The sequence below is a fragment of the Hemicordylus capensis genome, chromosome 2, assembly GCF_027244095.1.
Source record: "Hemicordylus capensis ecotype Gifberg chromosome 2, rHemCap1.1.pri, whole genome shotgun sequence".
In the NCBI taxonomy this organism is placed as follows: domain Eukaryota; kingdom Metazoa; phylum Chordata; class Lepidosauria; order Squamata; family Cordylidae; genus Hemicordylus; species Hemicordylus capensis.
In genome coordinates, this window is record NC_069658.1 from 295745059 (window position 1) to 295991156 (window position 246098).

A 246098-nucleotide genomic window follows, 5' to 3' on the forward strand; every position below is an offset into this window, starting at 1 on the left:
CAAACTTAACCCATAATGCAATATTCACCCATAATGCAATATTCTCAACACTCTCAACACTCTCCCATAATGCAATGCTCTCAAAGCCTTCCTATAATGCACTTCCACACTACATAGAAGGTTTAGATTTTCTATACTCCACTCTATCAGCCTATAGTTGCATGAAGCAAGCAACAATTTTCCCCTTTCATGTTTCTAGGACTACTGCATCTACAGCTAGTCTTCCTTTGTGATCACAGACTCTGAGGCACTTCACACGAGCAGTGTGAAGCTCCATAAGGGGGTTTGTGGGGAGAGCGGGCTTGACCCGCTCTCCCTGCACACGAGCAGGCAGCTCGCCCGGATCAGCTGCCCATACGATTACTGGCTCTGTTACGGAGCCATTTGGGTCAGCAGGGATCGGGGGCCTCCTGGCCCCCAGAAGTACCAGAATGCCCCCCACAAGTGCTCTGGGGAGCCCCCCCGACACCCGGAGGCTTGTTGTAGCCTCCCCATCGGGGGTCTACTCAGGTCTACTCTGCACCATGGAGCCACGCTCCAGTGACACACGACCAGGAAAATTGGGTTCACAGTGTGCGTGCTCCGCTAACCTCGTTTAATGGGGGGGGCATTTAAGAGGGCTGGTTGCCGGGAGCTGTGTGGTTCCTTTTGCAGCACATGAGCAGCTGAAACTGGGCTGGGTTCCCTTCGCCCAGTTCTGGCTGGTCGTGAGAATATCCACTCTCTCAATCTCTCTCTCCCACGCTCTCTTAAACTCACTAGTGCAGGGTTTCTCAAACTTGGGACTACAGTTCCCATCAACCCAGCCCCATGGTCTGGTTGCGTAAGCACTAGTAAGCTGTACATCGGGTGCTGACCTGTGTTCATCATTTGACGGATGCTTTCCCCCTGCAGCAGAGTGCCCTCTGTGACATGCACAAAATTTCTGTCCATTGCCAGCCATCTAATTTTAGAAGTGAAAACTACATAAGAGCTTTGGTTCAAGCTGTTTACGAAAAATTGGTCAGAGTGGGAAGAAAACTAAGCATATTGTATTATTCATAAAACAAAAATTTAGAAGACATTTAAATTGAAAACTGCCGTGGAAGGCAATGAAATGAATGGCAGTTTTCAGAATGAACTAGAGCATTACAAGAGGCCACCCTCATTAGGCGTAAAGCTACAAAGAAGTTTTGCTAAAAAGCAGTAGTAATGTCGTTGCAAATTCAGAAGTGCAGGCACTCTGCATGACAGCCCCCATGGCCATGCCCAGCCCCAACAGCTAGAGTCTAGAAGCCGAGAAATACCAATGCTCCATCCCTGCACATCCCCCCCTCCACCACACCCCTGCTAAAAAGATAGATATTTTAAATTTATGAACAAAAGAGAACGTTTAGGGAAGGAAGGACAAGATTCCCTTTCAGAAGAATACTCTTATTTAAACACGGTCTGCAAAGATGAAGTAGGAGACACCCCCTTCCCTGAAACATCAGGGAGCTGGCGAGAGAGAAGGCTCAGACCGTAGTCGGGTTGTTGAGACAAAGAGCAACAGAGCATCAGTACAATAACTGGTGCAGGAGACTGAGCCATGAATCTGGAAGTGCCTGGTTCAAATAGTCTTTTCTCTGCCATGACTTCATTAGGTGGCCTTAGCAAGCCACTCAGTCTCAGCCCCCAACCTGCCATCTGGGGATAATAATTGAATCCTACCGTTGGAAAGGACCTTCAAATCTTCTAGTCCAATCCCCTGCTCAGTACAGGAAACTGCTGCAGCATCCCTGACAGATGTTGCCTCCATTTGAAAATCTGAAGGAGAACCAAGCACTGCACGGGGCAGACTGTTGAACAGTTCTTACAGTATCTTACACTTAGGACATGCCTCCGAATGTCTAGCTTAAATCTGCTTCCTTGAAATTTCAACCCATTGGTTCTAGTCCTGCAAAGAGAACACTCTTTCTTCTGGGTGACAACTCTCAGCATTGTTACAAGGACTACATGAGCCCAGCTAAGAACATAGGAAGCTGCCAAATACTGAATCAGTCCATAGATCCATCTAGCTCAGTATTGTCTACACAGACTGGCAGCGGCTTCTCCAAGGTGGCAGGAAGGAGTCTCTCCCAGCCCTATCTGAAGATGCCAGGGATGGAACTTGGAACCTTCTGCTCTTCCCAGAGTGGCAGCTCCATCCCCTGAGGGGAATATCTTACAGCGCTCACACATGTAGTCTCCCATTCATATGCAACCAGGGTAGACTCTGCTTAGCTAAGGGGATAATTATTTATTTATTTATTTATTTATTTATTTATTTATTTATTTATTTATTTATTTATGCATTTTTATACTGCCTTTCGTTAAAAGATAGCCACAAGGCGGTTTACAAAAGTTAAAAACATACAATAAAAACACAATAAAAACATCATGCTAAAAGTATAAAAACATATAAAAACAGGCATAAAACAATACAACAAATAAAAACACCCAGAAGCAGCAGTAAAAATGATTATGTAAAAGCCTGGGTTAAAAGCCAAGTCTTTACAAGCTTTCTAAAAGCCGTGATGGAGTCCGAGGAACGAATGGCCTCTGGGAGAGCATTCCAGAGTCTAGGAGCAGCAACAGAGAAGGCCCTGTCCCGAGTGTACGACAGCCGGGCCTCCCTCATTGTTGGCACCCGGAGCAGGGCCCCCTCAGATGTCCTCGTCAAGCGGGCAGCAACCCTTGGGAGCAGGCGGTCCCTCAAATACCCCGGGCCCAAACCGTTTAGGGCTTTAAAGGTCAAAACCAGCACCTTGAATTGGACCCGGAAACGAACCGGTAGCCAGTGCAGCTCTTTCAAAATGGGGGTGATATGTTCCCAACGGGCAGCTCCGGATAAAACCCTCGCTGCCGCGTTTTGCACTAGCTGCAGTTTCCGGATATTCTTCAAGGGCAGCCCCACATAGAGCGCGTTACAGTAATCCAGCCGCGACGTGACTAAGGCGTGGGTAACCGTGGCCAGATCTGACTTCTCGAGAAAGGGATGCAGCTGGCGCACCAGCCAAAGCCGTGCAAAGGCACCCCTGGCCACCGCCTCCACCTGAGCTTCCAAAAGCAGAGCCTTGTCCAGTAGTACCCCCAAGCTGCATACTTGCTCTTTCAAGGGGAGTGCAACCCCATCCAGAACCGGTAAAATCTCCTCATCCCGATTGGCTCTCCTACTGACCAACAGTACCTCCGTCTTATCCGGATTCAATTTCAGTTTGTTAGCCCACATCCAACCCATCACGGCCTCCAGCCCCCAGTTCAGGACATCCACCGCCTCCCTAGGATCAGATGACAAGGAGAGATAGAGCTGAATGTCATCCGCATATTGCTGACAACTCAGTCCAAATCTCCGGATGACCTCTCCCAGCGGCTTCATGTAGATGTTAAACAGCATGGGGGACAAGACCGAACCCTGCGGGACCGCACAGGCCAACGGCCACGGGGCCGAGCAGTATTCCCCCAGCACCACCTTCTGGACCCTCCCCTCAAGAAAGGACCGGAACCACTGCAATGCAGTGCCTCCAATTCCCATACTCGAGAGGCGGCCCAGAAGGATACCATGGTCGATGGTATCGAACGCCGCCGAGAGGTCCAGCAGAACCAACAGGGACGCACTCCCCCTGTCTAGTTCCCGGCGTAGGTCATCCACTAGAGCGACCAAGGCAGTCTCAGTCCCATACCCGGGGCGGAAGCCAGATTGAAAAGGGTCCAGATAATCCGTATCATCCAAGACCCTCTGCAGCTGGGACGCCACCACACGCTCTATCACCTTGCCCAAAAAGGGAAGGTTAGACACAGGTCTATAGTTGTCCAGGTTGGAGGGATCAAGGGAGGGCTTTTTTAATAGAGGTCTTACCACCGCCTCCTTAAGGCACGATGGCATCCTGCCCTCCCTTAATGAAACATTAACGATCACCTCCAACCATCTGCCCGTTCCCTCCCTGGCAGCTTTTATTAACCATGAAGGGCAAGGGTCAAGAGCGCACAAAGTCGCCCGCACATTGCCCAGGATCTTGTCCACATCCTCAGGCCGCACCAACCGAAAAGAATCCAACACAACAGGACCAGATGGTACCAGAGGCACGTCTGCCGGAACTGCCAAAACTCTGGAGTCCAGGTCAGCACGGATGCAAGCGACTTTATCTGCAAAGCGACAGGCAAACCGATCACTCCTCCCCCAATGTCTGGGGGGATGTGTGGAGCAAGGTTTTCACCACACAAAACAGCTCTGTTTGTCTGCACTGAGCAGACGCAATGGAGGCGAAGAAAAAGCATTTCTTCGCCACCCCCACTGCCACGGCATAGTCCCTAAAATGGGCTCTAGCCCGTGTTCGGTCGGATTCGTGACAACTCTTCCTCCAGTGTCGTTCCAGCCGTCGTCCGAGTTGCTTCATCGCCCTAAGCTCCGAGGAAAACCAAGGAGCAGAATGGGCTCCACCAAGCCGGAGAGGGCGCTTGGGGGCAACCGTGTCAACAGCCCGGGCCATCTCTCCATTCCAGAGATCAACCAAGGCCTCAACAGGGTCACCAGCTCTGGACACTGGAAACTCCCCGAGGGCCGTCTGAAATCCAAGCGGATCCATAAGCCTCCGGGGGCGGACCATCTTAATCGGCCCACCACCCCTGCAGAGGGCAGATGGAGCAGTCAAACTAAACCCCACCAGGTGATGATCTGTCCATGACAAGGGAGTGGTCTCAAATTTCCTCACCTCCAGATCATTTATTTCCCGGTCGGCAAAAACCAGATCTAGAGTGTGTCCCGCAACGTGGGTAGGGCCCGATACCAACTGAGACAGGCCCATGGTTGCCATGGAGGCCATGAAATCCTGAGCCGCACCCACTAGTGGGGCCTCAGCGTGGACATTGAAATCCCCCAAAACAATAAGCCTGGGGGAACCCAAGGCCACCTCCGAGACTACCCCCGCCAGCTCAGGTAGGGAGACTGAAGTGCAGCGGGGTGGTCGGTACACCAACAGAATCCCCAGCCTATCTCGGAGGCCCACCCTCAAGGACAAGCACTCGAAATTCTGAGATTGCCTGACCGGGCACCTGGAAATGGGGAGGGTCTCTCGAAAGATGACTGCAACACCTCCTCCCCAACCCTCGAGGCGGGGCTGCTGCATGATCTGGAAACCTGGAGGACAAAGCTGAGAGAGACCAACCCCGCCCAGCGCATCCAACCAGGTCTCCGTCACACATACCAGGTCAGCACGCTCATCCACAATCAGATCGTGGATGAGAGATGTTTTTGCGTTAACTGACCTGGCATTCAGCAGCAGCACCCTAATCCTCAAAGGAGTGTTCTCAGAGCTCCCTAGGGTCAGAGGCTTGGGAGAAGGGCCAGAAAAAGGAACAGGCCTCAATTGCCTGGACCGTTTTCCCCTGTAACGGCCTGCCCAACTCCCACCACCATACCTCCCTCTGCCCGCTACCTATGATATTGCCGCCCACTCCAGACCCACTTTTTTGCTCTCCCAGACACATGCTTGCTTCCCCAAGACCAGTTCTCCTCTCCAACAAGTCAATCAACAAGCAAGCCCCCTCCAGGACTTTGAAGGCCTCCACATGAGCACAGACGCAACCAAGTCCAGCTGACAGCAATAGTTTGTTTGGCAGCCATTTAGCTGTTACATCTGAGCCTTGCCAATATAAGGCTCTATCATATATTCTTAGGGAAGGAACATAGCTTGCTGACCTCAAGAGGCTATTACTGATGCATCAGGTTAGATCTCTTACTTAGATCTCTCAAAATTAGTTTTGAAATAAATAAAAGTCTGCTCCCAGAAGTTACGCAAGGAGATTATTAAAGACTTTTATTCCTGTAGTTTGAAATGTTTACTGCTGTGATGAAATAATTTTTCATAATTAAGCCAGTGTTTACTGGCTTGAGGATTTTTTGGTTCAGGATATGTTTGAAACTTGTTTAGAGATTGGAAAAATGTTTCTTCAAGAACTCCTTAGCTTTATAGCATGTCTTAGAAAAACTAAGACTCCAAAACTAAATAATGTAGGCACCCATAATCCCTTCGATTCCCCAATTTCTCCCATAAAGCAGACCTGATTATCTCACGGGGCGGGGGGGGGATAATTATGAAACTTCCATTAATTGGTTTGTTTGTATGTCTCATATTATAGAACCAGTATAAAACCCTTAGACATTTATGTGTGTATGCCTAATTTCCCATTCCTCTTTGCTCTCTGAAATTTTTAACAGTACAAAATGTGGGGTTACATATTATCACTCTTTCTTTTACAGTCCATTATTGATAATGATATCCAACTGTGCAGTGGAATATAAGTTGACAGAGACAGATCACATTCTTCTTCCAGATTATAGAATGCTTTTGTATAATCTGTAACACAAACTGATACATTCTGAGCTTTACTTTCTCTGACACCATCCCTATAGGTTGGGCCATTTTTTTGCACTTTTTTTATTTCTGCACTCTTCTTTTTTTTACAGAACACTAAATAAGAGTGTGTGTCAGGACGGGAGTCAGTGAATTGCTGTATTTCTTTAAAATGCCTTTCAGAGAATAAGATAGGCCTGGAACATTGTTAGAGATCTGATCATCTGACTGCCAGTTTTCAGCAAGGTAGGTTTATTTGGTAAGTTAGTGAAGTCAAGTGTGTCTTCCATATTTTAAAAAATGGAACCTAGGAAGCTGCCTTATACCAAATCAGACCATTGACCCATCTCACTGAGTACTGAGACGCAGGTTTGGGGCGGTATAGAAATATTTTAAATAAATAAATAAATATTGTCTACACCGACTGGCAGCAGCATCTCCAAGGTTTCAGGTAGGAGTATCTCTCAGCTCCATCTTAGAGATGGTGGGGATTGAACCTGGGACCTTCTGCATGCAACACAGATGCTCTACCAGTACCACTGAGCTATGGCCTCTTCCCCAAAAGTAGCGTACATGGGTTTCCCATCCAGGCATGATCACACCAAGAGCTTCAGCAAGGTAGCTGTTTTTGTATGCCCTTAGACCAGGGTTGGACAACTTTGGCCCTCTTGCAGATGATGGACTACAACTCCCATCATCCCTAACTACTGACCACTGTGTCTGGGGATTATGGGAGTTGTGTTCCCAAAACACCTGGAGGCCGAAAGTTGTGCAGCCCTGCCTTAGACCATGATCTGGGATCCAATGTGTGTTAATTTTTTTTAGTCATGTGTTTGAAAGCTGAGTAATTCTGAATGGATTCATAAATTCACCCTCTTCTAATGTTCCTTTTCATTTGTCACGAACATTTTAATCTCTATTTTTAAAAAAACCTTAAAATTTTTCCAAAAGTTATGATATCAAAGTAAGGGTTAGCCACTGAAATCTTTCCGTTGAAACTTTGCAAATAACTGTGCTCACTGGGGATCTTCAGCTGACAGAAAAAATATTCCTTTAAAGTCAGCAGAACTACCACAATCATCATATTGCTTGAAAGCCTTTCCTTCTAATATGCTTATTAAGGTGATGCTCAGCTCAGTAAAGCTGACTGGAGCATTTTAGAAATACATTGTTCAATCTAAGATCAGGCCTACTGATTCTTGTAAAATAAGAACTGCCCAGACTTTCAAAGATGAAGCCTTCGTAAGTTTTAACTGGATCAAGAAATGACCATCTGGAAGCAAGTACTGCAATCAGGAGTTAAGGAGAGAAGCCAAATGATCTAATGGACATGGGCAGGTATGGCATCTGGGGAGCCTACTAGTAGAGTGGAAATGCCTGAGACACATGAGTGAGAGACACAGGACTGGGAAGGAGGAATCATAGACAAAGGCGAGGAAGGGAGTCAAAGACTGCATTGGGGCATCTGGAATGACTCGCGCAGGGCTGGAGTCAGCATGAGGCATTCTTGGGTAACTGTAAGATACAAACTGCAGTTTCCTTTTTTGTCTGTACTAAGGGAACTGTGGGGCTTTTGAATTAACAGTTGTTTAGTGAGCCAGATATCCTTCATCAGCAGTTTCTTACAAAATTATGACATTATCTAGAGCTCTTTGCAAGCAGTAGAGTGGTTCACATTGAAAAGTGCTGGGCTTCTATTATCTCATGGAGTGTCCTTTATTACCAGCCACTTCCATTTGACTAACAACTCTCTTAAAATCCCTGATGTTTACAATACATTCTTAAAAGTACTGGACAGTTCCAGTCCCTGATTCTGAAGATCAGTTGAATTTATACAGCGTCAACACCTCTTTTGCTTCAGTGGTGTGCTCCTCTTCCTTATTATTGGACTGCCAGAGTAAACTAGCTTGCAGATGCCTGAATCTAATTTTCAAGCAACATGGACCCCGAGGATCTGGGGTCCTGATGTCTATTGTTGTAAACAATAGTGACAGAGACTTAGATTAAAGAAGACAGGATCCTTATAAAGTCATGAAGCCATTATGCTCCTATTTTCATCACCCTTCAAGTTTCCTTAGTTTAAAAAAAAGGAAGAGGAAACTTGGATCCCATTCAAAAGACCAAAATGTCTTTGTAAGACACCTTTAAAAGCACTTCATCTCTTCAGGTACAATTTCCACCGACCACGAATGCAAACTTGAAAAGGAAGCTGTTACTTTGAATCACTGGCTCACACACTAACATCTTGTGAGCTTTCCCTGCTACTCTGATGCCCTCCCAGGTATGTCCTTGTGGGCCTAACAGTACAGTTTTAGTGCATCTTATATATTTCTTTGAGGACAGTCAGCTGGTGAAAAGCCAAGGCTATAATTTCAAAGCTGTGTCCCTTCACCAATAAAACGCATTCCAAATAAATTATTTAACTAACAGTGGGAGCACCAGGGGGGAAATTGAGGGGGCATAAAAATGTAAAAAGCATTTGTGTGGGTTCGTTGTGAGCCACATATTAGATTTCTGAAACAGAAATGAGGGCCAGGTGGAGGCCAACTTCTTGTCTGGAGAGGCACTTGCCACCCCGTCTAGAGCTGCCCTTGTCAATTAATAACAGACATGTAATTCTGCTTATTTGGCAGTCATATACATACCTTTTAAAAAACCTTGATATCTGTACTTTGGAGATAGATATGGCATGGAAGCTGAGAGCTAATGTTAAACTTACTTCATCATTGATTGGCCTTTTCACCCGCCATTTGTATTTGTTTGACTATGTACAGATGGCTTGTTGAGTGTCTAGGCTGTTCTAGGCTTTACTCAAGGTGTCATATTTATTTGTATTATATTATTTTATGCTTATTAGACCAAAATAAATATTGACTGACTGCATTACAATCATGTGGAACACTGCTCAGGTGGACATCTTTTATCAGTCTGAGCAGTTTGTTCAACTACCAGAGTAGTTAATCTTGTTGAGACTATCTAGATTTGTAGGTCTCTATAGCCCTATTCAGACATCATTAAAGACATCGCACAAGCTGTGAGTGCTCCAGAAGTCCTGCCCCACTGTATCACTCACACCCCCATCTGCGACGTGCCAGTACTCAAGGCTGCTGATCACAGAAATGCCCACCATCGTGGTTATGACATTTGCCTCTTCAGTTGAACACTGCCCTAACTTCACAGTTGGGGCAGTGTTAATCTGAAGAGGGCATGGGTGGGGGAATATCTGAATGACACACTGGGGCGGGACTTCTGGAGCACTTTGGCATGGCTGAACTCGCATACAACCTTTTAACAATAACATCTGAATAGGGCTACTGATTGTCTATCAAAGTGCTGGCATGGTCTAAACTGAAAAACAATGACACTAGCTGCTGTCACCATCAACAAGCAGCAATACCGTACTTACCCAAATATATAAGATGGCCCTGAATTTGAGATGGGCCCGGGTAGGCCCATCTTAATATTTTTTTCTATTAAAAAATAGAGGTTAAGTACAGGTTATATCTGTCTTTACCTGAATGGAAGGGGACTCTGAATTTAAGACGATCCCATAATTTCTTACATCAAAGAACTTGGGGGAAAAACTAAAGGCTCTCTACACGAGCAGCATGGAGAGCCATGAGGGGGTTTGTGGGGAAAGTGGGCTTACCGCTCTCCCTACCCATGAGCAGTCAGCTTGCCCTGGGCAGTCAGATAGGCCACCCACACAATTACTGTCTCTGTCAGAGCTGGTTGGGGTGGTGGGGATTGGGGGCATCCCAACCCACTGAAGTCCCAGAATTTTGGGGACAACCCCCCCCCCCAATGCCAGGAGGAAATGATCAGAGGAAATGCAGGGCAGTTTCACACATGACATTTTTTTTACATAAAGCTAAGACATTTAAAAATGTGATTAAAATATCTACACTGCCTTGTGTTAAAGTGTACTAACTTTGTACCACTAGCTCTGTTTTGGAGCAAAGCTAGCAGTTTCTTTTAAGCTAAAAATGTCTATGGAGATGTTTGCAAGGCTGTCTCAAGTCCATAAGCATACAAAAATTGGGATTAAAATTAAAGAAATAAAGGTATTTTATTCATACCTTGAAGTAATTTCAAAGAAGCAATTATACCCCCGCCCAAACAAAAATAATGAGGAGGCAATAAAAGAAACCATGACTACATTTGCCCTGTGAGTACTTTGCCAAATGGCCTAATAATCTGTAAGAGGCCAGTCACAACAAAAGAAAAGGGTCCTTTTTGGAGTCTTTTTGGGGTCCAGAAGGAATCTTAAAGATGTTCTTTGTGCAGCTTTGCAGTTTTTCTTTGTATCTCTTCTTTGCACAGAGGTCACACATACCTTTTCCATGAATCAGTTTGAGTTTTGTTACAAATACCAAGGCCCACTTTTAGAATATGTGCAGCAATATTTTAAAAAGATCTCAGAGAATACGCAGAGTGCTTTTCCCGCATCTCTGAACCATAGCCAGCCCATATATTTCTGGGATTTCAGGGACAGACTTCTATATCAGGCAGGGGACAAGGTATTCAGGCAGAGCTCTTTCCCAACCATCTAACCGACAGGATGGAGAATCCTGAATAAACTGCATGTGGAGTACAGGCGGGCCCAATGCACACGGGGCAGGAGAGCACAGCAGGCAGGAGGCAGCAGGGACACAGCTGCAATTCACAGGCAGTCACACCTAGTGGGAGGGGCCACATTCCTGTTGAGCCTGTTTGCCTCAGTTTGAAGTCTACTCTCTATCAGAGCAGGTGGTCAGTGAGACAGGTAGAGCTGAGGGTTCTCAATGGATGAGAAGGTAAGGAATTGGGATAAATTTTGGGGCAAGCAAAGCCTGTTGGGATAAATTTTGGGATAAATTTTGGGGCAAGCAAAGTGGGATCCACTTGAACCAAGATGGAACCACACTGCTGGCGCTTAAAATCAAAAAGGTCACAGTGCAGCTTTTAAAATGACACCTGGGAGATAGTTGATAGGAGTTGGGCAGTATCCAGTTCAGGTTTGGCAAATGCCAGCCCTTAAGGAGCAAGGGTGTAAATGCTTTAGATAAATCAGAAGGGGACAGAGCTGAACCAGGTAAAGAGCAGACAGAACAATGTGCTAGCTGGTCAAAGAGATTAAATGGCCAAAAGAAAGATAGCACACACCAGATAAGAGAATCAGTGTATTGGTGCTTATATGACAGTGCCAAAAGCCTTCGAGTCAAGATGGCTGAGCTAGAGTGCTTGGTTGCTAATGAAAAACAGATATAGTGGGCATAACAGAAACATGGTGGAACAATGAGAACTAGTGGGACACTGTTATTCCTGGTTATAAATTCTATAGAAAGGACAGGGAGGGGTGAATTGGGGGTGGAGTAGCACTGTTCTGTTAAAGAAGGGATAGAATCTAAGAAGCTAGAAAACCTAGGAGGACCAGAGTCTTCCACAGAAACTCTGTGGGTGACAATACAAGGTCTGGAAGGGGTGTTACTAGGGATGTGCTATTGCCCTCCTAACCAAAACACTGACAGTGACTGGGAACTGGAGAAGGAAATCAGGTTAGCATCAAAGAGAGAGAGCGAGAGCTGTAATAATGGGTGACTTCAATTACCCACACACAGGCTGAGTAAATTCACATTCCAGTAATGAAAAAAAGAGGCCAAATGTCTAGATACGCTGAATGACTGTGCTCTAGAACTGTTGGTCATAGAACCAACCAGAGAAAAGGTGAACCTAGATTTTGTGGAACCTTTAGGAAACAGTAACTATAGAGTGATCAAATTCAGCATACATGCAGGGAGAGAGTCACCAAGGAAGTTTAACACAGACATTTTGAACTTCAGAAGAGGAAACCTCTCTAAAATGAGGAGTTTGGGGGAAAGAAAATTGAAAGGGGAAACTGGTTGAGTCACTTTGCTCCAGAATGCATGGAGTTTATTTAAAACCACAACAATAGAAGTCCAGTTAGAATGTATACCAAAAATGAGGAAAGCTACCAAGTCCAGGAGGATGCCAGCATAGCTAACAAGTAAAGTCAAGGAAGCTATAAAGGGGAAGAAGACTTCCTTCAGAAATTGGAAGGTCAGCCCAAAGGAAGAGAACTGAAAGGAACACAAACTCTGGCAGAATAAATGCAAGGAGACAATAAGGGAGGAAAAAAGGAGATTTTGAGGAACATTTAGCTAAAAGCATCAAGGGGAATAACAAAAACTACCTCAGAAGCAGGTAGGCTGTTGGATGGTTAGATAGGAACATAGGAAACTGCCATATACTGAGTCAGACCATTGGTCTATCTAGCTCAGTATTGTCTTCACAGACTGGCAGCAGCTTCTCCAAGGTTGCAGGCAGGAATCTCTCTCAGCCCTATCTTGGAGAAGCCAGGGAGGGAACTTGAAACCTTCTGCTCTTCCCAGAGCGGCTTCATCCCCTGAGGGGAATATCTTGCAGTGCTCACATATCAAGTCTCCCATTCATATGCAACCAGGGCAGACCCTGCTTAGCTATGGGGACAAAACATGCTTGCTACCACAAGACCAGCTCTCCTCTCCTCTACCTCTGATGAGGTAGTGAAAGGGATTATTATGGAGGATATGGAGATTGCCTCTGTCTTCACGGCAGAGGATGCTGAGCGTATATTTGTGCCTGAACTGAGCTTCTCAGAGTCAAAGGCTAAAGAACTGAGTCAGATAGAGGTAACAAGAGATGACATTCTAAACTGTCTGGAAAAATTAATTAATGAATTGCCAAGGCCAGATGCCATCCACCCGAGAGTCCTTAAAGGACTCAAAAGTGAGATTGCCGACCTCCTTGCAACAATATATAACTTGTCCCTACAATCAGGCTCTGTATTGGAGGACTGGAAAGTAGCCAATGTAACACTGATTTTCAAAAAGAGATCCAGTGGGTATCCAGGAAATTACAGGCCAGTTTAGCTTAACATGTTTTCCAGGCAAATTGATGGAAAGCATTCACAAGGATATAATTGTTAAGCATATAGAAGAACAGGCCCTGCTGAAGGAGAACCAGCATGGCTTCTGCAAAGGTAAATCTGGTCTCACTAACCTCCTGGAGTTATTTGAAACTGTCAACAGGTGTGTGGATAAAGGTGATCCAGTTGACATAGTATATTTGGACTTTCAAAAACCTTTCAACAGTTCCTCATCAAATACTTTTCAGAAAACTTAGCAGTAAAGGGATAATGGGACAGGTTCTTGTGTAGATTGGTAACTGGTTGAAGGACAAGAAAGAGGGTAGAAATAAATGGTCAGTTCTCTAAATGGGGGCAAGTAAGAAGTGGGGTCACCCAGGGATCGGTACTGGGACCAGTGCTCTTTAACTTGTTCATAAATGATTTAGAAGTTGGGGTAAGCAGCGAGGTGGCCAAATTTGCAGATGACACCAAACTATTTAGGGAAGTGAGATCCAAAAAAGATTGTGAGGAGCTGCAAAAGGGTCTCTCCAAACTGGGGGAGTGGGCAACAAGATGGCAAATATGGTTGAATGTTAACAAGTGTAAAGTTATGCATATTGGGGCAAAAAACCCCAACTTCACATAGGAGAGGGATTTGGGGGTAATGATAGACAGCTCATTGAAGATGTCAACTCAGTGTGCGGCAGCTGTGGAAAAGGCCAATTCCATACTTGGAATAATTAGGAAGGGGGCTGAAAATATAACTGCTAATATTTTAATGTCCTTTTACAAAACTATGGCACTGCCACATTTGAAATACTGTAGACAGTTCTGGTCACCATACCTCAGAAAGGACTTTATTGAACTGGAAACAGTGCAGAAAAGGGCAGCTAAGATGAGCACCTTCCTTACGAGGCAAGGCTACAACACCTGGGGCTTTTTAGTTTAGAAAAAAGACAACTGAGAGATGATAGAGGTCTATAAAATGGTGTGGAGAAAGTTGATAGAGATATTGCTTCCTTTCACATAACACTAAAACCAAGAGTCATTCCTCGAAACTGATTGCCAAGAAATTTAGGACCAAGAAAAGGAAGTACTTTTTTGCAGAACATATAATTAACCTATGAAATTCTCTGCCACGAGATGTAGTGACAGTCAACAGCCTGGGTGGCTTTAAGAAGGGTTTAGATAAATTCATGGAGGACAGGTCTATCAATGGCTACTAGTCTAAGGGCTATACTCCACCTCCAGCCTCAGAGGCAAGCTGTCTTTAAATACCAGTTGCAGGGGAGCAACAGCAAGAGAGAGGCCATGCCCTCAGCTTTTGCCTGTGGGCTTCCCAGAGACATCTGGTGAGCCACTGTGTGAAACAGGATGCTGGACTAGAGAGGACTTGGGCCTGATCCAGCAGGGCTGTTCCTATGTGCTTAAGAGACATTTGTCCCACCTTACTCAATAGTAACCACACCCATTGTTCCCTCTAACAGGGAAAGCCATTGCAGCTGGGGATCCTGCGAGTTGTAGTCAACCACATTTGGGAATCCCTGTTAGAGGGACCAGTGACCACACACCCCGATGTAGAGGCAATTTCTATTCCCTCCAGACCTGGCTGAAACCCCATCTCCCTGCACAAGCTGGTGTGGTGAATTGCTGCCCACTTCTCAGCATTCCCCATGCGCTGTGCAGCACAATGTACCCACCCCATACTCCTAATTTACCCCCATTCCCACAACATGCAAAGTGTGTAGCACACCAATCTTCCTCCATTCCCCTGCACTCAATTTCCCCTCATCCCTGATCTCTGTTTCCTTGGAATGGGGGCAGATGCTACAGCGATCACCATCAGGTTGTATAGGGGTGGGACAACCCAGTGAAGCACCAGACTGGCAATATAGCATAATACAGATGTAGAGTAGAGGCCTGATAAATGCACAGTAATGTTCAGTACATTCACATTTGAAGGAGGGGAAGGGTGAGATGGAGACTTTTGGCATGAAAACAGCAGGACACTCATTTATACATGTGCAATTGATATGCAGCTCTCTAGTGTTCTCTCTGTGTGTGTGTGCATTTTCACAATGAGACTCTACATCAGCAATCCACATGTGTATAGTAGGTGCAACATTTCATAAAATCTTAAACTTGGTATGGAGGGTGCACTGCATATCAGGGGGCTATAGAGGATTGCCTGGTCACTTGGGGGGAAATTTATTTGCCACAGATGTCCTGGAGAGTGCTTCGTTGCAAAGATGCAATTTTTTTAAAAAAAACAACCCATACAAATAGAATATCTTTAAATCTATACCACTTACATGCCTTCCTTCGCAACTCAAGAATGACCGGCTTGTGGCATTTTTCAGAACATTTGCTTAACACAAAGCTTGTAGCCCTTTTAGATAGTACATGAACCAAAACATTTCTTATTTTATGCTTTTTTAAAAATAAAGGAAGTAACAACCTCAAGCATCATGAGGTCAGCCAACAACTCTCAGAGCGTTAATATGCGCGGAAAATTCAGATCACTGACATCACTGAAGGAGAGGGGAGGCAACACATCACCAAATTACCTCATGGCTATTTGCATAATGGGACCAGAGGCAGCACTGTATAAGAAAGGAAGAACTAATCCACAAAAGAGGACTCGGCAGTAGTTCTATTGGATATCACAGAGTCTGCAGAGGAAGGGCAACTCTGAAGCTCAGACGTGTAGACAGCTGCAGAAACATAGTGAGCTGAAGCAACTCTTTGGAAACCTCAGCCAAGGAACAAAGCACCCAAACAGAAGGTAATTTCCATTTAGATTTCATTGCCAGGCTGGGTTAAAGTTTATCATTCTTATGAAGTCAATGACTGAGCAGCATTATAATCATTCTTATGTACATTCCGCTTTACAGAGAAACTCACAGATCTATATGCTTATACAGTATACAGCTGTTTTTCAGTTATGTTTAATGGTTATAAAATTATGCTCTTGTTTTAGAGGAAATGCCTGTTGTGAATTTGACTTTTTGCTTTGAAAAACTTTAAATCAGCATGTGTAAATTATTTTCTTAGAAAGACAGTCTGTTTTAAAGAAGAGGGGAACTTCAATCACAGCCAGCATAACATCTCAGAAATGAGCTGATAGAAGTTTGTGCCTTCAGATTACAATTGCTTTATGCCGGGTCAGAAAAAATATTGGCATAAATAATATTGAAACCATTATGTTTCTGTCCCCATAAAGCCTAACTCTTTGAAAGCCGGTCAAAATGTATTTTAAGTAATTGGCAAAAATATAAGAGACCAGCCTTTGACTAAAAGGTAAGGTTTTATGAAAAGTGTTAATAGCATTTCTTTCATTTTAAAATGTTTCAATATGATTTTGAGCAAGCTAGAAATTGTTCCATGAAAATGAAAGATTGATTGACTTTAATGAAAATGAGGCTGTGATGGTTCAAAATAGCCCTTTAAGAATGGGATATATGTTATGCAAGCCAAAATAAATTTATACAGATACTATTTTTGCCCACAATATGTGTAGCTTGAAGACAAACCTGACCTGGATTATATAGCGTTAGCTTTAAATCTTGGGCAACTAAAATGCTTCAAATCTCTCTCTCACACACACTCACACACACACACACACAGACACACACACCCCTCTCCCTCATTAAATGCGGGTTTTAAAGTGCCACCAGCACTTATTCTTGTCAAAGGCAAACATCAAAACTCATTTGAAGAGCTTCATGCAAACTGAGAGTACATCCAGAAAATTAAAAAGGACAAGTAATAATTTCTTCAGGCTACTTCAGCACAACAGGATAATGGCAGAAGGTTGCATTTAATTCCTGGACATACTATATTTCTCTGAATTATCAGGAATATTACATTTGTCTCCAGCTGTACTTCATTTGCTACCCCCACCCTTGTTGTACCTGCAGGACCTTCAGTCCCACCATGACCTCGGCTCAGCTTCTCCTGCTGCTCTTCTCCCTGGCTTTCACCAGTGTCTGTGTCAACTTGGGGCAGCCATTTCCAGAGGAAGGTGAGAATGAGGGAAAGAGTCACCTTGATGACATCTTCCAAAGGGCAGAAAATGTCATCTTGAGGTCTATTCTCAAGAAGTTAGAAGATGATGAAGATCCCAACAAAGGTAAATTTGACTCTAAGGTTTCTTTTGTATATTATGAAATGAAGTTCATTCCTCTGTTCAGTTATATATATAATTCAAAGCTGCTTTGGCCTTACTGACTGATGCTTGTGTTAAGATGTTTGCAAATTCCAAGCCCACACTGACTGATATAAAACTCCCAGACCATACCACAAAAGACAGAAACATATTCCCATAGTTTGGGAAACATACCAGTGGGGATTCGAACTAGCAACCTCTGGCTTGCTAGTCAAGTCATTTTCCCATTTAGGGACTATTAATTCAGTTATTCTTTCGAGCAAGTTTTCCATCCTTTTTCTCTGGGTTCCGCACCAGACTGGCCTTTCTGGAGGGGCCATTGTGTTCACTGCAACCTTCAGTATGTGCAAATCACAATCACTATGATATGGGCTGATTTAGGTTTCATAAATCTGTTCTAGCCCTATGATGATGATACTGGTCATCTGCTTCTGATTAAGACTATGTAAACAAGCTCTCAACTATTCAACAGCTCACATGACTAGTAGATTTTGTTGGTCTAAACTTAGTGTACCGTCTTTCATCTGTTGATCTCAAGATGGTTTCTAATCACAATAAAAACAGACAACATTAAAATCACATTGGAAAAAAAACAACACTCAGGAATCTAAAAATAGTATGGTAATGGAAGCTCAGACTTGTATCTGCATGCACAGCAGAAGGATCAGTGGCAAAAAGCTACAAGTTTAATTGCCTGGCTCTTGTTCATTGGAGCCAAAAGCTTAGTTGGATAATATAGATTTTAATAGCCTGTGAAAAGTTAACAGAGGCTTAGGTTATTGTAGGCAGATTTAATAAATTAATAATTGATTGATTGACTGATCGATCAGTCAATCAGTCTGGTGCATAACTCCGTGAAGACAATACTGAGCTAGATAGACCAATGGTCTGACTCATTATATGGCAGCTTCCTGTGTTCCCAAGAATAGCAGAAAGGAAGGATTGATTATCTGTAGCTCTGGGAAGTTTCTGGCCACAGCTTGGTCTCCAAGCTCACGTTTTTCAGCTTTCAGAAGACTCTACAAGAAGTAGGCAGTTCTGATTTCCAGTACAGTACAGGTTCTTTCTTCCAAATGTATGAGCAGATCACTGGAGAAGTGGTTTCTAGCAAAAACAATATGCTTGCAGTGAATGAAGCTGACAACATGAAACAGAGGCTGCAGCCCATCTGTGTGGGGTGTGTGTGTGTGTGTGTGTGTGTGTGTGTGTGTGTGTGTGTAAAAACAAGCTACAGGTGTGGCTCGTTCTCATCCCACCTTGGCTGCCTTGCCCTCCCTTACCTCACCCCACCACCATGTTCAGGGGCGTAACAAGGCTGGAGTGGGCCCAGAGACAAAATTTTAAAATGGGCCCCTCGCTGATACACTCACACACACAGTTCACATGTTGCTTGACTCTAGGGGGCCCCTCGAGGCGTGGGGGCCCCTAGGCAGCCGCCTCCCCTTGCCTAATAGTAGTTATGCCCCTGACCATGCTAACCCCTAGATGTGTGGGCTGGCCAATCACTGGATTGGGGGAAAATAAATTTCCACCCCCCACGCCACCCCACCCAGCCAGGCTGCCACTGCTTGGGGCACAATGTTACAGCTCTGTAATGCTGCACATCATGTGAGCCTGTTATTAACAGAGTATATTAATGTTGACACTTTTCTTGCACAGAGACAAGTGCTTTGCAGCTGGATTGGATTTCCAAAAGGCAGCATCCTGGGAAGAGATCCCTGTATGAGCTGGAAAAGAGGCAGCATCCTGGAAAAAGGGAATACATGAGTGAAGAATCCTATGGGGAAATTTTGAAGCGGCAGCATCCTGGAAAACGAGAGGAAGATGATGAACTGGCTGATGACCTGGAACTGCAGAAGAGGCAGCACCCAGGCAGAAGGTCCCTGTGGGATCAGTATCTTGACATCCCTAGCAACCGGTTGGCCTATCTGAGTGAATTGTCCAAAAGGCAACATCCTGGCAAGAGGTTTTTGGCATACAGCAAACAGCAGCACCCTGGAAAAAGAAGTTGGGATGATGAGCTAGATGGGGATGAGCAGGACTTGGAGAAGCGCCAGCATCCAGGCAAGAGGTACCTGGGTTCAGAGAGTCCAGACTACAGTGTCCCCTGTGACCCACAGGATTCCTTCAACTGCAGCAAAGGCAGCTTGCTGTTAGAGTTGCTGGATAATGTAAGCAAAGGCCGTGTGGAAGAGAAACGGCAGCATCCTGGGAGAAGGTCTTTGTGGGATGGTGAGGTGGAAGCAGAAGAATGAAAAGTGGGGGGGAGGGTCGTGTGTGTGTGTGTGTTTGTGTATGGTTTACATTTATCAGAATGGTCCTTCCAACAGTTCAGCATTTCACTCATACCCCTTTTGACTCTGCTTGCCGACGTACTGTGCAAACAATTCTTTGGCATATGTTCCTGGTGGTCCAGGTTTAACAACACATAGAAATGTGGATTTCATTTAAAGCACTGGGCTGAGTTGTCCCATTGAAAGGCAAGTAACCAGGCTTGTCCAGATGCTTAAAATGAAATGCATTAATCAAGGATAATTCTGCTGTTTCTTTTCTCTTCAAGAATACATTAGGTAGGACAAAGATGCAAATGAAATGAAAATATTTGATGACTGGTTTTGTGATACTGTGAGGCTAGTCAAGATGTGAATCTTGATGCTCACACCAGGCAGTCCAGCTCTAAAGAAGTTTGCTACTGGCATCTTCCATTCTAATTTCTGGGTATTCTCCCATTAAAGTAGGCAAATGTGATGCCAGAATGAGCTGCAGGTTTCTTGCTGAACTGGGGTCTACACCTTCAACCATGGGAGATGTGTAGCACTCCCAGCAAAGGTACCTTAGGCTACGCCCATGTGGCAGCTTTGTTTGGTGCTTGTACAAATTGGATGTGTGTGGACAAGGGCAGAAATGTATCTTTTGGGAAGGACTCAAAACAAGGCTCTTGCCATAGAGGCAGAACAGTTTATGCTGGGCCATCCACTATTGATCACAGTACCTGCATGGTGGATAGTGTGAAGGAAGGGACCAGCACATGATAAAGCCATATGGACAATTGGGACTGTAGAGGATGGATGTGAATTGAATGGCTGTCTCTTCTATCCCACAAGCCACTGTGCAGAAATGCCCTTTCAGACTCAAACCAATACACAGCTCCCTATCGATTCTGTTCTATTAGGCCTAAAGCAGAGCCAGCCTAGACGTTATGCTCACTGCAGAGATCAGCAGCTCCATTAAAAGTCTCAAAACCATATTGTTTAGTACGGCACTCCAAGCATTCACCAGTGGGAGCGAGGAAATTCATGGCCCCAACTCTCTTGTGAGGAGGGAAACTCATGATGTGATGGTCCCAACTCAGACAATGAGTGGTTTTGAATTTCTGAGGGGGCTAGATGTTCACCATAGTGATGCTGATCTCCATGGGAAGTGTAACATCTAGCCCAGCTTTCATACTAGATAGCAAACAACAGATCACACATTTTTAAATTAAAGTGAGCAGCAAGAGGATTGAATGGGGGGGGGACATAGGCCAATGGAATTAAAATGCATGGATTATTGTCCTCAGTTCAGCTTCTCACACTAGGGATGTGCACGAACCGGTCTGGAGGCCATTGTAGAGGCCGCCAAACTGGTTCGAACATGGCGCAGTTTGGGGGTTTGGCACCAGGGGGTGGTTCTTTAAGGGTGGGGGGTGCACTTACCCCTCCCGCTGCTTTCCCCCCACCGGCGCTCCTTTTTTAAAAGCAATTTGGGGGTCAGCAGTGTACCTCCCTGCCACCCCTGCCCCCATTTTCGACCAGAAGTGGCTGGAAGTACCGTGCGCACGTCACACGCATGCAAGTTGGGCAGGCGGGTGCATGTCGGGTGGGCGTGTGCGACATGCATGATGTGCACATGCCCACACGGTACTTCCGGCCACTTCTGGCCCAAAATGGGGGCGGGGCGGCAGGGAGGTACGCTGCTGCCCCCAAAACTGCTTTTAAAAAGGAGCACTGGTGGGGAGAAAGCGGCAGGAGGGGTAAGTGCACACACCCCACCCTTAAAGAACCACCCCCCCGGCACCAAACCATGGAGCGTTCCGTGCACACACCACTATCTCACACTTTGTGTGCTTCATGTACAAGCACAAAGTGAGATACTATTTAAAAACAGGTGCCTGGGCTCAAAGCATGATTCCTGGCAGCAAGGACCAGGCAGCAAGGACCAGGGCTGCCAATAGGATGTTCCGGGCCCAGTACACACTGTGTGGATTGGGCCTTCCACCTGCACGAGTTGCTGTGCCCACCCCTTGCTGGTGTGGTTTTCTGCCACCTTCCCAATTTCCCTCTCCCGGACCTGTTTTCCAAGCTGCAAAGGGTGCCAGTCAGGTATTCCTGCCTCCTCTAATCCAGATCATCACCCACCTGCTTGCCTGCAGATCCACCCTTAGAGAAGAGCAAATGGGGGCAATTGCCCATGCTTCAGGCACAGCTTTCTTAAAGCCTCTTGAAGAGAAAATAAAACTGTGTGTCCCTGGCCATTGCGTTGCATTGCCCGGCCTGCTCTGCTTGAGCATACCATGAGATCTGAAGGGGAAGAGGAGCTCAGCACTTTGTGGCTGAGCAGCTCCTTTCCCTCAAATTCCCATCCTGCACTTTTGTTCATTCAGTCATCAGGCCGTACACTTGCCACTTCAGACGCTCCGTTGTCCCATCAGCTTGCAGCAGTTCCTTCAGCTGAAAAAGCTAGGTGACTCAGTGCATGGCTCTCCAGGCAGTGTTTTACAGGCAAGCAGCAGCAGCACTGATGTTGCTAACACCGGCTTGCCTTTATCAGTGACCAAACAAAGGAACGATTAATAATTATATTCCTGTTTATAAATGATAGGCCATTATTCATGCCATCAGCACAAGGGAGGGGGCCTTTGGGGTAGGCAGGTTATATTGTCCAGTAGGTATGTTGTCCAGTGAAGGAAAGACAGGTAATTTTTTTTAAGCATAAGTGTGTGTGTGTGTGTGTGTGTGTGTGTGTGTGTGTGTGTGTTAATGTGGCCCTGCACACTCGCACTCTAATTTGCCCTGGGCCCCACAGCTTCCTAGGGCAAGCCCTGTCCTCCCTCCCTCCCTCCCTCACTCCCTTCCTTCCTGGAGGAGGCCTACCTTGCCTTTCCTTCTGTGGCAGCGGTAAGAACCCTTTTTGCCCTCTTCCTCTGCTTTAGCCTCCCAATTTTTGAAATGGAACAGAAGGAAGTGTATTGTGGATAGTAGAGTGCTGGCCTAGAGCATCTTCATGGAGATGCCTTAGGCCAACACGCTACTGGCATCAATGTACTTATGTGAAGTGATGGTGGCATCAACCCCTGCTGGTTCTGGGACCAATCAAGTTTAGCTGTACTCTCCTCTTGGTGGCTCTGGCAAAGACCATAGTGGTTCAATCACTATTGCTGCTGCTCGAACTATGGATGGTCAGAGAGAGGCAAGAGTCCATGCTCAGTTGTGATCTACATGCAGCCCACTGGTTTTTATTGGTTATGTTCATGACATGGACCCAAATGCATAGCAAAAACAAGCTGATTACACAAGTATGAGTAACACTAGTGCAGGAGACAATATGACTGATGCTGGTATTCTCTAGTCATTATAGGTATGTTATAATTAAGAACATTTATATAATGCTTTTCAACAAAAAAATAAATCTCAAAATGCCTTACACAGCAAAAGAAATAAAATAGTTCCATCAATATCCAGCTTGATTTCATGAAGCCAAATCTCCTATGCCAGAATTATTATTATTCGTAGTAGCAAAATGTAGGGCCTCTAACCATTCTCTACATGGCAATATTGCTTGGGAGCTGTCTTTATCATAGTGTAAACCACTGTCTTTTCTATGCTGGCCAAGGTGGATCAGGCTGCCATTTTGCTAATGAACATGATTAATGTGCATAGAGAAATGACATGCAGATTTGCTATTATCCTTTGCCCTAAAATTGACTCATGGTTGGGCAAGATTTTGTTTGGAAAATCTACAGCTCTGATGCTCTCTAAATTTCAATGAGCTGATTTGGAATCAATGCTTCACTTTTTTTCAAAATAATTATTAGTAATACTTTTAAATTGCAGCAAGCAGGCGTCTTTGTCTCATTATGTGAATTTTCATTTAAAATATGGAAACCTTGGGATATCATCCTAAAAGAAATGTCTTCAGTTTCTGTAGACTAAAGGTGTTTACTTGCCTCACACAAATCAATAAAATATCCATCATTAAGAGCGTCCTGAAGTCAGTTGTCCTTTTTAATTGTACAAAAGCAAATAAATGAAGTAATACATGACCAATGTCCTCCTGAATTTAAAAAGGAAAGATCCCAAAACTTTTCTAGTCAGAAAATCTTCTGTGTGATTATGTGACTCTTGTTTTTTTTTATAGTACTCTACCTTACTATTAGTTTGGAAGCCTGCTCTGTGGAGAAATAGCATTTGAGATTCTGGTTGTGTATGATAAAGAAAGAATGCAATATAAATAAACCAAAAGCATCCTCCTTAAATAGTTGCATAATGAACTTTGGGTATGGAGCCCAAACTTTGAAGGAGAAGGATGTGTACCTTAATGAAGATGGGGTGAGGGGGAGATAGGGGTGTGGGAAAATCGAAATGAGTTTGATTCGAACTGGCTCAGTTCAACTGGTTTGAGCTCTAAAAAGGTGGGCCAGTCCAAGTTTGAGCCAAAGCAGGCGTGGTTCAGATCAAACCAGTTCAGCCGGTTCTTTATGCTTGCAAAGGGGAATCTGGTCCACGCTGATGGGAGCACCGGTAGGGCCTAGGGGAGCCATTGCCACCCCGCTGCCACCACCACCAAGGACTCGTGTTGCCATGCTGCATAAAGTGAGCTCCCACACACACCCACTCTCCCCTTTCAACCCCATAGAGTCCCCCCACCTTTGCAAGCATAAAGAACTGGGGCAAACCTGTTTGACCCGGTTCTAGTGCAGAACCGAACTGCCGGCCAGTTCTAATGAACCAGATCATGGACTGGGCAGTTCAATTTGAGTTTGGTTTGAACTTGAATCCAACCACCTGGAGTGGTTCCGTGCACACCCCTAGGGTGAGATCCCCATCTTACCCAAATAAAAAAGAGCAAGCAGCGTGTTAAGAGGTTTATTGCATGCAAGGTGTAGCAGGTGTTTTGTTCCTTTTGCTTGTGTGCTGAAGAGGAAATTTTAGCATAGGCTGCTTTTCACATCTCTACAGCACGATGACATGACAAGTTAAACCAATCTCAGTTTATTCACCCTGATATAAGACAGAAAAGAGGGATAACCATTTTAAACTTAGTATTTAGAATATTAATATACTGCTTTTCAACCATAAAGTTCAAAAAGATTACATTCCAAAAGAAAAAAGAAAATGGTGATTTGGTGGTGAAGAAACAGTTTAATCTTCAAGGTCAAGTTTATCTGTGTGATATTTTTACATACCACAAGATAAACATCAGAGAAATACATATTACATATTTATCCCAGCCTTCCTTCAAGCAGCACAGGGTGACATATAGGTTTCTATCTTCCCATCTCATCCCTTCAGCACCCCTCCAAAGTAGGTTAGACTGATGGATAGCGATTGGTCCTAGGACACTGAGTGAGCTTCATGACTGAGTGGAGATGAATCTAGATCTTCCCACTCCTAGACTGATACCACCACACCACACAGTCTCTGAACTTATGGGTAATACAAAATTATATGCATGCAAGATGTTGCTGGTCAGATTAAAGGGTTTCGGAGGTGCTCTACTGAACTGCATTCTCTGAGTCTGTGCCACACTTTTCTGTGTTCCTCAAACACATGATCTCTTCCAAACATGTAGAGCTAAACAACCTCTCACACACCTGAATGCACCAGTGCACAAAAGAACGTGACCATTCTGATCGTCATTAGTTATGAAAGGCTACTTCCATGGCAGTCTACAGAGTCTGACTGCTAGTTTCCATTTATGTGTGGCAGAGAACTACTCTTGTTTTTTCAGCTATGGAGAGTTTTAGAGGGATTTGTCACTGGACTTTGAGCAAATCAGGCCCAGTTGACACATGCTGTGATTCAACATGCAGTATTAGACATGATACAGGTAAGATGCTCTCCAGAGTCTGGCCCATTCAAATTAATGGACTCCATGTGACCTGGATTATTTCCAGTCCACAATAGCATTGCTTTAGATCTGATCTGGAAACATTAAGTCAAATAAATTGGTATACTGATGATACACAAGCCCTGTGATGATACATAATATGCAAGCACAGTTGAACCACAACCTGTTCTATTAGCTCAAAGAGGTGGAGAGCAATATCCTCTACAATAGGAATGGCCCACTAGATTATGCTCTTCCAATGTTTCTGCTGTTTTACTCTACAGCTTGCTTAGCATCTTGTTTAATCCACTACCACTGCTATATGCGACAGTGCTCTTCAACTGGTAAGTCCCAATTTTCTTTTGGCAGAGCTGTTCCAAGTTCTGGCAAGAAAGGCAACATATGTTCTAATGGGGCGGTGGCAGCAGAAGATGGAGGGATCAGGTTGGGAGCGAAGGGCTCAATATTTTGAATATAAGCTATCCCTGTCATGCCCTGACGGCTTGAAGTCCTGCACCTCATTACCTCTGATGGCAGCTGCTAACACTGCAAGCAGAATCATGGGGACTTCTGAGGGGAAATGGCAGCTGCCAACAGAGTGAGAAATTTCTCAATATTTCTCAGCCTGTCCCTCAAAATTGGCCCCACACAAGCATTTCCTGATAATGTGTGAAGAAAATGGAAGGGACATTTCAGATCAGCTCTGGGTGAAACATATACTGGGCCACTGCACACTTGTGAATATCTCTAAATGTCCACGCTTCCTTTTCAAAGGACCAATACTTTAGAGAGGGAAGGCACTATGACACCCCTAGAACATAACTGCATACTAGGCATCTTGGATTAATAACTGTAATTATTTTTTTTGCATATGCCATTTATATAGATGGCACTTTACAAGTAATGGCAGTGGGGATCTGAGCCCCTGTTCCAATGAGCTTACAGTCTCAAACTGACCCAAAGGAGACCAAAGAGAAAGGGGATGGAAGTGGAAGCTAGGATAAAGTGGGAAAGAAAATGCCTAGTTAGTTATAGTATGGTGTGATTATTGTCTGGATAGCCACTCTTTACAAGAGGGAGCTTGGAGTAACCATCTTCCTGATATCAGTGGTAACTCTGGGTGATCTGAGTCCTGCCACATAGATCTTCCCAGAGATAGCTGGCATGATGACAGTTAAAATCCTAGACCACTAATAACCTGCAGGGACTAGTTTCCAAAAGCTGTATATATAATGGACAATTCTGTTGCTTTGTCATGTTCTGAGTTATTACACACAGAGCATGTTAAAACGATAGAAAATTGGAAACTGGTTTGAAGGAGGCAATACATCAGTGACACATTGTGACCTATCTTGGCTAAGCTGCAAGCCTTTGGGATGCTCAGGAAGCCTTGAAAAAGGCTAACACCTAAAGCAGGAATGGTCAGGCCATAGGAAGCAGGTAGCGAACATTAGATGGCAGGTTCCAAGTAAGACCATAGACCATTTCTGCAGGACCTTGGAAAGCTCCCAGGCAAGAGGCGCATTGCTTCAGCAATGATCAGATCTCAGCTGAGCTGCTCAATAATGAACCCTAATTAGGCAGTGGTCCTTTAGGCTGCTCTCTGCCTGTCACAGCTCTTTCTCATGCTTGAATTGCTCTTCTTGTTGGTGAAGCTCAGCTACACACTGTTGGAGTCGTGCCATCTGCAGTGGTGGATTAACGGAGAGGCAGAGTAGGCATTTGCCTACGGTGGCAAAATTTGAGGAGCAGCAAATTTTGCCCCTCCTCAAATGTTGCTGCTCTTTCTGTGGGCAGCGGCTGCTGCAGCAAGGGTGAAGTGGGCAAGGAGAAAGCCACCCCCTACTTTATTTTAAAAAACGCAAACCTTTTTTGTTTAAGGTAAAAGGCAAAAAATTTAATCCGCCCCTGGCCATCTGCAGGTGAAGAAGCCCTTCCTCTCGACAGCACTGTGCCTCCTGCTGATGAAGATGTTCCTCTTCCAGTTGTCATAGATGGAGCTGTACCTCTGATGAATCTCTCATTTGCCAGACTTGTATGTGTATCTCATGGTTTTCTTTCATACTGACATTGTTCCTCCAGCCCCTGGAGCTCCATCTCTTTCACCTTCAACTCATGTTCCTTTATCTGAAGATAGCCTAGTCTCATTTGCTCCTCACAATCATGGCTCTTTGAAGTCTGCCTGGCTGCTGCATTGAATTGGATGAGGAGAACTACTACTACTACTACTACTATTACTATATTTATATACCACTTGTCAACCAATGTTCTCAAAGCAGTTTACATAGAAAAATAAATAATACATCAAGAAGATGGTCCCCTGTCCCCAAAGGGCTCACAATCTAAAAAGAAACATAAAGCAGATACCAGCAACAGCCGCTGGAGGGATGCACAGCCGCTGGAGGGATGCTGCACTGGGGTTGGATATCACCAGTTGCTCTTCCCCTGCTAAATATAAAGAGAATCACCACTTTGAAAGATGCCTCTTTGCTTAGTTAGCAAGGGAGAACTCTCATCTCATCCGCAGTCTTTCCTTCCCAGGACAGTCCTTTGGTCTGGCATCTTTCTACCAAAGCTGTCTTATTCATGGACATGTACTCTGCCATGCCTCTGGGTTCTATTCCACTGACCAAACTTGGGAAAATATAAGTTGTTCTGATAAGGACTATCTAGCAATAGCAATAGCACTTACATTTATATACCGCTCTATAGCTGGAAGCTCTCTAAGCGGTTTACAATGATTTTTAGCATATTGCCCCCCAACATTCTGGGTACTCATTTTACCGACCTCGGAAGGATGGAAGGCTGAGTCAACCTTGAGCCCCTTGGTCAGGATCAAACTTGTAACCTTCTGGTTACAGGGCGGCAGTTTTACCACTGCACCACCAGGGGCTACCTACTTTCCTTCCACTATAATGTTAATTGATAATTACTATCCTCACAAGTTAACCCACTTCAGCCTTAAACATTCACATGTCCCTTTGTGTCACTTTCGCAAGAGCACCAGGCTATCAATTCTAATGCACACTCTGCTGTGACCGGAGGCCTGAAGTGGGCTGCAACCGCTGGCCTGAGCTGCTATTGGGGAGGCTGCTGGCGGGGGGGGGGGGGGATATAGGAGCTGCTGCTGTCCCTGCTGCCGTCCCTGCTGCCACCATCCCACCACCACCTGAAAAGTAAGTTCCCCTCTCGCCCTTTCCACTTGGGAATTCCCCTTTGCTTGTAAAGGGGAATCCTTAGTGGAGCTTCCTCCCTCAGCTCCCGGTTGCAGAACAGTGGGACTGCAGTGCAGCACAGGAGTTGTGCACAGAACCGATTCCAGTGGTTTGGTTCAAATTTGAGATGGATTCAAACTGGACTGCCAGTCCGTGAATAGTGATGTGCATGGACCGGTCCAGAGGCCATTCTACAGGCATCCGGACCGGTCCAAGCATCGGCGGTTCGAGGGAACTTGGGTAGGGGTTCCTCTAAGGGCAGAGGGAGGGTGTACTTACCCCTCCCACCACTTTCCCCCCTCTGGCATGCCTTTTTTCATTAGCAATTGTGGGGGCAGGATACCTCCCTGCCGCCCCTTCTCCCTCTCGGCTGCAAAAGGCTTCGGGAAGCCTTTTGTGCATGCGCACGTTGCGCGCACGCTTGTCACGTCTCTGTGACATGCACGCGTGTGTGGCCCCACACGTGCACGTCGCAGAGATGTGACACACGCGAGCGACGTGTGCACATGCAAAAGGCTTCCTGAAGCCTTTTGCAGCCAAGAGGGGGAAGGGGTGGCAGGGAGGTATCCTGCCACCCTAATTGCTAATAAAAAAGGCGTGCCGGAGGGGGGAAAGCGGCGGGAGGGGTAAGTACACCCTCCCCCCGCCCTTAAAGGAACCCCTGCCCCAGTGCTGGACCACAGCTCTGCGGTTCAGTGCACATCTCTATCCGTGAACTGGTTTGAGTCAGCTGCTTGAGAGACACTTTCAGGAGACCTTCAGCTTAATATCCCTGGAGATTTGACGGTAGAATTGGTCTAAACCAAACATTTCTAACACTTTCCCACTTGAATCAGCCTTGGCCCCTTGCACTCATTTGTTTAAATTATCCATCAACTTTCAGAAAAGAAACTAGGGAGTTTCTTCCCTCAGGCTGCCGGAACCTTCTGTCTCTGCCTGGAGACAACCAATCATAACATACAGTAACCAATCTATGTGTTAGACAACCAATCACAACACATACCTCCAAAACTCTGCAGCAGAAAACCTTTACCTCAGACTTGGCTGTTAGAGAAGCCAAGAGCTTCTTCCGAGTCTGCGGGGATTGCGGGCTTAGCACATTCTCCCTGCAGATGAGCAGCTGCCCTCACAGCCGCCCTCACAGCTGTCGGCTCCATCACGGAGCCGGTGGGGGCTGCAGGGGCTGGGGGCCGTGCAGCCCACAGATGTTTCCGGGTGCCCCGTGTGAGTGCACGGGACATCCTGGAGAGATCTCCAAGCCCAGGGGTCTACTTGTGTGTTGCCGCATGCCACGGCGATACACAAGCAAAATATTGAGGTTAATGGAGCACTCACTCCGTTAACCTCATTTAAGGGGAGGGGGAATTAGGTGGGCTAGCCACCTTGGAGCACTGGGCTCGCCTGCAAGCCTGGTGGTTCCCACAATCCCTGGAAAGTGGACTAAGCTCCCTTAGCCCGCTTTCCAGGGATCGTGGGAATAGCCTCAGAAATTACTACCTTTTAACCCCTGCAGAGCCTGGAGGGAAAGTTACAATGTGTTGTGATTGGTTGTCTCCAGTCAGAGACAGAAGATTCTGGTTGCTTGAGGGAAGAAACTCCCAGATTGGTTAATGTATCCCTTTGGAACAGGATAAAAGGGAGAGTTGAGCCACCGAGAGGAGGAGGGCTGTGGGAGCAATGTTCTGTGAGAGAGTGGGCTGCTGAGTGTTGTGTGAGCGGGAAGACTGGAACACCAGGAGTGTAGGGTTGAGCTGAAACTGCTAGGGAAGGTAGCAATGAGGGAGCTGGTCCTATTTGAACCTGCTAGGCCTTGAGAGAGAAGGCTAGCAAGCTTGTTTGTTTTGTATTTTGAACTCTGTACTTTTGCCAACTGAACTTAACATCATTTGTTCCTGTACTTTTTTTAAAAAAAATGTTTGCAACCTTTTATTCTAGTAAACCTGTTCTTGTTTTTATATTATCTTACTGGTGTCTCTGTCTGTTATTTTACTCCCACCTCACACCTACCTGCCCATTTTATTTACCACACTACTGCATTTTGATATTGTTTTTGAAAGACAGAGGGTTCAGTGACTGGGCATGGAACCAGTCACACTAGCTAAATATCTTATTTTGGTGGCAGCGGTTGGTTAGACTGAGGGCCAGCTATGGCCAAGCCCTCACAGCTACCTAGTGAATTCATGATAGAAGCAAGCATGGGTGTCAGGGGGTGGGGGAGAGGGGGAAGTCCCCCACTCCCACGATTGAGCCAGTTCCCACTGAATTCAATGGGACATACTCCCAGGGAAGAGGGTATTGGATTGCTGGCATCCCCCCTCCCTGCCCCTGGAAATAGTCCTGTGAGTACCCATGGAAGCAAGCTTTCAACCAAGCATTTCTTGATTCAAAGATCAGCCTCTTAGCCACTACAGTACACCAATTTAATTCAACTAAGACAAATTTTGTGGGGGCAGGGCAGGAGTGGCCAATCCAAACTTCCATGAAGTTTGTCTCCAGGTTTATGCCAACAAAGTTTCACTTTTTAGAAATACCAGCAAATGAAGCATAAAATAGTTAGATTCCTTCACAGTGACCTTTACACATTTCTCCAAACTGGATTTTTTGTTTCTCTCCACTTGGCTAAGTTGACAGGGACAAACTGTATAATTAGTCCTTCTTGTAATTCATGTTAAACTTCTCTCATCACTGAAATTGTGCCCCCCACACAACAAGATGCTGTTGGAAGTGCTCGTCCTCCATGTTAAATCATTATAATTAGTATGTGCTGCGTCTTCTTTTGGGATGCGCAGCACTGAGTAACCCTTTATTATTATTTTTAATGACTCATCATCTGAAGGAGTTTAGGATTTGTTGGTATTCCCACTAAAGTCTTTGTTACAGTCATGTGGTGCATTACCTTTAAATTTCTAACTACCCTTTAAAAGAAATAGTTTGAGGAGGCAGATTTTGCAGATCAGCCACAAACATTGGTGTGCTATATGGTGTGCTACATGGCTTAAGCACTTCTGCAGTTGCAATCGCCAGTGTGATGGAGATTCTACTGGCCTGGTGTTTGGAAAAATATTGGGGTTGGTGGGGTGGAAATCCCCAGTGACAGCTTCAGTAAGAACTGGCAACCATAAATAGCACTGAGTTTTGAAAAACCATCTCCTTCTTGCCAGCCAGCTGAAAAAACGTGCTTATTTTTCTGTTGCAGCCAGTATTCAAAGTGCCAGCTACAGTCTCTCACCAAAGCTGATGGGATGTGTCAGTAGCTGGTAGCCACCAGCCACCAAAAGCTGTCTATGGTCATTTTTATCAAAAATATGTACAGACTGCTTTTCAACAACAACAAAAATTCTCAATGAAGTTTACATAGTAAGAGATAAATACGGTTCCCTGTCTGAAATGGGCTCAATCTTAAAAAGAGAGAGAAAGAGAATGAGAGAGACCAGCAACAACAACGAGAGAGATGCAGTGTTGGAGGAACCACTAGATGTCAATACCCATTAAGGAAGTATGTCAGCTATTTTAACAGGTTTAGAAAAAATAATAACTATGCATTTCCTAAAAGACTGCTTACAATAATATTTTAGACATATCTTTGTATTTTGAGCCTCAGGATGCACACTACCATCACAGTGCTGTCTAAAGCTGTTAAGCTCTCATAATTTCAGGAGTTCCATGTTCAAGAAATCATTCAATATCAGGAGACTTCCTCAACAGTAGCAGTGTAGAATATCAAAAGACACAACACTCTAATCCAATGGCTCTGGTGTGCTCATGGAGTCCCAGGGTACACATAGAGCTCTGCATGTGCCCCATATTCTTCAGCACTGGAAACAGCAGCACATACGACGACAAAAGAAAATGACGAATATTTATATAATATTTTTCAACAAAAGTTCCCAAAGTGGTTTAGATATAAATAAATATAACTAACTAACTATGGCTCAATGCATAAATAAAATGGCCATTGTATATGTGCAATTGAGTTGTGTACATGGAACATTTCTGGACATATAGAAGAGAATGTGGTGGCCTCTGTTTGCACAGAACTCTGCATGCTCATTGGACACCCACAGAGTTGTAGACCTCCAACAAAATAATACCCAAAGTGCATTTTGAACTTGGAGGTTGGGGATTAAAGAACCATTTGGGAGTCCTATATGGGATGTTTCTCAAAAATATCCAGATACAAGTGTCACTCTGTTATGAGCACAGGTATCCAGCACAAAGTCATTCCCATCAGTGTGGTTGGTTTTTTGCCCTCTGTGTAGAAAAGTGAGACATAAGTCCAGCAGGGCTTATATTATCTGGCAGGGGGGTTGTTGTGGAAGGACTGGTAGATATTATAAATACTTCTCTGAGGGAGGGCAGAATGCCTTCCTGTCTTAAGGAGGTAATTATTAGACCAGCCTGCACAGAATCCTTCAGAGTTAAGTAGCCATAGGCCTGTCTCCAACCTTCCATGGCTGGGCAAGGTAATTGAGAGGGTGGTGGCCTCCCAGCTACAGGCAATCTTGGAGGAAACTGATTATCTAGACCCATTTCAAACTGGTTTGGGGGCGGGCTGTGGGATGGAGACTGCCTTGGTCAGCCTGATGGATGATTTCCAATGGGGAATAGACTGGGGAAATGTAACTCTGTTGGTCCTTTTGGATCTCTCGATGGCTTCTGATACTATTGACCGTAGTATCCTTCTGGACTGTCTGAAAGGGTTGTGAGTGGGAGGCACTGCTGTGTAATGGTTCCACTCCTACCTCTCGGGGAGATTCCAGATGGTGTCCTTTGGAGACTGTTGTTCTTCAAAATGTGAACTTTTATATGGCATCCTCCAGGGCGCCATACTGTCTCCAATGCTTTTCAATATCTACATGAAACCTCTGGGAGACATTATCAGGAGATTTTGTGCACAGTGTTATCAATATGCTGATGACACCCAAATCTATTTCTCCATGTCAACATCATCAGGAGAAGGCATAACCGCCCTAAATGCCTGGCTGCTGGCAGTGATAGGCTGGATGAGGGATAACAAAGTGAGACTGGATCCAAATAAGATGGAAGTACATATTGTGTGGGGTCAAAACTCAGGGGACAGTTTTGATCCGCTGGTTCTGGATGGTGTCAAGCTTCCCCAGGAGGAACAGGTACACAGTCTGGGAGTGCTTCTGGATCCAAACCATTCCCTGGTATCTCAGACTGAGGCAGTGGCCAGCGGTACTTTCTATCAGCTTCAGATGATACATCAGCTATGTCCATTTCTTGAGATAAGTGACCTCAGAAGAGTAGTACATATGCTGGTAAGCTCAAGGTTTGACTACTGCAATGCACTCTATGTTGGGCTGTCTTTGTACTTAGTCTGGAAACTGCAGTTGATACAGAATGTGGCAGCCAGGTTGGTCTCCAGGTCATCTCAAAGAGACCCTATTATTCCTATATTAAAAGAATTACACAAGCTACCAATAGGTTTCCAGGCAAAATTCAAGGTGCTGGTTATAACCTATAAAACTTTAAACAGCTTAGGCTCTGGATACTTAGGAGAACATCTTCTTCGCCATGAGCCCCACCACCAAGTTGCCACCAGCTTGTCTGATGGCTACACAGGGACAAGCCTTCTCTATCAGTGTTCCCTCTAACAGGGATTCCCAGATGTTGTTGACTACGACTCCCAGAATCCCCAGCTGCAATGGCTTTTGCCTGGGGATTATGGGAGTTGAAGTCAACAACATCTGGGAATCCCTATTAGAGGAAACATTGTTCTCTATTGCCGCCACGAGACTCTGGAATGTGCTCCCTATTGAAATAAGAGCCTCCCCATCTCTGAGAACTTTTAAAGTCTTTAAAGACATATTAGATAGATAGATAGATAGATAGATAGATAGATAGATAGATAGATAGATAGATAGATAGATAGATACTTTGTTTATGGCCAATGGCCAAAAAAACACAACAACACAACAATAAACATTATTCCAGCATTCAACATTAACTTAATCATTAACTTTAAGAATATAAGAACATAAGAACAGCCCTGCTGGATCAGGCCCAAAGCCCATCTAGTCCAGCATCCTGTTTCACACAGTGGCCCACCAGATGCTGTTGGAAGCCACAGACAGGAGTTGAGGGCGTGCCCTCTCTCCTGCCATTACTCCCCTGCAACTGGTACTCAGAGGCTGCCATTACTCCCCTGCAACTGGTACCCTTTGAGGCTGGAGGTGGCACAGAGCCCTCCGACTGGTAGCCATTGATAGACCTCTCCTCCATGAAGTTATCCAAACCCCTCTTAAAGCCATCCAGGTTGTTGGCTGTCACCACATCCTGTGGCAGAGAGTTCCACAAGTGGATCACTCGTTGTGTGAAAAAGTACTTCCGTTTGTTGGTCCTAGACCTCCTGGCAATCAATTTCATGGAGTGACCCCTGGTTCTAGTGTTGTGTGAGAGGGAAAGAATTTCTCTCTCTCCACTTTCTCCACACCATGCATGATTTTATAGACCTCTATCATGTCTCCACGCAGTCGTCTTTTTTCTAAACTAAAAAGCCCCAGGTGTTGTAGCCTTGCCTCATAAGAAAGGTGCTCTAGGCCCCTGATCATCTTGGTTGCCCTCTTCTGTACCTTCTCCAGTTCAACAATGTCCTTTTAAAGATGTGGTGACCAGAATTGTACGCAGTACTCCAAGTGTGGTCGCACCAAAGTTTTGTATAAGGGCATTATAATATTAGCCGTTTAATTTTCAATCCCCTTCCTAATGATCCCTAGCATGGAATTGGCCTTTTTCATAGCTGCTGCACATTGAGTCGACACTTTCAACGAGCTGTCCACCACGACCCCAAGATACCTCTCCTGGTCCGTCACCGACAGCTCGGATCCCATCAGCATATACTTGAAGTTGGGTTTTTTTGTCCCAATGTGCATCACTTTACACTTGCTAACATTGAACCACATTTGCCATTTTGTCGCCCACTCCCCCAGTTTGGAGAGATCCTTTTGGAGCTGCTCACAATCCGTTTGGGATTTCACTACCCGGAAGAGTTTGGTATCATCTGCAAATTTGGCCACATCGCTGCTTACCCCTGCTTCTAGATCATTGATGAATAAATTAAAAAGCACCGGTCCCAGTACAGATCCCTGGGCGACCCCACTTCTTACTTCACTCCATTGTGAAAACTCTCCAGTGTATACCTACCCTCTGTTTCCTCTTTCAACCAGTTAGCAATCCACACATGTATTTGTCCCCTTATCCCATGACTGCTAAGTTTCCTCAGGAGTCTTTGATGAGAAACTTTGTCAAAAGCTTTTTGGACGTCCAGGTATACTATGTCAACTGGATCACCTTGATCCACACACTCATTGACACTCTCAAAGAAGTCCAAAAGGTTGGTGAGGCAAGATTTACCTTTGCGGAAGCCATGCTGGCTCACTCCCAGCAGGGCCTTTTCTTCTAGGTGCTTTACAATTTTATCCTTGAAGATGCTTTCTATCAATTTGCCTGGAACGGAAGTTAGGCTAACTGGCCTGTAATTTCCCAGATCGCCCCTGGATCCCTTTTTGAAAATTGGTGTTACATTTGCTACTTTCCAGTCCTCTGGTACAGAGCCCGATTGCAGGGATAAGTTATATTTTTTAGCAAGGAGGTCAGCAATTTCACATTTGAGTTCTTTTAGGATTGTTGGATTGATGCCATCCAGCCCTGGCGATTTGTTAGTTGTCATTTTTCCCAGACAGTTTAGAACATCATCTCTTGTCACTTCTATCTGACTCAGTTCTTTAGCCCCCATCCCCGAAAAGCCTGGTTCAGGAACAGGTATATGCTCAGTATCCTCTGCCATGAAGACAGACACAAAGAACTCATTTAGCTTCTCTGCAACCTCCATATCCTCCTTAATAATCCCTTTCGCTCCCTCATTGTCTAATGGTCCAACCACCTCCCTGGCAGGTTTCCTGCTTCTGATGTATTGAAAGAAGGATTTGTTATTCCCCTTGATAGTTTTAACTAAATGTTCCTCAAACTCTCTTTTTGCCTCCCTTATTGTCACTTTGCATTTCTTTTGCCAGAGTTTGTGTTCCTTTCTGTTCTCTTCGTTTGGACAGGCCTTCCAATTTCAGAAGGAAGTCTTCTTCCCTTTTATGGCTTCCTTGATGGTACCTGTTAGCTATGCTGGCATCCTCCTGGACTTAGTGGTACCTAACTACGAATTCTAATTGTGATGTAACAAAATTTTGCTACAACATGAGAGATGTATAGTGCATTATCTTCAAGTAAAAATTTCACCAGCAGATCATCCAATTGATGCTGAAACCTAGAAAGAAGCAGCAGAATCGAATGACATCTAATATTACTGTAGAATCTACAGCGTAATAAAATGTGAACGATTGATTCAGGTTCGCCGGAACCACAAGGGCACAAGCGAGCCTCCAGGGGTAGGTGTTGAAATCTCCCCATTAATATAGCTGAAGGAAAGGCATTAAAGCGTGCTCTTGAAAAAGCCCAGCTGAACTTTCTGACAATTATGGCAGACAAATATGAAGCCAGCAGGAAACCCACCCTGGCCTTAAACTGACTGTAACATGCCGGCAGACAAGCCAATTCATTCTGAAGCTCCATGTCATTTAGACGTTGATGAACTAATTTTTTGGCATTCACTAGGTCAGTTTCTAATAAAAATTCAGGATCCAGGCCAATACGGGAAAGTTTATCTGTAATCGTTACCAGCCAAATAGGCCAAGTTAAAGACACATTTATTCACCCATGCTTTTAACTAGAATTGTGGTTTTAAATTGTTTTGTTTTGTTTTCTGTTTCAATTTGTTTTATGTTGCTATAAACTGCCCAGAGATGGATGTTTGGTGTGATAGATAGATAGATAGATAGATAGATAGATAGATAGATAGATAGATAGATAGGCTTTTTCAAGGAATCTTCCCTGCTCATCGGCTGTATACAACCTTTAAAAAAAAATACAATTTTAATTTTTGTTTGCACCATACTACATATACAAAAGATAAATAGACATTGGTTCTCAGACAAGGAGAAAGTGTGGGTAGCCTATAATTTCTCCTCTCTCCACATGCTTTCCAAACTGTGTGTGAGTTCATTTTTAAAGTTTCTTGCCTGCCTTTCACACAAGGTTTCAAGGTAGAAAGGATGTGCAAAATGTTTCGAGGTGGAAACATTTCGACTCAAAATGGGTTGTTTCAGGTATCTTGAACTCGAAATAAAACACCCTTTAAATAAAGGGCTTATTTCAAGCCCGGAACAAAACGACCCTTATTTGATTTGAGTTGTTTTGACATTTCAAGCACGATTTTGGAGGCCTATTTTCCTCTTGCTGCTTGATTTTCCGGCACTGGCTTCCGATTGGCTTGAGACCTCCTTGCTTCTTGGTTGGCTTGTTATCATGACAACATGTCAACAAATCAAATGTTGTAATGAGCAACTGTCCCTCCATTGGCTGGGGGGAGGGGGGAGCCCAAAAGGAAGGAGTTCCAAAACGTATTCAAAGGGACTGGGAGGCAGAGAGAGTCCTTACAGCATGCCTCTCTTTAAGAGGATGCATCAGGAGAGGAAGAAGGAAGGTTTTATTTTACTCAGCACTGAGTATAATATGCTGTGCTAATGCTGCTATAAATATTTGGTTTTGCTGGATCTTAGATTGACAACAGCAGAACTTGGGTGCCTGTCTGCCTTGAGGAGTTTTGTTTTATAGCTGCTTTCCTCATACACACAAGGAAATCTTAAGTGGATTTACCTACAGGTTAATTCAGCAATAACTCCATCTTCTCATTTTCCTCCCTCTTTCTTTTCCTTTCTTACTCCTCCCCCACACACTCTACAGGATCCTCCTTGGGACAAAAGTCCAAACTGCAAAAGATAACTGGATAGGATACAACAGGTTTGTTTGTGAGATAGTGTTGTGGTGAGAAATGGACAGTGCAAAATCTCTCTCTCTCTCTCCCTCTCCCTCTCTCTCATTCTTATTTGTTTGTTTGTTTGTTTGTTTGTGATTGCTGTGATGTGCACCGTTTCTGGCCTTGAGACTAATTTGTGCTTTACTCACTCCTCTGGTCTGCTCTGCAATCTGCAGAATGTGAACTTTTAAATGGTATCCCCCAGGGCTCCATACTATCTCCATTGCTTTTCAGTATCTACATGAAACCACTGGGAGAGATAATTAAAAATCAAGGTTGACCAATCTGCATCAAAATCAATATACAGCGTCCTGATAACCTGTCCTACATCTGTGCGACATTTCAGAACTCTAGGCCAAGCCATTCCAGAAGTATAAAAGGGCATTTCTTTTCCCTTAGGAAACCTCATGGGGACCTCTAGGGGATTGGGCACACGTACGTGGGCCCCAAAATCCATGCCTAATGGTGCCCCTGGACAGTTCTAATTCTGGCAGAACAATATTGATTCATCATGGGGTGGGTCAATTAGTTTTTACCCCAAAGCTAAAGACAGCTCTGTTTAGCTTTGGGGTGAAATTGTTCTATTGTCCAGTGTACCAAAGATACCATAGTCTAAATGGCATCATTGCAAGTAGAAGGCATCCCAGAAAGTATGAGAGAGTAGAATGGAGTTGCCTCCCCCACCCTCGTGACAATCTCTGATATATCAGAAATCACTGTTGCAGTTAATGGACAAATAATTTGAAAACCACTCGACAAGTTCTCATTCAGAGGGCCTATACATCATCATATCCTGTCATTCTGAAAGATGGGTCTGCAAACAAGACAGCTAAATCATAAGGAAGTCTTTCTTCGCCCCCTGAATGAGCAAATACTTTGACTAGGCATCAAAATATCTAATATGAACCAACACCTCTGGTATATGCAGGTTTTTATTTCAAAGGCATCGGATTACTAGACAGGTCTAGAGGAACATTCCTACTCTGTATGTAACACATTGGCCATACGATAAGATCCTGTGTGAGTTAGTATTTTGTCACTTGGAGAACCAAAGCAGGGAGAATAACTGAGATAATAATATGTGTACAATATAATTACTGGCTGACATCCTGATTAATGAAATACATGTGACTCTCCACGGCGTGTTTCTGAACTTACTAAGCACTTCTGGAGCATGGGGAGCGCTCCAGACTCTTAGCCTTCTTGTGCAATATCATGAGCACAGGATGACAGTTGTCCCAGGGATTCTCAACGTGTGGGTCCCCAGATGTAATTGGACTTCAACTCCCATAATTCCCAACCAAAGACCACTGGGGCTGGGGATTATGGGAGTTGAAGTCCAATAACATCTGGGGACTCACACGTTGAGAAACCCTGGTCCAGAGGGTACTTCTGCGTGCTAGGTGCTAGGTACACCCTACTTACATATGAATTTCATTAGTCAGGATGTCAGCCAGTGTGTTCATACTGAACAAATATTCCAGCAAATGTCATCATAAATTCACAGGTCTGAAACCAGCTTGTTTAGAGAGCTCTTGTATAGCCAAGGAAATTTTATTGAGTTCACTTAGAAACTTAGGATGGAGGTGAAGGCTCATCACAAAATCTTTTTTTTAAATTAAGTTGGCAACTCTCTGACTTGAAGATGAATTCTTGAAAATGTGAGCACAGCATTTGTGCTACAACTTCAAAAAATCAGAACATAAGCAAAAAGTCTCATAAACTGCAAAATAATGAGGGATTTATACTGGCACAGTAATGCCAGTATGATTAAGATGAGGAGTTGTTCCAACATTCTACCATTATAAGTCCTGAACATTCTATTGGCCATAAAATCAAAGCCATTTGTTCAAATCTGCCTAACCATTTGTAGAAATCAACTAGGTGACAAGTGACACCCCTAACCCTGCCCGCCCCCCCCATCTCAACCATATCTGTTAAAAAATGACTAAGACACAGCAGTTAAATGTCAGCTCTTGAAAAGTGGGGGTTTAAGTGATGGTTACATATTTTGCCACCAGATAATGTATCTTATAATTTTTTTAAATGCCCCTTTAAAGGTTTTTTTTTTTAAATTCAGGTATGTGTTGAAGCATAATCTTCCTCTTGAGTAGACCTAAACTTACTAGTAATCACATCCTTACTCACGAGAAGATCCTCAAACTTGTGAGTACAAAGTGCATCCTTGCTCGTGAGTAGCACTTTAACCTTACAAGTAAACCTCATCCTTACGTGTAAGGATGCTAGGTTTCCGAATTAACAGAGTGATTCCGGAGCATGAGCAGCGCTCAGAAATATTGGCCCTCTGAAACAACGGTGCATGTACAGAGGACTGGAGGAACTGTATGAGGAGTCTCGGCACATCCACGTAGAGTCTCCCCTAATGTGCTCACCTCGGTAGTCAGTATGCCAGCCCTTGTTTTCAATGCCCAACATTGTACATTAAATTTCACTTGCCATTTTTATGCCCATTCAAGACACTTCTGTTACTCTTTGTACTTGCTTTATATGTTTGATTTTGTGTCAATTTAAGTGTTGTGCATTTCCGAGCTACTCTGCCCAGGGAGGACTGCTGGTCTTGTGGTAGCAAGCATGACTTGTCCCCTTAGCTAAGCAGGGTCTGCACTGGTTACATATGAATAGGAGACTACATGTGTGAGCACTGCAAGATATTCCCCTCAGGGGATGAAGCTGCTCTGGGAAGAGCATCTAGGTTCCAAGTTCCCTCCCTGGCATCTCCAAGATAATGCTGAGAGAGATTCCTGCCTGCAAACCTGGAGAAGCCTCTGCCAGTCGTGTAGTCAATACTGAACTAGATGGACCAATGGTCTGACTCAGTATATGGCAACTTCCTATGTTCCTATGAAGCAAAAGCATTTACTTCAGATGTGCTAACTGCACCACCTAGTGGCATCCTCACACAACTTTTTCATAGATAGCTACTGCCTTGTATCAGCAGTTACCTTATAAATTTCAAAATGTACTCAAGATAAGTTGCTTTCACTCCAATCCACCCTTATTGATTCCAACAGAAAACCAGGAAATCTATGGAAAGTTCTGAAGTTTGCTTCAAAGTTCATGGTTTGTGCTGGACTGCAGTTTTTGACACTGAATGATCAGACATTTTTGCCTTTTAGTATTTCTCTCTTCTGCTTCCTGATTCAAGCCTTGCTTGTATATTAAATACTGACATTTGCATGTGGATTTAAACAAAAAGAATTGGGTCACAACCAGTTGTAATTCATATGTCAGGTAACACAGTTTCAGAAGAATGTATAAACATTCCCCCATTATGGCTGCAATCTGATGCACCCTTATTTGGGAGTAAGCCCTACTGTGGGACTTCTAAATAAACATGCATAGGATGTTGCTGTTGGGAAAGTCTGTATTCTGAAACCACTGCAGTGCAAAAATGAACATTCGGTTGAAACAGTGTGTGTTTAATAAAATCTGACTGAATTTGCATAGAACATCACTTTACTTATTCCATGACTCATAATGGAGATGAACGCTATGTGCTGGGTAAGATACATTTTAATAACAACACTATCCAACCCCCTTGAGAGAGTGACAATCAAGTATCTACTTCATCTGAATATTGAAATGACATCTACTAATGCACAATTCCCCTCACATAATTTTCTTTATGAGGTTAAATTCCCAGTGGTACAAACAGCTACACAAATTTATTAACACATTACATGGCTAATGTGGAATTAGTTCATGGTCTGAGGGTCGGTTCTTCAATCTTTCAATTCAAACCCTTGTCTGTGTCCCTTGGGCCACGTTTCTGTTCTTCATATTCTTCTTCTTCTTCTTCTTCTTCTTCTTCTTCTTCTTCTTCTTATTATTATTATTATTATTATTATTATTATTGCTACACAGTCAGACAGGTGTTATTGACTGGTTTGTTTTGTCCAGACATTGAGTCCTTCCCAAGGGCCTGGGATGGCTGAATTTTATTATCAATGTTGTTGCTGTTATTATAGATATCGTCGCAGAATATAGGCTGTTTCCAGTAAAGTTGCTTTTTGTAATTGGCTGATGGTGATTTCTGTGATGGTGATTTCTGTGTAATAATAATAATAATAATAATAATAATAATAATAATAATAATAATAATATCACACTAAGTTCTGCAGTACATATTTACTTATAAATACACGGTTTTTCCAGAGGCATTGTGGCTAATAGGGATGTGGACAAATTGATTTTTCCATTTTGATTTGTACCCAAATTGAAATACCCAATTTGTTTTGGGTCTGAATCTGACCACCCCCACCTAATCACCTCAGATTCGATCTGTACCCAGATTTTCCGAATATGACTTGATTCAGTTAAAAAGGGGGTCCTGGGGCAAAAAGAGTCAGGGTGGTGGTAGTGCCCAATGGGTGGAAGCTACCACTCAAATTTCAAAGAAATTGGGCAAAGGGGTGATTTTTAAAGAATTTTTGGAGTTTAAGTGTCTTTAAGATTTTTCCCATAGGGAATAATGGGGATTCTAGCAACCTTATAGCTCCATGTGGGGGGATACCGGGGTGGACCAGAGTGGGGTGTGGTGGGTGGTAGTGCCAAATGGGTGCAAGGAAGCTACCACCCATATTGCAAAGGAATTGGGCAAAGGGCTGATTTTTAAATAATTTTGAAGTTTACGCGTCTTTAAGCTTTTCCTCATAGGGAATAATGGGGATTTTAGAAGCCTTAGCTATAACTCCCTGAGGGGATGGCACCAGGGTGTCCCAGGGTGGGTTGTGGTGGGTGGTAGTTCCCAATGGGTGCAAGGAAGCTACCACTCAGATTTCAAAGAAATTGGGCAAAGGGCTGATTTTTAAAGAATTTTTGAAGTTGGCATGTCTTTGGGGCATATTTGGGGCAGAAAGGAGGTTTGGGGGGCAGAAGAGTGGGTCAGGCGGTAGTGCCCCAATGGGTGCCTGCTACCATACAGATTTCAAAGGAACTGGGCAAAGGGGTGATTTTTAAAGAATTTGTGAAGTTTGTGCATCTTTAAACTTTTCCCTCATAGGGAGTAATGGGGATTTCAGCAGCCCCATAACTCCACTTGGGAGGCACCGGGGTGGCCCAGAGCAAGTGGTGATGTAGTGCACATAGAGTGCCAACCACCCTCATACCCACCAGCCCATAGGGTACTGGGTTTTGTTATTTCTGAGGTGTTCTGAGTGTAGATTATCTGGTAGCAAATGAGAATGGATTCATTGTTTTTCATTGAAAACAAATCCACTTTCCCATTTTCCCACCCTTTCTTTGTAAGAAATAGAACAGACCCCCCTAAACCTTCCCACCCTCTTCCCCAAACCATGTGCATGGATGGTGCGGCCATCAGGCTGCGGCATAGACCCTTACATCTCTTCTAAATTCCCAGGTCCAGCCTGGCGTGCTGCTGTATGCAGATCTCCCAGTGCGGGGATTGGCAGAAGAGGGGATCCCCAGTTTCTAGCTGCCCCAGGATGGTGGTATTGCCCCTAGGGGTACGGCAGGGGTGCAAATCTCCACATGAGCATGCAGGCTGGCAGGTGGCAAGCTTTTGAAGCAGTTTGCCCGCAGTCGCCAAGATGTGGAAAGCTATCTCTGGGAAACCACTCCAGATGGCTGCCATCCACAAAGCCGTCTTGCTCTATTTAGCACCCCAATGGCCTGACACTCTTGTGAGAGGGCTGTCTGTGGGAGAAGGGGACACTTTGCCATCAGATAATTTTGATGATTGTGGTTGGCTGTTCTTTCTGCTTCCCTTGGATGGTACTTCTCATTAGTTGTGTGGGGGTGTCCCCATGGCCTGGCACTCTCTTGAGTCGGCATTTTCCACCCAGGGTTCAGATGGCAAAGCATTGCTCATCCAGCTGCCCAGTCTTGCTCATGAGTAAGCCAAAAGAGCACACACTTTTCCCTAAGGGGGAGATACTGGGGCCCCTCCCCCCAAATTTATGTTGAAGAGATAGAACGTGGCTACCCCAGAATCCCTGCCTGTGGCAGCCCCTTTAACCTGTACAGGAGCGTTCCCTGCAAATTTGTGCTTCCCACCCAAAGAGGGGATGACCTGTTCATGCTGGCTATACTTGCAATGAGGAGGCCCTTTGCCAGGGCATACCAGCTTGCGTGGACAGTAGGGACACAGGGGTCCCTACTACTTTAAACCCATTCAAATTTCCTGGGTCTGGTTTGGCCTGGTGCCGTATGCAAATCTCCCAGCACGGGGATTCCTGGGAGAGGACAGCCCCAGCTTCCAGCTGACCCGGGACACTGGGTTCGCTTTTGGCGCCTTGGTCAGGGGTGCACATCTCCCCATGGGCGTGCAGGATGGGGCATTGTGATGGCCCTGTAGCCTGGCAACTAGATCGATGTCAAGAGGGGCGGGGCTGGTTTTCCTGAGAGGCTGCCAGCAAGAAGTGCAAAAAGCGTGAAGCAGCTACATTCTCGGTGGGTCTGAACCGCTGCCTCTATGATTGCAGTTTGCGAATCACTGCGAAACTGTGGTTATAGCTGCATCAGAACTCAGACATAATGCCTTGGTGGCCAAACCTCAGGTCTCAGTGGTGAATCTTAGAGATACCCAAAAGTTCGAACTGGAGTTTGGTGAGGCAAACTGGAGGTCAATTTTCGGCCCGGAACCACAGTTTCATGTGTTCAGGCATAACAAAGTTACGATCCCCCCCATGTTTAACCACGGTTAGCCGTTATATCTGAATCTGGCCTTATCATCCAATGCAAAACAATTTCATTCTCGCTCCTGCTAGAATAAGTATTACTAAATCTTTGCGTAGGAGGTCTGAATCTTAGATGGTCAGAAACTGACAGTAGAGCCAATTGGGGAATCTGGAGTTTTTGTCTTGTAATGGCTGCCACTTCCTGAAAGACATCCTCCCAGTGTTTCGCTCCCGCTTGGTATTCCTGCCACATATGAATGCATTTATTGTATATCTTTATATGTAATTTTATTGTATTATGTTATACTAGTATTTTTAAGCCCGTTAAAATAACGGGCGCTAGTAGAGCTTTGGGGCCAGCCTCCTCCTCCTCCATACCTCCTCCGCCGTCTCCACCAGGACGGGCCCACCGCCTCCTCTGGCCCCACACTTGCCTCTCTTCCCCTCCCTCCCACCCCAATCTCTTGCCCTCCCTCCCCCTCCCACCCCTCTCTCTCACCCTCCCCTCACTCTCAGCCTCCTGCCCCAGTCCCTCCTGCCCTCCCCTGCCCCACTCCCACTTGCCCTCCCCCCTCCCCGCCCCACTCCCTCTTGCCCCTCCCCCTCCCTCCTGCCCTCCCCTGCCCCACTCCCACTTGCCCTCCCCCCTCCCCGCCCCACTCCCTCTTGCCCCTCCCCCTCCCTCTTGCCCTTCCCCCCTGCCCCACTCCCTCTTGTCCCTCCCCCTTCCCCCCTGCCCCACTCCCTCTTGCCCCTCCCCTCCCCCTCCCCCTCCCTCTTGCCCCTACCCCTGCCCCACTCCCTCTTGCTCTTTCCCCTCCCCCCTGCCCCACTCCCTCTTGCCCTCCCCCTGCCCCACTCCCTCTTGCCCTTTCCCCTCCCCCCTGCCCCACTCCCTCTTGCCCTTCCCCCTCCCCCTACATCTTTAAAAGTTGGCTGCTATCGGGGAAATGGAGGGCTTTAGGGCCCAGCGGATGCAGGCAGCTGAAGGCACTAAAAAGAATAGAGGAACTTGGCTGGGGCGGCCAGCGGCGCCTCTTGAGAGCCGCTGCAGCCTCCGCGGCTCCCTCTCCACTCGCTGCGCTTTTGCACCTGGGGAGGGTTGCCACCCTTGCAGGAGCCGCCGCTGCCATGCGGGAGACGCTGTTCAAGGACCACTTCTGGGTGAGGCTGCGGAATGGGTGTCAGTCCAGCGGACAGCCACCGCTACCCCCCATTCCCACCTTCTGCCCCGGTATCGGGGCCCACTGCGGGCTGCCCGCCCGCTGCCGGGCCAGCCCCGCAACCACCACCCGCCGCCCCGCCGCCGCCGCCATAGGCCCCAGTCGCTGCCACCATCGCCCCCCCCACCGCCCTGCCGCGGCAGGGCCGGTTCAGCCGCTGCCGCCTCTGCCCTCTCCGCAGCCCATCCGGTCCCGGCCCCAACATGGCGGCCTGGTGCCTGCGGCCGTTTCTCCCTTGGTCCGATCCGTCTGGTCCGGCTTCTTCTCGGCCCGCTGCTCTCCTGTGGCCTCAGCAGCCCAGCCGGGCCTGCCGCCGTCTCTGTTCCCTGCCCCAGTCTCCGGCCGGGCCGCCTCTGTCCCCCCGTGATTTCCCCTCCTGGCCCTGTCTCCTCCTCCCGGTCCCAACATGGCTGCCTGGTGCCTGCAGCCGTTTCTCCCTCGGCCGTTCTGGGCATGCGCTCCGCGCATGCCCAGAACAGGCGAGGGAGAAACGGCCGTAGACACCGAAGGACACAGGCGCACACCCAGGCACTTTATTATAGAGGATATACATATTATATATAGTATAACATATACAATAAATGAGATATCAGTTGAAGAATATGTGCTATTTTGCCAACATTTCCTAGTGTGTGTGTGTGTGTGTGTGTGACATATATACATATAGAGAGGAAAATCAAAGCCTGAGCTCTGCTGCCTTATTGGCCCAGGGACAGCTGAATTTTAAACTTAACTTACAACTGTCAGTTTTTAAGCATCCAGGTCCTAGAGTTAAGATGCTTTTTAATTTTCACTCATGCTCTAAAAACAATGGAAATGGCACGTTAAGGTGCCCATCTTCTGCACGATGGAAGTCAGTGTTCTTCATTGCCAGGCCCAGAAGCCAGCAGTGGTTCCCTGATTGGTGGTTTATTAGGGCTTGTGCAAAGTTTCAGCCAAAGTCAAATATTCCATACAGCCTTCTTGGCACCACATGGAAGTGAATGTTCCCACTGCACAGAGCTATACTTTGCCCAGTGCCATTGGGGCTCCTTTAAGAGAAATAGAGTCCTCTCAAGCCTCAGCACCATCTTGGAAGGTGCACAGAGAATGCAGGGAAGTGTAGTCAGCAGTGGACAATAATGCAAAAGACCTGGGGTGGGGAAACGAGCCGCAGGCGCTCTGCTTGCTGCTTCTGTTCCGCCCCACCCCAGCTACCCACCCCTTTCATCTCACCCCATGTCAAGTGTAGTGGGCTGATAATTCACCTGGCTGGGGACTGAACTTCCCAGATGAATTCTATCCTTAACTGGAAGAATGACCAGCCCACTCAACTTGACATGGAGTGAGATGAGAGAGGTAGCCGGGAGGGGACAGAGTGGGAGAATCAAGCACTGCACCTGCGGCTTGTTTTCCATCCCTCCAACTTGTCTGCACCAGCCACAACTGAGTGTAGTTCTTCCCAGCGCTTCCCCCATGCAACTGTACGGGAAGGTTATGGGAGGCATACTTCCTAGTACTCTGTGTATGCCTTCCAAGATGGTTTGGGGCTTGAGAGAGCTTTGTTTCTCTTAAACATTCCCCACAAGCACCAGAAGAGCACAGCACTGCACACAAGTAGGCACAGTGGGAAATGGCTCTTACATTGAAAGTTTTTTTGGCCTAAGTGGCCCCTGCTTGAAAAACAATGAAAATCACCAATATAAGCTGTAAAGACTGATTTTGTATCATGTCTTGTAGAGAGACTGCAGTGAATTTCTGCCTGAATCAGGGACATCTCCAGGAAGTGATTGGAGAAGCTGAAGTGGTGCAGAGGATAAAGAAGTGCCCCAGAGAAGGTAGGGAGTAGAAGGCAAGGCAGTCGTTAAATTAGCACACAGCTTTACAAGCACTGCAATAATTTAAAATAAACTAGCTGGGCTGGGTGCAGAGCATCTGCGCCTCTAGTTTGCTTCCGCCATCTCGCCCCTGCCGCTTATTTTTGGCTGGCCAGCCACCCTCCCACTGGCCGCCTCGGCCTGCCACCTCCTCCTGCCTGCCATCCAGCCAGGCACCAGCCGCCTTTTCTCGCCAGTCGGCCTTCCGATTCCTCTGGCCTGCCGTCACAGTTCCTCCCGGCAGCTGGCCGGCCCGCTGCCTCCTCCAACCCGCTGCTACACTTCCTGCTGGCAGCTGGACAGCCCGACACTTCCTCCGGCCTGCCGCCACACTTCCTCCCGGTGGCCAGCCCACTGGCCATCCGCCCAGCATTGCTGTTTCCTTCCCTGTCGCTCTCCGGGTAGCTGCTTGCGAACTCTCGCGAGAGCTGCCACACATGGGATTAGTGACTGGTATGTTTAGGAGAATTATATAGAGAGATAGAGAGATTATAACCCAGCTATGTGGAGAAGGCTCCAATGCCAAGCAGACTTCACTAGGTGTGCAATTCTAAGCTCACAAGTAGTAAGTTCCATTGCACTGAATAGGACTGACTTCTAAATAAACATGCTTAAAGTTCTCACTGTAAAGCTGCAGTTCTAGGTAAAAAGCAGCAGTCCTCTCAAATGCCCACCATTTGCTTTCTACTTGATTTCCAAAATTAGAGGAGTAGGTAGGTACTCAAAAAGGCACCCGGTGTGAACTGAAAACTTTGTCCCCTCATTTCAGATGTGCAAGATCTGGGTGTCATCATTACATTACCACAACTGCCCTCTGATGAGGCTTTAGTAGCCTATAGGGATGTGCACAAACCGGTTTGCAGGCCATGTTGGAGGCCTGCGAACCGGTTCGTTTGTCCGGAGGTCTGACGAACCGCCAGCGGGGGGGGGCGGGAAGGGGTTTGCTTTAAGGGCAGGGGGTTGTACTTACCCCTCCTGCCACTTCCCCCTTTTCCCTCCAGTTTTTGGCAAAATCTTCAGGGCGGCAGCATTCCTCTCTGCCACCCCTGCCCCCTTGTTGTTCTCCCAAACTGGAAGTATCATGGGCACATGTGCCCACCGCCGCTGTGTCATGCACGTCACTGTGATGTGCACGTCATGTACGTCACTGTGATGTGCGTGGTGCGTGCACGGGGCCGTGGTGGGCACATGCGCCTGTGTTATTTCCGGTTTTGGAGAACAACGAGGGGGCAGGGGCGGCAGGGAGGAATGCTGCCGCCCCAAAGATTTTGCCAAAAACTGGAGCGCCGGAGGGGGGAAAGCGGCGGGAGGCGTAAGTACAACCCCCCTGCCCTTAAAGCAACCCGCCCCCACCCAGCGCTGGACCGCGCCTCAGCGGTCCGTGCACACCGCTAGTAGTGATGAGATGGCAGAATGCTGAGGTGGTAGAATAGTCTGTACCATTTGGGGGATGGGGTTGTAGCTCATGCTTTGCATGCAGAAGGTTCCAGATTCAATCCCTGGCATCTCCTCCAGGTAGGACTGAGGAAGAACTGTCTGAAACAGTGAAGAGCTGCTGCCCGTCAGTGTAGACAATACTGACCTAGATAGATCAACAGCCTGACTAGGTAAAAGGTAACTTCATTTGAACTGTATGCAAGGGATTCTGCTTTTAAAAGGCCACTAGTAAAAACAAACACAAAACCCTTTGCAAGTAGAAATCTAGCACCGGTGAGAATAGGTACAACCTTTTGTTTGCTGTGCTGCAAGGAGTTTTTACCATAGGGGAACATTAAAAAATATTATCTTCCACCTGCATTCTGAAGCAGTGAAGTCCATGCCATCACCAAATTCTGCTACCCATACAGACCAGGCCACGGATTTCTTCCGATTCAGTGTATGAATCAGAAGAGGTGTAATAGAGGCCATTAGGCCACACCCAAAGAGCTGGCTGAAGCAGCCACAATATAGTGGGTAGGTTTCCTCCATTTTTAGGCAGGACTCCTCTGTACTGTGAACTTCAGGCCTGCTCAGTTTAGGCCCTCCAGCTGTTTTTGGACTGCAACTCCCATAATCCCCAGGCCAATAGCCAGGGATTATGGGAGTTTTAGGCCAACATCTGCAGGAAGGCCAAAGTTGAGCAGGCCTGCACCTGCTTGACAGGCAGACCTGACAAGTGCCATTTTCCTCTGAGTCATGAAACAGTAATGAGGAAAGCCTCAGCTCTTGAGTCTCTGCATTCTACACAGCTGTTGAGGAGAACAACAAAAGCCCTGCCAGGAAAAGGAGTGGCATCTCTAGGGAAGAATCAACTCTCTGCTCTAGCTCTGGATTTAAAAAGAGAGAGGAAAGAGGGGAGCAGTGCCAAGCGAGAGGCTGCTGCTTTGGGGAGTAGGATGGGCACCCACAATCCTCCTCACAGAAATCCAAGAAGCAGAAATCTGCAGATGATGCATCTCAGCAGCTAGCGCTGCCCTTTCCCAAGAAGTGCCTCCATGCTCCGAATAACAAAGCACAAACACCACCACCGTCCCGCCCACACACACAAACACTCAACCCCCCCCCCCCCGCACCGTGTATGCCACCCCAGAGACATCCTTTCACCAGACGCATGGAGGAAGAGATTCAACAAAGACCACCGCATTGGAGGAGACAAAGCCTCACGCGGAGGCGGCGGCCTCTAAGCCGGGGAAGGACTGCAGGCGCCGTGCCACTAGTGGTGTGCACGGACCGCTCAGGCGTGGTCTGATGCCGGGGGGGGGGCGTGTTGTGGGTTGTTTTAAGGGGGCAGAAGAAATGAATAACAAAATCTGGTAGAGCAATAAGCAGCAGGCACAAGCAAACCAATGAACATGGGAGAGATGTGGCTGGTTGAAATGAAGGGGGCCGGACAAAATAACAAGTATTCTGTGTGAGCCAGGTTATTAGTTAAATGGGGCAAGCTATCCTGATTGGCTCTGGCCTCTTCCCAATAGGGCTCCTTTTCTAGGGCATTTTCTACTAGGTGACGAGATCCAGAATTTGAATGTGAGACCCCCGTAAGCTAATCTGTGCTGGTCCACAGGGCTCCCGTGGCTCCATTTATAGCTACCTCAGTTCTTATATGTATATATGGCTAGTTCTGAAGGCGGGGAATTTACGATTATGATAGGAGAAACCTATCTGCCCCTGTGGCTGTATGATTAGAGAACTGTTCTGTGGAGTGGCAGATGTGGGTTTCACTCCCAAGAATTCCACCCTCATTTTGGTTGTCCGGGCTCCCAACTCCTCTTTTTAAAGATACTTAAAAATAAAAATAAATCTTGCCCTTCCTGTAAGATACACCGAGCAACAAACATGCTCTCCCCTTTTATCTTCACAACTCTGTGAAGTAGATTAGGCTGAGAGATGACCGACCTAAGGCCACCCAGTATGCTTTCTAGGTCTATCCAGTCAAAGTCCAAGGTTCTAGCCACTATATCATGCTGGCATCTGAAAGGCAAGTACTGGCTTAAAGTACTTTCCTTGAGGAGATTTGAACAACCATCTCTTTCCCCCCAAAATCAGTCCTCTTACTTGCTGAGCAAAGTTTCTATTAACGTGCAGTTGCTGCTTGTCCTAGGGTCTCACTTTCCCCTCGCTGTGAAAGAGTTCCTTCCTCTCATAGGGGCATTGTTTTCCCCATAGTACTTGAACTCTTCTCATGAGGATCCCTGTGGATTCTCAGTTATTTATGGAACTGGCTATGTGATATGCTAAGAAACATCTGCCTGTCCTCCCCTGTATGGTTGCCTGCCCAAGCAGTGGTTAGCATGCTGCATGTGTTTATGGTACCAAAGGGATTCGAGCTCCAGGGATCCCAGAAGCATTTGTTACTAGGCTTGTGCTGATTCCACCACAGTGGTTAACTCTGATAACGGTACTGTGCTGTGTTTGCATCTGTGGGTTTGTGTCTGATGTGCAGTAGATGTGGTGTGGTGTCATGGAGGCATTCTGTTCTCGCCACATGTGGACTGATTCTTTCCAGACATAGCTAATGAACAGACATCATTGCCAGCATGCCAGATTGTGATTGAAAAGTGTTGGTAGTTTTGCCATGCATGGAGGAGGATGGTGTATGTCGCGTTTGCTGAGTCCTCCGACTTTTAAATGTGTTGACAGTTTGCTGTCAACTTTGCTGGAGGGAGTGTACAGGAGCCCAACTACATTAACCAGTGTTAAGCCATTAGCACCTGCTGGTATCTGTGGGATGAAAGGATTGTTCTGTAAAGCCTGCCTTAAGTTACTGTACAGTGTATGTTGTTGGCCTAAATCCATTTATAAAAGCTAGCTAGACATATAAAATTTCTTATCTATTTTAATCAAACTGTTAATAGCGATTTCTCCGATATTTTTGAATTATTGGAGCATTACTAGAGTCTATAACCCTACATTCACTGGTGTGTTGCACTGGCTTCGTCTGAAGCAAGTAGTGCTACCAGGTAATGAGCTATCAGAAATGAATAAAAATAGTGCAATGGCAACCAACTTTCTCCTCTGTATAAGTAAATAATTACCGTATATGCTTTTTTATTCTGCCTAACAAAGAATTTTGTATAACCCCAAAACTTTCGACACAGACAGAAACTAGTTCAATGAGAGATATAATCTAATCATGTTGACAATATATAATAAACATATGGTACTGTGTTATCTTTTACATTGCAGGAGTCAGAGCAGTTCTGGCATATCTTACTTCTGAGTAGTCCTTTAACAACTACATTAACCAGTACATTATTTAGCACCTGCTGGCAACGGCATGCGCCAGCCGCCACTACAGCGCGCGCCGCACACGTCGCAGTGACGTGCATGACGGGCGGCGGCGGGCGCATGCGCCCGTGTTACTTCCGGTTTTGGATAACAAGGAGGGGGCAGGGCGGCGGTGAGGAACGCCGCCGCCCCGACGATTTTGCTAAATCTGCTGAAATGATGCAAAAACTGGAACGTCGGAGGGGGAAAAGCGGCGGGAGGGGTAAGTACAACCCCCCGCCCTCAAAGCAAGTCCCCTCTCCCGGCGTCGGACTGCGCCTCAGCGGTCTCCGCACACCACTATCTCCTTCCTGTTGCCTTCCTCTCCCCCGCCCCCATGGCCTTGTTTGCCTTGTGGAGTCAATGTCCTATTTGGAGTAGTTCAAAAGTCCTGATTGGAATTCTCTCCTAATCTCAGGAATCTGTGCCCAACCTTCCCTACTTATAGACATGGATTTCTTTTAACTTTTTTCCTTTTTTTTTTTTGGCAGCTTTCTCTGTCTGACGGAAGCAACATTCTTGCAACATGTGAGTGTTTTCCCTTCTTATTTCGGATTGATGGATTTAGAAGGTTTAGGCTTCTCCTGCAGGGTTTTATGGAGACCTTTGAGACCTGTAAAAGGAGTTATCTTGTCTACTGATTAATTGATTCAAGTTAATGCAAGGGGACATGATGAAGTGAAACAAATTCCATAGCAAATGCTTAGTCTGCTTGACCCCCTGTAGGAAAAAGGGTTAAAGGATTAGTAAAAGATCAATGAAAGTTATCGAATTAAATAGTTCATCCTGTTTAAAACTGCTCTCTGGATTTCTTTCAGGGCAATGTTTTGCACAATCTGCAAGAACAGAAACTGCTTCCTCATTATTAGACTAGTTGTTTAGTCATGTTGCTGAATGATATATCATTGTGCCACTGCTGCTGAGTCCTGGAGTGTATCAATCTCTTTGGAGTTCCTGGGCCATTATGGCAGCAAGCTACACACCACCTTTTGATGACCCTGGGGAGGTTAGAGAGGGCTTTCTGTGCCCTTTGTGTTTGAAGGACCTTCAGTCATTTTACCAGCTTCAGTCTCATTATGAAGAAGAACATTCAAGTGAAGACAAAGATGTTAAAGGACAACTCAGAAGTAAGATATGCCAGAACTGTTCTAACTCCTGCAATGTAAAAGATAACACAGTACCATATGTTTATTATATATTGTCAATATGATTAGATTATATCTCTCATTGAACTAGTTTCTGTCTGTGTCGAAAGTTTTGGGGTTATACAAAATTCTTTGTTAGGCAGAATAAAAAAGCATATACGGTAATTATTTACTTATACAGAGGAGAAAGTTGGTTGCCATTGCACTATTTTTTATTCATTTCTGATAGCTCATTACCTGGTGGCACTACTTTTCTTCAGACGAAGCCAGTGCAACACACCAGTGAATGTAGGTTTATAGACTCTAGTAATGCTCCAATAATCCAAAAATATTGGAGAAATCGCTATTAAGAGTTTGATTATTATTATTATTATTAATAATTCAGTTTCTATACCGCCCTTCCAAAAATGGCTCAGGGCGGTTTACAAAGAGAAATAAAGCAAATAAGATGGCTCCCTGTCCCCAAAGGGTTCACATTCTAAAAAGAAACATAGGACACACACCAGCAACAGTCACTGGAAGTACTGTGCTGGGGGTGGATAGGGCCAGTTACTCTCCCCCTGCTAAATAAAGAGAATCACCATAGTAAAAGGTGCCTCTTTGCCCAGTTAGCAGGGGCAAATAAAATAGATAAGAAATTTTATATGTCTAGCTAGCTTTTATAAATGGATTTAGGCCAACAACATACACTGTACAGTAACTTAAGGCAGGCTTTACAGAACAATCCTTTCATCCCACAGATACCAGCAGGTGCTAATGGCTTAACACTGGTTAATGTAGTTGGGCTCCTGTACACTCCCTCCAGCAAAGTTGACAGCAAACTGTCAACACATTTAAAAGTCGGAGGACTCAGCAAACGTGACATACACCATCCTCCTCCATGCATGGCAAAACTACCAACACTTTTCAATCACAATCTGGCATGCTGGCAATGATGTCTGTACATTAGCTATGTCTGGAAAGAATCAGTCCACGTATGGCGAGAACAGAATGCCTCCATGACAACACCACACCACATCTACTGCACATCAGACACAAACCCACAGATGCAAACACAGCACAGTACCGTTATCAGAGTTAACCACTGTGGTGGAATCAGCACAAGCCTAGTAACAAATGCTTCTGGGATCCCTGGAGCTCGAATCCCTTTGGTACCATAAACACATGCAGCATGCTAACCACTGCTTGGGCAGGCAACCATACAGGGGAGGACAGGCAGATGTTTCTTAGCATATCACATAGCCAGTTCCATAAATAACTGAGAATCCACAGGGATCCTCATGAGAAGAGTTCAAGTACTATGGGGAAAACAATGCCCCTATGAGAGGAAGGAACACTTTCACAGCGAGGGGAAAGTGAGACCCTAGGACAAGCAGCAACTGCACGTTAATAGAAACTTTGCTCAGCAAGTAAGAGGACTGATTTTGGGGGGAAAGAGATGGTTGTTCAAATCTCCTCAAGGAAAGTACTTTAAGCCAGTACTTGCCTTTCAGATGCTAGCATGATATAGTGGCTAGAACCTTGGACTTTGACTGGATAGACCTAGAAAGCATACTGGGTGGCCTTAGGTCGGTCATCTCTCAGCCTAATCTACTTCACGGAGTTGTGAAGATAAAAGGGGAGAGCATGTTTGTTGCTCGGTGTATCTTAGAGGAAGGGCAAGATTTATTTTTATTTTTAAGTATCTTTAAAAAGAGAGGAGTTGGGAGCCTGGACAACCAAAATGAGGGTGGAAGTCTTGGGAGTGAAACCCACATCTGCCACTCCACAGAACAGTTCTCTAATCGTACAGCCACAGGGGCAGATAGGTTTCTCCTATCATAATCATAATTTCCCCGCCTTCAGAACTAGCCATATATACATATAAGAACTGAGGTAGCTATAAATGGAGCCACGGGAGCCCTGTGGACCAGCACAGATTAGCTTACGGGGGTCTCACATTCAAATTCTGGATCTCGTCGCCTAGTAGAAAAAGCCCTAGAAAAGGAGCCCTATTGGGAAGAGGCCAGAGCCAATCAGGAGAGCTTGCCCCATTTAACTAATAACCTGGCTCACACAGACCTCAGAATACTTGTTATTTTGTCCGGCCCCCTTCATTTCAACCAGCCACATCTCTCCCATGTTCATCGGTTTGCTTGTGCCTGCTGCTTATTGCTCTACCAGATTTTGTTATTCATGTCTTCTGCCCCCCACTTTAGCGCATGCATTTCAACTTCAGTCTGCATTATATCTCCATTATTCCCTTTGATTTATAATTTAACAAGGGTACCAAATTTATAGCCCTATTCCATGTCAGTTCTTCTAAATTCTGCATGGAAAATACCCTTTATCTATCTTCTGCTCTCTATATATAAAAGGCTAAGGAGGTACGTGGCAAGCCCCGCGCATGCAATGCTCTAACAGTCTGAGGTAACAGAGCAGAAGCACTGTGATGATTGAGCAGTGGGAATTCCATATGCAGATAGGGAGGAGGAGCTTGTGGGAGGTGGGAATTCCATATGCGGATAGGGAGGAGGAGGAGCTTGTGAGAGCAGAAGCATTGTGATGATTGGGCAGTGGGGATTCCATATGCAGATAGGGAGGAGGAGCCTGTCATGGTTAAGGTCAGTTGGAATGCAACTTTTACTGTTTAGAAGATGTGCTTTATTGTAGAGGAGAGAATAATCTATATATAAAAGGAGCATGCCACTGTATGTATTAGATGAGGAAACAAGATCTGTTAACACGGAGTGGGGGGAGAGAGAGAGAAGGGAGGAGAAGGGAAGAAAGACAGAGGGGAAGAGTGAGTAGAGAAGAGAGAAAGAGAGCAAAAGAAGGGAGGGGAAGAGAGGAAGAAGGAAGGGCAAGAGATGGGCCTGGGCTTGTCCGCCAACTGAGGGGAATGAGTGGCCATGGCAGCGAGGGAGGGCCTGGTCAACTGTTGCTGCTGCTCCTGTGGGGAGGAGCAGGGCTCGTGTGAGGGTGGGGAATACTGTGGGGTTAGGGGGCTGTGGCTTGGCCACTCGGCGCCGGCAGTGCCACAGCTGCAACCAAGAAGGGTGAGGGCGATGGAGCAATTAGATGGAGGAGCGACTAAGAGGGTGAAGGGGATGGAAGCAACAGGATGGAGGAGGAGAAGCAGGAGCACTATTCAGGTGAGGATGGAGAGATCTCTGAGGTGAGGGGCTGTGGCGTGGGGGTGAGGGGAACAATCAAGTACTAGCATGCAGATGTTCTGCGTGGGTTAAACTAGTATTAAATATGAGAATAATATTCTTCCTGCACATCAGAAATGAATGACCTCACAAAATTCCTTGTTACTTAACAAAATATAGATAAACTAGCCGACTTGCACAGAGCATCTGTGCGCTCTTTGGGGCTGGCTGTTCCCCCTTCCCTCCAACCCAGTTCTCTCTTGCCTTCCCTCCCACCCAGTTCTCCCCCTCTCTCCTCCCTCTTGCCCTCCCCTCCCCGCCCTGCACTGATTATCTTGCCTCCGCTGCCACAGGCCAGGCTCTCCTTACCGGGTGGCGGGTGGCCGAAAAGGCCTCTGCTGCCGCTGTTCCTCCTCCCGGGCGGCAAACAGGGAAGTTCCGCCGCCCAGTTCCCTCCTGCCCCAGCCTCCCACAGGTGCCTTGGCTCCACGGGCGCCGCTGCCCCGCCACTGCTGCCTCGCCTCTGCAGCCAAGCCCGCAGGCCCGCTGCTGGGCCAAGTAGTGGCTCTGCAGCCCGCCGCTTGCCTCCCAGTGCCAGCCATTTCCAGCGGGCTGGCCCACTGCCACCGCCTTGCCTCCGCAGCCGGGGCTGAGTACTGGTTCTGTGGCCCGCTGCTTGCCTCCGCAGCCGCTGCTTGCCTCCCAGTGCCAGGCAGTCCCAGCAGGCTCACCCGCCGCCACCACTGGCCTGCGCCCCAGCCAATCAGCTGGGTTGCCAGGACGCACATTCCATGGCACACCCAGGAGAAATAAATATATAAGTGAGCTTTCACATAAGCTTTTGGGTCTGTGTAAAATGTACTTATTTAAGGAAGCCTTCATTATACTTTTGATTAATTGTGGTGATAAGGAAATCTTCCATCTCTGACAGAGGTTTTCCAAGCAGTGAAATAAACATGTGGCTAAAAATAAAAACATTGGAAACATGAGATTTGTTTGGGTAGTTCAGTTTCCTTTTTCTGTCATCTTATTGATTGTGGATCGAACATGGCTGAAGATAATTTAAATTCTGCTTTCTGGAAAGAAAAAAAGTTGAAAAGGAGGTATAATTATTTAGGAAGCTGGCGGTGGTGCTGAAAGTATACTCATCATGCGAGAGCTGCAATGTCAGTAATGCAGTGCTTCTTAGATTTTCTGTGATGTCCTGGGGGTAACTAGTTAACGAACACATGGAACAAAATGTAGTTGATAACTATTTAAGTCTGTTATAGGTTTGCTGATAGTAAATGATTTAATAAATCATATTGACTGCTATGCTATGCTTTGTAATATGCGTGGTTCAGAACCTTCCATGCCATTGTGGGATTCTAACAAACAAGCTCATGGTGCTATGCAAGAGGGCTCTTCTGGTATGACATGGCGTTATGCGATCACATATCACATGCTATTTGCATCATTCCCTATGCAAGGAGGAGGAGAGCTGGTCTTGTGGTAGCAAGCATGACTTGTCCCCTTAGCTAAGCAGGGTCTGCCCTGGTTGCATATGAATGGGAGACTTGATGTGTGAGCACTGCAAGATATCCCCCTCAGGGGATGGAGCCACTCTGGGAAGAGCAGAAGGTTTCAAGTTCCCTCCCTGGCTTCTCCAAGATAGGGCTGAGAGAGATCCCTGCCTGCAACCTTGGAGAAGCCGCTGCCAGTCTGTGAAGACAATACTGAGCTAGATAGACCAATGGTCTGACTCAATATATGGCAGCTTCCTATGTTCCTAAGTAGTGTGTAACCTGCAATCTTGCAAGGGTAAGTTGCGCCAGAAGAGCCCCAAGGGCTTGTGTGTTACAGCCCTGCAGACTGCAGGGTATGTCATCCTGCCTCTGTTTTACATTACAGTGTGGGGGCTGTTTGGCACATAACATTGTTAGCTGTGTGACCCTGCTTTCACAAGCCACACTGGTATCTCAAAAAATGCCACACACTGCAAGTTAATACATATTTCTTTCCCCAAAGACAGTCAAACAAATTAGTAATGAGCTCATTAATAGTTTAGACTATAAAAGTACTAAAGAAACATGTATTGGTGTTTATTATGGGGCACTTCTTTTGTTGTTTAAAATAGCAAGCACTCTGCAGTCAATTCACAATGAATTACAAAGGGAAAGTGGTTGTGCTGAAGTGTTAATTTCCTTCACTTGTTACAAGTTATTTCCCAGCTCTCTGAAGGCTGTTAAATGCGTCATTGTTCTACCTTTAAAGTACTCTCATCTTCTGCTTTGTCCAGTGTTCTTTTTTACAAATTGCTTCCCAAATTAAGACTCTGTCTCAGGGAACACAGTATTCCTGCGAGCGGCCAATAATTGGATTGATTGGCTAACTGGCACATTTGTATTCCTGCCAGGTTGAGCCAAGTAGGAGCATTTTTTCAAGCTTGTGTTTGTATGTGAAGCATTTACATAGTTCTTCTCCTGCAAAATCTGACTAATAATCACTACATTTTTAGAGTAGGTAGAAAGTAGCCCCAGTATTCTACACTTGCAGGAGGGAGGGAGGCAGAATGGGCATATATATTGCCCAGGTCAAATACCAGAGGAAAACACAGGAGAAGATGGACAACTTTTACAAGTATCTTTCAGTAATTGTTTGTGACTTATGCCCTGTTTGATCATTTTTCAGATCTAGTCCAAAAAGCAAAAAAAGCAAAAGATAAACTGTTGAAGCGAGAAGACGACCGAACTGAAGGGGGGCCTCAGGAGCGATACGAATCTTACAGCTATGGTGGAGTTGATCCATATATGTGGGAGCCTCAAGAATTAGGTAAATGATTGAGAATAATGATGTAATGAGAAGCCTTCATTGGGAAGTTTCCTGATCATCAAACGAATTTCTCCATGATGAAATAAAAGTAACATAAAAAATAGATCTGTTAAATAGAGATCCGTTAAATACTGTGGTCCTGATCCTGCATGAAGTTATGGACACAAGTTCTATTGGACTGAAGCTTGCCTAACTTTGTTCTTAAGTGAGTGTTTGTGCTAGATTGTGACCAGGGTTGATTTTGTAGTGTAAATGGAAATGTTTAACAGTACGTTATGTAATTAATTACATTTTTCTAATGCATCGTGTGGTTTTTAGATCTGTCCAGTGTGGCATACTCTGATAGCCCTTAAAAACATATGCATGAACCAATTACAAGGGGGCTGGATCAGGAACATGGGAAGCTGCCATATACTGAGTCAGGCCATTGGTCTATCTAGCTCAATATTGTCTTCACAGACTGGCAGCGGCTTCTCCAAGGTTGCAGGCAGGAATCTCTCTCAGCCCTATCTTGGGAGATGCCAGGGAGAGAACTTGGAACCTTCTGCTCTTCCCAGAGTGGCTCCATCCCCTGAGGGGAATATCTTGCAGTGCTCACACTTCTAGTCTTCCATTCATATGCAACCAGGGTGGACCTTACTTAGCTAAGGGGACAAGTCATGCTTGCTACCACAAGACCAGCTCTCCTCTCCTAAGCTGAACGTCAGCTAAGAGGTTCAACCATGTCCATATCATTTAAACCTATTTGTACTCCTGCCCACACTGTCCTCTGATGTGCCATTGCACCACAGCAGATTGGTGAAGCTTCTTGTCCAAAGTGGCACCTTCTGTGTGTGCAGTTGGGGCTTCTGATACCTGAGTTCCTTTCCTTTGGAAAAGAGCTGCCTACACTACCCAGTAAGCTGCTTATGAAGCTCAGGGCAACTTCATAACTAGTGTTGGATCAAATGCAAGGCACTAGTACCAGAGGAGAAAACTAAATGTATGCCCTTAAGAAGACTCGGTATTAGGGATGTGCACGAAGTGTTTCGTGCACATCCAGGGCAGTGGCAAGTGGGTACTTTAAACAGAGGGAGGCATGTCTTGCCTGCCCCTCCATTGCGCCGCTGCGCACACACCCCATCACCCCAGGATGGCACTGCCGGTTCTTAGAAGTGAATGGCGTCTCTGTGTGCAACACTGCTGAGTACTCAAGATGGTGTCTGAACACATGCAGATGCCATTTACGTGACGACGATGCCTACGGGACGCTGAGAACAGGGAACTTCCTGTTCCCAAACAGGAAGCCCCCTCATGGCATCACTTCTAAGAACGGACAGCAGGACTGTTTGTTATGGACAGCGTATTGCTGGGACATAGGAGGAGCGATGGAGGGGCAGGTAAGATCTGCATCCCTCAGTTTAAAGCAACAACCCCCCCCCGAAACATTTCGGCTGGGGGGACTCAAATTGTTTTGGTGCATCGAATTATTTATTTAATTATTTAACATATTTCTTTACCAAATTCTATTTCTATGCCGAAATGCTTCGTGCACATCCCTGCTCTATATCATGGCCATAATTTATAGGCAAAGTGTTGTGTTGCACTGTGGAAAGCTTGCTACTTCAGTCTGCTATGTATCTTTGTTATGCTATGTGAGGACTTGGCTGTAGCTGGCCCTCCGTCTAACCATCCTCTGCCACCAAAGTAAGCTAGTTTTAGCTAGTGTGACTGGTTCCACTCCCAGTCACTGAACCCTCTGTCTTTCAAAAACAATATCAAAACTCAGTAGTGTGGTAAATAAAATGGGCAGGTAGGTGGGACTAAAATAACAGACAGAGACACCAGTAAAATAGTGTAAAAACAAGAACTGGTTTACTATTATAAAAGGTTGCAAACATTCAAAAAACACAGGAACAAATGATATAAAGTTCAGTTGAAGAGTACAAAATTAAAATACAAATCAAAAAAGCTTGCTATCTTTCTCTCCCAAGGCCTAGCAGGTTACAGTAGAACCAGGTCTCTCACAGCTACCTTCCCTAGCAGTTTCAGCCTGACCCTAGCCTGCTGTTGTTCCAGCCTTCCAGCTCACACAACACTCAGAAGCACTCTCGCACACAGAACTCTTCCCCCACAGCCCTGCTTCACTTGGCTATTCATCCCTCCTTTTTATACAGTTCCAAAGGAATGCATTAACCAATCAGGGAGTTTTTCACTTCAGGCAGCTAGAACCTTCTGTCTCTGCCTGGAGACAACCAATCACAACACACTGTAACTTTCCCTCCAAAACTTTGCAGCAGACAACCTTAACCTCAGACTTGGCTGTAAGAGGTTGCTACCTTTTAACTGCTGTAGAGCCAGGAGGGGACACAGAACAAACCAGAAAACATAATGGGAAGGAGTGATTCCTTCACACGCTGATAGTCATTGTTTCTTTTTGCGTTGAGATGTCACACCATAATGTCAGGTTTCAGCCCGAGCAGTAAATGAGAGCTGCAGATTGTCAAGAACATATGGAACTGCCAGTTAATTGAGGTTGAGTGAGTTGTCTGATTGGTTGTTTCTTACCAGGTGCTGTGAGGAGTCATCTTTCTGACTTTAAGAAGCACAGAGCAGCCAGAATTGATCACTATGTAGTGGAAGTCAATAAATTAATAATCAGGTTAGAGAAGGTAAAGAGATTTCTCTTTCATTTTCCACCATCAGTGTTTGGGCATCCTTTTTGAATCGCTTGTATATGCTGCAGTCTTGCTTCTGCTGTGTACTACTACACTACACGCGTGGACAAATTTGTTGGTACCCTAACAGCTCATTGAAAGTGTTTTATGCCTCCTGAAAAGTGATTAAATGAAAAGCAATTGTCCCATGTATACCTGCATGCCTTTGATATGTCATAAAGTGGCCTAGACACATTTGTTGGTACCCCTAGAAAAGATAATAATTAGATTAAATTGAGTTTTAAAATTAGCTGTTTTCTTTAATTAGTATCACACATGTCTCCAATTGTGCAAGCAGTCATTCAGCCTATTTAAATGGAGCAAAGTAGTTACTCACACATCATGTGTCCCACAATGAACATGGACCAGAGAAAGCAAAGGAGAGAGTTGTCTGAGGAGATCAGAAAGAAAATTATAGACAAGCATGTTAAAGGCAAAGGCTATAAGACCATCTTCAAGCAGTTTGATGTTCCTGTGACAACAGTTGGAAATATTATTAAGAAGTTTAAGGTCCATGGGACTGTAGCCAACCTCTCTGCACGTGGCTGCAAGAATAAAATCGAACCCAGAATGGGCAGAAGGATAGTGAAAATGGTAGACAAAAAGCTAAGGACAACTTCCAAAGAGATACAAGCTGAACTCCAAGGTCAAGGTCCATCAGTGTCTGATCGCACCATCCATCGCTTTTTGAGTGACAGTGGGCTCAATGGAAGAAGACCCAGGAGGACTCCACTGTTGAGAGAAAAACATAAAAAAGCCAAACTGGAATTTGCTTAAATGCATATTGACAAGCCACGATGCTTCTTGGAAAATGTCTTTTGGACAGATGAGACAAAACTGGAGCTTTTGGGCAAGTCACATCAGCTCTATGTCCACAGATGAAAAATTGAAGCTTTCAAAGAAAAGAACACCATACATCCTGTGAAACATGGAGGAGGCTCAGTTATGTTTTGGGGCTGCTTTGCCCCGTCTGGCACGGGGTGCCTTGAGTCTGTGCAGGGAACAATGAAATCTCAAGACTATCAAGACATTCTGGAGTGAAACGTACTGCCCAGTGTCAGAAAGCTCTGTCGCAGGTCATGGATCCTGCAACAGGATAATGACCCCAAACATACAGCTAAAAACACCCAAGAAGAGCTAAGAATAATACATTGGACTATTCTGAAGTGGCCTTCTACGAGCCCTGATTTGAATCCTATCGAACATCTATGGAAAGAACTGAAACATGCAGTCTGGAGAAGGCACCCTTCAAACCTGACACAGCTGGAGCAGTTTGTTCAGGAAGAGTGGACCAAACTACCTGTTGACAGGTGCAGAAGTCTTATTGAGAGCTGCAGGAATCGCTTGTTTGCAGTGATTGCCGCTAAAGGTTGTGCAGCAAAATATTAGGTTCAGAGTCCCATCATTTTTGTCCATGCCATTTTCATTTGTGTTATTTGAAATATTCTATTGCATCAAAACTCTAAAGCAAAGTCTGATTTTTGTTCAGAATTCAGAATAAACAATGATGCATGCCAATTACTTTTGTCAGTTTCAAGTTATTTCAGAGACAATTGTGGGTTCTTCTTTTTTCACGGAGGGTTACCACTACCAACACATTTGTCCACGTGTGTATATGTTATATTACAATGTATTAGGGAATTGTCATCTTCCTTTTCTGTGTGGTACTAGATGTACATACCAGCTCTGTCTGGTGTTTTCTTTCTTAAGCTTCCCTGTACAGGAGGGGGGGGGGGAAGTTGAACCTCCCCAGCATTAATCTACGAAGAGAGGCGTCCTCTCTCATATCAAGCCAGAAATTGAAAAGCTAGGAGAAGGTGGGAGGGTATTCACGTCGGTCTGAGGGCCCCTGCTTAGTGAGAGCAGATCCCTACTGTATGTCAACACCATCTTGGAAGACTCTCAGGAAGGGTTAGCAGATGTAGACCTTTCCCAGCACTCCCCACATGCCTTCCAAGATGGTGCTGAAACACAGTATGACTCCATTCTCTTCTCTTTATGGAGCCCTTGGAACCAGTAGGGAGTTAGTTAGGGATCCAAGTCCTGCTTAGATGGAGGCTCACCTCTGCGTGGTACCTGAGGGGCTGGGCAAATTAGTCAGCTTTGGCTATTCGGAACCAAAAACTTGCACAGGCCTAGGAGCATAAAACCTATTGAGCACACAGCCTCCACTTCCTGCCCCAAATTGCTCATTCAGGAAACAAAGAGTGGTATCATAAAGGACTGTGTGCCTTCCCTAGCAACTATTTGCTTCTCTTTAAAGAATTGTAACCTTTTGACAACTGTGTTTTTTAAAATCCCTTTATCTGCATCTTAGTTTGGTTCAGATGAACACAGCCCAGCTTACGTGTTGAGGACTCACCCTCCAGTCACTAAAGGGCATCTTTTATAGTCTCCAGGGTTTTGTAGCTCATGTTGAAGGTTGATTTGGATGAACACCCCTTCCACATGATTAAAGGACATCCTGGCAGTGTGTTGGGGCATCCTTTAGAGATGTCAGGATGGACATGTTCTTACCCCATCCCCGCCCTCAACACGTGAGCTAGCAGATGCTCATCTGAACTGTCTCCTCACTGCTTTGCATAGTTTCCCCCAACTTAATAATACCACTGTCTTGGGGTTCTGTAAGATGAAGCTTTCTTTGGTGTTTGCTTCTTTTTTCTATTCTTTTTACTCTGACTATATTTTATTATGGATAATGTTATGGTGTCCATTGCTATGATCACAGTGATGTAAAATAGATGCTCTGGGAAAGTATCTGATTTTAAAATGATACCTAAACTACTCTAAAAGAAATAATGGAAAATCAGAGTGAACCTGCTTGTTTAAAAGATCTTTTAGTAGACCAGTATTTTGGGCTGTGGTCGCCAGGAGTCAACACTGATTTGCGGCACAATCTTTCCTTTCCTTTATTTTGGGGGATGCTGTGATAAACTGTTGATTGGCCCTAGCAGATATGACTTGGCCTAACTCTCATTATTCTCTTTTGTCAGCTTACATCCTTTGACAGAACTAATACTGATTCTGCAAAAATAAGAGGTAGGTGTACTCAAGCTTGTCCTTTGCTAATATTCCCTGCCATGGATTTCATTTGTGATATTTGATGCATTTTCTCATCCTGTTCCAGCAATAGAGAAATCTGTAGTGCCTTGGGTTAATGATCAGGACGTGCCATTTTGTCCGGATTGTGGTAACAAGTTCACCATTCGGAACAGACGTCACCATTGCCGCCTTTGTGGGTCTATCATGTGCAAGAAGTGCATGGAACTTGTCAGCCTTCCCTTTGCAAGTGAGTATAGTGGTCTGGTCATATAAATGGCTTGGGGCTGTTTCTCAGAAGTTGGTTAAACTCTGGTGTAATGGTTGAAGGAAAGCTGTGGTTGAAGGAACACCTCTACTTCAGTTTTTACCCTTGTAGCCAATTTAAAAATCCAGCATATTAACTCCCCCTTTCTTTCCCACCTTTTCAAATATCCAAGAGGCTCAGCCATTAAAAGGTACTACTAACTAGGGATGTACACAGAACAGGATTTGCATTCTGTGCCAAGCTTGGAACATATAGCAATACAGGAGAACCTCATTATTCACAGAACCACATCCACAGTTGACACCCTTTTTCAGTATCCACGGATACGAAGCGATTAAAACCCATGTATCCATGGTTCCTAGAGGTTTGGAAGTGACCTACCATTTTGTCTCTCAAAGCCCAGGAGGAGCCATTTTGTGGCTTTTTTTTTTTAAAACACCACACACTTCCCCCCCATGATTTTTCACGGTTGTGGGGGTCATTTTGCCCTTTGGAGGGCATACCTGGGCACATTGGGCACCTGCAGAGCATGCACAGTAAGTCCTCGGTGATTTGGGGATTTAGGGGCTATTTTGGCACTTTTAAATTCCCCCCTGGAACCTAACCCCCCTTTCCCCATAGCTCTAATGCCTCATTTCTTACAATTCTGTTCCTTGCGGCAATAGGCGAGTATGGAATTGGGAATGGAATGGAACCCCTGCGAGTAACGAAGATCTCCTGTACTGTAGTCAGTTAAATTTATAGAAATTGCACAGTGGCACTAAAGCTGAAAGATGAGATAGGATGGTCAGGGCCATCCTTAGGGCGGGGCGACTGGGGCAATTGCCCCAAGCCCCGCACTGGCACAGGCCCCACTCTGGGTACACTGCAGTGCAGCCTGCCCTCCTCTCTCCCCCAGTCCCAGCCACGTATCTTTCCCCGCAGCCCAGCCAGAGCCGATTTTTTTTGTGTAGCTTCAAAGGCTCTCAGGCAAACTGTTGGAGCTCCTTCTCTCCCCACCTCTCAGCTGTTCGGTGGGTGGGCGGGGCTTCCAGAGAGGCCTCCATGCAGCTCTCCCTGAAGCCTGAGCTCAGGAAAGAAGCAAGCAGGCAGGCAGGCAGGCAGAGAGTGTCCAGCACCAGAGCTTTTTGCAGACCCTCTGCCCAGCCCCGCCTTAGTAATGGAGGTATTATGTGATTTCCTTTTTGTGGTTATCTCCCCCCACCCTTGAATATTTAGGGATTGGCTTGCCATGGGGCTTTGGTATTGAGCAGAAATGTAGGGCAGGATGGGAGGAATATGTATATTTAAATTGAAGTGGATTGGACAAATTGTTCATTTTAATTTTTTTCCTTTAAAAACCCAATCCAAAAAGTCCCATGACTGGCTTGCTTCATGGCAGAAAATTACAAAAATGCCTGGAACTGAAGGCCCCCCTAAGACGATCATTCCACCCCCATAGGGAAGAATCTGCCCTTTGCCTTCATAAAAAACACTAAATCTCCCCCACTTTCTGCCCCAGCCTTTAGACCACCTGTCCTGAAATGACTTGGCATAGGGCTTTGGTATTGAGCAGAGATGTAGGGCAGGGTGAGAGGAACATGTATATTTAAATTGAAGTGGACTGGACAAATTGTTGGTTTAAAAAAAACAAACATCCAAAAAGTCCTATAAGTGGCTTGTTTCATGGTAGAAAATTACAAAAGCTTCTGGAACAAACAATATATAATTTGTTTATTTATGAATGCACTGTGCTCAAGTTGATTTGCAACCCAGAAGTTCTGAGAACTGTGAAGCATGTGTTGTTTTTTATTTCTTTAGAAATGCATTATATGTCCAAGCTGGTTGGACATGTCCAAAAACCTCATTCACACTATTTATACTGTATGTCATCAATCAGTATGGTTCTGTAATGATATGAAATGTTGAGGAGGCCCCGCACCCCCCTGGGATGGCCCTGAGGATGGTGGCTGGAAAATGACTGTACATGGGATAGATTCCCTGGGTCATACTCTTCTGCAAACCAAAGTCCTCTGATGGTTGCTGCCATTTCTTTCCCCACTCCTGTATATTACACAGCATAAGGCTTTGTCCAGGTGAAAAGGTAAAAGAACTGGTAGACTTGACCAAGCAATTCTGTCTCTGTTCTGATGGGTATTTCTCATCGTGTTGTTTTATCCAGTTTCCACTTGCCCTCTCAATAAGAAGTGCTGAAACTGAGGAGGAAGGCCTCGTGCCTTTTATTCTCAGGTAGCTTATACAGCCGTGGTAGTGAGAAGGAAAGGGGGGAGTAGGGAGAGATACAGGCTTCCCTGTTCTCAGATGAAATATGTGGAGAGTGGGAGGATATGTGCTGCTTTCCTATCACCTGATGCATAGCCCAGTGGCCAGCCTTTAACATGGAGAATACTGATATCTTAGTCCTAATATCTCAATCCTGTGACTTTGCTTCTGTTGAATATCAGATTATCCCAGAGGTGTTGCAAAGAAACACTTATTAAAAAGTTATACTGTATTTACATCCAACTCTGGTTGAGGGTTAAAAACCTGTTTTTATTCATTCCTATCCACCACTCTCTTTAATAGGCCTCTATGGTCTCCATTTTATGATGAACAACTGAAGATTTAGCAGAGCTGAATCATTAAATGTAGGTTCAAGAGCAATGCTTCTTCAGCCAGACCTGTTAGTGTGAATTGTTGGTGTATCCTTCCAGGCAAACTCACCACTGCCAGCAAGGAGGTCTTGGCCTCTCATACTAGTCCAAACTGCTCGCCCAACAGTGTCCATGGCTCTCGCCGTGGGAGCATCAGTAGTGTAAGCAGTGTGAGCTCTGTCCTCGATGAAAAAGATGATGATCGAATCCGCTGTTGTAGACACTGTAAAGATACTCTGCTCAAAAGAGAACAACAGATTGATGAGAGCGAGTACACACCAGACATCGTGAAACTATATGAGGTAAACTGACACTCGTTAACGGGGATTGGAAGTGATGTAGCACTTGCATTCTACCAGTAACGTATATCGTTCTTTATCATTAATTAATGTAATATTGTGCCAGGCACTCTTCACATTAAAAATAAAATCGTATCAATGGCTTATAGCCTACAAAGAAGACAAAGTATATGATATGGAAAGGTAAAGTTTAATATTTAATGGACTTCTTCAGTTAATCTCCTATAAGGGGAGCAGTGATATAGGAAGGTGCTGAAAGGCTTCATCTGCGTGGGAGAAGGCAATGGTAAACCCCTCCTGTATTCTACCAAGAAAAACCACATGGCTCTGTGGTTGCAGGGGTCGACACTGACTCAACTGCACAACCAACCAGCTTCAGTTAATACTCTTAAGTGGATTAGTACCAAAAATTTAGAATTGTAACTTTTCACTTGCTAGGTCCTGGATTCAACTAGTAGACGAAACATATTAGTGAATGAAAAAAGCATACCCATAAAATGGGTAAAAGCATTCAGTTTGCTTATAGCATCACAGCAAATACAAATTTTGCACCTCTCAGAAGTGAGACCAGTCATTGATGATTTCCTGACTAAGGAAGCGCCAGTGCAGTGAGAAGATCAGAACAGCACTTCCAGACTAATTACACCAGGGAAAGGGGCGACTTTTGACAAACTCCCCTTTCCCAGGAGGTTCTCTGTGCCACCCAAAAACATGTTATTGAAGTAACCACATTTTCTGGTGGTATAGAGGAGGTTGTCAAAAAATCACCCCTTCTCCAGTTCCCCAATGCAGTTAGTCTGGAAGCATTGTTTTGATCTTTTTGCTGCAATGGCGCTTCCTTAGGGTATCAGTCAGTGTTCGGTTGAATGATGAACTGACTCGAAGTTTTTGTGTTTTTAGTCTGGAATTAACTGGCTGAGGCCTTACTGCATTTGATTGGCCTTGGTCTTCTGGATGTAAACAGTAAATCTAGGAAGTATTACCAAATTTTAAATTATGCACACACAAGATAGGAAAATAAGAGCCGTACCAAGTAGTTAGTGTGTGTGTGTGTGTGTGTGTGTGTGTGTGTGTGTGTGTGTGTGTGTGTGTGTATTGCTGCTGCTGTAAAGTACTTTATTCTAATTTATTGATTTTGTTAATTAAACAAGAAACTTCGGCTTTGCATGGAAAAAATTGACCAGAAGGCCCCAGAATACATAAAGATGGCAGAATCATTAAAGTAAGCCTGTTCAGTTTTTAAATGAATATAACTTTAATACATAATGCACAGGGAGGGGGGGAGCAATAAGAGCTGTGATTTCTGTGTATATATTTATTGTGTATTAATACCGTATTTACCTGAATAGAAGACAACTCTGAACTTAAGACTATACCTTAGGTTAAATACATTATACTTATATTTACTCAGAAGAAAGAGGACTGTGAATTTAAGATGGGACCCCCCCCATATGTAACATGAAAGAACTGGGGTGTGTGTGTCTCATCTTCATTCAGATAAATATGGTGATTGGATGTTAAGCAAAATGAAAAAGGAAGGAGGAATGTTTGGTGGAACAGCTAAAATCAGCAGATTGCAACCACCACCATCTTTTCTGCCCTTTTTTGCTTAACATGTAGCCTAAAGAAGAGTTCCATGGAATCTGAAAGTTTGTGCAGTACTTTGATGTTTCTTTTGGTCCTAATAAAGATAGCTTCTGATTTCTGTCTAATGGGCCAACATGTCTGCCTGCAAATTTTGACTTTTTGATAACTAAAACCCTATTTATGCTTCTATGAATTCCTCCTGATGTTATGTTCCTATGCTAGTTTTGTGTGATTCATACATGAATATATTGTCTAAATATGTCCTTATTCCATGAGAGTTTGTATATCACTTTAGAATAATGTCAAAATTTGGTCTGGGATGGATAATACTGGTTCTTTCAATATGATTATTTGATAACACGCAAAATATTTACCACACAGTATTGATGTGGTAAAATTGCCTTATGAAACATGAAAAGTAATCTGAAGAATCCCTCAGGTAGTAAATGTCAGGGTTGATAAAAAATCAATTTTTTTAAAAAAATTAAAACATTGGATTTTAAAAATTTACATATGAAGAAACAATTCATAAAAAACTTTGTCAAAGATACTATCATTATATTAACCAATTATATTCTATGAACATGTTTACAGCAGAAAATGGGGATGAGAGATAACAGACCTGAGCAGTCCTGTTGTGCCGGTCATATACATGCAATGCACACAGACACACACACACACACACACACACACAGAGTCAAGATCTTGTTCCCCGCCACCCCAAGAAGTGCTAAGACAAAGAAATGTCAATCAGTGAATAGAGGATCTGGGGTGAATCTGAACGTGGAGTCTGGATAAAAATGCATGGGATGGGGAGGGGAGGGGAATAGAAAGTGAAACAGAACATATTCATGCAGTCCTGAGGAAACATTCCGAGCGTATCCTCCATTGTAGAAGGGAAACACGTATCATGGCAGCAGGCCGTAAGAGAGATCTGATTTGGGAATATTTTAATGAAATTCCTGTACCAAACTGCAACAATGAAATACAAGGCCTGGCTGCCCGAATGATACAGCATTATGAGAAGTGTGTACATGTTATAGTGCATGCTTGCCTTCTAAAAATGAAACCTATATCTATTTCTAAATATGTATTAAGGTTATATTAGACAAGAATGTACTTTTATAGAAAATGATGATTAAATAGAATCTTCCTGACTAGTAATTTAAATTGTGATTTAAATTACTAAAATTGAGTCCTTTGAAGCCATTTAAAGCATGATTTAAATCAAATCAACTCTGGTAAATTTAAATTATTCTTAGCTGTGTTTCCAGTGTTATAACTGAGCAAAGAGGCACCATTTAAAAGTGGCGACTCTCTTTAGCAGGGGGAGAGCAACTGGTCCTCTCCATCCCCAGCACAGCATCCCCCCAGGGGCTGTTGCTAGTGTCTATCTGATGTTTCTTTTTAGATTGTGAGCCTTTTGGAGACAGGGATCCATCTTATTTATTTATTATTTATTTATGTAAAATGCTTTGGGAACTTTTGTCAAAAAGTAGTATATAAATATTTGTAGTAGAAATCACTTTGGCTGTTTTGTGAAGAAACTAGTTCATTTGTCGTCGAGGAAAATTCTTCTGATTCAGAAAGAGTTGGGCCTTAATAAATTGTCTCAAGTGCACCTTTGAAGTTTAACTTCTCATCTGTGTTCTAAATTATGACCAACTATATTAGCTTAAGGAGCACAATCTAATAAGCTAATATGCCATGGTGTGCTTATTATCATCATCATAGGTTTGATGATGTAGCTGCCCAGAGACAATTTGTTATGGGGCAGCTAACAAAGTTGTTTATTATTATTTCTTGTTTACACAGACAGGTGTTATTGACTGGTTTGTTTTATCCAGACATCGAATCCTTCCCAAAGACCTGGGATGGCTGAATTTTATTGTCAGTTGTTATAGATATCATCGCAGAATATAGGCTGTTCCCAGTAAAGCTGCATTTTGTAATTGGCTGATGGTGATTGCTGTGGCCCCTATGGTGTTGAGGTGCTCTTCAAGGTCTTTTGGAACTGCACCCAGGGCACCAATTACCACTGGGATTATTTTGGTCTTTTTCTGCCACAGCTTTTCAATTTCAATTTGTAGATCTTTGTATTTGGTGATTTTTTCTGTTTCTTTTTCTTCTATTCTGCTATCCCCTGGTATTGCTATGTCGATTATTTTAACTTGTTTTTCTTTCTTCTCAACTACAGTTATATCTGGTGTATTGTGTGGCAGATGTTTGTCTGTTTGTAGTTGGAAGTCCCATAATATTTTTACATCTTCATTTTCTTCAACTTTTTCAATTTTATGGTCCCACCAATTTTTGGCTACAGGTAGCTTGTATTTTTTGCAGATGTTCCAGTGTATCATCCTACTACCTTGTCATGCCTTTTTTTGTAGTCAGTCTGTGCGATATTTTTACAACAGCTGATTAGGTGGTCCACTGTTTCATCTGCTTCTTTACAAAGGTGGCACTTGCTGTTTGTTGTTGACTTTTCTACTTTTGTTCTTATTGCATTTGTTCTTAGTGCCTGTTCTTGTGCAGCCAGTATTAAACCCTCTGTTTCTTTCTTCAAGTTGCCATTCTTAAGCCATTGCCAGGTCTTGGTGATGTCTGATTTTCCAGTTATATTGTGCAAATATTGACCATGCAGGGGCTTATTTTTCCATTTTTCTGCTCGGTTCTTGACTTGTTCTTCCTTGTAGGCCTGCTTTCTTTCATTGGTGTTGAATAGTTTTGCGTTATTGACCATTTGAAGTGCATCTTCTTCACTGTCCTTGAAATATTCTTCAAGGCCTCTTTTCTCCTCCTCTACTGTTTGATGGACTTGCAGCATTCCTCTTCCACCTGAGCTGCGAGGGAGGTATAGCCTATCGACATCACTGTGGGGGTGCAGAGCATGATTGATGGTCATGATTTTCCTGGTCTTACGATCCAGCGTCTCTGGCTCAGCCTGGGTCCAGTCTATTATTCCTGCAGTGTATCTGATAACAGGTATAGCCCAGGTGTTTATGGCTTGTATGGTGTTCCCGCCATTGAGTTTGGACTTGAGGATTTTTCTAACTCTCCTGATGTATTCACTTCCAATTTTTCTTGTAACTTCAGTGTGTGCAATGTTATCAGCCTGGAGAATGCCCAAGTATTTGTAATGTTCTTTCTCTTCCAGGTTCTTGATCTTGCTTCCATTGGGCAGCTCTATTCCTTCTGTTTTTCTTATTATCCCTCTGTTCATTATTAATGCAGCACACTTGTCTGGTCCAAACTCCATTGCTATATCGCTACTGAATATACAGACAGTGTTTAGCAGTGATTCGATTTCTGACTGGGACTTTCCATACAACTTCAGATCGTCCATGTACAGCAGATGGCTGATTTTACTTGATGTTTTAGATGTTTGGTATCCGAGGCCTGTTTTGTTTAGTATTTGTGAAAGTGGGGTCATGGTGATTACAAACCACAGAGGGGATAGTGAGTCCCCTTGGAAAATGCCTCTTCTAATGCTAACCTGTCCAAGTGTCTCGCCATTGATTGTTAACTGTGCTCATTGCACATGCTCATTGCTTTTTTGCTCATTGCTGTGCTCATTGCACATGCTCATTGCTTTTTCAATAAATATCTGAATGTTTTTGCTGACACCAGTTGTTTCTAAACATTTTAGTATCCATGTGTGAGGCAATGAATCAAAGGCTTTCTTGTAGTCAATCCATGCAACACTTAGATTGGTTTTTCTTCTCTTGCAGTTTTCTAAAATCATTTTGTCAATCAGCAGCTGGTCCTTTGTGCCTCTGGTGTTCGGGCAATTTCCTTTCTGTTCAACTGGAAGCTGTTTGTTAGTTAATAAGTGTTGCATCACTTCATCTGCTATTATTCCAGTTAATAATTTGAACATGGTTGGCAGGCAGGTTATCGGTCTATAATTACTTGGAACTGCACCTTTTGCTGGGTCTTTCATGATGAGATGAGTTTTCCCAGTTGTTAGCCATTGTTCAACATCACCGCCTTGCAAAATGTGATTGAACTGTTTTGATAGTTTTTTTTTTGAAGGCTTGTTAGGTGTTTAAGCCAAAAGCCATGCAGTTCATCGTTGCCTGGCGCAGTCCAATTTTTAATTTTCTTTGCTCTTTCACTTATTAATTCTGTTGTTATTATTAGATCTTGCATTTGTTGGTTACATTTATTGACCTCTTTCATCCAGCCTGCTTTTTTATTATAAATCTATTGGATTGTCCCATAATTTCCCCCAGAATTGCACTCTTTCTTCTTTATTTGGTGTTTCTACGTTTCTTGCAGTTTCTCCTTCTATGCTTTGGTAGAAACGTCTCTGATTCGACTGGAATTGGAGATTCTGCCTGTGTTGTGTAATTCTGGCTTCATATCTGCTAATCTTCTTTGACACTGCTGTTATTTACTGCTTTATTATTTCCAGGACTTCTCTAATTTTCCTTGAATCTAGGTGGTATTTTTGGATCAGATACTGTTTGGTGCTTTCATTCTTCAGCTTCTTGTCTTTCATATCTTTCAATTTATTAGCATCTGATCTAAGCCTGGAGATTTTATTTTCTAATCGAATCTTCCATTTAGGTGATGTACTGCTTTCTTTTTTTACAGGTCCACTGATCTTATATCCAAGCTCTTGTGTTGTTATTGTTGCTGCACTGTACATTAGTTGGTTTGTTTCTTGCAAATTATTGGTTGTTATTTCTGCAAGTGCAGCATTGACATCTTTTAATGCCTGAGCAAGTTGTTTTTTGGCAACTGTTTTTAGAGCTGGAAGTCGAACTCTGGTGGTTGTTTGGTTCATGTGCTCAGTTATTTTTTGCTTTAGTTCTTGTTGCTTTTCTGTTAAACGGCATTTGGGTTTTTGAGGTGAAGGCAAAGGGGAGGTTGCCTGGTTTTGATTTTGAAACAGTTCAGCAACGGTGGCATCCTCGATTTCCAACACCTCCTCCACCTGCGCCTGAGCAACTTCTTCAGTTGGTGGTAATTCTTCTTCCATATCTTGAGCCTGTGTTGCTCTTTGCAGTTCTTCCAGCTCAACTCCTGTGAATACTTTATTTCTTATTATGAATCTTCTCTGGTCTGCTAGCCTTTGTTCTGTTAGTTCTGTATCTGGATGCTTCTCTTTCCAAATTTGGTACATTCTTTTTAAATAACCTCTTCTAGTTGGACTAGACTTGTAATAGCAGATCATTGTTGGCCTTTTTTGTATACTTTTTCCGGTTAAGCGACGTTTTTTCCAGTAACCTTGCAGTCTCCAGCCCTGGTTGCTCAACTGAAGATCCTGAGTCCTGTAGCCCACTTGCCACCAGATGTCCAGGGACTATAGCACCTGGCGCGGTCCTTGTTGACCCGGGCGATGACCGATCTGGTATAGATTTATTAAAGTTACGTCTTACCATATTGTTGATGGGAGAGGCACTCTTTGTCTGGCTCCTCTGGTGAGACCTGTCCAGTATGGTTGGACCTCTGGCATAGCTCTCACCTTCCTCAGAGCACACAAGCCCCACAACCACGCCAAGGTAGTGCCTCACTGGCGGTTGTTGTTGTTGTTGTTGTTGTTGTTGTTGTTAATCTATATTTCTCCTAGGCTGTACCCATCGCTAATCCCATGCGTGGCAGTTCTCATGAGAGTTCGTGAGCAGCTGCCGGACTAGCGATGGGAACAGGGAGACAATGGCCACCAGGATGAGGAGGTGGTGGGCTGGCCCAGCCTGGCCACTGGGATGAGGAGGTGGCGGTGGGCTGGATTGAAAGCCGGCCAGAAACTTCAGCCAGGCAGTGGGGAGAAGTGGGCTGGCAGAGGCGCAGATACCCTGTGCCCGGTCCAGCTAGTTGTTGTTGTTAGTTCTGCAGGGTTTCTGAACACAATTGCTAAAATGTAGTGTTCTGTGTTTTTAATCACAGTCTAGGCACAGGGCTATCTCTATTCTTGCAGATCTTTATTGATCTCTATGATGCTAATCACAACCTGAAAAGAGTAGTTGTTTGTTTTATTGAACTATAGAAGTTCCAGACCAGATAATGAAGGTAATTTGAAGCTGCAAACAAATCTGTAGTAATCCATACTGCAGAGTTCCCACCACCCTGTCTGTAATTTTAACACGTGGGCTATACCAGAGAACTGAGCAGAAGACATTTGATAAGAAACACTGGATTCCCTTACTACAGTCTTAAGCACTCTGCAATTTTTTTTGCTGAAAAGTCTGTGTTAAAATGTTCTTTGTGGTATGTGTGTGTCTCAAGAAGTTAGGCTATTCTCTGTTAGTGGAGGAGGGCATCTTCAATGGGTTATCTCCACCCTTTCACTCTAGAGGGTAGGGACATTTAAATGAGGTGAACCTATAAGAGCCTTTTGAGAGAGATCCATCTCAGGTCTTTGTTCCTGCTGTTCTAGAACCAGTCACCTCCTCCAACCTAATTGTTGTTCAGGTTCCTTGGACTAATGAGCCAGCAAAATATAACTGAGATGAGATAATGGCTATAAAGCACTTTAGTCCAAAATAGCCCTCCTGTATTAGTGAGGATGATTGTATTGGTGAGGATGAGTATAAATATGCTTGTTTTTTCCAGTGCTGGGGAGACAACCTATAGCCTTGAAAATGCTAGTGGTCTCAGGATGGAAGTACAAAAGATGTATGAGTTAATAGATGCTTTAAGGTAAGTGACAAAACTTGGAGATGGGAATTCTGTAAATATACACTGCTGTAGAACAAAGTCCAAGAATGCCCACTGACTTTGATCAGTAATTGTTGGTTGTAGCCATGGTTGGGTCATGCTTAACTTTGTGTTGTGGCCTTAATTGGGAACTATATAGGTCAGACTGCATCAGTTCTAGGTGATTGGTACCCAACAATTCCAAATCAAATCAGCAACACTGATTTGATTATTGTGATTGTTGGAGAATATTGCTTGCTTGCTTGATTTTTTGAGGAATTTATATTTCGCCTTCCAAAGCACCCAAAGTAGCATGCAGTTATTTAAATACTAAAACAACAACAAAAAATATTTAAATAAATAAAGCAGATTTGCCTTGCCTTAGGCTCTTGGTGGTTATTTTAGGAGCCAGTGACAAGAACTCTCTGGCCTGGCCTTCTCCTTTTTTTTGTTTAAATAAGATAATGTAGTTACTTTCTTTTGAGTAATTAGCTTGCCTTCCTCCATGGCTTATTTCTAACTCTGCCCTCAGTTGCAAGAGGAGAGGAGGTTCAGTCAGCCTGAATCCGCCTTTCTCCCTAAGCTCCCACTTCTGTTCTCTCTTGGCTGCTGGAGAGCTTTGTAGCTGATCCACCTTGGCCGGTGCCTGGTTAGCTTATGAATTACAGCTACAGCATTGGCAGGAGCCTCTCCCCTGAACATACCACCTGAAGCATCTGGGCTTCTTGGCAAAAGAGGAAACATTTCCCCAACAGTGGAGCCATGCCTCTCGGTCCTCTTGCTCTTGTGTTCAGGTAGCTTCAGCTTTGGCTCTACCACTGAGGTGACCTGGACATTGTTGAACCATTTCCCCCGAGGGGGGGGGATAGCCTCCTGTGGTGTCTCAGCAGTTCTCCCCTGATTGGTGTGTATGGGCATCCTTGGGGTTCCCTAACAATGATACTGCTGAGAAAAATTAAGCAAAGCTAAATCATTAGGTGGCCCTGCTAATTGTTTGTGGCAATATAGTCCTATCATGGCAGAAAAGTGAGTTCATGAATACTGATGACAAAATACTGTCAAGTTCCTACTACAAGCCAGCTACATAAATTACACTGTTCCCTCTGCCTTTTTAAAATAATCACCAGCAGTCAGAATTATTTGTCGTTATGAATACCTCATGCATTTTAATTTTGACAGTCCATACAACATCCTTCGTGGGGGGGTGGGGTCGAGTCATAGCTGGCTGTAAGACAGAGGTACTGACTGTGGACTCGAGAGATGGTTTAGATCTGGATGGGGTTACACTCCCCCTGAAAGATCAGGTACGTAGCTTGGGAGTGCTCCTGGACCCAAAGGGCTCCCTGCTTTCTCAGGTTGAGGTGGTGACCAGGAATGCTTTTTATCAGCTTCGGCTGATACATCAGCTACGCCCATTTCTAGAGGCGAATAACCTTAAAACAGTGGTATGCATGCTGGTAACCTCCAGGCTTGACTACTGTAATGCACTCTATGTGGGGCTGCCTTTGTACGTAGTCTGGAAAACTACAATTGGTACAGAATGCGGCAGCCAGATTGGTCTCCAGGACAACACGAAGGGACCACATAACACCAGTTTTGGAAGAACTGCACTGGCTGCTGATACGTTTCTGGGTTAAATACAAAGTGCTAGTTCTTACCTATAAAGCCCTTCACTGCTTAGGTCCAGGATATTTAAGAGAGTGCCTCCTTTATCATAAATCCTGCCGCTTGTTATGATCCTCTGGAGAGGTCCGGTTATGGATGTCACTGGCTCGTTTGGTGATGACCCATGATTGGGCTTTCTTTGTGGCTGCCCCAGGGCTTTGGAATATGCTCCCTACTGAAATAAGAGCATCTTCTCTGTTTTCAGGAAGAACCTCAAGACTCTCCTGTTTTCGCAGGCTTTTAATTAGAATTAATTTTAATAATTTTAAAACTTGTTTTAATATCTATTTTATTCTTTTGTTTTTATTATGTATTTTAATTTTTAACTTTTAAATATTTTACATTTTGTACTCTGCTGAGTGATGTACATATCAGGTAGTATAGAAATATGATAAATAAATAATGCTGGTGTAACTGACACTTTTTTTTTGGTTCAGCAAGAAGATTCTGACTCTTGGTTTAAATGAAGAGCCACAACCTCATCCCAAAACACTACAACTTCAGAGAATGATCAGATATTCAGCCACACTTTTTGTGCAGGTAGGTTATCTGAGGTATGAGCTTCTCTGAGGCATATAGTACTGTACTTTTATTTGGAGGGAGCATATTGTAGTACTTCCAAGATCACTGAGGTGGCCATATTACTTTAGGGCAGGAGAACAGGAGAACCCCAAAATCTCAGCAGTTTGCTCTATTCATTTGATTTATTTGCTTTAGGAAATACCTTGTTAGCCCACACAAAAAAGAATGCTTGGCAGGTACTATCGTAGGCTGAGTTGATTTGATCTTGGATTAGTTCATTCAACCCTTTTGAGAATATGTTCCTGCCTACACGGAGACTTCTGAGATAAAGCCAAAGCCACAGAAAGCTTGAGTATCTTGGATATGGAAAATGGGTAGAAAATGTTTCCATTGCAAAAATTCCCATTGTTCAGTACAGAAAACAAATAGGAAAACAAGATTACAAGAAAACCAGGCCAATGCTAAAAGCAACAAGATGAAAAGCAGAAGCCAAGAAAACCGCACCAGGCATAAAGGAAGTCAGCCTTGCCCTTGCAGCTATATTGGTATTTCTGTTGGCTCGCAATGCTTTCTTTTATCTTAACCTATCCAAAGAAGTTGACCTTGATCTGGATTGAGATGAAAACTAGCAGATGTTTTCAAAGTTCTTTGAAGGAAAAGCATTCACTTGACCAATTCAATCCAAGATACCAGATCTACCTTTCATTGGTATAATGTTATTGCTTAAAATGATTTGTTTTAACTTTATTTCATAAGCTGACTTAGGTATATTTGGAAATATTAGGTATATGCCAATGAAAGGTACTAAACAAGATCAAGCACAACATAAAAAATACTGGCATTAAAACATTGCAGAAGATCAATGTATCATTCAGTTATAAGTGAATAGTGTTAAAACTGTAGGTGCCAGGCAGACCCTTCTGGATTGGGTGCTCCAATCAGCACCACTACAGAAAAAGGCTCTAACCCCATTTGCTACCTGCCTAACCTCTGAACAGAGGGACACCCCAGAGTTAACCTTCTTTTGTTGATCCAATAGGGAGTTCATATAGACAAATTCAGCCCTTTTGATACCCCAATACCAAACTATTTAGGGCTTTATAGGTCAAAACCAACCCCCTCTTCCTCTACTGCTTCTCAACAAAAGTTTCCAAAGCTTTTTGGATTAACTTTTTTTAAAAAATGAATGTATAACTGTAATCTCATAGATCAGATATGGGTGGACTTCAAGCTTCCAGGTTCTACTTGTTTTTTATTGGAATATCAAAGTGTATCAGCTGGAAACAGCTGCAAAACTGTAGATCAGAGAGGCAGACATGCACTTGAGATTTAAGAAACAAGGTGTCTCTGAGAACATGTGCAGATCATTGTGTGCTCAGTCCTCTTGCACACAAATATGTGCTTGGTTTCCCCCTTGGTTATCTTTCAGCAGTCTAACTGGGGCTGGGGGCTGGACAGTCTTTATTAGGGCTAGTGTTAAACAACTGAGAATCAGAATATTTTGCAAATCACCCAGAGATCTATCAGTTGTTCCATATCTTCCTTCTGCCCACTCCCAATATAAATTGCATACTCCCAATATAAATTGCATAAATCTTTGAGGTGATCCACGATGTTGGTTCTGCACGTGCACAGTAACCCTCCTGGAAGAATGCCAAACTCCATGAGGCGGTCTTTGACTCTGTCAAATAGTACACACGGCACGACCATTGTTTTTGGCAGGAGAGTGCTTTCCCCCTCTGTTCCTTCTTGGCTGCCATGCTGCTTGCATCTTGAAGGATTCGCTCTGTCTCATCCTAGTTCCCGTGATAGAAAAATCTTTCTTGATTTTTTTGGCTTTTACTATGGACAGTTTTACGGCTTAATTTCTGGATTTTGTTTCTACTTGGTTCTTCACTGTGACTTTCTGGAGGGCAGGATACCTCCTTGTCTTAAGGAGGCAATCATCAGACCTCTTCTAAAGAAGCCTGCAGTAGATCCCTCAGAGTTGAGCAATTATAGGCCTGTTTCCAACCTCCCATGGCTGGGCAAGGTAATTGAGAAGGTGGTGGCCTCTCAGCTCCAGTCAGTCTTGGAGGAAACTGATTATCTAGACCCATTTCAAACTGGTTTTTGGGCAGGCTGTGGGTTGGAGACTGCCCCATAAGATTTAAAGGACAGAGGAGTTCTGTGAGAAGTTCAAAACAGCACTCGCTAAATCTGCCAAGAGCACCCGGTAACATTTAAGCATGGCAAAGCACCTTGTAGAGATGGAGTCATGATCCATTGCAGGTGCTGTATCTCTCTGGAGACTGGCTGCACTCTATATCCCTTCAACATGACATGAAATATAAAAGTGAGAATCTGCCATTTGAAGGGGGTGGTCTTTTGAGTACACAAACAGACAAAACATTGAAGAAGATAAAGTCCCGTTATTCAGCAAGGACCTTCACTTCAAACCCACAACAACCAACCTATTCCCAAAAGTGTAGGTCCTTTGGCAGGCAGAAATACCAATTCAAGCAGTCAAAATGGAAAGATGATAAAAAGTATTTTAGATATACTCCTAATTGACAATACAACCCTAGACAAAGAGAACAATAAAGGACCAAGCCTCAAGACCAGTCTAAGCAGACTGCTTGATGTTTTGGACCAGGAAATATCTCAAACGCAACTCCCTTCTCCCATCTGACTCATCCCTTTTTCCCAAGCTTGGCATCCCATCACATCAGATGCCTGGGTGTTGTCCATAATGACAGGCTATGCCATCGAGTTTACAAGCTGCCCCTATTCACGGGGATAAAATACACCCATTCAACTCCTACCTTAGCAAAAGAAGTGCTGTCCTTACTAGAGAAGAAGGTGATAGAACCTGTTCCCTTGCAAGACCGGGAGAAGAGCTTTTATTTGATATTTCCAGGTTCCCAAACAGGATGGAGGCCTCCATCCCATTATGGACTTACGCAACCTAACAAAATACATAAAATCCAGGAACATTCAGAATGATCTCCTTACAAAGCACTCTTCATTTACTAACAAGGGGGAAATGGTTTGTGATGCTAGATCTGAAGGATGCCTATTTCCACGTGGGAATATGACCAGAACACAGGATGTACTTAAGATTAACACTAGGTCCAAGAATTTACCAGTATGTGGTCCTGCCGTTCAGACTCTCAACAGTATCCTGTGTCTTTACAAAGTGTGTCAGCGCTATCATAACACACCTGAGGACACGGGGGCATTTCAGTTTACCTTTGCCTGGACAACTGGTTGCTGACGTCCGAGTGCAAGGACACCCTAGTCTCTCAGGTCCAGTACACACTAGACCTTCTAGCAGAACTCGGGATCAGAGTCAATTTGAAAAAATTGATCCTAACACCGCAGAAATGAATTCCGTTCATTGGAGCAGTTCTGGACTCACAGATGAAGAGAGCATACCTTCCGGAAGATGGGAGACAGATAATCTGACAGATAATAATGATTGCCTCATTCTCCCTCAATCCAAAGCAAAGTTCTCAGACAATGCAAAGACCTGCATTAGGCCTTATGGCCTCATGCACAGCAACCGTCCCCCATGCAAGACTTTAAATGTACAGACTCCAAAATTAGTTTCTGTTGGCATTCAAACCGAATTGCGACAATTGGAACGTGTGGCTGACACTTGCATCACCTGTATTAAAATTCCTACAGTGGTGGACCAGGAAGGACTCCCTCTCAGTGGCCCTTCAAGCTTCCAACTGTGTCATTCACAGTGATGTCAGATGCATCCCTGAAAGGTTGGGAAGACCACTGCAGAGAGTTCCACGACCAAGGCAAATGGACACTACAAGTGTCCCTTCACATAAAATTCCTGGAATTACTAGCAGTATTCCATGCCCTAAAATCCTTCCTACCCCCTTTAAAAAACCAAGTAGTGCAGGTTCTGCTAGACAACATGACAGGTGGGACAGTCTCCTGGTCCCTCTGCAACCTAGTGCTGCAGCTGCCCTTACACATCAAGGGCACAGACAACACCCTAGCAGCTGCACTGAGCAGAGATATCAACCCCTCCCAGCAGCATGAGTGGGAGAAAAATCCAGAACTCCTTCCAAACATATTTCGGATATGGGGAACCCCATTGACACTGTACAACTAAAATGCAAACTATACTGCTCCAGGGCAGGCATAGGAAAGAATTCCATGGGAGACACCTTCCAGATGGCCTGGACAAAACTACCTCTTCCATTCCCTACTACCTCTTCCCTTCCTTTCCCCTGCTGTCCAAGATCATGAGCAGCATACTACAGGAAAGGACTCAGTGCATCCTACTCACTCAATGGTGGCCCCAACAACCATGGTTTCCCATCCTTGTGTATCTGTCTCAGGGACATCAACACTTTCCGCTCCGCCAGAATCTTCTTTCATAGGCTCTGTCTTCCATCCCAACTTCCAACTGCTGAACCTGACAACCTGGAAGCTCAATCCTTAGATGCTATCCCCCTGAATGAAAAAAAGGAGTCTACACAGAGGAATTACATGTGCAAATGGAAACGTTTTATGCTACATGCTGTGTACAAGGGCTTTGACCCTTTCAGTGCATCCGTCCATCAAATCTTTCTATACCTGACAAGTCTAAAACAATCCAGACTTTTAAGTCCTTCTCTCAGTGTTCACTTTGCAGCACTCTGTGCAAGACACTTGGACTAGGGCGGATACCATGTTCTCCCATCCGGACTTTGAGAGATTCCTCAAAGGAATAAATAACCTCTTCTTGCCATGCAGAGAGCCTATTGAACCATGGAGTCTCTCATCTTCACTTATTGAAGCATTATCTAGATGATGGTGGATGCTAGGATACATTTAGGGCAATTTCTTTAGCATTGCCTGACCATAGTTGGCCTCCACCGCTGAGTGGCTGTCCACAGCATAGTGTTTGACGAAGGGCAGGTTTATTGACTACATGGCTGCTTTACAGATGTCTCTCATGTTAATGCCTGATGTGGGATGCTGATGTGTCTAGTAGAATGTGCCTTGAGGGAGGCTTTACCCCTTGCTGGTTGTAGCACATAAAAATGAGTTCTACGAACCAGTGGGACAGTCTATGTCTTGAAAAAAGTTGCCTTTGTGTTCTCCTTTATAGGAGACACACAGTTTGTTGGTTCCATTTTGTCCTATCCATGTAGTATACCGGTAGGAGAGACCACCTGACATCTAATGAGTACATGGATTCCTCCAAAGAAGTAGAAGGGTTTAGGAAGAAGATGGGTAATATAATGTCCTGATTTGGGTGGAAGTCAAACTACTTTTGATCTGAAGGAAGGGTCTGTTCTCAGAATGACTTTGTCTGGATAGGTGTAAGGAGAGTTGGCTTGAAGCTTGCTGACTCTCCTTGCCGATGTTACGGCAACCGGGAAGGCAACTTTTAAGGCTAGAGATTAAAGGAATTGGAAATGAAAAGTTCCAATGAGTAAGCTTGCTAATCGCTGAAGTTGTGAGGGGACATGGATAATTTCAAAGATAAGCAGGTTGCTTGCCTGTAATAGGTTATCTTTCTGGTGATCTATGCCCACTCACAACACTCACCCAGCCTACCTCGCTGCTAGGATAATTCCACAGTATTAGTTACTTACCTGACTCTGTCAGTCCACATTCTTTGCTCATCTCAGCGATCAGGAACTGGGTAGAAAGGTGCTCTCCCACCGAAAATAATGGCCGCGCCATGCACACGATTCAGCAGAGCCAAAGAGAGCCTCATGGAACTTGAAATTTTTCTGTGGGAGTTACTGTGCAGGTGCAGAACCCAAGTTGTGAGTGAACATGGATCACCAGAAAGATTAAACAGATAAGCAGCCTGTTGTGTTGTTGTTGTTGTTGTTTAGTGCAATTCCTAGTTCTGAGTGCATTTTAAAGCTAAACAGCCCGTGCTTTGTAAACAATATTTAAAAATTTTTCTTCAGGAAAAACTGCTTGGTCTGATGTCCCTACCAACCAAAGACCAGTATGAAGAACTGAAAGAGAAAAAGAAACAAGAGTTGGATAGAAAACTACAGATGGAGAGACAAGTAATTATTTTAACTTGTTGCTTATCTATTGATTTAAGTCTACTGACTCTACTTTTAAATGCCAAATACATTGTTTGGTAGGAAGGAAGTGAAATTGGTGGGGCATACTTCCACATAATGCATTTAGGATACCATGATTACGATGTATTTCAGGTTGTCTTCTCATGTTTTCATAATCTCGGAACTCCTTCCTGCACCCCTCAGGTAGCATGACATACTGCAGCTATTCTCTGAGCCAGTGTTGCCCTGACCTAGGAATTGGAGGCAGCGTTAGCTAGTGCGGGGTGCTGCAGCATGGCTCCTCCTACCTGGCCCAGTGCTTATCACATTACTTGAGAAACAAGGAGAGGAGCTGTGTTGCAGTGGGTCCTGCACTACAAAGGAAGTGGAGGTGCGAGGAAGATCCTGTTTTTATTCGTTTTAAACTCTTAGAGAAATTTAAGAACACACCCTTCAAATAATACAAAAAAATAGCTGACTGTCACAATATTAAAAAGTAAATATTGTGATAGTCTCAAATAAAACTGACTGGATACAGAATATCATCAAGATCTTGGAATTCTTAATCGCCTTAGATATTGTGTAAGAATACTATTTATTACAGACCTATTCCATGAGTAAAAGAATTGTTTTCCCTGATAGGCAACACTTGAAGCACAGAGACGGCTGGAGGAGAAGCACATGGACTTTGTTTCCAGATCTGTGGCAGCATCCAATGGTGAGGTGTCCCCATTAAAAAGGGTTGCAGTAAAAAAAGCTGAAGGCTGGCTACCCACTGCCAGCACATCTCGTCGTCAAGAGCTTGCAGACCCACTTCTTCAGCAGATCGACAATATCACATCCTTTATTAAGCAAGCAAAGGAAGCAAATCGTTTAGATGAGGTCCGGATGTTGCAGGAGAACCTGCGACAACTTCAGGATGAATATGATCAACAACAAACTGAAAAAGCCATTGAGCTTTCTAAAAGGCAGGCTGAGATGGAGGAGATGCAGAGAGAACAATTGCAAATCCTTTGTGAAAAGGAATGGGAGAGGGAGCATAAAAAAAGAATGTCTCAGCATTCCCGGACACGTTCCCTAGATTTTAGAGATGTGAAGCACAACAAGGCAGAGACCGGGAAAGAGAGTCTAAACCAAATAGCACATGTTTTGGATTTAGATACCCCTCAGAGCAAGAATAACCCAGGCTCGAAAGCATCTTCCCCAAATGGGGGTGACCAGCTGTCAGCTAGTGAGAGCCCAGTCTTCCCTGGTCAGCCTTCAGGAGTCCAAGAACATGATAAAGTCATAACTAAGATTGTCCCCATAAACCCCTTTGAAGAGGAGGCAGTGACCAGCACTTTACAGCACAAACCGGATAACCCATTTGCAGAAGACTCTTCACCAGTGGCATCCTTGCCCACCAAAGCTTTGCACAGTGGTAAAAAAGAAAGCAACCCCTTTGAAGATGAGGAGGATCATCAGCAGGCAAATGGAGTAGCTGTCAGTGCTTCAAACCCCTTTGAAGATGCTATTGGAAATCCATTTTGTGCACCCATAGGTAATCCGTTTGAGGAGTCCTCTTCCTCAATGAATCCTTTTGAAGTGGATGATGATAATGAAGTGTCAGGAGAAGATGTAATAGAAGAGGAATTACTGCTCCAACAGATAGATAATATCAAAGCTTATATTTTTGATGCCAAACACAGTGGGCGAATGGATGAGGTAGAAGTGCTCACTGAGAATTTAAAAGAACTGAAACGCACATTAGCAAAGCAGAAGGAGAAATCCACTTTCTGAACAAATGACTATATCTAGGCACAAACAACTTTACAGTTTCCTGTTTGTCCCAGAGGTGGGGCAGTTGGAATTAAAATAAGCAGCACGTTGCAAGAGGGACTTCTGGGAGTTGGATCCAATCTTATGCACTTTGGTATAGGCATTTCCACTATTATTCAAACTTTGCAAATAATGTCCACACTATTTATAATGCTGTAATAACCTAAAGCTGTTTTACAGACATTTAAAAATATATTTTAAACTCCTCACAACTAGTTTTTGCCACAACCAAACTCTTCAAGAGCACGGTCATGCTCCTTAGTTCTGATGTATATTCCAGAGGACTAGTAGGGAAATTGATGCTTTAAAATGCAGGGGACTGTTTGCATTCTTTCCCTCTGTGTTTGGTTGCAGTATTAGAGACTAGCCTTTGGCTCTTTCACCAACAATGGACTCAGATTGTCCTATAATTCTTTGTCAAGCATGCCTCACAGAAATCAGATGGGGTCTTTTAGCAGATGCGCTTCACTGCCATACATGCTAAGAGCAAGTGTTAAAAAGCAGGTTACTGAGATGCAGTGACCTGTACAATATAAAGGCCAATGATCTGACTGTGCAATAAAAAATAGATATATAAAGGGATTTTAAAGTAGACTTGATAGCTGTGATGTTACAGAAGTAATGGCTGTTTTAGATAACGTATCAGCCCCTGAAGCCTGTCTTGAGATGATGAATGTCTTTACCTGCCATGACCTGTTTTTCGGGGCTCATCAGCCCAACACGCTGAAACAAATTTTACTTTAATGGCTTTCCTTAGGGAACTCTGGGAACAGTATCTTTGTGAGGCTGGTGAGTGTTCTCCTGAGCCCCTCACAGAATTGCAATTCCCAGGATTTCTAGGGTGGGAGATGATAGAATTGTCATGATGGCTAAACAGGTTTCTGTTTGCAGTGTAGGTGAGCCTCTGTATTTGGGGTTCCTCACTAGTTTCTGTAGCGGAAGTGTGCAGTGAGAAGGTCTACTAACAAGTGACAAAGTGGGGGTCAACCACAGTCTGCAATTGATCCAGTCATAAATGACAATAGAAAGTCCCATCCATCTCTTTTAACAGACAATTTGCTACCTCTGTCAAGATTTGACTCCTTAAAATATAAAAAAATACTAAAGAATAAACATGCCATGTTTCCAACTGCTTTGTTCCTTTAGAAGCCTGGAGTGGTTCAGGAAACTAGAAAGCTTAGGCGTATAATCCACCAAATGCTGTTGTTGTGCAACCTCCATTTAAAAAGGTGGAGAGTACCTATATTCTGATCTTCTTTTACACTTCAAATCTGAACTGGAACTTCTAGAACAAGTTTTTTCCAAAAAGGTTACTGAGGGACTATTGTACTCAGTTGTACTGAGTGAATTTCTGTTGTGGATGAAAAAATTTAAATGTCATATGGCAAAGGTAATACTTGAAGAGTATTGTGGACTTTTATAGGCTAAAATCTGCTTTGGGTTGGGGAAGAAGGCTCAACATCTGATAACTGAGATAAGGGGGGTTTTTTTGTTGCATTTATCACAAGAATTTTACTCACACTTGAAAATGTTGGTCTAAATACTAATGAAGAAACAAGGGACTAATCCAAGAGTAGTAGGACACTAATATTTTGTTAGTTAATTGTAAATGTGGTAATGCAAACTGTTGGGCTATGGGAATCCTTGAAACATGTTTACAGGTAAGTTTTGTTACTAATAGGGTGATTTATATGGTCAAGAACTAAGGCAGCACTTTACATATTAGGTTTTATGTACTACAAATTCATCTTTTTCTATTTCCACTGGGCTTTGGGTTATTTGGAGGGAAAACAAACATTCCTTCTCGTTTCTTCCTTCAGAAGGAAAAACCTGGCTTAACTGTAATTTGACATATCAGTCTTTCAGCTAAAGCTTCTAATTCTCAATCAGCCCTCAATTATGTTTGTCCATCCTGTGAAGACTAACTTGGTCATTACAACACTTAGAGTTATAGTACTAGGGACAAATGCTTAAGTTCAGTGTAGCTTTTCCCCCTAACTGGAAACAGCTGGGAGCAGTTTTCTGGTGCTCAGAACAGAACTGAGGCTGAACATCAGGTAACTGGAATATATGTCTGGTAAAGTACAACTTTTTTTAAAGTATGTGTATAACTAGTTTAGCTGATACCTATAGCTTTTAAGCAACTCCCAGTTTCAGAAAAAATAATCTAAATTATAGGCAGTGAGACACTAAACACAGCTGGTATCCTTTGTATAGCCCAGCCAAAATACGTTTAAGTGGCTTCATATAAGTATATTTTTACATTTTCCTTTGTTTCACACATTCTACCTTGTTTGTACTTCATAGCCCAGTTCAGTAAAGTATACTAATAGTATTGATGTACTTTTACTAGCAGCTATGTTGGTTTGTAGCTCTATGACTGCAAGTCAATGTGAAATGTCAGCTAGCCTTTTTTCATAGGATGGTGTAGACCCGCATTTTGACAGCTTTCCATTTGTACTACTGCATTGACACTCTAAAGAGAACAAAACTGTGCCATTGTGAAATTTAACATGACATGTTTATACATGTGCATGCACCATTCTAGTTTGCTTTCTGATGAAATAAAAAGTTTGTTTCTGTGCATATGGGTGCTTATTTGACTGAGAGATGGGAAAATCCAATGTCAGAGTCTCTCTAGAAAGCCCTTACAGAACTTTGCAGAATTATTGGCATCTTCTGAGTGGGAAGTGATAAGACAGCTTGTGATGATGATGCAGAATGCAATTATTAGAAAATAGAGAAATTTCCATACAGAAATTGTCTCCTACCTCTGGGTCAGGGGCCTTTAATTCTAAATAAAACTGCACAGCAGAGAAGCAGTACATAATGAATCATTGTCACTTACCTGAAAGGTCATTCTTCTCAGAAGTATGGGTTGTATCCACTGACTATTATGGGTTGCCTCGACTTCCTGCTCCTAGACAAGGCCAGTCATAGAGCTTTGCTTCACCAGAAGGAAGGGGCAATCACCTCAGGAGGTAGCCAGCTCTAGATCTCTCTGTGGTCCGAATAAAAAATAGGTAACAAACTGAAGAGCAGAGAACACAACATTCGTGAGGTTAAGGAAAATACCCCAAGGAATTTTTCCTAGTACTAGCACAACACCCTCCAGGGAGAACAGTCCACCCAGGAAAGGAAACTGCCTGTAAACCAAGGACAGAGAAGAAAACAGACCAGACATCCAAACACAGGTGGGGTGGATACAACCCATACTTCTGAGAAGAATGCCCTTTCAGGTAAGTGACAACGATTCATTCTCTCTCAGAAGAGGGTTGTATCCGCTGACTATTATGGGACCTAACATAGCCCCTACAAACAAACCCTTGGGTGGGAATCCAAAAGTCTGGTCCCTGAGTGGAAACCACCTGTTGCAAGACTCGCCTGCTAAAGGCAGCATCGGCCAAAGCCCAGTCATGAATCTTCTAATGTCTCACAAAGTTAAATAAAGTTATATGATAAAGGTAGATAAGGAGGCCCAAGTGGCAGTCCTGCAAATGTCCCTCAGGGGACCCAAGGTGGAGAAGGCAGCTGAGGTGGCAGCACTTCTAGTAGAATGGGCCGTGATGCCCAAAGGAGAATCCACACCGGCAGTGTACTAGGCCAAATGGATGCATTGACAAATCCACCTGGCTAGGGTGTAAGAAGAAACCCGCTTACTTAGAGAACAATTCCTAAAGGAAATAGAGACTCAGAGATCCTAAAAGACTTGGTCCGCCTCAAGTAGATCCTTTAGGCTCTACTTACGTCCAAGGCATGCCACTCCTTTTCCTTAGGGGAGGATGGATTAGGACGGCAGCATCAATTCCTGCATTCTGTGAAAACCAGAGTTCACCTTTGGAAGGTAAGTGGGATCAGTGTGAAGCAAGACATACTCCAGGAAAAACAAACACAACTCCTTCCACATGGACAGAGCTCACAGGTTGGAAACCCACCTGGTGGAAGTGATCGCAACCAAGAACAAAACCTTAAGGGACAGCAGCCTCAATGACACCAACCTCAAAGGCTCAAACAGTGCCTTGGTAAGGGCTCTAAGTACCAGGTTCAAATCCCAAGTGGGAAATCTATGTACTGTAGGTGGCTTTAGGAATAGCTTCACCCCTTGGATATGTGGGTGCACCGAGAGGGAAGATAAATCCTGCACTCCCAAGGCAGAGGCAGTAGCAAAGACCTGATGACGAAGGGTGTTTGGGTGGAGGCCCCTTTTGTAGGAATCCCAACACCTGGACTATGGACACTGATAGGGGCAGAACCCCTTGTGAGTTACACCACATGGAAAATGACTTCCAGGTTGACTGATACACCCTGATTGTCGAGAGGTGGTGTGAAGCCATAATAGTACCCTGGACCGAACTGGGGTATCCACAGGCCTCTAAAGAGTCCCGCTCAATCTCCAGGTGAAGAGATTGAGCCATTCTGCCTTGAGGTGGAACACCAGTCCCTGTCTGAGAAGGTGAGGGTGGCAACCCAGGGCCCTGGGGGATTTGTGTGACAGCTCGACCAGGTCAAAAACCCAAGGCTGGCATGGCCAATTTGGAGCCACCAGAATGACATTGACAATGACAATGAGTTAACAAAATGCAGAAACCGTCAGTCCTGAACATGAATGTGAACATGGAGGTAAGCCTCCTTGAGGTCTACAGATGTTAAGTAGTTCCCCTGCTGGATGGCCATTAGAATTGACTGGATGGTCTCCATCTGGAAGCCCCTCTTCCTCAGGAACTGATTCACAAATGTGAGTTCCAGAATGGTCCTCCATTCCCCATTCTTCTTTGGTACCAGAAATAAATTCCCCGCCCCCTCTCTTCCAGTGGTACCGGTTCGATTGCCTATATCCTAGACAGGTGTTGAATGGCCTTCAACACCAGGGCATGCTTGGATCCCTTGTGTGAATGGGGAGATGGCAGGAAATGGTACAGTGGCTGGGAGGAAAATTCCAGGCAGTAGCCCTGGGGCATGATCTGATGGATCCAGACGTCCGAACATGTCCCCAACCAAACCTCGGCAAGTGCCTGAAGCCAGCCCCCCAACTGGTGGGGGGAGACAGTGACCTCCACAGAGGGCAGTCATTGGGCGGGGTTGCGCTTGAAACTAGGTTTGTCCTGAAAGGATGAATGTGGTTTGGACCAGGTAAACCTGTTCTCTCTACTGAAATGTGGACAAAAACCTGGCTTAAAACCCCTAGAAGTGGATGGAAAAGGTTTGTGCTCTTGCCTTTGAGTGCTAGAGGGCATGGCCTTCTTTTTGTCCCTAGTCTCAATCAGTATGTGATCTAGTACCTCTCCAAACAATTTGCCCCCTTTAAAAGCCAAGTTGGTCAAGTTACTCCTAGATTTCTGATCCACCTTCCAATTTCTGAGCCCAAGCATTTGGTAGACCGTAACATCAGACGCCATAGTCCTGGCAGAAAACTGAAGTGCATCAAGGGAGGAGTCTACCATAAAGGCAGCAGCTTTACCCAGCTTATTGAGTCGCTGCCGCAGGGCAGATAGTTCCGGAGGGACAAGCGGAATCAATTCCCTAACCCACAGAATGGCTGCCCTCGTGCAAATGGAGTTGGACATAGAAGCGTGTAGAAAAAGAGTGGTAGACTCATGCGACCTACATAAAGCTGCGTCACATTTTTTGTCATCCAGGTTTAAAACATCATTGCCATCCTTGGGAAGTACCACACCTGTCACCAAGGCCGGCCACTTGAGCATCTGTGGGAGGTACCTTGAGTTTTTCCATAAGGGTTTTGCCAGAGCTATAACATCGCGTGACAGCAGGCAGAGACCCCTTACTCTCAGTAAGCCTACTCCATTCAGCCTGGATAAGGTCTAAGAACAACTTAGGGCAGGGGACGGACACCTCAGGCGGTCTGAGAGATGGAAGCACAGCAGGGTCCCCTTCAGAGAGCTCTGGGGCAGACTGAACCACCCCCTCCAACCTAAGACACTTAGGAGCCTTGTGCAGCAGTACAAGGAAATTGGACTGTGAGAACAGTCTATAGGGAGGGTGCTGCGAATTGCTGGGCTCCCCCTCATCCCCGGAAAGCTCCCTCTCCTTCTTGCCTGAGTCAGAAGTCTCTGAGGGTTCAATGAGGGGGCTGGACTGCAGGGTAGGTCCTGCAGGATACAGTGGAGCCAGAGAATCATAGGAGGGACAAACTGGGTGGCCCCTGCTCCAAACCAATGGGCTAGTAACCCCTATCAGGCTGAGTGGGGATCTCCCTGTTCACACCACTTTCGGTCCCCCAAATGGCAGCCGCCGCTCTCTGAATAGCAATAGCAATAGCAATAATGGGCTATGAAGGAAAATTGGCGGGAACGGGTGGCCACGGCCGCTTCCCAAACTCCTCCGCTAAAACCCGCCAGATCAGGGCTGCGAAGCTCGGGGGGGGGGAATCGTCCTCCCCACTCCCCACCACAGATGCCTACTGAGGGGCTGCAAGGGGACGTGATCGCTTAGTGAATGGGAAGCAGGGAGGCTCTGTTAAAGCCTGCACTCCCCTGACCTTGAACCCCTCCTCCTCCTCAGTGGCCGGGCCTGGCAGAGTGTTCTCGGCTGGAGCCGAAGTGCTAGGAACCCCCTCGGACAGCAACCCCTTCCGATGCAGAACCTTAGATACCCCCGGGGTTCCGTCCGCCTTCCTCTTAGCTGCCACCTTCTTGGTGGTCCTGGGGGATCAAGCCTTGGGTGCGGGATGAGCTGCCGCCACCCACTCGGTCCAGCACGCAGAGTGCGCTACGGAGTTATCCGAAAGAGGGAGAGCCCTCTCTCTCGCGCTGCGAGAGGTGTCGGCAGCCACGGCAAGGCTGGAACGCTGAAATCTGCAGCAGAGGCCACGGGCGGCACAAACTTCGTGGAACTGTCTCCCTGAATTCCCCCTGACTAGCACTGAGGCATGCAGGAAAGGTGAGGGGTGGGAGATAAAGGTCCAAATCAAAAGGACAAATGACTTAACTCTCTCCTCAAAGAAACAAGCAACTTTCTTTCAGCACCTGCTGGAAAAAAAACTGAGGGCAAAAAACTGAGGCTGAGAGGATTTCCCCTTCCTCCTTGTGGATTGCCCTGTCTACGAGCAGGAGGTTGAGGTATCCCATAATAGGCAGCAGATACAATCCTCTTCTGAGGGAGAATCCTAATTCCTCCTATTTATGGAAAAGTATGTAGGCCAGCCAAACTGCAAAAGCACCAGAACTCTCTTCAGCCACTTTATTTCTATAGACTTAAGGGCTAATAATTTGTTGCTTTTGAAACTTAAAAGCAGAAATCCTTGGCAAGCTGAATTCCACATACAGTATATTTTTTCTGGGTTCTTAACAGACATACTACACATCCCTGACATAATCCAGATACATGTTAAAACCACTGTGACACCAGTGCTCACAAGGCTTGCTCAACTGAGTGGAGAACCTGTCCCGAGAAGCACATGCCCACATCGTGTAAACAGGATTTTGTATTGAGGCAGTTGTGTGTTAGGCAAGAAGGAACATAATTCACTAAAGCAATGGAGCGAGAGAGATTTGTTATTTATTTATATATCACCAGTTTTGAAATCCAAGTATTTACATTACAATCCCAAGGAGTCCATCAGAAGAGCAAGTCCCTGAATTAGTTTTTTAAAGAGACATTCGTCATTATTCACTGTATTAAGTAAGTCCAGTTATGTGGCTGCCACTGAAACTATCTGTTGAAGAACTTGCTGTTTTCATCCAGGTTAATGTGGCCAGTTTCTTTGAATCTTTTAATTCCTGCTGCAGGAAAGCTTCATACAGAACTTGACTTAGGAAGTAGCGCTGTCTTTCATAGCACGTTTATACTTGCCAGTCATCTCTTTTGGTAATGGCACTTTACCAGGGCAAGGAATTTGACCTTCAATTTCGCACATGCATTCCCGCAAATGATATTTTCTGGGACCAAAAGTTGCAGGATGTTGGAGCTTCATTTTTTCCTGTGCTTCTGCCTGGAGTGTTTCCCTACCAAAGAAAAAGAGTTCACTTGCAAGTCAAACCATTACTATTAGTCCATATGACTAGTCAGCATATATGCTGACTAGCAGTAACTCTCCAGGGTTTCAGATAGGGCTCTTTCCCAGCCCTTCCTGGAGATGGAGAGCCAGGGTAGTATAGTGGTTAGAGTGTTAGACTAGGACCGGGAAGACCTGGGTTCGAATCCCCATTCTAGAACCTTCTGCATGCAAAGCAGGTGCTCTACTACTGAGCTACAGCCCCACTTCACAAGAGCTAGACAATGGTCGAGGTGACATCCTAACCAAGCCGCCTGCTTTACGTGCTCGTCTTGCTCCATTGCACCCTTTCACCAAGCTGCTGAGAACACATAGCTCAACTGCTACAATGTGGACTGCCAAGAGCCATTTTATTAGTCATTCAGCATAATACGGTTGTTTCCCCGCAAAATTCAGCACTTTGCTGGTCTTAGGTTGTGGAACTCCTTTACTGTAACAGGCCCTCAACATCTCAGCATTTGGGACAGTGCTTCAGAACCATTTTTGTAATGGTGTTTAGTGCAGAATTATTTACTAGTAACTTGCCTGGGATGAGCAAGAATTACTTGAAGGTGACTGTGTGAGGAAGCCTTTGTAAAAGTAACTGGAGAAGGTTCATTCCAGCCACTCGTCCTTTCAGGCCATACATATACTATAAACAACTAAAGACGTGTGAGCAGGCAGACTACTGACATGATCTCACTGAAAAGCTGCTTCAGATTTCAAGCTGTAGCAGGGGAATATTCCGGCAAACTATCTTCTGTAATGGGGCAGGTAGAAGTTAGATTTATTAAATGTACAGAAGTTGTTTGTAAGCTGGCAGTCCACTACAAACCTACAGCAGCCATGTGGCTTCTTTGTAATCCATCTCTGCAATTAAGACTTGAAGATGCCATGAGCCTTTGAGGATACCCTCTCTCTCTCTGAAGGTTTGTGCCTGTCTTCCAGTTATCAGACATGCCAGACTGGAATATACCATTCCACAGAATAAGACATGTATGCATGCCTACTTACTCGCTTTTACCAAGAATCTTCTTAATATGTTGTGTTATCTCTTTGTTGGTCTTCTCTTCCACATCAACCAGCACTTGCTCTCCAGTATCTGCAAAAGAGAGACTGTAACGTATAGCAGACATGCACTTCCCAGAAATTGCTTCCATTCCTTGATTTAAATGTCTCATGTGCCTGGCATTCGAAGAGTCAGAGGCAGTCTCTCTCTCAATCTCTCTCTCTCTCTCTCGGAGGGATATGAGAGCTGTCTCCGAAAGAAGGAGCAGGCATATTCTCGGTTGCTCCTGAGGGCAGGACTAGAACCAAGGGGTTGAAGTGACAAGGGAGCAGATTTATCCAAGACATTAGGGAGACTGTCCGAACTATAAGAGCTGTTGGGCAGGGAAATGGTCTGCCTTGCAGAGTGGAGGCCCATCTCCTTCACAGGAGGTATGAAGACAGAAGCTGGACAGCCACCTGTCAGGGGTACTGTAAAGGTTTCCTGCCCTCAGCAGGGAGTTGCTGCCTTCCCACTTCTACGATTCAATGTCTAAGCATTCAAATAACAAATTCCACACTTCCTAACCACAAATAAACCACCAAATGTGTATGACGAGCCTTGAGGGGTTTGGTCACTTTCGCTGCTGTAAGGCAAACTGGCCTAATCATGAGTGCAAGCACGATTTTTTAGATTGTGAGCCCTTTGGGGACAGGGAACCATCTTATTTATGTCTTATTTATTTTTCTATGTAAACCACTTTGATAATTTTGTTGAGTGGTATATAAATATTCATAGTAGTAGTAGTAGTATGAGCATCCTGTCATGCCAGTATATCCCTCAGCAGCTTCTGCTCTACAGGTGAAACTCAAAAAATTAGAATATCGTGCAAAAGTTCATTAATTTCAGTAATGCAAATTAAAAGGTGAAACTGATATATGAGATAGACGCATTACATGCAAAGCGAGATAAGTCAAGCCTTAATTTGTTATAATTGTGATGATCACGGCGCACAGCTCATGAGAACCCCAAATCCACAATCCCAGAAAATTAGAATATTGTGAAAAGGTTCAACAGTCTAGGCTCCAGGTGTCCCACTCCAATCAGCTAATCAAACCATAACACCTGCAAAGGGTTCCTGAGCCTTTAAATGGTCTCTCAGTCTGGTTCATTAGGAATCACAATCATGGGAAAGACTGCTGACTTGACAGTTGTGCAGAAAACCATCATTGACACCCTCCATAAGGAGGGAGAGCCTCAAAAGGTAATTGCAAAAGAAGTTGGATGTTCCCAAAGTGCTGTATCAAAGCACATTAATAGAAAGTTATGTGGAAGGGAAAAGTGTGGAAGAAAAAGGTGCACAAACAGCAGGGATGACCGCAGCCTGGAGAGGATTGTCAGGGAAAGGCCATTCAAAAGTGTTGGGGACTTTCACAAGGAGTGGACTGAGGCTGGAGTTAGTGCATCAAGAGCCACCACACACAGACGGATCCTGGACATGGGCTTCAAATGTCGTATTCCTCTTGTCAAGCCGCTCCTGAACAACAAACAACATCAGAACCGTCTTACCTGGGCTCAAGAAAAAAAGAACTGGTCTGTTGCTCAGTGGTCCAAAGTCCTCTTTTCTGATGAGAGCAACTTTTGCATCTCATTTGGAAACCAAGGACCCAGAGTCTGGAGGAAGAATGGAGAGGCACACAATGCAAGATGCTTGAAGTCCAGTGTGAAGTTCCCACAGTCTGTGTTGATTTGGGGAGCCATGTCATCTGCTGGTGTTGGTCCACTGTGCTTCATTAAGTCCAGGGTCAACGCAGCCATCTATCAGGAGATTCTGGAGCACTTCATGCTTCCTTCTGCAGACGAGCTGTATGGGGATGCTGACTTCATTTTCCAGCAGGACTTGGCACCTGCCCACACTGCCAAAAGTACCAAAACCTGGTTCAATGACCATGGGATTACTGTGCTTGATTGGCCAGCAAACTCGCCTGACCTGAACCCCATAGAGAATCTATGGGGCATTGCCAAGAGAAGGATGAGAGACATGAGACCAAACAATGCAGAAGAGCTGAAGGCCGCTATTGAAGCATCCTGGTCTTCCATAACACCTCAGCAGTGCCACAGGCTGATAGCATCCATGCCACGCCACATTGAGGCAGTAATTGCTGCAAAAGGGGCCCAAACCAAGTACTGAATACATATGCATGCTTATACTTTTCAGAGGTCCAATATTGTTCTGTTTACAATCCTTGTTTTATTGGTTTCATGTAATATTCTAATTTTCTGGGATTGTGGATTTGGGGTTCTCATGAGCTGTACGCCATGATCATCACAATTATAACAAATTAAGGCTTGACTTATCTCGCTTTGCATGTAATGCGTCTATCTCATATATCAGTTTCACCTTTTAATTTGCATTACTGAAATTAATGAACTTTTGCACGATATTCTAATTTTTCGAGTTTCACCTGTATATGGGTCAGGGACAAGTGAGCAGACTTGGGGCCTGCAAAGGGTAGTTTTCCACCCCAGTACCAGTGGCAAGAGGAGAAGCAGCCGGCATCATGTCAGAGTCTCCAGCCACTCCCTCCACTTCAGAGCGGTGTACAGTGGAGAACTTCAGTAGTTCCCAGCCTCCCCTTTGCAAAGTTCTGAATGACCTTAGAATAAAGATGCAGCCCATAAAATGCCTTAGAACTACAAGATGCAGCCTAGATGCTCCCTTTCATCCTTCAAGTAAGACCAACATAGGAAAATCTCTGCCAAACAGCCCAGAAAACCAAGTATAAAAACCAATCTATTGCTTGAAATCACTCATAAGGCAAATATAAAATTCCTCATATGTAGACAATACTGAGCTCGATGGACCAATGGTCTGACTTGGTAGAAGGCAGCTTCCTATGGTCCTCGTGATGCATACTGTGATGCATGTGGGGGCAAAAAACCTCCAACTTAACATATACACTGATGGGGTCTGAGCTGTTTGTGAGTGACCAGGAGAGAGATCTTGGGGTCATGGCAAACAGCTTATTGAAAGTGTTGACTCGGTGTGCAGCAGCTGTGAAAAAGGCAAATCGCATGGTAGGGATCATTAGGAAGGGGACTGAAAATAAAAATGCTAATATTCTAAAGCTCTTAGACAACTCTATGGTGCAGCCACATTTGGAGTACTGCATGCAGTTATGTTCAACACATCTTGATCATAATCTTGACTGATTATTTATTAGGCTTGTGCGTGAGGCTTTGGTCAATGCATCTTAAGCAGGACATTGTAGAACTGGAAAAGGTGCAGAAGAGGGCAACCAAGATAATCAGGGGCCTGGAGCACCTTCCATATGAGGCTAGGCTACAGCATCTGGGGCTCTTTAGTTTGGAAAAGAGGTGATTGAGGGGAGACATGATTGATATGTATAAAATTATGCATGGAGTAGAAGAGTGGACAGAGAGAAATTTCCCTCCCTCTCTCACAACACTAGAACCAGAGATAGTAAAAATCCAATTTTATAAATAATAGAATTGTAAAATACACTTCTTTCTTTCCACGTTTATGGATGTGTGTGTTCGTGTTCATGTGCGCACATGTGTTATTATCTATAATGGCACATAATAATGCATACTAGCTAGCCCCGCACAGAGCATCTGTGCGCTCTTTGGGGCCGGCGGTTACCTCTCCCCTGCCCCTCCACCTTCTGCCCCAGTCTCCGCTTCTGGGCCCAGCCACCTCTCCTCCCCACCGCCTCTTCTCCCCCCCCACACTTTCTTTCCCCCCTCTTGGGCCTTGCCTCCATGGCCGGGCCTGCCACTGCCTCTGGCCTCTGCGACCAGGCCCGCCGCGGCAGCAACCAATCCTCCTGGGTGCACCTCAGCCAATCAGGCGCGTCCACCGCCCAGCCAATCAGCAGGGTGCTGGGACACACATTCCAAGGCACACCCAAGAGAATTATATATATAGAAGATGTGTGCACATCTATTGGCATGTCCCCTTCAAAAAGGTAATGTTACCACTTTTCCCCCCTATCTACCACTCAGAGAGTTCTACAACTGTTAGTCTGAGAAAGATTTTTCCATGAGGGAAGGGTCTTCAAATGCACTTCAGCGAACGCTGAACTACACATACACATGCGCGTGCACTTACCTAAATAGAATTTTAAGAATGGTGAAGGTGTCATGTTCTTAAACATCACAATCTGTAGCCAAGGATTTTTGTACTGAATTTGAGGTATGTTGAAAAACACAAATTTTCTATGGGAAGAGAAAAATCAGCATTATTTTTGCATGGTAACACTTCAGATCTACAATCCACATTTGCACCCATGAATTACACTTTGTGGTGCCAACAGGGGATAAAAAATCTAGACCTGTGCCACGGATCCATATAATTTCTATACCATCCTCAACCTTGACCCAAATCATAATTTGTACATGGAGTTACACAGCTCACATTCATTCATATCTAACTTGGCACAGAGGCACCTTTTAACATGGTGATTCTCTTTATTTAGCAGGGGGAGAGTAACTGGCCCTATCCACCCCCAGCACAGTACCTCCAGTGACTGTTGCTGGTGTCTATCTTAAGTTTCTTTTTAGATTGTGAGCCCTTTGGGGACAGGGATCCATCTTATTTATTTATTATTTCTCTGTAAACTGCCCTGAGCCATTTTTGGAAGGGCGGTATAGAAATTGAATTATTAATAATAACAACAACAACAACAACAACATCCACAGATGACACCATAAATTTTATTTATTTAATGACATTTTTATTCCACCCAAGGTCATTATGGCAGCTTTCAATCTAGCTCCATCTTAGTTATATTACAGAACAATAGCAATGAATATATCCAGTCTTTTGAAACCTCTGTGGAGCTTCTAATCTTGCCAATGGAAATGGGAGGGAGAAAAAGGCAAAAGAGCTAGCATAGTGTAGTGGTTAGCATGCTGGACTAGGACCGGGGAGACCAGAGTTCAAATCCCCATTCAGCTTGCTGGGTGATACTTGCTGGGTGCCTCTGGGCCAGTCTCTCAGCCTAACCTCCTTCACAGGGTTGTTGTGAAAGAGAAACTTAAGTATGTAGTACACCGCTCTGGGCTCCTTGGAGGAAGAGTGGGATATAAATGGTTTTGTTTTGTTTTTAAAGGCATGTGTGTATATATAAAGACACCTGAATAGGCAAAGCAGATTCTAAATTTTGAAAAGATTGGGTTCCCCCACTACTGTTTCTCAATCCAAACATATATATATTTATTTATTATTTTATTTATATACTGGCGCTCTCCTAGGCAACGTATGTCATGCTGTGCAGGAGATGGCAATGGTAAGCCCCTCCCGTATTCTACCAAAGAAGAACCACAGGGCCCTGTGCTTGCCAGGAGCTGACACTGACTTGAGGGAACACTTTACCAGCACTTTGTATTTTGCCCGGAAACCTCGTAAGATGGTCTCTCCAGACACCCCAGAGGCCAATCTAACTGCTGCTCGTTGAACCAAGTGAAGTTTCCGAACCACGTACAAACATGTCTGGATCCCAATGGGCAACCACGTCGATCTCTTGCAGTAAGTTGTGCAGCACCTTCACGGCTGTGGCATAGGCTGTAGTGAGCGACTTGCCATAGAGCCTGAGCAGCTTCTCGAGGCTCTTCCTCCATCCGATACCATTAGGAGGTCTCTACGGAGGCACAGCCGCGTTGGTCGTTTCGCACGCACGAGCCTCACTCCCAAGGGGAGCCTCCCCCGCTTGAATGCGGACTGCTTGCTTCACCTGCAGGATGGAGGCAAGCGCCTTCCCGCCCTTCCTTGACGAGCCCAGGCTAGAGCAGCCTTCTCTCCGCATTGGCACCGCGCGCACAGACCCTGAATGGGGAGCCGGAAGGTTGCGCCTGTCGAAGAGCAACCTCCCCCTCCTACGCCCTGGCGGGCAGACTGCCTTCTTCGGCTGCCCCACAACACGAAGGGCCCTCGCTTCACGGCACTCACCTGGCCCCCTCGCTGGGCTCCCCACGCGTGTTGTAGTTGACAGTCATCACCTTCACCGAGTCCTTGAAGATGATGTCCCCCTGGCTCAAGTACTGAAGCGTCCTCCGGATGGGGTATCGGCCTATCATAGGCATGGCTGCGGGACGGTGCGGGGCAGCCGCAGCCACGCGCAGGAGGAAGGCTGAAGTGCGCACGCAGCCGCTCTCCAACCCGGGAAGGAAGCGACCCACGCAGCCACCCACCCGGTCCGCCGGTGCCAAGGGGAGGAGGAAACATGGAGCCACCTCCTGCTCGATCGCAAGGCCCTGTGGGAAACGTAGTTTTACTGGGAAACAGATTGGGTCCGAAGGCTGGATTTAGAAAGAACTCAAGGGCATAGGAGCCGAAGAAAGGCCGAGTCTCAAAGCGTCGGGAGAGGAGGCCCGGCCGAAAGTTAGCCAGCGGCAGAACTGTTCGGAATGGCGTTTGGCTACGCTTTGCGGTGCAGTCACCACCTTCTGAAGGCAGACGTGTCTGTGCAGGTGCTTGGCTGCCCTTTGTGGTTAGGGGCGCGGATTTCGAAGATGTGTATTCAGCGCGGATGTCCATTTGCGGGCGGCAGGAGTGCCAGTCTTTCATTGCAGACATTCTTGCACTAAATGAAGAAGAGCGCCTTCTTATAAATTGCAGTGCCCCTCAGCATATGCACAATACTGGACCGCTGTAAAGGAAGCCAGCTCCAATCTTTCTCCCTCTCTCTCCCTTTTAATGGCTCTAAAGAACATTGGTCTCAATACACCAGTGTATACAGAACATAGAGAAATGTATCCTGCGCAGCTCAGAAAGTCTTCATGTTCCCTCTGTCCAACAAGAGTTTCATTAAACTGAATATTTCTACTCAGTGGAGCTTCTGTCATTGCTCACCATGCTGCAGAGGCTGTACAAACTTGGACCATGAACAATATACTCAGTTTAGTATAATGTCTGTTGATAGAGATCCTGTATCCTTTAAAGCATTGACTACAGCTGTTCTTCATTGCAAGGCCTGAAAGCCAGAGGTGGCTCCCATTGTCTCTTAAGTGTGGCTTTGACTAATTGGTTTTTTAGGCTTGTGTGTGAGGCTTTGGTCACCATATTTTAAGAAGGATACTGCAGAACTGGAAAAGGTGCAGAAGAGGGCAACCAAGATGATCAGGGGCCTAGAGCATCTTCCTTAGGAGGCAAGGCTACAGTTATCTAGGGATTTTTAGTTTGGAAAAGAGGCGATTAGGGGAGACATGACTGAGGTGTATTAAAATATAAATGGAATGGAGAGTGGACAGAGAGAAATTTTTCTCCCTCTTTCACAACACAACCAGGGGTCATCCCATGAAACTGACGTTTGGGAAATTTAGGACTGACAGGAGGAAGTACTTCTTCATACAGTGCATAATCTATGGAATTCTTTGCCATGGAATGTGGTGATGGCCCTGGCCACCAGCATGGATGGCTTTAAAAGGGGCTCAGCCAATTTAATGGAGGACAGGTCTATCAATGGCTACTAGTCTGGTGGCTGTGGGCCACCTCCAGCCTCAGAGGCACGATGCCTCTCAATACCAATTGCAGGGGAGCAAAAGCAGGAGAGGGGGCATGCCCTCACCTCTTGCCTGTGGGCTCTCCAGAGGCATTTGGTGGGCCATTGTGTAAAACAGGATACTAGATAGCCCTTGGGCCTGATCCAGTAGGGCTGTTCTTATAAACCAGGGCAACCCTCAAGGTGCTAAAAAAATGATTGTAAACTTTCATTAATTATTAGGAAAATCAATTTGTTCAAAAAATCTTGTTTTACATGTTTGGTTGGTTGCATGGTTTCTAGCTGAAAAAAGCTCTTCCTCATAGACAAGAGACTGTTGTGTTAGTACTCTTTCAAATATATCTTCTTAACAGGGTGACTAACATGATGTGCAGTGTTATGGTTCTATAGCACTGTGCCCCAGAGCTGTTATGGCCTTCTAACACCAATGTTCAGAAGCTGCATTTGCAGGTTTGTCGTGAATGGGGACGTCTGTAGGAACACTGCTTCTGAACAGTGTCTGGGCTTGCTTAGAATTCTGCAGCAGCCCTAGGGCATGGTGTTACACCTCTATAATGCTGTATATTAGACACTGAGGCACTTCACACAAGCAGTGTGAAACGCCAAAAGGTCTGTGGTGAGAGCAGGTTTACTCAACCCTCCCTGCACACAAGCACTCAGTATTCCCTGGGCAGGTGAATTGCCCACCCAGATGAGTGGCGGCTTCCCTGCAGTGCTCCCATGCCTCGCTTGGGCGCTCTGGGGGTTGGGCCCAGGGAATCACTGCTATGCGGCTTCCTGCCCCCGGAGCCCCAATAGTGTGCCACGCAAATGTGTGGTGTATTACTAGGAGCCCCCCCACCAAATGTGCCCGCAAGCAGCCGTGGCACACACATGATAATTTAGCCTGGTTTTGGGGTGCACTCACACCCAAAACCTGGGTTAAGCGGCAGGCTACTTTAGAGGGCTCTCCGCTGGGGTCCACACAGCTCCTGGTGGTTCTCACGTGCAGTGAAAACCAGGCTGGGCTTTCCTAGCCTGGTTTTCGCTGCTCATGAGAATAGCTTGACTCTCTTTTCTTTAGAAGTGTTCAGTTCAGTTTTATTACAGTCATTGACCAGAAAAGAGAATATAAAGAATACAAATAACAATGTCAATATAACAAATATAAATAAAATTAAGGAATAAGATTATAATTAACAATGGTAAAATATCCAGCTAAGGAGTATTCATAACCTCCAAACGCATCCTACCCACAATGTAACAAAATTTGGCAACTTACCTTCCACAATCTGGCTATGTTCTTTAGAAGTGAGATATATTGCTTGAAAAGGATAATAATTATATATATATTTTTAAAATTGCCTGCAAGGAAAAACGTTTTTCACACAGGGCAGGATTGCTGGGGTCTTGGGAGACAGGTTCATTGAAGAATAAGAAGAAACTATGAGTCAGATAGCCGCTTGTGTTTATTTAAGATTTTTGCTTTGGAAGCTCTAATAAGGCCACCATATCTGATGGTATGTGAAGATGGCTGAGGAACCAAATAATTGGAAGGCTTAATGGAGACCCATTCATTATCTGAAGGCTGTTTGGGCACTGAAGTGGGCTGTTATCTCAAGTGTTTCAGTATGAAGATGGATTATTGTGTTTCCACAGAAGGCTGCATCCTGGATGTTCCAGGAGTCAGAACCAAGGTGGTAGTATCTGGTCCGGCCACAAGGTCATTTTTGTTAGCCAAAGTGTTGGTGGCCAACAGGGCCTTTTCTCACAAGAAGGATCATAACCTAGCTCATTTATCTGTGCTTGTTTGGTAAAATGCAGGCAATAGTGACTAGTGTCCACTTTATGGCCTTGGTCTAAAAAAAGAAGGCATTTGATGTCTATCAAATGTGGGAAGCTTTATTTCACAGGCAACACACTTCTTCAGAAGGCCTTGCCATAAGCTGATGGCTGCCACTAGGATGGAACACCAGGGTAAGGAACTGTAGGGTGCAGGGGACTTGGCATGGCCCTCTTGAATACTGAGGGTAGCATTTGCACGAAAATGCCTGAGGCAAAGCTCTAGAAGGTTCTGATCTGTGATTCTGCACACTCAAGCCCGTTAGTGTTATATGCACAGAGACCATGAAGAACATGTGCTTAGAAAGTGGACTTTTATGGTCTGGCCTAAGATTTGTGAGAACCTATGCTTCAAATCTAGGTAGTGCTGGATCTATCATCTTGGAATCTGCGCTCCCTCCATATAAAAATCATGAGGCTTGATGCCTCAAATCCACATTCTTGTGCTACAGCAGTGCCACAAAAACCCAAATTCATGATTTTTAGGATGCATTCATAGGCAGTAGAATAGATTATGATTTGAGGTACCTCTAAATCCACTCAGATTTATTCTCTTACACTACAGCACACAAGAGCTATGACGTTTCGAATGCTGTAAGTTGACCTGGATGTAAGCATTGATACTGGATTTAGGATCTCCACTTGTAAACATCACTAAGATCCATGCCTCAGATCCATGTTTTGCAGCATGGTGGCACAATAGAACATTGCATCTATGTTCTATCCAATAAGAGCCTCCCTATCTCTTACAACTTTTAAAAAGGCAGGCAAGATACATTTGTTCACCTAGGCTTTTAGATACTCTTTTAATAGGTTGATTATGTTTAATAGTTTTAAAGTTTTAAATTTTAAATTGTTGTAATGTTTTAAACCTTTTTATTTGTTGTTTTTATTGTTTGGTTGTAAACCACTCAAAGACTTGCATTTTGGGTGGTATACAAATATGTTAAATATATAAATAATAAATATATTGCAAGCCGACCCCGACACAGAGCATCTGTGCGTTTTTTGGGGTCAGCAACCTCTCTCCCCCTCGCCCCAGTCTCCGGCCGGGCCGCCGCCGCCGCCTCCTCACCTTGCCTCTGCGCTGGGCCGGATCCACTGCCTCTCTCCCCCCGCCCCAGTCTCTGGCCCGGCCAAGTGCCGCTGCCGCGGCCAGGCCCACCGCCGCCTGGCATCTGGGTCCGCCGCCGCCTCCTCACCTCAGCAGCTGGGCCGGACCCGCTGCCTGGCCCACTACTTCCACCGCGCCCACGGCTGCCCGGCCAGCCAATTCTCCCGCCACCACGGCCTGGGCCACTACTGCTGCCACGGGTCGCAGCCTGGCCCACTACTGCCGCCGCACACGGCCGCCGCCTTGCCTCAGCGGCCACCCGGCCAGCCAATCCTCCTGGGTACGCCTTAGCCAATCAGGCGCCTCCGCCGCCAGCCAATCAGCTGGGCTGCCGGGATGTATTTTCCCTGGGCACACCCAGGAGAATTATATTTATAGATACTGTGAGTCCAATGTTCTATTTTTTTTCATCTGTGTGTGGAATGAGTTTTGTTCTGGGTGGCAGTATCAAGGCAGTGTGTGAGCACATGTATTCAGAGTGAGGCCTTCCTGATTAAACCTGAGCAGGATCTAAAATTAACTGAGGACGACATTAAAAACCCCGTGTTAGTGCGTGTGCACACACACACACACACACACACACACACACACACACACACACACCTTAGAGGGAACACTGGTGTAGTCCCTGAACAAGGATGTGATCTATGATCAGATAATTTCTGTGGTTTATTTATGCACATAATATAAATTCTGGAGAATGCTTGTGGATTCTACTGAATCCAACTTTTTTGCTAGCCTACAAAACCAGAATGTTTCATGAATTCCAGGATGGAATGGAATGGATGGGGCAATATTTAACAAAATTTTGCATTTTTATTACACTTGTATCAATGCCCCAAATACTCTGGCCAAGATTGACAGAGTTACTGTATTCTAAGCATACCTGGGGGGATGTTTGCCTTACCAACCTCTAGAACTGCAGATGCCCCCAGATCATATCTCACACTGCTTTTAAAGTCCTCTCAAATTTCAAAAATCATTTCCCATGTGGCTGTGGTGGGGTAAGCAGTTCAAGAAACCCCAAAACAAAACCCCAAAGTATGCAGAACTAGTTAGATGGTTCTTTAGACCCCAGCATTAGTGTTACGGAATTTGCATTGCTTTAAAACAGAATTAATACAAACACATAAGGTGACTTACACACTAGAACCAGGGGTCCTCCCATGAAATTGGTTGCCAATAAATTTAGGTCCAACAAATGGAAGTACTTTTTCACACAACACATGACTTGTGGAATTCTCTGCCACAAGGTGTGGTGTTGGCTACTAGTTTGGATGGCTTTAAGAGGGGTTTCATGGAGGAGAGGTCTATCAATGGCTACTAGTCAGAGGGCTATAGGCCACCTCCAGCCTCAGAGGCAGGATGCCTCTGAATACCAGTTGTAGGGGAGTAACAGCAAGAGAGAGGGCATGCCCTCAAATCCTGCTTGTAGGCTTCCAGTGACATCTGGTGGGCCACTGTGTGAAACAGGATGCTGGACCAGATGGGCCTTGGGCCTGATCCAGCAGGGCTGTTCTTATGACTATTACTATTACATCATGATGATTGTAATTAAAGAGGAAATCAAACAAACAAGAGGAAAATTGAAGGCCATATAAGGGTATTTATTGACTTTAATAGTATAAACCTCATGTAGGTAGCAATATTAAGCCACAACAACAATGCCACATTTAGACAGCATTTAATAAAATGCATAAGCATGCACTGCAATACTCTCTATATACACACACAACAATGCAAATTTCTCTTCATGACTGAAGACATTGATTAGATATAAAAATCCAGACTAAAAAAACATGCCATTTTAAATGCTATCACATTTACATTGCTGATTTTACAAAAGAAACTGTGAGGAAGCAATAGCTTTTGTCAGATTTTTAAAACCTGAAATTAAAACACACACATACAGACAATATTTTAATATACAATAAAAAGCACAAGGTTACAAAAGAGGGATACCTCGTGGAATTATCACAGACAATTCCTTTGTGGCAAACACATTAGTTTTTATAAAAGCTCAAAGCTTGAGGGATTTTCCAGATACAACAATTGTACAATGGATGGATGGATGAGTGAATTTTTTCTAGTTATAAAACTATCGAGAATGACGGTCTTATATTGTTGAGAATTAGTGACTGTATACATACAAGTTCTGTGAATGATGAAAATAAAAAAGACTGGGCAGTATTCAGGCTAGTCATGACTAAGAACCACTGAAATCAATGAGACAAGTCAATCATGCCTAACTTAAGTTCCATGGGGCAGCATCCAGACTGAGAGTTGCACACAAAGGATTGGGGGACCCCCAGGGACATTTTCAGCAGCATGTGGGACAGCAGAGGGAAGGGTGTGGGGACTGGCAAAAATCACACCTTCTTTCCATGCACAAGTCTGGATGCTGCCCTATGTCTTTTGGACGACATGCTATCCAACCATCTCCTTTAGCCCTTTAATAAGATTCCCTCAATGTATTTAACTTTTTATTTTATTTTCAAAATTCTATTACAGAAAACAAGTTTTAATGTTACATGTTTCTTAGAACAGTTTAAGTAATTTATTGACGCCGATTCCAAAATCAGTTTAGCACTTTCGGTACAGGGGGAAAGTTACTTTTACTTCAAGAGCAAACATTGAACATAGCACAATTTATTTCTCAACATTTATATTTGCTATTGTGTTTTCAAAATAGAAAAGATTGAGCTATGAACATCACATCCTTAACAGACTTATAATTGAGGATTTAAAAAATCAACACTAATATTTTTCTGAACCTTTTAAGGAATAATTAAAATGGGAAAATAATATGACACATTTAAATTCAACTTAAAATTTAAAAAGCAGAATATTGATTGTCATGACAACTGAAGTGCAATCTTATGCACACTCACCTGGAAGTAAGCTCAATTCCACACTGTGGACTCACTTCTGAGTAAACATGCATAGGATTGTGCTGCACATAGACAAGAACCTCATTCAAGATAAAGTTCTACTGGCTTATAATAGAATTTTCCTACCCAAAAGTGCACAAATTAGACTTGAAATATTAAGACAAATGTTTCATAACAAGCTACATTTGTTAAGCAGCAGACCAGGAAGTAGAGCCTTAGCAGAAGTGCCCTTGAGCAGTTCCCAATAATTTGAATTGGACTTCTCCAGGGACTGTGTCCCACATTTTGACCATTCTTAATGGACTCCAATCAGAACCAGAATCCTACAAATACAGGACTATGTAGATGCTATACTGCATATACCTCAACAAGCAGTACCGTCCATTTCACCAAGCCTAATATTCTAAAATGTTCTATATAAACCTATGTAATACTGGACACAATGTGTAGAAATAAAAAGCTTAGACAATATGAATATCAAGAGAACTGTAGAGAGGTTGAAGATAAGTAGCATTCTCCATTAATGCTAAACACAACCCTTTCTAGGGCAATGCAATGCCAGTGCGTGGAGGATCTTAATGTGGCTCAATAGAACCCTACCTAAGTGCATTACCAAACCGGTGGGGGGTGGGGAGGTGATGGAAGAAACAGGACGCAACTGAACCTTAAGGGAATTCCTTTGTGCACAGATATTGCACCAGGAAGAATTTTGCCCTTTACTTTTTTTTTTTTTTTGGACAAACAACTTTTTAGGTAAGTTATAAAACAGAATAAGTTATAAATCTCCTTCAGATGTTACTCTTTCTTTAAGATAAGTAGTTAGAACTTTTGCAAACACACACACACAACCATGTCCACAATTATGTTGGCTTCCAGTTATAGGATCACTACATGTTCAACCATCACTGCTACCCAAATAATCACACACGAAGTCAAAAGCTTTTCTATTGGAAAAGGAGAACTGGAAGTGCAGACAAGGCAAGAATAACTAACTAGGGTTTCGGGAAAGCATGGCAGCAAAGAATACTGGTTGTGATTCACACACTTTCTCCCTCCAAAGTTTACCTGGAATATTTTCCATAGACTTAACTGATAACATAATAAACTTGCCCTAAACTGCAAATGGGTTGTGCAAATGGGTTGTGCCCTATTCAAAACAAAAACATTAAAAAAAATTATACTTTTATACTTTAAAGAAAGGTTTAGCAGTCCTTTAAGAAATTAATTATGTCTGCCAAAGAAGATAAAGCACCATATATTACTTAGCTGACACTGGCATTTATGACACTACCTGCTGCATTTTGCCCTGTACTTATGCAAGATAGTCAATATAAAATGACATACGGTTGTTGTGTGACAGCCTTGTCTAATTAGCAGCTTTTGGGGACATATGTGATCAAGTTTCAAATGCTGAAAAAGGAGGCTGTACAAAAAACCCTTTTCAGAAGAACAGAAAAATCCCTTTCTTTGCGCATCAAAAAAACCTTTTGTGGTCCATGGGTAATCCACCAAATGTTGGCTGATAGGCAGCACAGCATAATGCAGACGGTGCCAGTCCACCTACACTGCTGTGAGCTCAGAGGTGAAGTACTGGTGGTGATGTGCTTTTGTGTTAAGAGTACAAATACTTCAATTTGTGCACCTGCACTCTGGAAGCACTAGTTAGATTGGGAACATATGACTGAGGGCCAAACAACCTGTTTCCGATACTTGTGCTTCCAAAATGTAGGCACGCTAAATCAGTGTATTATTGCTAATCAAAAGTGCAACACTGTGGGCACTTCACTGGGAGCCTGCAGCAGCACAGGAGGATGCTGGCCACTGTCATTGCCAACTCTCAGTCAATTCAACAGGGCTTATGTGTATTGAGAAATAAAAACTGGAATTATTAGACTGTTTTGATATTCAAACAAAGTGGGAAAACATTCTGTATTTAGAAACAAGTGCCCACTCTAATGAAGAAAGTGGAGATGCATATGATTATACCAGGTCTGAGCTATAAATAAAGTTTTGGGAAGCTCAAGATTTGCAATGCATTTATAATCTTTCTTGCTAACATATACAAATCTGGTATATATGAAGAGATGACTGTACATATTTCTTTCTGTATACATACATACATACATACATACATACATACATACACACACGCACACTTTATATTACACTGTACATTATATACTAGACTGAGTTATATACAAGCACACAGCATCATATACAAGAATAAATATCACTGGGCTCCAAAGTGCTACTTTAGGTGCTCCCAAACATTTGTGTCTGCATTATGGAATTCTGGACTCCCCACCCCCACCCACGGCAGGAATCCCCCCAAATGCCATATAAAAAATTGTTTTTTGAATAAACACTTAGAGAGACATACTTTAAAAATGGCAAAGTTCCTTTTACAGCAAACTATTTTCAGAACTCTCCTGTAACTCAAGTTATATAACAGGGAAAATGGTATGTAATAATTTGCCACAAAGTTTCTCTCATGATTTGAGGCTGAAGTTTAAGTACTTTGTTTACGCCCCACTGAAGTCAATCAAATGGATGACTACATTTTAATTTTGCAGCAGACAAACCCTAAATGCTGATGTTTTAGATCTTGCATTTTAAATGCTGATGTTTTTGATTAAGTCTTCTTGATCTCAAAGTAATTTACTTCCAAGAAAATATGCCTAGGTGTGCAACTTTAATAAACATGTTTTCAGGTTTAAAAATTTACAAATTTCAGAACTGCATGACGCTGTTAAAGCCAATGGCAGGATTTCCACAGATTACACTGAGGGCAGGCACATTCTGGATGGATTCAGTCATCTTTTACAATGTGTTTTACAGACGAGCACATCCAGTTCTTAAATGTACTAGCCACAAGCTAGAGAAGTCTAGAAGGGAGAGCTATAAGCACAGCAAGTATTTTCTTTTTCTGAACAGCAACTTCTCATGCAGAATCACAAAGTGCTTTTTGCCTGTCCCTAATTTTAAAAAAGTTCCTTGAAATGTAGTGGTGGCAGCTGCCCATTAGGAAAAGAAAGCTAAGCTCTGCCAGAAATGCACTATTTCTTGTGCACATAAAGAGGGTTGATGATTGCACCATTATCTGAACAGAACATGGAGAAAACATATTCTAACTGGTGAATGAGTTAAACTCATCTTTGCATGTCTCTTTTCCTGGTGCAATTTCTCTTGGTGAATACTTATTTTCTGAAAATTCAAATGAACATAAGGGGCTCAACTGAGTTCCAACAATTAGCATACATCATTCTCAGCTTTTTCTCAGTAATGCCACTCATCTTGTAGCACACTGGCCAGATGCCTATCATAGCAGCCAATCAAACTCTGCACTACTTAAAGAAGCCACCATGCTGGGTTATTTTCTCCTTGGCCATATAAAATGGCTTCTTAATAAAAACAAAACAAAACAAAACAAACCTGCCTGCACTGCAGGATTTGGTCCGTGTCACTGTCATATGTGTCAGTTTCTTGAATTACTTTAAGTCACGATCCTTGGACAACATGGAATATAGAAATCTTTACATATCTCCTAAACTGTTCCCTACTTGCAAGAACCTCTAGTATGGGAAGATGAAGTTAGATCAGCATTCAGGTCATTACCAGGTCGGAAGGCTACAGGAATTGATGGAATAGCTACAGAAATATGGCAGGCAACAGAAGAAGAATCAGTCAAGGCTCTAACCAAACTATGCCAGCAAATTTGGAGAATGACACAGTGGCCAACAGACTGGAGGAGGTCAGTCTATATACCAATACTAAAGAAAAGAGACTTAAAAGATTATGCAATCCATCACAAAATATATCCTTAATTTCACATGCTAGCAAAAAAATGCTCAGCACTATCCAATGCAAATTAGAGCCCTACGTGGAACGGGAAATGCCAGATGTTCAAGTTGGTTTCAGAGAAGGCCAAGGAAAAAGAGATATTATTGCTGATACACACTGGATAATTGAGAAAGCCAAATAATAAGAAATAATAAGAAATCAATGTGTGCTTCGCTGACTACAGAAAATTCTTTGATTGCGTTGACCATGTCAAGTTGTGGAATATGCTTAGGAAAATGTTTCTCATGAGAACATCACCTATACACAGGACAGGAAGCCACAGTCTAGATGGAACATAGTGAAACAGACTGGTACCAGATTGGCAAAAGAATAAGACAAAGCTGTGTATCTTCTCCTTATTATTCAACTTATATGCTGAGCATATACTGAGGGAAGTTGGATTGGAAGAAGATGAGCACATTTTTAAAGTTGGAGAAAGAAACGTCAATAACCTGCGCTACGGTGACGACACTACTCTGATAGCTGAGAATGTGGATAATCTGCAAGCTCTAGTAATGAAAGTTAAGGAGCACAGTGAGAAAATGGGACAATGACTAAACGTAAAGAAGACTAAATTAATGACAACAGGCACAGCAACCAGCCTCAGAACTGATAATGAAGACACTGAAGTGGTGGATAGCTTCTGCCTTTTAGGATTGACCATCAACAGTGAAGGATCCAGCAGTCAAGAAATAAGCCACAGATTACAACTCTGTAGGGCTGCATTGAAGGCCTTGGAAAGGATATTTAGATGCCATGACATGTCTATACCTACAAAGATTAGAATCGTTTGGACAATGGTTTTTCCCATGACACTCCATAGATGCGAAAGCTGGACCTTGAAGAAGCAGGGCAGAAAAAGTATTGTCACTTTTGAACTTTGGTGCTGGAAATAAGGATATGCACGAACCGGTCCGGAGGCCACTGTAGAGGCCTCCGAACTGGTTCGAACGTGGTGCAGTTTGAAGGTTTGGTGCCGGGGGGTGGGTGTTGGTTCTTTAAGGGTGGGGGGTGCACTTACCCCTCCCACCACTTTCCCCCGCTGGTGCTCCTTAAAAAAAAAAAACTTTGGGGGGCAGCAATGGACCTCCCTACTGCCCCTGCCCTCAGCCAGAAGTACCATGCGTGTGCACATGTCCACTTCCTGCCATAAATGGGGGCTGCAGCGGCAGGGAGGCACACTGCCACACCAAGAAGTTTTTTTAAAAAGGAGCGCTGGCGGGGGAAAGCAGTGGGGGGGGGGCTAAGTGCACCCCCTGCCTTTAAAGAATCACACACACACCAGCACCGAACCACGGAGGCACGGTTCCGTGCACACCACTAGCTGGAGAAGACTTTTGAGGATACCGTGGACAGCCAGGAAAACAAACAAATGGATCATAGAATAAATCAATTGGAATTTTCACTCAAGGCACAAAATGACCAGGCTCAAACTATCATACTTCGGACACATTACAAAGACCCAGCTCCCTTGAGAAATCCATAATGCTGGGAAAAGTTGAAGGAAAGAGAAGAAGAGGACAACCAGCAGCTAGGTGGATGGACTTGATTACGACAGCAATGAATGCACCACTGAGAGACCTTAAAGGTCAAGTTGAAGACAGTTCATCCTGGAGAGAATCTATCTATGTGGTTGCTAAGAGTTGACACTGACTTGACGGCACTTAATCAATCAATCAATCAATCAATCAAAGCTGTGGGATCTTCCATCTGTTTCTGTTGTAGCAGTGAACCATTACAATATCTTTTGTTAGTGGCATTCAAGTTGTATTAGATGGGAGCAGAATAATCAGAGAACCACAAAGCACGTGCTTTATAGGGGGGAAATCAACTACAGTAGAACCTTGGTTCCGCATATTTATGGGTGTCTCATCGACACCCGTTTTATGTATCTGTGGATATGAAAGGGTTAAAACTCATGAATCCACAGTTCCTAGAGGGCTGGAAGTGACCACAGAGGTCATTTCCGCCCAGCATTTTGTCTTTGGGAGCCATTTTGTGGCTCCTTCCTTTTAAAAAATTGACTTTCTCCCACAATTTTGGGAGGCATTTTGGGGCATTCCTGGGCACATGGGGGCATTCCTGGGCACATACAAACCCCATGGAGCATGTCACAGTAAGTTATTTTGCCTTCCCCGCCCTCATGTTTTCCCTCCACTTTGGAACCTAATTCCCCTTTTCTCATAGTTAAAATGCCTTATTACTCACGGTTTCGATATGATAGTAGGCAAGGAACGGAACCCCCACGAGTAATGAGGTTCTTCTGTACTGAAATGCTTTATATCAGCCATTGAACACCATTAGTTTAAAATAAATATTTTAGCCTGATTCTCCTACTCTGTTACCAACTTATATTCCTCCCAGTTTGAGCTAAAATTCAGCTGATTGAAATAACTATCTAAACCAATGTGGTTCAACTGAAGCCAACTGTACTAATTTGATTCAAACGGTTTGTTGACTATGGTGTTTACATTTGTAAAACATGCATTTCAGTTACAGCCTTTACTTAGGGGGAAGAAGGCATATGTTCCTCTAGATCTCTCATATAATTATTTTGGTTCTCAAAATTATTCTGAATTTTTTTAATGTTTTATTATTAAAAGTTAGATTTTTTTTAAATTAGCCGTGCACACTAAAGTCGAGTATTTTTCTAAATACTAAATTGGATTTTAACATTTTTATACCATCAATCCATTAGCTCAAGATAGTATACAAAACACAACCCAGCATTATAAAGTAGAACCATGAAAAAAATGAAACACACCCCCCAAAATCAGTACATTCTATCTTTTGCAGATTTTGACATAATTCCGATCAGTTCCACTCCTAAGAAGCATTTATATATATTTCTATTATTTCCTTTTGCACGCAAGTAGCTGCGATTTTTTGAGAGACATTTTCCATGTTACAATTTAGGCCATAATTAGTTATTAGGCTTTAAAAGTCATAAAAATAAAGGGGAGGGGAGGGAGGTTTCATCAAGGAAGTGCTGATAACTCCCTTCTTATGGTGCTAGTACCATACAGCTGGAACAACAGCACAGTAGAGTCATAATGTTGGGTCTTTTGTCATTTTTAATTAAGACAAAACAATTTTAATTTTGGTTTTGACATCCAGTTTCCCTTACTTCAAGACACATTCATGCTCACAGCTCTATTGACGGTATGTGCACTAATGATTTTAGGATTAAAGTTGGAACTAAAGTACAAATTGAGTAAAGAAAAGGCACAACACACTTTCAATTTCTCCAATTATTTTAAAAGGCCTCTATTGTTTAAAGAAGTTTTATTCACTCACTTCTTTACCCCAAAGCAAGCAGCAGGAATCAGTGAAGCCAGGTAGCTAGGAGACTCCTCTAGTAGGAATGTGTACCCTGTTTCCCCGAAAGTAAGACCTACCCCGAAAGTAAGACCTAGCAGTAATTTCTGATGTACCACTAATTGCCCTAGTGCATTTTTGGGGGCTAAAATTAATATAAGACACTGTCTTATTTTGGGGGAAACACGGTATGAATCACGATCTGAAGAGTGATTTGCAACATAGCCCCGGCACCTTTAAAAGGGAGGAAGCAGGTCCATACCGGCTCTTCTGCCGCTTGCCGCAGCTTCCTGTATAGGCAGCGCTCCCCCCGCAGCTATCACTGCACTCCAGTAGCACTCCACTCAGCTGCTCTCGAGCGATGGTGGCACACACATGGCCTCTGCACATGTGTGATGGTCATTTGTGTGGCCAGCATGGTTTCATGGAGACCTTGTGTGTGCCGCCCTCACACGAGAGCAGCTGGGGTGGGGGTGGGGGACCGCCGGCACACAATGGTAGCTGTGGGAGTTCTGCTGATACAAGAAGCTGTGGCAAGCAGCAGAGGATCAGGTATGGACCTGTTCTCCTCCCTTTCAAAGGTGCTGGGCTTGTGCTGCAAATTGCTCTTCGAATCACGATATGTACACATCCCTATCTTCCAGCCTCCTAGGAGCCAGGCCAAGCCCTCAGCTTTCTTCCTGGCCAGAAACTGGTCTAGATAGACCATGTTTGCCGGTGGGCTGCAGGGTCATTTCCCTTGAAGATTTCAGCTGGCCTGATACTGACCTTTCCTCCAACCCCAGTCCTTCTGGCCACATGGTCTTGGATAGGAAGAGAAAACTAGCCTGGAAAGCAGACTGGAAGGGTTGGCCTGATCTAGAAAGACAGTGAGGCTGTGCATACAAGCAACCAAACCCAGGCTTGGGCAGTCGTGGCCTAGGCATGGCTGCTCATGTGCAGCACCGGGATCGTGGGTGATCCTGGTGCTGCCTTCACTGCAAGCCCGGGAATTTACCCCAGGCTTTAACTGTGTTAAAGGGCATGAGGGCACCCTTTATCCAGGTTCAGAGTTGTGAGTATACATACAGGCGAGCATACAGAGTAAGGCGCCTAGAGTGCCCAACTCCTGAGGCAATCCCTCAATGCACTGTGCTCGCAACTGCATTGTGGGATTCCTGAAGGCTGGTAAAATGAATCCCAGCCTCCAGAGATCTTTGTTGCACAGAACAGCATGGATCATGTGGGCATGTGAGTGACGCGTCCCACACAGTGAATGAAATTGTCTGGGGGGCGGGTGGGGGGGAGGTAAGCTTGATCTTGCCTTCCCCCTGCACCCTCCCCACCCACCAAAAATGGTCATGAGAACGATCTTTGTATTTTCTAACAGGAATCTGGACAATTTTCTAAATAACTTTGAAAATGTCAAGCAAGCATCATTACTAAGTGTTAGTTTACTTACCTTATGAAAGTTACCTTGGAAAGTAAAGCCAAAGTAACTTAAGTTACCTTGCCTCTACATCTATTTAATGTATAGCAAAATCCTCGCTCCCCTAATAATGTTCTTTGCCACCCCTTTGCTCTCCCAAACTAAGTGTTCTAGAGCACAGCTGCACAACCTTGGCTGTCTTGTAATGTTGGACTGAAACCCATCACCCCTGACTATCGGCTACTGGGGTGATGGGAGTTGTAGTCCAACAACAGCTAGAGATCTGAAGCTGCACAGAGCTGTAGTAGAGTTACCCATGCCCTTGCAATTGGAGCAAATATACAAGACAGAATTATATCTGGATTTGTGAAAAAGACCTCCGACTCCACCTGAAAGCTAACAAAGACATTAAAACTCAATTTTGTTGGAATAGCTTTTCAGATCAATGCCAAACTGAGAAAGAAGTCCTTTTGTGGGATTAAAGTGGATTACTGTGACTATGATTTTAAAGACAGAATGGCAACAGTTAGAGATATGAAAAATAAAGGCAACATAGAACATAGCACAAAATAGTCAGTCCTAGAGAGCACTTCGACAGGCCAGCAATCAACGATAGAATGTATATTTCTTAATATTCTAACTCCAAATACAGTCTCATTAGCTTCTCTTATACTTGCAACAGGTCCCATCATGCATATAATTTTTCCTAGACAAAGAGGTGGTACATATGACCTCGCTGGGAAGAGCTGACAGGCTGTGGGAAAGGCAGGAGCTCGCCTACCTTCCCTGATAAACAGTCACCGTCCTCCCCTTCGCCGCACCACACGGCCACACAAGCAGTGGTGCCATGAAGGGATATGCTGGGAGCGGGAGTACTTCCCCCTTCCCGCATCCCAGGGTGCCCCAGGGCATGAGTGTGGTGGCTGCTCTCGTTAGAGCATCCGCCACACTTGGCACAGCCGCTGCTTCCCCCGGCCTCCCAGCTGGAAATGGTGGCAGGTTGGGGGGCGGGGTCGTTTAACCTGTAAGCAATTGCCCAGACGATTGCTGACCAAGGTTAAGCAAACCATAGGTTAACTGCGGCTACACACCGGGTTTGAAAGTGGGGTTTGGTGCAGGTTTTAGCACCAGGAGCAACCTCACTCCCGGCGCTTCACACACATAGCCTAACCCAGGCTGGGCTGCCCTAGCCTAGGTTAGGCTGTGCATGTGAACATTCTTAAAGATAAGATCTGCATAATAATGAAATCCCATATTAAAATAACATAAGTGTCTAAGTTACCACAATTATTTATAAGAATTCTGAAGCTGTGGAAAAAACTGCTTCTAAAACATATGTAATCCTGGACACTTGGGCACTCACATGATTTGTACACAAATGGAGTACATGGCTATACATCTTTCCCTATAACTAGATAATTTACTCCTATGAACGAAAAATGCCAAGTATCGAGTAGTAATATAATTTAGGCTAACACTTTGGGTTGCAATTGGGAGCTGAGAAGATGACTAAGAGTTTCTGACCCTTAGGAACAAGATGGGACCTCAGTTTCTGCATTTGCCATCTTACTGGACACTGTGATATATCATAGCCTTTTTAAACCTCAGGCAGAAGGAATGAGTTCAAAATCACAATGTCTACTTAAGTACTGAAGGGCACATGGCTGTAACTAAACCAAATAACACCCCTGCTGCTTAATAACTGATGTGCCACAATAAAAAGAAGCATATTATAGTACAGCATTTTAAGGTAAACAATTCCAGGCTGGTACTGACTGAGTTGGTACTAAAAACTTCAGAGGTTTCTCATTACAAAGGCAAGGAGTTAGTACGCTGTTTTCCAGTGTGAATAACTTCTACAGCATCTATGATGCTGACAGCTGAGCCATAAACACAATGTTTCACTTATGCTGTAAACATTTACAATAATTTAGCAGTTAATTTCAAATAGTATTGAAATCTCCTTGAAAGAATCACATAACTAAGAAACATATACAATTTGTAGCATAAATGATTGTCTCCAACAGCTCTGCACGTTTTCATAGAAATCACTAGCATATGTTAAAATGCTATTTTTCAATTTACCCTGCTCATATAAGCAAGGATGACAACGATGTCATAGCTTTTACAAGAAGTGCTTTGAAAGTGCTAATATCACTGTATTCTGGTAATTCTAGATATTAATTCCAAGATTTGAAATATATATATATATACACATACCAACTTGGATACAAAGAAATCTCTGCAGGCACAGAAAACACTTGAATTTGAGCAAGGGTGTAAGTGTTTTGCTGATTCCTCCTCCCCTGTGCTACCATGCATGCCATTCTGTAGGGTCATGTGACTCTTGGGAGTGACTAGGTGAGGAACAGACACAAGAGGCTGCAAAGGGAAGGGAGGTAGGAAAGCCCCTTTAAACGAGCAAAATTCCATGCATGGTTCTTTGGATCCAAGTCAATGTTCTCAGTTTAGTCCTTTTAAATTAGTATTCAGACATTATATACTCTTTTTTGCTCACTGATCATTTCTAAATTAAAAAAAGCATGTTGACAGTTATTTATTTCTCTGAATTCACTGTAGCTTTTTCATCAAAAGGCTTTAAAATTTTCCTTTTGCCAGAAATGGGTCCTTGTAAAACCTTAAAAAAAATTGTATTTGTATACAGACAAAAATAATTTGAACAAGAAAGTGGACCATGTTGGAGATATTTGTTCATGTTGTTTAAGTCAATTAGTGAGTTATGATTACTCAGATCCATCAAGATGTGTCGATCTCTTCTAGGAGGATGAGCCTGTAATCTGGCCATTGTACTCTGCTGTTTCCATTTTTAGGATATAAGGGATGATGCTGTCAATTGGAACATTTCCAATGAGCCCGGTAAAAAAGAGTTCTTCAGTAATGCTAGAGCTCATCAGTCTAAGTGTGGGCAGCCGAACCAGAATCCGGGCTAGCCTGAAATAAGAAAACCAAAAGAATATGGAAATAATGCAGTTCAAGTTACCTGTACGGCTCTCATGATTTTCAATGTTTTATGGTTTCCGCCCATGACAAGTCATAAATTGATGAAATGAAACACTTTAGACCAGTTAAAGAAATCACTTTATTTCTACAGATGCAATGCAATCTTGTGCATGTTTACTAAGAAGTGTACCCCAGCTAAATGGGCAAAAAGGCACCTTTCAAGCGGCTCTCATATTTAGCAAGGGGAGAACAATGTTTCCTGTAGATCCCTGCACAGTGTCTCTTCCAGTGGCTGTTGCTAGTGTTTCCCTTGAGTTTTATAGAGGGTGAGTCCATTTGAGACAAGAATGCATCTTTATATTCCTTTTGCAATGTTCGAAGCCAACTCTGGGAAGAGGGAGCCATCTGAGAAGGTGGCCAGCTCTTTAAAAACAAAACAACAATACAACCTCTTTTCTTTTTTCAAACAAACAGGAGGAGGGGGAGATTTTGAAGGGATGGTATCTCTTTAGGAGAGAAGTCCTTGTGTGCGCGTGTGTCTAAGTTTGGTTTTTGGCAGGGCTTGGCTTGGGCTCTTTTTATTTTTTTAGTTTTTAGCTTCTCTCTTGCCTGGAGAGAGACAGTGGGAGGTGACAGCCAGGGCTGAGGTGAGTCACAGCTGTTGGGAGGGGCCAAATTCCTGTTGAGCCTGTTTGCCTCAGTCTGAAGACTACTCTCTACATAAGATGCAATGGCCAGGGAGTTTAGTGAACAGGGATTAGCAAACAGAGTCATTGGAGTTTGGCATGAAGTTTAGCGGGGAACTGGGTGGGGTTCTCGAAAGGAGGCCCCCTTGATCACAAGGAGCCCAGCAGGAAGAGAAGGTAAGTATTGCTCCCTCTTTCATATCCTCTGCGGTCAGGGAGAATGAAGGATAATGGCTGGGGCTGGGGATAATGGGAGTTGTAGTTCAACAACAGCTGGAGGGCCAAGGTTCCCCACCCCTGGGATAAGGGGACAGGTTCATTTGTGGATTTTTAATTTATTCATAAATTATTTTGAAATTGAGGTAAGCAGCAAGGTGGTCAGATTTGCAGATGATACCAAACTCTTTTGGGTAGTGAAATCCAAAACAGATCATGAGGAGCTCCAAAAGGATCTCTCCAAACTGAGGGAAGCAGGCAACAAAACGACAAATTTGATTCAATGGCAGCAAGTGTAAAGTGATGCACATTGGGGCAAAAACCTCAACATCACATATATGCTGATGGTGTCTGAGCTGACAGTGACTGACCAGGAGAGGGATTTTCAGGTAATGATGGACAGCTCATTGAAGGTGTCGACTCAATATGTGGCAGCTGTGGAAAAGGCCAATTCCATACTTGGAATCATTAGGAAGGGGGCTGAAAACAAAACTGCTAATATTTTAATGCCGTTATACAAAACTCTGGCACTGCCACATTTGAAGTACTGTGTACAGTTCTGGTCACCATACCTCAGAAAGCACATTATAGAACTGGAAATGGTGCAGAAGAGGGCAATCAGGATGATCAGGGGCCTATAACATCTTTCTTACGAGGCAAGGATACAACACTGGGGCTTTTAGTTTAGAAAAAAAAGATAACTGAGGGGAGAGGTCATTAAATCATGCTTGGTGCGGAGACAGTTGAATGATTTCTCCCCCTCCTTCTCTTGTAACATAGATGATCATCCACCAATAATATGTAGAGTTCTCTATTGAATATTATAACAATGCACATTCAAGTTACTGCAGTGGGAAAGATTGGAAGGGACTTATGGATGTCAATGGATCACTACCAGACCATCAGTTACAGGTAAACAACCTGTTTATCTGGACTGTGATCCACTGGAATCCACAAGAATGGGAGTTTTTGTCTTGATACACAGTTCCCTTTTACTCTTCCCTTGTAGGAGACAAACAAGCGTTTGGTTAACCGGAATGATTTCATGTGGTTTAGGTAATAGAAGAGAGACCTCCACACACCAAATGTATGCATTGCCTTTTTCAGAGAGGTAGATGGTTCTCAGAAGAAGGTGGGTAATACAATATCCTAGATGAAAGTTGGTGACTATTTTTGGCAGGTCCATTTGCATCACGATTTTATCCAGGAAAAATCTTGTATGTGGCGCATCTATGTGTAGAACTGTCAGCTAACACACTCTACGTGCTGTGGTAATTGTTATTAGGAGTACAGTTTTTAACATCACTAGCTTGAGTGGGGCCGGGTGCATTGGCTCAAAAGGCTCAAATTCATTGCTGAGAGTATTAACGATATGCTCTATTGGGCTATTAGTTGCTGGATTGGAGGGTATAAATTAATCAATCCTTTCAAGAATCCTTTGCAATCCTGATGTGTAAACAGAGATTTTCCATCCCATCCGAGATGTTTAGAGGATAGAGCAGTGAAATGCACCTTTATGGACACATTAGCAAAGCCTGATGACTTCAGGGAGGTCAGATACAGAAGCATGTCCCTGATTTATTATTTATTTATTATTTATTTATTTTATTTATATACCGCCCTTCCAAAATGGCTCAGGGAGGTTTACAATTAAAACAAGCCACTAAAACAATGAAAAGCTAAAACAAATTAAAAACAATATATCAACAATTAACAGTTTAAAAACAACAATTAAACAGTTACAGTAATTAAAAGCCCCAAAATCAGGTTAGATTTAGGCTTGGAATGGAAGGAAACTATTAGCCCTTGCACAATCAGTTTTGGATTTCACTACCTGAGTTTGGTGGTATCTGCAAATTTGGCCACCTCGCTGCTTACTCCTGCTTCTAGATCATTTATGAATAAATTAAAAAGCACCAGTCCCAGTACAGATCCCTGGGGGACCCCACTTCTTACTTCCCTCCATTGTGAAAACTCTCCATTTATAGCCATGAGGAGTTGTTTGAATGCTCACAGTTGGCCCTGCAGGGGTTGCCTTTGAAGCAGTGCTGACAATGACCACATTGTGATCATCATCTGGATTCTCCGCAGTGTGAGACAAGAACCTTTTGAAGGTTGTGGAGTGCGGTTACTTGAATCCAGAATGGATAGGAGAGTTCCAACAACAGATGGGTCTAGGCGAGCACTGAGAGTGTTGTCAATGTGATGGCGGTGTTGTCATCAACACTGAACACTGGAGATGGCGGTCTCTTGGCATTGAGAAGTCACTCGTCTTGATACTGTGATAATCAGTGTGTTTAATCTTGACGAAATCTTCTTATGTTGATTTCCCAGCATCAAAGGAGTAGAGGTCTTTGCATGCTGATCGTTGAGCATTGATGAGAGAGTGAATGAATCGGCATCATGGCAGGAGAGATTGATGCTGGATGTGGTGTAGTTAATGCTGGTTTTGCCTTAGATGGTGAAGATCTCAGTATTAATGTCAAAGGTCTGGAGACCGGCAATGACTTGGGAATAAGGGGCGCACTCTACAGCCTTGATGGAGAGGGAATCTCCTCCATGTGGTCTCATGGCTCCTATTTTTTTAGGTGCTGCTGCTTCAGAGTCATCAGTTGAAGAGTCAAATCTATGTTTTTTAGGTGCTGCTGCTTCAGAGTAATCAGTTGAAGAGTCAAGCCTTTTCCTCTTATTACACTGAGGGGGTGAGTCCTTAAAAAGTTTGAAGGACAAAGTAGGTGCCAAAGGTTTAGATTGCTTAGGTGTTACAGTCTTCGGCATCGATTTCAAAGCTCATATTGACTTCAGTGTTGAGGGTGTGGCTGGCTTAGGTGTCAGAGGCATCAATGATGTCATAATATAGAGTTGCACACAACCTGAGTGCCCAATTTTTTCTTGTTTGCTTGGAAAATGACATACATTATTTACATGCAGCTGTATTATGTTGTACCCCCAAGCAAATTAGGCAAGAGCTACAGTATGCTTATTTGGAGAAGGAAACTTAGCCCTGCAACCAGTACAACACTTAAACTATTCCCCCTCACCTTTTCCCCTCCATGCAGGGGCATAACTACTATTAGGCAAAGGGGAGGCAGTTGCCTGGGGAAACTCACGCCTCCAGGGGCCGCCCAGAGGCAAGTCACATGACTCCCCAACACCCACCGAGCTTCCTTCATTATTCTGAATGATCCTTCCTTCGCACATGTTTGAAAAGTCCAGAAGGATCAAAAGATGAGATCGCTGGGTTACAATCCCCCGCCCCCCCCCGCTCCAAACACACACATACACACCTCATTTTGCGGCTGCCTACAGGCCTGGGAAACTCAGCTCTGTATGTGCTGCCTCTAGGGAGAGAAATGGTGCCACAGAAAAGCCAACCCCAAGTTCGGGGTAAAGGCGGCATGCGTGCAGTGAAGCCCTTGTTTGCAGAAGCAACTCTGAGCCAGGAGCGCTCTTCCCCATGGCGAGGGACGAGGCAAGCAGAGGGTTAAGGCAAGGGAGTGGAGTTTCCTAGAGAAGCTGGCAAGAAGCCTTCCGTGAGGACAGTCCGCCTCCCCTCCCTCCAAATGCAGCCTTGGCTTTAGAGATCTGGATGGTGAGTGTGCAGCAGCCAGAAAGGAAAGTGCAGGGCGGGGGCAAGTGTTGAAAGTCTGCCGGGGTAGCTCCTGCGAGAGGAGATGTTTTCTCCATGCTGCTGCTCTGAGATCGGGAACAATTTTAGTTCAATCACACTTACTTGGGGAACAACAAACACTCAATCCAGAGGGACTTCTTACTTCCGAGTAAACAAGCACTGGCAGGGGCTGCATGGCTGCAACCCTGTGCACATTTACTAGAAGCAACTGGTGGGGCTCAATGGGGCTTGCTTCTGAGTAGAAGTGTTCAGGATCGGGCTGCACAAAGGAATGGAGAAATTGCTCTTTATTTTCTTGCAGCTGAAAACCCAACTGCAACTCCCCCAGCACAATGAACAGCAACTAACACAAAAGAAAAGCTTTCACCTACAAAGAGGGGGGAAACAAGTCTCTCCTACCAGGTTAGGCACAGCCTAATGGGGGGGGGGGGTTGTGCAGGTTGCAAATTGCTCAAGATAATTATCTTGTTAGGTAGAAGAGACGGTTTGTAAAGCAACAAGCCTGCAATTCTCTCCTTCAAATTCAAACAAGAGGAGTGCTGACAGCCTGATTTGGAATCAATCTACAGCGGTTGCTGTGGATACAGTAGCTGCTCTGAGATCTCTCAACGTCCCCTAAACTCCTAACTCTAACTATTCTGCAGGAATATAAGTTATATCATTATATTTATAACGATATAGTTATAAATATAACTATATAAATATTTACCATATTCATAATGGGGATGTGAGTGTGAGTGCACTATATATTGTGAAGTGTGTGTGGGTGTGTATTAGCAAGAGGCCCATTTTAAAATTTTGTCTCTGGGCCCACTCCAACCTTGTTACGCCCCTGCCTCCATGTCTATTGTGAATAGGCAATCCATATCCGTAGTCCAAGTCAAAACCAAAAAACCAGTCAAATAGTCCATTAAGAATTAAGAATAGCTGAAAGGAAATCTGAATCCAAGGGGATAACCAGTTTTTGGATTTTTAAAAACACAATTTTTTTCTGGAGAATTCTTTTCTAAGGAACCGATTTGGTCAAGGAGCTGTAGTGACGAGGTATAATTGCTATGGTGATAAAAAAGGAACTGAATGGAATGGTGCCCCATCCACGTTTTTATAACATCCGTGTTGAGTGTGTGAAGCAGAGTGTGGGTGCCTCGAAGAGTTGTAGCATTCGGCTGCGAGGTTCCTGCACAGGCACAGAACCCATTCTTATGGATTCAAATGAATCACGATCCAGATCCAGGGGTCATCCAATGAAACTGATTGCCAAGAAATTTAGGACTAACAAAAGGAAGTATTTTTCCACACAGTGCATAATTAACCTATGGAATTCTCTGCCACAATATGTGGTGATAGCCAAAAGCCTTGGTGGCTTTTAAGTGGGGATGGCATCTGGTTTCACTTTGTGAAACAGGATGCTGAACTAGATTGGCCTTGGGCCTGATGCAGCAGTTCATATGTTCTTAACTGCTTTGCTGAAAAAGTGTTATTGGTATATATACACCTGTTGCCAGGGGCATAACAAGGCTGGAGTGGGCCCAGAGACAAAATTTTAAAATGGGCCCCTCACTGATACACACACACACACACACACACACTCTTACTTCACAATATATAGTCATGTGACTTGCCTCTGGGGGGCCCCTCAAGGAATGGGGGCCCCCAGGCAGCCGCCTCCCCTCGCCTAATAGTAGTTACGCCCCTGCCTGTTGCTGAAAAACAGTACAGGATGACCTAGATGTTAAGAGGGGATTCCATTCCCAGCTGCAACCACAGATATGGAAATTGTGAATGTCGAGTCATTGGGGGCTATGGGAATAAGGGGGTTAGATTCCCAGTTGTCGGGAAAATCATTGAAAATTCCAGGAAATTGGCAATATTTGGGGGGAACTGCAGGGGGAAGGTCCCTACCATGCTTCACTGCTTCCCCTGAGTCATGCTGTGCCCTGGAATACCCCGCAATCGGCCAAAAATTGGCAGAAAATCACCGGTTTTCCCTTTTCTTTTAAAACGAGGCTCCAAAACACAAAATGGCAGCTGGAAATGACCTCTGCTGTCATTTCCAGCCACCCCCAACCCACGGATATGGAAGTTCAATATCCACACACGCACACACACACACCCCAGTGTATGCTGTGGCTGGGTGTCTTTTAGCCGACCGTGGATACATGAATCTGCAGATATTGAGGCCCTTCTGTATATCAGTATTATAAATAAATAAGCAGCAAGTCCAATTGAGTCTAATGGACCTATTCCATAGGAAGTATGCATAGGATTGCCATGTTAGTCAATGAAATGAAAAGCCTCACTGTAGTACAGTGGTTCTTCAGTGAAAAAGATTTAACCAATGTGCATATTTGAACGAACACTGTTGTAAAAATATTGGCTGGCATCCAGAGCCACAGCTTTAGGAATAAGCAAATTTGTGGTAGCACTACAAGTTTGCTCATTTGCACTAAAAAGAGGGTTTGGCAAGAATGTTATAGTGGTCTTGTGCAAGAATTCCCATTGAAAGAAATGAGGAGTGCTGCAGTTGTGCAGCCACAAGCATGTTTGTAGTTGTGCAGTACCAGCCTGGAATGTAAGCTGCAGATTTAGCGCTACTAGCTAGCACAACAGTTTTGCATTAGTGTGAAGTCCTTCCATGTACAACCCGTTGCTCTGGACGTCAGCCACTGTCTTCAAAATGTTCAGTGGTGCAAATTACTCCTAGAAAAATGTCATATTGAAATAAAAAAGATGTATTCAAAAATTTAACAGCAAATATCTTTGGCCTAAATACAAAGAACTGCACAATTAGTTTTGTGCATCCAAAGTATCACCAATGTCGCCTATTAAGATCATCTGGAGAGGTCTGGTTATGGTTGCCATCAGCTCGTTTGGTGGTGACTCAGGACCAGGCCTCCTTTGTGGCTGGCCTTGGGCTTTGGAATATGCTCCCTGTCAAAATACAAGCATTTCCATCTCTGACTGCTTTTAGGAAGACCCTCAAGACACACCTGTTTTCTCAGGCTTTTTAACGGAAATTAATTTTAAATTGTTTGTTTTTATCCTCATGAAATTGTTAACTTTTATTCCATGAAATTGTTTTAATTGTTTATACTCCATTTTATATTGTGTTTTAAACTGTTTGCACCACCTAGAGATACACATATCAGGCGGTATATAAATACGGTAGGTAGGTAGGTAGATCGGTTATTTAACCTAAATTTTCAGATTTTAACAACAATCTATTGTGAGCAATGATATGTATACACAATAAGCTATCAACAAAAAACGTTGCTTTACTTGTGGATATTATAGACAGTGTCCCAAATCCAGATTAATGTTGCACATACTGAATGTCATGCACTCAGGGGAAAGGTAATTTTCACGGATCCTCCCATTCCCTCTGCAGGTATCACTACCTCCTGAAAACATGTCCCTGAGAGTTGCAGGGCCCTCAGGGGAGAGGGGAATCAGCTAAAATCATCCCTTCCTCATTGCTCAAACAAAATATTATATGGTGCACTCAACATTAGTCTGGGTATCAACCAATGCGTACAATCCACCGCAAGTTAAGTACTTTTAGGTTCTATTGATTTCAGTCATTAATAAGCACATGCTTCATTTTTTCTCATAGACATCAACAGGATCTAAAAGTTGTTTTGGGCTGGATTGTAACCACTGATTGTATTGGTTTAAATATATTTTCACACAGTTGTTTTTCAAGTTGATTTGATAGCCTATCAAAAAAGAAACAAATTAAATACCTGTAAGTATCTTCTGGATAGGTTTTTTGAACATAGTCTTGTAATTCCATCTGAGCTTTCTCCTGGAATTTTTCTATTTGGCTGGAACTTGTCAGCCCAGGGTGATCTAAAGCAAGCAAACACATTTAACTCTTCAATGACTTGTATCAAAAACCATAATGGCTGACATCCAAAGGAAGCACCAGTGCTTCCAGTGCAGCACTGTTGCTGCATTTTGGACGAATGCTGCTCACCTACGCATGTAGAGGGGAGATTTTCACAATCTGCCCTGCCCCTGGAAGTGCTCCCTCTGACCTGGAAGTAGGTCCCTGAGGACCATGATGGGACCTATTTCCAGGTCGCACTTCCAAGGGCAGGGGAGATCAGTGAACATATATCTCTATCTCCCTCTCTCTCTTCCTCCCTCCCTCCCTCCCACACACGCCGCATGAACAGCAAAGCTGTGTTTGCAATACAGCAGGACCAGCATGAGAAGTCAGGATGTCAGCCAACATTGATCACATTACAAAAAAACCCCTTCTGTTTAAGTCATTCAAAAGTCTGTGAGACTTATGCTTCATATTCTTTGCTGTCAATAATATCCCATATCTCATTCCAATATATTATGAATATAAAAAGCACTGGACACAAATAACAGAATTGAATATTTGCAGATATTAGAATTGCAAATAATAGAATGGAGCATTGGCCACTCATTCACTGTGAAGGCTCCTTCTTGCTGCAGGGTCCAAGGGCATCTGACTGATGGGTTATCTTGACCCACATGACTCCAAGGCAGGACTATGCAAATTAGGAAGAGTTTAAGTTTGGGAAGAACAAGCCCCTCCTCAGTTCTTTTAGTACCAGAAACGACAGGTACAACGATGCAAAACAAGCACCTGGTAAACTAGGTGAAAAAACAAGTCAAAAAACACAGCCAAAAACTAACTAGGCCAACTTCACAATAAACAGTTGGCAGAAAAAACACAATCTGATTCCTGGACGGTAGGAGCTGGCACGAAGGGTGGGTCGAGACACCCTTGGACCTCGCAGCAAGAAGGAGCCTTCACGGTGAGTGACCAATGCTCCGTTCTCAGCTGGGTCCAAGGTTCTCTGGGTCCAAGGGCATCTGACTGATGGGACATACCAAAGTCCTTGGTCCCAATAGGGAGGGTACCAGCGACTACCGTGCAGGGAGCACCTGCTGGAGGACTTGCCTCCCAAACACTGCCTGGGCAGATGCAAACATGTCTAGTTTATAATATCTGGTAAAGGTAGAGGGTGCCTGCCAGGTCACCGCTCGGCAGATGTCCTGGATGGGAGCGTGAGTGGAAAAAGCTGCTGATGTGGCCACCGACCTAGTGGAATGGGCAAACACCTTGTTGGGTGCCCTAAGGCCTTGTGATTCATATGCCAGGGATATGCACGCCTTAAGCCACCTAGCTATGGTGGAGGGTGTCACTGGCTGGCCCATAGATCGTGCAGAAAAGAAACCAATAGGGACTCGGAGGTCCTAATGTGCTTGGTCTGCCTGATGTAAACTTTGAGGCATCTGCGGACATCAAGTTTATGCCACGCCTTCTCCGCCGGGTGAACCGGGTGAGGACAAAAGGAAGGTAGCATGATGTCTTGGGACATGTGGAAGGGAGATGCTACTGTACCTTGGGGTGAAAAAAGGGATCTCGGATCAGCCTCACAGAGTCCTTCAAAAAAACACAGAGGTTTTTGTGCACTGAGAGAGCCCTGAGTTCAGACACTCTGCACGCAGAGATGATGGCCACTAGGAATGCAAGCTTGAGTGAGAGTATCCATAGGGGAATAGAAGACAATGGCTCAAATGGGGGTCCCTGGAGGGCCTTGAGAACAGTATGTAGTTTCCAGCTGGGGAAACGATGAACCACCGGTAGGGACAGTAAGGTAGCACCCTGCAGGAACTGTTTCAGATGTGGGTGGCAACAGCCGGCTCTTTTAGATGTTCCCGGAATTAGACCCACGAGGGAACAGGCTTGGCATTTCAGGGTGTTTGCCGAGAGACCTTTGTCCAGACCATCTTACAGGAACTGTAGCAGGTGAGACATGGAGGCAGACCCTCTTGGCACCTCGTGGTGGTCTGACCAGCATAGGAAGGCCCTTCACGTAGATTGATATATCTACCTTGTTTCCCTGAAAATAAGACTGTGTCTTATATTAATTTTAGCCCCCCAAAATGCACTAGGGCAATTAGCGGTACATCCGAAATTACTGCTAGGTCTGACTTTCGGGGAAACAGGGTAGTTTGTGGAAGGACGTCTGGAGGCTAGCATGGTGTTCAGAACGGATGTCGAGTATCCATGGTGCTTCAGGAGGCACTGTTCAGTTTCCAGGCGGCTAGCTTTAACCAGCCTGGATCTGGATGAGAGACCGGCCCTTGGTGCAGTAGATCTGGCGTGACGGGGAGCAGTAGGTGGGGTTCTACGATGAGGCTGTAAATCTCTGCGAACCACAGCCTCTGTGGCCAGAACGGGGCCACCAGGATAATCTGGGCTCATAGGAGCTTGACTCTGCGTAGGACCCTCACCAGAAGGGGGGAGGGAGGGAACACGTAGAGGAGGCCTCGTGGCCATGTTGCCGAGAGAGCATCCACTGCTTCTGCCTGCCGGCAGGGAAATCTCATGAAGAAACGAGGCAAATGCGTTTCTGCTAGAGTCACAAACAGGTCCACTAGGGGTAGGCCAAAGTGTTCCATAATGAGATGAAACATCTCCGGCCTTAGGCACCATTCCCCTGGAAGGAGGTCTGAGCGGCTCAGCCAGTCTGCTATCGTATTTAGGTTGCCCTGTACGTGATGTGCCAATCAAAGATGCCACATGGGGTTCCACCCAGTGGAACAGTGGTGCTGTCTCCGCCTGGAAGGACTGGGATCTGGTACCCCCCGCCGATTCACATGAGCCTTCGCCGTGGTATTGTCCGTGCAGATAAGCATGTGGTGATGTAGCAGTGAGGTCTCGAATTCTCGTAGGGCCAGGTGGATGGCCCTGAGTTCTAGCCAGTTTATGCTGTGTTGGCATTCTTCTGCCGACCACCTTCCCTGTACTGATTTGTGCTGACAGTGCACCCCACCTCCATCCCCGTTTGCTGGAGTCTGTGGTCACTATGATCCTGGTGGGATCAAGGAACTCCTTTCTCACGATAGGTGTGGGGCGGTGATCCACCATCATAGGGAGTGCTGGACCTCCTGGGACAGGGTCACCCATTGGTTGGACTTGACTGTTATGTCTGTGTGAAAGGGGATGAGGAACCACTGCAGGGGCCTCAGATGGAAGCGTCCCCAGGGAACAGACTGTAGGCTCGCCACCATTAGACCCAGTAGTCCATGAGAGGTCCATGAGAGGTGCTAGGCTGGATTTCAGCACCTTGCATACCTCTGACTCCAGGGTATGTCTCCGGTCCTGAGGCAGGAAGAGTTTGTCCAGCTGGGTGTCTATCAGAACTCCTAGGTGGAGGATCTGGTGCGCTGGGAGCAGTTGACTCTTTGCCTCGTTTATGACAAACCCGTGGGAGTTGAGCGTTTGGATGGTGGCCTGTAGGTCCTGCTGGGCTGTCTGGTGTGACCTTGATTGGATAAGGAGATTGTCCAGCTATCCAAAGATTCTCATGCCCTGAAGTCTGAGGTGCGCTATCATGGGGGCCAGGACCGTCGTGAATATGCATGGCGCTGATGAGAGGCCAAAAGGGAAGAGCTTTGTACTGATAAGTGTACTCCCGCTTACAGGAAACGGAGGAGATGGCGACTGTCCCGGTGAATGGACATGTGCAGGTAGGCCTCCTTGTCTATGGACATGAGTAGATCGAGGTGATGAAGGGCTTCTGCGATGGATCTTAGGGATTCCATGTGGAAGGTGCGCTTGCGGACGAAGTGGTCACATGCTTCAGGCCCAACACTGCCCGCAATGACCCATCTTTCTTGGGGACTGTAAATATTATTGAGTAGACGCCCAGACCTCGCTGATGGACAGGCACCAGTTCTATGGCTTGAAGGTGATGGATTGCTTCCTGAAGACCCTGGTGCTTTTGTTTGCGTTTGGATGAGGGAGTGGGCAGGAATCTGTGCAGGGGCTGGCTGGACAGCTCTATGGAGTAGCCCTCCCTTACGGTGGAGAGTACCCACAGATCTGATGTGGTTGCCTCCCAAGCGTGCCAGTGAGAGGAGAGGCGACCACCTAGGGGCACCTCTCCCACCCTGTCATGCCTGTTGTTTAGACTGCTTGGATTGGGATGAGATGGAGGCCCTTTTCCCAAACTGCTGCCCTGGCTCTACTCCAGAAGGGGCAGTTAGCTCTTGACCCCCTGTCCCTGCCCCCAAAGGAGGACCGAAAGGAGCAAAAGGGCTGAAAAAAAGTCTAACCTGGAAGCGGTCCTGTCTTTTAGCAGCAGAAGGCATGGCTTTCTTTTTGTCCTTAGATTTGATGACTTCGTTAAGGGCTGCATTGCCAAACAACCTTTGGCCATCATATGGGACGGAGGCCAGGTTGGTCTTAGATGTGGAATCTACCTGCCAGTATTTTAGTCATAAGTTGAGCCTGCCTACTACAGAGGCTGTAGCTGCTTTTGAGGCGAAGCACAGCCAGTCCAAGGTGGCATCCGAGATGAATACATGCGCCTTGTGCAATTTTAAAAGAGTCTTGCGCAGTCTAACTGAGTCCAATGGGGAATCTTGAATCAAATCATCTAGCCAGACCAGGGAAGCCCGTGCCACTATAGAGGCTGTCGCCGAGGCCCTCATGGAAAGGGCTGAGGACTCGAGTGTGCTTTAGGGCACCCTCCATAAGTTTGTCTGCTGGGTCCTTGAGGGCTGATTCCCCGTCTCTGGTCAGAACCAAACAAGAAATTAATTGGACCACTGGCGCATCTGTAGGAGGCATATTGAAAATTTTGCTCCCCTCCTGCTGAAAGTTATCGAGCTTGTTAGCCACAGCAGTAGCCTTTTTAAAAGGAGTGGAGAGGGACCATTCGGCCTTGGCCACTTCCACAAACTGCTTAGGAAGTGGAAGAGCCATGGCGGGCTGTTCTGAGCCGGGGAAAACTAACACACTCTTACCGGCTGGCTGGGACTCCTGAGAAGCAGGAGGGGCAAGACCCAGGGCTAGCACCGTTTTGGACATCAGAGGGGCGAAATGATGTACCTGAAAAAGCCTAAGGGGAGCCTCAGGTGAGTCTGGTTCTTGGGTATCAGACCATTCGCCCTCAGATCTATGTTGGTCCGGACACTCCTGGCCTCTCAGATACGTTGGCGGTTGGGGATCCCCAAGGGAGCTAGGATTTTGCCGATGAGCCAAGCCCTGGGCGGCCCTGCTAGCTAAGTTCCCTGTATCCCTAAGGGATACAGAACAGAAGGGATATCAGAAATATAAGAGGAGTGGGCACTGAGTTCCCGCTGTATAGACCTGGATCTGGACTTTTTGGATTTTTTAACATGCTTCCTCCTTTTCTTTGCCTTCTTAGGGGCAAGAGTTTCAGGAGGGGAGGATTCAGCGCTGGATGATGCCGGGGAGGTCCACCGCTTACACCTTTTTGATTGCAAGGCATCAAATCTCTCAAAAGCGGTAGAAAGTAGGTTCTCCACCCATAACCCCCAGTAGGTAGGCATATCAGAGGGAAGTTTGGTCACAGTTTGAGGGGGTGGGCTATTCAGGGTTGGACTAGATGATCCCAAGGAGCACCAGGCTGTGGGGTCAGAGAACTGACTAGGCCCGGCATGGGCAACGCTCACCACCTCCTGCTGGGCCGAGGCTGTGCACCTGGTGACCATGCGTTGATCTGGCTGCACCCTGGGAGGTGCAGAGTCCTTCGACATGCCCTCCCCTGCTGCTGCTGCTGCTCTTGTTGCTGTGGCCATCTTGCTTGCTTTTTGCTGGGTTGACACTATTGCCGGCGGGCAAGTGTTTTCCCGGTCTTCTGTGTGCCCCAGGATGCCGCGCTGTGTAAGCGTGCTTCCCTGGGGCGTCTGGGAGCGGCAGGAGAGAGCTGGGGAACGCAGAGGTGAGAGCTCTGCCTAGCCCACTTCCCCGCCCGGAGGCCCTGTACGCGCCAGAATGCCACTGAACAGCTGATTGGCAGCATCTCCTGGCTCTAGAAGCTCTGGAGGCTGAAGGGAACCCGCCCGCGACTGCAAGCTCTTTAGAGGGGTCACGGGCAGTAACAGAGCCGTAGGGCCAGCCAGAGAAGACACCCTCAGCAGAAGTACATGGAGTACTCGGGGGGGGGTTGCCATGCACTCCCCACAGTCCAAGTGGGGTAATAAGGGTGGAAAGCACCCCCCCCCAGGAGAAAATGAAAGCCAAAGCAGCAGCGCTGGGGTGCTGAGGAGAGCAGCCTGGAGCCATCGCAAGACAAAAAGAACTGAGGAGGGACTTGCTCCTCCCGAACTTAAACTCTTCTTAATTTGCATAGTCCTGCCTTGGAGTCATGTGGGTAAAGATAACCCATCAGTCAGACACCCTTGGACCCAGAGCAGCAGAGAATTAAATATTTGCAGGGGTGGTGGTGCTGACTGATAGTATCTTCTCAAAGGCTAGATGAAGATCCATACCATACAGCAGAAAACAAAAATCAGTGCAAGAAAACAAAATTCATTAGAAAATGGGTTTTTAAATTTTCCAAAATGTCCTACATATTTTGCACACCTACATTCTTACTCAGGGGAAAACAGTACAACTTACAGAAAAACATGAATGAATTGAAGACTAGCTGGTCTATTCTCTTCCATCTCCATTACAGAGGAGTGTAAAGGGGACCTGGTGAGCAAGTTTGCTGTCCTAGCTGCAATACATTTCCACACTGACTGGGATTTTGGAGAGGATTTTGGAGAAACATGCAATAAATCTGCATTATTATTCTTCCCCACAGCCTACAAGCTTGCTGCAGGAGGCCTCCTGTAAATTTCCTACATAGCTATAGCTAGAAAATATTCTCTGTAAAAAACTGACCATTCTTTCTCCTCTGGAAGTTGTGTTTTGTTCCCATCTACTAGATAAACAGAAAGGGCTTAATTTGATGCCCCACTGCATTGAAGTGGAGCAAAAACAACAACTGAAGATGACAGGTGGATAAGTACATTTTTAAAAATCAATGTTTGGTAAAAGGAAAGCTCCGAAACTGCAATTAGTTAATCAAATGTTTGAAGGAACAGCTTGTGTCAGAACAGTTTATAAACTTCAACAAGTTCTATAATAAATCAGATATACTTGAAGAGCTGCTTCCTCATCCTTATTGAATTATGCTCTCCTAGTCTCAGTCTTCCCCAAAAGCCACCACTGGATGGATAAATGTTGATGTTGAGCTAAACCAGTGGTTCCCCACCTGTGGTACTTCCGATGTTGCTGAAAAACAGGTTGCTCACCTGTAACTATTGATCTGGTAGAGATCCATCAATATCCATAAGAATGGGATAATGCGCCTACGCAGGACCCTCGCAGTAGAATGCCGCAGCTCATCGAGGCAACCGAGTCCTGCCCACATGCCTTCAGCATGCTATTTAAAGGCAGGGTGGGCACCTGTTCAGTTCTTGGACGACTGCCATGGAGAACAATAATTCAGAATCAGATGAGTTTATCATCGAAGAAGGATAGCTTGCACACTCAATACACACATAGCGTAGCACTACTGCAAAGGGGTGGTTCGGAAGGGTCTTATGGATATCAAAGGACCTCTACCAGATGAATAGTTACAGGTGAGCAACCTGTTTATCTGGATCGAGATCCATAAGAATGGGTGTATAGCTAGCTCTCGAAGGAGGAGGGTGCAGTAGTAGCTATTGCAACACCCACTTCAAAACGTGTCTCCCAAAGCTCACCTTGGCAGCAGAGCACACGTCTATGGTGTAATGCTTGACAAAAGTTAACTCAGTAGACCAAGTTTCTGCTTTACAGATGCCCATGAAGGTTACCCTCGATAGGTGTGCAGGTGAAGAAGCATAGGCATGGGTAGAGAGGGCCTTGATTGCTTCAAGTGATTGAACATTCTGTGCCTTGTATGCTAGTAGGATGAGCTCAACTAGCCATTTTTGTCTGGAAGTACAGGAGCCTCTCACAGAGCCCTTGAATGCTACAAACAGACGTTTGGTGGATCTGAACTTTTTGGTGCAATCCAGGTAATAAAAAAGAATCCTCCACACATCCAAAGAGTGTATTGCACATTCTAAAGGGGTAGATGGATCCCTGAAGAACATAGGGAGAATAATGTCCTGGTTGAGGTGGAAGTCAGACACCACCTTGGGTAGAAAGTCCAGGTCCATACGCATTAGCACTTTATTCAGATAAATTCTGGTGTATGGCGAACCCATAGCAAAGAAAGGAGATTTAACAGATTGTGCAAACCATCGCACAATATCCTTAATTTCACATGCTAGCAAAATAATGCTTAGGATCATCCAACGCAGATAACAGCCCTATGTGGAAATGGACTCAATTACGACAGCAACGAATGCACCACTGAGAGACCTTAAAGGCCAAGTTGAAGACATATCATCCTGGAGAGAATCTATCTATGTGGTTGCTAAGAGTTGACACCAACTTGACGGCACTTAATCAATCAATCAAATGGCAAATCTATCTGCAAAGCTGTCAATTCGCTTACACGTTTAGCTGTAGTTATGGCCGGTAAGAAGGCAGTTTTCTAAGTTACTAGTTTGATGGAGGCAGAATCCATAGGTTCAAATGGATCCTCTAGCAAAGTTGAAAGGACCAAGGATATCCTCCATGGTTTAATGGGAGTGCGGACAAGTGGATACAAATTCATAAGGCCTTTCAGGAAAGCTTTACTCTCTTGGTGTGAAAAGAGAGTCTTTCCATCATAGTCCAGATTTTTTGACGATAGCGCTGCTAGGTGCACCTTCAAAGATAAATTTGCCAGCCCTTGTGATTTTAAATCAGTCAAGTAGAGGAGTACATCCTTGATTGTGGCATGAGTAGGGTGAAAACCACACATTCTTGCATAGGATTTCAATCACAGCCATTTGCCTTTATAATTACGCTTGGTGGATGGCTTCCTCTGGTTTAGAACGATCCTATTCAAGAATTCATTTGCCATGCTGTTAGGTGGAGTGTGAAAATGTCTGGGTGCAGTATGCCACTGTTGTCCTGTGTTAAGAGATCTAGCTCCTGTGTTAGCCCATGGTTGTGGTTCCCTGACAGTTTGAGTACCTGTGGAAACCATGGTTGACTTGGGCACCATGGAGTCACTAGGATACCCATCGTTGGAGCAGTCAGAAGGCGGGCAACTTGGCTGATCAGTACTCGCGGAAGAAACTTTTAAGGGGCTTCCTGCTGCTAATCCAACTAGAAGGTGTCTCCTAGTGATCATGGGTCGTGACCTGCTGTGGAGCAGAAACAAGAGCACTTTGCATTATCTGAAGTGGTAAAGAGATCTACGGTTGGGCGTATCCAACTCATGAAGAGAGGTGTGATGTACTCTGTCTTGATTTCCCATTTATGTTGTTGTTGCTGTGGGAAAACTCAATTCAGGTCATCCGCCAGGATGTTGTCTAGGCCCTTTATGTGTATGGCCATCCAAGAGACTTGATGCCGGATGCACCAATGCCATAATTGTAAACTGAGTGCACAAAGACTTTGAGATACCGAGAACCTGATGGTTGATGTAGGCCAGGGCAGTGTTATTGTCTAACTGTACCTGTACAACTTTTTACTGTAGAAGTGGTAGGAAGGCTTTCGTTGCTTTGAAGACAGCCAGAAGCTCAAGGAAACTGACATGTAATGGTATTTGTTGGAAGGGTCCACTTGCCCTGAATCTGTTGTGCTCCGCAGTGGGCCCCCCAGCCTAGCAGAGAGGCGTGTGTTGTTAGCCAGATTGAAGGGGTTATCATTTGAAAAGGAACTCCTTCCGGTAGATTCCTGCCCATTGACTGCCAGATAAGTGAGTATAGAATTTGATCTGGGATCACTAGATGTAGGTCTTGACGATCCACATTCAGGCAGAAGACTGACAGAAACCCAAGTTGAAGCTTGGACATCTTTAACCGGGCATATCACACCACTATGTTTAAGTATGCGAGTCTTTGAATGAGTTGGGCTGGTTGAGATGAATGTTACTGGAAATGGAGAAGCAGGTCCCTGATGCACTGGAAGTGTTCCTGAGATAAGTATGACCTCCTAGTTTCTGTGTCTAGAACTTTAAAGCAAGGTGTGGTAGAATCTAATACCGCTTCCCTGTCCTCCTCCTCCTCAACATCAAAAGTTGGTATATTGGCTTGACATCGAGGAGTCACCAACCTCGATGCCGAAAGCACTGGTGTGTTTTAACGTTGAAAAAGGAACTTGTGCTTCCTTTTGGGAACCGCCCTGAGCCATTTTTGGAAGGGTGGTATAGAAATCGAATTATTATTATTATTATTATTATTATTATTATTATTATTAGCTGGGTCGATAATGAAGGGGTCTCTCGATGTCAATCTGCAGGTGTTGATGGAGGTGAAGAATTTATCGGAGTAGGAGCTGGAGACAGAGAGCGGGCTCTCGATGTTGACAATCTTGGTGTCGATGTGCGGTTGATGTCAAAGACTCTTGATGTTTCTGATGTTGGTTGCTCCTTTTCCGTCAAAGTTGAAATTCTCGATGTTGAGCAATGTTTGTCGATCCCGACATCAGAGGTTGAGGATTTCAAGGGCAGGTTCTGAAGACCTGAAGCAGAGGGTGTCCTTTCCTCCGTTAAATCCACTGTTTTGGATTTCTTTAGTCTTGGGGAAGAGGAAGGGTCCTCCAATCTCGCTTTCGTTTTGACTTCAAACACTCTTGTGTCAAAGGGGTAGCGGACTTTGAAGACATATTTGGGATTCGAAATAATGCCAATGTTGAGCTCAATGTTGGTATCTGTGCTTAGACATTGACATCAAAGTTTTCAAAGTAGATGATGAGGTCGTAGGGTGGGGTTCTCCTGATGTTGAAGAGCTTAGCACCTCGTCTTAAATGGTGGCGAAAAGCCTTATTTTTTTCTCGTCTGCTTTGGGAAAGATAGGCATATCTTGCATGTAGAGACATTATGCTCTTCTCCCAGGCAGATTAAGCACAAGTCATGGAGATCTTTTGATGGAAGCCTGACATTACAGCCTGTGCACCTCTCGAAGGTCCATTTCTCCTCAGCCATTTCAAGGATATTGCAACTCGTAGTCAAAGTCCATTCCAAATTTGGGGGAAAACAAAACAAAACATCAGCGAAGTTCAGAAGCTGTTTCCAAGTCAAAACCAAGAAATTCAGTCCGGAATTTTTAATCTTATAGATAAACTCAGAAAGAAGAACTTAACCAAAGAAGAGTGACCGTTTGAGGACTGAACACAACAGCAGTTGGAAAAGAACTGAAGAACAGGTGCCTGGCCCGCCTTTAAATAGTACGTGAAGGTGTGTGGGTGGGGCTTGGTTGCCTTAACGATCTGCAGCATTCTGCCACGAGGGTCCTGCGCAGCTGCATTACCCCATTCTTATGGATCTCAACGGATCTCAATCCAGATCTAGAACTCCCATCATCCCCAGCTACAATCAAATTACAGCAGGGGACAATGGGAGTTGTAGTTCAGCAACATCTGGAGTACCAGATGGAGTACATCTGGTTGGGTACCCTGCTTTGAACTACAGTGCATGGAGGCTATTTCCATATGGCATGCCATTCAGCTGGAGCCATCAACTGTTGCACTGTGATTCCACAATGGAAGTATGCTTCTCCACATTAGTTTTCACATGAATGGCTGGGAGAGAGTCTTCACACAGGCAACCACCATAAGGAGGCTGTTAATGTGAATTTGGCAAGCTTCTCAGAAAATGCTTAAACTCCACCTCTCTGTTCAATCACCATTTCTATGTATCTATCTCAGACATACAGAATGCAGAAGATTGAAAGTATCTTGTAGACAATACTCCTCATATATTTTTAAATCTTAAAGACTGTAAGATGTGATGATGGCCCATAGCTTAAATGGCTTTAAAAGGCAATTAAACAAATTTGTGAAGGACAAGACTATGGCTACTAGTCTTCACGCCAATATGCTCTTTACATGCCTCTGAATACTAACTGCAGGAAAGCAACAGTGGGAGGAGTATGACTTCCTCTCCTGGTTGTGGGCTTCCCAAAGGCATCTGATTAGCCACTGTGGAAAATAGGATGCTGGACTATTTGGGCCCTGGCCTAATCCAGCAGGGCTGCTTTTTTGTTCTGGAATGCTCTCAGGCAACTTTGTTCCTCTGCCTCTCTCCCAATGTTCTGCAAGTGCCTGAAAAGGGCTCTCTTGGCCTAGGCATTTAGATAATGACACAACTGAATATATGCAACGTTCTTTTTAATTGCTGCTTGATCTTTTTTACTTTGGTGGTTTTTAAAAAAATCCCATTGCTGTTTTTAACTCTCTCTTTGTTGTGTATACTTGTATTTTTATTCAACCACCTTGGGACCTATGGGAGACAGGCAGTTTACCAAGTGAAATACAAGAATATATACAGGCAAACCCCATTAACTGCGGGAGTTCCATTCTCTGCTACAACCATGGAAAATGGAACAGCAGATAACAGAGTATTAAGTGAATGGGAATGGGGGGGGGTGATTAGGTTCCTGGAGGCTGCAAAAAACCAAAAATGGAAAGAATAGTGGTAATAAAGTGCCCTACCATGCTTTGTGGGTAAGCAGCTGTGTGGCAATGCCCACCCCCGGAGTCCAAAATCTACCATTTTACTTTTTTTCTGTGAAAAATCGTGAAAAACAAAACAAAACCCCCACAAATGAGCCACAAAATGGCTCCTTTCCTTAAAATAGTGGCCGGAAATGGTCTTGGAGATTATTTCTGGCCACCCTAAAACTGTGGATATGTGGAATTTACCTTTTGTAGACCTCCCCCCCACTGCAGCCCCTGGAATATGCTAAGGTTGGATGTCAATTATCCAACTGTGGATACACGGATGTCAGGTTCGCGAATGGCGAGGATCGCCTATATATTGTTAGTTTAAGCCTGTTTTTACCATCTATTGTTCAGGTTAACCAGTTACAGGGCAGGGGAAAGCCTTGGTTTTCTCAGTATTTATTAAAAAGTAGGTTCGCACATGGTTTCTGTAAAGGTAAATCTTGCCTCAAAAACCTTTTGGAGTTCTTTGAGGGTGTTAACAAGTATGTGGATAAGGGTGATCTAGTTGACATAATATACCTGGAATTCCAAAAAGCTTTTGACAAAGTTCCTCATCAAAGACTCCTGAGGAAATTTAGCAGTCATGGGATAAGGGGACAAGTACATGTGCGGATTGCTAACTGGCTGAAAGACAGGAAACAGAGGGTAGGGATAAATGGAGAGTTTTCACAATGGAGGGAAGTAAGAAGTAGAGTCCCCCAGGGATCTGTACTGGGACAGGTGCTTCTTAATTAATTAATAAATGATCTAGAAGTAGGGGTAAGCAGTGAGGTGGCCAAAATTGCAGATGATAAACTCTTTTGGGTAGTGAAATCCAAAACGGATTGTGAGAAGCTCCAAAAGGATCTCTCCAAACTGGGGGAGTGGGTGACAAAATGGCACATGCGGTTCTATGCTGGCAAGTGTAAAGTGAAGCACATTGGAATGAAAACCCCCAACTTCAAGTATACGCTGATGGGATCTGAGCTGTCGGTGACTGACCAGGAGAGGGATCTTCAGGTGGTGGTGGACAGCTCATTGAAAGTGTCGACTCAATGTGCGGCAGCTGTGAAAAAGGCCAATTCCATGCTAGGGATCATTAGGAAGGGGATTGAAAATAAAACTGCTATATTATAATACCCTATACAAAACTATGGTGAGGCCACAGCTGGAGTACTGTGTACAATTCTGGTCACCATATCTAAAAAAGGACATTGTACAACTGGAAAAGGTGCAGAAGAGGGCAATCAAGATAATCAGGAGCAAGGCTACAATACCTGGGGCTTTTTAGTTTAGAAAAAAGATGACTGTGGGGAGACATGATAGAGGTCTGTAAAATCATGCATGGTATGGAGAAAGTGGATAGAGAGAAATTCTTCTCCCTCTCACATAATACTAGAACCAGGGGTCATTCCATGAAATGGGTTGTTGGGAAATTCAGGATCAGCAAACGGAAGTACTTTTTCACACAACGCATAATCAACTTGTAGAATTCTCTGCCACAAGATGTGGTGACAGCCAAAACCTGGATGGCTTTAAGAGGGGTTTGGATAATTTCATGGAGGAGAGGTCTATCAACGGCTACTAGTCAGAGGGCTATAGGCCACCTCCAGCCTCCAAGGCAGGATGCCTCTGAGTACCAGTTGCAGGGGAGTAACAGCAGGAGAGAGGGCATGCCCTCAACTCCTACCTGTAGGTTTCCAGTGGCATCTGGTGGGGCACTGTGTGAAACAGGATGCTGGACTAGATGGGCCTTGGGCCTGATCCAGCAGGGCTGTTCTTATGTTCTTAAGGCGGACCTTTGCATTTTCTAGCACTTGAGGTAGAAAATGTTTGTCTTAATAAAAAACCTAAAAGCTACAGAATACATTTCTTCAACCATTCTTTATTCTAGTCCAACACAGAACATTGTCTTGTGTTGTTCTGTGTAGGACTGGAATTACCCCTTCCAAGTTCCAACTGTGCAAAGAGGCACTTTTCAAAGTGGTGATTCTCTATTATTTAATGAGGGGAGAACAACTGTCCCTATCCAAACCCAACATAGCATCCCTCAATAGTTGTTTTTGGTGTCTATCTTCTGTTTCTTTTTAGATTGTGAGCCTTTTAGGGAAATGGACACATCTTATTTCTTTTTCTGTGTAAACTTCCTTGAGAACTTTTGTTGAAAGGTGGTAGATAAATATTCATAGTACCAGTAGTAGAAGTAACATTGGCAACCTCATAGTAGTAACATTGCAACAAACTTTATCGTAGTAGTAACAAACCTTACCCCAAACCTCATGTATTCTATGCAATATATGTCCTGCAAATCAACAATAAAGGTCCAGCTATGATAACTCCCTGTCATCCAGGTGATTCCTTTAGCAAAGGGATACACAATGTAAGGGCCTGAAGGCTGCACCCAGCCTCTGCAGGCATTCCCCCCAGGATAGCTGGTTTCTGAACAAGTCAGGGCTATGCACGCTCTGGCAGACTAGATGCCATCCATCAGCCTTGCATTAACTGTTCCTGCTTTAGGACAAGTGGCAAGTGTCTTATTATGTAGGTTACTGAATATTTAATTGTAATGGAGTTATTTCAGATGTGGATAAATAAATAGAAAACAGCAGAAGGAAGAGGAGTAAGACTATGGATCTTTTAAATAAAGTCCATGGCTAATATTTTTTTTATCACAAACGCAAGTAAATCCCAAGGAAATAAAGAGTTAAGTCAACAAAACCAGTCAGCTAACTACTAATTGCAATATGTTACAGAGTGTTTTTCTCAGAGTTCCATAGCCCACTCAGTAGTTTTTTCATCACTGGACTTACATTTTGCTGGTGCCAAAAGATTAACCTTTTATATGCAGTATCTAAACAGCATTTAAGAAGACAAGGGAAGGCCACTGTAATAATTTGCCTTACCAGGACTAAAGAGGACTATAGCTTTAAGGTAAGCATATTCATATCCATCAATATCAAGCTTAGCCATGCTGTTACAGAACTCCTGAAGTTTCCAGATGTGTTCCATCACTTGTTTTATTCGGTCTCCGGAAAGTTTATCTACAAGTAGACATTACACATTGTCTTAAGAGAGTGTAAATGTATTTGAAAATTAATAAAATGATCAGTCAATTCAACTTTAAATTGTTCAAACTCATACTTTTGTTATCATTCATGGAAGCCTGGGGTCAAATGGTTAGATTGCATTCTGCAGGTATGACAGATACATCTGAACCAGGCTCACTGGAAAGTTGAACTAAACCACTCTTTAGTGCTATGAGAACAAGCTTGCATTGAGCTTTGGACTTGTGCACTCCCAAACTCCCCTCTTCCTTCACATATGAGAAGAGATTGAATGTTTCTGCTTTTTGAACTAGCCAGTTCTAAGTCCAAATTTGGTGAACTGTGGTTTGTTCAAAACACAGTTCAATATCCTGGTTTGTTGTAACTAACCACAGTTAGAACAAACCACAGCTCTCCAAGTTTGGTCATAATGAAAAACCATGACTAAGTCAACATGGAGGTTTAGCATTACATCTGAACCAGGCCATTGAGTTTTAATCTGTAAAACAGAAGCTTCCAGAATTACTTAATTACAAAGGATCAGGGGCATGAATAAATGTTCACTAGAAACTAAGAAACAGACCACTGAATTATTTATAATTTGTCACCCAAAAAGACATATTATTCAGCTTGTTTATTGTTTCAGGAACAGAACTGTGAGAATGAGTTCTGTACTGCCTTTTAGACCATATTACATTCTACTCTACTCTTTTCTGAATTTGGGACCGACCTTTAGTTCCTAAGACTAGAATCAAGCACTTGCCCTCACCATGTTCTGCTTCATAGTTTAACCGAGCCTTCCTATACCTTTCTTCCATTCCACTAAATATGGCATAAGCCAGAAACTTTGCTATTTTGTTAAGAATGAAGACAACATTAAAAATAATGTAGCAGTACACAAGGTAAGGTCAAGTGAGTGGCTTTAGTTGGGGAAATGCAGCAATGTAGCTAGGCCAGAATATATAGGGAAAAGGCATAGCACAAGATAATGACTCAAGAATATACACTCCTCCATGCTACAGTTTTAAAATGATCAAGCAAAATCCAACCTCTATTGTACATTTTCAGAAATTTAACAGCATTTACACTGTTTTTAAGATAAGAATCACAATATCAAATTACTTTACTCTGTGAGATACTTGCATTTACAGAAGTCAGTGCAACATAAAACCTGTTATTTATAGCAAAATAATCTGAATACAAGACCATTATTTAAGAATTTCTCTATTTTTCTTACTGAGAACAATACACTGTATAACCTATAAATACATATATTTCACAAGCGCTTAAATATTTTACTTTGACCTATATTTGGAATAAAGGTACAGTATGTATTTTATTCCACTAAAATGTTTTTTTTAAAAACAAACCCTGATGTTACATAAATTAGGCATTGTGCAAATAGTAGGCGGCAATGCATTCATTTCACCTGATTAAAGAATACCAATTATTTATCTGGTTTACATAATCCAATCTACCACTCAACCCATCTCAAAGGTTTGAGCAGGAAACAAGTATTCGACCTTATTTAGGGCCACCAAAATCCAGTTTGAATAAAAATGTAGCACACTACAACCACATAGTTGCAGCCATCTAGCTACTGCGACCCTTCACTTTTCATGAGGCCAGTAACTTCACTATGTCTACTGCTGCCACAAATCTGTCTTTAACCCTTCAGTCTGCAATACTGGAAACCTGCAGCCCTACACTTAATCAAACGTAGGGCACCTACCTCTCCATGGCCTCTGAATATCCTGCCTCTCTCCTTGCCCAGAGGAACTACATCAGTTCTGTGGTTTTTGAGGGCCTTGCTTGGGGGCGGAACCTGCCTATTATAATTAAGTTTGAAAGGATTTAACAAATTAAATCAGTAAACGTTGGTAACTGCTGGCTTTACTTTTCTAACCCCAAAGAAATCACAATAAAATATTCAAAACCATACCCATCATATTAACAAGATTTGCTGTTGGTCAATAAGCCTATCACTTAATGATACACCATTATTGCTCTAACAGATAATTTTTGCACTACAGTTGATATTATGGCAGCAACTAGTTATGGGTTAACATTCATTGGACAAACTCTGCTACACCCTGAAGTGAAAGCAGTCCGAAATAAGAAAGGTATACAATTAAAAATGAGTTTTTTTGTCCATGTACATTACCAAACAAGTGACAATATTATGCAAGCTGCTCTATAGTCCAGAATCTCTACATCTTAAGTATTTTGAAACAGCAAACTGTTGCCTATTTCCTTTGGTAAGAATGGAGCCATAAGCAGCCTACTGAATGGTTTTGGATGGACAGCCTTCAGGGATCTACTTCCGGGTCAGAAAAAAACTTCTGGGAGAAGGGAGGATTGGCCAACTCCCTCCGTGAATGCACTTGTGCTTCAGAAGTGGATGTTGGTGCTGCACATGTGCTTTCTTTGCTTCTGCATGTGCAACATTAGTAGGATGTCAGCCAGTATATTTCAAGTGAGAAAGTGCATATGCATAAATTAACCATAACTGAACTGAAAGTAAATACTAAACAACAGTGAACTTATGAATCTTAAAAAATATACTGATAAGAATAATCTAATACTTAGAGGTATACCAGGAAAAAAAGGAAATAGTTTTTACAATATTTATGGAAAACAACACAGCAAACATCTTAGACAGAGGATAAATATACTGAGAGCTGAAAGGGAAATCAAGAACTGACACACCCAATTTGGAAAATGAAGGAATGCATTGGTGACATTTCTTAAGAAAAGAATAAGCCAGCTAATTTGTTGTTGTTCTTTAAACTACATGAATGGAAGTACTTTCCATATCCAAAGCATTCTGGAGGAAGGTCTCCCAACCCACAGGAGCAGCTTTTCAGGGGGTGCAGGGGGAATGCAATGATGGGGTGGGGGGAGCAGGTTTGAGCTTATTTGGATTCTAAAATTACCTACAAACACCATGGTCTAGTACTTGGTAGAATAAAACTACAGGTTCTCACATACTATTCCCAGAATGATAAAGAGGAAGAATTAATTATAAATAATTCCTAGAGAACTAGAAGAGAGGAATTAAATATAGATGTGGACGAGTTTGTCCAGCAAGACTATTATATACCTCAAACAAAGAACAACTATGATCCACAGTATCGCTGAACAATTAAAGGTGTTGCACTTATTATCTTACTCCCCACCCTTCAACTTGTACTATTTAAGAAAGCAGTTTTTGTCCTAGAGCTTTTTCTTCATAAGCCAAGATATTGGACATTTCAGATATCACACAGAACCATAATTTAATCCTGGTTCTGCATGATACTCATTACTCGACTTCAGATCCTGGCTTATTTTCAAATCCTGTTTAGAAGAAGGCAGGACCTGTAGCATTTAAATGCCATGGAAAATTCTGGTTTGTTCTTCCAGAATTTAGAATTCTTCCCCTCATGCACAAAGGGAAATGTTTGGTGTGCCCATGGGGTGTGTGTGTGTGTGTATACCATATAGCCAGGATTAAACCATGGTTCTGTAGGACATCTGCACTGGGTCATAGATAAGACAAAGTTGACTTGCATATGCTGGGAAAATTCCAGAACAACCAACAAAATAGGAAATGAACTCAAAGTAGAGGACAAAAGTACACAATGAGATGAAGACAGGCTCTCGAGACCAGGAGATAGTTATGGAGAAGGTGGGAATAAAACTGGACTCTCAGTACAGGTAGGAACTGAACTGAAAGTTTGATCCTATCTGACTGACTGTTAAAACTTTCTGTCTTCCTTTTGCATACCAGAGAGTGAAACATGAATGAAATAATGTTATTCTCAGTAAATTCAAAAAGGCTAAAATTTGATTAAAAAACTGCTATGCTGCCAAGAAGGGGAATTACATTTATTAATATTATTTTTTAAAGGAAGCTAAGATGAGGAAAGGTATTGTAGTTAATGAATGACATCCAGACTAATGCTGCATGTGGGCTGTATTTATTTATTTATTTATTAAAATACCCAGCCCCTCCAGTACACTACTTGCTTGGGGTGGCTCATAACATTGAGAAAAAGATATGATGTAAAATAAGACTAATAAAGTTAACCAAATTTAAGTTAAAAGACCAGGCTAAAACTACATTTAAAATTACATTTTTAAAAAAAATTGTTTCAAATTAAAAGTTATTTTAAAAGCTAAAAACTTACAACTATAAAAACTAAAAAACCTACCAGATATAAGCAGAGATATATATGTAGAGGAAAAGCAAAGGGGTGGTTTTCACTGATTTCCCCTTCTCTCTAAAGCAGACTGTGCCTCCCAAAATATCTTCCAGAGAGTCATGCTATGTCTGGATGTTAGCCATTGAAATTAAAGTTATATTTGCAGCTTGTACAGTAAAGGTGGTGGTGGTGGGGAGAAATTAAAAGTCTTTAAAGACGAATTTGTTCACCCAAGCTTTTGAACAACAATTGTGGTTAATTTTTTTTCTTCCTTAATTTGTTTTATGTTGTTGTAAACCACCCAAAATTTAACCACCTAATAGTGCAGCAGACAAGTAACTTGCCTAGGGAGCAAGAGGTTGCTGGTTCTAATCCCCGCTGGTATGTTTCCCAGACTATGGGAAACACCTATATTGGCAGCAGCAATATAGGAAGATGCTGAAAGGCATCATCTCATACTGTGTGGGAGATGGCAATGGTAAACCCTTCCTGTATTCTACCAAAGAAAAGCACATGGCTCTGTGGTCGCCAGGAGTCGACACCAACTCTACTGCGCAACTTTACCCTTACTTTAAACCACCGTTTAGCACATGTTTGGGACAATATACAAATATAATAAATATTAAAAATCAGTTTGTTTTTACTTAAGGGATCAAAGATACTAGTGAACATTGTATACATAGAAAGAGTACATCCATTTTTTACTACAGCTTTTAACTGCAGCTAGGAGAACAATTTATTTTTTTTTTAATGATGATCTATGACTGAATGGCCACTAAAGGCTTGAAATGTGTGAAAGGACTCTCTCTATTGCTGCCCTTTCACTTTGGAATTCTCTTCCCCCTCCCAGATTTGGTCTGCCTCTTCCCTTTCAGCCTTTAAGATCTTATTGAAGATGTTTCTTTTCCGCCAGGCGTTTGCCCTTTAAATCTCTCTCTCTCTTTTTAAAAAATCTCTGATGCTGTTCTTGCCTCGTACACTGCCCTGAGTCTGTGGATCTTTTAATAAAACTTTTAATAAATATATAAATAAATTATGGTATACGTGATAAAACTGATCAATATCATCAACGTTAAAAGGAATACAGAATTTGTTTATTCAAAAATGAAGCAAATTTTTAGCAGGTTTTAAAATGATATTGCATGCTTACATCCACCATTTGCTTTATTTAAAACCATATGAAGAAAATGTTTAGTATAGAAGACACTGGGCAACATCCAGCAGAGCACAACATGGGTGGTGCCAATCCACCTCTGCTGCTGCCCGCTTGTAGTGAAGCACCAGCAATCTTGTACTTTTGCACAAGAGCGCAAATACCAAAAGTAAGTGATGCTTTTCCAATCTAATCAGTGCTTCCAGAGTGTGGGAGCATTACTTGGAAGTATTTGTATTCTTGCATGAAAGTGCAAGGCTGCTAGTGCTCCATTCTGAGACAGCATCAGCATGGGTGGATTGGCTTCACTCATGTTATGTTGTGCTGGATGTTGGCCAGTAATTTTAAGTACTGTATTTACCTGAATTGAAGACTACTCTAGCAATAGCAATAGCAATAGCACTTACATTTATATACCGCTCTATAGCCGAAGCTCTCTAAGCGGTTTACAATGATTTAGCATATTGCCCCCAACATTCTGGGTACTCATTTTACCGACCTCGGAAGGATGGAAGGCTGAGTCAACCTTGAGCCCCTGGTCAGGATCGAACTTGTAACCTTCTGGTTACAGGGCAGCAGTTTTACCACTGCGCCACAAGGGGCTCATCCTAAATTTAAGATAACCCTTAAAAAATACAGGTGAAACCTGTATTCATCCAAAAGGAAGACAACTCTGAATTTACGACAACCCACTGATTTCGAATATCAAAGAACCCTTTTTGCCGTTCAAAAAATAAAAATAACTTAAAGAACAGTTTTTAAAAGCCATTGGAAAATGAAGATTGTTCTGAAGCATCATTAGATGCACAATCTACTTCTACCTCAAATGACAGCACTAAGGAAGTCAGCAAATGTCTTAAGGATAACACTGCAACTGGAAGCACATCTGTGTATGGGAGAATAAGCATTGTAGTCTGATGAATGGGCAAAGATTTTACACAGATTTCAAGCTAGCATTTAAATATACAGTTCCACACATGTGGAGAGCCAGTGTCGGTCAGTGAGGTGGCGCTGGGGTGGTGGTGCCTGAAAAAAACATATTACCGCTGGCACCTGCAAGCAGCAGCGCCCCACCTGGCCTCCAATGCAGCAGCTGCCGCAGCTCTGGCACTCACCTGGCCTCTGCACATGCAGGGAGGTCATTTTCATGGTCAGCATGGTGTCCTGTTGCTGCTTGTGGCAGCTTGCAGGTGCCAGCGGTACTGTCAGTAATTACTTTTTAAAGGTACCTCTTGCCACCCGCCAGCACCACCCTTGCTGGCCGCCACTCTGGAGACCTTAAAATTCTGTAGCTTAAAGACAGTGGATGACACATCTGTGTCTACAAATTCATTAAAAGCACAAGGGGACAAAGTGGGAGTAGCATAAGCATCCCTCTCTCAGTTTGCTCCAAAGACACAGATGGTTCCCAAGGACACTTCAACTTGCGGGGCCAATTGCAATAAAGGCAATTTGACTCCCAACCTCCAAAATAGAAAAAGGAGAACCGTAACTAGAATGTTTCCTCCATGTTTTATTGGTAAAACATGGGACATCAAGTCTTTGCTGCAGTGGTGCACTGTGCCACTGAAGCACATTCCATGAATGGAGGGAGTATTCTGATCATGCTAAGGGGTCCTTATGCAAGCAGAATTCTCCTCCCATTCATGGAAGAAGCTGTGCCAAAGGCTTGGATAACACTCAACATTTCTAGAAATTATTTAGTACAATTTTACTCTGATCCCACATATTTTAGCATCCTGATATTTAATACCCCAATACACATTTACTTGGAAAGTGCAAGCAATAGTATTGCAACCTAGAACTTTTTATTTATCTATTCATTTTAAAGCACACATACCTTCTTGTATGCTGTTCTGCAGATGGTTAACAATAGCTGCCAGAATAGTTGACAAGCTCATCACTTGAGCACATTGTGCAAGGCCTAAAGTAAACAGTTCATTCCAGCAGGCACGCACAAGGCTTGTATTACAGTCCTGCCTAGAAGTTATAAAAGGAAATAATCATAAAGGTCAAGATAATTTTATAAACATACAACACCATAACTGATTTCACAAACTGCTGCTCATGGAAAACGTATTCTTTCCAATGTAAGTTGTGTTTCCAAAGTGCAGAAGAAGTTTCTATCTGTGCTCTTGCATAAGCCTGCCAGTGCTTCTTTGGACACCTACAGCAGTGTGGGTCAACTGTAAATGCTCGTGTAATAATACACAACATGTGGGCCACTGTTAGTAAGTTTATTTCCAACTGGCATTGAATGCAATATTTGGTTGGTTTGTATTTTCTTTACATATTTTTATTACATCTGAGAATTGGTGCTAGTACGAAGGAGGGCAGGTTTCTACTTTTCAGACACACAGTTAATTGCCTTTGAATTCTTCCTGTGCAACTCTCATTTCCATTCACAAGGAAACAGGTTCTCTGAAGGAAGATTCAGCTGGGGGCTGGGCTAGGAGGCACCTCCCACTTCCTTCCTATAGCAAGTCAGCAATGTCTAACCCTAGACAGACAGCAAGCTGTAAAAGTGGAATGCATTTTATACGAGAAAACGATCTGAGGCATCAATCTAGGAAAACAAAAAGGAACAACTGAGTTTGTGGGCCACTGCTCACAGAACAAGTTTGAGCAAAATTCACATCCTTGCATTCACTCTTTCCTTGTTCATTTCCCCTCATTCCACAAGTAGCTTTGGAAAGTTTTTTTAAACAGCTCTGCTCTAGTAGTCTCCAAGGTAAGCAACAACATAGAGAACGTAAGATTTGATTAAAATGTAACATTAAGAAATTCGTTAAAAGGTGGCATAATATGCACAAAGACAGTTATCAGGAGAGATTTTTTAAAAATGGAGAAGAAGATTCAGGAGGGTGAAAGAAAGTCAGTGTTTTCTTAATGAACTGCCCAGTTACCTCAGGCCAACTTCCAACGTGTGGTACAGCAGGGTCTTTTCAGTTGTGGCACGATTGTTGTCTGAGTGGTGTATTTGGGGGATGTGCATGGAACCTAAACAATAATTGGATCCAATTCGATACAGCCCCTATTGGCACCATTGCATTATATCATTTTGATGCAAATCACTAATATGGGTAGTGCTTTAACAATATTTTCTGTATCACATCAGCCTCTATCAAACTCCACCCAATGACCAGATGGCTGTTTACATGCTTTTCTCTGTCGCTGATAATATCACAAAATATGGTTGTTGTTGTTCAATCTGGTGATGTGAGATAAACAGAAAATGCTGGCAGCAGGAGGGGGAAAAATAGCAATGATGCAACTGACATCTCTACATCAATACCTCAGGCTCACAGCTGCTCCAAGCATGCTACAATCGGTTCATTTCCCTTCCAATCATTGTGCTTGGGGAGTGAGACACAGAATTATGTACAAGGTGTCTGAGCCAAAACTCCACAATTCTAGGAGTGACTCTTTAGATTCTAACGTACTGTTTTCCAAGGAAGGCTGCAAATGAATATTGCTGACCTCATCTGACTGTATATATTCAGAGCAAAAGTGTGAAGGTGGGGAAGTTTGCTTACTTCTTTGAAAGCATGAAACAGAAGTGGTATAAAACCCTAAGAAGGATCCATCATCAACTCTAAGAGAGGTCTACTATGCCTGAAAATGTTACGTGATTCTGACATATATTTTGATGATTTCTCACTATTTCCTATAGGCCATTATATCCTATGGGGTGAAACATCAATCCAATAACAATGCATCAAACTATTTGATCTGAACTGGTACAATGATTGGATGCATGATTCAATCTCACATGTATCTGACTGAATCAGATTGAATCTGATAATTTCACCAGTACACAGACCTAGCATGTTCAACAATGTTCTGCCTAGATTTGCTGCCTAAGAAGAGGTAGTGGTTTGTGTACAAGAAGTGGCTTGGTTTTCCACATTGATGGCATACATGCACTGCCAGTCTTGGGCAAATAATCTCTTGAATTTATTCCCCATCTGCAAAATGGTATAATATTTATAATAGTCTTTATGCGTAATTCCTTAATGATATGCTGAGCGTATGTGCATTTACAAGATTAGATGTTAAGAGCTAATACAGAACAGTGACTAACAGACTGAGCTATGAATCAGGTTTGAATATTGTCTCTACCATGAGCTCACTAAGTGTTCTTAAGCATGCAGCTCTTTTACTTTCTGTCTCAGACCTCCCATCTGCAATAAAGGGGTGGTTCAGATGATATTTCCACCCACCCACCCACAATTAAACTGGGGACTCAACCATTGCAATATATTTTGCAAATGTCCTGAATTCCTCTCATGGCATCGCTTGATTGAATGGAGGCAGGGGGCAGTTTATCTGAATTTCTACCCAAATGGTTCATGTGTTGAATGGCAATTGAGATTAAATGCACTCACCCACTCCCCATTCACAATAAAGGGACATCCTGGAAGGATGCTGGAAGGACACATAAGATGCTGCAACAGGCGTGTCACCCTTTAAATTGCATGAGGGAAGAAAGTATCATTGGAACTGGCCCAATATTGACCTACATGACAGGGTTGGAATGACTGCACTTGTCTAAATTACACATATATAAATTGATTGATTAGGTGCCGTCAAGTCGGTGTCAACTCTTAGCGGCCACATAGATAGATTCTCTCCAGGATGATCAGTCTTCAAACTGGCCTTTAAAGCCTCTCAGTGGTACATTCATTGCTGTCGTAATTGAGTCCATCCACCTTGCTGCTGGCTGTCCTCTTCTTCTCTTCAACTTTTCCCAGCATTATGGACTTCACAAGGGAGCTGGGTTTTCGCATAATATGTCCAAAGTATGATAGTTTGAGCCTGGTTATTTGTGCCTTGTGTGAAAATTCTGGATTGATTTGTTCTATGATCCATTTGTTTGTTTTCCTGGCTGTCCATGGTATCCCCAAAAGTCTTCTCCAGCACCAAAGTTCAAAAGTATCAATGCTTTTTATATCTTGTTTCTTCAAAGTCCAGCTTTCACATCCATAGAGTATCACGGGGAAAAACATTGTCCAAACGATTCTAATCTTTGTAGGTATAGACACATCACGGCAACTAAATATCCTTTCCAAGGCCTTCATAGCAACCCAACCGAGTGCTCGTCTGCGGCATATTTCTTGACTGCTGGATCCTTTACTGTTGACGATCGATCAAAAGGCAGAAGCTATCTACCACTTCAATGTCTTCATTGTCAATTCTGAGGCTGGTTGCTGTACCTGTTGTCATTAATTTAGTCTACTTTACATTTAGTCATCGTCCCATTTTTTACTGTACTCCTTAACTTTCATTACTAGAGCTTGCAGATCATCCACATTCTCAGCTATCAGAGTAGTGTCGTCAGCGTAGCGCAGGTTATTGATGTTTCTTTCTCCAACTTTAAAACCACGCTCATCTTCTTCCAATCCAGCTTCTCTCAGTATATGTTCAGCATATAAATTGAAAAAAGAAGGAGAAAGTATACAGCCTAGTCTTACTCCTTTGCTGATCTGGAACCAGTATGTTTCACCATGTTCAGTCTGGACTGTGACTTCCTGTCCTGTGTATAGGTTTCTCATGAGAACAATGAGATGTTCTGCGACGCCCATTTTCCTAAGGATATTCCACAACTTGACATGGTTGACGCAATCGAAGGCTTTTCTGTAGTTAATAAAGCACATATTGACCTCTTTCTAGTATTCTTTGGCTTTCTCAATTATCCAGCATGCATCAGCAATGATGTATCTTGTTCCTCGGCCTTTTCTGAAATCAACTTGAACATCCGGCATCTCTCTTTCCACGTAGGGCTCTAATCTGCGTTGGATGATCCTAAGCATTATTTTGCTAGCATGTGAAAATAAGGATATTGTGCAATGGTTTGTGCAATCTGTTAAATCTCCTTTCTTTGGTATGGGTATGTAGACTGACCTCTTCCAATCTGTTAGCCAATGTGTCATTCTCCAGATTTGCTGGCATAGTTTGGTAAGAGCCTTGACTGATTCTTCTTCTGTTGCCTGCCATATTTCTGTAGCTATTCCATCAATTCCTGTAGCTTTCCAACTTGGTAATGACCGGAGTGCTGATCTAACTTCATCTTCCCATACCAGAGGTTCTTACAAGTAGGGAATATCTTCTAGGGTATTAGACAAATTACACTTGTCTAAATTACACATATATCTTTGGAGGAGGTGGTATATATGAAAATTTTAATAATAAATAAATAAATATATTGTTTTATATGTGAAGTGCTTTAAATATTCAAAAGCACTACATAAAATGCTAAGTATTGTTACTATTTGATCTGTAGCAGGAGCCATGACTTAAGAAAGTGTGTCTGCAGAGTGATCTGCATACACTTCTCACTGCATCCTGCTTTCCGAATGTGGTATTGTTTGGATTCTGCTGTGTGGACCTAATATCATGTATGAATGCCATTGCTTGGCAGAGAAAGGATGAATAAGAACATGCCATATTTGTAAACCTAGTGAAGAGACATTTTTAGAGTTCTTTTCTCTCACCCCTGATACTAATTCCTATTAACAGGCATTAGGGAAAGGGCTTCCAGTTCAGAGGCTGGAAGGCAAGTCCAAGTTCTGGTAAGATTCTTCTTAAAGTTAAGCCTCTTAAAATGCATTCCTGGTACATTTTTAGAGGTCAGTGCTAGAAGCCTTGAACTGTTGTAACTCAGATGCAGACTTGTGTTTCTGAGTATATTGCTTACGGAGTACAAAATGTAGCTGACTGGCTCTACACCTAGGCTGCCATTTTGCGACTGGCTCTGCTCCCACAGGCTGCCATTTTGTGGCCAAACAACAAAATAAGTTTCAAAATGTAAATGTCACTGTATGAAGATCATGGCTAACACTCACACTAGCACTGCATTGGTGTTGACAATGTGCTGTTTAAGAATGTGCTGTCACACAAGAGGGAGGGGTGATTTTTACTAATCTCCCCATCCCTCTGAAGCCAACTGTACCTCCTAAATATATGTCCCAGAGGGTCACGCAGGCCCTTCACTACTTCATGGTCCGTGCCAAAGAGCAATGATCAGCATCCAGACTAGCACTCTGGTAGAGCAAAACTCCTGTCTCCACCTACTTTCTTTGAATTTTCCCCTCCCCCTGCAATCACCCATACCACATCTCCTATTTTTCCTGAGAGTCCCTCAACCCTCAACAATGGCTTCTGCAGTGAAGCTGGAGGCTTTAGTGACAAGGAAGGGGTGGGGAAAATTGCATCCATTCACCCAACACAGCAAACACAGCTGTGGATATCAATCATTGTTTTCAAGCTTCACAGGAGTCTTCAAAACCAAAATGTTTTAGCTAAGTGAACAATAGGGCCCATATGGGCTTTTCTTACATTTTCTTACAGCTGATATGAAAATAATAAGTTTGTTGCAGAAAATGCTAGAAGATGAGCCTAGTAAGAAGTGAGTGGGGATGTGAAAGAGTCAGGTGTACTCTGGATGGCGGGGGTGGGGCAGAGAGAATGAGGTGTCAGTTGGGTTATGGTATGCTGAGGGGTGAGACACACCCAAAGAAGAATAGGGTATTAGGTGGAGATTAGAAAACTATAACTGTTTGGTAAATCTATATGTGATTCATGCTACAGCTCCTTCTTGTCCCATCCTCAACAGCCTATGGGTTTTCTGCCAGGCCCTTGTAATAACATAAGAGTCTTTTGGAGAAAGCTGTAGGCTGGCTGAGGACTTTGGAGTCGCTGAAGGCCTGCCCATCATAAGGATTGCAGAGGGAATGTAAAGGACTAAAGATGCTGCTGCCACTGCCCATTGAACTGGGGGGCAGTGGGTGGTGGTGCCTGCATGCCATTGGGGAACCAAGGCCCCGTCTTACTCCAGAGTCAAAATCAACTTGGCCCTGGCTTTCTTTAATTTTGCAGATTTTCCCTGGGATCTCCAGTCTGGTTATGCTACAGCACCAAAAGCACTGGCATGCAGCCTGCAGTCAAGGCCTTGATCTAGGGTACCAGTGAATCTGGTTTCCCAAGACAACAGCAATTTTAAAAAGCTCCTAAAGAATATATATCACACTAAAGCACACAAAAAGGTGTCACATAGACATGCCCCCATGAATTCAGCAAAGCTCAAAGCTGTGAAATGGGTTCAGTTTTGAAAAGCTAGTATAGACTGAGAGGCTCCACTAATTCCTTATGTTAAAAAAAGAGGGCAGTGGGGGGGGGGGAATATTGTCTTACCCTAGTGCTTGAAAAGCAGGGATCGATCTAGCCCAGTGCATGGAAAGGAAGAGTAACCGGGATGCTGATTCACAAATGTAATGCACATTTAGGTACTCTGGCATTGGGCTAGGCATTGTTAACTGCAAAAGAAAAGACATGTACAAGTATGAAACACAAGTTTAATAGATTATTGTAAAAATTAATAGATAAATCACATAATGTGTTCAGTGTCTTTTTACCATGGAATTATAAACATACTACACATTTATACTTGGTGTATATGAACATTCAAACATTGTTACTAGTTTAATTTCAGGTTTTTTTATCTGAATGGTTTTGAAAAGATTCTCAACTCCAGACTCACATGGTAGCTGAAGTGGAGTTGCACACTCTGTATTGGCACAGGATCTGTTTCAATTTAAAATAAGATCTTCAGTGCTTCTTTTTAGTTATAACTTACACTTTGAAACTCAGAACATAGTATAATTAGTGTGCATAAAACCCATAGCAGACAAGTTTGAAATGAATGAATATATCATGAACAATTATTCATTTATATATTTTATAGATGAGTGACATTGGGTTGAGCACTATAAACATATTTTGTTTTATAACATCTTTTTTAAAAAAATGTTTCCACCTCACAGACCTTGTGAAAAGCTTCTTTAAGGATTTCTAATCAAAGAACCTCAACAGAGGTCAGATTATAATATCTACCTACTTCACTTTTGTGAGTTTGAAAGCTACCACTCTTTCCTCCTCTACAAATTACTGGGAATCAACTGAAGAGCTTTTAATAAACAGAAATCCCCAAACAGGGGATATGGAAGGTGTAGGTTCTGTTCATTGATTTATTTTTGCTTGTTAATCTTTTGGTTTGTGTTTTATAAAGTACTGCAAGACAGATTTATCCAAATAAATTAAGGAAACACCTTAAATGTCACATGAGTATCTGTAAGCAGAGGCCCTTCAACTTCAATGATTGGCGTGGATTGATCCCTACTGATGACATGAATATTCCCACCACCTGCGGGATCCATCCCATCTGCCAGAGTCTGAGCTGCTGTACCATCTGTGGTGTTAAGTGCTTTAGCCAAAGTATCAAATGCCCTGCAAACAAAAGAGTAAATCGATAAGATAGATTTCCTCTAACTTCAATTAATATATTTACATTAGCAATGCAATAAAACCACTGATAAAGCCCAGGTCTATACACCAGAGAATAGCATACAAAATTCAGGAGGGATTCTGCTGTAGTGCACTGTTCAAAGATCCAAAAAGAAGGCACATTATGACTACAGTTAATTAAAAATATTTTGATTACACGAAGTCTTGTTGCCATGAAATAGGCAGCTTTTTATTTAAAGTTTAAAGTTGTGCCGTTGAGTCGATGTCGACTACTGGTGATCACAGAGCCATGTAGTTTTCTTTGGTAGGATACAGGTTATCCTACCTTAAAAACAACAACAATCCTGTAATACTAAACTGAGTAAGAAAAGGTTGTACAGGTTAATAGAACATAACTAGCTGACCCCACACTGAGCATCTGTACAACAATAAACTGCCCCAACCTTCAGGCCCAGTCTCTCCTGCCCTCCCCCACCTTCTGCCCGTCTCTCCTGCCCTCCCCCACCTTCTGCCCACATCTCTTCTGCCCCCCACCTTCTGCTCCAGTCTCCCCTGCCTTCCCCCACCTTCTGCTCCAGTCTCCCCTGCCCTCTCCCACCTTCTGCTCCAGTCTCCCCTGCCCTCCCCCACCTTCTGCTCCAGTCTCCCCTGCCCTCTCCCACCTTCTGCTCCAGTCTCCCCTGCCCTCTCCCACCTTCTGCCCCGGTCTCTCCTGCCCTCCCCCACCTTCTGCCCCAGTCTCTCCTGCCCTCTCCCCACCTTCTGCCCCAGTCTCTCCTGCCCTCCCCCACCTTCTGCCCCAGTCTCTCCTGCCCTCTCCCCACCTTCTGCCCCAGTCTCTCCTGCCCCATGTTCTCCATCCCAGCCTGCCGCCTATCCTCCTCCGGCTCTCCTCTGTCCCGGCCCTCTGTTCTTCTCCTTGGCTCCCTCCCCGCCATTTTCGGGAGCCTGGTCCTCCTCTTCCCTCATCCTCCTCTTCCCTCATTCCTCCAAAGGGCGGCAGGGCTTCGCCCACCATTCATCCTGGCCCTCCAAACTGCCGCCCGCCTCCTCCTCTCCCCGGTGGCCCAGCTGCCGCCGCCTAGCCCGGCCAGGCTCCTCTCACCTTTCCCGCCTCCTCTTCCTGGCGACCCAGCCGCCTCCCCTGGCCGGGCTCCTCTCACCTTTCCCTATCCGCCGGGCGCAGTGCGGCTCAGCCGCCTGCCCAGCTGGGCTCCTCTCGGCAGCATGGCTCTGCTGCCCGCTGCCTTTCCACTGGTCATGGCTGCAAGCGGGGGCTGGGCTTGCCACGCTTCCCTGTGCATCCCCACGCATTCTGGCTAAGAGAATTAATTATATAGATGCTGTATAGGCAAAAATGAAACTAGCCAGTGATGCTCCAAAATACTGCAATACGTATTATTAGTAGGCTGACATGCTACCATGGTAGTTTAGTCAAATAATACATACAACAGATTGGTTAACCTGCCAAGTAAGCTTCTATATTAAATGCATACCGAGTGATCTCACTTGCAGATTGGTCTTCTTGCTGGATTTCAGTCGTGTCTCCATTATTGAGTGATTCGTTGAGGCTGGCAAGTGATGTTACAACATTTGCTAGTGTTCCCAAGGCACCTTGACTTGTCTCAGCCTACAAGCAAAAAACATGTATTAATGAAAATTAAGTCTTTAAAAATCAAGGAATGCACATGCCAATTTCCCAACATGTTTCAAAGTTCCCAAAATGTGTTCTTATAATTGACAGAAAAAAGTTACCACCATAGAACTAATAAAGAGCAAAATAAAGAACCCCAATATATATCTAAGCCAATTTACATATCTATATATCAATATGTGAGATGTTCTCTTGATAAAGCTACCAGCTAAGCCTGTTCATTGTTCTGGGGGTACCCTCTATTCCACATAACCTGTCTGAAAACATTGTACTGAACTGAACTGAACCTGTCTAAGCCCCCTGCTAACTTGTCTAAGAGGCATCTTTTAACATGGTGATTCTCTTTATTTAGCAGGGGGAGAATAACTGGCCCTATCGACCCCTAGCACAGTACCTCCAGTGACTGTTGCTGGTGTTTGTCTTATGTTTCTTTTAGATTGTGAGCCCTTTGGGGACAGGGTTCTATCTTATTTTTATTTATTACTTCTCTGTGTAAACCACCCTGAGCCATTTTTGGAAGGGTAGTATAGAAACCGAATAACTAACTACTAACTAACTGTGTTTATAAGGAAGTAGAACATGACCATTAAGGAATCCTATCTTCACATATATTAAGAAAGCAACTTGGTGAACAAAATGTGAACTGTACAATTTAAGTCCAAAGAATGCTACCTTAGAGTCTGTAGCCAGGAGCACTGTACCATCATCCCGTATTAGTGGCTGCTGAATATTCACAAGCATCCCTGAATCAAGAAGGCCAGTTGATCTGTTTAAGAATGGAGAAGTGGGTGGGGGGAGACGTGTTATGAGTAATATATTATTAGAGAGTCACACCATTATCCTTATCTATAAATGAGGAACAGTACTATTGTTCAATAGAACATTTGTGGAATAATGCTTTTTTATTTTTCAGGTTTTGTGTGGTGCTCGATTCCTTTGTCAGAATGTCTTTTGATTTTGCCTTTGCAGAATCTGTATGGGCATCACAACCCCTTGTGTTCAATAGAACTTGTGCAAAAATGAATGTTACTTCCCATTTACCTGCAATTACATTCCAAGCTTAGTTTCAGTAATGCAAAGAACAGTTACAGAGCACTTTTTCAAATTCAAATGATTTGTCCACTGTGTTTCCAAAATTTACTTGACTGGGGACAGATAAGCCATGGTCAACTCCAGTCAGAAATTCTTGGAAGGAATTTTCCAGGAGACTGGTGGTCACCCAATAGTCAGTTTTTACGTTTGAGAAGGAACTGTTCTGAAAATTCTCAATTTTTGTCAGAGGCAGATAAATTGGAGACCAATTTAGTGGCCAGAGACTATCTAAGAGGCACAGTAAAAAATAAAGCTCATGCTATTAATGGGAAAGAACTACTCAGGGTTAAGAATTGGAAATGTATACCCACATCTGTGGTTTGTAATTTGATTGTTGATTCTATGTAGCCTTAAAAATATATATATTTATCAGTACGGGCACCTTCTACAGGACATACCTGCTTGTAAGGAGAAGCCACTCATCACATATAAAAGGACAAGGAATTTAAGGGGAAAACAAGCTGCTTACCTGTAACTTATTATTTCTGTGGGGATCCATGGTCAGTCACTACTGGGTCTTCTGCACCAGCGCAGGAGGCCCACAGAAGAATCTATAGCTCCATTTAGGCACTCTCCAGCACTTTAAGGCGTAGGGATATTGGAGCCTATAAAGCCAGCTATAGAATGCTTCCCTCTTCGGTTCCTGAATCAGCCACTGTGAAGGGACTGACGATCAGAGGCGTAACTATAGGGGGGGCAGGGGGGCACGTGCCCCGGGTGCCATCTTTTCTGGTCACATGGGGGGCGCCGCCATGACCAAATTTTTTTAAATTTATTTAAAAATTTTTGTTAATACAAATGTTTCCTGCTCAGTGCAGCAGCGCTGCAGCAGTCAAGGGAGCGCGTCGGTGCCCCCTTCCCCACGAGCGGTCCCTTCCGCGCCACCTGCACACACACACACACCCCATTGATTTGCTGGCACCTGGCAGCCAGTCAGTGGCCTGGCTTGGCGGCGTCGGGCGCTTGTGAGGAAAAACCTAAGTATAATGTAGTATGTTGGGGGGGGCGGGGGGGCGCCATTTCAGTGCTTGCCCTGGGCGCCGTTTTCCCTAGTTACGCCTCTGCTGACGATAGAGAGAGAGAAAGAGAGAGAGAAAGAGCGCACGCAAAGCCACAGTAGCACAGGTACATAAACATCACATGGTAAGAGCACTAGCAGTGGGGATGGCCGGGCGAGTGTTGTGAGTGACCATGGATCCCCACAGAGATCATAAGTTACAGGTAAGAAACCTGTTTGTCTCTGTAGGGATCCATGGTCCCTCACAACTGGGTGAGTAAGTAGCTCCCATAAGGAGGTGGGTGCTAGTGATTACAGTACTTTCTTCAAGACTGCCTGACCAAAGTTGGCCTCAGAAGCATAGTAAAAGTCCACAGCATAGTGACTGACAAACGGCAGGTCCAAAGACCAAGTGACAGCTCAGTGAATGTCCTTCATACTGATGCTGAACATCTAGGCAGCTGAGGTAGCCAGGGACCTAGTTAAATGCACCCAAGCCTTGGAAGGCAGCTGAGCACCTTGCTTCTTATAACAAAAGTTGTACTAGTCAATGTAAAAGTCTCTGTCTCGAGATGGCAAAGCCTTTACAAGACCCAGAAAAGGAGACGAACAGTTGTGCCCTCGTACGATCCAAGAAATAAAGGAGGCACCTGTGAACATCCAAGGAGTGCATCGAGCGTTCAAGAGGTGTAGGCTGGTCAAGGGAAAACATAGGGACTACAATGTCCTGATTGATGTGAAAGTCAGAAACAATTTAAGGGCAAAAAGCAGGGTTAGGATGAAGGACCACCCTGTCCGGATAAAGCCAAAGGTTGCTGGTTCGAATCCCCACTGGTATGTTTCCCAGACTATGGGAAACACCTGTATCAGACAGCAGCGATATAGGAAGATGCTGAAAGGCATCATCTCATACTGCACGTGAGAAGGCAATGGTAAATCCCTCCTATATTCTACCAAAGACAATCACAGGGCTCTGTGGTCGCCAGGCGTCAACACCGACTCAATGGCACACTTTACCTTTAGGGAGAGTCCGCCCTCAGAGCAGCTGAGTTCACTGACGTGCCTTGCAGATGTGATGGCAACTAGAAAGGCAGTTTTTAGACACAGTAGCTTCATCGATAATGTCAACAATGGCTTGAATGGGCCTCGGTGAGTGTAGATAAGACATGTGAGAGACACCAAGGCTCAACCGGTGCCCGCACCGGTGGGTATAGGTTATTGACCCCTTTCAAAACCATTTGTAGTCTGGGTGGACAAAAACTGATTTGCCATCCCAGCCCGGATGGCGAACTGAGACAGCAGTGAGGCGAACCTTAAGGGAAGTACTAGAGAGACCCAAGCCGTTGAGGGAGGAGAGATAGAGGAGTATTTGATGGATAGATGCCTGGAGCGATTCAAATCCCTTTGTCAGGAAACACTTCCATTTGCATATATAGTCCCACCTGGTAGAGGCTTTTCTTTCATTCAACAGGATATCATCTAAAGGTTCAGCCTCCATGCTGTCATCGAGTGAGTCCGCAGAGCATGGCGCAGGACCAGTCTCCCCCCGCCCCCCGCCACATCGTGAGATGATCTTTCCGTTACAGGAGAAAGAGGTAAGTACCCTTGCAAAGCCGTAGATGAGCCAGGAACCAGAGTTGCCCGGGCCACCAGGGGCAGACCAGAATGCATTGCGAGTGTTCTTGAAATATCCCCCCAAGCACCCTGGACATTAGTGTGAAGGGGGGAAAGAGCCTGTCCCTCCATTACAACTGGAATGGTGTAAGTTCAGGCCAATGCCCACCCTAGAACAGAATAAAACATTTCACATTTTGTGCAGTCACAAATAGGTCATCAGTAGGGGCATCCCAGGAGTCAGATAGATAGAACAGCATCATTTAATTCCCATTCATGAAGGGTAGAGAGGGAGACATCCTGACTCAAGGAATAGGCCAAAATGTTATCTTCCCGCTTAATATGTATGGTCACAGGGTGGATATTGTACTTTAGGCACCACTCCCCAAACTGCAACACAAGGTTATTCAAAGATCTTGACACTATGCCACCTTGGTGGTTTAGGTAGGCAACAGCCATAGTGTTATCAATGTGAAACTGAACCACCTAACCTTGGAGAATGGGCAGGAAAGCCTACAGAGCCAGGAAAACTGCCAAGAGCTCAAGAAAAATTAATATGCTGCTCTTTCTGGTGGGCATTCCACAGGCCTCTTGTCTGCAGAGAATCACAGTGTGCACCCCAACCCTGCATAGAGGCATCAGTAAGTGATTGAGATCGTGGGAGTCAGGACTTGAAAGGGAACACCTTAAGTCAGGCAGGGACCAACAAAGCAGATTTTGTAGAACAAAGTGTGCGATGACTAACATTTGTTCTGGCTGTCCAGGTTTGGTCAGAAGACGGACAGCCGCCACATCTGGAGTCTCCACATATGCAGCCATGTATTGGCCACTATCATGGTGCATGAGGCCATCAGTCTTAGCAGTTGCTGGATGGAGCAAGCCCTTTGCCTTGGTGCTAACTGGAAGGCGGACACCAGGAAAAAGATGGCCTGGATGTGTTCCACAGGTAAGTATGCATGCTTCTGGATGGCATCCAGTACAGCACCGATGTACTGGACAGCACACTGGGGGGTCAGGACAGATTTCTTTAGGTTGACTCTGAGTCCCAGATCTGCCAGGAGAGAAAGAGTGAGTAAGCTGTAGGTTGTACAAAAAGGTAGACTTCTCTTTAGCTGTGATAAGCCAAATATGGAAGCTGTGATAATATAAGCTGTGATAAGCCAAATATGGAAACACTGACAGACCCTGTATATGCATGTAGGCTACCACTGCAGCCATGCATTTGGTAAAACCCTGGGGGCAGTAGAGATCAAAGGGGAACTTTGGCACCTAGGCAAAAATTTAGGAATTGGCAATGACGAGGTCAAATGGAGACGTGGAAATAAGCATCCTTTAAGTCAAGGGACACAAACCACTCCTCCCATAGTAGTGGGAGGATAGGCTGCAGGGAGATCATAAGGAACTTGCTAGTTCAGACTAACTTGTTTAACGCCCTCCAGTCCAAGATGGGGCGAATGCCACCATGATGTTTAGGAACCTGGAAGTATCTGGAGTAAAAGCCAGAAAACACGGAAGAAGGTGGAACTGGTTCTATGGCACCCTTCTGCAGAAGCGACAAAACCTCTTCTTCAAGGCAATGAGTTCAAGGGGTGTATTTTATGTCCACATAAGCAAGAAAATAGTCAAATTCAATAGCATAGCCACTGGCCACTATGCATAACACCCAGGTGTCTGATGTCACTTGACGCCAGGAAGGGATGAAAGGAGCAAGGCAGATGGAAATTGGGGGAGCAGGGTCAGATACTTCTAGGACTTGGTGGTTAAAAGGACTGTTTGGGCTGGTCCTGTTGTTTAGACTTTTGTTGAGATTTGTGGCACAGGTCAAAGGGGCATCTAGAAAATTGCCCAGACCCTCACCTGAAGCCCATTCTATTCTGAGAGGACTGAGGCTGGTATCATTGTTTGCACCCAGTGCAATACCTGTTTTGGAAAGACGATGGTTGAGATTGAGCAAAAGTTTTGGCCGTATAACCGGACTTTTTCAGCTTCTCCATGGTCTCATCCGTATCTTTGGAGAAGAGTCCTTCACCATTGAAGGGTAGGTTTTCGGTTTTGTCTTTCATGTTAGGCTGAAGAGGCATGGACCTGAGCCAGGCATGGTGACTGAGCACGATCGGCCTAGCCAGAACCTTCAACTCAGTTTCCGTCAGGTGCTTTGAGGAACTAAGATGTTGCCTTGTAAGATCGGCAGACTTTGAGAGAGTGGACTTAAATTTAGCCCTGAACAGCTCCAGCAAATCAGCAGCATCATCCTTTAAAGTATCCCAAAGCATTTATTGATACTTGGACATGCATGCCAAATAATTGGCAACTTTTAGGAAAAGACATAAAGAATAAAACTTCCTCATGATTGAATCTAGTTCCCGGCCTTCTTTATCAACTGTTTTCATGAACACTTGGATTGTGGGGCGCAATCCACCACCAAAGTGTTTGGAGCTGGGTGTTTGAATAAAAACTGGAAGGATGCCTCCTGGATCCTATAGAGGGACTCCAACTTCTTGCAAGGGAGCAAAGAACTCGCAGGAGTAGCCCAGGCAGCCTTGGAGGCAGCAGCAAGAGCTGGTAGCATGGGCAAGGCGGTAGGGTCAGCCACTGACATAGACGAGAGATAGTCAGGGTCTTTGATGGCGGCCTCGGGGGAGGGGGGTATCTGCAGTCTCAAAGCTTGGCAACCATTTCTTGTATTCACATGCAATAAAAGTTTTTGTTTCTTCAGTCGGAGAACTGGGGATGTGCCTAGAGGTACTTCCAAAACATCCGAGTCAGGGTCAGAGCAATAAGATGATTTGTTGTCCATATCTGGATCCTCAGGCCCAGGGACCACAGGGCGGGGCTCCATGGGGGGACAGGATCCCGAGGAATACCCGGGTAACAGGGGCCGGATCCCTCAGAAGATCAGTGCCTGCGGAGGTTCAGGTGTTACCAGTGGAGGCACGGGCACAGGAGCCCTAGGTGCTGGTGTAGGAGGCCTGGAAGGAGCAGCAGGAGTAGCAGGGCACTTAACGGGATCATTAGCATCAGGGGTGTGGGGGGCTGAGAGGACCCCCCTAAGCTGCATCAACTACCATAGTCTATTTTCTTGAAATTCATATGGAAGCACTGAGGAATTGTAGAGAGAAGATGATCAGAAGCATTCCTTTGCTCTCAAGTGAACCGATTGAAAGGCCCCAGGGGAGTTATTGTAGTCTAGCAGGTCCACAGGGATATGAGAGGCAGAAAAATGGAAATGTTCCCTCCACGGCATAGTTGTAGGATAAACAGGAGTTAGAGTAGTAGAGAGACCTGATGGAGATTTAGGTATTGGCAATTGAGAGCTTAATTCATCGTTGTCAAGACCCTGAGACAAGGTAAACCCCTTGAAGGTAGAGCCTGAAGGTGTGGAGTTAGCTGAGCCCAGCATTTTCTCCAATTCTTGCCTAAGCAAGCTCATCAAGGCAGGGCAGTCCCGAGCAGGAGTAGTGGTCGACAACATTTGGTGCAGTGAAAGGCGAACAGGAGAATTAGCTGGCGTTGAGGAGTGAGAGATAACAATAAGCGAGGGTGCCCTCGATGGGACAGGTGAAAGATGCTGCAGAGAAGCTGAAGCCACACCAAAGGAAACCAGCACCGTTGGTGCCATCGACGTCGCAGAGGTTGTCCAAGAAGTTGCTGACGCCGAAGTGGGTGGTCTCAATTCCATGGAGGTCGAGTGTCTCAGAGTCGGAGCAGGCAAAGTTGAAGTCGTCAGAACCGACACCGATAGCATCGACGTCGAAGATCGCCTGGAAGAGTCAGCAGCCTTCGGCACCGTGGAAGTCAAAGTCTAGATCTGGATGTCGAAGACTTCAACAAAGCGGTCTTGGAGGCCGGAGCCGGGGGGTGGGGTGGGGGAGTCATCTGGCTGCGCCATAGAGGGTGATGAAGTCTTAGCCACAGTCGACGCCTAACAGCTTGACACCGGCTTTGCACGTTTCTTATGCGACTCCTCAGGAGACAAAGCAGACTGATGTCTGTCATGCTTATGTTTGCGGAAGTGCTTGTGGCCTCTAACATAGGAAACAGCCATATACTGAGTCAGACCATTGGTCTATCTAGCTCAGTATTGTCTTCACAAACTGGCAGCAGCTTCTCCAAGGTTGCAGGCAGGAATCTCTCGCAGCCCTATCTTGGAGAAGCCAGGAAGGGAACTTGAAACCTTCTGCTCTTCCCAGAGCGGCTTCATCCCCTGAGGGGAATATCTTGCAGTGCTCACACATCAAGTCTCCCATTCAGATGCAACCAGGGCAGACCCTGCTTAGCTATAGGGACAAGTCATGCTTGCTACCACAAGACCAGCTCTCCTCTCCTCTATCTAAAGGCTTCTTAAAGCCAGCATCCCCATGTTTGCTTGGTGCCAACTGCGACAATACCGAGATGCATGGCCATGGCATTGGGTAGCTAGGCACCTCAGACTTGGGCAACGACGGGGGGCTTGGCCTCGGGATTCCCGGATGCAATATATTTTCATAAAGAGAAGCTTTAAGGTGCAATTCCCTGCTTAAACAGGACTTTTTCTTGAATGAAACAGACCTTGCAGGTGCTAGTATTATGCCTATCCCCCAGACAGATGAGGCAGTCAGCGTGGCCATCTGAGGAAGGCGCGGTGCCTCTACAAGTTGCACAACTCTTAAAAGTTTTAGAGGTAGACATAGCCAGATCCAAAAAACAGTCCAAGGTCAGCCAGATCAGAGTAAAAGTACCAAATCCAGAGGAAAAAGCCAAAGAGAGTATCTAAAACATAGTCCGAGGTCACAAAAATCTAGTAAGACAGTAACAGTCCGATAAACAGGTCAAAAACAGTCCAGGTCAAACACAAGGAAAGCACAGAAAGAGTTGCCAGAAACACAGTCCGAGTCAAAAGCCAGAAAACAGTCCAAACAACAAATTTACTTTCTAACATGAATGAGGGGGAAAAGAGCAGATCCTTCTTGAGGTAGCACAAGTGGCGGACAAGAAGGAACTGAAGAGGGGGGCACTCTACAGCCGGCTCTACAGGTTCCAATATCCTTACACCTTAAAGCGCTGGAGAATGCCTAAATAGAACTATAGATTCTTCCACAGGCCTCCTGTTGTGAGGGACCATGGATCCCTACAGAGATTATTTGGTATATAGTGATACACATTTGAAACCCAAGAATTCATTTTCCATGTGGGAATTGTACATATTGTAAACAGACACATATGAAAAAAATTGCGCACAATCCTATAGACAATAAAAAGTATACACTGAGGCATTTTACCACATGCAATACATCTCATGTGGTATATTGCAATAGAATGTTCTTGTAAACTCTTATACATAAGGAATTTCTAATCTTAAGAAACAGATTGGATAACTTAAATGTAACATCCAGAATAAATGCAGAGGGGAACCACTAGGAACACAGGAAGCTTCGTTATGCTGAGTCAGACCAATGGTCCATCTAGCTTAGCACTATCTACACAGACTGGCTGCCGCTTCTCCAAGGCTGCAGGTAGGAGTCTCAGCCCTATCTTGGAGGTGCCATGGAGGGAACTTGGAACCTGCTCTTCCAAGAGCTCTTCTCTTGCTTGCTACCACAAAACTAGCTCTCCTCCCATTTTGCCAATGCCATAGCAGAAGCCGCCTTCCTTTCGCTTAGCTACCATTTTGCATCAAACGCACAGAATGGGGAGGATTTCGAGTCTTGGCTCCATGTGCACCAGCACCTCCTCTCCTTGACACAGATCAGCAGTGAGAACTCAGTGGACTGACAGATTCACAACTTACATCATCTCTGTAGCCAGGGAGTACAACTTGAGGAGTTCCACCCAATGACTTCCACCCTTCTCTCCCCATGCCCCACCTTTCTTTTACAGTAGTTGTAGCAGTGGTTTTATATAACACTAATGTATACTAGTAGAGGTAACAGAATATACATTTTAAATTTCTCTCTATCTATACTTTAAACTGTTGTCATTGTTGTTTGTGTTTTAAAATTGTAAACCACCCAGAAATTTACATATGGGGCAGCATAAAAATGTGCTAAATAATAAAAATACTTATTTACATTCCCATCCACAGAGATCAGGGCCTCATCCACAGTTCCCATCTCCTCTTTTGTCTTTACTGAAACCCTATGGGATCAATCAGCCCGAAAGCAACTAGCCCAAGGCCACCCAGCAAACTTCAGGCCAGGATGGGGTGCTGAGCTTGGATCTTGTGCGTCCTAATCTGGTATTCTATGCACTCTACCCCATATGGATTCTGAATAAAGAAAAGGGCACTCTGCACAGACTCAAGGGAAGCCTCCGGAGGACTAGGAGGCTAGTTACACAGGCTTCGCAAGCGCCCTGGCCCACATGACTCACGATGATCTTGAGGAAGTTGTTGGAATCCACATGGTTGAACATTCCACTATTTGGAACATTATAAACAACAACCATAAACCCACAGAATTAATCTTTTGGGCGAGAGAGCAGGTAAAGAATCAGAATGAGGGACTGTCAGGGTCCCACCTTGATGCCCCTCTCAATTCCAGGGAAGTGATTTATTTTTATTGTTCTATGACAGTTTAAGTCTCCAGACTCTAGGAATTCATTCAGCTTTTACTTTCCCTTGCTGCCACCATATAAACTCTTATTACCCTGTTCTAGGTACTCAACTCCTTTAGCTGCGTAGCCTCGCAAGCGCAGGATATGTGTACATGTTCAGGATATAAAATGAAACAAAAATTGAGGTAGAAAATGAAAATGAGAATAAGTTTATTATTCACTGATTAGAATAAAGATCTCTGCAAAGCAGGGCATACCAAGTTACTAGGTACATCAGCTGTTCTGGATAAAATGTAACATATAGGGAGGTGAGATAACTGGGACAAAGGTAATTAAATTTGGGATTATAAATTTAGTGAATTCCTCCAGACCTTCTTGTCTTTTACTAGGAGCCTTCCCAGAACACTGCTGGCTTCCGTCTCCACACATTCACCCTTCAAGTTCCACACAATGCCCGTGAACAATCTCTCCTGTTCATAACACACACCCCAAACATTCAACCCCCAGCTCAAAAACACCTCCTACTACCACGCAACTCAATCCAACTCGCTCTCTCCCCCCTCTGTCTCCACTGCCTTTCTTAAATCCCTCCCACTCTGAACCTTCTGTCCTGGTTACTAGGGTAACCCATACACACTCACTCACCAGCTCCTATATACATTCCACATTACCCCCCACCCCCATTCTTGCTTTGAAGTCATTCCCTATCGGAATAATCTAAGCTGACAATAATTATGGAAGTTACATACAAGTGATGTTTGATTCTTTACAACTTTGATTGACTGATGATTGATTAAATAATAATAATAATTATTATTATTTACATTTATATCCCACTCTTCCTCCAAGGAGCCCAGAGTGGTGTACTACATACTTGAATTTCTCTTTCACAACAACCCTGTGAAGTAGGTTAGGCTGAGAGAGAAGTGACTGGCCCAGAGTCACCCAGCTAGTTTTATGGCTGAATGGGGATTTGAACTCGGGTCTTCCCAGTCCTAGTCCGGCACTCTAACCACTATACCATGCTGCTATAGGCAAAGCCCATAATATTTTTACATCTTCAGCTTCTACAACTTTTTCAATTTTATGGTCCCAACAACCTTTGGCTACAGGTAGCTTGTATTTTTTGCAGATGTTCCAGTGTATCATCCCTGCTACCTTGTCATGCCTTTGTTTGTAGTCAGTCTGTGCGATCTTTTTACAACAGCTGATTAGGTGGTCCACGGTTTCATCTGCTTCTTTACAAAGGCGGCACTTGCTGTTTGTTGTTGACTTTTCTACTTTTGCTCTTATTGCATATGTTCTTAGTGCCTGTTCTTGTGCAGCCAGTATTAAACCCTCTGTTTCTTTCTTCAAGTTGCCATTCTTAAGCCATTGCCAGGTCTTGGTGATGTCTGATTTTCCACTTATACTGTGCAAATATTGACCATGCAGTGGCTTGCTTTTCCATTTTTCTGCTCGGTTCTTGACTTGTTCTTTCTTGTAGGCCTGCTTTGTTTCACTGGTGTTGAATAGTTTCGTGTTATTGACCATTTTAAGTGCATCTTCTTCACTGTCCTTAATATATTCTTCAAGGCCTCTTTTCTCTTCCTCTACTGTTTGATGGACTTGCAGCATTCCTCTTCCACTTGAGCTGCGAGGGAGGTATAGCCTATCTACTTCACTGCGGGGGGTGGGGGGAGAGCATGATTGATGGTCATTATTTTCCTGGTCTTACGATCCAGCGTCTCTAGCTCATCCTGGGTCCAGTCTATTATTCCTGCAGTGTATCTGATAACAGGTATAGCCCAGGTGTTTATGGCTTGTATGGTGTTCCTGCCATTGAGTTTGGACTTTAGGATTTTTCTAACTCTCCTGATAGCACTTAGCAATAGCAATAGCACTTACATTTATATACCGCTCTATAGCCGAAGCTCTCTAAGCGGTCTACAATGATTTTTAGCATATTGCCCCAACATTCTGGGTACTCATTTTACCGACCTCGGAAGGATGGAAGGCTGAGTCAACCTTGAGCCCCTGGTCAGGATTGAACTTGTAACCTTCTGGTTACAGGGCGGCAGTTTTACCACTGCGCCACCAGGGGCTCCTGATATATTCACTTCACATTTTTCTTTTAACTTCAGTGTGTGTGATGTTATCAGCCTGGAGAATGCCCAAGTATTTGTAATGTTCTTTCTCTTCCAGGTTCTTGATCTTGCTTCCATTGGGCAGTTCTATTCCTTCTGTTTTTCTTATTTTCCCTCTGTTCATTATTAATGCAGCACACTTGTCTAGTCCAAACTCCATTGCTATATCGCTACCGAATATATGGACAATGTTTAGCAGTGATTCAATTTCTGACTGGGACTTTCCATACAACTTCAGATTATCCATGTACAGCAGATGGTTGATATTACTTGATGTTTTAGATGTTTGGTATCCGAGGCCTGTTTTGTTTAGTATTTGTGAAAGTGGGGTCATGGCGATTACAAACAACAGAGCGGATAGCCAGTCCCCTTGGAAAATGCCTCTTCTAATGCTAACCTGTCCAAGTGTCTCACCATTGATTTTTAACTGTGTACTCCACATGCCCATTGCTTTTTAAAATAAATATCTGATTGTTTTTGCTGACACCAGTTGTTTCTAAACATTTTAGTATCCATGTGTGAGGCAATGAGTCGAAGGCTTTTTTGTAGTCAATCCATGCAACACTTAGATTTGTTTTTCTTCTCTTGCAATTTCCTAAAATCATTTGGTCAATCAGCAGTTGGTCTTTTGTGCCTCTGGTGTTCAGACAATTTCCTTTCTGTTCAACTGGAAGCTGTTGTTTGTTAATAAGTGTTGCATCACTTCATCTGCTATTATTCCAGTTAATAATTTGAACATGGTTGGCAGGCAGGTTATCAGTCTATAATTACTTGGAACTGCACCTTTTGCTGGTTCTTTCATTATGAGATGAGTTTTCCCAGTTGTTAGCCATTGTTCAATATCACCACCTTGCAAAATGTGATTGAACTGTTTTGATAGTTGTTTATGAAGGCTTGTTAGGTGTTTAAGCCAAAAGCCATGCGGTTCATCGTCGCCTGGTGCAGTCCAATTTATAATTTTCTTTGCTCTTTCACTTATTAATCCTGGTGTTATTATTACATCTTGCATTTGTTGGTTACATTTTTTGACCTCTTTCATGCAGCCTGCTTTTTTATTATAATCTATTGGATTGTCCCATTATTTTCCCCAGAATTGCACTGTTTCTTCTTTATTTGGTGTTTCTACATTTCTTGCAGTTTCTCCTTCTATGCTTTGGTAGAAATGTCTCTGATTCGACTGGAATTGGAGATTCTGCCTGTGTTGTGTAATTCTGGCTTTGTATCTGCTAATCCTCTTTGACACTGCTGTTATTTGCTGCTTTATTATTTCCAGGACTTCTCTAATTTTCCTTGAATCTAGATTGTATTTTTGGATCAGATACTGTTTAGTGTTTTCATTCTTCAGCTTCTTGTCTTTCATATCTTTCAGTTTACAAGCATCTGATCTAAGCCAGGCGATTTTATTTTCTAATCTAATCTTCCATTTAGGTGATGTACCTCTTTCTTTTTTTACAGGTCCATTGCTGTTGTAATTGAGTCCATCCACCTTGCTGCTGGTCGTCCTCTTCTTCTCTTGCCTTCAACTTTTCCCAGCATTATGGATTTCTCAAGGGAGCTGGGTCTTCGCATAATTATTAATTATTATTATTTTACATTTATATCTCGTTCTTCCTCCAAGGAGTCCAGAGCGGTGTACTACATACTGGAGTTTCTCTGTCTGAATGTGTCCGAAGTATGATAGTTTGAGCCTGGTCATTTGTGCCTCATGTGAAAATTCTGGATTGATTTGTTCTATGATCCATTTGTTTGTTTTCCTGGCTGTCCATGGTATCCTCAAAAGTCTTCTCTAGCACCAAACTTCAAAAGCATCAATGCTTTTTCTATCTTGCTTCTTCAAAGTCCAGCTTTCGCATCCATAGAGTGTCACGGGAAAAACCATTGTCCAAATGATTCTAATCTTTGTAGGTATAGACACGTCATGGCAACTAAATATTCTTTCCAAGGCCTTCATGGCAACTCTACCAAGTGCAAGTCTGCAGCATATTTCTTGACTGCTGGATCCTTTACTGTTGACAGACCATCCTGAAAGACAGAAGCTATCCACCACTTCAATGTCTTCATTGTCAATTCTGAGGCTGGTTGTGGTACCTGCTGTCATTAGTCTTTTTGACATTTAGTTGTAATCCCATTTTTTCACTGTACTCCTTTACTTTCATTACTAGAGCTTGCAGATCATCCGCATTCTCAGCTATCAGAGTGGTGTCATCAGCGTAGCGCAGGTTATTGATGTTTCTTCCTCCAACTGTAAAGCCACACTCATCTTCTTCCAATGCAGCTTCCCTCAGTATATGTTCAGCATATAAAATATACAGCCTTGTCTTACTCCTCTGCTGATCTGGAAACAGTTAGTTTCACCATGTTCTGTCTGGACTGTGGCTTCCTGTCCTGTGTATAGGTTTTTATGAGAAAAACGAAGTGTTCTGGGATGCCCATTTTTTAAAGGATGTTCCACAACTTGACTTGGTCGACGCAATCCAAGGTTCTTCTGTAGTCAATAAAGTACATATTGACCTCTTTCTGGTATTCTTTGGCTTTCTCAGTTATTCAGCGTGCATCAGCAATGATGTCTCTTGTTCCTCTGCCTTTTCTAAAACCAGCTTGAACATCCAGCAGTTCGCTTTCCACATAGGGCTCTAATCTGCATTGGATGATCCTGAGCATACAACTTTACATAACTAAAATCATAACTACATGTTCTTTATGCAATTTAAAAAACTTTACATTAAACCTTTCACTGTCTTTACAATGCATCAGCAATTACATTTCCTCTCCCTGGAACGTGTTCCACAACAAAACTAAAGTCCTGCAAGATCCATGACCAACATTGAAATTTGGTGTTGCTATTAGTCATGGTTTGCAACCATTTTAATGCCTTGTGGCCAGTTATTACTGTACTCTTGTCCCCATACAGATGGTCGGAATTTCTCCACTGTCTCCATTTGCCAAAACCCCTTACATAAATCCATTGTTGTGATGACATTTGCAGCTCCCAGTGTCTCTATCAAGGTGTCCACTCTGGGCGCTGGATATGCATCTGCAGATGTGCAGATCTGTATCTACACTGCATCTGTGTGAACTTATTCAGATGATGATAGTCTACACAAAACCTAATAGTATTTTCAGGTTTGTTGACCAACACAACAGGTGATGCCCATGGACTTAAAGATGGTTTATTACTCCTAAGTCTAGCATTTCTTTTACCTCCCCCCGAAAGGTTTCCATTATTTTCCCCATTTACCATAAACAGTTGCAATCTGATGCATGTTGCACTTCCAATGTCAATTTGGTGTTTGAAGAGATCCATCCATCCTGGCCTGGTGCTGAAGGTGTCTTGGAATTCCAACACCACCTCTAGCTGCTTTTCCTTGTGCGCCGGTTGTACCTCTTCTGCCCAATGGAGTTGATCGATACTTCCCTCTTCTTCCACTGTCAACCAGGTAGTCACTGTCTGCTTCCCTCAGCATTGGTACTTCCATTGTTACTATCGCTACTATATTATCCCTTCTCAGTTATGGCTTCAGCATGTTAACATGCACTACTCTGGCCTTTCGGTTGGAGTTTTTTTTAACTTGACTGCATAGGTATATTCGTCCAACCTATCCTGAACAATATAAGGTCCTTCCCAGGAAGCCTTTAACTTGTCTGTTTTTAGGGGTAAGGACACCAGAAATTCTTCCCCAATCTGAAATTCTTTTTGTCTGGCACTGCAATCATACCAGAGTTTCTGTTGTTGTGCATTGGACAAGTTCTGTTGCACTAACTTCATCATCTCTGCCATGGTTTTTGTATTTTAAGCACATATTGAACCTTTGATTGTTTTTGCTTACTTTCCCCCACTTTTTGACATACTGGACATTGCTGACAATAGTTTTTTACACCTTGGGAAACACCAGGCCAAAAGAAATGTTTGTGAATTCTTTGTCTGGTCTTTTTGATGCCCAAGTGACCAGCGCAGGGTAGATCATGTGAAATACTCAGGATCTCTTGCCTATATTTCAATGGAATGATCAGCTGTTTTACTGCTTCTCAACTAATCTCCCTATTTTGTGGCCACCACCTTCTGTATAATAACTAATTGTCCCAGTAGTAATCTTCTCTTGAGAGTTCTAATTCTTCTAAAGTATTTTCCACTCTTGCCAGCTCTTTAATTCTTTTTAAGGTTTCATCAACTTTTATCTCATTTTAAAATTCCATGGTGTCACAAATGTCTGGAATGGCTAATGCACTTGGGGGTTTCTATATCAATGAGAGTGGTGTTATAATCTTGTTCTTCACTCTCCAATATACATTCCTCCTGCTCACTCATCTTTTCTGTTTCTAAAATATTCACAAAGTGAATTGTAGTGGCAGGGCGTTCCTCTGGCTCTGTAACCATTTTATAATGGCTTTAATCAATTTGATTCACAGAGTGAACTGCAGTGGTAGAGAGTTCATTCTACTCCATTCTACTGACACTGGGCCATGGGCATAGAAAATAGCTTCTTGTTACCCAAGCCCTTTACTAATACAGAACTGACTGGAAGGTATTTTTATCTACTAAATCAGATCGAATCAATGAAATTGTGGTGCCTGTATAGAGAATTGCAAGAATTTGTTGTTGCCCTACTAATATTGACTCTCTGGTGAAATTATTCATCTCATCACTATTAGTGATCAGGAATCTACATTTGTGGGCTCCTGCCTCAGCTTTAATTGCAGGGTATTTTTCATACCGAGGTTCAGGTTTTTTCTCTTGTGGCTGGTTTCTATAGTGACATTCAGCCTTGATATGTCCCCTCCTCCCAAAGCCATAACAGAGCACCTCACTCTGTTTTTTTAATAATATGGTTTTTGAATCTTTTTTTCCTCCTATTTAGGAGATTCATTGCTTTTATTCACTGGTTTCTTAGTGTATGTTGGGTAATTGGGTCTTCTATTTACCTCAGATCTGGTCCAACAAGGGGACTCTTCTCTATTTAAAACCAGTTGAGCAACAATCTCTGCCACTTTCATAACAGTTTCTGGGGCCAAGTCTTTCACTTTAATTTTGATCTCTCGGTAACTAATAATAAAACTGTTCTAAAAGCACCAGCTCCATAACCTTCTGAACTGAATCAACCCATTTTGTGAAGCAAACTTAATGTAGGATTTTCCAGGTCTATTATTTATTTATTTATTCATTCATTCAACACATTTTTATACCACCCAAAACGTACGTCTCTGGGCAGTTTACAACAAGATAAAAACAAAAGTAAAACATTAGTTAAAAATGAAAACAAGAAACTTAAAACAACAATTTAAAATTTATAAAAAATATTCTAAAAACAACATTAAAACAATCAAAACAATATCAGTTAAAAGCCTGGGTGAACAGATGCATCTTTAAAGACTTTTAAAAAATTGTCAGAGATGGGGAGGCTCTTATCTCACTAGGAAGCGCATTCCAAAGCCTTGGGGCAGCAACGGAGAAGTTTAGGTTGTAAAGTTCTGAAACTCTTTCTGAAAAATTCTGGTCTCTTATACACTGCCTGTTTAAAGTTTTCATAAGAATCCACCATTTCCTCAGGTAAACCATTACAGATCTCTGCCAGGTCTCCCCTGACAAGACTGGGTATATATTTCATGAAATCTTCCTCAACCACTTGCCATCTTTTATAGCTGCTCTTTCAAAACTTGAGAGAAATATATAGGGATCCTCCCCTGAAGAATACAGGAAAAAATCTTTTGGTGTTATTTTATTCTGATGTTGTACCTTAAATTGAGCCATTTCTCTGTCATGCTGAAGCCTTGCTTCCTTCCTTCCTTGAGTTCTCTTTTGGTGTCCCTGTTTTTCTCTTCAAACTGTCTCTGTGCCATTCTATCTTTCTCCTCAAATTCTCTTTGAGCCTCCTTATCTCTTAATTTAGCTCTCAGCTTTTCTTGTTCCATAGCCATTTTTCTTTCTTCCATAGCCATTTAAAAAAAAATATTCCCTGTATTTATCACTTGATGATCTGGGTATACTTGGTTCCACCACAACCTTATCTTGACTTGTGGCCTAAGTTATTAAGAGCACTTTCAACTCTTCCACACTTGCACCACCATACTCCAAACCAAGCTCTTCACATTCCTTGATCAAAGCTGCTTTGTTCATAAATATATATCTAGATATATATATCTCGTCCTGAAAGTGATCATTTCCCCCTTGAGTGTTGCTTTTGGGTAACTGACCGGACATCTGAGATAGGCTGTGTAAATGCCAGTGGAAAAACTGAAAATTTGGTTCCAGGTAGAAAGTGGACAAAAAGCAGTGCTTTGCAAGTTTCTGCTTTGCTGCACTCTGCGGAGATGTCTAAATGGCGGGATCAGATTTTAAAATTATCCCCCGTCTATCAGATGGAAGACATCCTTGGTAACTATGAAAATATTGTGAATCGTATTCTCCTGGCCATGTCAAACTCTAATATGGTGTCTATGCACCCAACCCAACTTCCATCCAAGCGATGGTATGACAAAGAATGTCGGGCAGCAAAAAAGGAACTGGTGGGAGCTTTTAAAAGCTTTACTATTGACCCTGGTAGCTTTCCTAGAGTGGAGGTTGCAAAAAAGAAAGCACAGCACAAACAACTAATTAAGAGGAAGAAGGAGGAATCAATCAAAGACGGTTGGAAACTTTTGATAGAGGCGGCTAAGGAGAGAAATCAGATTAGGTTTTAGAAATTGGTGACCCCTGCATTAAATAAATCAACACCTTGTCTCCAAGAAAGTATTTCTGTTGAAATCTGGGAAGCCCACTTTCGGACGTTGTATCAAAAACCAGCCATCAAAGTGAGTGGTAGCTGACTTTGAACAGCAAATCCAGACTTTGGATACTCCGGTGTGGGCCCTCGTATCACATGCAGAGGCAGAGAGGGTGATTAGTTCATTCCCTTCTGGGAAAGCCCCTGGAATTGACAGTATCACTTTAGAGGCTCTTAAAGCAAATATGACCTGGTGGGTTCCGCTCCTTTCCTCTCTCTTCACGGCTATAGATGTAACAGCGTTAATACCAAATGAGTGGAAAGTAGCTATAGTGGTCCCAATCTATAAAAAAGGACTTAGGAGTGATCCCAAAAACTATCGTCCAATCAGCTTGTTAAGCATAATTAGCAAAATATATGCTAAACATCTGTACTTAAAGCTAATAGATTGGCTTGCGGAAAGGGATATCCTGGCTCAAGAGCAGGCAGGCTTTAGAGAGGGAAGATCCACTTTGGATCATGCCCTGGTTCTTCCATTCTTGTCGGCTAAGTATTCAACGAAGCCACATACAGGACTTTTCGCAGCCTTTATTGATTTAAAATCAGCGTTTGACCTTATCCCCCGAGAAAGACTCTGGAAAAGACTTTGGGATTTGGGTATAGAGAAAAGACTGCTCTTGTTAATTTTTACTTTATATTCTGGTTCCACTCTAAAGGTATGTTGCAACCTCCAAGGGGCTATGACTGCTGTAATCCCCTCAGATAGAGGGGTCCACCAAGGATGTATACTGGCCCCTACACTATTTAACCTTTATACCAATTCTATAGTTTCTTTTATCTCCTCCCCTTCCACGCATCCTCCTAAGATCACCAATAGACATATCTCCGTTTTATTATATGCAGATGATATGGCGATTCTTTCGCTAACACCAGTTGGCCTAAAGCGTGCTCTCCTTTTGTTAGATCAGGCCTGCTCAACTTAGGCCCCCCAGCTGTTTTTTGACTACAACTCTCACAATCCCCAGCCATAGTGGCCAATAGCCAGGGATTATGGGAGCTGTAGGCCAATATCTGCAGGAGGGCCAAAGTTGAGCAGCCCTGTGTTAGATAAATACTGTACACAGGAGAACTTGGAGATCAGTTACCAAAAGACAAAAGTTATGGTTTTTGCTAACCAGCCCAGAGGGCATCAGTGGTCAATAAGCTCACATAAGATAGAGCAGGTTAAGCCCTTTAGGTATTTAGGAGTTCTATTTCATTCTTCCTGTTCACGTAAACCTCACCTCGATTCGGCAATTTTAAAGGCCAAATCAATACTCTCTTATTATTTTACTAAGGGTGCATCCTATGTTCTGGCCGTGGTCAAACTATTCTCAGCAAAGGTTTTGCCTCAACTTTTTTATGGAGCTCAGTTGAGCATAGTTAAAAATCTTGACCTGCTGGAGGCACTGCAGTCTAAATTTTTAAGAGCTGTACTGGCTGTTCCCAGATGTGTCCCTACAGTGGCTCTGAGAAGTGAGGTCGGAATGGTTAGTCTTCAGACATGCTTATGGAGAGTCATTATTCTTTACTGGTTAAAAATTTATTTTTTGCAGGAGGGTCTGGTTGCTTTCATAAAACAGGACTCCTTTAAATTTAGATGGCATACTAAGGCCATTGATAAGCTGGCCCGCTGTGGATACTCCTTAGAGGCCATACAGGAGCTTGGTTATGACAGAGCTCGTATCCAAATTATTCAACACTTAATGGATATTGAGTTGCAATATGAAATTTCCCAGATATCTAAAAGATCGTTTTTGAGTGACCTACTGAGTGGATTTAATTTGGCCCTCTATCTCCAAGTAGTCAGGATTCCTAAATATAAACGAGCCATGACACTGGCCAGGTTAGATGTTCTTCTGTCTGCAGTTCTGTTTGGCAGATATGCAGGAATTTCTTTGGCGAATCGTGTATGTCCTTGTGATAAGGGCTGTGTTGAAACAATAGCACATGCCTTTTTACATTGTAGTTTTTATGATGAAGCCAGAGGAAAGCTACTTTCTCCCCTCCTGATAAATTTTAATGGAAGAGCAGATGATGTCTTATTGAGGTTTTTATTTTCTTTATGACATAAAGAAAATAAAGTTTATGTGATGAAGATAAAATCAGAACTGTGGCTAAATACTGTTATATTCTTTGCAACACATGCTAATGTTTAGTTTATGTTTGTAATGTCTGCATTTGTAAAACTGCTGGTCAAGGACCGAATAAATATTATGTATGTATGTATATCTAGAAGCCATATCTACGACTTTTCTTCTCACAAAAGTGTTTATATTGTTGTACTCTTACTTTCCAGCTGATGTCTTATATTAAAAAAAAAATTATCTCAGGATTTCACTTGTTTACGTTTGTCTCATTAAATACCCTGACTAATCCTATTGAATTCTGATCCCACCAACCCCTTGCCACCACCCTGATGCCCCACCCTGATGCCCCTTTCAATTCCAGAGAGGTGATTCGTTTTTATTGTTCTATGACAGTTTATTCTCCAGGTTCTGGGAATTCATTCAGCTTTTACTATCCCACTGCTACCACCAGTCTACCAGGGTAGGACCCTGACAGGGAATGTTGCTGAGAAAGGAGATGCAATGGATTTTGTGCTTACAGACCATTACACCCAAAGTGTTAAATGAAAATGCTATGCTTCCCTTAAGACTGCGCTTCCCTTTTAAAACAAAAGATACTCATGACATTCCTTCTGATCAGTCATTCATACAATTAGAGCATCCCAATGGTGAAGAGGGAAAATGACTTGATTAGCAAGCCAGAGGTTGAATCCCTGCTGCTACCTGTATTGGGCAGAAGTGATATAGGAAGATGCCAAGAAGCATCATCTCATACTGTGCAGGAGATGGCAGTGGTAAACCCCTCCTGTATTCTACCAAAGACAACCACAGGGTTCTGTGATCGCCAGGAGTTGACACCGACTCGACAGCACACTTTACCTTTAGAACAATACATCAATAACAGGTACCTGCTTTAAAGCAGATTTAGAGAGTTGTTCTTGAAAGAAAGATATAAATACTCTTGATGATGTAGGGTGATATTTCCAGAGAAACAAACAGAAGTCTCATTTACCCAAAATATGTCCAAAAGCTTTTTATTCTCTCTCTTGTTCTTTAGAAAGAGGTTTTTCTGTGCTAGTTAATTTATTCTTACAACAAACCAAAAAACCAGTTTAATGATCTGTATCTGATGATTGGTTGTACTGACACTTTATATGTCTTGATATGTCTAGATATATCTATAACTCTTGATATATCTTCAGTTTTATATGGTTTCTATAATTTTAGAATTGTTTTAATATCTTTCATATTATGATATAGTATGAGTTTTGAAGATAAAACATTGATTTATTTAATATTTGGATAGATATTATAATTGGTTTTATCTATACAATATTATGTTTATTCAACGAAAGTCCCCAAGGCGGTGTACATAGATATGAATGAATGAATGAATGAATGAATAAATAGGCTGCCTGACCCCGAAAGGGCTCACAATGTAAAAAAAGAAACATAAGATAGATACCAGCAGCAGTCACTGGAGGGATGCTGTGCTGGGGATGGCTGGAAGAGCTAATATAAGATTAACTTATATTTTATTTATTTATTTATCTATTTATCTATTTATTTATTTACACACTCCTTGTGATAATATTGTTAGTCAGTACAACTATCTGATACAGATAATTAAACTGGGTTTTTGTTGTTAGAAAAAATTAACTAGCAATATTGCTTTTTTAGAATTGCCTCTGAGGAAGAGCATTTTGGGCTTGAAATGCATAAGGCAATACTGAATAAACCCATTGAAAATTTACTAACAAAAAGAGATCCTGACTAAAACTATTGAAAATCATCAGCACATTTGGGAGTCCTTTCTGCAATATTTTGTTAGCCATCTTTTCCACTTTTTTCTCCCCCTCTTTCCCCACTTCACATCCTGGTGACACTGGAAAGAACAAGGGGAGAAAAATTATAAGTAGAACTAAGCAGAACTTTCTACTTCTTTTAACATGGTGACTCTTTCCTAGGACCCCTTCCCATATGCTTGGAATTTGGTTTGTAAACTGTCAGCACATGGATTACAAAGGGGTGCTACCTATGCTTCGAATGACTGCCATTTTGAAACATGACGGATTGGGGGGGGGGGCGGAATACCTTTGTCAGAGTGCCTGGGGATTTCCTCCCATGTGCTGTGAATTTAGTTTGTAGTAGACTGTAAACAAGGAAATTATAGGGGACACACACACGTCAAAAAGTCTTCTCCTTTGGAAAGTCAACTAAAAATGGAGGTTGCTGGCGTGGAAGTCAGCTAAAAATGGAGGTTAAGCATGCAGCCTCAAACTGAAATATGCCTAAAGGAACTAATTGCAAGAAAAGGTAAAATGGCTAATTCTTAAAACTTCCAGGAAGTGTGTTATAGTTATGGAAAGTTATCAATAATACGTATAAACCACTTTTCAGCAAGAAATTCTCAAAGCAGCTTACATAGCAAAGTTATAAGAAAATGGGCTCACAATCTAAAAATAAACAAAACTAGCAACAGTCATGGGAAGGGCACCATGATGAGCTGCATAGGGACATTTGCTCTCTCCCTGCTAAATATAAGAGAACCATCATTTTAAATAGTGTCATTACGTCAGACTACTTATCCCATTTTTTTCTTTTTCATCTTTGCTCATGAGCCTGTAAAATGCAAGACTCATGAGCAAACTTGCTTGTTCCCATTATGTTCCCAACCTTCCCATTATGAATAAGAATGGAAGAAAACCCTTCTTCCTCGTATGCAACCAGATCTGCCCTGGTTGCATACGAAAGGGAGACTAGAAGTGTGAGCGCTGTAAGGTATTCCCCTTCGGGGATGGAGCCGCTCTGGGAAGAGCATCTAGGCTCCAAGTTCCTTCCCTGGCTTCTCCAAGATAGGGCTGAGAGAGATTCCTGCCTGCAACCTTGGAGAAGCCGCTGCCAGTCTGTGTAGACAATATTGAGTGAGATGGACCTATGGTCTGACTCAGTATATGGCAGTTTCCTATATGTTCCTTCTGTGTTATAATTATTTCAGCCCGGAGGAGAACTCCTAAGAGTTGGAATGTTCAACTCATGGTCATACAGGGAAGTTATCCAAAGGAAGGAACCAAGAGCAATGTGGAAATACCACAGTCTCTTAAAAAGAAGGTTCGACATACTAAAAGGTAAGGCATAATAACCACGTAAGAGGGTGGTGCTGGTGGCACTGAGAATGCTGGTCTTTGTTAGGGTTGATGAAGAAACTAGGACAGTGAGTGGAAGAAAATCATACTCTCAGTCCTGGAAGCTTAAGATTTCAACTTGTCTGAAATTTGTCTCACCAGATGAAACAACTATGTATAGCGCATTTCATCACAGGTCTTACTCACTAGTATGTGTTTAGGATTCCAGGTTTAAAGTGTGGATTTTAATTATTCTCCAATATTTTAAGTACCTAATAATACAAATTTTAGTATGTATTCTTATACATTATTTTTAAAGCATTCTATTTAGACCACATTAGAGAAATTCTGTGGTAACCTGTAACTCAAACAAGATACAGCATCAAATGAGAATGAGAGTGGTCACCAGTTTTCTACAGAACGTATGCAAAAATATTCCAATAACTGTATAGATCTTCTTCTGAAACCAGCTCTCTCTCTCTCTTCATATATGGTCCAGTCTGACCCAACATCGTGCTTGCAATTAAAATACAAAATAATGTAGCACTATAGCTACATTATGTTTTTGCATGATACAATAAAAATAATTGCATGTGACAAGTCTCTTGCCTCTGGGAGTTTGCAAATCTAAAGTATCATCCCAGCCTTGACAGTACAAGCCCCTTGCAGTGATGTCACTGTCCATACTAAGCTGTAATTATATTATATTATCTGAGGTTATATTTAATTGTATTTGCTGTAATTACTGATCATTGGCCGAAATAAACTAAAACTACTAAGCTGTAAATAAGAATAAAAGATTTTAGCTATGTTTACTGAATGTATCATGATTTAACATACATAATACCCAAGTATGTTTGGAAAGAGCCATATGGGATGTTTTACAATAGTGCATGAACACACAAGTATAGTTCCCTCAAAGCTAGGCCTTGTCTTAAGTTTCCATTTAGTTAGCTTTCAAACATATCTTCTGGTTCTGTGGGTTAAACATCTGTTTTCACAAGAGCTAGATTACATACAACTCAAAGTGATCCATTTGCTACTTACCTAGTCCCATCTTTATCAGCTACAAAAGTCGGGGTTGCTATTAGAGGACTTCTCAAGTCCTTTCTGATATAGATTTTTTCTGTTGAAGCAGCACAGTTGGTTGGTTTCTCACGCTGCACATCAAAAGGCTTCCTTTCACTCTGTACAGCTACAACACAATGTACAAAAACAGAGATTTGAAAGAAAATTATTCATCCAGACTTAAAACTGTAGATTCTTAAAAGCAAGACTTCAACATGCCTAATACCTCAGTTTATTTTGGTTTCATCTGAGGGACAGCTTTGTACTAGTTCTGGGTCTACCTGACCCAGACACAGCAGGATCAATAAATGTAGTTGCTACCCATAAGACAGTTTCTAGTTGAACTGTCTCTGATCTTATTGCCTCTAACTTTCAGGTCCATCCTTTAGTCTTGGAGGAAGTTACTAGTTTGCACTTGTCGCGTCACACCATGCCACATTTATTAATGCCACATTAATACTAATGTGTTTCCATGCTCTGCCCTGATTACCTGCATACTGGATCTCATACCTTGCATTTGCTCATTTGTTTGAATGAGGCCTAGACCTCTTGGGTTTCTGTAAATAAGCCCCTGTATCTATCTATCTATCTATCTATCTATCTATCATACGCTAAGGACGTATGTGGCAAGCCCCTCCCTCACAGTGCTTTATCAATTGGAGATAGCAGAACAGAAGCACCATGGTGATTGGGCAGTGGGGATTCCATATGCAGATAGGGAAAAGGAGCGGGCAGAGGGCAAGTGAGTGAGCAAGTGGTGGGGAAGGGGTGACAGAGTAGATGGCTGACACTGAGCAATAAAGCAGGGGCTGGCGGCGGGGAGGGGGGGGCAAGGAGAGCAACAAGGTCCTAGTGCACAGATGCTCTATGTGGGTTCAGCTAGTTGTTGTTAATATTCACAAACCTCTTCTGTAAATAAGCCTTGTATTATATTTCTAAAACCTCTGCATTATTGTAAATAGGATTTCTGTGCTTGCAAATCCCTATGCATGGAGAAGGCGCAAGGTCAAAAGTTCATCTTGTTTTTCTGTAGTTTCACATTTGGTTTAGCAGTTTGACAGTTGATTTTTTTAAAGGTATTTTTAAAAATGGAGGGAATTTTTGTTTGTTCTGATTGGCAGGGCAGAGAAACTGTTGCGCGGGAAGCATACATATATAGGATTTGAGAGTAGAGAGAGTCTGCTGGAGAGAGGCAGAGCTGGCAGTTGGAGAAGAAAGTCGGAGTCCAAGAGAGCAGTCAAGAGTGAGCGGTCAGCAAGAAGAGAAGTTGCAAGAGAAGCACAGCTGAAATCACTAGAAGAAAAAGAAAAGCCAGGCTGAACTGAGCCCCAGACTGGTGCTATAACCAGGACAAGGACTGCCCAGCAAGCCAGAAGCTGGGGGGAAAGAGCACTCTGTGTAGGGACCAGTATAGAGCCAGGTAATAGATACGTTATTCCAGCTTTTTAAATTTTCCCTGACATGCTCTGTAAGTAACTGTTTTGAGTGTATATTTTTGTTGCAAAAGTAATGTTTTAATTAAATCGATTTTTCTGAAAGTAAAACTTGCTTGGTATATAAAAATTAGAGGCATTTTGATTTGTCTCCATCCCACACCTATAAGCCTTTCCACTACTGGAGTTTTTTTGTTTTGGTAATTTTTGAAGGGCTGTTGCAGTGGACTCAGCCATACAAAAAGTCTACTTGGTGGCAGCAGCAAAAGGTTAGGAGGAATAGAGAGCTGTTCCTCCACAGCTCATTAGTTAACATACTGCCCTTTTCAAGAGCCCCTGCAGTATCTCTGAGCTCAACATACAACTTTCACTATGAATAATCTTACTTTTTTGTTAGATGACCATACCTCATCTACTACTGGAACAATAAACACAATTTAATGAGGTTTTGCACACGACTGTTGGTTGGGTGAGTGGGGAGGGATGGCAGGATTGAATCTACTTCCCCCCCACGGACAATCTATGCACTCCTTTATGGCGCATGGGTGTGTGCCCACACGATCCACGCTGCTCCATGCAGCACAGACCTCTGGAGGCAGAGGCTAGTTTTCTCAGCCTCCAGGATTCCCACAATGCACCATGTAACCAGCACGGTGCATTGGAGTCCGGCGCTCTAGGCACTCGACTGTATGCTTGGGCTACATGTAGCCTGAGCATACTCACAGACCTGAAGGTTAGTTCCTGGGCTTGCGGGGGAGGCAGCATCAGGATCACTCGCGATCCCGGGACTATACATGAGCAGCCATTTCCAGTCAGGGCTGCCCAAGCCAGGGTTTGGTTGCTCATGTGCACAGACTCAATGTAAGAGTTTAGAAGAGGAAAGGTTAAAGAAATTCTGACTTGAGATAATGAAAAAATTGCAGCGAATAACAATAGAGATGTGTTTTAATCTTCATCATAGAGAAGAAAAAACCCCTAAACTATATTTAACAGAACTGAGCGTTAGCAAATTTATCCCTTGATAAACAAAAGTACTGAAGACTCACATTCCATTTTCATTCCCATCTCGAGGCATTTTTTTAGCCGACAAAACTGGCAGCGATTCCGATGGTGTTTATTGATGATACAGTCCTGGTTACTACGGCAACTGTAAGTCAGGTTTTTCCTCACACTCCTTTTAAAGAAGCCTTTGCATCCCTCGCAACTGACAGCACCATAGTGACGACCTAAAAAAGAAAAAATACACAACTGCTATGACTAGAAAGTAGATTTTAAAACTATGTTACATGCAAAGCATACTGTTCAGTGGTTCTTTGGGTTTGCTTTTCAGTCTTCTCACATTTTTGATAGAAATGAAATCCCATTACATGCCACTTAGTGATATTTTTGCAAGAAGAAAATTCTCAAGGATAAAAGCATCTGCCAGCATTTTAAGAAGACTTACATAATATCGCTGCCTGTCCTATGTTATTTTATTAGGATTAAACTTTATTTTGTGCTTAAACCCATTAGGGCTGTACTTAGTGGAGTGCTAAAAAGCCCACTAACATTGGAAAGAGTAATTCTGTTACAGACGGGGTAAAGAGAAACATTACACTAGGGAGAAACAGATTTTTGGGAGGGTTTTTAGTGCCCTTTCTTTAAGCAGAGGTTGCTGGCAGTGTTCGGAATGAGTTTTGTTCTGGGCAGCAGTATCAAGGCAGTGTGTGCACACATGCATTCAGAGTGGGACCTTCCTGACTCAACCTGAGAGGATCTAAAATTAACTGAGTGGACATCAAAAAATGCGTGACCGCACACACACTTGCACACCTTAGAGGGAACACTGGTTACTGGTTATTGTTAAATGGTAATCAGTTGACTAAGGTTATAAGGATAGTCAAAATGGCAAGATAGCCCCCCATGCTGCTTGTAACATTTTATATTTAAAATATAAAGGGGATAGGAAGAAATTCACAGGATACCTAACCCTATACTAGAGATCAGATTTTGTCATTTTGTATCAATCCATAAATGTTAAGGAAGAAGGGAATCCGGACTATATTACACTTTTATCCCAAATAGTTCAAGAAACAAGGAGAGATGGGACTGAAGGAAGACCTACACTTAATCCAACCGAATAGGAGCTTGAGTCTATTTTAGGGACTACTCCATAGCATAGTGGGCATAAAAAAACTATACTTTTCCATCACTATTGAGTCTGCACAGTGCAGGCCAGCAGAACTGTTTAGTAGCCAGAGACTTTCATTTGTATTCATTCAGACATGGATTCCAGGGTTTTTACAGTATCCAGTGACTTGCCTCAGGCATCATCAGGTCTTGTTATGGATTCATTTCAGGTTGTTCAGCCTGAGGATGTGGACAAAATCCTTGGTAACAAAAGGGTATGTTCATGTACTCTTGATCCTTGCTCAGCTTGGCTGATAAAACCTGCTTGAAGGGAGACGGCCAAATGGCTGGAGGCTATAATTAATGCCTTGTTGAGGGAGAGCAGTTTACATGCTCTTCTTAAAGAGGAAATTGTAAGACACTTGCTGAAGAAGGATCATGGTGTTTTTTTTAAAAAAAAACCTATAAGACTGTTTCTAATCTCTCCTTATGCAAGGTAACAGAGCATGTGCTAACATCTCAGCTGAAGAGGGTTTGGGGTAAGACATTCAATTTAGATCCATTTCAATCTGGCTTCCATCCTGAGTTCAGGACCAACATTGCCTTGGTAGCTTTGGTGGATTAGACAGGGGAAGTGTGTCAATTGATTCTGCTGGATTTCTCAACAGCTTCCGATGCCATTGACCACAATATCCTTCTGGACTGCTAAGGGAGGTTGGGGCAAGGAGGTTCAGTTTTGTACTGCTTCCAGTCCTACCGTGAAGGGGAGGGGTCCAGAATGTGTTACTGGGGGACTACTGCTTGGCTCCACAGCCAATGGCCTTTAGGATTCCCACAGGGGTCAATCCTGTCTCCCATGTTGTTTAACATCTACAATAAACTGTTGAGAGAGGATGTCAAGAGATCTGGGCTGCAGTGTCATCAGTACATGGGTTTCTATATCACTATGTCATCAAATCCTAAGGAGGTGATGGACATCCTGAGCCAGAGATGAGAGGCCATGATGTGTTGGATGTGGGCTAGCAAGTGGAGATTTACCATATATAATCGAGTATAAGCCGAATTTTTCAGCACCCAAAATGTGCTGAAATAATCAGCCTCGGCTTATACTCGAGTCATCTATCTGCCCGTGCTAAAATGTCCTGTAATAAAGTACATACTGGTCACAATATACCCCACTGATGTCTCAATTAATGTAATTTTATTGGCATTTATTTTGATTATTGAAACTCACCAGTAGCTGCTGCATTTCCCACCCTAGGCTTATACTGAGGGACCGCCTGCTCCCAAGGGTTGCTGCCCGCCAGACGAGGACATCTGAGGGGGCCCTGCTCCGGGTGCCGACAATGAGGGAGGCCAGGCTGTCGTGCACTCGGGAAAGGGCCTTCTCTGTTGCTGCTCCTAGACTCTGGAATGCTCTCCCAGTGGCCATTCGTTCCTCGGACTCCATCACGGCTTTTAGAAAGCTTGTAAAGACTTGGCTTTTTACCCAGGCTTTTACATAGTTTTACTGAGGCTTCTGTGTGTTTTTATCTGTTGTATTGTTTTTATGGCTGTTTTTATATGTTTTTAGCTTGATGTTTTTTTAATTGCTTTTTTATTGTATGTTTTAATTTTTGTAAATCACCTTGGGGTTGTGTTTTTAACGAAAGGCGGTATAGAAATGTAAAAATAAATAAAATAAAATAAATACTCGAGTCAATCAGTTTTTTGGTTTCTTAGGTAAAATTAGGTACCTCGGCTTATATTCGGATCGGCTTATACCAGAGTATATACGGTAATCCAGACAAGACAGAAGGCACTTACTTTGTTTGGGTCGGCCTATTATGGATGGGGTTGCACTCCTTCTAAGTGAACAGGTGCACAGTCTGGGGGTTCTCCTGGACTTGGCTTTGTTCCTGCAGGGTCAAGTTGAGAGGGCCTCACTCCCATACACTGATGCCTGCAGAAGCTTGGTTGTCATGCATGTGGGACAGGACCTTCTTCATGATTGCCTTCAGGACTGGAGAGGAGATATGTATGTCCTCCCTCCCAGTTTTCTAGAAGCAGTTAAAGACCACCTGATTTAATTGGGCTTTTGGCTAGGGAGTGTAGGGTTCTTCTCTGATTAGCATGGTCTATGACTTAGACTTTGATTGCTGTTTTTAATTATTTATTGCTTTAACAGGATATTGTGGTTTGAGTTGTTATACTCTGACCCAGAGTCTGACAAAGGGCAGTCTAAAAATCTAAAAATAAAGCATATTCACTTGGTGCTGTATACAACGTTTTCAAAATACTAGAACTGAAAAAGTAGTTCTATCTGACATAATCCTCAGCAAGGCTTAATTTTATGATGGCAAGTACTAAAATGATTTTAAATTTATTTTAATTTTGTTTTAAGAGTTGTTTATCTGTTTTTATATTTGTGAACCACCTAGAGCCATCTGGGTAAGGTGGTATAAAAATCAAATAAATAAAAAGTAATGCATTTTCTGCAGATTCAACACTTGTCAACACTTGACCAGGGGTCATCCCATGAAATTTATTGCCAGGAAATCTAGGACCAACCAACGGAAGTACTTTTTCACACAGCACATAATCAACTTGTGGAATTCTCTGCCACAAGATGTGGTGACAGTCAAAACCTGGATGGCTTTAAGAGGGGTTTGGATAACTTTATGGAGGAGAGGTCTATCATTAGCTACTAGTTGGAGGGCTAAAGGCCACCTCCAGCCTCGAAGGCAGGATGCCTCTGAGTACCAGTTGCAGGGGAGTAACAGCAGGAGAGAGGGCATGCCCTCAACTCCTGCCTGTGGCTTCCAGAGGCATCTGGTGGGCCAGTATGTGAAACAGGATGCTGGACTAGATGGGCCTTGGGCCTGATCCAGCAGGGCTGTTCTTATGTTCTTATGTCAAGTCCAAGAATATTTGAGTTGCAAGCTTGCATTTTGTACACAAAGAGATTAGGGTACATAACAGTTCTCCTTGAAGTCCATTTTAGCCCGCTTTGTTTTGGATTTTTTTGAAGGAGAGCTAGTCTTGTGGTAGCAAGCATGACTTGTCCCCTTAGCTAAGCAGGGTCCGCCCTGGTTGCATATAAAAGGGAGACTAGAAGTGTGAGCACTATGAGATCTTCCCCTCAGGGGATGGAGCCGCTTTGGGAAGAGCAGAAGGTTCCAAATTCCCTCCCTGGCTTCTCCAAGATAGGGCTGAGAGAGATTCCTGCCTGCAACCTTGGAGAAGCCGCTGCCAGTCTGTGAAGACAATACAGAGCTAGATAGACCAATGGTCTGACTCAGTATATGGCAGCTTCCTATGTTCTTCCTATGAAGCTGCTGTGCCAAGCACATGCCAATACAGCCAGGAAATTCATGTCAACCAGAGACCCTCCTTCCCACATCACCTAGGAATACATGGCAACTCATTCTTTACCAGGCTCCTAGCAGACAGGCCCTCTCAGAATTAACAGAGCCATTTCCCACTGGACAATATCTAAGTTGGGCTGTGTGAGAACATTATAGAATCAAACTTATATGCTTAACAAACATATGTCCCAACTGACATTTTGATAGTATAAATTATTACAGTCAACTGCTCATATTATACAGAATAACTATCTAACATACCTGATGCTTTGTCTCCACAGACAACACAATATTCTATTACTTGTGGTCTCTGGACATCAGTTTTAGCCAACAAACGTTCCACAGAGGCAGAATCTGTCACAATCTAAAATGATACATTAGAAAGTTCAGTACATTAGAAAGTTTAGTACTATTTCAATCTTAAATTCAGAAAGAGCTGTCCCAGTACTTAACTTGAATGTTAACCATTATTTTTAACTTGAAGGAGTCTTTTAAAAAAAGAGTTACATGTTTTCTCATCTAAAAACAGAAAGAAACATTCTGAATGTTGAAAGGGGCAGCATTAATTCATATGTATGTATTCAAAACCTTCATATTTATTCTTAAAAATCATTCCAAAACTTGTGGTAAACAGAAGTACTATTATTTCACACAAAAGGCAGAGCTATTATATATTTTGAAGGGTTTGTGGGAGTGTTTGTGTGAAAGCAACTCATACTTCCTGATTACCAACAGATACTACATTTTGCATGCACAATCCTGCCACTTAAATGAACTGAATGAGAAACAGGTTGCTCACCTGTAATTTTTGATCTTTTGGTAATCAGATATCTTTCTCAATGTGGGCTTTGTACCAGCACAATATTACCAGCAGAAGGATTTCCAACTCCTTAAAGCACTCTGAAGCTCTGCCCCTTGCGTGCAGAGCGTACTCAGTAGCCTCGGCAGCAGAATGCTTCCCAGCTCATTTTCTGAACGGCTGCTGTTGGAAGAAGAACCTGGCCAAGTTGTTAAGGTAAGGAAGGTAAGTACATCCAAAGAGTTCAGAGGCTGGGTGGATATTAATCATACTGGATCACCAAAGATCAAACGTTACAGGTGAACAAACTGCTTGTCTTAGTAGTTATCTAGTACCCTTCACAATATGGGTGACTAGCAAGCTCTCCTTGGAAGGAGGTAAGTTTGAGGATGCTTATTGAGAGAAAACATTCTTTAGTACAGCCCACCGCACATCAGATTTCTAAGGCATAATGCTTAACAAAAGGTAAGGGCCAGTGGGTAAATGCACCAGTCCCAGAGTGATTTATGCATGTGATTTATACAATGATGTATGCACCAGTCCCAGAGTTGGATGGACAGGTTGCAAAGAAACCTGGAAACTGTGCTGCCTTGGTGATTGATGTAAGCGATGGCAGGGGTATTGTCTAGTAGAACCTAGACCATTTGGCCCCTCAGTACTGGCAGAAAGGACTTCATAGTTGGTAGTATAGTTAAGATTTCCAGAAAATTTATATGGAGAAGTGACTGATGGTGGTTCCAGAGGCCTTTTGCCCAATGTTCCGCACCCATCCTATCAAGGAAGCATCCGTCATGAGAGTCAATGTGGCGGCAGGAGGATGGAATGGGACACCCACTGTGAGGTTCTCCAGGAAGGTCCACCACAGCAGGGAGTCCAGTATGGTTTGTGGCAGCAGGAGCTGCCTGTGCTCAACATCCAAATTCGGTCTGAAAGTTGAGAGGAGTCACATCTGGAGACGTCACATGGAAAGCCTGGCATGATGGATGGCAGCCATGCAAGAAGCCATCAGCCCAAAGAGGTGTTGGATGGATTGCACTTCCTGAGTGGATTCTGAATGGAAAGAATGAACCATATGTCGGAGGGGGACCCATCTTTCTTCTGGAAGAAAGGTGCACTTCAACTTAGTGTCCAACACTGAGCCGATGTACGTCAGACTTCTGGAGGTACGAGGACAGACTTCTTGAGATTTACTTAGACATCGAGATCTTCTAAAAGTGTGAGTACTAGTTGGACATAGCTGATCAGCAGAGATTTGTCTGGGAAGGTGACCAGCCAGTTGTCCAAGTACAGGAAGACTGAGACACCTTCTGTCCCGAGGTGGGTGATAATAGCATTCATACATTTGTAAAGATGTGGGGGGCCATAGAGAGACCAAAAGGGAGAACTGTATAGTGGTAGACTTGGTCTACCATGGTGAACCAAAGGTACTTTTTGTGTCTCGGTCGAATCACCATGTGGAAATAAGTGTCTCTGAGGTCCAGTGTGGTGAGCCACTCTTTCTCTGCTAGAAGGGGAAGCTACTGATAGAAAGTCAGCATCTGAAATTTTTTCATATAGATGAATTTGTTCAGGAAACTGAGGTCTAGAATGGGCCAGAGATCACCACCTCTTTTGGGTATTTGGCAATACGTGGAGTAAAAGTCTGCCCATTGGTCTTTTTATGAAACATGTTCTATTGCCCCTTTGGACAACAGTTTCTGGACTTCCACTAGCAATGTAGAAGTTGCTACATTGGAAGGAAGAAGGGAACAGCTTGGGTGGGACACTGAAGTGCTGTCTTTTGCCTCTGCCCCACCTCTCCTCCAGGTTTGTTGGATCTCCTTTGGGCTGCTGCTGCTGGGGCTCTGCTGCTATATAGGGCAGGCTGGCCCAAGGGCTTGGGGGAAGGAAGAAGGGAACAGCCTGGGTGGGGCACTGACTGTGCTGTCTTTTGCCTCTACCTCACCTCTCCTCCAGGTGTGTTGGATCTCATTGGGGCTTCTGCTGCTGGGGCTCTGCTGCTATATAGGGCAGGCTGGCCCAAGGGCGCGAGCCTCTTGGCGAGAGCACAAGGGCTCTCGTCCTTGTGGCAAGCTGCCGGGGGCCCGGAAGACCTTCCTTCCTGTTACCAAGAAGTCAGCAAGAGTTGAGTCTGGATTTGGTTTTTTATTAAACCAAGGAGCTGTGGTAGTTAGTCTGAGGAGATGTGTCTGGGAGAGCAGAAAAATGGGGATGGAGTGGGGGCAGCAATATCACAGGTAGCGGGCAGAGGGAGGTATGGCGGTGGGAGTTGGGCAGGCCATTACAGGGGGAAACAGTCCAGGCAATTAAGGCCTATTCCTTTTTCCAGCTCTTCTCCCAACCCTCTGACCCCAGGGAGCTCTGAGAACACTCCCTCGAGGATTAGGGTGCTGCTGCTGAATGCCAGGTCAGTTAGTTCTAAAACATCTCTCATCCACGATCTGATTGTGGATGAGTATGCTGACCTGGTATGTGTGACAGAGATCTGGTTGGCTGAGCTGGGATGGGTTGGTCTCTCTCAGCTCTGTCCTCCAGGTTTCCAGATCACACAACAGCCCCGCCTCGAGGGTCGGGGAGGGGGTGTTGCAGTCATCTATCAAGAGATCCTCCCTGTTTCCAGATGCCCAGTCAGGCAATCTTAGAATTCTGAGTGCTTGTCCTTGAGGGTGGGCCTCCGAGATAGGCTGGGGATTCTGCTGGTGTACTGACCACCCCTATGCACTTCAGTCTCCCTACCTGAGCTGGTGGGGGTGGTCTCGAAGGTAGCTTTGGGTTCCCCCAAGCTTATTATTTTGGGGGATTTCAATGTTCATGCCGAGGCCCCCCTAGTGGGCGCGGCTCAGGATTTCATGGCCTCCATGGCAACCATGGGCCTGTCTTAGTTGGTATCGGGCCCTACCCACGTGGCAGGACATACTCTGGATCTGGCTTTTGCCGACTGGGAAATAAATGATCTGGAGGTGGGGGAATTTGAGACCACTCCCTTGTCTTGGACAGATCATCATCTGGTGGGGTTTAGTTTGACTGCTCCATCTGCCCTCTGCAGGGGTGGTGGGCCGATTAGGATGGTCCGCCCTGGAGGCTTATGGATCCGCTTGGATTCCAGATGGCCCTCGGGGAGTTCCCAGTGTCCAGAGCTGGTGACCCTGTCGAGGCCCTGGTCGATCTCTGGAAAGGAGAGACAGCCCGGGCTGTTGACACAGTTGCTCCTAAACGCCCTCTCCGGCTTGGTGGAGCCTGATCTGCTCCTTGGTTTTCCTCAGCGCTTAGGGTGATGAAAGAACTCGGACGACGGCTGGAACGACACTGGAAGAAGAGTCATGACGAATCTGACCGAACACAGGCTAGAGCCCATTTTAGGGACTATGCCGTGGCGGTGGGGGCGGCGAAGAAACGTTTTTTCTCCACCTCCATTGCATCTGCTCGGTGTAGACCAGCGGAGCTGTTTTGTGTGGTAAAAACACTGCTCCACACATCCCCCCTGGTAATGGGGGAGGAATCATCTACAGCCCGCTGTGATCAGTTTGCTTGTCACTTTGCAGATAGTCACTCACATCCGTGTTGGACTCCAGAGTTTGGGCAGTTCCAGCAGACGTGCCTCTGGTACCATCTAGTCCCGCTGTGTTGGATTCTTTTCAGTTGGTGTGGCCTGAGGATGTGGAAAAGATCCTGGGCAGTGTGCGGGCGACATCGTGTGCTCTTGATCCTTGCCCTTCATGGCTAATAAAAGGCGCCAGAGAGGGGACAGGTAGATGGTTGGAGGTGACTATTAATGCCTTATTAAGGGAGGGCAGGATGCCACCGTACCTCAAAGAGAAGGTGGTAAGACCACTACTAAAAAGCCCTCCCTTGATCCCTCCAACCTGGACAACTATAGACCGGTCTCTAACCGGCCCTTCTTGGGCAAGGTGATAGAGCATGTGGTGGCATCCCAGCTGCAGAGGGTCTTGGATGATACAGATTAGCTGGACCCTTTTCAATCTGGCTTTCGCCCTGGGTATGGGACTGAGACTGCCTTGGTCGCTCTAGTGGATGACCTACGCCGGGAACTAGATGGGGGAGTGCGTCCCTGTTGGTTCTGCTGGACCTCTCGGCGGCGTTCGATACCATTGACCATGGTATCCTTCTGGGCCACCTCTCGAGTATGGGAATCGGAGGCACTGAGTTGCAGTGGTTCCGGGCCTTTCTTGGGGGGAGGGTCCAGAAGGTGGTGCTGGGGGACTACTGCTCGGCTCCGTGGCCTCTGGCCTGTGGGGTCCCGCAGGGTTCGGTCTTGTCCCCCATGCTGTTTAACATCTACATGAAACCGCTGGGAGAGGTCATCTGGGGACTTGGACTGAGTTGTCAGCAATATGCGGATGACACGCAGCTCTATCTCTCCTTGTCATCTGATCCTAGGGAGGCGGTGGATTTCCTGAATCGGGGGCTGGAGGCCGTGATGGGTTGGATGTGGGCTAATAAACTGAAATTGAATCCGGATAAGACGGAGGTACTGTTGGTCAGTAGGAGAGCCAATTGGGATGAGGAGATTTTACCGGTTCTGGATGGGGTTGCACTCCCCATGAAAGAGCAAGTATGCAGCTTGGGGGTACTACTGGACAAGGCTCTGCTTTTGGAAGCTCAGGTGGAGGCGGTGGCCAGGGGTGCCTTTGCACAGCTTCGGCTAATGTGCCAGCTGTGTCCCTTTCTTGAGAAGGCAGATCTGGCCACGGTTACCCATGCCTTAGTCACTTCGCGGCTGGATTACTGTAACGCGCTCTACGTGGGGCTGCCCTTGAAGAATATCTGAAAACTGCAGCTAGTGCATAATGCGGTAGCTGCACTGGCTGCCAGTTCGTTTCTGGGTCCAATTCAAGGTGCTGCTTTTGACCTTTAAAGCCCTTAACTATTTGGGCCCGGGGTATCTGAGGGACCGCCTGCTCCCAAGGGTTGCTGCCCGCTTGACAAGGTCATCTGAGGGGGCTCTGCTCCGGGTGCCTACAATGAAGGAGGCTCAGCTGTCATGCACTTGGGTCAGGGCCTTCTCTGTTGTTGCCCCCAGACTTTGGAATGCTCCCCCAGTGGCCATTCGCTCCTCAGACTCCATCACAGTTTTTAGAAAGCTTCTTAAATCTTGGCTTTTTACCCAGGCTTTTACAGAACCATTTTTATGCTGCTTCTATGTGTTTTTATTATTGTGTCTATGTGTTTTTATGCTAGTATTTTATAGTTCTTAAATTAGATTTGTTTTATATTTTTAGCTTAATATTTTAATTGTCATTTTTATTGTATGTTTTTAACTTTTGTAAACCACCTTGGGGTTGTTTTTAATGAAAGGCGGTATAGAAATTCAACAATAAATAAATAATAGATAGACAGACAGACAGATAGATAGGTTGCTGGGGCGGGTTTTATCCCTAGGAAAGGGGGATACGTATGGAATTCTACGGTGCAGTCAGTGCAGATTATACTTAGCACCCAGGCATCTGATGTGATAAAATGCTAAGCTGGAAGGAAGGGTGCAAGTCTTACGGGTGCGGAAGTTCCAGTGGGTGGGGGGTGGAGAGCCAAAGGCCATGTTTGGGCTGATCTTAGTGTCTGCTCTTCAAGTATGGTTTGTTCCTTTGCGGGAAAGACGGTTTCTGGGAGAACTGGAAGGATCTTATGTTATCCCTCCAGTCAGACTGGCCATATGGGTATTGGGGTCTGTCATAACGCTTAAAGCATTGAGAGTCAAAGACATAAATGTTTTGGCTGTAAACTTTGATTTTTAAATATTCTTCATAGTTTCATCTGTTTAGGAAATGAATATAGTTGTCCCTCACCTATTGTGGGTTTGCCAAGCGCGGATTTGAGTATCCACAATCGGAAAATTGTCACCCCCCTCGCCAACTGTTACATGAGTATTTGCAGTTTGGTGCCATTTTTTTTTTAAGAATTTTGGGCAGTTTGGGGGGCCAACTTCCAGGGTCACTGGGTCATTCCAAGTGTCAGAGGGCATTTAGGGGGGGATCCAGGGGGTCATTTCCAGGGAGGGTCAGGGTTTTCTTTTCACTTTGGGAGCACTTTCCCTCTCGTTATTCCCCTAACCCTCTGTTTTTCATTAAAGTCTATCATCTACCACAAATTTGCTAATTGTGAGGGTTTCCAGGAATCGAACCCTTGTGGTTGGTGAGGGACTACTGTAGCCACTCCCCATCAAAAGAGAGTCTTCAATCTTATCTCTCATGTCAGGAAGAAGAGATGAGATGAGGAACACAGAGGAGATGAGGAACTAGGCATGGTGTCTTAAGGAGATAGAACTAGCCAATATGTGGGACTCTCATTTCCATTATATATTTAGTTGTGCTCAGAGTCTGGCGTTACTCCCTGAACATAGCTTTCAATAGGGTCAAATGTGTTTTGCAAATTTGACGAGGATGGGTCATGCTGATTTGGCAGAGTTTATGAGCACTGGGAGCATGGGCAGCTAGTTGAGACATGGAGGTAGAGGCCACAAAATCATAGACTGGATCCTTAACTGCATGGACCAGGGATTTAAGTTGAAGGCCGAGGATTTTAGCCATTTGGATCCTAGATGTCATAGGATTTGGCCTCCTCGCTGGGGAGTTTGAAGCGTTGTTTGGCACACTGTGGTCCAGTGAAGGAGCCAACAGGTTCTCAGTGTATGCAGATTTGTTATCAGTCTGCGGAGGAAGTACAGTCACCATCCTCAGAGAGAGGTCTTTGTGGCCCTGGAGGGCTTTCAGTTCCCATAGGAGGAGCAGGCACCTCGGCAAGGGAAACTGGGGCACTGCTTCGACAGGCTGTGCAGCAGCCGGTTAAGGGGGCAGTAATGGTACAGGGTGGGTCCAGCGGGCACTTGAATGAAGTATCTGCAGGTGGCAGGGGCACAAGATTTCAAGGTGTAATGGACAATTTGAGTTGGGATAGCTTCTAAAGCTGGTATTCTTGGTAGTCATACAGTAGAGATGGCGAGGACATGAAAGTGAGATCTTTGAACCTCCCCATTCTTCTCACATAGTCTGGGTCCAAAGCCCCAGGGGAGCTCAAGTAATCAAAGCGGTTGAGATAAGATGAGTATTCAGGCAATGAGGAGCGCAGCCTTGTCTTTCATGGTTGGGTAGAGAGATGAGGTGGTGAGCAGTGAGGGGTTACCCTCATGGGAGACATTGATGGGATCTCTATCGCACCGAAACTGTTATCTTTGTCAATGTAGCGGACATAGAGCGCAAATCATTTAAAGGTGGACCCCAATGGCATCGTTACTGGAGAGGTCAAGGAGTCAATGTCTTGGAAGAGAGTGTATTTTCTTGACACAGATGGTGTCAATGGGGAAGTACCTCCAAAGAGCGGTGTTGAAAGAGCATCTTTAGGAGCAGGAGCATTCTTGGGCCAAGACGTTGGAGGAAATCGGTAGTCACTATTGTTGACAGAGGATCAACACCAGCAGAGATCTATAGCATCGGGGGCACTATGGTAAAATGTCGATGTTGTAGGCACCACCAGGTAGGGCTGTTGAAGATCAACCTTTGATGATCTCGGGTGAAGAGGACAATGAATGCGAGCGAACCACCTGGGCAACTGATGAGGATGGTGTCCAGAAGGTGGTCAATGTAGAAGATCAGCCATGAGGTCATGTTAGGGATAGAGTGGCCCAATACCATACTGGATGTCGAGGTTGAGGATTGTGTTGGTGTAGGTGCAGAAGAGCCAGAATTTGACAAAGTTGATTACATCTACATTGACAATCTACTTTTGCGACATTTGGGATTGGGAAGGTTCCTCTTCTTTTGGCTCTTATGTTAATCTTTCAACACATCATGAGGCTTTTTGAAAGTAGCCTGTGTAGTCATATTAGAAGATGTCGTTGGAGCTGAACCCAGCTACGACATGGCCAATGTCAATGGAGCTAGCAATGTCTGTGAATGCAGCATAGGCATCTACGGTCGAAGGGCCTGTTCGTAGAGAGCTGCTCTCAAACGCAACTCTCTACTTTTGGAAAAAGATAAGCAAATCTAACAGGCGCGGATGTTATGGTCTTTCCCCAGGCAGAATAGACATTGGTCGTGTCTGTCCAAACAGGGAAGGGCCCTGAAACACATAGAAAAGCATTTGAAGGTCTTTTTAGAGTCCATTAGCAGCCAAAGTTAAGGGGCGAGGCAGAGAATGGTCAGAAAACATTCCATCAAATAAAACAAGCAAGCAAACTGTAATTTTCCTTTCAGAAACTGAGCACAAGGAGCAAAAATCCGAGGGAACTGTCCACAGTGGTGGTTGGAAAGGAACTGAGCTGGGAAGTACTCTGCTTCCAAAGATACAGAGCAAGCTCTGTGCACAAAGGGCAGAGCTTCACGGTGGTTTGAGGAGCTTGAAATCCTTCTGGGGACTACTGTGCAGGCGCAAAGCCAACGTTGTGAAAGATACCAGATCACCACTAAGGTCTACATATGCTGGGGGAAAGTTGTTGTTTATTTTTTTGGTAGCAGAAACCCTGAATATAAGCCTCAGATTTTAACTGTTATTGTTCTGAACAGATTTCTCACACTCAATCGGATCAGACTGGATTAAAGAACAATTCAAATAATTCAAAAACAACAGTCCCCTGCTAACAGAGCAAAGAGGCACATTTTAAAAGTGGTGATTCTCTTTATTGAGCAAGGGGAGAGCAAATGACTCTATCCATCCCCAGTACAGCATCCCTCCAGTGGCTGTTGCTGGTGTCTATCTTATATTTTTTAGATTGTGAACCCTTGGGGGGCAGGGAGCCTGTGTGTGTGTGTGTGTGTGTGTGTGTGTGTGTGTGTGTGTGTGTGTGTGTATTGCTTTGGGAACATTTGCTGAAAAGCAGTATATAAATATTCATCTTAATATCATGCCCAAGAGAAGCAGAAGATTTTTCTGAGATCCAAATTTCCTATGATTCAAATTTACCATATATGGTAATTAGTCAATAAAATGAATGTTTGAAATTGGAATTCTACAAATTTCAAAGGGTTTTTACTTCCCTTTCCCCAGTATATTAATAAAACATTCTATTACATATATTTAATGTCTTGATCTTGCCTATAAGTGTAATATACACAAAATAATTTTGCCTGGTCAACGAAGGGTCTCACCTACTAGCAATCTCATCAAATATTGGTCTTACCATGAAGGGTTCTTTTTCCCTGTAGTAGGAGATCCTCAGGAAGGATAGTGAACTGAGCATGCCCGAGACAGAACTGATCATGTGATTTGTTTGTAGGCGTAGCTGCCTCTCAGCCCCAGTTCCAGTTTCAGGGCTGTCGAGCAAGGAGAGAAGTGTTGAGTGGTGAGAGTTCTGTAGATACGTGCTGAAGACTGTATAGGAGAGTAGGAAAAGAAAATAATAGGAAAGCAGTAACAGTGTAACATAACGATAGTTGGAGACAGCCTAGCCACTATGACCCTGATAGCAGCCTCTGCCACCAACCTGGATTCGCTGCTAGAGCAGGGCGGTCCGGCCACACCCATTTCCTTACCCAAAAAACACATCTGGGAGGGGCTGAGGATCTCCTGTCCAAGGGGAAAAAACAACCCTTCATGGTAAGAACAATGTTCCTTTTCCCCCTGTATAGGAGAGCCTCAGGAAGGGACACGCCCAAGCTTGAAGACACCAGTCCTTGGGTGGGTATAATGAATTTAAAGAACTTGCTGCAGAACAGTGTGTCCAAATGCTGATGATGCCTGAGAAAAACCGGAAACATTATAGTGTTTAACCAACGGAGTGGCAGATAACCAGGTAGCTGCCCTGCAAATTTCTGACAAAGGGATGTGAGCTGAAAAGTCGCTGATGTCGCTGCGCTCCTGGTAGAGTGCGTTGTGACGCCCCGCGGGGATTGAAGATTGAGGGCCGAATAAGCCAAGAGAATGCAGGCCCTGTTCCATGCCACTAAAGTGGCCTTTCAGACCTTGTTCCCCAAGGAAGGGGGATGGAAGGAGACAAAAAGTGCGTCAGATTTGCGGATGTCCCTGGTTCGACGGATACATGTACGCAGTACCCTGCGTATGTTGAGTTTATGCCATAATTTTTCTTTTGGATGAACTGGGAGAGGTCTGAACAATGGAAGAACTATAACCTGGGACCTATGAAATGTGGAATTAACTTTAGGGAGAAACGTAGGGTCTAGGCGGAGATTCACCGCATCTGACTGAAAGGTACAGAATTCCTTTCTTGCTGAAAGGGCGCCTAGCCCAGATACACGCCGTGATTGCTACCAAGAAGAGGAACTTGTAGGACAAGAGCTTAAGGGGAATGGTCGTGATGGGCTTCAACAGGGCCTTAGTAAGGGCATTCAGGACTCAGTTGAGATTCTAGGAAGGGAATACTTTAATGGGAAGAGGGGCTAGGTTAGCTGCTCCACATAGAAATCTGGAGATGTGCAGATGGAGAGCCTGCTGGCCCGAGGCAGAGGAAGATATTTGTAGGACGAATGCCAGAGTGGAGGCCTGGCGTCTTAGAGTACTGGGATGAAGGTTGAGGTTGAGACCAGCCTGTAAGAAGGCAAGGACCTCCGGTACTCCAGCGGTCAGGGGATCTTTCTTGTGAGAGAGAGCCCATCGCAAGAAAGCAGACCACATGGTCTGGTAAATGCGATGTGTTGACTGACGCCTCGATGCCAGGATGGTGTTCAGGACTTGTGGAGAGTATCCTCTGGACGCCAGCTTCGCGCACTCAACCTCCAGGCAGATAGCTGTAGCCACTGAGGATCGGGATGGAGAATCGGGCCCTGGTCAAGGAGGTCCCGAGGCGCTGCAAGGAGCCACGGAGGCCCGACTGCTAGATCGAGGAGATCAAGAAACCACGGCTGGCAGGGCCAATGTGGCACTATCAGGATTAGCTCCGCCTTTTCCAGTATCGCCTTCCTGATGACCTTCATGATGATTGGGGTGGGAGGGAAGGCATACAGTAGAACATCCGGCCATGGAGTGTGTAGAGAGTTTGTCGCTTCCGCCAGTGGAGAGTGGTATCTGCAGAAGAAGCGGGGCAGTAGGTGGTTGTGTGGTGATGCGAACAGGGACACCTGGGGACACCCCAGGTTCTTGTGATCTGTGTGAACACCTCTGGATGAAGAGCCCATTCTCCTGGATCGAGAGATCTTCGACTTAGCCAGTCTGCCAGCTCGTTTTCCTCTCCTTTTAAGGGGTTCGGCAATGATGGATAGTGCATTGTGCTCCGCCCAGTGGAACAGTAGATTGGATTCTTGAATCAGAAGACTGGACTTTGTGCCGCCCTGCCGACTGACGTGGGCTTTCACTGTCACATTGTCTGTTCTGAGGAGGATGTGATGACTCCAAAGTAGATCCTGGAAATGGAGGAGTGCCAGATGAGAGGAGAGGAGAGCTGATCTTGTGGTAGCAAGCATGACTTGTCCCCTTAGCTAAGCAGGGCCTGCCCTGGTTGCATATGAATGGGAGACTTGATGTGTGAGCACTGCAAGATATTCCCCTCAGGGGATGAAGCCGCTCTGGGAAGAGCAGAAGGTTCAAAGTCCCCCCCCTGACTTCTCCAAGATAGGGCTGAGAGAGATTCTGGCCTGCAACTTTGGAGAAGCCGCTGCCAGTCTGTGAAGACAATACTGAGCTAGATAGACCAATGGTCTGACTCAGTATATGGCAGTTTCCTATGTTCCTATGAGCAGCCCTGAGTTCCAACCAGTTTATCGGGCGTTTGGATTCCTCTGTCGACCAAGATCCTTGTGCCACTTGGTCCCGGCAATGGGCTCCCCAGCTGGAGAGGCTGGCATCTGTCGTTACCACTGTACGTTGTGGTTCGGCCAAGTGGTGGAGGAGGACAGCCACCAATGGAGCACCTGTTGTACTTCCCGTGATATCTGGATGGGTGTCTTGTTGACTGCCATGATGTCGTCTTGTCAAGGAAGGAGCAGCCACTGAAGGGGGCGAGAGTGCCACCTGGCCCAGGGAGTGCACTCTATGCAGGCTATCATTGAACCTAGGGCGTGAGCAAGGGTCATGCCATCCTCCGTGGTTTTGTGGAGAAGCGGAAACAGTTGTTTCGTGATCTTATCCCGACGTTCCTGTGGCAGCCTTATCAAGCCCCTGGCCGTGTCGAACAGCGCCCCCAGATGTACCAATTGTTGTGATGGTGTGAGGTGACTTTTTTCCTGATTCACAATGAACCCGTGGTCTCTCAGAGCCGTCAGCAATGTGTTGACATCCCTGATGGCCTGTTCCTTTGAATGCGCTCTTATGAGCAAATCGTCGAGAGAGAGGTGGATATGTACCTGCTTGGAGACACAGGACAAGCCGAATGGGAGGGCATGATATTGAAAATGGCTTCCGTCGTAGGCGAAGCGTAGAAACCTGCGGGAGTCGGTCCTGATGGGGACCTGTAGGTAGGCTTCTGATAGATCTATTGAGGCCAGAAGATCCCCTGGTCGAATTGTCTCCTTTATAGTATGGAGAGACTCCTTACGGAACTTCCTCTTTCAGACGAAGCGATTGAAGGCTTTCAGGTCGAGAGTGGCCCTCCAGGAACCATCCTTTTTTGGGACGAGAAAAAGAATGGAATATGTACCCCGGAACCTCTGGTCCGAGGGGGCAGGTTCAATCGTCCGCATCTGAAGTACGTGATGCACTGCCTGAAGCATCTGTAGATGTTTGACAGGGTTGGAAGACCTTGGTGTGGGGATGGTGTGAGGGAATAGATGTAAGGTCTATGTGGTAGCCATTTGACAACGTGTCTATGACCCAGGCGTCAGAAGCTGTGGACATCCAAGTCATGCAGAAGTCTGCCAGCTTGCGGCCCACTGGTGTGCCATCATTGTTTCTTCTGTGGGTTGGAGGGATAGAAGTGTCTGCAAGATGTGCCTCGAGTGTTGCCCTGGAATCATTGTCACCAATGTTGCCTGCATGACCCCCTGAAGGGCGCAGTTCGGGAGTCCCTGGATGAATAGTTCTGGTAGAAGTTTTGCCTGTAAGGGCGAAAGGAGCGGGATGAGCCGTGAAAATATCCACGGGTTTCCTTACGCGAGGATGGCATGGCCTTATTTTTATCCTGCATCTCGACCAGAACGGGGTCCAGGGCCGGCCCAAAAAGGTCAGTACCTGCAAACGGGGCAGAAGTTAAGCTTAGATCTATGACCCACGTTCCAGGATTTAAGCCAGAGCGACCTGCGTACAGCCATGCCTGCCACCATGGCCCGGGAGGAGTGTTGGATAGCGTCCAAACTCGAGTCCGCCATTAGAGCTGTGGCCTTGGCCATCTTGTTGATGCCCTGGCACAACTTGGCAGCTCAGGTGGGAGCATTTTGACTAGCTCCTTGGCCCACAACAAGGATGCTCTGGCGAAGATAGAATTGGTTGTGGAAATTTTAATGGTTGTGGCTAAAGCGTCGTGAACCTTTTTGAGTAGCGAGTCAGAACACCTGTCCTCTTTGGACTTAAGTTGTTCTTACCCTTCTGACTGCAGAATGGCCCCAGAGACTAGTTGGGCCATGGGAGGGTCAACCTTAGGTGTGGCCAGGAGTTTAGACACTTCTGTGGGTAACAAATGTTTCTTACCATTCCACGCACATCACCCTGCAGAATAGAGGGGGGAAAGGAACGGTGGGAGTAACTGGTTCTGAGGCGGGAAAAACCTGTTGGTCAAGAGTAGATGAAGGTTCCACGGATTCTGTTGGCACCACATCATTGATCGTGCATTTTGCCTTGGATAGTAGTACTTCAAAGTCTGCTGAGGAGAAAAGCCTGGCAGTGTTAGCAATGGGTGGCACCACCTCTTCATCAGAAAGTTCTCCTTCCTCTTTATCGGAATCTATGGGGCCAGTAGGGTCCCCTGGCAGAGAATGGGAGGAATCCCCCTCTGATGAAGGGTCAGGAGCTAGCAGAGGGATGGGTCTACCTGGTAGTTGTGGTAGAGGTTGGGGAGGTGTGGGGGGGATGACCGGGAGCAGGCAAAGCTGATCACTTAGGGCGTTTAGGCCTCCTGTCCCTCTTGGAAGAATGGGAGGAGGAGGAGGAGGAGGAGACTCTGCACTTCCATTTGGTTCTGTGGGGCAAGAGCCTGGGCAGAAATAGGCCATGTTCTGAAACAGAGATGGCTCTGCAACACGGGCTGGAATCGGGCGAGGATGACGAAAAACAGTCATTGGCTAGCCGATTGAGTGCCCTCCTGGGTCTGGATTCCTGCTGAAGTATAGGAGGGGGAGGGTTGGGAGCAGCTTGAATGGGCTGCGCCAGGGGTGCTAATATCGGAGCCACAGCTGACTGAACAACAAATTCCCTTCTGAAAAAGTCCCTCAGCCACCGTGTAGCCCTGGGTGAAAAAGAGTCATTACTCACGGCTGGAGAGTGATGAGGCTGCGTGGGAGCATACTGTGAGCCAGCCGGCAGCGCGGGGGGAAGGCACGGACCAGCCAGTTCTCCTTCAACCGCTGAGCCCTCTGCGGGCAGAGGATTAGGTGCCGGGGTATCGCCCACCGGGCTCCAGTTACCATCCTCAAGGCGCTTGCGCTTAGTGGAGCCGTTCTTCTGTTTGGCACCATTTTCCAGTACTTTTGTTTCTGAGGCCTGGTCTACCCAGCGATCAGAGGCCCGGTCTACCCGGCCCTTTCCCGGCGGGTAGACCGGGCCTCCGGCGAACGGCGTGCTTTGCGGTGCGCGCATGCGCGCGCGCGCAAAACACCATTCTGCCGGAGGCCTTCCAAATGAGAGGAGCTCTGTGCCGGAGCTCCTCTCGTTTACTATCCGGTGAGCGGGTGAGCAGCGGGCGGGAGGGCGGGCGGGCAGCTAGCTGGGAGGGAGGGAGGGCTGGCATGGGGAGTTCTTTCGCCGCCGCCGCGGGGCGGCTGGTTTCCAGCGCCCCTATACTAGAAAATACGGGCGCTGGCGGGGGCAAGGAGGCGGGAGGGCTAAGCAAGCCCTCCCGCCCTTAAAGGCATACCCCCCACCCGGACCCGGACCAGGCAGGGCCGGACCGGTCCAGCAGTTCGGCCATTCTTTGGAATGGCCACCGGACCGGTTCGGGCACACCACTACCCCCATGCTTGGACTTTTTATTGGCTTTAGCTTGCTGGTGCCCAGAAGTTCCTTTCCCCATTGCCTGCGCCGCGTCCGCAGCTGTGGTCGAGGGGAGAGCCGAAACAGCAATGTCAGGCTGAACAGCAGAAACACTGTGGGCTGCCCGCTCGCTACCCAGGTGCTGCGGTAGCTGCGAAGCTTCCAACAGGGAGCCCTGCAAGAGCTCCTCTGAATAAGCTAGTTCCATCGAGGCAATGGCTTAGTATTACTTTCACTTCAGAAAAAGCAGAAAAATAAAACAAACAATTTAGATAGGTACCAACTGAATCAAATTGCAACTGAAAAAGAGTAAATTTGGAACACAGCAATTTGAGCTTCAAACAGAGCGCAGCTCTCCTCCCACCCTTGCACATGCTAGAAGAGGGGAGGGGGAAAAGGCTAGAATGCCACTGGAATTAGCAAGGAGTTGAAATAGGCAATGGCCCCCAGAACAAACTTAGCCCCAATAAGCAAAGAAGCAGAAAAGACACGCTTAACTTGCCGCGCTCTCTCCTAGACGTCCTATCCTGAGCGAGACAGAACTGAAACTGGAACTGGGTCTGAGAGGCAGCTACGCCTACAAACAAATCATATTATCAGTTCTGTCTCGGGCATGCTCAGTTGACTACCCGACCTGAGGATCTCCTACACAGGAGAAAACAAGGTTGTTCACAAGACAAATGATGAGTGTGGGGAGGCTCCTCCCAGCCCACGATCAAAGTTTCTTAGAAGACTCCAAGAAAGCAGGAGTGCAGTGCTCTGGAGGATTCCCCGACTGCTGGGCACGCTTGCCACTCGGCTTTGTGGATGTTCAGGCCGCAGGCAGCCTGAACGTGCACACAACTGGGGCATACTCACAACTGTCTACCTCAGTAATAGCCCTGATAAAAAATACCTAGGGCTACCTAGCAGAGGAGCACTGAGATCGGATTTGATCCCAGCACTCTACATGAGAAGCCCTATCCAGGCTTGTTTCAACAGAGCTATGCAATATTTCTTCGACTTAATTGCCAATATGTAATCCTTCCTAAAATAGTGAATATCAATTTACATGCTTCTTTAATGGCTATCTTACCTGTATTCTGCCTGGTACAATGTTATCTGTGGTGGTAAAGATAAGTTGCTTAGTATTAGAAGACTCAGGTGCTGCCAATATCACTTTCCCTGTCCCTGCTCCATCTGGACTAGCCAATATAAATTGTTGCTTTGGGGATACTGAAGAGTCCACTGCTGTCACTATTTGGATTTTCTGTCCTGTCTGCTGATCTGTAACAATCTGCAACAAATTGAAGCATTTTATTATACAAGCTTTCAAATTCATTTCTGCCCAAGAACTATTAATTCTCTCACTAAAAAAGACACTGGCTGACATCCAGAACAGGCCTACACTGAAATGCCAAGGTTTTCCATCACACAGAGGGAGAGATAATTTTCAGCGATCTCCACTCTGCAGCCAGCTGTACCTCCTCAAACAATGTCCCTGATAGTACCTCAGGGACATAGTTCTGGAAGGCACAGGCAGCAGGGTTTGTTTGTTTGGTGGTTGGTTTTTGTTTTTTGTCAAAAATAACCCCCTTACATGACAGAAATTCCTGGGTTTGTTGGTGCAGGGTTAGTATGGATGTCAACAATTGTTCCCTCTATTGCCAGTTTATTTATGCAAATAATTTATATTCTGCTTTTGTACATTAAAATATATTCAAGGTGGTGTGTGTGGAGCGGGGAGGGTAGATAGATAGATAAATTAGATATGAAATATATTCAAGGTGCTAGAAGTTTGTTTTGTTTTGTCGGGGTGGTGGTGGGGGAGTTGTGTATATTGCTAAAATCCAGCAGGAAAAAAGGAATTTTATATAGATGTAACTTATAAGTCTCCTCTACCATATACTCAGTATAAGGAGTAGGCGAGGCTTAAAAGCACAACACACACAACAATAACAAATAAATACATAAATAAATAAATGCACATAATATTATTTAGTTGCGATACATTTGGAATGGTAAGGGCCACCCTTCCAAGCATCAAGTGGGGAAGATATACAGCTTGTTAGTGGCAGGGGGAGGGGATTTAGATAGGTATGCATAGAATATATGTAAGGCATTAGGCTATAAGAAGGGCAGTATAACCTATGATTTTAGCTTTCTGTAAAAGGTCAGTGAGTCCTATTATCTGCATAATGCCAAGTTCATGAGTTCTACTTAAGTTGAACCCTTAGTAAAAGATCAGTCAACTTTCAGTTAAAATTGGCCCATCAGTGAAAACTAAAGAGGTGTGCTCAGGATATATTAAGCTTACCACAAAAGCTATGCTCAACTAAATCAAAAGAAATTCTTTTCACGGGTACGGAAAAATGAAAACCCACAACTGATGCACTAACCTGGCAAAAACTGAGGTAGTATGAAAGGTTAAGGAATAAAGGTTCTAAGCCAATCAATATTTCGATAAACAAGTAAAGGTCAAGGGTGAACATGTTCAAAGGATATTGCTATGGGGAAATGGGAACAGGTGGACCTCACTATACACAGATTCACCATCCACAGTTTTGCATATCTGCAGTCGAGCGACTGACATCCAGCTTTGGCATACGCATTAAAAAACCATCCCATAGGGGTTCATTCTGCATATCTGCAGGTAAGAGGCAACTGGAGATTACCATGGAGGTCATTTCTGGCTGCCATTATGTGAAACAGAGCCATTTTGTGGCTCATTTACTTGAAAACACCTGCAAAAAATCATGGGAAAATGCCCCCCAAAGGATTATTTCAAACTGGGGGGGGGCATTGCTGGATCACTGAAAGCCCATAGAGCATGGTAGGGCACTTTATTTTGCCTAGGAAACATACCAGCAGGGATTCAAACCAGCAAGCTCTTGCTCCCTAGTTACTTCCCCACTGTGCCATTAGGTTGCTCCACTTGTACTAGTGATAGCCTTTTATGCCTTACTTGGATACATAACATGAGATTGTTACTGTTTTTTCAATGCTGCAAGCCAATGTATAAAATTATTATTAACATGGGGCAGCCACTTTCATCTACTGGGATATGGCCAGTATCCTTAGCAGAAGCATAATGAACTTATAGCTAGGCCCTTCAGAAATACTTGTCTTATTAACCTACAGAAAAATGACCAGACACAATTATTAATGACACATGAACTTAACTTTATTGTGCTTACCACCAACCAAGTTGAATGCAATTGCTTTCAGCTCGCTGAGGTAACCAGGTCCTTGGAGAATTAGCACAGAACTTCCTCTGCACAACTGGCAACAATTTCCAGACTATGGGGAACACTTATATTAGGCAGCAGCAATATAGAAAGATGCTGAAAAGCATCGTCTCATACTGCGCCGGAGATGGCAATGGTAAACCCCTCCTGTTTCTACCAAAGAAAACCACATGGCTCAGTGGTCGCCAGGAGTCGACACTGACTTGACGGCACAACTTTATCTTTTAACTTTAATACAAGTGAAAAGCTTTTGTTTGTATGTGCTTTGAATATGTATGTTACTACTTGGAACAGGAAATCTTCTCAATATGTACACCACTTGTTCCGTAAATACACTAGCATAGAAGATCTTTGTGACAAGGTGCAAACACAGAATATAATTCCAGTAATTTGAGAGAACTGAATAATTAGGTAATAGCTCCCAATAACTGTTTAATACATCCAATTTTCTTTCATATGTTTAGTTCAATCTTATCAAACTAAATTTGTTTATGAGTATAGTATAGAGCAATTTCAGAATATTGCTCGAACAGAGAAAACACAGAATTAACCACTATTTGGGGGGGGGGATAGTATACCTGAATTCGCTGTGGTGAAGCTACAGAGGAGTCTGTGGAGATGATCTGGATGCGTTGGGAGGGGCTGGTCATCACTGGAGATTCAGATAATGTTGTCTGTACAGTCTGCACCTTTATTGAATCATGTAAAAGTGTGACTACATGCATGGCGAACATCCACCAAAAAAGAATAAGTCTTTCTGAAACCATTCACTAATACTCTCCATGCCCATTAATAGGGTCGTCAGCCATGAAACTGCATGTCCTTACTTAGGGCTTTAAAGATGAAGTTAGGATGCAACCAACTGTTAGGGAGTGTGCATGTGGCACTAGTCAAAGAACCTCCTATAGGCAAAGATAATTATGGTGTAATATTGATTGCGTAGGTATATTTAAAAAGACATTCATGGAAACTGTTGTGAGAGAGTGACCTTTAAGATCCATTTCACATGCCCTCCTCTGGACTGCCCCGCTGGAGGGCTTTCTATATGGTGTGCCTATTTATGGCATACCCGCCCTAGACATATTTCTATGGCAGCAAAACTATCTTTCACATGATAAGTTAAAACTGTTTTATTCACCCAGGCCTTTAGCAATAGAATTGTTCTTCTATTTCCCGCTTTCCGCTATTTCCTCAACTGCTATTATATTTCTATTTCATTCTGAGTATATTTATTGTTATACAGCAAGAATTTAATTATATGTTACTGCTTAGTATTGTGAGCTGCCCTGAAGTCTAGATGGTGGAAAGGCAAGTTACAAATATTTTACAACAAATATATTTATTCAAGCTGGTATCTGTGTGAAGATTTCTCCCATGCTTTCAAAGTTACTATGCTGAGCATTCATTTATACACTGGTCTGTTTCATGCAGACCAGTTTCATTAGAACTTCTTCCTGCTCTTGGTATTTATTTAGCTTATTGTTGATTCATCTTGCTATATTGTTTGGTCAAATATAAAATGTATTTCTCGCATTCTTTGGCTTGGGATTCATTCCATTTATTCCCCTATTCACATTAAATGATATATATCATATCATACTTGGAACTGATTAGAATTATGTCACTTTTCATTCTGTCAATTCTATAGATAATTTCTGATGAGCTATAATGGTGTTTGTTTTTAACAAAGGTGTATTGTTCCCTTGAAGGCATGGAAGGTGATTAACATACCCTAAAAGACCCCTCAGACTAAAAGTATTGAAGGAAACTTATTGGAACTAGGAAGATTTCAAGAGACACCAAAATGTCAACAAGGAGGGGTACAGTCAATCTCTCATGGGAGGGAGCTCCAGACAAAGGGAGCAACCACTGAGCAGGTTCTTTCCTGCGCTGATGCCAGATGTATCTCTGGCAGTGGCAGCACATTCAGCAGACTTTCTTTACAACTTCTTACAGGGTGGGCAGATTTATATGGAAGACAGTTACTTCTATCTTGGCCTCAAACAATTTAGAGCAATGTTCTTCATTGTGCGGGATGCAGGCCACAGGCGGCCTGCACAGACCCCATTGGTGGCCCCTGGCTTGCCTTCTCTCCCCAACACCTCTTGCCCCTCTGCCATCATATGAGCTGTCTCACTCTCTCTTGCTCCCCTCCTCCTGCCTCTCTCTCTGCCACCATTGCCCTGCTGCAATTGCTACCCCTGTGGCCACCACAGTGGACCACACTCTCTCTCGCTCCCTTTCTCCTCCTGCTGCCCCAGTGCACTTTTTCTTACTCTTTACCCCATCGCTGGTACTGACGCCACCTCACATGTTATCTCTCCTTTGCTCCCCCCTCCAGTGATTTAGGGCTTTAACGGTCATCTCCAGAACCTTGAGAAACCAACTGCTAGTTGTAGTTGATGAAGGACCTGTGTTATATAGTCAAAGATTCCTAATCTAGCCAAGACCATTGCAGCAGTGTTTTGGACCAGTTGAGGTTTTTACAGGGCTGCCCTATCTTCAAGGGCAGCTCCACATAAAACACATTACAATTATCTAATCTAGATGTAATGAGGGAATATCTGGCCAGGTACAGTAGAGACAGAAATAGATGCTGCTGACATACCAGCCAAAGCTGGGCAAAGGTCTCCTGGCCCATGGCAGACACCTGGGCACCCAGGAGCACTCTCAAGATGCTCTACACTTTTAATTTTACATGGCTGACCTTCTTCCATCTATGTAAGGGAATGACATACTTGTTTAATATTCCTACATATTTTGGCAAGGTCATTTTTAATCCAAAAAGGCTGCTAGCTTCATTAAGCACTCCATGGGCTTTAGGGTTATATACATAAAGATGACATAACTTTTTAGAATCATAAAATATCTAAGAGATACTGGTAAATCAGAAGAACTTCAGTAGATGTCACTGGATGCTCAGACTACACAGTCCAATGAAATAATCAGAAACCCCCACCCCCACCCCAAGTACTCTAGCAGACTGGGACCAGGTGAAAAGAACACACTTTGTGAGTTCTTAAATGGCTCACTGGCTGCCAGTCTGTTTCTGAAAAAAGGAAGCTGGTATTTACATTTAGAGTGAACTTATGGTTTAAGTTCACTCTAACTTAAGTTAGAGTGAATATATATGTGAATATATATATATTCACATAGAGTGAATATAACTTTAAGTTAGAATATAGAGGGAATATATCTTTAAGTTAGAGTGAATATATATGGATGTTCATCCAAGATCAAGGCCTTTCTCTGGATGCCCCTTGCCTTTGGGAGTTTAGGTGGCTGGAGAAAGGGCCTTTTCAGTTATCTCACTCCATTTATGGTGTCATTATGTCTGATGTCATTTTGGTGCCAGACTAAGACCTTTTTATTCACCTAGGTCAGTGATTTTCACTATGTGGCGGGGGCCACTGGCTCATAGGTATGTGCTCAACCCATTTGTGCAGGTGCAGGTAGTGGTTTCCTTAAGAAGTAGGTAAGCAGGTCCTTACCTGCTTTGCTGCATGCTGGCCATGTGCATGATGACACCACACACAGCCTGCAGGGAACAGCACCACAGCTGTGTGTGGCCTCTGCTCGAACGAGCACCACACCCAGAAAAGCGGTGGGGAGGCAGCGGAACAGGTAAGGATCTGCTTACCTGCTCCTTAAGGGAACTGCTCCTGGCCCTCCTGAACCAATTCGGCTGTAGGTGCCTGATCTGCTTTGATGCTTCCCAGAGACTGCACCGAAATGGCTCATGCACATCCCTACTGGCATAAGCACACACACACACACACACACACACACACACACACACACACACACACCCCCCATTCTGCTGCAGACCTGTACTTGGCCCAGCAGCCCCCTAGTGGCAAGCGGGGGGGGGGGGAGAGTGCACTGAAGGTGCTTGCCAGGCACATATATGTGGCCCTTCCTCCAAGGAGCTCAGAGCAGTGTACATGGTTGTTTTTATCCTCACAAAACCCCTGTGAGGTAGGTTAGGCTGAGAGATATATGACTGGCCCAGAGTCACCCAGTGAGTTACATGGTTGAATAGGGATTCTAACTCAGGTCTTCCTGGTCCTAGTCCAACACTCTAACCACTATGCTATGCTGGCTACGCCTGCAGGCTGCCACCATTCAGAAGATGCAGCAGAAGGCATGGGGGAGGGTGTGTGCTCTGTCAGAAGCCAGTCAGGGGCTGCCAATGAAGAACAGGGACCTAGCCCTTTTAAATATTGCTTGAACTTGTTTTAATTGAACTGCTCTTTGAACTTCTATTGCTGTTTTATATTTCTGTAAGTTACTCTGAAAGCGGCAACAGTGGTAGGTGGGATATAAATGTCAAAAAAATCAGTGGTTACATGCTTTGTGGCTGCTATACTGATCTAGTGTGATCCTCTTTGAACTTTAGTTTTCTCATAAGTTCCCTCTAAACATATTAATTGTATCCCTGAATAAGCTAATTAATGATGTATTTGTATTCTGATGCACTTGCCAGTGCCTCAGAGCTTGCTTGTTAAACAATATATTTACCAAATCAAAAGCTTTCTCATAATTAATGAGCTTTACACACTGAGGCAAGCAACACTCATGGCATATTTGGAATTATTTATGAACAATGAAAAACTGAACAAATATTTCAGCAGCTCTTAGAAAATGTGTACTCCCTGGATTATCCTGAATTCAGGTTTTGCCCTGAAAAGTTGATGATTTGCAATTTTGTCCCATTTTAGATACGAGATATAAATGATGAGGGTATCAGAAGGACAGGTTTCCTACCTGTAACTGTAGTTCTTCAAGTGGTCTTCTGTGCATTCACACTTGGGTTATGCGCCTGCGCAGCCAGCAGGTTCCGGAAACATCCGTAGCTTCACCTTTGAAAGCAGAAAAGGCGGGAACCACTACCCCCTCTGTAGGCTAGAACCCCGTATACCTCAGTCTCGGAGACCGCCACAGTTAAACCGGTACCAAAACAGGAGTCCCGAGAGAGGCTGCAGCGGGGAGGCTGGGTGGGTGTGTGAATGCACAGAAGACCACTCGAAGAACTACAGTTACACGCAGGAAACGTGCCCTTCTTCTTCGTGGTCTCTGTACATCACACTTGGGATCATAGCAAGCTGCACTTACCTGGTCAGAGGGAGCAGCCTATTGACAGACTGACTGTAGCACTGAAACACCAAATGCAGCCTGAGATCGGGACCTGACATCCAGGGCGTAGTGGCAGACGAAGCTGGAGGGGCTCGCCCACATCGCCGCCCGGCAGATCGCTTCGATGGGGATCCCACGCCAAAATGCCTCAGAAGCTGCCACTGCCCATGTCGAATGAGCCCGGACTGGGACCAGCAGTGGCTTCCTTGTGACCTGACAGGCCAAACTAATAGCCTCGGAAACCCAGGAGGAAAGTCTCTGTGTGGAAATAGGCATGCCTGTGGTCGGGCCAGCATAGCTGACAAAGAGGCTGTGAGATTTTCTAAAGGCTTTTGTTTTGTCAACATAGAAGGCTAATGCCCGCCGGATATCAAGGGAATGATAAGCCCACTCCCTTATCATTAAGTCAGGGCGCAACACCACTCTGTCCCTGTGGAACATCAAATATGGAGAGTCATAACGAAGGGCATGAAGTTCACTAACTCTCCGAGCCGAAGAAATGGCGACCAAATACACCGTCTTTAGCTAAAGAAGCTTGAGGTTACATGTGGCTAAGGGCTCAAATGGGGGTAACATTAACTGTGAAAGTACTAACTGCAAATCCCACAAGGGCAACACATGCAGGGCAGGCGGGAAAAGCTTCAACAAGCCCTTCAAAAACTTCTTAACTAGCTGGTTACTGAACAAACCTGAGGAATCGTGATAGGATGCTATAGCTGCTAGGTGTACTCTCACGGAGGACTGAGCTTGGCCGGACTCCCTTAAAGCCAGGAGGTAGTCCAGAATAACTGGCACCGGTGCCCTCTCAGGGTCGAGGTTTCTCTCCACGGCGTGGGAGCAGAAACGCTTCCACTTAGCCACATAACTCTTACATGTAGACAGTTTTCTCACAGCCTCCAGGACTCGTATGAGCTGGTCTGGAAGCTGTTCCAGTCCTAAATCTTCCAAGCCGTGAGCTGTAGCAACTCCAGATCAGGATGTAACCTCCAACCATCGTCCATCGTCAACAGTCGGGGTCTCAGTGGTAAGTGTCGGAAGGTGTGATTGGCCAGATCGAGGAGACTGGTGAACCAGGGCTGTCTTGGCCACAACGGAGTGATCAAGATAGCCCTCGCCCCATCTTCCTTCAACTTCTCCAGGACCCTGGGGATCAGCGGGAACAGCGGAAAAGCGTAGAAGAACTCTCGACCCCAATGCCAAAGGAAGGCATCCTCTAAAGACCGTTAATCGGCTCCCGCTCGGGTGCAGTAGCGGGAGCACTTCTTGTTGGCGGCCATAGCGAAGAGGTCTATGGAGGGGTCCCCCAGTCACTGAACAGGTCTCTTAGGGTCCTCTTGTCCAGGGACCACTCGTTGGAGCTGGTTGTCTGGCGTCTGAGGGCATCTGCTAGAGAGTTGGCAGTCCCTTCTATATGAACAGCCGTTGGCCATATCTCCTGGGCTATGCACCACGACCACACTTCCAACGCCAGTAGCATTAGGCTCCGTGAAACTGTCCCACCTTGTCGGTTCAGGTAAGAGCGGGCTGTAGTGTTGTCCGTCAGGATGAGGACTGGGCATCCTTGGATCCAGTGGCGGAAGGCTCTTAATGCTCGAAAGATGGCCAGGAGCTCGAGATAATTGATGTGTCTGTGTCTGAGTGAGTTTGACCACTGGCCTACCACTGTGAGGTTCTGGAAGTGGGGCCCCCAGCCAGAGGTGGACATGTTGGCCGTTATGGACAATTGCAGGGAAGGCCTCTGAAAGGGCATCCCTTCCTGTAGATGTGACCTCCACATCCACCACCAGACTGCCGATCGAGTTTCCTTGGGAGGCCAGAGGTACATGCATTGATGTTGGCACATAGGGTTGAAACTGTCCAGAAACCAAGCCAGAAGGCGCCTCATATGGAAGCGGGCGAGCAGAAGTATGGCCGTTGTAGAGGCCATCAGCCCCAGAAGCCTTTGTATGTTCCATGCCTGCTGCTTTCTCTCCCGACAAAAGGCTTGTGCCGCAGTTTGGAGACTGACCACCCTGTGAGGGGCTAAGTAAGCCCTCACTATCGTAGAGTCCAGTATGGTTCCCAGGAACTCTATGTGCTGTGTTGGAGCGATTGCCGACCTCTCCAAGTTTACCTCCAGACCCAAGTCCTGTAGCAGGCGGAGGGTGAGATGCATGTGTTGTAGCAGGCGGTGCGGCGTGGCGGCCACCATTAACCAATCGTTGATGTACGGAAAAATGGTTACTCCCTGCAGTCTGAGGTGAGTCGCCACCACTGCCATGCACTTCGTGAAAACTCGAGGTGTTGATGCCAGGCCAAACGGCAGAACCTTTTATTGGTATGTCCTGCCGCCCACCGAGAAACGAAGGCACTTGCAGTGGTGAGGCACGATCAACAGGTGGAAATACGCATCTCTGAGGTCGATGGACGCAAACCAGGCACCTCGCGATAAGAGCCGTAAGATGTTCGGGATCGTCACCATCCGAAAACGCCGGTAGCGAACAAACAAGTTGACGCCTTGCAGGTCCAAGATGGGCCTTTGGCCACCATCGCACTTCGGGATGGTAAAGTACCTCGAATAGAAACCCATGTCCACGTGGGTGCAGACCTCCTCTATAGCCTTTTTCCAACATATCCTTATATCCTTTTTCCAACAAGGAGTGTCTCTCACTCAGCAATTCTGGGGAAGGCTTGGTAACCTTTACGCCTGAAACGGGCGGAAGGCAGACAAATTCTATATGATAGCCATTCCGCACGATAGCAAGCACCCAAGAGTCCGATGTGAGGGTGGCCCACGCATCATAATGCCCGGACAGCCGGGAGGCTGCAGAGTCATTGCCTCTTGGGGTAGGATGGCTTGGGCTTGGAGAACCTTGATTTGGAGGTTGTGGAGGTGTTACCTCTGCGCTGTTGATACCTGCCTTGCTGTCGAAAGGAATCGTTTGACTGATAGCCCGACTGATACCCTGGAGACTTATTTTGGCCATAACGCAGCCAGTAGCACTCTCTAGTGGGAAAGGCAGAGGAGGAAGATGTACAATAGGTCATTCCCATAGACCTTGCCGTGGTGTGAAGTTTCTGCACTTTCTCCAAAGTGTCGTCAGTTTGTTGACCAAATAGCGCCTCCCCATCAAAGGGTAATTCTTCGATGCGGGTATGCGCTTCCTGCGAAAGCGATGTAGCACACAGCCACACATGTCGTCTTAGGGATACAGCTGCTGCCATGGTGCGGGACCCCGCATCCACACAGTGCCTTGCAGAGTGTAGTTGTTGCTTAACCACCCAGGCACCCTCCTGGCATCCCGTCACTTATAATATACCAAATCCCTTGGAAAGGGCGTTGAATAATGCCTGTAGCGGGAGGGGTAAACATACTGGTCCTCCTCATCGCTGTAACCTCCATATAACCAGCGAGGTAAGCGCCTGTCTGGTCCATAATAGGAATCAGGATCCCAATGAGGATGTCGATGGCGAGGCTTCCTCGGCTTTTGGGAAGGGGGCGCTGGCAGGGATGAGTCCTCAGATGACTCACTTGAGGACCTGGGCACATAAGGGTCTGCCTGGTCCTTGGAAGAGGAATCTGGTTGCAACGGTGGCTTGGAAGCTCTGAGCTCGAGGATCCCTTCTCCTTAGATCAAATGGGAGACAGGTAAATAGGGCTTGGTGTAGGAGACTGGGGCACATGTTTCTCCTTCTTCTTACGTTTCTGCAAACCTGGCTCATACGCTGGTTCATTTTCCCTTCTGTTAGGTTCAGCCGGCCGCTTCTGTTTCTTTTTCTTTGGAAGCAGGTTGAGTGCCCTGGTCTCAAGCGCTGGCTCCAACTGTCGCAGTCCCACCCCTGTAGCGGGGACTTTGCCTCTCTCTCCAGTCGGTTCTACAGGCTGTCTCGGTAACAAGACTGGTACCGAGCAGGCGGATGGCACAGGGAGGCCCGCGGGAGCACCATGGGAGCCCTGGAGCAGCGCCGGGGTTGGGGGGGAGTATCGAGCCCGACGATGGAGCAGGTGGAGCCTCAGAAGCTGACTCCACCACCCCTAACAGAGCTATGATAGACCGCTCCATATCTGACAGCAGGGACTGGGTCTGTACAGTGACCACTCCCTCAGCCACAGCCCCTATTTTTTCTGCGTCCGAAGGGTTCATCACTGCAGTTGAGCTTGCTTGGAGGGCTCGCTCCCACATGAGCGCTGCTAAACGGGACGCCCAATTCCGACTGGCTTGTTTAGTGAAGGATTTACAAACCCCGCAGAGATCGACTCTGTGCGTCTCCCCCAAGCACGGTAGGCACCTAGCATAGCTGTCCGATGTAGGGATTTTAGCTGCACAGTTCTCACAACGTATGAATGTTGTTTTAGCCAAAGCTGCCATATGCGCCCCGCAGGCTGGGAACGCCTTGGAGATTGGGGGGTGGGGGGAATACGGGAGCAAATAAACACGCAAAAAAGTAAAGGTGGATAACTTATATAGTAAAGAAAGTGAGGAAAGGTAGAATAAAATAGAAAGAAAGGTAAGATTGTCAAGGGCAAAGCCAGAAGATTTTCACGAGCCTGCTCTGGCAGCAGTCGATGAAAGACTGAGGTATACTGGGTTCTAGCCTACAGAGCGAGTAGTGGTTCCCGCCTTTTCTGCTTTCAAGGGTGAAGCTATGAAAATTTCCGGAACCTGCTGGCTGCGCAGGTGCATAACCCAAGTGTGATGCAAAGAGACCACGAAGAAGAAGAGCCAAATATCTGAGAGACACTTGGTGTGTATGGATGGGATCCCTATCAGCTGAAGTCATGCTACCCAGCATGAGAATTTGCTCCAACTGCAATCATGTCCAAGTCAAATGTATTGCTTTGCTTCCTTCTGCCCTCAGGAAAGAATGACAATCCTTCACTTATATGGAAGAAGAGTGGTGCACTTGAAATTTTTTAGTCTGGACATACCTGCCCCTTGTACATGTAGCATTTGCTGTCTGAGGCAAGTCAGTTATCACGTGCAATTTTAGACTTAGAAGAGACCTTGGAGGCATTCTAGTCCAACTCCCAGCTCAGTCCAGGAATTTCTGCAGTATCTCCATCAGCCGGCTGTCCAAGCCTCTGTTCGAAAACTTCAAGTGAAGGAGAGCCTAGCACTGTGAAAGGCAGACTATTCCCCTGCTGAACAGTTCTTACTGTTGAGAAGTGCTTCCTAATGTCTAGCCTAAATCTCACTTCTAGGGATGTGCCTGAACTGGCTCAGACAGCCACAGGCGGGGCCGGGGTCAGTTCTTTTAAAAACCAGGTAAGCAGGTCCTTACTTGCTCCTCCCCTGGCCCATTACTTTTCCACAATGCCATGCGCAGCTGCAGCACTGCTCCCAGCAGACTGCATGCACATGGCCGGACCAGTTCATATGCAGGCACCTGAGCAGGGTCAGCACTTCTCTAAGCAGGTGCTGAACCAGTTCGGGCACATCCCTACTCCCTTCTTGTAATTTCAACCCATTAGTTCTAGTCTGCTGTCAGGAACAACAAAGAACAAGTCTACTTCTTGTTCTATGTAACAGTCCTACAAATATCTGAAGAGCAATATCTCTCTCCTTATTCTCTTCAGGCTAAACATACCCTGTTCCTTATAAGACTTGGTTCCCAGTCCCCTCACCATCTTTGTGGATGTTCTTCTTAAAACCTGGGGCCAGAATTGGACACAATACTCCAGATGAGATCTGACTAGTGCAGAATAGATTGGAACAATTACTTTTTGTGAACTAGATACTACGCATCTGCTAATGCATAATAGAACTGTCACGTGTCCTTGATTGTAGCATTCTTTCTTGTATAAAAATAAAGCATTTCCTTATTTGTATATCCCCACTCATGATTTGAATATTGACATTCCATGTCCATCTCTTTCTTATGCAGAAGATATGATAGATCAATCCACCTTTATGACTGCTACCATACATCTTGTAAACAAGCAGAAGTTGCAAGTGGACAGTACTCTCACCCAGAGGTGCTGGTTCTCACAAATGGCTGTTCTACATGAGTGCTAATTGATTTGTTCTTTGCACACAAAAACAGATTTCAACTCAATGAGGTCATTCACACAATCAAAAACCCATCTTCTACCCAGGTAGGGGAGCTGTGTATGCTCCTAATTATTAGTTGTGTGGAAGCAAGGTAGGAGGAAAACCTGGGTAGCTTTTCCTCCTACCTTGCTTCACACAATTACTTCTACCCAGGTTTTCCTCTTACCTCAATGGCTGATTTAGATGTAATGCTAAACCATGGTTTGGGTGTTACATAAATAAGCTTCATACTACTTCCTCCCCTTGCTTGCTCCAAATCCCTCTTGAACTTTAATGGCAAACTACAGTTTGCTCATTTGGATGAAACAGCAAACTATATAGTAGTTTGCCATGGAAGAGAAAGTCAGGGAGAATAAGTGCGGGTGCAAACCCAAAGGTCAGTCACATAATGAGATAAGAACAGCCTTGCTGGATCAGGCCAAAGGCCTATCTAGTCCAGCATCCTGTTTCACACAGTGGCCACCAGATGCCTCTGAGAAGCCCACAGACAAGAGGTGAGGGCATGCCCGCTCTCCTGCCATTGATCCCCTGCAACTAGTATTTAGAGGCATCTTGCCTCTAAATACACTAAGCTATCAATGCTCTAAGATGATAGTGCATTGATAGGGATGCACTAAGCTATCAAATTCAAATTTGTTTTTCCTATTCAAAAGAACAAATTGGGGCAAAAATAAAGTCACTTCCCCACCATGCATTACAAATATTTATTTATTTGTTTATTAGAAACATTTGATATACCGCCCACTCCAAAGACTCTGGGCGGTGTACAAAAACATGCAAAATGAGACAGCATTAAAATTACATTCTAAATAAAACTAAAGTAACCAACAGGGGGGAAACAAAAACAAATAGGTAAACTACAGGGTAAAAGCCTGGCCAAAAAGAAAAGTCTTCAATAGAGATTTAAAAATCAACAAGGAAGAAGCTAAACAAATATGAGTATATAAATATGACAATATGAGTATCGTATTGTATTATTACTGTACCTTTGTTAGTATTTAGGTACTATAAATGCATGGGCATTTGCTTTCATCTCATGGAGGAACATCATTCTGCCCTGGAACTGAGGAGAGCTGGTCTGGTGGTAGCAAGAATGAATGGTCCCTTTTGCTAAGCAGGGTTAACCCTGGTTGCATATGAATGGGAGACTACATGTGAGCACTGTAAGAAATTACCCTTAGGGGATTGGGCTATTCTGGGAAGAGCATGTCCCAAGCTCCCTCCCTGGCATCTCCAAGATAGGGTTGAGAGAGACTCCTGCCTGAAATCTTGGAGAAGCCGCTGCCAATCTGGGTAGACAATACTGAGCTAGATTTATTTTATTTTATTTTATTTATTTATTTGATTGATTGATTGATTTCATTTCTATACCGCCCTTCTGAAAATGGCCCAGGGCCATTTTAAATGGACCAATGGTCTGACATTAAATGGACCAATGGTCTGACTTGGTATATGGCAGCTGCCTATTTTCCTAACTACCAGTCCTTATTTCTATGTACTTAAGTCGTTAAATAAATGATCTTGCTTAGTGTATGTGTATGAGTGGGAGAGAGAAAGAGATCGATCCTTTAATTCACAATTGTTCCCTTAAGCAAGTAATAAATATTGTAGTGCCAGAAGACAGGTGGGCTGCTTGGCCAGATGCTTAGGTAAAGAAGCAACTATCAGGGTTCAAAGGAATAAAACTTCAACACAGACAACACTGTTTAATAGTTACTGATTTTTTTGTTTTAAATTGAGAACATTAATTATTCTCTCTCTCTCTCTCTCTCTCTCTCTCTGTCTGTCTTTTGAAAAACATTATTTGTAGCCATGCAACTATAACTGAACAGGAAGCATCAGAGAAAAAGCACAAGAGGTCCACCAACCATGGCACAGCCACCATATTCAAAGTTTATGCAAAATGTCTTAATTTTGTATGCATGAACAGAATACACAGCTCTTGAAATGCAGTATTAGTATGGTCCTTGGTGCTGTATTGTACTATCTGTTCAACTTTGAATTAGATGATGCAGACCTGCTGTGTAAATAAATACAATATACAGTATGAGGTTTGCAGTGGAATGCTGATCTTTTCCAGAAGAGCAGATACAATGAAAGTTCAGAAGCACAATGCAAGTATGTTCCATTTGAAAGCTAAATTTGCATTTTGATGTCTCTGACACACATCAAAAGGTGCTACATCGTATAATAAATCTCAATTTTAAATATGCAACACTATTTGAAACATTCAATACTAATATTAAAACAATTATATTGTCCTACAAATATTATCAGTACCAATTGGCTTCTCTTTATATTTCATCTTTATCCAGGTTAGAGAAATGTTTCCCTATACAACATTTGGCAATAGGTAAGCAGACTGCTTGGTATTAGGTTTGTTCTTAAGCTTTTTTCTGATAACCTCTAATTATGCTTCAAGCTTGCTATGCAAAAGATATAACATCAGAAAATGTGAATATTTATAATGCAATTGCAGAAGCTGGCAAAACACGTGAACTAAAATTATCAGTTAACAGATATTGTTCAAAATATGAAGGATTTAAACAAATTTTAAAAGATCAAGCACTGCTAATTATTATCATTAGAACTGTTAATTAGAAGTCAGTTTGCAAATTATAAACAGTCTTTAGTGAGAAACTAAAATATACTGACATTTAAAATCTATTTAACCAGTAGCAATATTAATAGTTGATTCTTAGTTAAAACTATTGAAATGAAAACATTTACTGAATAAAGTCTTGTTAAAATAATCCACAATCAACGTGAACTGAATATATATTTCACAGAAAGCATTTTTTAAAATCTCATCTTCAATAACCTTTGAATCAATTGCTTCCTGGATTCCCTCGCTTGATACTGTACAGACTGTAGTACTTACAGTGTCAACTCCTTCTTCAGCTTTATTTACATTTTTCCTCAGCAAAGATCTTTGGCCAAAACAATCCAAGATAAATGAAGCCAGTTTCAGTCTATTCTCAAACATCTGTATCCGAACTCCATTTATAAAGATTCCAATCACAAAACCAGACAGAATTGTTTAAAAATGCCCTCTCTGTGACCCTGCTCCTCTGAAGGTCAAGTACACTATCACTCCCTGTAACCAAGGAAGCAGAATCGACGTGTTCCTGCTGTTTTGCCAGCTGCTGAAGCAGTTTGTCTAATAATACAATTAATTTCATTGGGGGAGATGCACCCAGGTTATTATAAAAGCTTTCCTTGCTCTTGGACTCTCCTGAGCCCAACTGCTACCTTTCAGTAAACAACAAAGTAGCAAAATTCATGAGCAAATAATTTGTCCAGCTCCTGAATAATTTTCAGATCAGTAAAATGAAAAAGGAAACTACTTCATTGCCTATGGAGCATCGTTTATCTTTAAAGCTCATTAAGTTAATACAGTTAAAGGAACAAAGGCCTTGCTAAATTGTTGTGCACCCTTCAGCTAAGCACTGCAATCAGTTTTACTGCAAATAATGATTATTTCCTGAAACATGTTAGAAGGATACAAACTACCATTTTAATTATCTGGAGGAAAAACAAATGGCTAATTATAACTGTCACACATTAGCACCTTATTCTGATGGTAGATCGATTCATGGTCAAATGCCGAAATTCTCACTGTAACTTTCTAATATTACCTTATTTACAGTGCATTTCTATTGCATACGTTTATTCACAGCTTTGCATCACTATTGTGCTGAAGAGTGTATTCATATTTTTAACACAAAGATTGCATTTTTGTGACACATAAGCATACGGGGGAAAATTTCCTTCAGGACAGGATGTATTTTGATCACATCATCCAAAGAAAATCTTAATTCTAACCTTTTAAAAAATATGACCTGTTCTCCATGGGGCTCAGTACTACCATGAGGATTCCCACCCACAATACACTTATCCTCACAAGAAGCCTGAGAGGCAGAGGTTAGGCTGAGAATTGGTGACCAGCCCAAGATCATCCAGTGAGCTTTGTAGCTGAGTGGGGATTTAAACCCAGTTCTCATGGATGAAGTCCAACACTCTAGCCATCGCTTTCTGTACTCATTGTATTTATTAATTTTTATACTGCCCTATCTGTCAGTTCTGGGTGGTTCACAGTAGAACACACTCAATTAAAAACTAAAATGTTTTAAAACAATTTAAAAACCCTGGAAAGCCAAAGCAAAAAGGGCATTCCTGAAGGCCGGTACTGTTATTAAGTCTCAAATTTCTATGAGGAGTACATTCCACAGCCTGGAAGCAGCTGCAGAGAAGGCCTAATCTTGAGCTGCCACCAGAAGAATCAGTGGCAGTTGGAAGTGGACCTTTGCAAACAACCTTAGTGCAGAAGAACATGCTTTCTAAGGTAACCTGGATCTAAGCCATTCAGGGATTTAAAGATAATAACCAACACTCTGTACTTTAACCGGAAACATATTGGCAGTGAGTGCAACTGTTTAATACGGGCATAATATGATCTTTCTGGGTTGCTCTGGAGACCAAAGTGGCAGCTGCATTTTGAACTCAAAGTCCTCAAAGAATTCAAATGTGAAACCGTCGACCTCCTTGCTAAAATATATAACTTATCCCTGAAATTGGGCTCTGTACCAGAGGACTGGAAAGTAGAAAATGTAACACCGATTTTGAAAAAGGGATCCAGGGGCGATCCGGGAAATTACAGGCCAGTTGGCCTAACATCCATTCCAGGCAAATTGATGGAAAGCATCCTCAAGGATAAAATTGTAAAGCACCTAGAAGAACAGGCCCTGCTGAAGGAGAATCAGCATGGCTTCCGCATAGGTAAATCTTGCCTCACCAACCTTTGGGAGTTCTTTGAGAGTGTCAACAAGTGTGTGGATCAAAGTGATCCAGCTGACATAGTATACCTGGACTTCCAAAAAGCTTTCAACAAAGTTCCTCATCAAAGACTCCTGAGGATTATGGGATAAGGGGACAAGTACATGTGTGGATTGCTACTGGTTGAAAGACAGGAAACAGGGTAGGTATAAATGGAGAGTTTTCACAATGGAGGGAAGTAAGAATTGGGATCTGTACTGGGACTGGTGCTTTTTAATTTATTCATAGATGATCTAGAAGCAGGGGTAAGCAGTGAGGTGGCCAAATTTGCAGATGATACCAAACTCTTCTGGGTAATGAAATTGTGAGGAGCTCAAAAAGGATCTCTCCAAACTGGGGGAGTGGGCGACAAAATGGCAAATGCGGTTCAATGTTAGCAAGTGTAAGGTGATGCACACTGGGATGAAAACCCCCAACTTCAAGTATATGCTGATTGGATCCAAGCTGTTGGTGACTGACTAGGAGAGGGATCTTGGGCTCGTGGTGGACAGCTCATTGAAAGTGTTGACTCAATGTGTGGCAGCTGTGAAAAAGGCCAATTCCATGCTAGGGATCATTAGGAAGGGGACTGAAAATAAAACGGCTAATATTATAATGCCCTTATACAAAACTATGGTGCGACCACACTTGGAGTACTGCATACAATTCTGGTCACCACATCTTAAAAAGGGCATTGCAGAACTGGAAAAGGTACAGAAGAGGGCAACCAAGATGATCAGGGGCCTAGAGCACCTTTCTTATGAGGCAAGGCTACAACACCTGGGGCTTTTTAGTTTAGAAAAAAGACGACTGCGGGAAGACATGATAGAGGTCTATAAAATCATGCATGGTGTGGAGAGAGAGAGAGAAATTCTTTTCCCTCTCACACAACACTACAATCGGGTCACTCCATGAAATTGATTGCCAAGAGGTCTAGGACCAACAAACGGAAGTACTTTATCACACAACACATGATCCACTTGTGGAACTCTCTGCCACAGGATGTGGTGACAGCCAACAAGCTGGATGGCTTTAAGAGGGGTTTGGATAACTTCATGGAGGAGAAGTCTATCAATGGCTATCAGTTGGAGGGCTGTGGGCCACCTCCAGCCTCAAAGGCAGGATGCCTCTGAGTACCAGTTGCAGGGGAGTAATGGCAGGAGAGAGGGCATGCCCTCAACTCCTGCCTGTGGCTTCCAGCAGCATCTGGTGGGCCACTGTGTGAAACAGGATGCTGGACTAGATGGGCCTTGGGCCTGATCCAGCAGGGCTGTTCTTATGTTCTTAACTAACTGAAGTTTCTGGACTACATACAAAGGCAGCCCTACATAGAGCTCACTGCAGTAGTCAAGCCTTGAGGTTATCAGCTGGTGCACCACAGTTTTGAGGTCATTCTCTTCAAGGAATGGACGGAGCTGTCAAATCAGAAACTGATGAAAAGCACTCTTAGCCATAGCCTCCACCTAACACACAAGGATGAGGCGAGCGTCCAAGAGCACTCCCAAACTGCGTACTTGCTATTTTGGGGGGAGTGTAACCCCAACCAGGACAGGAAGACCTACCCCATCTACGGTCCCTCATAATGAGCACCTCCATCTTGTTTGTACTGAATTTCAATTTATTATCCCTCATCCAGCCCATAATGCCTAAATGCCTGTAGGCAGGCATTTAGAGATTGAATGCTGTTTCCTGATAATGATGACAAGGAGAAATAAATTTGGGTGTCATCAGAATACTGATAACACCCTGCATACCATAGCCAGCTCTAAAACTAGTCTGATATGGGTCTATAATGATCATTTCTGTTCAAGAGTCTCTCTGTCCAACTCCTTCTCTTGGTCATATTGCTGGCAGCTGGGAGAGGTATTGGCTGGGACTTTAAAAGGCAGGGGCCATAGGCAGGAGCTGACAAATTTAGTCACCAGGTTCCAGTGATAACCATCTCTTCCTACTTAGTGGCCCCTCCTCTTCAAGATGTCCAACAAAAACATCCTCTATGTTCTTGGCACATAATTCTCCTGGGTGTGCCTTGGAATGTGCGTCCCAGCGCCCAGCTAATTGGCTGGGCAGCAGATGGCCTGATTGGCTGAGGCGCATCCAGGAGGATTGATTGCCATGGCAGCGGCAGGCCTGGCCGCAGAGGCCAGAGGCAGCGGCGGGCCCAGCCCAGCCGCAGAGGCAAGGCCGGGGGGGGGGGAGAAAGTGGGGGGGGAGGCAGAAGTGGCGGTGGGGAGGAGAGGCAGCTGGGCCTAGAAGTGGAGGCTAGGGCAGAAGTGGGGGGGGGGAGGTAACCGCTGGCCCCAAAGAGCGCACAGATGCTCTGTGTGGGGTCAGCTAGTTGTAAAGAACTCTGAGAAGGGGCATTTCGCCATTTCAATATACACACCACCATTCACCTCCCCAAGCCCTCTGGTACACAGGTAGGGATGGGTTTGTTATCTCACTTCACATGTAAGCTTTAAAAAAAAAAAAAAAAAAGACTTGCTCACTGTTTCCCCCACAAAGCACAGTGTGGTGAGAACCTGATCTAAGAGGAGGGAAGAGGTTGGAAGCAAGCAAAAATTGTGCTACGTCTAATAAATTCTATTACCCCTCTTTTATCATCTTGTTCTGGCCACTCTGAATCTTTTCATGCCACTTATCTGCTTTCTGGGCAGAACTTAGAAATTAATTTGAAGGTGGCCAAATTTTATACAGCGCCTGTAAGATCAGGACACATATGTTTTAGTTTAGCTGTGAAGTGAAGTTAGTTTATTTCTCTATGGAAAATTTGTTTGTGGGTTATAGATTTGTATACCACCCAAAATTTACATCTCTGGGGGGTATACAATAAAACTTATAGATTATCTGGTTTGGGTTTTGATCTGTTACAGTATGCTATAGTACGTTTGATCTGTCATATTATATTATTTCTCCCCCACCCCTCCACAACCCGGTCATTGAACGTACTAAAGTGATTTGATTTGATTTGAGCTAAGCCAAAAATTGTGGCTCCCTTGTTAAGATGCATTTGGGGAACTTGTGATCTTTCACCTGGATGAAAGCCCAAGTGCCCACCTTCACTGGAACTTCAACAAGGAAAATTGCCAGCAAGGTTATCTTGAAGGGTTGAGGTTCTTTGTGACATTAGTAGTGGGTAGCCTAATCTGTTCCCGCTATTTGCATGTTCAGAAATGCCAAACTCTAGCTGGCAATAGGGAACTAGTTCACAAATGAAAATCAAAATATAAATATAATTAAATAAATAACTGATTCAAAAGGTTACCCAGAAAACCAATGTAATCTGAGATCGTTGTTTAACTCCTCTGAAACAATGACATAGTTAATAACTTCACTGAATAGTAATCTAATTTAATTAGCAAGCCAAGAAAACATACATGGAAGGTATTCTACAAAGCAGGTGGCCTAGGAAATGATGTACTGATATGGAATCTTTATTACAGTCATAGACCAGAAAATAATAATAATAATAATGAGGCAGTTCCCACGATCAGTGGGGACCACCTCAGAAGGGTTAGTGGGGAGAGCAGGCTAAGCCTGCTCTCGCACAGATGACCCAGCAGTCTGCTCTGGGCAGCTGAACCGGCCACCCACACAGGAGCTGGCAAGGGCTGGGGGGATCGGGGGCCATGTGGCCCCCGGAAGCTCCAGCATGCCCTGTGCGAGTACGCAGGGCATGCTGGAGAGACCCCCGAGCCAGGAGGCTGCTTTTAAGCCTCCCAGTTGGGGGTCTACTCATGAGTTGCCACAGCGCGGAGCCATGACAACTCATGATTGTAGAGCCCGGGTTAGCGGAGCATTCACTCCGCTAACCCGGGCTTAGGGGAGGGTTATTTAAGCGGGTGACCCATTTATTTATTTAAGCGGGTGACCCACTTAAGAACCACCGGGCTCGCAGCCAAGCCCGGTGGTTCTCAAGATGGGAGAAAATCAGGCTAGCCTCTGCAAGCCCGATTTTCTCCCATCATGTCAATAGCCTCAATAAGTAATAAACTACAGCAATCGTGATTTTACCTATACTTATAGAACAGAGTTCAGAATATAACTATATATAATACAACCAACACTCATGATTTTACCAATTGCTTCCTACACCATGACAGAAACATTAATATTACCCTGGTACTATCAGACAAAAGAAGAGATACATAAAAGGCCAATAGCCTACCTTGGAATTTAGACAAGGTAGGTATCAAAAGTGCCGACCAAATATCCCTATAAAGCAAACAGTGGAGCAGCACATGATCAATCGTCTCAGCCTCTCCTGACTGACACAAGCATACATGAAAAAGAAATACCAAGTGACCCTCTAAAAGAGCTGAGAGCAATGCATTCAAGCGTGCCAAGGTAAATGCCCTTCTCATTTTAGCAAGAACAAGCTCACACAAATAATCAGGCAGTCTATGGGGACGAACTACATTACCTAAAAAGAGGAAGACCCTAACTTGAGCCCTATCTTCCTGAGTCACTATATCCCAGATCCGCTGCCTAATTGTCTCTTTGGCCTTTAACATCCCTAAGGAGACCAACATTGGGATACATAGCCCATAACTTCCTAATTTTTCTTAATTCCTCTTTCCAAGCAGATGCAAAATGGTCATTCAGGACCAGAGGTGTGAGACTGGCTCAGCCAAGATTTAGTTTCAGATAGTAAGAAATCTTGGCAACCCAAACATGTGCTTCGATTGGTACTAACCCCAGTTCCAACCTTAACGCTGCATTGGGAGTTCCTCTTGGCACCCCAGGAATTGTCCTAATGAATTTGGTTTGGACCAACTCTAAGGGATGAAATACTCGAAAAGCAAGGGCCAGGAAAAGGAATCTCTGACAGTATTAAGAAAGTAAGGGTCAAGGTGGACCAAAACAAGCTTGAAGCAGAGAAGGATAGTTGGAAATGACCCTCATTCCAGTCCACTGATATCATTTTGAAACTTTTAGTCTCGCCTTTACAAGCACAAAAAACAATCAAATGCATCAAATATAAATCTCTCTATATAGTTATAGCTTGGCGGGCATCTCACTAGTGAGAAAAAGATACACAGATTTATTCGTGCTGCATTTGGCTATTTTGAACTAGACAAACATTTAAAAACGTTTCATTGGTGACCTCCAAACCATAGAACACACTCCCCAGGGAGGTTGGTCTGGCTCCCTCATCTCTTTTAAGAATCAAGTTAATATGATTCTATTTCACAGTTATGAGGAAGAGAATAAACACAGAATACTGATGTTGCATATTTTAGTCTCCTGCTGTTATTCTTTTTATGCCGCTTATTGACTTTTATCGGTTTTCCTTTTAAGGTATGTTTGATTTTATCTTTTCCTGTATACTTTGTGATGACACTTTAGGATCAGAGTACTGTGAGTGGAACACTGCTCATGGAAGAGGGCTTTCCCATTCTTTCCTCCATGCTGCAGACTCCAGTGTAGGGATGCGCCCAAACTGCAGTTTGAGCACTTTTAGGGAATAACCCCCTCGCGCAGCACCAGCATGCACATGGCAGCCACACATGTGTGAGCACCATTTGCATGGTCAGCAACACCATACTGACCACGCAAATGGTGCCCACATATGCGCTGAAGTCATGCGTTGAGGGGCTATTGGGTTATTAAATGGGGCGGTGGAGAGCAGATAAGAATCTGCTCTCCTTTTTCTTAAAGTTCCCAGTATTATTTCCCTTAAAGTGCTCAAACCGCGCTTCAGGCACATCCCTACTCCAGTGCTCCCTAGGATCAGGGACACTTAGGAACAGTGTGTGATATGGGGCAGGGCTGCCCAGAGGGAGTTCATGGAAATTTCATACATTATAAGTGCTGTTACACTCATGTAAACCCTCCTCTGGAATTAACCAGTTATTTTTAACCATGGATGGGACGGGTGCCAATTCCAGTTTATGGATCTAGTTTTGAAATTTTAGTCTCTTGTTAGCTACCTTCGGTACCTTTTTGAAGGCAGAATGGCACTATAGAAATATTTTAAACAAATTAATTTTGCACCATCAAATGCCAACTAGCCTCAGGGTTATAAAAATATGTATGACGATAACTAGGTTTTAATAAATAGTAATCATCATCATCTACAGCCTTCTCACTAGACAGAGTTGGAGAAAAGAGACCCAAGTCATCACTGAACTCAAGCTTCCAGAAGGATTTCCAAGGCCGTAAATCTGATTAATCAAGGAAGATCAAATACTGCTGAGTATCTGAATACCCCTGCTAACTGAGCAAAGAGGCACATTTAACAGCAAAAAGGCAGCTTTATATTAAGCAGAGGGAGAGCAACTGTCCTTATCCAATCTCAGCACAAGCTCCACAAAGATCAGCCCCAATGACTCAATCACATCCAGTTTTCCATTATGGCCATACACAAGATAAAAACCAAGCATGCAAGCTAGAGCAGGTGAAAATGAGAAAAACATCTGTGTATCATAACCATACTGACGGTACAAACAAAATATCTCTGCAAAATATTTCCATATTGTTGCATATGCCTTAAAAGGAAGATGTACAATATAAAGCCCCATGAAGCCCTGTAATGGAGGTTTCAGAACAATGATGGGCAATTATTAATCAACAACTTTGACCTTTCTGCTAGAAATAAATAGAATCTCAAGAGACATTTTAGAAAACATCAGTTCAGTAGGCATTACAAGAGGCTTTAAGGAACTTAGTACACTGCCCTCAAATTCGTTAGTGGACAAGCCAGTACAGTTGCAGAGAATTAGGTGACACTACTGTGAAAACCATAGACTAGTTCATCTTCTCGTGGCTGATAGTAAACAGTCCTGCTTGGGTAGTTCTAGTTCTGAAACCTAGAAGTGGTTTTCATTGCAGCCTAAGAAGCTTCTGTTAGGAAAGAGAGTCAGAAGCAGTGTTTCCTCTAAGGCGTGCGCACATGAATGCACTCACAAGTTTTTTGATGAATGCTGTTATTTTAGATCCCGCTCAGATTGAATCAGAAGGCCCCACTCTGAATGCATGTGTGCACACACTGCCATGATAGTGCTGCCCAGAACATACCTCATTCAGCACACAGATGAGAAAAATTAGAGAGAACACTGGTCAGAAGCTACACAGGACATGCTCTTCCATATGCCTAAAGGGTCTCATCCAACCCCTTCAGGCCACTGCTAAGGCTGAGTGAGGTATGGAGCATGTCTGGAGAATCTGGCAAGGCCACACTCATCCTTCACCCTGTACAAAATGCAGCAGCATTTTCTACAGCACCCTGTACAAAAATGTGCAGTTGGAAGCAGTGTTCCCTGCAATCAGGATTTCCAGATGTTGACTACAACTACCAGAATTGCTAGCAACAATGGCCTTTGGCCAACGATTCTGGGAATTGTAGTTAACATCTGGGAATCCCTGTTACAGGGAACACTGATTGGAAGATGGGCAAGGGTACTCCCACAGCTCTCTTAATGGACATTTTGTTATACAAAAATACATTATACATTACATTAGAAATGTAATCCCAATGTATTAGAAATGAAAAATATAGTTCTATATTTTCAGGTGCAATAATCAGCACACTATGAATAATTTCCACCCCAGATCTGACCATTTGTAAACTACACAAGAATATATTTTCCTTTCAACACCAAAGGTTTCTGTAATATCATCCATCACTCACCTCAGCCACCTGCTGTGTCTCCACTATCTGCTGAGCCAGCACCTCCATATTGGTTGTCATGGTGAAGGACGATCATTAGAGGACCTGTTTGGAGGGATGCCAATAACTTCTATCAGGCACAGAAAAATTAGACCTTTTATCATTTTTATTACTAAGAATAATTAAATCCACAGCGCAGCTTTATGCTAGTACAGAACATTGTTTTGAATACTTTATAAGATGATTGTACAATGGTGAAACTACTTTATTCATGAACAAAGTAAAATATCAATTCTTTATAGAAACATGGTTCCACAAACCTAGTTGTCAGATTGTCAGTAATCACTTTTTGGTGACTGCTTTTGTAGCTGAGCATAACATGAGAAAACGCCCTTCCCACTCCTGAATTTTCCATGTGTTGCAGACACATCTGCAAGTCAAAGGGGGAAAGACAATTTTGCTTATGCCAAGCAGGAGTGGCAGGCCTTGATCCTCCCAAGTACACTGGCATACACAAAGAACCTGACGGGGAGGGGGGGAGCAGGGGGTTCAGTCACACATTTTATGTCACACTGAGAGACACTCAGATGCAGCAAGATAAATTCTCACTGTTTTCTCCCAGCAGTAAGAGGCTGACCCCTCTGCATATGCCAGATGTCTCAAGGAGGTAAACTAAAAGTAATGGCCTGTTAAAACCAAAGCCTGTTAAAATCTGTGGAACCATGAACAGGCAATACCATAACCTACTTCATTAAATAACCAAAGCCCATGAAACAGGCAATATATTTTGTCAAGTTAATTAAATAAGAAAATCTTTGCCACCTCCATGGCATCACCAACATCTTCACCTAATTCAGGAAAAAGCAGTGCTACTCATTATTGGCTTTTGCATATTTTCTCTAGCTGCTTAGTAAAGCCAAACCAAAGAAACTTTGTGCTCCATGGACTTTTATGTTTACTGCCGTAGAGAGGACTGAAACCTTTTCTGTGCACTGTGTTGACCAAAGGGAGTTGCATCAAATTGGCTATGGTGATATACTGAGATCTATAACTGCTGCTCCCTCATCAAAGTCAGTACCACTGGACAGCACAATAGTGGGGAATGGGAAAAGATAGATGGAAGGAGTGGGCAGGCAAACAATCAGAGGCAGCTGCTGATGCTACTACTCTTGCCTGCACTCTCTCTTTAGATGGTCCTACTGGTCCAACCTTCCTGCCACATTACATTGCCAAATTAAGTGAGTAAGGGAAACTGCTCCTCCCAAGTAGGTTATTGCTGTACTGACCAGAGAGTGAGAGCAAACAAGCAGACAAGAGCTGCTCTTCAGCAGCTCCCCTAATTTTTTTCAACTGTGTGCAGATTGAATTTTCTTCTGGGCGGCAGTATCAAGGTAGTGTGTGCACATGTGCATTCAGAATGGAGCTTTCCAGATTCAACCTGAGCGGGATATAAAATTAACTTGAGCAGATATCAAAAAATGTGAGTGCATGCACGTGTGTGCGCCTTAGAGGGAACACTGCTTTTCAGCAGTCTTCTCTCACACTATCTCCTTGGGCAGTCCACCTGGACTGAATCTTCCCACCACTAGGGATGTGCACGGAACTAGCAGGGGTCAGTTCGACGCCGGCGGGGGGGGGGGGATAACTTTTAAGGGTGGGGGAGGAGGCACTTACACCCCCCACCAACGCTTGGTTTCCTAGAAGCCCGCTGAGGCGGCAGCGTACCTCCCTGCTGCCCCATTGCCCCCTTTACCAGAAGTACTCAACACGCCTGTGCAAGTTGCACGTGTGCGCGCAAGCGCACAGGCGCATCAAGTACTTCTGGTAAAGGGGGGAACAGGGAGGCAGGGAGGTACACTGCTGCCCTGATGGGCTTTTAGGAAACTGAGCGCCAATGGGGGAAACACGGGGGGTGGGGTGTAAGTGCACCCTCCCCAGCCCTTAAAGGCAAACACACACACCCAGCATCGAAATCGGCAGTGTTCAAATTGTTTGGAGGCCCATGAAAGATCCTCCGAACAGGTTTGTGCACATCCCTACTCAATACAACACACGTAGAAGAGAAGTAGCGGCTGTCTCCTGATGAAAAAAACCTTTATTTGGGTCTGGCTTGGGCCTAGTCAAGTAACTAAACTTGGCCTGGGAGTTATGATCTTCAGTACTGCTGCAAGTGTTGCTATGGTAACAAAATGTATCAGTATGGTGTTTGGAGGGAATTGGAACAACATACAGATTGGAGTGTTAAGAACTGCTGGCAAATGGTTATTGGTGCAATCTCTCAATGTTATTTGTTACATGGTCTGATGTTTGACCTTTACTGTGATTGGGTAACAAGTTACGTTATAAGCTCCTGATTGGGGGGAACTTTACAATCCTTACTTTACAATGCTCATACTTTGTTCTATCATGACTGGTTCAGACAGTGCGCTGTAAGCCGTTGATTGGCGGGCCTATGTTTGCATTTAGATCTGTAACTATATAAAGCACTCTTGCCAAGTCTACTGGGTGTGCAGGCACCTAGCACATTGTAATAATACAACTTGAACCTGATGGATAGTGTGGCCTCTGCTCTTTAAACAAATTCATGGAGATTTCTGCATCATTCATCTTCTCACTTGCCTTCTCTGACTCACCTTGACCCACTCCTCCACTATGTTCTCCAGAGATAGACAGTGAATGGGTAGAGGCAGCCACCTCCTTTACCTCTCTGGATATAGCAAGCAACTGGAAAAAACTGCTCTTCCCACTTTCACCCTCTCTAGATGGACAAATTGTGCTCAGTGGAGGCTACTCAGAGACAGCAAATACTGTAGAGGATACTGCGGCATGGAGCTGGGTCTGCACTGCTACCCAGAGAAAGAATACAAGGAAGCAAGCAGAGCCACTACTTGCCCACTCTCTGGGTGTCAGGGCAAGGAGGAATGAGTCCATGTTGGTGTGTGTGCGTGCACATGTGCCCAAGAGAGGAAGGAGGAAAGGACCAAGGCTCCCCTAACCCTGGAACAGGTCCCGGGTAACCAGATTACACGAACTTCCTAATTTTCCCATTCATCATTGAGACCATTGGTACAGATGGAGCAAATGCCATCCTGCCCTGTCTCCCAGCCAACAAAAAGTAACTTGGGGTGGCCCAATGTACTGTGGCACCTGAAGTAAGGCACATAATGCTACGTAGCCCCATGCCTCTGGTGGGAGCCAGTTCTCTTTCAAAACCAACCCCAGAAAGCTTTTAAAGTACATGGGGAGCAAGGAAAGCTGCTAGAAGCTGGTGTTTCTTGCAAGTTTTGAAAGGAGTGTGAAGAGAGGCACTGCTTACAAAACTTGTAAGAGTCAGCCTGGTCCCAGGAGCTGTTCCAATGGTGACAATGAGGAGCCTCTTGCCACCCTGGTGGTGCCTCAATAATCTGCTGCCTGAAACAATTGCCTCATGAAAGGGCTGCCCCTGGAAGGTTCAAAAAAGGCAGCTAAAACTCTTCAACATGGAAGCAGAATTCAAAAACTAGAAGTGAAGGATGGACCCTTACTTGGTATCTGTGTTTATTCATTTCTACTGAATGATTAAAAACAAGTTAAAGGAATGTTTAGGCACTTATTAAAACATTTTTAATCATGCCTTTCAGGATGTGAGGCCTCAGAAAAATTAAAAAAAATACAATTTAAAATGACAAACAATAGACAATGTACAGGCCAACCAGAACAGCAGCCTTAAAACAATCTTTGAAAAAGCAGCCAAGAGAGTTATCACTATAAAATCAACAAGAGTCAGAAAGCACTCCTCAAAAGAACTTGGTGAAACAGGAAGATCTTTACAATTCTCTTAAAATTTATCAATGAGGGAACCTGGCACGCCTCCATTTTTAAATGCCCCAAAGCATAGCAATACATAATGGGGCAGCTCCTGTTGTCCACAGGAAGCATTACAGCTGGTTTGATTAGTTTGACAGTCTTGAATGAAAACCAGCAGTAGCATTTCCACACTGGAGTGGATCTTCTCCTCAATACAAGATTCTGCCATAAAGCTGTATCTGGCTTTGGTCACGTAAGTGGAAGGGTGATAAATTCATACTGGAGCCTCAACTACGATGATAGGAATAAAGGATTTATTTGATGAGCATCCCAAGATTAATAGAGGAGCTTCTGCTGTTGGACTTCTCTGGAGCCCTCTCCAGACTAGCCACCACCATTCCCCTCCTGCACCGTCATTTCAACCAATAAGCTCTTTTCATATGGGGGGAGGAGGAGGAGAAAGCCTGCTTAGTGAGCCTTTTATGGAAAAGGAACCATCTTATTTTATTTATTTATTTATTTATTTATTTATTTATTTATTTAAAAGTGGTATATAACTTTTATTAAAGTGGTATATAAATATTTGTAAAGTTTTAATAAAACCCTCTTGATTAAACAGTTCTAAAATCCAGTAGTCATTGCTTGTTGATGTCATGAAATTCTAATTAGAATCATGTGTCTTAAGACAGGAAGTAAGCAATAAAAAAGAAGTTGCTCATATCTTAATTTCTCTCTCACACACAGGGGCGTAACAAGGTTGGAGTGGGCCCAGAGACAAAATTTTAAAATGGGCCCTTCGCTGGATACACACACACACTTCACAATATATAGTGCACTCACACTCACATCCCCATTATGAATATGGTAAATATTTATATAGTTATATTTATAACTATATCGTTATAAATATAATGATATAACTTATATTCCTGCAGAATAGTTAGAGTTAGGAGTTTAGGGGACGTTGAGAGATCTCAGAGCAGCTACTGTATCCACAGCAACCGCTGTAGATTGATTCCAAATCAGGCTGTCAGCACTGCTCTTGTTTGAATTTGAAGGAGAGAATTGCAGGCTTGTTGCTTTACAAACCGTCTCTTCTACCTAACAAGATAATTATCTCGAGCAATTTGCAACCTGCACACCCCCCCCCCCATTAGGCTGTGCCTAACCTGGTAGGAGAGACTTGTTTCCCCCCTCTTTGTAGGTGAAAGCTTTTCTTTTGTGTTGGTTGCTGTTTGTTGTGCTGGGGGAGTTAGAGTTGGGTTTTCAGCTGCAAGAAAATGAAGAGCAACTTCTCCATTCCTTTGTGCAGCCCGATCCTGAACACTTCTACTCAGAAGCAAGCCCCAATGAGCCCCACCAGTTGCTTCTAGTAAAGTGCACAGGGATGCAGCCCCTGCCACTGCTTGTTTACTCGGAAGTAAGAAGTCCCTCTGGATTGAGTGTTTGTTGTTCCCCAAGTAAGTGTGATTGAACTAAGATTGTTCCCGATCTCAGAGCAGCAGCATGGAGAAAACATCTCCTCTCGCGGGAGCTACTTCCGCAGACTTTCAACACTTGCCCCCGACCTGCACTTTCCTTTCTGGCTGCTGCACACTCACCATCCAGATCTCTAAAGCCAAGGCTGCATTTGGAGGGAGGGGAGGCGGACTGTCCTCACGGAAGGCTTCTTGCCAGCTTCTCTAGGAAACTCCACTCCCTTGCCTTAACCCTCTGCTTGCCTCGTCCCTCGCCATGGGGAAGAGCGCTCCGGGCTCAGAGTTGCTTCTGCAAAGAAGGGCTTCGCTGCACGCATGCCGCCTTTACTCCGAACTTGGGGTTGGCTTTTCCGTGGCACCATTTCTCTCCCCAGAGGCAGCACATACAGAGCTGAGTTTCCCAGGCCTGTAGGCAGCCGCAAAATGAGGTGTGTGTGTGTGTGTGTTTGGAGGTGTAACCCAGCGATCTCATCTCTTGATCCTTCTGGACTTTTCAAAAGCGTGAGGAGGAAGGATCATTCAGAATAATGAAGGAAGCTCGGTGGGTGTTGGGGAGTCATGTGACTTGCCTCTGGGGGGCCCCTGGAGGCGTGGGTTCTCCCAGGCAACCGCCTCCCCTTGCCTAATAGTAGTTACGCCCCTGCTGGAGCCCCAACTACAATGATGACCGGAATAAAGGATTTATTTGATGAGCATCCCAAGATTGAGAGGAGCTTCCGCTGTTGGACTTCGCAGCCGGAGCCCTCTCCAGACGAACCACCGCCACCCTCCCGCACCGTCATTTCAACCAATAGGCTCTTTTCATGGAGGGGGGGTAGGAGAAAGCTCGCCTTCCACCGCCAGAGTTTTAATTGGAGAAAGGAGCTGCCATTCAGGCCGTTTGCCCCGCCTCCTCCTAAACTGCGGGGGAGGGGGATAGTAAAGGGGGGAGACACTGGAGGCATGAAGCGAGCCACAAGATGGCGGCTCTGGCAGGCAGCCAAGTGCAGCCGGAGCTCCGCCATTAGTCTCCCCGCCCTCCTTCCCCTTCCCCGCCTGTGCAGCTGTGCTCCCTCCTCGGGGTCGGCCGCGGGCGTCCACAGTGCGCAAAGTGGCCGCTCTGAACGGTCGGGGGAGGGAGAGAGACGGCCGCTAAGATGGCGACGGGCTGCCCCGTATGCAAAATACCCGCCGCCCCCTCCCCTCCGCCCTCCCGGTGGCAAAGGTAAAAGGGTCGGGTTCAAGCCACTGCCTCCGCCCGCTCTCAGACTCCATCTTCCTTCCTCAGTCTCTGGCTGCGGGTCTGGTACCATCAGGGTGGCGGCGGCGGCGGCAGCAGCACAACCCGCACACAGCTCTCTGACAACTCTCTGAAGGAAAGACGCGGCCGCACCCAGCCCGCCCGCCCGCCCGCCTGGGGTGCCTCACGCCCGCCGCCCCCCCCGGACTCCGCTCCTCGACGCCAGCCCCGGAGCCCACTCTTCCCTCGTCGCGCCGCCTGAGGCAGGGTTAAAAACTTCCATTTACCTCGGGATTTGGCGCCAAACGAACCCGGCGACGGCTGCCTCGTAAGGGGTCCGGTCGGGCCTGGATTGGGCCCCCCCTCCCGCGCGGGGAGGGGGAGGGAGGCGGAGCCGCCGGTGCTGAAGGGGTTAATGTCTCCGCGAGGAGGGGGCGGAGGGCTGGTCTGTTGCTCGTTTGGGGGGTGGGGTGAGTGTGTCAGACCCCGGCAGGCGCTGCTGGAGCCGCCGTTGCCGCCTGGGAGCGTCCGCCCGTTTCCTCTTCCCCAGCATCACACCGGCCGCGGCCCCCTCCATCGCTTCCCCCACCCCCACCCCCCTCTCCGCCTAATGAGGCGGGGCCGGAGCAGGGGAAACGGCAGGGGAGAGGGAGGGGCTACCTGGGGTGGCTTCGAACGGAACGCTCGCGCACCGCCGTTCCAGGAGAGCGCCGGGGGCTGTGGGCGCTGCCTGCGCCTGGCGGGGCAGAGGGCAGAGCTCAGCGCGCCCCGGCTTGGCCCGCTTGCTGCATCTGCCGCAAACCGAAGAGTCTGAAGGAGCTGACAGGGCAGCCCCATCCCACGTATAAGTCTGATCCAGAGCAGCTGAACGCGCCCCCCCCCCGCCCCGCGCTGGACTACAACATGCGTGGTGGGAGGATCTGAGCCCACCCTGCGCGTCCTACCCCCAGAGAGGTCAAGGATGGGTCAGGGCCACGGGAGGAGCGCCAGAAAGGTCCTAGGAATATTCATGGCCCGGGGGGGCGGGGTCTCCTTTCGGCACAGAAGCCCCAGTCTGGACAGGCAAGGCTGACATTGATTGAGGAAAGTTGTTTGGTCTGGGACCGTAAATAAAACTTGACTGGACTTGATTGAGGAAAGCAGTAGGATTGGGACTTGCGGGAGGTCCCTCGGGACCATGCCTGTGGGCCCAGCCCACCCAGAGAGAAGGTGGACAAAACTAAGTGGTGGTGGTGGTGGCTGCAGCTGCCGCGTCTGTGTGCTTGCTCACTCTCTGTTCCTGGCTGGTGACAGGAAAGATTGAACCTAAAGGTGTAAAAGAGAACAAGCCCCTACGGGAGTGGTGGTTGCCCCTATAAGGAGCAGTGGCTGTTCCAGCCTGCAGCCTCTCTCCATGGGTAGTGTGGCAAAAGAGCACCAGTGCCTGAGAGTAGGCAGCTGCTCACCTGCTTATCCTCTCCTCAGGTGGCACAGCAAAGAGAGAATGATGGGTGAGCAAGCATCTCCTTCTCCTCTTCTCAACCGCCCACCCCACCCCAAACAAGCTAGCAGCCCAATCTCCCACCCACCCCTGAGCAAGCAAGAGATCCAATCACAACTTGCTTTGTGCCTGGGGGAAACATTGGGACCAGTCTAGCCTAAACTATCCAAAGCAGGTGTGCCTTTCAGAAGCAACTGCCTTTTCTCTCTCTGGATAGTGCAGTGGGAAACTGCTCTGTGTGACCACCTGGAAAGAATGAGCATGAGGTGAAAGTGGCTGCTTTTGCAATCGCTCTCCTGCCCTCTTCCTCAATCTCCCCTTGGATGCACTATCCAGCATTGCCTACTTTGAACTAGTGACTGACAGCTGCCTTGTGCAACTTTGTCTTCTTGAGTTTGGATTGGAGGAGATGATGCCACCGTTGGAAGAGAGGGGCCCTTCAAGTGGGGAGCAGCTGCTGTACCTCAGCAGTGGATCATTGGGATCAGCACAGGTGGCATCTGCTGTTCAAAGATGCCAACCTTGAAAAGGTTAACCATGTTTACTGTGGCCAAAATGTATCCCCCCGCTTTTATTTGGAAAGCTAGGAGAAACCCATTTAGGAAATTTCAGAGGAGAGGAGAGGCTACCTAAAGCCTAACTCTGGCCATGTAGAGAGGTTTTTTGGAAGTGTCCTGCTGTAATTAAATTACCTGTTTTTAAGTTGAAAGACAGGAAGTATTTGGAAGGGATTGTTACTACCTGCATTTATTTAGCATATTTATATACTTCCACAAGCTCGCTTCTCTGGGTGGTTTACAGTAAAATAACACATTTAAAGACTAAACCAATTTAAAACAATAACAGATTCTAAAAATCTAATTAAAACCCTGTTTGCATAAATATGTCTTCACAGCCCTTTTAAATGCCATCAGAGATGGGGAGACCCTTATTTCTGCAGGGAATGCATTCCAAAGCCTCAGGGTGGCAGTGGAGATGGCCCATCCCTGACTAGATGAGGTTGTGGCAACTGCAGACAGGCCTCCCTTGATGGTTTTTACCTGCGTGGCAAATGTCTAATGCAGGCCTGCACAACATAAGGCCCAGGGGCCAGGTGGGACCTGTAGGGTTGTTGTTTTTTTGCTGGCCCAGAAGCAGGAATATTCAGCAGCAGCAGCAAGACCCATGAAGAGCTCTTGGGCTGTCCCGTGGATAAACAGGAGTGGCTCAATGCAGTCCGCTGCTTGAGACCAGATGTCCCCTGACCCTGGACTGGAGCCTACTGGAATATAGGAAGCTGCCATATACAGAGTCAGACCATTGGTCTATCTAGCTCAGTATTGTCTTCACAAACTGGCAGCAGCTTCTCCAAGGCTGCAGGCAGGAATCTCTCTCAGCGCTATCTTGGAGAAGCCAGGGAGGGAACTTGGAACCTTCTGCTCTTCCCAGAGCAGGTCCATCCACTGAGGGGAATATCTTACAATGGTCACACATCAAGTCTCCCATTCATATGCAACCAGGGCAGACCCTGCTTAGCTAATGCTACCACAAGACCGCTCTCCTCTCTGAGAGGAGAGGAGACATGATCCCTCTCACCACATCTTTCCACTGGACTACACCAGCCCTCTGTGCCTCACTTGTATTAATATTTTAAATAATTGACTTTAATTAATGTTCTGAAAATTGACTTCAGCCCCGCGCGGTAAGTCATGGTTGGTTCTGGCCCACCAGGTCACTGGTCTAATGTAAATAGTTTCTAATGTAAAGGTTGTTCCCATCCAGCCCCAGCACAGTATCCCTCCAGTGGTTGTTGCTGGTA

The 246098-nt window shown here is 44.5% G+C and overlaps 4 protein-coding genes across 13 annotated transcripts; 2 read left to right on the plus strand and 2 right to left on the minus strand.

Moving 5' to 3' along the window:
• Positions 1-15738: 15738 nt before the first annotated feature.
• On the plus strand, positions 15739-21271 carry TRH (thyrotropin releasing hormone). The gene is made up of 3 exons (XM_053292379.1): positions 15739-16024; positions 17160-17371; positions 19067-21271. Exons 2-3 carry the CDS (start codon positions 17176-17178, stop codon positions 19660-19662), a joined length of 792 nt encoding a protein of 263 aa, XP_053148354.1. The 5' UTR covers positions 15739-16024; positions 17160-17175; the 3' UTR covers positions 19663-21271.
• Positions 21272-53180: 31909 nt separating this feature from the next.
• On the plus strand, positions 53181-89948 carry RBSN (rabenosyn, RAB effector). 3 transcript variants are annotated; one of them, XM_053292376.1, is made up of 13 exons: positions 53181-53306; positions 53575-53611; positions 53902-54210; positions 60033-60173; positions 62724-62824; positions 65863-65908; positions 65997-66158; positions 68870-69111; positions 70260-70330; positions 77254-77340; positions 79440-79542; positions 85440-85544; positions 86187-89948. In XM_053292376.1, exons 3-13 carry the CDS (start codon positions 54048-54050, stop codon positions 87321-87323), a joined length of 2358 nt encoding a protein of 785 aa, XP_053148351.1. In that variant the 5' UTR covers positions 53181-53306; positions 53575-53611; positions 53902-54047; the 3' UTR covers positions 87324-89948. The 3 variants fall into 3 exon arrangements, with proteins under 3 accessions (XP_053148351.1, XP_053148353.1, XP_053148352.1); XM_053292378.1 differs by lacking the exons at positions 53181-53306; positions 53575-53611; positions 53902-54210 and adding an exon at positions 56742-56918; XM_053292377.1 differs by lacking the exons at positions 53181-53306; positions 53575-53611; positions 53902-54210 and adding an exon at positions 56954-57362.
• Positions 89949-94861: 4913 nt separating this feature from the next.
• On the minus strand, positions 94862-102556 carry MRPS25 (mitochondrial ribosomal protein S25). The gene is made up of 4 exons (XM_053302934.1): positions 102312-102556; positions 100473-100579; positions 96367-96454; positions 94862-95323 (listed from the first exon to the last, which is right to left on the minus strand). The coding sequence occupies exons 1-4, from the start codon at positions 102443-102445 to the stop codon at positions 95131-95133; spliced, it is 522 nt and encodes a 173-aa protein (XP_053158909.1). The 5' UTR covers positions 102446-102556; the 3' UTR covers positions 94862-95130.
• Positions 102557-108384: 5828 nt separating this feature from the next.
• NR2C2 (nuclear receptor subfamily 2 group C member 2) lies at positions 108385-243407 on the minus strand. Of its 8 annotated transcripts, none has more exons than XM_053293755.1 (15): positions 243108-243407; positions 236359-236442; positions 213321-213431; positions 210591-210791; positions 193957-194059; positions 189286-189465; positions 186786-186933; positions 162120-162213; positions 161290-161423; positions 159598-159775; positions 158684-158805; positions 152331-152470; positions 145010-145147; positions 129493-129598; positions 108385-121207 (listed from the first exon to the last, which is right to left on the minus strand). In XM_053293755.1, exons 2-15 carry the CDS (start codon positions 236416-236418, stop codon positions 121033-121035), a joined length of 1890 nt encoding a protein of 629 aa, XP_053149730.1. In that variant the 5' UTR covers positions 236419-236442; positions 243108-243407; the 3' UTR covers positions 108385-121032. The 8 variants fall into 8 exon arrangements, with proteins under 8 accessions (XP_053149730.1, XP_053149731.1, XP_053149732.1 ...); XM_053293756.1 differs by lacking the exon at positions 243108-243407 and adding an exon at positions 241725-242067; XM_053293757.1 differs by lacking the exon at positions 243108-243407 and adding an exon at positions 238431-238449.
• Positions 243408-246098: the final 2691 nt, after the last annotated feature.

What these genes read in the sequence shown, in the direction of transcription:
- TRH (XM_053292379.1), top strand. Translation starts at nt 17,176, where the DNA reads ATGACCTCGGCTCAGCTTCTCCTGCTGCTCTTCTCCCTGGCTTTCACC. An exon ending in TGATGAAGATCCCAACAAAG is followed by an intron (nt 17,372 to 19,066) that starts GTAAATTTGACT and finishes TTTCTTGCACAG; the next exon opens with AGACAAGTGCTTTGCAGCTG.
- RBSN (XM_053292376.1), top strand. Translation starts at nt 54,048, where the DNA reads ATGGCAGCAAGCTACACACCACCTTTTGATGACCCTGGGGAGGTTAGA. An exon ending in TGTTAAAGGACAACTCAGAA is followed by an intron (nt 54,211 to 60,032) that starts GTAAGATATGCC and finishes ATCATTTTTCAG; the next exon opens with ATCTAGTCCAAAAAGCAAAA. An exon ending in GAGTTAATAGATGCTTTAAG is followed by an intron (nt 77,341 to 79,439) that starts GTAAGTGACAAA and finishes TTTTTGGTTCAG; the next exon opens with CAAGAAGATTCTGACTCTTG.
- MRPS25 (XM_053302934.1), bottom strand. Translation starts at nt 102,445, where the DNA reads ATGCCTATGATAGGCCGATACCCCATCCGGAGGACGCTTCAGTACTTG. An exon ending in GAGCCCAGCGAGGGGGCCAG is followed by an intron (nt 100,580 to 102,311) that starts GTGAGTGCCGTG and finishes CTCTTCCCATAG; the next exon opens with AAAATTTGTGTTTTTCAACA. An exon ending in ATTCTTAAAATTCTATTTAG is followed by an intron (nt 96,455 to 100,472) that starts GTAAGTGCACGC and finishes TCTCTTTTGCAG; the next exon opens with ATACTGGAGAGCAAGTGCTG.
- NR2C2 (XM_053293755.1), bottom strand. Translation starts at nt 236,418, where the DNA reads ATGACAACCAATATGGAGGTGCTGGCTCAGCAGATAGTGGAGACACAG. An exon ending in GATGGGAATGAAAATGGAAT is followed by an intron (nt 186,934 to 189,285) that starts GTGAGTCTTCAG and finishes ATTGTGTTGTAG; the next exon opens with CTGTACAGAGTGAAAGGAAG. An exon ending in TATCCAGAAGATACTTACAG is followed by an intron (nt 121,208 to 129,492) that starts GTATTTAATTTG and finishes TTCTTATTTCAG; the next exon opens with GCTAGCCCGGATTCTGGTTC.